General features: G+C 40.2%; 1 protein-coding gene and 1 pseudogene across 1 annotated transcript; one reads left to right on the forward strand and one right to left on the reverse strand.

Annotated features, from left to right (window-relative positions):
- The first annotated feature begins 26,211 nt into the window (after nt 1-26,211).
- ST6GALNAC5 (ST6 N-acetylgalactosaminide alpha-2,6-sialyltransferase 5) lies at nt 26,212-238,934 on the forward strand. Its single transcript, XM_086390647.1, has 5 exons — nt 26,212-26,587; nt 27,399-27,626; nt 212,277-212,686; nt 220,717-220,824; nt 236,622-238,934. Exons 1-5 carry the CDS (start codon nt 26,573-26,575, stop codon nt 236,851-236,853), a joined length of 993 nt encoding a protein of 330 aa, XP_086246773.1. The 5' UTR covers nt 26,212-26,572; the 3' UTR covers nt 236,854-238,934.
- Nucleotides 115,400-116,219, reverse strand: LOC147375633 (transcription initiation factor TFIID subunit 9-like; annotated as a pseudogene).
- Nucleotides 238,935-268,108: the final 29,174 nt, after the last annotated feature.

Below are 268,108 nucleotides of genomic sequence, written 5' to 3' on the forward strand. Positions count from 1 at the left end.
TCAATAGTGTTTCTGTTTTTCTTATATCAGCTTTTGTTCCACACTGTTTTTTCAAGGTTGCCTGTGTAACAGACAGCCTTGGAAGACAGAAATAATATCTCCCTCCAGGGCAGAAAGCGCTTTAGCTTCATGACCCGGGGTAATGAAGATAATGTCTGCTTCCAAAGAATATCCCAAGGTTGGGCAAGTTTACTAGAATCACTCTTTCAAAAGTAAGGATTTCCTCAACTGTGATGCATAACTTCACCTAGGTCCCAGTGAGACTTGGGTGCAAGGGGAGCCAACGTGAGCATGAAGCGCATGCAGCCTGCAAAGCCATCAGTATCAGAGTCCTTTGTCTCTGACACAGAAGATACCTGTCTCCTACTAGCTTCTGTGAAATTGTGGCAGGCTAGCTTGTTAGCTTGCGAGTAAATAAAATCTCAGACTCCTCAAAGTTCTTGACATTACAAGGATATTTTCTTTTTGGATCAGAAAACATTTCCTTAAACTAAGAGGATGCATTTCTAATGAAGAATTTCCAGACACTAACAACAGATAAATATTTTTTCAGCATTGAACTCTCCCGTGGTCACCACCATTCCCAACTGTGTGTTAGGACAGCCCTGAGTGGTTTGGAACTGGCTCACCCTCTGAAATGAAGAAGTGGAAAGTCAAGGTGAATGGAGCCTTCAGAAGGAGATGCTTTTCAATGTATATGAAAAGTGTGCATATGTGTGTGCTGTGCTCAGTCATGTCTGACTTTGGGACCCCATGGACTGTAGCCCACCAGGCTCCTTTGTCCACGGCATTCTCCAGGCAAGAATACTGGAGTGGTGGTGATGGTTTAGTCGCTAAGTCATGTCTGACTCTTGTGATTCCATGGACTATGGCCTTCCAGGCTCCTCTGTCCATGGGATTTTCCAGGCAAGAATACTGGGGGTTGTGAGGTTGCCATTTTCTACCAAAAGGGATCTTCCCAACCCAGGGATCGAACCTGTGTCTCCTGTAACTCCTGCATTGACAGGTGGATTCTTTACCTACAGAGCCACCTGGGAAGCTCACTTTTCAATGTACTTCAAGAAAAATTTCTCTGGAAGCCTGGAAATGATTTATAATCCATGAGTACAATGTGTCATGTTCTAGAGTGTGGAAGTGTAGTTAAATCAACTTTGTGTGAAACCACACATGTCAAAATCCTTCCTTCTGAAGTATAGGGGCTTTGTCATCTCCTGGGAAGTGGTCCTAGTTATATAATCAAAGCTATCTCAGCAGCACAGGATCCATTTTCATCCCATTGAGAAGCAGAAAGTGAGCATGTGGAATTCAAGCAAATTTCTCTAAGTGGCATGGAAGTTGCATACTTCCCTTCTACTCATCACCTTTGAGAGAACTTGTTCATATGGCCACACTCAGCTGGAAGGGGAGCTGGGAGATGTTGCCTTGGGCTGCGTTGCCTCTAGTTGTATGCCCTGATAAAATCTGGTGGGGTTGCATAGCGGCTATATGAATATAGAAAGGAGAGATATAACACTGGAAAAAAGATAGCTGTCTTTTTCACAGACTGAAAATATGATCATTCACTGTCTTGTGAATCCTTGCAATAAATCCACTTATCAAAGGTAATCTGGATGAGTCAGTTCCTTAGAAAGTCCAACTAGTGTGTGTGTGGGTCTTCAACAATGTTTCTTATTTAACCTGGTGAGATAAACAAGTGCTTTCCCTTTATTTATGCAGAGTGACTACAACAGCACCTGTTGAGTATCTGTAATAGGTCCAGAGCGAGGCCCAGAGTTGATGCCCCCATAGAAATGAAAATGTCTTGTGTACCTGGCCAACTGCAGTTACTCAGTGGAGAGAAATCAACATCCCTTATGTTGACGAGCAGTAGAAACTTCTATGTTACCACATTACTATAGATTAAAAGCCCTTGAGATCCCATTCTTGGGCATGGTTCTGGAGAAAACCATAATCTGAAGAGATACATACACCCCAATGTTCATTACAGCATTATTTACAATTGCCAGGACATGGAAGCAACCTAAATGTCCACTGATGGAAAAATAGATAAGAAAGATGCAGTACATATATACAATGGAATATTACTCAGCCATAAAAAAGAATGAAATAATGCCATTTGCAGTAACATGAATGGACCTAGAGATTATCATACTAAGTGAGGGTAGGTCAAACAGAGAAAGACAAATTATCATATGATGTCACTCATATGTGGAATCTATTTTTTTAAATGATATAAATGAACTAATTTACAAAATTGAAACAGCCTTATAGATATTAAAAACAAACTTCTGATTACCAAAGGGGAAATGTGATGGGGAGATATAAATTAGCATCTTGGGATGAACATATACACACTACTATATATAAGAGATAATCAACAAGGACATACTGTATAAACAGGGAACTCTATTCAATATTCTGTGATAACTGATATGGGAAAAGAATCTAAAAAAAATTATTGTATGTATATGTATAACTGAATCACTTTGTTATACACCTGAAATTAATACAACATTGTAAATCAACTATATGTCAACAAAATGGGGGGAAAAGCCCCTGGTGGTGGAGGTGATGGGGATGTGGGGTTAATAGTCTCTTTCCCTCTGTGTGAGCATGCTGGGGAAAGACACAATGAAAATAGAAAAGAGAGGGCAACTCTTTCTTGCCTGGACACAGATTGTTCTAGAATAAAGAAGAGATACAATGTCTGTTAGAATGGATCTGTTTTCTTAGTGGATTATCTGAAATAATTCAGCAATGTATTTTCTTGCTTGATGTAGAGGATGTAGTTAAAAAGATGCCAACCAGCATTTTATTCGATATTTGTAAGAATTTGGAAATGAATTGCTAAATTGGTTTGATCCCAAGCGTGATTCAAATACAAGTTTAAAAAAACAACAAACCAACAAACCTTCCATCAGTATTTATGTGAGTTAAGTGAAAACACACTCCACTAGATGAAAACTAGGTTGGGAGCCTAGTGTGATCAGCACAATCTCTCATTAGCAACTTTCAGCCTGAGGGAGACACCGCTCATGACAAAACCTTTCTACAGGCGGCACATGAGCCTCTAGAATCCGAAACACGCTGTGTTCACAGGGCACTTTCACAAGTTTCAGTTTGTTGCCTCGGTGCAGTCAGTTCTAAAGTGGTTCTCCATCCTGTACTTGTCTGTCACGTGTTCCTTCCTTGTTCTTTCCTCTGGATCCTTTCTATCATCGCTGGAATAATCCTCCTGAAACACATGCCTCACCACCTCACTCCCTGACTTTATTTCCTTCAGTGGCTTCTCAGGGCCAAGGATATTGGCTCTCAGTGGCTCAAGCAGATATTATCACAAATATTTGTCAAGGGAGCCCTATGTACATGTTCCCAACAAGATATCTCATTTTATTAGGAAAAAATAGCCAAATATCATCTTTACTGTACGAGGAATTTCAGCTTTTCCCCCCAGAACTCTAAGGTTATTCCTACCTCAGGGCCTTAGCATCATCTCAACTGTTCATGTGGCTGGTGCTCTCTTCTTTCGGCTTCTGCTCTGTTGCTACCTCCTCAGGAAGGTCTTCTGTGATGGACCCCAGTCAATGTTATCTATTTCCTTACACTCTGCATTACACTGTCTTAATTTCTTCTTCACTAAATTTATCATTCCCTGAGATTTTTGTACTGTACTTATTCATTTCTTAATTTATTTTCTCTTTCTGTTAGGAGACTATAAGTTCTCTAAGGGAAAGATCTTTCTTGTTTACTGCTATATCCCTGGTAACTATAAGAACAGTGCATAAATATATTTGTTAAATGAATGAATAAATGTTGAGGCACTGCTCATTGTTTCTTAAACTAGAATTACTTTTATATTCAAACTGATTATTAAAGCATAATACACATTCATAAGACTATACTTAACATATCCTAAATATACAACATATTAAGTTCCATAGATGGAACACATTTGTGTAAATAGTGCATGCTAAGCCACTTCAGTCATGCCCAACTCTTTGCAATCCTATGGACTACAGCCCACCAGCCTCCTCTATCTATGGCATTTTCCAAGCAAGAATACTGGAGTGAGTTGCCATTCCTCTTCCAGGGGATCTTCCCAGCCCAGGGATCAAACACATGTCTCTTACATCTCCTGCTTTGGCAGGTGGGTTCTTTACCACTAGCACCAACAGTACTCAGATCTAAAAACATAACAAGACCAACTATTCCAAAATTCCCTCATCCTCCTTCTGTCATTCACTCCCACCATAGATAATCATTATGATGACTTTTATAGCATAAATTAGTTTTATCTATTTTTGGACTTCACTGAAATGGAATAATGAACATATTATCTTTTGTGTCCAATCTCTTTTATACATGACGCTTGTGAGATTCATACATATTTTTATATGTAGTTTTAGTTTTTTGTTGTTGTTTTTAAAAGAATTTGTATTGAAATGGTTGATTTATATTGTCGTGTTGATCCCAGGGGTACGGCATAGTATGTATATATGTATGTGTATGCATCTTAGCTCTGTCCACTGACTCAGAGCATCACAGCAAAATCTTGGTTTCTAAATTCTATCCTACATTATAAGGAAACAGGACTCCTTGGGGAAATAACTAATTCCAAAGGTGAGACAGGAAAAATATGAGACAAACCTAGAATATCTTATTGGACCATAATTGAAGGAATGCTCAAAGAATAACAAAGATTCATCAAAGGGACAGAGGAGTCAGCTTGAAGAGACTTCTACTGGTCAAATTTGGGACATTATAAGCATCAAAATAAATACTGATAGTAATAGATTAAAATATATTATTGAGTAAAATAGACATCCGTGAGCCAACACTGATATGAATGAATGAAGGGGAAAGAAGAAAAATCTGTTCCTTACAATAGGAAATAAACTAATAAATATAGAAGAAATGATAGAAATAGAAAATACCATCTGGTAATCAATATACTGGTAGCTGATATAGTAAGAAATTGCCTTGGAAGTAAAGGTTGGTGGCTGATGGTTTGAAGAGGAATAGGATTAATATTTATCAACTACAAAAGGAAAAAATGGTGATTTTGTAGTACAGAACCCTATCATGTGCCATGACCAAGGTTAACATTGGTAGTGACGCCAGGGCAGCACCTTGTGCCTCCTGATGTGAAAACCACAAAGGGCACCGCTTCGCTTCTGCAAAGAATGCCTGCCTGAGTCTGGCCTTGGGGAAGCAGTAGGCCGGCCCGAACCATGGGTCACAGTGACAGCGCACTGCCCAGTGTGCTGGCTGTGGCTGCGTGCGGCTGTCAGGCGCTTGGGATGTGACCAGTCTTAACTGAAACGTGCTATATTTACACTGGGTTTCAAAAACTTTTATGAAAATATAACATAAATAGACAATTTTTGTACTGATCACATTTTAAAAAATGATAGCATTTTGAAAGCAATGGGTTGAATAAGTCATATGTTGTTATTGTTCAGTTGCTAAGTCATGTCCAACTCTCTGTGACCGCATGGACGGTAGTCCGTCAGGCTCCACTGTCCATGGGGTTCTCCCGGCAAGAATACTGGAGTGGGTTGCCATAATAAATAAGTATAAATAAGGAAACATCCTTCTCCATAAATAAGTATAGTATTCTTATTAATTCCTATTAATGGATCATCTTAATTAATGAATTCATCCTTCCTTTTCCTAATGCTAGAAAAAAATTCCATTTTGCTTTTCCACTGCTGCTGCTGCTGCTGTTAGTCGCTTCAGTCGTGTCCGACTCTGTGCGACCCCATAGATGGCAGCCCACCAGGCTCCCCCGTCCCTGGGATTCTCCAGGCAAGAACACTGGAGTGGGTTGTCATTTCACTTTTCCACTAGAAAATTTTAAAATATATACTTACTACATGTATTGAACAGTGCATGAAAGGCCTGCACTGTTTAAAACTATCAAAGATGCAAAAAAAATCCCAGAAAGATTGAAAAACTGTTCCTGACTGAAGGAGGCTACAGAGACAGGACAACTAAATGCACACCTGGGGTCCACCAAGTTTCCTCACGACTAGACTCAGGAATTCAGTCTTTGCTTGATATAGATAGATATGCTGTCTACTCTTATCTTTCTGATATATACATGTGAGAGATTAGAAGACCTACAGTAAATGCAGTAATATATTGACAATTAGGAAATCTGAGCAAAAGGAATATAGGAATTTTTTAATATTACTTTGTTAACTTTTGCATAGGTTTGGATATTTTCTAAATAAATAATAAGTGTACCCATAAGTCAAGTGAAATATAAAAGGAAAGTAGAAATGGCACTACAATTCACACATACCAAGACAATGCATTACCTCTATAATCATCAGAGCCCAGTACCAGAGGCTCACCGTGCTCTGTGATGGAGATAGAATAGAAAATGATTTGTGTACAATTCTTGGAGTAGCAGTTAAAATTCCACTCTGTTCTCTCCCACTCAAGAAAACAAATCAGAATGCAAGTAGACAAGATGAATTTACAGAAAAAAAAACAGCCTTAAATCTGATCTAATTTATAAAAGAAACAATCACCTATAACCCTTGGCATTTCAACTAATTTTAGTACCAAATTGCACCATAATAGACAAAATGTGTTAACTACTCTACAACTGAGAACTACTGCTGACTCAGACCAGTTGTTCCCTGCCATTTCAGCGGTAAAGCTTCTTATGTTTTAAACATTTTCCACATACCATATGACAATAATTCCATAGATTTTCCTTCAATTTATAGATGAAGTTCTTAAAGACTTTATTTCAATTATAGAGACCCATAGCCCACATATTGGGAATCACCAGGCAAGGATAAGAAACACTTTAAGGTTAATTTTGTACTGACCCTTTTTTCTGAGCTACTTAAGGTTATCCAGACTCATCATGCTGTTTAAGACCATCATCATTTGGCTCATGACTTCCTTATGCTAGGAGTATTTATCTTTCTCCTTTCTGCCTGCTTTAAGAGCTTTCTATTTTGACATAGTTAGGGTTATTGGATTCTAACCTAAGCTTGGAATCCAATCTAGTCTCCAATTAATATTAGACAAAATGAATTCGTTTGATGGATGTAGGATGGTTCACGAGATGGAAAGAATATTAGAGGAATAGGGCTCAGAAGGAACAAGAATCAAGATAGCTCCAGAGATTCTGGTGGAAGGAGCCAGACATGGTGCTACCACCGTGGAGATTCGTCCACTTCAACCTGATTTCATTTCCTTCTTTGTATCGCTCTGCTCAAACTCTCATCTTCTGGGAGATAAATTCCAATTAGCCAAGGACATGTGTACCAAGTCATGAACTCACTCATTGGTTAGACAAAGGCAGGGCCCCTTTATGGAGGGTTCCATCTAAATGACACAAATCAGGGAAAGGGGATTTCTCAAAAGAAAATGGGAGAATGGATTCTGGGAGACAGGAAAATTAATAAACTGACCCTATAATCTTTAAAAGTTAATTCAAGCAACACATTTATCAAATAAAAGAAGGAAACCATACCAAAGCAAAAACATACCTACACTCTTTCCCACAAAAGGAAGACCATGCCAATGCAATGTAATGTGATTTTACTGATTCTTGGCCTTCACCCAGCTCCTATTCAAAGCTGAGCTGGACTGTTTACAAGAGTCAGGACATGGAAGCAAACTATATGTCCATGGGCAGATGAATGGATAAGGAAGTTGTGGTCCATATACACAATGGAATATTAGTTCAGTTCAGTTACTCAGTTGTGTCCGAATCTTTGCGATCCCAAGGACTGCAGCACACCAGGTCTCTCTGTCCATCACCAATTCCTGGAGCTTGCTCAAACTCATGTCCATTGAGTCAGTAATGCCATCCAACCATCTCATCCTTTGTCATCCCCTTCTCCTCCTGCCTTCAATCTTTCCCAGCATCAGGGTCTTTTCCAGTGAGTCAGCTCTTCACATCAAGTGACCAAAGTATTGGAGCTTCAACTTCAACATCAGTCCTTCCAATGAATATTCAAGACTGATTTCCTTTAGGATTGACTGGTTTGATCTCCTTGCTGTCCAAGGGACTCTCAAGAGTCTTCTCCAACACCACAGTTCAAAAGCTTCTTCTTCAGCGCTCAGCTTTATTTATGGTCCAACTCTACATGACTACTGGGAAAACCATAGTTTTGACTATACAGACATTTGTTGGTAAAGTAATGTCTCTGCTTTTTAATATGCTGTCTAGGTTTTTCATAGCTTTTCTTCCAAGGAGCAAACATCTTTCAATTTCACGCCTGCAGTCACCATCTGCAGTGATTTTGGAACCCAGGAAAATAAAGTATGTCACTGTTTCCATCATTTCCACATCTATTTGCCATGAAGTGATGGGACCAGATGCCACGATTTTATTTTTTTGAATGTTGAGTTTTAAGCCAGCTTTTTCACTCTCCTCTTTCACTTTCATCCAGGGGCTGTTTAATTCCTCTTTGCTTTCTGCCATCAGGGTGGTGTCATCTGCATATTTGAGGTTATTGATATTTCTCCCGGAAATCTTGATTCCATCTTGAGCTTCATCCAGTCGCATTTCTCATGATGTACTCTGCATATAAGTTAAATAAGCAAGGTGACAATATACAGCCTTGATGTACTCCTTTCCCAATTTGGAACCAGTCCATTGTTCCATGTCGATTCTAACTGTTGCTTCTTGACCTGCATACAGATTTCTCAAGAGACAGGTAAGGTGGTTTGGTTTTTCCATCTCTTTAAGAATTTTCCACAGTTTGTTGTGATCCACACAATCAAAGGCTTTAGCATAGTCAATGCAGCAGAAGTAGATGTTTTTCTGGAATTCTCTTGCTTTTTCTATGATCCAATGGATGTTGGCAATTTGATCTCTGGTTCCTCTGCCTTTTCTAAATTCAGCTTGAACAATGGAATATTACTCATCTATAAAAAGGAGCAAGTTTGCATCAGTTCTAATGAGGTGGATAAGCCTGGAGTCTATTATACAGAGTGAAGTAAGTCAGAAAGAGAAAGACAAATACTGTATATTAACACATGTATATGGAATTTAGAAAGATGGTACCAACAATCCTACATGCGTGGCAGCAAAGGAGACACAGATGTAAAGAACAGACTTTTGGACCCAGTAGGAGAAGGCAAGGGTGGGATGACTTGAGAAAATAGCACTGAAACGTGAACATTACCATATGTAAAACAGATGACCAGTGCAACTTCAGTGCATGAAGCAGGACACCCAAAGCCAGTGCTCTGAGATCCAGAGGGATACGGTGGGAAGGGAGGTGGAGGGGGGCTCAGGATGGCGGGGAAACATTTAAACCTATTCATTTTCCCTATTCATGTTGATGTATGGCAAAAACCATCATTTGTAAAGTAATTATCCTCTAATTAAAATAAATTAGTTTTTTAAAAAGTTGAGCTATTTTTAAGTTCTTATCTTCTTGAAAGGAGTTAGGAGAAAGGGTAAGTAGAAAGTGACTGCCTTGTAATCATTTGGGACTTTTCTAGTTTTGTTTATAGGATATATTCTGTGTGTAAGTTAATCTATTTTCTGCATAACTAAATAATTGAAAAATTCCCTTTTCTTTTACAAGGTGACTGAAAGATCAACTCTAAATACCACTTTTCAGGAACCTTATTAAAACAAGAATTTTTAAAACTTTGGGGTCCAATTTTCACATTATGGTGAGATTTTACTATGTATGTATGTATATGAGTGAGGCAAATGTGATAACCACTACACTATGAAAACACCCACGTATATATGTATGTGTGTATGTGTCCATCCGTCCACCCATCCAGCCATCCAGACTCCCAGCCAAACTTTTATCTAGCTACCTAGTATCTACCTATCATCTATCTACCATTAGAATAGCAATGAAGGAAATACAACTCAAGGCTATACACTCTGTGTCTCTTTGCTTTATCAACTCATTTGTTGGAGTTCTTTGCCCAGCTCATTGACCAGACTTTCATTCTTGAGGGATCTGAGTCCTTGCTGGACCTGCCTATGTGGAATCGTGACATTATTTCATTAAAATTCCATGAAGCATTTACTGTTTCCATCCTTACTTCTCCCTATTCTCACCATTCATGTAGCCTCAGTGCTATTCTGCTACTCACAATCAAGCCCAAATGAAACACATTCTCTTTTGTGGCAGCATCCTAGGGACATGAAGAATTTGAAAGGACAAGGCAGCATTGCTTTGTTGCTAAGTCACTTCAGTCATGTCCAACTCTGTGCGACCCCATAGACGGCAGCCCACCAGGCTCCCCCATCCCTAGGATTCTCCAGGCAAGAATACTGGAGTGGGTTGCCATTTCCTCCTCCAGTGCATGAAAGTGAAAAGTGAAAGAAGTCACTCAGTCGTGTCCAATTCTTAGCGACCCCATGGACTGCAGCCTACCAGGCTCCTCCATCCATAGAATTTTCCAGGCAGGAGTACTGGAGTGGGGTGCCATTGCCTTCTCCGAAGGCAGCATTGGTAGATTCCAATTCACGGGAACAACTATTATATCTCCAAGTAGAAATAGAACCCAGAGGCATAAAGACAGGAAGCACAAAGTTGCTAGGAGACATTTTCAGTTCAGTTCAGTCGCTCAGTCGTGTCCGAATGTTTGCGAGCCCATGAATTTCAGCACACCAGGCCTCCCTGTCCATCAACAGCTCCCAGAGTTTACCCAAACTCATGTCCAAGGAGTCAGTGATGCCATCCAGCCATCTCATTCTCTGTCATCTCCTTCTCCTCCTGACCCCAATCCCTCCCAGCATCAGTCTTTTCCAATGAGTCACTTCTTCGCATCAGGTGGCCAAAGTATTGGAGTTTCAGCTTTAGCATCAGTCCTTCCAAAGAACACCCAGGACTGATCTCCTTTAGAATGGACTGGATGGATCTCCTTGCAGTCCAAGGGACTCTCAAGAGTCTTCTCCAACACCACAGTTTGAAAGCATCAATTCTTTGGCGCTCAGCTTTCTTCACAGTCCAACTCTCACATCCATACATGACCACTGGAAAAACCATAGCCTTGACTAGATGGACCTTTGTTGGCAAAGTAATGTCTGCTTTTGAATATGCCATCTAGGTTGGTCATAACTTTCCTTCCAAGGAGTAAGCGTCTTTTAATTTCATGGCTGCAATCACCATGTGCAGTGATTTTGGAGCCCCCAAAAATAAAGTCTGCCACTGTTTCCACTGTTTCCCCATCTATTTCCCATGAAGTGGTGGGACCAGATGCCATGATCTTCGATTTCTGAATGTTGAGCTTTAAGCCAACTTTTTCACTCTCCACTTTCACTTTCATCAAGAGGTTTTTTAGTTCCTCTTCACTTTCTTCCATAAGGGTGGTGTCATCTGCATATCTGAGGTTATTGATATTTCTCCCGGCAATCTTGTTTCCAGCTTGTATTTCTTCCAGCCCAACGTTTCTCATGATGTACTCTGCATATACGTTAAATAAGCATGGTGACAATATACAGCCTTGACGTACTCCTTTTCCTATTTGGAACTGGTCTGTTGTTCCATGTCCAGTTCTAACTATTGCTTCCTGACCTGCAATAGGTTTCTCAAGAGGCAGGTCAGGTGGTCTGGTATTCCCATCTCTTTCAGAATTTTCCACAGTTTATTGTGATGCACACAGTCAAAGGCTATGGCATAGTCAATAAAGCAGAAATAGATGTTTTTCTGGAGACATTTTATGTAATCACAAAAGGCACTACTCCACTCAGCTTTTGGTTCCCCAATGTCTGTATTTTAGTCATAAATAACAGGAGGAAAAGAACCATGCCAGACACTGATCTCTTGATTTATAGCAACCTGTAAGATAGCACACTAACTTTACAGGATGCTGGCTTCAGCCAAGAACAGCAGTCTTCAGTATTCTATTCTTACACTTTAGAAGACTAGCTGCTCCTGGGGATTGAGGACTATGATAGTACCAGTGACTTCCATAAGTATCATCTCATTGCCTTTTATTCTGCCATGATGTACATTCTTCGGTCCAATGTTACATAGACTCTCATAATTCTGCATTATAAGGCATTGGTTTGCAAGGAGTTGGTGCTGGCAGAAGCATGATGGATGGGGAAACCGAATCCAAATCCTTTTATCAATTCCATGATATAGGTGTTCTTTTTATTTCCATTTTATATATGAAGAAACAGACGAAAGTGGCAGAGACAGGATCCACAGCAACTGACAAGCTTCAGCTTCAGTGAATGGTCTTATCCATTGAGCCTGTCTTTGGAGAAGTTAGGTGACTCAACCAAAGGAATAACCAGGCTTGGTTCTCTAACCACTGCCTTATCACCCTGTACTCTCTGCTGTACTACCTGCCTGCTTGGGGAATGCTGGAAAGAGAACATCAAGGATTTACAATCTGTAGGAGACAAAGAGTAAATATGCTTTACATAACCATTCAAAGCACTAAACATATCATGTTGTTTATCTTGCAAAGATGAAATGTGAAACCTCATTAATTTTTAAGTAGCACAGATTTAACAGCATAGATTTTCACCAAACAGAAGGAAACTGAAATCGCTGTCACCCTCCTCTGTAAAACCCTTCAGTTATCCCTCACTAACTTTCAAATGAAGTCCAAATTCCTTTACCAGGCAGAATTGGCTGCTGACCATCGCACCACTCCCCCACCCCCAGCCCTTCTACTCACATGTTGTCCTGACTCTGGACTCCAAACATATTAAAATACAAACAGATTTTTCCAGGGCCCTTGGTATTTGCATAAATGGAATCCTCTGCCCAGAAAGCTCTTTTGCTCTTGATTTAGTCCTGGGTCGCCCTGGCCCAGATGGGAGGATTAACCATATTCTCCATTTTGTATATTTTGTTGCCTTGATATTTGGGGACTTGCTGTTTCTGGAGGGACTGCTTCTCCAGGGGTTAGCTGATTCTTAGAGAAAGACAGTGAACAACTAGCCCAGGAGCATGCCCTTCACGTACAAACCAAGCAATCCAGACTCCACATCCTCAACTGCCTTCCCTACAGGTCTCATCCACCTGCCTTAGTCGCCCAGGACCATATACCAGGAAACTAGGGCCAGCCTCTATGCCCCAGAGTCCACTGAAGTCATTCAACAAGCCAGTCCTAAACTTGCTTACCCTGCCTTGCTTCACCACAGGAAAGCCTCCTGTCCACATCCCGTCCTCCCCCTACATCCTGACCAACCCTGGATCTTCCTCAAGTGGTACAGCATGCCCCTTCTCTTGGAATCTCTGAATATAACAGAGTATAAACTATTTTTCAATGGAAATCATCTCACGATCTGTTGGCCTCATCATAGCATACTGAAAAAAATTGGTGAATTGATTGTTCTTGCTTTTTTGTTACCACCATACCACACAACTGTTGCTGCACATTCCACATAACCATGCTGCAAGCCTTTACAGAACCGTCTCTACTGATTGCCTATGGGCTTCCTGAGAAACTCTTTCATCTTCGTATTAACAGCACCTAGTATGCTGCACATCACCATGTAAGCTCTCAATAAATGTTAGATAGGTGAAGCAATTAATTAATAATTAGTCCTAGAAGCTCCTGCATGTCAAGTCACTTAAATTCAAATCTCATCACTTTTCAATTAGCCTTCCCACTTCTGACACATACAAATGCAAGCACCAAATTCATACATGGAAAGTTAAATCAGCTCATTGGTACATAAGACTACTTGATATAAGCATGAAATAATGCCAACAATCATACAAATGTCAAGGTTGAAAAGAAGTTTTACAACTGCAAAATATTATTATTATGTCCAAAAATGTGTGTGAAAGAAGTTCTGAGCCAAAGTATGGAATGGAGCTTTAGTGCCTCAATTTTATAACATTCATTGAAAGCCCATGAATCTGAGGGTTCATAAATTCTATTTGATGATAACTTAGAAAAGGAAGAAATGACCTCCATATTTTAATCCCTTGATGTATAACAATGCAGATTCTTTTCCAGATGAGCCACTAGGGAAGCCCAAGAATACTGAAGTGGGTAGCCTATCCCTTCTCCAGTGGATCTTCTTGACCCAGGAGTTGAACCGGGGTCTCCTGCATTGCAGGCAGAATCTTTACCAGCTGAGCTACAGGGAAGCCAAAATTCTATTTGATGATAACTTAGAAAAGGAAGAAATGACCTCCATATTTTAAGCCCTTGATGTATAACAATGCATATATTCTAAATGACCTCACAGTATGTAACTTAAGCTACCATGTTATAAAGAAGAGAGGAAATCATATGTAACTGAGGGCCTACCATATGACAGAGGTCAAGCCTCATGAGCATCTTGCAAGTTAGGTGCTGTGCAGCCCTGTCCCTTCAGAGATATCATGCTGAAGAAAACCTCAGCCTTTTGAAATAAATTCACATGAGAAGTTTTCCTTGGTTGGAAGAGCACGGAAGGAAGGTTCTGAACATAGAAAACGAAACAATGCAAGTCTCTATGGGAAATGATGATAGAAATATTACAGAATATATAAGAACACATGGGAAAAAAATTAATGTCTGGTTTGAGATGGTACAACAAGTAAGTGGTCATCCAGACCACACCCAGTGGGGAATGGGCAGGCAGGGGCACCGGTAGGTGCCAGGTGAGATGACTCCGGGGAGGAGGTGTAAGCATATATAGTTGGGTTTCTACTTCTGTATCTTGAACTCAGCAAACCCCAAATACTGAAACTGTGTCAGATACATACTTTGTACTCTATGACTTTGTTTGCTGAATGAATTAATGAATGAACACTTTTCAAACAATTTAAGTTGTTAACTACACATTTTAATGCAAATTATCTGGTTATACCACTCACCTACCCTCATTTGGATCTTATAAAACAGGCCCCCCAAAACCTATTGTCATGGCTCTGGCCTTATCTGTCAGCTTAGGAGATGCAGCTGTTTATTTGAGGAGCAACAGGATAGGTAGTTACCTCTGAAGTATCCAAAGGGACATAGAAGGCATTCCAAACAGAACATGTGTAAGGATCCATCAGTTGTTTTCGTTTTTAATTCATGTTTATTTTTCTCTATCAGCATTAGGACAGCCAGTGGTTTCCAACCAAGTTACAGCCACTTCGGGCGGGAGGAAGAAATCTGGGCTTCCCACTCCTACCTCAACCAAAGAGAAAGTGAAAGTTGCTCAGTCGTGTCCAACTCTTTGCGGCCCCATAGACTATACAGTCCATGGAATTCTCCAGGCCAGAATACTGGAGTGGGTAGCCATTTCCTTCTTCAGGGGATCTTCCCAACCCAGGTTTCCCACATTGCAGGTGGATTCTTTACCAGCTGAGCTACCGGAGAAGCTCTAATTTTAACTCGCATAACAAACCTCCAGGAAAGATTTTATTTAGGCAACAATGATAACTGACAGTGCTTTTTTATAGACTTCATTATGTGTGAAGGTCCAAATATTGATACTACCACTTAGTAACTCTGTGATCTTGATCAAGACATTTTGCCTATTTATGCCTCAATTTCCTTATCTGTAAAAGGACATTATGACAGTAGCTAACTGAAAGGGTTGTTGTAAGGATTAAATACATAAAAATTCTGTAGACCTATTGGAAATTCTCATCATTATCTCCTTTAAGCCTTTAAATAGCCGCACTGAGGAGGGCATTATTACCATCGTCCTTGCATGGATGGGACAAGTGGGGCATAGAGAGATTTGGTATCTAGCTCAAGGTCACAGTCTATAAAGAGTAGAACTGAAATTCCAACATAGATGTAGTAGCCTGTGCCCTTAATACAGAAGTGAAGTACAGTTTCCACAGATAAAAAGAAATTCAAAAGTCACAAATTTAGGTCTTTTCATGAGAAGGCAAGGTCCAAGCTGACTTTTTTTTTTTTTTTTAAGTTGACAGGTTAAAAGTATAACATTTCTGTATGGCAAAAACCAACACAATATTGTAAAGCAATTATCTTTCAGTTAAAAATAAATACTTTTTTAAAAAAGTGTAATATTTCAATGCTACTTAAATAGAATCAGCTGTTTAAAATGGCATATGCAATATTTCCTAACAACAGGAGGAAGACACAAGAATGATATAAATTAGAATGGGAAGAGAAGCAGAAAGATGCTTATAGATCAATCATGCTTTTTACATTAGCAGAAATTTATTGCAAGGACACTCAAGAATGCACTTTTAAATTCATTTTGAAAACTCTTTAGCTGGCTTCCCCTCTTGCAGCTGCTACCCCTTATGTTGAATGCTGCACAAAAAGAACAAAAAGGCCGGTCTTCCTGGATGTAGACCCAGCATCACCCTTGACTTCCCAGGCGACAGAGGAGCACAGCGAGTTTTATAGCACATGCTCGCTCAGCTTTCAGGTTTTGCACTGGGTCCTACAGGGAGGGTCCTTTGTCTTTCACACATGGAAAGAGAAAGTTTTTTCACATATGGAGGGTCACAGCGTTTGCCCCTGTTAGTCTTTCCCCAGTCTACTTTGAGATATTATAAACAACAAAACAAAAGTCAATTCCTAATGTGAAAAACCCCCACTCCAAAGTTTCCTGGTCTTTCTAGCGTTGGCCTGCCTTCAAATATTAGTACTCTAAATGTTACAGGGCTCTGGGATTTACGAATTCTCAACAGAGTTGCCATGTCCACCCTCATGGATCTGTGTCGTGGCAGTAAGATTTCTCAAGAGGAAGGTGGACGAGTTGAGTTCAAGCCCTGTAGTCTTCTCACTAGCTTTGTGACTTTAAGTTGCTTTAGCTCTGTCAGTCCAATTTTAACAGTGAAAGAGGCGATGATTATAATCATTCATCCAGCCACTCATTTACTAAGTTACCTTTACTCAGCACCTCCTGTTTACCAGGCTCTGGTAAAACAAAGGTGAGGTATACAAAATTTCTAGATTCAGCAGTTCACAGTACACCTCAGGAGACAGATATCTAAACAGGTCAGTAGTGAGGAAATGGGGAGAGACCTTGACGAGAGATGTCTTTGTTTGGAATCACAGCTATGGAGGCAGGAGGAACTGGCTGTGAATAGGAGCCTCCCAACCTCAGCTGGAAACCACACATCTTTCTAACTCACAAAGTTGTTGGGAGGTTCAAACAACTTAAAGAGTTGAATCTTTTGAAAACTCTAAAGAGCGATTTCCACATGTGGCAGGTGTTGTGGGTTCTCTGCCCGTATCCCCTGCTTCTGCCACTTCAATACAACTAGGGACTGAAACTTTCAGTACCTGCCAGCCTCTGCCAGAGGGACTTTTCTAGCCCCTGGAGCCCACCTCCTTTGCCACCTGTGAGGCAGGCAGCAGGAGCCAAAGAGCCAGCACCAATTCCCCATGCTCAGAGCAGCCCAAACAAAGACCACCTCTCCCTCAGCCTCCTGTGGAATAACCATGCCTGGCATCTGCACTGGCTGCCAGAATTTCTCCAGCAGGACTGAGGCCCAGTTGTCTACAGTAGTAACTTGATTGAAAATTCACTATTTATTGGCTGCCTTCTCTCCGTATTTCACTTCCCTACTCCCCTCAAGATTTTCTCACCTCCCAAAGAGATGTTTGCACATAGCTTTTTATCCCAGAGTATACTTATGAGAACCCAAACCAAGACATCATGTAAGCCAATTTTTATGTTATTATTATTTATCATTTTGAAATGTGACCAGAATTATATGCACTATTTTGCATGGAAAAAGCACTGCTTTGTATTTATAAATCCTCATCTGCATACTTAGGATTTGATTCACTGTAACCATTATAACATAATACCTGCCTAAGAATTTCTTGAGTCCTATCCCAACCACCATTGCCCGGGCTGAAGACTTTATCTCTCATTTGGATTTCCATAACAGTGTCCTGGGTGTTCTCTCTAGCTCCCATCTTTCCCCCTACAAAGCCATCCCTCTCACTGTCTCCAAAGACCCCACCTAGAAAGTAATTCCAGAGAAGGAAATGGCAACCCACTCCAGTATTCTTGCCTAGAGAATCCCGCGGACAGAGAAGCCTGGTGGGTTGCTGTCCATAGGGTCACACAGAGTCGGACACGACTGAAGCAACTTATCAGTAGCAGCAGCAGCAGAAAATAATTCTGAGCCCACCATTCCCAGTCCAAATGGTACTACTGTGCAAATTTTTAAAGCTTCGGAGGACTTCCCTGGTGGTTCTGTGGCTACATCTCCATGCTCCCAATGCAGGAGGCTGAAGTTCGATCCCTAGATCCCACATGCCACAACTAAGAGTTCACACAACCCTAACTAAAGGTCCTTCAGGCTGCAACAAAGACCCAGGGCAGCCAAATAAATAAATATTTTTTCTAAAAAGCTTCTCATACTTACAACACTTTACTTCCATCTAATCAAAAATTGTTATGTTATTCTGATATGTGTAGAGTAAGATGCTTTCTGGTCATTTTCAAGGAAATTGATGAAAAGAAAATATACAAATCTGCAGCATCTATAACTGCAACAACCATTTAGATGTGTATCCTTACACACTGCACAACCCGCACAGATGTACAGAACCTGGTAACGTCTTACCCACACGCTTTCTCTGTTTTCAGCACCTACCATGAGTTTTGCTTTGTTATGTTGCCCTTTCTGCCAAGGGACACAGGCCTTCTCTTGATCTATTTCTGGTGATCCTTTAAAACCAACTAAATATTCCTCTTTTGCCAGAAATCGTATCTGAAGCACTCTCACACAGCCATATATCCCTTTTCTGGGACCTCTTTAATCCTTCATGTACACTTAGCCTGAAAAAAAGAGTTAGTCGCTCAGTTGTATCCAACTCTTTGCAACACCATGAACTATAGTCCACCAGGCTCCTCTGTCCATGGAATCCTTCAGGCAAGAATACTGCAGTGGGTAACCATTACCTTCTCCAGGGGATCTTTCCGACCCAGTGATTGAACCTGGGTCTCCCACAATGCAGGCAGATTCTTTACCATCTGAGCCACCAGGGAAGCCCTGTGTGGTCATATTACCTGATCACGGATTTGTCTTTGGAGGACTGTGTCTTTCCCCTCTTTGCACCTCCAACATCTAGTGGAGGACTTGGCCTTGAGTCAGAGGATTTAAGAAAGAGTGGAGTGTGGAGCTTGTGAAGGAAGGCTCTGCAGTCAGACAGAGCTGGGCAGATCTTGGTTCTGTCCCTTTCTAGCCATGTGACCTTGACCAAATGGCCTCACATCTCAATGTTTCAGTTTCCTTGTTGGTAAAGCAGAGAAGACATAATACCTGATTTAAAAAGCCTACAATTAGCACAATGCCTGACTGCAGGCACACAACACCTATTAACTATTATTTTTATTATAAGCTCAGTAAATATTTGAAGATGAATGCTTCTCTCTTCTTACCAAACAGGCAACCCGTTAAGAAAACATATCTTTTGTTTGATCCATCTGTATAGTCAGTATGGGGATGAACCCTATCCATATGTTAGTATGTTTTGTCTACACAGCTACTGGGCTTGAAAGGTTTTACTATCTGCCTGTTACAAATGAGGACACTGAGAAGGATAGTCAGTCAGTGGCTTGTTCTCGGTCACATTAGAGTTAGTGTCAAAGGTTGGGCAAAACCTGGTCTGTATGATGCCAAGCCTATGCTTTTAACTGAGCTGGGGAGGAATTAAGGAGGGGCCTCACTGTCCACCTGCAGGTTTATAAAGGAGAGGATACTGGTGGATGCTGTACAGGCTGAGATGTGAAGAAGTACGACAGAAAGGGACTTGTTGAAGGACCCAGCTGACTGGCCATAAATACTGTAAATTCAAAGAACAGTTTTTCTGGCTAATTCAAAGCATCCCTAGGTAGAGAGTCAGAAGATGAGATTCAAAGGGAATGGTGGACGTGTAGTTAGGAAGGACCTGGGATACTGAGCAAGGATTTCTAGCTTTATCTGGAAAACTGTACAAAAGCAAAGAGACCTTTAAAAGACTGCCAACACCGTATGCTGACAGGATGGGGAACAATGGAAACTCTCATTTGTTGCTGGTGGGAATAAAAAATGGTCCAACCACTTTGGAAAACAGTTTAACAATTTCTTCTAAAGTTAACCAGACACTTGTCACACGACACAACCATTCCATTCCTAGGCATTTATGCAAGAAAAATGAAGCCATGCATCTACCAAAAGACAAGAATGCACTTAGTAACTTTATTCGTAAAAGCTCCAAACTGAAACCAACCCAAATGTTCATTAACAGGAGATTGGATAATTTTAAACAATATGACGACTCAGCAATAAAAAGGAATAAACTCTTAAAATACCCAACAACATGGAGAAACCTCAAAATAGCATGTTAAATGAAAGAAGTCAGACTAAAGGGCATATTCTGTATGTTTTCATCTATATTATGTTCTACGAGGCTGATCTAGATGAAAATCAGGACCATGTTTGCCTCTTTGCTTACTGGGTGAGGGTTAGTCTAACTGGAAGGAAGCATGAGGGGATTCTCTGGGATGATGGAAATGAACTATAACTTGATGGCAGTGGTGGTAACAAATGCATAATTTTGTCAGAACTCATCAAAATTTACACCTAGTTTTATGTATTTTACTGTCTGTAAAGTATACCTTGAAAAAACAAAAGTAGCAAAACAGTGTATCACAAAACAAGGAACTGTTCTGGGTCATATTATCTAAATATTTGGTATAAATTATATTCTTATAAATCAGACTAGTTTGGGGTTTAGTAGAGGAACTTGGTTCTGGGAACTCTTACAAAGCTTCTATCCATTCATTCTTAAACTAATATTTATTTGTTTTAACAAATATTTATTTAGCCTAATGCTGTTGTTGTTCAGTTGCTAAGTGGTGTCTGACTCTTTGTCACCCCATGGACTGCAGCATACCAGGCTTCCCTGTCCTTCTCTGTCTCCCAAAATTTACTCAAGTTCATGTCCATTGAGTCAGTGATACTATCTAACCAACCCTAATGCTCACCACTCACCAAAGTCACCAAAGTCTGACTGACTTTGCACAACTGACTCTCAGTGTTTCAGCCCACTCATTTGTGAAATGCGGAAAACAGCAGTACCTACCTTGTGGGGTTGTTGTGAGGACTGAAGGAGTGAATATATATAAAAGTCTCAGACTAGTGCTGGCACATAGTAAGGAGCTGAATAAATGTTAGTGCTTAATATTTTTTACCCTCACTTAATGTGCTGGGCTTGTAGGGTATAAACAGTAATAAGACACAGTTCCCGTTCTGGAAAATTTATGATCTAGAAGCAAGGATGAACAATAAATATATAAATGAATATGTTTGGTACAATAACAGAATTTGAAAAGTGCTTTGAGGGCATAAATGACTAACTATCTTGGAACGGAAAATCCATTCAAAATGAAAATAATCAGCCACCTAAATCAAATCAAGTTCAGAGAGTCATTTATTGTTTTCTTCAGTATTATCATTGCTGTAATAATGCCTCCTATTCTCGGCATCTGAAATTTGGAGCTCCCAGGGCTCAGGCTGGTGACCTCCTCTCGTCTGTGTCCTGGCTTATTCCTAGGTGACTTCATCCTTTCATGAACCATGATGCCCTGTTCATGTCTCTAATCCCAACATAATGCCTGAATTCCAATCGCCTGTGACATTTCATATTGAGAACATCTACATGCAAATTTCTATTCTCAGCCCCTCAAACCTGCTTTTCCAGAGCATTCATCATCTTGGAATTGGCAACATCTTTCCCCAAGGTGCCCAGGTCTAAAGCCTTGCATTTGCTTGCCCACTTTCTTTTTCTCATGTCTCATACCCAGTACCAGCAAATCCCTAAACCAGTCACTTCTCCTGAAAGCACCACCACCTTCTTCCACCTAGACCACTGCAAGAGCTTCCTAAGTGGTCTCCCTCCTTCTCTTACTCCCCTAAAAGCTCTTTTCTGCACAGCAGCCAGGTGATCTTTCTTTCCAGAATAGTAAGAATCCATGGCCTTCCTCTGCTCCACACCCTCCAATGGGTTTCCTTCCCTCCGTGCTTTCATGGTCTATGAGGTGCTAGACAATCTAGCCCTGGACTACCGCTCAGTGCTCCCCTCCACAACTCTTCCTCTCATTCCTTCCAACGCCAGCTATACCACCTCCTTGCTGGCTCTTCAGCATGCCAACCAAGCTCTTACTTCATGGTCTTTTCATAGGTTGTTTCCTTTGCCTGAAATGCTCCTCCTGTAGATAGCTTCATGGCTCCCTCACTCACTTTATTAAAGTCTCTCCTCAAACGTCACTATCCCAACTAAAACAGTACTACATCATGTCCCAATCTCTAGCCTGCTTTACCCTGCTATTTTTTCCTAGTTCTTGACATTCTAATATATTAGTTCATTGCCCTAGCTCAAATATAAGCTTCATGGGCTTATTTGTCTTTGTCACATTACTATGTCCCTGGCACATAGTAGATGCTCAACTGATATTTCTTGGATGAATGAAAAGAGTTTCTATTATCTTAGCTCATGCAGAGCTTCATAGTTTACAAAGTAGTCAATTATACAACATCATAATAACCCCTCCAACAATTTGGGGGCAGGGCTTAGTTATATTCATTTTACAGGTCAGTTTACAGTTTGCTTAATATTTTTAAGTTCTTTGGTCAAAGTCATGCAGGTCTTGGTCACACAGATCAAACCCTGTTTTTTCCCCTTCAAATCCAGTCTTTTAATCATAGTATTAGTAATCAAAGTATTAATTTATTAACCAAAGTATTATTAGTAACAGCTAACAATCTGTTAGGCTTCCCTGGTGGCTCAGTTAGTAAAGAATCCACCTGCAATGCAGGAGACTACCTGAAAGGCAGGAGACCTACATTCGATCCCTGAATCAGGAAGACCTGTTGGAGAAGAAAATAGCAACCCACTCTAGTATTCTTGCCTGAAAAATCCCATGGACAGAGGAGCCTGGTGGGCTACAGCGCATAGGGTCGCAAAGAATCGTATTTGACTTAGAGACTAAACCAATGGTCTGAGTATTCCTCTTGACACTTCACTTGTAGTATCTCAATTAACTTTCACAACAATGTTTTGAAGCAGGAGCTCTTGTAGTTGCTACTTTACAGATAAATCAAGGTACAGCTAAATAACTTAACCCAAGGTCACAGCACTGGGAAGCGTTAAAGTCAGAATCTGGGTCCTGACAGCCAAACTCCATGCATTTGTTCCCAACCATGCAGCCCATTAGGCACAGGCTATGGGTTGGGAAGATGCCCTGGAGGAGGAAATGGCAACTCACTCTAGCTGGGAAAATCCCACAGACAGAAGCCTGGCAGACTACAGTCCAAAGATTCAGACACAAGGCAACTGAGCTCACATGCAGGTGAAGTAAAAGGAGTTAAGGAAACTGAGGAACAAGTATCACTTTGTTCTGGGACTTTCTGCCATTATGAAACTTTATGCTCTTGTAGCATTTATCACAGCATTTTTTTCTTTAAGATCATAAAGTAGAAATCAGTTATGTCTTAATGCAGTTTACACTATGTTGCTTTCTGCTTTTCATACATCTTTGGAATGTTTGAAACGTTTGTTTCTGATTTGAGAGGTCATTTAGCAGTCATGGGCAGGGCTCACTAGTTTCCAGCAATCTGTCTTTCCTTCTCCCTGGGAGCTTTCTGGTGCCTCTGTGGCCCTGTGTACAGGCAGGCGTTCCCTTCAACCTCTAGATCCCACCTTCTCAATCTATGGCATGCCTTATTTCATGCCTTATTTCATAAATCCTCACCTTCAGTTTGCCTCATAACCTACATAGTGGAACATGCAATTTCTTTCCCTTTCCTTTCTTTTGCTTTCATAGGTAAGAATCTGTCTGATTGGATGTGATGGCACCAGAGGCAGAACTGTGGCAAAATTTTAAATGGTGAGAAATCCATCTCAGCTACCTGGATTTTGAGAAGCAAATTGTGATTCCTCGACTCACTTAGTATTGAACTGGACAAGTTAGATGAACTAAAAAACTTTATTGACTTGTCTACTTGTCTCCAAGTCAATCAAGTGTCTGTGAATGCTGCCTATTTTCTGCTGTTTCTGGCTCTTCAAAGTACTAACTGAAAAGTGTGCAAAAAGTTATATCAACAGAGGTGGATACCCTTAAGATATTGAGCCCCTAGGGTAATAATAAGCTAGCACTCAGAAGTTGAAAACAAAGCCAAGCATTTTGATTGTTTCCTAATTCTTTGTAATATAAAGATTCATGGCAGTTATTTGGGAATAATAGGCTGTGAGTTGCTTCAGGGCAGCATGTCATCTATTTATCCAGGTATCCCCATGTCTGGCATGTAATAGGTACTTAGAGGAGATGCTTAATATGGTGGGCACTTGACAAATATATGTTTAATTCAGTCTTTCATTACCAGCTTGCAGACTTGTCACACACACACACACACACCCCTTAGGTTGTGAGCTCTTAGACGACAGGATCTGTGTCTTATTCCTCTCTGAATTTCCTGATGTAAAATCACCAGATAGCAGATGATCATTAAATGATCATTACACTGAACAGCACAAGGATTCTCACTTTTGTCACTTGTTTTATCTGCCCTCCCCAAGGCCCCTTGTCCATTTGTCTCTCGGACCACAGTGCCTAAAACCTTTGCGTCAATCTAATCAAATATTTGAGAGCCAGAGACCGTGAAATTATTCAAGTCAACTTCAGAATTACATTTTTCAAATTTATCCTGGTCATCTCATAAGTAGATCGAGCTACTTGCTAACTGCTATCCCAGGAGAGGGGAAAAAAAAGCACAAGCTTAATGAATTTGGTCAGACATACTGTGTAACAGATGTCCAACGTGCTGCCATGAGCTTAAATCATAAATATGATGGCTCTGTTTGGCATGGCAAAATATATTAGAAGTGTTTTATTGGTCACCGGGCAACATACTAGATGGAAGGGGAATCATTCTGAAAAATGCAAAACCATGTCTAGTAGCATCTCAAAAGTAGCCCTGGAGAAACACAGATAATCTGCTTGCGCCAATTCATCAAGATGGTCCTTTGTTTCCCTAATTTGAGTGTCAAGAGCAACCACCCAATAAAGAATTGCCAAGACCCGATAAGATTCTCCTCTGGCTGCTGCTTTTTTTGCCCTAACAACTGGTACTATTCATGCCTAGAGCACAAATTGAATAAATAGCTTCAAGGCTGGCAATGTTGGACACTGTTTGGAAATTTTTGTTCTTCCTTGACAGGCTAAATCCCATATATTTCTCACTTCCCCCCAAACACATAGCATTAATAGTCATTGTTGCACTGACTAATTTTAACTTTCTTAATACTGAGTATAGAAGGATGCTTCATAAGTTAAAAATAGTTTCTGTTGTATCATCAGTCCAGCAATGGATTAGTGAAGATTAAAAACCAGATTGTAATGCCTTCTTTGGCCTTGAGAAAGCTCTTATTGTGCCTATGGTTCAGTTGGTCTGCTGATCATTTTCATCTTAATGTAATCTTTAACATTACACTGCTACAGGTGAGGAATTGAGTAATACATTAAGACAACTATTCTCACTGAGCAATTTCACAAAAAATATGTTTCCAACTAAATTAGACATTTAGCAAATGCCATTTGTAATTCAACGTGGGGTGGGAGAAGGGGAGATCATCCTTTAAACAAGATATTGATATGCATTTCCTGAGAAAAAACAAATAATTATTTTTTTAAATTTCAATTGGAGTTCTAAATGTGAAATTATATACTGTCAGTCCAGTAGAACAACACAAGGACAGCACTAAAGGCCTTAAGATTCTTACAAAATAAGCAGTAAACAATTTTATCTCTAGCAGCCAGAAATCTTTCATTTAAATTAAGAAGAATCTACAGGTCCAGTTAATCCTGTGGATATGATGTGCTGAATGTTCTTAACACTTAAATCATTTAGATGAACACTAGGAACCTCAAGGATCTGATAAAAATAAATAAATTACAATATTTAAAACGTAATGAATTTAATAATTTGGATGAAAATGAGGCTATAAAGATTGCATGAGAATCACTAAATTTAAAAAAGTAAAATTAAGCAGGAAGAGAATATCAGAAAGCTTACAATTGGAAAACTGAAATATTAATTAATTTACTTGAAAAAAAAATTCGTGACAGATTCCTCCCTGCTAAGAACATAAACGCAAATTCTATAAATAGAGCTATTGACATTTCGGCTGTTGGCTTGTTTTTACCGAAATCACAAAACAGAAATATTAGTTTGCAAATTTTCAAATGGCTATCATGTTCAGAATCCAGCTGGATTCCCTCTTCCTTTTTACTTGATGACTTCATAAAAGATAAATAAGCCCTTGGACTAAGAGGTGGGTATACTGGCACAGTTAACTCTCTCGCCCAAGAAATTCTACTCCGCTGAGATTACTATTTGGGGGCTGGAAGGGGGGAATGAAGAGGTCTTTAGGACCCAGCAGGCGGCGGCAGGCGGCAGTTGTGTAGATCGCTGAGAGACTACGAGGGTCCGGTTCAGTTTTAATTCTGTCTCTAATCTCTGCAACAGCGGCGCTTCCTGGGTCTCGCGGCTCCCCTGCTCACTTAGCCGAGGCTGGCCGCCGGGCGAAAATCAAAGCCGCCTCCGCCCCGTCACCCACGATGGAAACCCTCCAAGAAAAAGTGGCCCCGGACGCGTGTGCCTAAGGATTCCTCACAAAAGAAGTGCCCAAAATGAAGACCCTGGTGGTGAGTCATTTGTTGTAACTCCTCTGGGCATCGGCGGGATCCCGGGGCGCAGAGTCCCCAGGGCGCACGGGAGAGCTCCAGGGCGCCTAACCCTGAGCGGCTAGATCGCCCGTTACAAAGGGAGAACTTTTCACCTGCTCCGGGTCTACTCCCGATTCCTCAGTTCTGCTAGGCTCGGAATCCCAGAGCCGGAACGGGAACTCGGGTTGCTGGGCTCCTGGATCTCCGGCCGGAGTTCCGAGCGGTCAGCCGAGAGCCAGAGAAACCTAGGAGTGGTGGGCGTCTTGTTTGGGAATGGGGATTGCCCTAAAGCAACAGCTTGGCAAAAACTAAGAGGGGCGGGAAGCGGGGGACCTTTGCCGACTTTCTTGATTTCCTTGTCGTTATTTCAAACTTGCAAGGATGGCCGAGGTAGAGCCCCAAGGGTCCAGAAAGGAGAGGCTAGACATTCCAGCAGCCGATCTGGGGACAGAGGGCCCCCTCCCAAAGTGCAAGCCCACCCCTGCCCCCGCCGCCGGAGCGCTGTCCCTCGCGTAGCGGGGCGCCGCGCACCACCTGTCCTCTGCCAGGAGATGTGGGAGGCGGTGGCGGCTGAGAGCAGCGACGCGCAGGGAGCATCCCCTGCGGTACCCCCGGGGACTGTGCCTTCTCTGCCCGGGCTGTGAGCGGCCGGGGTAGAAACCGAGCCATGCAGCCCCCGACCCCGACCTCCCCCGCCCGTCTTGTCTGACCGTCGAGCTGGTGTCCCCGCCGGGCGCGCTCCTCCCGGGTCGGCGCTCAGAGACTCTCCTGTGCTCTCTCCCGCCCGCAGCGCCATGGTCTGGCAGTGTGTTTAGCGCTCACCACCATGTGCACCAGCTTGTTGCTCGTGTACAGCAGCCTCGGAGGCCAGAAGGAGCGGCCCCCGCAGCAGCAGCAGCAGCAGGCAGCGGCGACCCTCAGCTCTCGGCGGTCGGCAGAGAGCAGCCCCCCGCCGCGCCCGGAGACCCCCGCGGGACCGCGGCCACTGGACGGATACCTCGGCGTGGTGGACCACAAGGTGACAGCTCGCTCGCCAGCCTGCCCGCCACCCAGCCTGGGGATCCCGCACACCTGAGCTTGCCCCCTTCCCCGGGGCTGGGAGGCGCCGTGAGTAGGTGCCATTCGGAGGCTGGAAGCGGGAGTGGACCCTGCGGGGTGGGATAGGATAGTTACTATTTGGTGTGAATTTCTATTTGAAGAAGGTAGCAAAGTTTTTTAAGGAACAGGAATGAGATGGGTGCGCCCCAAAGCCTAATTTCCTAACAGGAACCGTCCCTGGAACTAGAACCGCTCATCCCCGGAACGACAGCTACTGCTGGGTGCTGGATTCCTGAAGCCTCGGGTTTGGCGGCCGAGTCGCGCCCTAATGGGAGGAGACCCGGGAATGGAGCGGGTACCAGTCCGAGCGGTTACCTCGGACAGGGTGCCGGAAGCTAAATAGCAGCTAGTCCTCTGCTGGCCGCTGCTCAGGCTCGCAGATTCCTATCTGATCACTGCTTCAGATGCTCAGGGCTGAATTATCACAGCCCTGGAGAGCAGTGCCCAGGCAGGCGCAGAAGGCTTGAGGCACAAACTCAGCTTCCATTGGCTTGAAACTCATCACTGAGGGCCTATTTTCCTGTGCCTTCCGGGAAGCCGCTGCATGGCTTGGCTAATAATTAATAAGATGAATTTTTAAGAAATTGAGCTTTCTTTCCCTGGAATAATAAATCTCTGGTTTCAGAGTGTGAAGCCTCTGGGAGAATTGTAATCAAGTTTCTTGATTCTAAAAAGATATTTTAATACAGTTTAAATGTATTTCCCATTATTTGAAGCTGTTAATATATTTTTATTAAAACACCATTCCATTCCATATATGCTCTATAAAGCTACCTCTTGAAACCACCCAACTGTTCTGCTTTATGTATTACTACGTTTTATGGTTGTGAACCAAAGTAATATTTAGGAGGTGCTCCTTTTGTGTGAAAAGGTGGCTTTTGTCATGCATGAAAAAGTCAGACTTTTTAAAGTGACCATCAAAATACTTCTACTCACTTGTGCAATGTATTATGCTAAGGAGTTAAAGGGTACAAAGGAGTTTAAGGCAAGACCCAACCTTTAGAAATCTTTGAATGCCTGTGGGGAAAAAACAACATACCATGAAATATGAATGGATGGATAGATGACAGAGAGATAGACGGTAAATATAAATGTATGGGAAATACTGGATATAAACAGTTATTATTGTTGGAATACAGAGATGAGAAAGATCTCTGCTCTGGTAGGATTAAGGAAAGTTTCTTTGAAAAGGTGGAACTTGCACTGGAAGGATTCAGGGAGCAGAAAAGAGAGAGATTTCATTAGGAAGTGATTTGCTGGGGAGGGGTCTGTTGATCTTAAAATCAAAAGTAGAAACAGCTGTCAGTTTCACAGTTAAGGCTTCTGTTTCTCTTTAATTTGTTGATTGATTACATACTTTGTATCTGCAAGCAACCCATAAGGGCTGAGTCCTAGAAAAGTTTGGGCACTGACTTCTGACTGTGGATGGATGTGGTGTTTATGTGTTTATGATGAATCTATTGAACATGGTGGATTTTCATGGCTGTTGTTTAATGTAAATGGCTAGCATTTGTGAAGGTTTTGTTAATAGGGATGTCAAAAGGTAAATTTGCCGAAAGCTGTGATCTACCTTTAGGAAGATGTTGCTAGTACTTCCCTTCCTGTGCGCTCCTGCTGGCCCAGCACTAGCTAAGAATGTTGATAGCCTAAGGCAAACTATGATGCCCTCATGTTCTTTTTCAAAACAATGTTTATTCACACTAATAAACTGGTTTTCATTTTCAGTGAATCAGCATTGTATTTCATTAAAATGAAGAACAGCCCTTTTGGGAAAGGGATAGGGACACTATATATGAGAAATTGAGATTATCTGTAGTAAAGGGTTTTGTAAACTGTAAAGTGTTTTGTGAATGATAGATATGTGTGGAAGACCTTAGCAGAGAATTATAAATGTGACCAGGAAGGTCTTTGTAGATAATATTAATGAAATTGGTTTTATAGAAAACCAATTTCTCACAAAATTCCATATCCAAAGGGTTCAAAAAAGTTTACCCTGCCTCAAGCAAAGGAACAAATGCAGATCTTAAAACAAGTGCCTTCTCTTTAGGCATCATTGCAATTGTCCCACTGAATGAAATGTAAGCTGCTCAGAATGTAGCCACTTTGTTGTTGTTTAGTCACTAAGTCATGTCTGACTCTTTGCGACCCCTTGGACTGTGGCTGCCAGGCTCCTCTGTCTATGGGATTTCCCAGGCAATAATACTGGAGTGGGTTGCCATTTCCTTCTTCAGGGGATCTTCCCGACCCAGGGGTCGAACCTGTGTCTTCTGCACTGGGCAGGCAGATTCTTTACAGGGAAGCCAGTAGTCACTTTACTACTACTGTTTACTGACTGGAAATTGGGCAAAGTTTCATCTCCAATGGCTCTCTGAAGGTACACATGTAAAATGTTTATGTTCTCTCCCAGTTGCTGTTTAGGTTTACTTGGGAGTTTCCTATGTATAGTCTTGCTTAAGCAGAGGTAGAAATCATTTGTTAGACTATTGCTGGGAATTTTCTTTCCAGTTAATACTGAGGAAGGTAAGAAATGAAAGCTTTTCTATTCTTATTGTGTTGCCAGATGATGCTCTGACTGCTTTTGTCCCCGACTCTTACATCAGGCTTTAGAAAAATTATGGGATGTCCTGACTGTGATGACCACCAAGCCATATGCTGCTGCATATTGAATCAGAATTCCAACAGACTTTCTATTTCCCATTGATTTACTGAATCTGGAGAGGGTTACAGATACCACTTAGGAAAACGTTCGCATCTCCATGGCTGGAGGTCCCAAAGTCTGATAAATATGTAGTGTTTTTGTTCAGTTACATGATGGTATTAACATTATAACTCCAAGATTAAATTCAACAGGCGGTCCTAATCCCCAACACCTGAATTTCACAAATTACTGCCTGTCTGCAATGATAGTCTTGTCTTATATGCTGCAGACTGAATTACTGTTGAGATTAAATCACTATGTGCTTTTGTTGAAAGACATGCCGCAAGTCAAGCCAGTGATGAGCAATATGTATAGAAGCTTAAAATATCACTTTGCATGGTCATATTCCATACTTCCTCTTTCATAAAAGATGTGAGCGGAAATTGTAATTCCAGTATGACTGAGTAAGTGAGGGATTCTTGCAATATCTTGTGACAATGAAGCCATTTCACTCTGTCTTAGATTTTTTTTCTCTTCATTCCCAACCCTTCCCCTAAACTTTTCCCTACAAATCTCCCACTAACTCATTTCCATCTTGTTACATGTCTGTTACTGCAGCTACTGTATCTGCATCCTGGCATTTCCTGGTCCCTGTTTTTGGAAGCCATTGATTTCTAATCAGATCTGCCAGATCTAAGCAAAGAAGCCAAGTTTCATGGTTTGGGGAAACTTCAGCCTTTGAACTGCAGCATAATGTATAATCAAACTAAAATACACATGTGTGTGCTTGCACACAGAGAAACACACACACACACTAAATCAAACCACCCCCAGAGGAAAGCACCAATTCTCCCAGCAGAGTGGGAGGGGGCATGTAGCACATTCTATATCCAGACTGGATTGGCTCCGGGTAGGTAAAGTCATTGGCCATCTGGTGGACCCTGTGAAATGAAACTGTAAGCCAATTCCCATTTCCAGTGGAGCAACAAGGGAAGCCCTTCCAGTGAACAGGAGCTCTTATCACAGAAGGCCAACTTGTCACCTGGGCTGCCCTTTGCTTAAATGGCTTATAAAGAGCAGTGATCATAAGGTCTGAAGCTGAGCTGCTCTCTCCTCGCTTTAGCAAGAATGGATTTTACATGTACCAGTGGCATGCTTGCCTTGGTTCTTTCTTTCCTTAAGCACTCAGTTATATAGACAAAACCAAACTGCTTAGAGGTAATAGTACTATCACTATTAATTAGTAGCTGTCCAGTTGGAATGCTAAAACAAATCAATGCAAGAGTTGAAAAAAGAATTCAAAACTGGAAAAAAAGGTTCAGTTCTGACTCTTTGTGACCCCCATGGACAGCAGCACACCAGGCTTCCCTGTCCATCACCAACTCCTGGAGCTTACTCAAACTCATGTCCATCGAGCTGGTGATGCCATCCAACCATCTCATCCTCTGGTATCCCATTCTCCTCCTGCCTTCAATCTTGCCCATCATCAGGGTCTTTTCCAATGAGTCACTTCTTCGCATCAGGTGGCCAAAGTATTGGAGTTTCAGCTTCAGCATCAGTCCTTTCAATGAATATTCAGGACTGATTTCCTCTAGGATGGACTGGTTGGATCTCCTTGCAATCCAAGGGGCTCTCAAGAGTCTTCTCCAACACCACAGTTCAAAAGCATCAGTTCTTTGGTGCTCAGCTTTCTTTATAGTTCAACTCTCAGATCCATACATGACTACTGGAAAAATCATACCCTTGACTAGATGGACCTTTGTTGGCAAAGTAATGTCTCTGCTTTTTAATATACTGTGTAGGTTGGTCATAGCTTTTTTTTCAAGGAGCAAGCATCTTTTAATTTCATGGCTGAAATCACCATCTGCAATGATTTTGGAGCCCCCCAAAATAAAGTCTGTCACTGTTTCTATTGTTTCCTCACCTATTTGCCATAAAGTGATGGGACCAGTTGCCACAAGCTTAGTTTTCTGAATGTTGAGTTTTAAGCCAACTTTTTCACTCTCCTCTTTCACTAAAAAGGTATGTGCCATATAACTTACTTTGAAATTATGGCATAAGAATTCTTTTTTTAGAGAGGTATATACATTCCAGATATAAGTTTATATCATTCATTAGACTCTTTTATAATATTTGAGGCATCCAGTGAAGGAAAATTTGGTTCTCAAAGAAATTTAAAGTGACTCATTTGCAGTGTTCAAGTATTATAAAATGTAAAGTGGCAATTATGACAAAACTCTGTTATCACAAAGCATCAACTAAAAGAAATCATGAAATGAACAGCTTTTTATTGGCAAAAATTTCCAATAATGTAGTTGTTTTAAACTGGAAAAGTATTCTTATAAGGTTAATAAAATAGTTAACCTTTCTTAATTCTGATCCAGGAGTATTTCTCCAACTTCCCATAGGAGTAATCCCAAGATACCGTTATGCCAAAGCCCAGATTGTACCTAGTGGATGAGTCTGACCTGGCTCCCTTTCAAGTGTCAGGTATTCTGGCCTCTTTCTGATCCTTGCACACTGATTGTGCCTCAGGACCTTTGCACTGGCTATTTCATCTCCCTGGAAAGCTCTCGCTCAAGATCTTTTGCATGGTTGATTCCTTCTGATCATTTAGTCCTCAGATCACATATAATCTTCTTGGGTATCAAACTCTTTAAATAGCCCCCTTCTCAACGGTCGTTCTCTATTTTACCAGCCTGTTTTATTTCCCTAATAATACTTAACAATATCCGAAATAAACTGAAAGTTTATTTGTGTCTTGTCTGCCCTCCCCCCAAGTACAATCTAAGTGCTGTGACAGCAAATATTTATACCTCTTGCTGAACAGTTTAACTTCAGGCCTAATGCTTGGCCACTGGTCAGTATACAATAAGTATTTATGGAAGGAAAGAAGAAAGCAGGGTGTATTGGTGGTACCTTACGTCAAGTCCTTTCTCTACAAGAAACATCAGGGCAGTCTCAGGCCCAGGTATGTCGTGTCTTTCCTAAATTTGATTTACTATTGCTCCACCTAATAATGATAATGGAAAGGAAGAAGAAATGATTTAAAACAAAAGACTCTTTGGGAATAAGATTTGGGAATCTACTAATTTAATAGGCTTCCCTTATTATCGTGCATATTAAAGTTTGAGAATCATCATCTGAAATGTTTTTAATCATCACAATGTGTAGTTCTGTAGCTAATTTGTTTCTGGGTTTTGAACTACTCACAGCCCTTAGTAAATATTCACTGAAGGCCTAATAGTTGCAAAATTACAGGGAATTCTGGAAGAAGAACACAGTCCCTACCCTCAAAGAACCTTTTTAATCTAATTGGAAAGAAAAGACAAAGAAGCAAGAAAGGTTAATAAAAAAGCAAGTGCTGAATAATAATATGAAACCAAGAAACAGTAAATCAAGGCAGTGGCACTAAAAAGGAGTCAATTTCTGTGATCTTTCCCATCTATAAAATTGGTTAGATACTATTATTACCTTAGAAGTTATAAAACTTTCAAATTAAAATTCCATTATTCATTAACCCTTTTAAATATATGTGTGTATTTCTATATATATTACGTAGATGACAGGCAGCGATAGTTAACAACTTGAATATTAAATCAACTTCAAAGTGGGTTGATTTTAAATTCAAAATATTCAGTCTCTTTATGATTCTCCTTTGCAATGGCATAGGATCCCCTGGACTCTTGAAGGGAGCTAACCCTGTTACCTTGTTCACCTGTCTCTGTAACATATGGTGATTATATTTACAAACCAAATCTCGTAACTCATGGTATGATGAATTCTAACATAATTGTGTTGGCCACAAGACAGAATATTTGCGATCAGATCTGTCCTGAAACACACATCTGTTATAGAGGAGACTTTTCATAACCTCTAAGGTCAAACCACAGCTCAGTGTAATTCCTGTCCTCCAAATGCTGGGATAAAGAGAGATTAGAGATGAGAAAAGACTGAAAGGTTAAAACCCATCATTAATCAATAAATTATTCTGAAAAGCTTCTATACATGTATTAAGTAGCCTTTGAGCAGCTGTGAAGGGCCTTAGATATTGAAAGACAAGGAATGATGATTTCTTAAATAATAACATTATTACCCATACCTTGTAATTCAAGAGAATTCCCTTGTGAGTCAGTAAATTTATGATCAAATGGTCAATAAAAATTTGGGAGTGGGGGCTTTTGTAAGATGTACTCAGATTCTTCTCAAACTGTTTTAGTCTTAAACTCACAGTGTGGGCCTGGGACAAATAAATATTTTTATTGCATGCTCTATTCAATATAGTTTCCCAAATAATAACCACAAGCATGGATAGTCTTAATTTAGACAGAATATCAGCAGGGAAGCCTTCCTAGACTTGTAGTCCATGATGGATCTGAGCTATATGCTTTGTCTTCATCACCAGGTTCCCACGATAACACTAATTCTAGTTTATTGTCATTTTTTGTCTAAAATTGTCTGCTTTTCCAGTTTGACAATCAAGTCTTGGAGAAGGGGAATTTTTTCTCTTTTTTTGTCATTAAATTCTCAGCCTGGCATATAATGGGTCATCAATAAATATTTGTTGAATGCATAAGTGTATCTATATAAATATTTTATATTTCTTCTAAAATAAGCCCATTTATGACTGCTTGGAGTCACTGAAAAAGAATAACTACATATTGTAAATATCAATTTTTCAGGCCACAATTTGTAGTTCTGTAACTATTTCATTTCCACATTCTTGTACTTATCAGATCTCTTCAACATACTCAAAATTTTAGAGCTAGAACAAAAACTTCACAATTATCAAAAGGGACTCATGAGTGGTCATGCAATTTTCCCAGAGTGGCAGTATGAGTCTCTGACGTATCATTCCTATAAAAGAAATTCAGTGCCAGTGTATTCTAAGCAGCGACTCAATGCTATTTGAACAGAATTTATTAAAATGAAGAACCTAGGCGTATCCAGTTATTGGAAAGAAATAAATATTTAAACATCTTATTATTCTGAAATGAATATGAGCATATGCCTCTAGATAGTTGAAAAGAGCTCCCACCAACCACTGACTTAGCAATGGGTACTCTAAAGACTGCATAAAATGCATGGCACTGATGTAATTGGAACAATTTGCAAATCAGAGTAGATTTTGCCTTTAAAAAGTAAACCAAGCCAAAAGGAGTGTGGTGTTTAATTATTTGCAGAAAATGTCATAAGTAGACCACTCATTCAGCTGAATTACCTTCTCCTCAGTGGGGAAGGAAACATCAGTGGGAGATTCAGTTCACCAAGTTTCTTCAGGTAACCATTGACTCCTGCTAGATTCTGAGATGAGCTTCTTGCTCTGAGATAGAATGACTTGAGGCAAATCAGAAAAACCATTTTACCCATAGTAGGGAAAATGAACCTTGATAGTTGTTGTAGCTCAGAATGAAAAGGAATCTTTTTTATTATATTCTCTTTTAATAGCTAAGAAGATGTCTTTAGTGTTCCTGAGAACCTCACCAAGTCTGAAGATACCCTGGCTGACTGAAATGCAGAGTTAAATCATTTTTAAATAAGAAAGCATATTCTGGAAATTAATTGCACATAAGGGACCTCTCTACTGACTGAACTGCATTACTGAATTTCTCATTTACAGATCTGCTCATGTTCTTCACACACCTCCAATGGCTTCCCATTTCCTGGAGGATCACGTTCAGACTCCATAGGATGGCTCTCAAGGCCTGACGGGGTCTTTGTGGCCTAACTCTCCAACCTCACCTCTCACAGCAACTCGTAGCTCAGGTTCCACACACCCTGGGAACACAGCTTGCTGTTTCACACTCACCTGCTCTTCCTCCATTAAGGAATGCCCTTTCTCCTTTTTTTCCACCAGGTAGGGAATGAATCATCCATTAAAACCCAGTGCAAGCATCTCCTTGCTAAAGTTTTCCCAGAGACAACCTCTATGCAGAGTAAACTGCTCATTCTTTTATGCCAATGGCATATCAGTCAATCAAATATTGGGTAAGTGCCCACTATGTGTTAGACATAGAGAGGGAAAAAATAGGGAGGACCTAGTCCTTACCCACAGGAAAATCACAGTGGAGGAAATTATATATTACAATAACTGTACCTTGGTAAGTGCTAAAATATTCTCTGTATCCTGTGCACATCTCTAATAACAAAATATTGCAATTATTTGTTTGCATGCTTATTTCCCCTACTAGACTACACCTTTTTGAGGCCAGGAACAAAACTTATCCATCATAGTATCTCCAGAATCTGAAACTGTACCTCATACATGTCAAAACTCAACAAATGTTTGTTGAACATTAGGTGGACAGAAAATGAAAGTGAAAGTCTCTCAGTCGTGTCCAACTCTTTGCAACCCCATGGACTATAGCATACCAAGTTCCACCGTCCATGGGATTTTCCAAGCAAGAATACTGGAGTGGGTTGCCATTTCCTTCTCCAGGTGATCTTCCAGACCCAGGCATTGAACCCAGGTCTCCCACACTGTAGGCAGACGCTTTACCATCCGAGCCACCCGGGAACAGAATCCTGTTCTAATTATGTGTAATAGGAAGAGAGCTGAACAAATCTGGCTGATAAACTTATCATAAGAATGACAGAAATGATAAGTAGGGACAGAAGGACTTCACATTTGTGGCACACACATCTTTAATTTCTGGTTCCCCTTTAAATGCAGCGCAGCTTTTGCTGACCTTTCCAGAGTGGTTGACCTGGTGTTGAGAAATAGGAATGCCTCTATTTGAGGGCAGAATGATATTGTGAAAGGCAGGTAGGTATGTCCAAGCTTTTTACTTGTTATGAGCTCTTTGGAAAGCCCTGTAACTTTTAGGCTAGTCTGTAGAAGGGGCAGTGAAGCTAGATTCGTTCATTATTTCATTTATCAAATAATATTGTGTGACTTGCCATTATGTTTGGGACCCAGAAAGTAGCAACACATAAGGTATGATCCCTGACCCTGTGAAACTTACATATATGAGAGACAGATAAGCAGGCATAAAAGCACAGCACAGATTTGGAAAGAAAGATTTACATGTTATGGAGATTAACTTTTTATCCTGAAAGCTTTGAGGAAGTCTTCAAAGGGTGATTAAAGAAATGACTTCACCAGATGTGTTTCAATGGATCATCATGGCTTTGGCGTGGCACAGGTCTGAGCGGTCCTAGGTTATAGGAAGAGGGACCAGTTAGCAGAGTGTAGATGTGATCTAAGTGAGAGATGCTTAAAAAAGATCTAAGATTTGTGCCTGCCTTAAGTTTCTATGATCACCCACCCCACTGTGTCGGTTCAGACAGTCTGAGTGCATCTTTTCGAACAGCAGAAGGTTTGTGGTTCAAGATTGCCTCTCAAAAGTTAGTGAAAAGAGTTTGAGGATGATCCCAGATGGCACTCCAACTTTGTCTAATTTTGAAACTTGCTGTGCATCTTAATACCACATACTGACTTGAGCAAAACAATGGTGTGATGGTTAAGGCTGAAGCAAGCTGTTCATGGAGATTCCATCATGCACACTGGCAATGAATGACAAGAATTAAACCCTCCACCTGCAGCAGAGCCAGTGGGGTGTGGAATACATGTGATGAAGACTTTTTATTAGGTAACAGTTCTATAAGGAGAGAATTTACCCTAGAATAACCTTGTCATAGGAGACTTTTGTTGCATAATAAATGTCACCAGGTGTAAATCTGTTTGAAATATGGGGTGGAAGGTAGTCTCCTCTCCTTTCATTCCCATAGTTAGAGAGCAATTGGCATTTTTTTAAATCACTTAAGTTTGTTAACAACTTCTAAGAAAAGTAAAGATTCTATTTCCCATGCATCAGAAGGAAAAAAAATGTGTCAAGGGGATCTGATTCCTAATTCATTTGAAAACATTTGGTTGGAAGCAAAAAATACACACATCTGAATGAGTTCTAGTTTTATCGGGCTCATATTTGGAGTTACTCAGCAATGTCGCACCTGCCAGGCTGCCATCAGGGATTTCCAAGTTGTCTCCCATTACCTAAGGAGTACATACTTCCATTCTGTAGTGCAAATCATAAAGCTGGATCATTCCATTTTGTTCCTCTTGTTGCAGGTTTTGAACAAAGTGCTAGAAGTGGTGATATTCTACTTGTTTTCTGGAACGTGGAAAAGGGATTATAGGAATCTGTATGTGTTCCCCACTACCAAAGAAAAAGAAGCTTAACCTTGATACTCAAGCCATAATGAATCCCTTAAAGAATTGTGCCCATCACTCTTCCTAACAATTGTATGTGGTTTTTGGCTCTGTTTCAAATTTGAAGTGTTTTAACCCAAAAGTTCAGAAATAAAAATCAGAGAAAGCCATTATAAGAGAACAGGGTATCCTGACTGGATGAACCTTCAGTAGTGAAGTATAAAGATGAAATAACTAAGTCCAGGACCAGGAATAAAGACCAGAGTGAAAAATAAGACCAGTTGCTTCTTCCCTGTTATCAAAGGTGAACTCCTCCTGACCATACAGACATGAAATACTGATTGGGTTCCAGAAAGATGATTAGGGTGGCTTATCATGGGTTCTGCAGTGTCTATGAAGGAGTCACAGTTGTTTGAACTTATTATATTGAGTGTGATTTGATGTGCTGTGTTGTAACAGAACAGAAACATCAATGGACAAGGAATCCATCTAACGTTAAGTTCCTGTGACCAAGAATCACAACTGTCTATTTTTTTCCCTGAAATGAGCACTGTGGTTGCCTGCTAAGTTGAGCAGCTCAGGTCCCCAAGAGAGTTATTAATCTCAACTTAATAATTGATCTTCCAAGTGGAAGACCATTCTTAATGGGTCCACAGAGTATCCTGATGGTGTTTCACACTTTAGAAGGTGTAAAGGATGGAAGCAGGGGCAGAGCTGAATCTTCAGGATATTCTGCCAACCAGTGAACACCAAAATTCAGTACCATCTCATGAAAACTATACCTCCAGACTGTATTTGAGAGCATAGAATGCCTTCTCTCTGAGAAAAGCTTCTTCTGCATCATCCCCACAATCGCCTGTTGAAAAAGAAACGAGAGAAAAGAGGCAAAATGTTATTTTTGGAAAGCTTACTTTACCCCCACCCAGTTGTCAATGCATATCTTCTCTGTTTCTCAAAACAGCAAGAAAAGATTTATTCATAAACGTACTACCAATTACTGTTGGTAATTTAATATATTTCCTTACACATTTTTCCATATATATCAAATATATGTATCTGTGACATTTTAATGTACTTCTTCCCTGCTTTTAATTCATATATGTTAGGTACATGAGTCTTTTGTTGTTCTGTCGCTAAGTCGTGTCCGACTCTTTGTGATCCCATGGACTGCAGCACGCCAGGCTTTCTTGTCCTTAACCATCTCCCAGAGTTTGTTCAAATTCTTGTCCATTGAGTCAGTGATGCCATCCAACCATCTGATGCTCTATTGTTCCCCTCTCCTCCTGCCTTCAATCTTTCCCAGCATCAGGGTCTTTTCCAATTAGTCTATATATGGGTCTGTGTGCTGTGCTTAGTCGCTCAGTAGTGTCTGACTCTTTGTGACCCCATGGACTGTAGTCTTCCAGGCTCCTCTGTTCATGAGATTCTCCAGGCAAGAACACTAGAGTGGTTTGCCATGCCCTCCTCCAGACTATCTTCCCAACCCAGAGACTGAACCCAGGTCTCCCACAAGGCAGGTGGATTCTTTATTGTCTGAGCCACCAGGGAAGCCCATAAATGCTGGAGTGGGTAGCCTAGCTCTTCTCCAGGGAACCTTCCTGACCCAGGAATGTCTCCTGCATTGCAGGCGGATTCTTTACCAGCTGAGTGACCAGGGAAACCTTTATGGGTCTATATGTATATAGTTTTACAATACGATATGATTGGTGGTATAGTAAAGGACATGAGCTATACGTTAGATCCTAGCTAAAGATATTTCTTTTAATAGCTTAAAACCCAAATATATTCCAATTAAAGTTGGAATAATTAGTAAATATGTCTTGATATTTGTGCTAAGTTCTCCACTTATTAATCCTGAAGATATGTACATCCCTTACTAGGGTATAAACACTTTTTTTTTTTTTTTTTGGCGGAGCTTGTGGGATCTTAGTTCCCTGACTCCCTGACTAAGGATTTAAACCCATGCCCTTGGCAGTGAAAGTATGGCCTTGTAACTACTGGGCCACCAGAGAATTCCCTAAACACATTTTTCTTTCCTTGTCTACAATTCTCCCCCACTTTTTACTTGTGGTGATGCTTTCCTCCTCTGCTTGTTTGCTCAGTTACAAAATGTGTTCCAGGATTTTTCAGTTTAATGCATCATTCACAACAGTCCCTTAGCTCTTCTGGTCACTTTCTTTCTAAATTCCCTTCAATCCATCTGTTGCTATTTTGGGGGCATAGCTGGTGGCAAACTCTTATGAGCTTCCAGGACTCAGAGATGATTGTCATCTTTGTAGTCAGTGAGTGTTCCTTTTCCAGATTTTCATCTCATTTTAGCCTTTATTTTCTGGTTTTCCACTCAGCATTTAATTCCCTGTCTGTATATATTACAGTTTGAATTGCTTGTCCATATACAAGTTTAATTTGACATAACTGTCTTTCCTAAAAAGAAAATTTACAGCACAAATAATTATATCACCTTCTTAATTAGCAAAGTTTTCTGTATTTCTTTTTATCTTCTAGTTTTATACAACATTTTAATTCCTTTATCTTATTTTAAGCTAACCGTTGAATTCTATGACTATTCTTCTTGATTTTTTTTTTTTTAGTACTCAATGTCTTTGAGCTACTCTCTTTCACATTTTTAAAATACGTGCTAAATGTTATTTCTTGACTTTGGCATAATTTCATAACTCCTCATTATTCTTTCAGTCCATGGGTAGAATAATTATGTCAGTAAAGACATCAGGGCCTGCCTTTTCCATGACAGCCAACTGGCAGGGGATGTATTTTATACATCTTGGTTTGGTGGCTTCCAAGTAAAGGGATGAATCGGAGAACATAAGATCTTTGCCAGTAAGCTCTTTATGAAATCAGTCCTTTGGTGCCTGAACTGTTTCCTTTATCCTTTAGACTGAAGCATCACTAAAATTTTTTGACCCACTTTTTTTGTTTTGTAGTTGTTTACAAGACACCTACTTAATTTTTCTTTTATTGAAGTGTAGTTGCTGTACAATATTATATGTTATAGGTGTACCATACAGTGATTCACAGTTTTTAAAGGTTATACTCTATTTCTTATAAATAAATAGAATATTTATTTTATAAATATTGTATTCATTGTAATACTTTTAGACATTTTATAAATGTATATAAGATATTGGCTATATCCCCTGTGTTGTACAATATATCCTTATAGCTTATTTTATACATAACAGTTTGGGTCTCTTACTCTCCTACCTCTTCTTGCCCCTTCCCCTATCCACTCCCCACTGGTAACACTAGTTTGTTCTCTGTATCTGTCTAATCCACTTTTTAAAATGTTTTTATTGTGGTGACTTATATATAACATAAAATTTGGCACTTTAACCATTTTTAAGTCTACAATTCTGTGGCATTTTAAGTAATCCACAGTAATGTCGATCATCATAACTATTTTCAAAATTTTTCATTACCCCAAACAGACTCAGTAACCATTATGCAATAACTCCCCATTCTTCCCTCCCTCCAGGCCCTGGTAATCTCCATTCTACTTTCTGTCTGTCTCTATGAATTTGCTTATTTTACATATTTCATAAAGTGGAGTTCAATCAGTATTCCTCATTTTATGTCTGACATTTCACTTGGCATAATCTTTTTTCCCATGTTTTAGCGTGGATCAGAACTTTGTTCCCTTTCATTGCTGAATAATATCCATTTTATGGCTAAGCTACATTTTGTTTATCCACTCATCTTTTGATTGACACGTGGGTTATTTCCACCTTTTTTTTTTTTCAGTTTTTTTTTCTCTCCTTGAGGCTCTTTTTCATATGTTCTATTTTATCTCAATTTAAAATTTTACTTCTGCTTCCTTCCCCCTGCCCTCCAGACCACACACACTGCAGCAGTGATAAGCTCCACCTCAGCAGCAGTACAACTCATGTATCTTCATGACATTTGAACACAGTGACCTTTTGTTTCATGGGTAGAGCACAAGAAATATGGAGAAACACTTTTTCTGGGGACTGGACAATGCTAGATATAAGATTGGATGTTTACAATTATGGATGTTGCTGTGACAATGAGAGAGGAGTCCAGGTGGACTTTGATACAGTTTGTGCCTTGTCTGTTACTTGCTGTGCCCTTTAAGCAGTGCTTCTCAAGCATTAATCTATATATATATGAATCACCTGAGAATCTTATTAAAATGCAGATTTGAATCTTAAGGTCTGAGTATGGGCCTGAGAATCCGCATTTCTAACAAGCACTCCATGCAGCTACTGGCCCAAGAATCACATTTTGAGTTGCAAGATGTTGAGGCATAGGGCCCAGACTCTCATGTCTAAATATCACTCTCATGTGATATTAAGGGTAATACTGTGTATCCTGTATGAATAGCATATAGCTGAAATTAATTTTTAATCTAAATTTATAATTATTTTCCTTTAAGAGCTAAATTTAGTTCATTTACATTTATTGTGATTTTATATATATATGTATATATAGATTACTGATATACTGGAGTTTTTTTTTTTAAACTTCACTTAAACATTGGCTTATTTATCTCTTTTTCTATGCTTTTTTTTCCTTCTCTTTTTCCCCCTTCCTCTGGATGGGTGGAGGATTTTGTGTGGGAGGGAGAGGAGGTTGTCTTTCTTATTCCATTTTTAACTTACACTGGCTTGGAATTTATACTCAATTTCTATTCTTTCAATGTTATTCTTGAAATTTTAAGAATACTTACCAAAATCATAAGTTATTTTTACCCTCATTCCAGATAATTCAAAGACATTGGAACACTAACTCTGGGCAACCTGAACAGTAGTCTTACTATTATATTGAAGTATTTTCTCTTTTTTAAGCCTAACAAATTGGATATTAGCATTATTAATGTCATTGTTTCAGATAATCAATGTTTATTTAAATTTATCTGCATATTACCATTTTTTCACTCATCATTTATTCTTGCAAGTTAGATTTCCATTATCCTTCTTCCTAAAATAAATTTTTTAGAAGTTATGCTGATGAGGTTCTGTTGGTAGTAAACAGTGTTTTAGTTTTTCTGAAAATATCTTTGCTTACACTCTGGAAACAGAATACAATTCAAAATCACTAGTTATTTTCTCTCTCAGTATTTTGAAGGCCTAATTCCTATGTTTTCTCCCTCTCATTTTGATATTGAGCCGTTTGCCATCAGACTTGTTGTCATTACTTTTTAGGCAGTCTAAACCATTATCTGTTTATAGGATCTCTCCTTCATTCTATCTCTTTGTAATGCTTTGTTTATTTGCCTATGCTGCATTCTAATTTTTTTCTGATTTTCTAGTTTATATTCTACCCAGCTATGTCTAATCTGTTATTTAACTCATTCATCAAGTGTTTTCCCCCACACATTTTATTTTAATCATTTTATTCAACATTTCTAGATTATTTTTTCCTCCACATTATCCTGGTCTTCATAGTGTCTTCTTCCTTAGATACATTTTTATTTCCACATCTGATACCTCCAATATCTTAAATCTTTGGAAGTCTAAGTATGATTTTTCATTTTGTGCTGATTTCATTCAAGAAAACATTTATTTATGTGTTTTGTTTGTGGTTCTGTGGATGTGGATGTTTATTGTGACTCCATGTTCATCTGGATTATATTTGTGGAAATTCTTAGTGACCTAAGTTAAAGCATATTCCTCCAAAGAAAGCTTTCATTTGCTTCTGCCAAGCTCCTGGGGGCCATACCAACTAAGAAATACCACTTTGTAGTAAGTCTGACCTTCTGCACATGTCAGTGGTGTGAATGTAAACTGCAAATCTATGTGCTTTTTATGAATTCTTAAGAAAGATTGTTTACCCTCTTCAGTTCAGTTCAGTCGCTCAGTCGTGTCCGACTCTTTGCAACCCCACGAATCGCAGCACTCCAGGCCTCCCTGTCCATCACCAACTCCTGGAGTTTACTCAAACTCATGTCATTGAGTCGGTGACGCCATCCAGCCATCTCATCCTCTGTTGTCCCCTTCTCCTCCTGCCCCCAATCCCTCCCAGCATCAGGGTCTTTTCCAATGAGTCAACTCTTTGCATGAGGTGGCCAAAGTACTGGAGTTTCAACTTCAGCATCAGTCCTTCAAATGAACACCCAGGACTGATCTCCTTTAGAATGGACTGGTTGGATCTCCTTGCAGTCCAAGGGACTCTCAGGAGTCTTCTCCAATGCCACAGTTCAAAAGCATCAATTCTTCAGCGCTCAGCTTTCTTCACAGTCCAACTCTTACATCCATACATGACCACTGGAAAAACCATAGCCTTGACTAGACGGACCTTTGTTGGCAAAGTAATGTCTCTACTTTTGAATATGCTATCTAGGTTGGTCATAACTTTCCTTCCAAGGAGTAAGCGTCTTTTAATTTTGTGGCTGCAATCATCATCTGCAGTGATCAGTGATTTTGGAGCCCAAAAAAATAAAGTCTGACACTGTTTCCACTGTTTCCCCATCTATTTGCCATGAAGTGATGGGACCGGATGCCATGATCTTCGTTTTCTGAATGTTGAGTTTTAAGCCAACTTTTTCACTCTCCTCTTTCACTTTCATCAAGAGGCTTTTTAGTTCCTCTTCACTTTCTGCCATAAGGGTGCTGTCATCTGCATATCTGAGGTTATTGATATTTCTCCCGGCAATCTTGATTCCAGCTTGTGTTTCTTCCAGCCCAGCATTTCTCATGGTGTAACCTGCAGAGAAGTTAAATAAGCAGGGTGACAATATACAGCCTTGACGTACTCCTTTTCCTATTTGGAACCAGTCTGGTATTCCATGTCCAGTTCTAACTGTTGCTTCCTGACCTGCATATAGGTTTCTCAAGAGGCAGGTCAGGTGGTCTGGTATTCCCATCTCTTTCAGAATTTTCCACAGTTTATTGTGATCCACACAATCAAAGGCTATGGCATAGTCGCTAAAGCAGAAATAGATGTTTTTCTGGAACTCTCTTCCTTTTTCCATGATCCAGAGTCAAAGACAGAACAGACAGGTTTTCTTATACTTTTCCTGCACTGAGTATATATTCTTTTTCTAGTTTACTCTTTTCATGAAGGTAATAGCCTTGGGGTTCCTCTTTCTTGCTCATCCTCAAGCTGTACCTTCTGTCCCTCCACATGGATGCTGAAATCCAAGGCTCTAAGTGAAGGGACCAGCTGTTACTCTTAGAGTAGCAGCTGTCTTCAGTGCCCACTCATCATGCTCGATTTGTACTCTGGCTTCATTTTCAAACTCTGGGCACTTCCCTTACTTTTTTGTTAACCTGAAACTCCAATAGTTCTTCTGATGTGAAGAACTGACTCATTGGAAAAGACCCTGATGTTGGGAAAGATTGAAGGCAGGAGGAGTAGAGGACGACAGAGAATGAGATGGTTGGATGGCATCACCAACTTGATGGACATGAGTTTGAGCAAGCTCCAGGAGTTGGTGATGGACAGGGAAGCCTGGCATGCTGCGGTCCATGAGGTCGCAAACAGTTGGACACAACTGAGCAACTGAACTGAACTGAACTAATTAAAAAAGATTTTAAAACATTTTATTCAACTTTTTTTTAGGAATTTTGTTATCTGAGTACTTAGTGGCAAATTTTGAGGCATTATTTTTTAAATAAATATATGGTTATTATGGTTAATTTAGAAATACAGAAAAGTAGAAGGATAAAATAAAAATCTGAAGGGACTTTTTTAAACTATAGATGGCATAACCATTGTAAAAACTTTGGAATGTTTCTTTGAGGTCTTTTCTCTACATATATTATTTTTACATAGATGAGTTTATACCATATGTATCAATTGAAACATAATTAAATGATATTCACAAGTGGGAAAGTGGAAGATTATATAGAGAGGTTGGCAGCAAATAATATTAAGTCTTTCCAATAAAATTCTTTATTATGCAGACTTCTATTTGTGGAAAGTGAAAGTACTTTTATTTAATCATTCTGTTAGCACAGTGTCCCAGTCATGTAAAAAATTTTAGTAGTGTTGGAATAGAACAGTATCAGTAATTAATTTAGACAGTCATCAAACATGGCAAGAGATTTCATCTAAGGCATGGAGTTAAAAAATAATACTAAAAGATCTAGTCCTATGACTGGGATAAAAATATTAAGTGCAATAACTAAGGAAGAAGTTTAAGGACAACCTTACCCCAAACCAAAGAACTCACAAGAAAACAGTCCATAACTGGATTTCTAACTTTCAATTTAAATCAGATAAGGAAGATTCCCATCATTTTTGCCCCAAATTTCTTCTTCTTGTATTGATTTGTTTTTATCTCTTTTGGCTGGAATATACATATAAATCACTTTTTCAATTGGAATAGATAGGTGGATCGACTTCCTAATTCCTTGCCTAGCTGACATTCTTAGATGCTTTCAAGTTGGCTATTAAAAAAGTCCCTGGGTGACAAAATTTTTATTTCTACTCTCTCAGCTAGGTGCATGTAGAACTAGGGAGATGCAGTAGAACTCAAACTTGGAGCTCCCAATATATTTAGAAAAGACAGACAATAAAGCAACTGTTCAATAAGTGTGTCTCCATCTGATTTGATTTTTAATAACAGATTTGATCATACATATAATCCATAATTTTAAAGTTTGCAATCCAGTGGTCTTTAGCATACTCACACACTTGTGCCATCAATACCACAATCTAATTTTAGAACATTTTCATCATCCCTAAAGAAACCCCATACACATTAGCAGTTACCTCTCATTCTCCTCTCTCCCCATTCCCTTTTGTTGTTTAGTTGCTAAGTCGTGTCCGACTCTTTGCGACCCCATGTACTGCAGCACTCCAGGCTTCTCTGTCTATCATTATCTTCCTGAGTTGGCTGAAACTTCTGTCCATTGAGTCAGTGATGCCATCCAACCATCTCACGCTCTATCGTCCCCTTCTCCTCCTGCCCTCAATCTTTCCCAGCATCAGGGGCTTTTCCAATGAGTCAGCTCTTCACATCAGGTCGCCAAAGTACTGGAGCTTTAGCTTCAGCATCAGTCCTTCCAGTGAATATTCAGGGTTGATTTCCTTTAGGATTGATCTAATCTTAATCCACTTTTTATTTCTATGAGTTACTTCAGTTCAGTTTAGTTCAGTTACTCAGTCGTGTCTGACTCTTTGTGACCCCATGAATCGCAGCACGCCAGGCCTCCCTGTCCATCACCAACTCCCGGAGTTTACTCAAACTCATGTCCGTCGAGTTGGTGATGCCATCCAACCATCTCATCCTCTGTCATCCCTTTCTCCTCCTGCCCCCAATCCTTCCCAGCATCAGGGTCTTGTCCAATGAGTCAACTCTTCACATGAGGTGGCCAAAGTATTGGAGTTTCAGCTTCAGCATCAGTCCTTCAAATGAACACCCAGGACTGATCTCCTTTCGGATGGACTGGTTGGATCTCCTTGCAGTCCAAGGGACTCTCAAGAGTCTTCTCCAATACCACAGTTCAAAAGCATCAATTCTTCAGCGCTTAGCTTTCTTCACAGTCCAACTCTCACATCCATACATGACCACTGGAAAAACCATAGCCTTGACTAGACAGACCTTTGTTGGCAAAGTAATGTCTCTGCTTTTTAATATGCTATCTAGATCGGTCATAGCTTTCCTTCCAAGGAGTAAGTGATGAGTTACTTATTCTGGATATTTCATATAAATGAAATCATTCAACCTTTGGCCCTTTGTGACTGGCTTATTTCATTTAGAATAACTCTTAAAGAACATTCATATATCAGACTTTCTTTCTTCTTTATAGTTGAATAATATTCCTTGTATGGATAGACCACATTTTATTTATCCATTCATCAGTTGATTGACATTTGTGTTTTTCCACCTTTCAGCTATTAAAGATAATGAACATTTGAATACAAGTTTTTGTGTGAACACATGCTTTCATTTTTCCTGGATACAAACTTAGGACTGGAACTGCTGGATCATATCTTAATTTAGGGTTTAACTTTTTGAGGAACTACCAAATGGTTTCCCAAAAAGACTGTCTGCACCATTTACCAGTAATGTATGAGCTTTCTGAATTTGTCCACATCCTTATCAGCACTTAACATCATCTGTCTGTCTTTATTCTAGCCATCCTAGTGGGTATGAAGTAGTATCTCATTGTGATTTTTTGTTTGTTTGTTTTTGGCCCCACTGTGTGGTTTGTGGGTTCTTACTTCCCCAACTAGTAGTTGAACCTACTCCCTTGACAGTGAAAGCACAGAGTCCTAACCACCAGACCACTAGGGAAATCCTGTATTGTGGTTTTTATTTGCATTAACCTAATGAAACAGTTTTTAATTTTTGTGATTTTAAATTATCCATTGCTTTCTCTTATCATTTGTGTTTTTGGTGTCATATTTTTAAAAAACTATCACCTGTTGCAAGATCATAAAGATTTACTCTTGTTTTCTTGCAAGAATTTTATAGTTTTAGCTCTTGCATATATTCTCCAGTTTGAATTAATTGTATATGTGACCCAACTTTGTCTCTGCATTTTGCATGTGGATGTACAGATGTCCCAGCACTATTTGTTGAAAACAGTTATTCTTTCCTCGTTCAATCACCAAGGGATCCTTGTCAAAAATAAATCATTCATAAATTTAAGGGTTTATTTGTGAATTCTCAATTCTCTTCCATCAATTATTTTATATGAATAGTCACTAGTCATACCAGGTATTCATATATCCTTATGATTGGCAAGGACAATGATTATCAATAGTCATGGAAAAGAATAATGGTCTGTTATTTCCAAAAGTCCTACAAACATGCATGTGCAGCTGAGAGTTTGTTTAGTTTATATAAACTAAGAATAGGTCTGCTTTGTATACTATTAAGTAGTTAAAAGATTGTAAAATTTCTCAGATCTCTCAAAACTCACACTTGCAGGAAGTTTGATTTAACGACTTGTACATGACAGTCTCAAATAAAACTATTCCCATGAGAGTGTTACTAGGGACAGAAAAAAAATGACTCTGCCTCTTTTATTGTCGCTATTGTTATTTTGGGCTCCTCTGGTTTTTTGTTGTTGTTTCAAATGATTGCCTTTTGCAATAAGCAAAAGCATAGATAGATCTTAAATAGAGAGGACCATGTTTAGGATTTTTGTTTATTTTAGTCACAGTGATTTTTCCATTTACCCTGGAAAGCAGTCACCATTATTTATAAGCAGTGAAGATAAGCAGAGTTCCTGATCATCTTTATGAATAGCCTATATGTGTACGAATAGAGCAACAGCAGTATCTCAGACTTTTCTTTCAATTCTAGAAACATCTGAATATATTTTGAATATTCTACCCAAACTAATCTCATTTCTAAATAATGAGATTATTGTTGCATGTCTAAGGTGGAGAAACAGGAGATCCTTAAGTAACACCACACAATCACATCTTTTTAAAGGAAAAGGGTCACTTGTAGCTGATGACAGAGAAACTAAGGTGAAAAAAATCCCCTTATCAAAATCAAAAATATATTTGAAATATTTTAAGCTACAAACAAATGAACTATCTCATAAAATATACACGATACTCTCAGCACACATAATAAAACCTTGCATTTTAAGTTTTTCCACTCGAGTCTGCCCAGTTGTGCAAAGAAAGGGAAGAGGATTAAATATGCAATGAAGTAGTGGGTGTCTTTAGCTGCTTTATAGACTGTTCCTCAAAATGAATCAACACATATCAGTCATTCATTCTAACTTGTTTATTCTCAGCAGCATTTGCTAGAAGGTCCAGATTCTTTGCTGTAGCCCCAAGCACATGAGTTTCCTAGAGAGCACGATTTTGTTCTAAGTATTATTCATGTATTCACTCTTTAATTTATACCTGTAGTCTTGGCAAGCATGGGGAATATCACAATAGAAAAATGTAGATCCTCCCTTTATGGATTTGGGGAGCTTTGGAGACCTAGCACTCAGAACATAGCTTTAGTAAAACTTTGTTAATAGAGAAGGAAAGGAGGGAGAGAGGAAGGGATGGACAGACAGAAGGATGAATGGACAGACTTGCATTCCATCCCTCCCACCGGAGAAAGGTGAAATCATGTGATGGCACATTGAGACATAAAATGGTGTAAAATATAAGAAGAGGTGAGCAAAAGAAAGGCAGAGGCATTAGCAGAGGAGAATTAGAGCATAATGCTTGAGGGCACTGTCTTTGGAGACACAGATCAGATTTCAGTCCTAGATCTGTCATTTATTGACTGTGGTTTGGAGCAATTCACTTAATCTTTGAACCTCAGTTCCCTCTATAATATATAAGGAGTAGTAGTTGCTACCTCATTGGATTATTGGAAAGATTTAGTAAGATAATAAGAAGAAAATACATGTATTCCTTTAGTATGATACACTCAGGAAATATCAGTCATTAATAGAAGATGCTAATTATATTCAGGTTTTCTTTAACCCTTAAATGTGGCCATACACACACAGGTAAAAATTCTCAAATCAGTCATGAGTTGAGGCTTTTAGATTTTTTTCTTTACTTTTGAAATAAGTTCAAGACAATGCTGTCATGGAAAGCCTCTGTATAAGAAATTGTCATTTTTTTGGTACCATTTGCCTTTCTAAAATCTGTCAAATTCCCAAGGTTTCCCCCTTGACCTTCCTGGAAGCTGAAACAGAAACTTAATTATCATAAAACTTTTTGAGGTTTGCTTTGAATCTACTTTGGAGCTACATGAATGAGGTCTCTTGGTAACTGACACTCTATCAACCTGAACAGGCCCATTACGGAGCAGAGAGTACACACCTCCTACCTGGCTACAGCTGCTGTGGCAGCAGTGTTCAGATCTTTGGGGTAAAACAGAGTAGAAATCCCATAAATAAATCCCCATATGTACAGTCAAGACTCTTGAGAGTCCCTTGGACTGCAAGGAGATCCAACCAGTCCATTATAAAGGAGATCAGTCCTGGGTGTTCTTTGGAAGGACTGATACTAAAGCTGAAACTCCAATATTTTGGCCACCTCATGTGAAGAGTTGACTCATTGGAAAAGATTCTGATGCTGGGAGGGATTGGGGGCAGGAGGAGAAGGGGATGACATAGGATGAGATGGCTGGATGGCATCACCGACTCAATGGACATGAGTTTGAGTAAACTCCGGGAGTTGGTGATGGACAGGGAGGCCTGGTGTGCTGCAATTCATGGGGTCGCAAAGAGTCAGACACAACTGAGCGACTGAACTGAACTGAACAGTCAACTAATACTTGACAAGGGGCCAAGAACACTCTATGGTTAAATAGTCTCTTCAGTAATTGGGAAGACTGGATAAAATGATACTGGATTCCTATCTTGTACTACTCACGAAAATTAATTCAAAGTGGATTAAAGACGCAAACATAGGCTTGAATCCATAAAACTCCTAGAGTTTCTTGTATAGAGTTATGACAAAAATCAGCCATGTGTAATTAATAATATCCGGTGACATAATAATTTGAAGCACAGAAGAGATAGGAGGGACCTTTAAGGCAAAGAAACTTTATATCCAGCTGTGCCCAACAGACCCTTCCTGTAGACTTCATAGGCACCCCATGGTCATTTGTCATTTGGAGACTGAGTCTATACTCAAAAGGAAAAAACCTTTACCTTTCACGGTGTTATCTCAGCAGTGCAACTTCATGAGTAAAGATGATGATGTTCTAAGAGTTAATGCAAACTCTTTAAAATGTTGGAACTAACCAACAAATTCAGTAAAGTTGCAAGATATGCAATCAGCATGCAGAATGTAGTTGTATTTATGTACACTAACAACAAAATACCTGAAAAAGAAATAAAACAATCTCACTCACAATAGTATCCTAAACAATAAAAGACTTAAGAATAAATTAACCAAGGCAGTAAAAACCTATACAGTGGAAACCACAAGAGTTCGATGAAATAAATTGAAGAAGATACCAACAAATGCAAAGATAGTCTATGTTCATGGATCAGAAGAATTAATATTGTTAAAATGTGCATGTTACTCAAGTCACTTATAGATTCAATGCAGTCTCTATCAAAATGCCAATGGAATTTTTCACAGAAAAACCATAAGGCCCAGATAGTCATCATAATACTGAGACAGAACAAAACTGGAGGAATCACACTTCCTGATATACAAACTGATATTAACCAAAACAGTATGGCACTGGTATAAAAATAAACACATAGACCAGTGAAGCAGAGTAGAGATACCAGAAATAAATCCCAATATGTAGAGTCAACTAATACCTGACCAGGGGCCAAGAACACTCAATGGTTAAAGAATAGTTTCTTCAATAAATGGGAAGACTGGATAACTACAAGTAGAAAAATGAAACTGGATTCCTATCTTATACCACTCACAGAAATGAACTCAAAGTGGATTAAAGATGTAAACATGTCTTGAATCCATAAAACTCCTAGAAGAAAACATGGGAAATGTTGGTCTTAGCAACAAATTTTGGGGTATGACACCAAAAGCACAAACAACAAAATAAAAAAATCAACAAGTGGGACCACATCAAACTATAAAGCTTTCGTGCAAAAAGAGAAAATCAACAAAATGAAAGCACAACCTACATAATGGAAGAAATATTTTCAAACCATATGTGATAAAGGGTTAGCATTGAAAATACATAAATAACTCATACAACTCAACATCAAATAACAAACACTCCAATTTAAAATGGGTAATGGAACTGAATAGACATTTTTCCAAAGAAGACATCCAAATGGCCAAGAGGTACATGAAAAGATGCTCAATATCACTAACAATCAGAGAAATGCAAATAAAAACCACAATGACCTATCACCTGTTAGAATTGCTATTATCAAAAAGACAAGAAATAGTGTTGATAAAGCTGTAGACAAAAGGGAACCCTCATGCACTGTTGGTGGGAATGTAAACTGGTTCAGCCACTGTGGTAGACAGTATGGAGAGTCTTCAAAAAATTAAATAGAATTACCATATGATCCAGCAATCCCATTTCAGCTTATATATCCAAAGGAAATGACAACAGCATATTGAAAAGGTATATGTACCCATGTTTATTTCAGCATTATTCACAATAGCCAAGTCATGGAAACAAAAGTATATGGCAACAGATGAATGGATAAGAAGTTGTGATCTACTTCATATATATACATATGTACATGTATGTGTACATATACATATACATGTACATATATATGTATATATATTGTTGTTGTTGTCATTGTTCAATCACTAAGTTGTGTCCAACTCTTTATAGCATACTAGGCTCCTCTGACCTTCACTGTCTCCTGGAGTTTGCTCCAATTCATGTCCATTCAGTTGGTGATGCTATCTAACCATCTCATCCTCTACCACTCCCTTTTCTTTTGTCTTCAATCTTTCTCACCATCAGAATCTTTTCCAATGGCTCTTTGCATCAGGTAGCCAAAGTATTGGAACTTCAGCTTCAGCCTCAGTCCTTCCAGTGAATATTCAGGATTGATTTCCTCTAAGGTTGACTGGTTTGATCTTTTAGTCCAAGAGACTTTCAAGAGTCTTCTCCAGCACCGCAATTAAGAAACATCAGTTCTTTGGTGCTCAGCCTTCTTTATGGTCCAGTTCTTACATGACTACTGGAGAAACCATAGATTTGACTCTACGGATCTTTGTTGGCAGTTATGTCTCTGCTTTTGAATATGCTGTCTAGGTATATATGAATATGAGCATTACTCAGCCATGAGAGAGGAGGAAATCTTGCCATTTGCAACAACATAGATGGACCTTGAGGGCATACACAATTACATGTATAATTTGAAAAAGTTGAACTCATAGAAGCAGAAAATAGAATGGTGGTTGCTAGGGACTGTGGGGTGGGTTAATTGAAGAGGTGGTCAAAAGACCCACACTTGAAGATAGGAGAGAAATAAATCCTCGTGCTCTAATGCATAGAATTACAGTAATAGTCAACAGTACTGTATTACATCTTAATACTTCAAGGCTCCTAAGAGACTAGATTGTAAATGTCCTTACCATCACCAAAAAAATGTTAATTATGTGGGGTGATAGGTGTTTTAGCTAACATTCCAGTGGTAATCATATTGTACTATATAAATGTATCAAGTCAACGTGCTGTGAACCTTAGACTTACACAGTTTTGTCAATTTTATCTCAATTTGTGAAAAACCTCCATCATCTAAAAAAATTAAACATAAGTAAATAATAAAATTAAGTGCTACTAAGTACTTTGTAGGTGGTAGATGTGTGATAAATGAGATAAGTATTGAAATTTGTTTGAAATGTGAAATTATATGATTATAGTTTGCTGTTTCCACCATAACCATAAGGAATACCCAGCAACTTATATTCATTCCTAACTATAATTATTAAAAATAGTAGAGGCCACAATGCAATAAAAATATTCATCTCTCAAAGAAGCATTTGGTGTTAGCCCAGAATTAGAACATTTTTACAAAAGAAAATGTTTATCAAATCTGCCATAAGGAGGAGCTAATTATTCATAGGATTTTTTTCCCTGGGATTTTAATAAATCCCCTTGATTCCTGATCAAAACAGTTGAACATTCTAACAATGAACAAACTGAAAGCAAGAAAGTGGTCAGTCTAATTTCAATGTGAACAAATTGATAAAAATAATTATCATTTCAAGTATTTCATTTTTACATTTTGCAAATAGGAATAATTTTTCTTAAATATGTTTCTTATTTCCTCAGTGATTAAAAATCACATTTAGATACATTTACTGCAATTGAATATTTTTCATAGTTTAATAACACTGGTTTGCTGAAATTATCTGAATATATAATTAATTCAGATAATAAATTTAGAACAGATTTATGGATTAATATTATATTTTCTCAGACTATCAATGTTTTAGGAAATAATATGTTTACAGTCAGAACATTATTGCCCTCATTAGATGTTAGTGTAATTCTCAAGTAAATATTTTATAAAGCTCCTCAGTAGTCTTAAATGAGAAAATGTTTTCCTTTAGACCATAGAGGTTAAGGAAGGAATAGTTGCAATAAGTGTTTGTGATACCTTAATTCCAACATCCTCTTCTGATGAAAATAAATGACTGGTATATCTCTACACATCAACAATAGGGCCACAAAATTATTCAAGGACATTAAGAACTATCTAGTCATGGAATAAATCTTACTTTTTTAGCCCTCAATGTCTTTTTGGTAGATAAAAGGTCCTACTTATATTGCAGCATACTGGTCAGCCTTTAAGACATTTCCCAGTTAGAGTTGAAAGAAGTTTGGTTTCTCCAGCTGTGCTCTGTCGGTGATCAGTCCTGCCTAACTCTCTGAGATCCCATGGACTGTATCCCATGAGGCAAGAATACTGGTTGTTGTTGTTCAGTGGCCCAGTCTGTGGGACTCTTCGCGACCCCATAGACTGCAGCAGCCAGGCCTCTCTGTCCCCCACCATCTCCGGAAGTTTGCCTATGTTCACGTCTATTTCCTCTGTGATGCCATCCAGCCATCTTATCCTCTGACTCCTGGAGCGGGTTGTTATCTCCCACTCCAGGGGATCTTCCAACCCAGGGGTCGAACACGGTTCTCTTGCATCTCCTGCAATGGCAGGCAAATTCTTTGCCACGGAGCCTCCTCAGAAGCCAATACCTTTCTATGTTCTCTCTCCGCATCTGCCATGAGGGGGCAGCACTGAAAGCACCTCTGTCCATGGCTGCTACTGCTGCTGCTAAGTCGCTTCAGTCGTGTTTGATTCTGTGCTACCCAATGGACGGCAGCCCACCAGGCTCCCCCGTCCCTGGGATTCTCCAGGCAAGAACACTGGAGTGGGTTGCCATTTCCTTCTCCAATGCATGAAAGTGAAAAGTGAAAGTGAAGTCGCTGAGTCGTGTCAGACTCTTCGTGACCCCATGGACTGCAGCCTACCCAGGCTCCTCCGTCCATGGGATTTTCCATGGCTAGGTTTTCTTTTTACAGTAGGGCCTTGTTCTTCATTGTGAGTATGGCTAAAACCTATGTTTTTATGTGGAACGGTTCAGTCCAGGCAGTGGTGATATATGGTCTCATAGTCTAACATAGTATCATTTTAGCTCTTTTATTACAAGTCATCAAACACTGTAAGTGGAAAACATGAGGATAAATTATAGTACATTCAGAAACCGCTGAGAAATAACAAGGAACAGAGAACAAGGCACTTTGGGAATATAAGATCTATCGAATGAAGAATGTTTTGTGCTGGTTATGAATGGATCTGTTACTTACAGAGAAACTCCATTGCATTGGTCTTCTGAGCTGGACATTTTCTTAAAGTTTTGCCTAATGGAGCAAATAAAATATCATGTTATATATTCTTTTAGAGAATTTCCAGATTGTCTTTTATTAATTTGAGTTTTGACTTTTCACTTTATTGTGAAGCTGATTTTTAATTCTCTTCAGTATGTTCACTGCTGCTGCTGCTGCTAAGTCGCTTCAGTGGTGTCCGACTCTGTGCGACCCCATAGACGGCAGCCCAACAGGCTCCCCTATCCCTGGGATTCTCCAGGCAAGAACACTGGAGTGGGTTGCCATTTCCTTCTCCAATGCATGAAAGTGAAAAGTGAAAGTGAAGTCGCTCAGTCATGTCAGACTCTTCGCGACCCCATGGACTGCAGCCAACCAGGCTCCTCTGTCCATGGGATTTTCCAGGCAAGAGTACTAGAGTTCACTAGGTGGCCATATAAATTGGAATAATCTATTTCTAATTACAAAATGTTACACATGATTTTTTTCCCAACCTAATTGTACATTTTTTTCTCCCCTGTATTCCTTTGCAGTGTATGCCTTAGGATCAGAAGATTTTGTCCTCCCATCTCCAGAAAATTGTTAGAAAATACTACATAGAGATTAACAGGTCTCTTCTTTGTTATGATTACATTTCTCTAAGAAATTTTTTGTAAAAAGAGCATGTGTTCTTGTATAAAGAAAGTCCTAAGGAATACACTGAAAACTGTTGGGACTTAGAAACAAGTTCATCAAGGTTGCAGGATACAAGATCAGTATACAAAAGTCAATTTTATTTCTATACAATTACAATGAGAAATTGTTACTGAGTCCAAGCTTATACTGCTTGCTGCTGGACAGGTCAGTGAATTGATAGATAAGTTGCTGGGGCAAAGAATAGTGACTTTATTTGAAAAGTCAGCAGACCAAGAAGATGGTGAACTAGTATCCCTAAGAACCATCTTGCCCAAGTCAGAATTCAGGCTTCCCTTATACTAAAAGAGAAGAGAATAAGCTCAAACATTTCTTGGCCCTGATCGTTCTCTAGAGGAGATGTTTTAATTTCTTCCTTCTTGCAGTTATTCACAGATTGGCCTGGTCAGGATGTTTCCTATGAGCTAACCAAAAGTATTTTAGCTTAATGCTTATTGTATAGGAGGCAGGGTTCCCAGAGATGGGTCTTTGTGTATAATTTAATCTTATAGGCAACATCCCTTCAGTGATTAACTTGTAGCAAAAAGCAACAGAATACAAAGATTAAAGTAAAAGAAACAGATTCAATATGGAGTCAGATTTATTCTTTTCTATTACATGATCTGAAAATGAAATGAAAAAACAATTCCATTTACATTTGCATCAAAAAGACCTAAATATTTAGGTATAAATTTAGCAAAAGAAATGCAAAACTTATACTCTGAAAATTACAAAACATTGTTGAAAGAAATGAAAGAAGCTCTAAATAAAAGGGAAACATCCTATGTTCATTGTCATATGTCTCTATTTTTAAGTTGACATTACTCCCCAAATTGATGTTCAGATTCAGTACAATCTCTACTGGAATCCCAGGTAGCTTCATTGTACAAATTGATAAAGCTGATTTTAAAATTAATACGGGACTGCAGGGGACCCAGAGTAGCCAAAACAATTTTGAAAAATAAAAATAAAGTTGGAGACTTTCAAATTTTAAAACTTTTCTATTTCAAAACTTATTATGAAGTGAGAGTCTTCAAGATGGTGTGTTACTGGCACAAGAATAGCCATATAGGTCAATGGAACAGAACTGAGATCAAAAGTGAAACCAGGTATCTGCTGTCAAATGATTTTAACAAAGTTGGCAAGACCATTGGAGTAAGAATAGTCTTTTCAACAAAAGATGTTGAGATGGCTGGATAATCACATGTAAAAGAATGAAATTGGACTTTCCACATACCTATTAAAACTTATTCAAGATGGATCAAAGACCTAAATAAGATACATGTAAATGTTAACCTATAAAACTCTTAGAAGGAAATGTAGGAGTAAATCTGTGTGACCCTGGATTTGGCAGTGAATTCTTAGGCATGACACCAAAAGCATGAACAATGAAAGAAAAAATAAATTGCTCTTCATCAAAATTAAAATATTCTATGCGTCAAAGGGCACTATCAAGAGAGTGAAAAGACACCCACAGAATTGGAGAACAGATTTGCAAATTATATAGCTGATAAAAGACTTGTATCAAAGATTATAGAAAGAACTCTCACCACTCTATAAAAGACAAATACCTAATCTTTAAATAGGCAAAGAATCTGAATAGAGGTATCTGCAAAATAGATATACAAATAGACAATAAGGACATAAAAAGATTCCCAACATCATATGTAATTAGAAAAAATGCAAATAAAAACCACAAGGTATTCCCCTAGGATATATCTCATACCCACCTAGGATGGCTGTTTTAAAAAAGACAAATGATAATAAGTTGGCAAGGATATGAAGAAATTGGAACCCTCATACACTGCAGGGCAGGAATGTATAAAATGGTGCTACTACTTTGGAAAACAGTCTGGTAATTTCTCAAATGGTTACACATAGAATTACCACATGTCCCAGCAATTCTATTCCTACATATATATCAATATAGATGAAAATACTCAGCCACAATAAACACTGATCAGTAGTTTTAATACTATGATTTATGGCACACAAAATGTGAAAACAACCTAAATGTCTGTCAGCTAATCAATGAATAAAGAACATGAGACATATCTGTACAACTGAGCATTATTCAGCTACAGAAAGAATGAAGTACTGATACCTGCTGCAGTATGGATTAACCCTGAAAGCATCATGTTAGGTTATAGAAGCCAGTCACACACGAAAAAACACCCCACATATGGGACTTTCCTGGAGGTCCAGTGGTTAAGAATTCTCCTGCCAATGCAGGGGACATAGACTCGATCCCTGTTCTGGGAAAACCCCACATGCTGCAGAGCAGCTAAACCCATGCACCACTAGTACTGAGCCTGTGCTCTAGATCCTGAGAACTACTGAAGCCTGTGTGCCCTAGAGTCCATGCTCTGCAACAAGAGAAGCCACCACAATGAGAAGCCCACGCACCACAGCTAGAGAGTAGATCCCACTCTTCACAACTAAAAGAAGCCTGTGTGTAGCAAATGAAGACCCAGCGCAGCCAAAATAAATAGTTAAAAAGTTTTTTAAAAACACGTATTATATAATTATATTCCTGTGAAATGTCCAGATAGACAAACCCATAGGAACAGAAAGTAGATGAGTGATTTCTCAGGGTTTGTGGGGCAGGGATCAGAGTTGGGGTTTGGTCAATAGGAGAATGATAGCTAAAGGGTATGGGATTTCTTTTTGAAGTCATGAAAATTTTCAAAAAATGGTTGTGGTGAATATGCAGGCATACCTTGGAGACACGGTGGGTTCAGTTCCAGCCTATCACAGTAAAATGAATATTGAAATAAAATGAATCACACTTTTTCTGGGGTTTCTCAGTGCATATGAAAGTTATGTTTACACTATGCTGTGCAGTAGCACTGTGTCTAAAAATGTACATATGTTAATTTAAGAAATGCTTTATTGTTAAAAAATACTAACCATTATCTGCAACTTCAGTGAATCACAATCTTATTGCTGGTGGAGGGCTTAAAATATCAGAATAATTACCAAAATGTAACACAGAGACACAAAGTGAGCGAATATTGTTGGAAAATGGTGGTCTTAGTCTTGCTCCACACAGGGTTGCCACAACCTTCCGTTTGTAAAAAATGCGATGTCTGTATAGCACAGTAAAGCGAAGCACAATAAAATGAGGGCTCTGGTACCGGGAGGAAGAATTATGTGGAGTGTAAATTAAATATATCTCAATAAAGCTGTTAAGTGAAACAGAACAGGAATGGGACACTGTCTTTGGCTTAGTCCTAAGGCTCCTTGCTTATTCTAGGAAGACCCCTACTTGAGTACATGGGTTATAAATAGGCAAAGGGTAATTTTCCCGGAAGAGGGATAAATAAATGCCACATGGTAAAAAGTGAAGTTTGTTACACATGTTCTTGATGTCATTAAGATATCTGGTCTTTACTAAGTACTGAGGGTTCTATTAGAGTCCCAGATGGGAAGACAAAAGGGAAGGGATTACAATTCCCAGTTATTGGGTAACATGATGGGCACCAACACATTTCAATAAGAGACATGTGTAAGAATGTTCATAACAATACTATTAATAATAATCCAAATATCCATCAAAATTTGAATTGAGATGTATTTAAAATGGAATGGGCTTCCCTGGTGGCTCGGAGGGTAGAGAATCTGCCTCAACATGGGAGACCCAGGTTCAATCCTTGGGTTCCATCCCTGGGTTCAGGAGATCCCCTGGAGAAGGAAATGGCAACCCACTCCAGTATTCTTGTCTGGGAGATCCCAAGGATAGAGGAGCCTCAGAGGCTACAGTCCAGGGGTTGCAGAGTCAGACATGACTCAGAGGCTAACACTTTCACTTTCACTTTCTTTTTAAAATGTAATGCCATATGAAAGCAAGAATGGATAAACTGCAGAAGTCACAACATAGATGAATTTCACAAATTTAACATTGAGTCAAAAGAGCCATTTATGAAGATACGAGTTATGTGATTCCATTTAAATAAATAAATAAATAAATTCCATTTAAATAAATAAGTGTAGAAATAAGCTTTATTTAAATCTATGTTGTAGAAGACAGATTAATGTTTATTCTTGGGGGAGGGGTTGTGAGTGGAAGCAGAGGAAGGGCTTCTAGGGGCTGATAATGTCTTATTTCTTGATCTGAGTGCTGTTTAATTAAGAAAATCCATTGAACTGTCCACATATTATTTATGTATCTTTCTCTCTGTATGTTAAACTTTGTTAAAAGTGAATAAAAAAATAAGGTGCTGTTTATTTTCTATGGCAACAGATCTTCTTTATCTCTTATGTTGTTTTTATACAGTCTGTAAGTCATGTCCAACTCTCTGCAACCCCATGAATTGCACGTTTGGCTTCCCTGTCCTTCACTTTCTCCCAGAGTTTGCTCAAACTCATGTCCGTTGAGTTGGTTATGCTATCTAACCATCTCATCCTCTGTCATCTCCTTCTCCTTCTGTCCTCAGTCTTTGCCAGCAACAGGGTCTTTTCCAATGAGTTGACTCTTCACATCAGATGGTCAAAGTGTTGGAAATTCAGCATCAGTCCTTCCAATGAATATTCACGGTTGATTTCCTTTGGGATTGACTGGTTTGATCTCCTTGCAGTCCACAGGAATCTCGAGAGTCTTCTCCAGCACCACAATTCGAAATCATCAATTCTCCGGCGCTCAGCCTTCTTTAAGATTCAGCTCTCAACATCTGCACATGACTATTGGAAAAATGTAGGAGTAGAGATTTTCTGGCAAGGTTGGAGTAGAGGGTCATCATTTATAGGAATAAAGTTATGGAGCATTTCCTAAGCATAGAAAGGATAGAATCCTTCCAGTTTTGTCATTTCATTTTTGTTGCCTTGGAACCGGACTGTGCAGCAGTTCTGCCTAACATCAGGTAAACAATGGTGGTGGTCATCTCCTGCCACATTGGTTAGGCTGCTACGGCAGCCTCCCTACCTGATTTGCATAGAGACAGAAGGTGTAGACAGGAGCACGAATGGAGTAGGAAACAATACATCTCTCTGTGGTGTTGCTGTTCATTGTTCAGTCACTCAGTCAGGTCAGACTCTATTACCCCATGGACTGCAGCACTCCAGGCTTCCCTGTCTTCACTGTCTTTTGGAGTTTGCTCAAACTCATGTTCACTGAGTCCATAATATCATCCAACCATCTCATCCTCTGTTGCTCCCTTCTCCTCCTGCCTTCAATCTTTCCCAGCATCAGGGTCTTTTCCACTGAGTCAGCTCTTTGCATCAGGTGGCTAAAGTATTGGAGCTTCAGCATGAGTTCTTCCATGAATATTCTGGGTTAATTTCCTATGGTGTGCTTCTGTCCAAATCAGAAACAGTGCTCATTCTTTCATTAAGAAATCTATTTGCTAACTCTCAGGGTACTGTTCTTCAAACTGCGATTGGAGGAAGAGATACTTCTTTATGAGTTCTATGAAAAACTCAAAATCCTGTGCTTTAATATTGAATAAAATAACCTTTCCAAATATAAAGACAGAATTTCTGTATTGAAAAGTTATTTTCATAAAATAAAACCTCAGTTTCTTAAAGTCAGCCTTTTGCAAATCGGAGTTCATGTGTGAATTATCAAAAAAAAAAAAAAATGTTCCCAGTAAAGGCACTTGGGCAGGTTTTGGTGTGTTTGATGTGTACATAAAACTTTGGGGGAGGTGAGTGGTACAGTCATCCCTTTCATTTGCTACAGTCTTTCCTTGGAACAGAGTGATTTTTAGCTGGTGCTGAGATCGAGAGAGGGGTCTTCTGTAGTGTTTTTGCAGAACTACCTTATTCTTTTAAGCATACAGAAAGTTAGCATGACCTAACGGCTTCAAAGGAAGCAAAATGCTCTTGTCTTAAATATATTCATCATTCCAAGGGAGGAAAAGGCATAATGAGTCTTTCTTTTCTCTTTTTATTAACTGAACAGCAGCAAATGATATTTAAGCTATTATCTAGCAACAGAAAAGTCCATGCTAATGTGAAAAAATATTGCCTGCCAAAATTCCTCTCTACTGGGCAGTTAAATAAGCCTCAATAGCCAAGTTAAAAGCCCTTTTGAGTTGGAGAATATGACAAGAAAAGTGACATACCCCCTAACCAAAGTGGACTTTCCAAGAGCTTCTAGAATAAAGCCACTCTCTTTAAGGTTTCTCACACTGGTTTTTGGTGGCAGCCTTTCTCAGGAATCGTTTGCTCCATGGGGGGAGTAAAGTGGTAGAATCGTTCATGACAGTTGCAAAAGGGGAAGTAAGAATTTAAATTGAGAAAATCAGTTAAGATAATATCTGAACTTTTGAACTTTCTGATCAGATAATTCTTCTTGAAAATCTGTATAAGATAGGAAAAGAGAATTAATGCCACTTCAAGTGTTGAATTTTAGAGGAATACTATCATTAATGATAGTACTTCTCCCATAATTATTTGATTGTTGAGTACAGGCATGACAAGAATTTTATGAAGACATTTCTGATTGATAAAATGGAGTATAAACAGAAAGTTCTTTTAAGTAGTAAGGTGAATGTGTTTGGAATTTGAACTTGCCCCTCTTTGCTTAGAAGTGAGCATGATTAATGCAAGACGTCTGTCTGTATCTCCACCCCAGGTCTCTCTCCTAAGCTGCAAATTTGCATATCCAACTACTTATTACACAGATTCCCTGCATGCTCCACAGACACCCTAATTCAATATGTTAAAAAAAACCTCATCATCTCAGCCTCCTTCTGCCCCCCATACTATTGTCTCTTACTTCTCTTCTGTATTAATCATTGTTAAACCAGTTCCCAAAATCACGGGCAAACGGATGGACAGACACGGGAAGTCTAGTTAGAACATTGTTCCAACTAGGGAGTTGATGGAAGAATGACAGTGGTCTCTTCTAGATGGGCAAGAGTGGGGATGCGCAGAGTGGGTGGCTTTAGGAGAGATGATTGATTGGTGTGTGTAGCATCTGAGATGGCAGAACCCAAAGATGACACCTAGACAGATATTTGAACTTAGGCTTTGACTTAGGGCTTCCCAGGTGGCATTAATGGTAAAGAACCCACCTGCCAATGCAGGAGACTTAAGGGACATGGGTTCAATTCCTGGGTCAGAAGATCCCCTGTAGGAGGGCACAGCAACCCACTACAGTGTTCTTGCCTGGAGAATCCCATAGACAAAGGAGCCTGGTGGGCTATAGTACCTAGTGTCTCAAAGAGTTGGGCATGACTGAGGTGACTTAGTACACTTCACTTAGTGGATTCCAGCTAAGTGGAGATCCTTGGTTCACATTAATTTTAGTCCCAAGATCATCCTGGTCTTCTTCTTTGTGTTTTGTTATCACTTTCATATATCTTATTAGGAAGGAATACTGAAAGCATTTATTTAGTGCATTGCCTTTCTATCGTGGCAACACCTGAGCTATTTCTACACATGCAAAACCACTTGCAGAGCCTGTGGAAGGGTTTATTTCCCTATGCGTGATTAGCTTAAAACACTATTTTAATACAATACATTTTCTTTCTGATGATACTACCTAGTACTCACCTTCCCAACCAAGACTCAAACTAGTCTAATTTTTCCACTCCCTTGTTCTTCTCAAGACTTCTACACAACAAATTGCATCTGGACCATTGGGATCATTCCCCTCCTCTTTGCTTACCTACTTTTTAATCTCTGCTTAGACCTCCCTCCCTCCAGAACATCTGAGTTAGAGCTTTTTCTGTGTGCCCCCTAGCTGCTTTCCCTTCTTATCACATCACACTGAACACACTCTGCAGGGTTGTTTGAGTGTCTGTAAGCTGTATCACTGCAGGATGCTTGCTGTCTTGCTCATCCTTGCCTCCTCAAAGCCTGTTGCAGTATCTGGCCCAGAGGAACTATTTAAAGATCATTTCTTAATGAGTGAGTAAATAGATCATTCTGTTAATCACTGAATCATTGAATCAATGAATTTACAATCCTATATAAGTCTCTGATGCTCTAAGAAGTTGAAATTGTGTTTCCTGAAATTACATATTAGTTTCATTTCTTAAAGTATCTTATTTGTCCCTACTTTCAATCATCACTACTGTGTTTATTAAAATCTTGCTACTGTCAGTGAAATGCATATGGCATCTAATAATGCCTTAAGAAACTTATTTCAGGCATGTTTGTCAGCATTTTCATTTCATATGAGATTATTGGTATTTGTGTCTCTCTAACCTGGTAAGATATGAAGTGTCTCAAGGGCAGTGACCGTGTCAGATTCATCTTTGATCTTCACAACCTCATATCTATGCAGCGTCAGCAGTCAGTAAATGTATAAATGCTTACGGGAGGCCAGAAATCAAATCTAGGCTCCACTACTGTCTGTCTCTGACACTTTTCTCTGTACTTAAGCTCTCAAAGCCTCAATGAATCATGTGTAAAGTGAGAATTCTATTGGTCTAAAAGATCACCTTGCAGGGTTGTTGTGAAATATTACATAAGATATACTGTGAATAAGTACCTGGAACATATAGATATTATGAATAATCTAAACTAAAGGATAAATCTAAGCTTCTTTGTGAAGAATGCTGGTATGCCAGAATGTTAATTTTTCAGTCACAGGTTGACAAGATGTTTTCAGGTCTAGCAAAATCTTTGCAAAAGAAACCAAAGAGACAACCTTCCCAATTTTTATATTAAGGATATTTGTCTGAAATAGAAAACAAAGCAAGAAATTAGGATGCAAATAAAATACACTACAGAGCAATTTATGGAGAGTTCAAATGTATCAGTTGCATAATTTTTCTTATGAATATACTTTTCAAGAAGGAAAATGAATTGGACAAAAGACTGTAAATCCTTGAAAATGAGATGTATGTTTGGAGACAGCTCATAGAAAAGAGGACCAGAAAATCATAGCCGGACCCGCTCTTCCCTAACTAAAATAAATCCATACTGTTGTCTGTAGTGTGTTCATGTTTTATCACTTTACTAATTATTCTTCCTCTTTTCTTTGAATTTATAAGAAATTACTAAGGAAAAATATTCTCTAATCATAATGTGTTTAGGGAAGTCAAGATGTTAAACATTTATATTATAGGCCTGGGAACCAAATTTAAAGGAGAAAGAACTCTGCTCTTAAACCTGAAACTTCAAATTTTTCAGCATAACATGCTTCCATTTGCAAAGACCAAGGCATTTTGCTGGCATGTTTTCTCCTGTGTTGTTTTATTCATCTTATAATGCTGTATAAGCCCCACCTGGGACTTCCCTGGTGGCTCAGATGGTAAGTGTCTGTCTGCTATGCAGGAGACCTGGGTTTGATCCCTGGGTCGGAAAGATCCCCTGGAGAAGAAAAAGGCACCCACTCCAGTACTCTTGCCTGGAAAATCACATGGACAGAGGCTACAGTCCATGGGATCACAAAGAGTCGGACATGACTGACCAACTTCACTCACTCAGTTCTTTCTCTGTACTGGTTTGTCTGATGATTTTCATATCATATACTGTTATTTTAGTGGAATTTGTAATTTTTTAAATGGTTGCCTCTTTAATGATTGTAATTTCACCTTATTATATAATTAGCACAAATATATGCAGTCATGAAATTAGAACATGCGGGTGGTGATATGCAGTGTCACAATTGCAATGGTTAAACGTGGGTGATTTTTTTGGGGGTGGGGAAACTAAGTAAACATAGTGATTTCAGGAGCAAGCATTTTACCTGTCTAAGTTGACTGCCCAGAGAAGTCAACCAAACATTTTTATTTAGGCTTAGATAAGAAGTTTTGTTTTCGCCTGTGCTTATAATGAAGAGATTTGGACAACTTAATTTTAAATAAAAAGTTTAATACCTCGTGAAACACCTATAAAGAAAGTTTCAGCATTAACTTTAAAATCTAAAACACTGAGGATCAGATCTTTCTAAAGATACCTTTCCTATGCTGCTGCTGCTGCTAAGTCGCGTCAGTCGTGTCCGACTCTGTGAGACCCCATAGACAGCAGCCTACCAGGCTCTACCGTCCCTGGGATTCTCTAGGCAAGAACACTGGAGTGGGTTGCCATTTCCTTCTCCAATGCATGAAAGTGAAAAGTCAAAGTGAAGTCGCTCAGTCGTGTCCAACTCTTCGAGACCCCATGGACTGCAGCCTACCAGGCTCCTCCATCCATGGGATTTTCCAGGCAAGAGTACTGGAGTGGGGTGCCATTGCCTAGGTTGCTATCTATGTGAATTTGAGAGTGAATTTATTAACATCTTGAACTGGATGTGTATTACCACCATGGATATCTATATCTATAAAATTGAAGTTGTTTATGTGGATGTAGATAAAAATGCAGCTGGTGGTGATTTATATGCCTTTCAGAATCCCTGTGACCATAAAATTTTTTCCTCTAATTACTCATTAGGTGAAGAGTATATTTAAATAAGTAGTCAAGACTGAAAAAAAAAGCATAATTCAAATTCAGCACTCACTGGAATCCTAGATGATGAAAACCAGGCTTTAATAAAGCCAGCTCCATAAGCTCCCTGTGCACGAAGAGACCACAGTCTATTGAGCTACATTCATCTTTAATTAAAGAGCTGCACTTGCTATTAGAATATGAGAGACAAACAAGTGCCTCTATTCACTCAGGGAAGACTTGCGGCTGGTGTAGATCTCTGTTAAGATTTTAACGTGTTTCTAAAAATTCCTTGATGGTAATAATAATCATTCTGCATATTTGAGAATTTAGAACATGAAGATAAAACACATTTTCTACCAAAATAAAGACAAGATTGATCTAGTTATCAGCATTAAAAAAAAATTCTCTGAAGTATTCATGTAGAATATCTCTCCCATGGATTGGCTGCTTGCATAGCTTTAGGAGGAATGTGTCTTTTACTTTTGGACCAAGAAGACAATCCAAATTTTGGTTGAAAACAAAATTTTCTATATCTGTGTTCTAAGTGCTTCTGAGACACAGGTTGCAGGTGGGAAGCTGGGATAGATGACACATGGAGGAGAGGAGTGAGTCAGCCAGCTCACAGGGCTGCTCTGCGGTATCTCTCCCAAGCCGTCCCTTGTTCAGCATCTGAAGAACAGCCACACATTGCCAGAGAGGCTCTCAATCTTTAGTTCCTTGCAAAAAAAAAAGCGAAATTCTATGCCCTATTCAAATGGCACATTGATCTTATAGATTGGAACTAAAAACTTCATCACCCAGGCACTTTTTCTTCCAATTTGATCTTGGTCTAAATTGTATTTTTCAGTAAATGGAAGAAGTAAAGTTTCTTTAAACATCAAGATTTTGGTAGCCACTAGAAAATGAATAAATTATTAAAGGATGGGCTTTTGAAACACTCTTTAGTGCTCAGTAGGGACCAACTACAAGGCATGAATTTCTCTTTCAGTGCTCTGGTTAAAATCTAGCTGGTATGTCTTTGGTTTTGTAAAAAAAAATAGGACTGTTGTTGTTGTTAAGTCATAAAATCATGTCTGACTCTTTTGCAATCCGCTGGAGTGTAGCTAGCCAGGTTCCTCTGTCCATGGTATTTCTCAGGCAAGAATACTACAGTGGGCTGCCATTTAAAAATGGGATTGTGTTTGTCAATACAAAATTTGAGGTTTTTTTCTCAGTTTTTTCGTCGCCTTTTAGGTACTCTTGCAATTAGGGTATACCCTAATTATACCTTGGTTTTGGCTTCATGGCCCAAACAATAAGTTTTCCCTTAGAATACATTAGTATACTTTCCCTGTAAATTAAACTTTGTATGTCATATGTCACCAAAAATTTAGTACAGATATTAACAAGGTATATTGATAAATAATTTTAAAGATAAAGGAAAAAAAACCCTAAGCAGAATTACTGCTCTTCTGCAGAATTAATTCTTCCTAGATTAATTATGTAGTCTCCCCAGGAACCCCTTCAGAATGAGTAGAAAGTTAGGTGGGCAAGGCTCTGAGCCCTACTTCCTTCCAATGTACAAATTGGGATTTGGAAAACAGCGTTTTGAATTCATTATTTGACCTTGTTGAGGACCAGGATCTTAGACATGTACTTTACTATTGCTCTTTGCACATGTATACATAAAAAGAAAGAATTTTTTATTTCTTCAGTTTATAATGAATGTTAATGATATAAATAATCAACACAAAATAAAGCTAAAAGGACTGGAAAAACATAGGGTTAAATTTATGACATAAAAAAACTGACTTGCTCCTAGCATTGAACATTGCTAAAAATCAAGCTGGGGGAAAATAGATACATCAGGGTCAAAATGTCTTGTATTTGTTTAAGATTTATTATTAAGCTGGGATCACTAGCAAATGTGTACAGTGTGATTCAGTTGTTTGGAAAAATTAAACTGGCAACATATACACACCACATATACACACACACATACACACATTCCCACTGCCTCTGGTTAATGGAGTTATAAATAATCTGAATCTTTGGTTTCTTATTTTTAAATAGATAATATTTTATCCAAGTAACATATTTAAAGTTTTTGAATATTTATTTATTTTGGCTGTGCTGGGTCTTAATTGCAGCATGTGGGATCCAGATCCCTTACCGGAGGTTGAACCCAGACCCCCTGTATTGGGAGCCTGTAGTTTTAGCCACTGGGCCACCAGGGAAGTCCCTAAAAATTATTTTTTTAAACAGAAATTTAGGACTTCCCTGGTATCCTAGCTGGCTTTAAAAAAAAAGCTGGCTTAACATTCAAAAAACTAATATCATAGCATCAAGTTCTATCATTTCATGGCAAATAGATGGGGAAACGATGGAAACAGTGACAAACTTTATTTTGAAAGTGAAAGTCATTGAGTCATGTCTGACTCTTTGCAACTCCATGGACTATACAATCCATGGAATTCTCCAGGCCAGAATACTGGAGAGGGTAGCCTTTCCCTTCTCCAGGGGATCTTCTCAACTCAGGGATCTAACCCAGGTCTCCCACATTACGGGCTGACTTTATTTTGGAGGGCTCCAAAATCGCTGTAGATGGTTACTGCAGCCATGAAATTAAAAGACACTTGCTCCTTGGAAGAAAGCTATGACCAACCTAGACAGCATATTAAAAATCAGAGACATTACTTTACCAATATTGGTCTGTATAGTCAAAGATATGGTTTTTCCTGTAGTCGTGTATGGATGCAAGAGTTGGACCATAAAGAAAGCCAAGCGCTGAAGAATTGATGCTTTTGAACTGTGGTGTTGGAGAGGACTCTTGAGAGTCCCTTGGACTGCAAGGAGATCCAACCAGTCCATCCTAAAGGAAATTAGTCCTGAATATTCATTGGAAGGCCTGAGGCTGAAGCTGAAGTTCCAGTACTTTGGCCACCTGATGCAAAGAACTGACTCATTGGAAAAGTCTCTGATATTGGGAAATACTGAAGGCAGGAGGAGAAGGGGACAACAGAGGATGAGATGGTTGGATGGCATCACCAACTCAGTGGACATGAGTTTGAGCAAGCTCCGGGAGTTGGTGATGGACAGGGAAACCTGGTGTGCTGCAGTCCATGGGGTCGCAAAGAGTCGTACACAACTGAGCGACTGAACTGAACTGAACTGGTATCCCAGTTGTTAAGAAATCTGCCTGCCAGTGCAAGTGACACAGGTTTGATCCCTGGTCTGGGAAGATTCCACATGCCATGGAGCAGCTAAGCACATGCACCACAACTCCTGACACCTGTGGGCCTAGAACCTGTGCTTTGCAACAAGAGAAGCCACTGCAAAGAGAAGCCCAAGCACTGCAACTACAGAAAACTGCATGCAGCAACGAAGACCCAATGGAGCCAAAATAAACAAAAAACTTTTTTAAGAAATTTAATGAGTTGGATAGAAATTACCTTCTTTGTAAAAGACAGAGACATAGGCAAGAGTCAAGTTGATGATGTGCCTAAAATCTTTCCTGGCTTCTAGCACAGTTTGAAAGCACAGAAAAGACAGCTCAGTAAAACTTTTCTAAGTATTCAGGTCACTTTTTTTTTTTACCACAGCATCATTGTTGGAGAGGCAAGTCAGAAGAACGAGGCCCCACACCAAGCTCTGGACACTCCTCTTTCTCACTGCTTTAGTGTTTGAAGTATTGATACTTTGGACCCTACTGAACACTCTCTTTTGCTGGCAGCAGCACAAATCATTCTGTTGAATGGACTACATCTATTACACACATATGAACACACAGATTTAAACGAGATTCACTGCCATGAAGTGGCCTCTGTAACTGAAGAATCGTAAAGATTCTGTTCTGCCCACTTCTTGTTTTCTTCTCCATGTCTTTGTTTTCATAGCTTAGGATTACTAGAATGTCATTAGGATATTGTAGGGAAGCCTTTATATCCTACCTTTCAAATTCCTCAGGTAACCACCTCTCTACCCTTTTAACCAATGCCTTGGTTCTCAGACCATTGCCTTTCTCTTCAATTGTGTGTGTGTGTGTGTGTGTGTAGGTTTCAAGCATGGGTGCTAAGTTGCTTCAGTTGTCTCCAACTCTTTGTGACCCTATGGGCCATAGCCCATCAGGATTCTCTGTCCATGGGATTCCCCAAACAAAAATACTGGAGTGGGTTAACTCCAGGTCGTCTTCCCAACCCTGGAGTTGAATCCTTGTCTCTTAAGCCTCTGCCACTGGCAGGCAGTTGCTTTACCACTAGTGCCACCTATGAATGTTGGCAGTTTAATTTTTTCTTTCTGAGCTGGTTTGCCTGCCTCTGGGTTTACCCCTTCAAATTCATCTTCCATGCAGCTGACTGAGTGGTCCCTCTGAAGAAAAAATGTGAGCATGGCCCAGTTTAATCATCATCCAAGCTGCCTGGGTAGCCCGAGGATGGAATGAAAGCTCCTACAGGGTATGGACCGGCACCGCCCCCCCACACACCCTTCCCTCCTGCTTGCCTCTTGGTTCCTGCACGCTCATCCAGTTGTGTATTTTCTAGCACTAAACAGTGTAGTTTTTTCACAGGCACTAATTATTGACACTATTTAATCCCACTCCTAGATTGCCTCTCTGCCCAATCTCACAAATCCCTGCCTTATTCCCTTAATGAATTTCTATTCATTTTTTAAGGCATGGCTCAACCATCTTCTTATCTGAAAAGTTTTCTCTAATAGCATCTCCCTCTAAAGGACAAGGTGACTTTCCTTTTTTGTCCAGAAGAAATTTACCAGTGGTCACACTGGACATGGATGAACCAACTGTCTCATCTGCTAAGCTGTAAGGTCTTTGATTTTAGAACCTGTATTAATTCATCTTGACATCCTCAATGCCTGACAGTGCTCAATAAGCATGGGGTGAACCAAACTAAATTCCCAGAGATTAAGCTAAGGGCACTTAGTTACTTAAAAAATAAACTTCTGACCTTTCTCCATTATAATCTTAGTAAACTCAGAGTACCTTTGCCTTAAAATATCTTTGTAATTAGAGAGTTGAAGTTAGAGTGAGGATGAGAATTGTAGCGTTAAAGAAGGAATTTTTTTTAGCATTGTGCAAGAGATAACAGAAAAGAGCTATAACCAGTTTCACTAAGGACTGCCAATAAAAATCAGAGAAAACACCATAAATACAGCATTAAATAAGGTGGAAAGTTGTGCTACAGCTTTAAGATGGAAATATTTGTGGGAAAATAAGGCAGTGAGAAATAATATCCTGTATCACGTTTTGACATACTGTATTCATCTTTCTGGTGATGACTATATTTCACATGTAAATTAAGAAAAAAAAGAAAGTGTATGTATGTCATGTCCAGGAAGGGATAGTCAAGTATCTTAGAATAGCTTCTTGAGTCAGCTCTATATATCTGGCCTTTTGAAGTATGGCTGAATTTTTTAAATCTTGCCTTCTACAAAGAAATAACAAAAAGTAGAAATTTAAAAATCTCAGTGACTGTAAATTCAATGACTTTACATGAATCAATCTATTATTCTTCGACATCTTAAAGGAAAACAGCCATATGACTGATAACCTTTGGTGAATTTCAGACTCATATGACACAGAAGCTGAAGAAATTGAAACAAAAAGTAGTGATATTTAAACTTTTTAACTATATATATTAGGTCAGATACAATGGCTATCATAGAATAGTCTACTTATCTTCTTTACCAAAAATGGCCAAAACTTCAAACTAACACTGTAAGTATACCCAATTTGGAACTTTACATTGTGATTTATTCTCAGTGCTTCATAGACCCTCTATCCAGAGCTCCCTTCTGATGAGTTTCTTATATATAGTCACCAAGCTTTGTAACCATTTTATCTTGCTGTGCTGGCCACAGATGACTGGATCAGGGAACAGTGGTCAGCCCAGAGTCAGCCTATGGGCTAACCTTACAAAATGAATGTGGCCAATCAAGCAATTTTTACTAAAGACTGACTGGCCAACCAATTCAATATTCTCTTGAAGACTGTGCCAGAAACACAGGTAATGTTTGATGCCGAAGTTCACAGACACAGAGATAACAGGCAGAGAGCAAGCAGAATCTACAACAAAACAGAAGACACAAGGTGAAAAGAAGAATACAAACCCAGACTTGGGTAGGCAGTAGAAACTGTCTTTTGGTAAGAGGCTAGTGTCAGAAGTGGAAACCAACAAGCAGAATCAGAAGCAAACTGAGACATGGTTAGAGGGAACTCACAAGAGGGGCGGGGGGCAGGATGCGTGAGAAATGAAGTGCTAGAGGCAGAAATGTAGACTACCTGCTTGAGAAGTGTTAATAGTGAGGAAAGCAATAGTTTATTAGGAATTGTGCCTGAGGGACTTTATTTACTGTGGAATAGAGGCGAGAACAAACTTATGGGCTTAGAAGCTTGAAGATGAAAGAGAAAGCACAGATACTGAATGTGGTATGACCCCAGAGAAGAAAATGGAGGCAAAACTGGGGAGAGGGTGCTTAGCCTGTGAAAGGAGGAAGGAGCCTTCCTTTAACACAAAAGGAATGAAAAAAAGATGGGCTGGGATATCAAGAACTAGAAAGAAAATAGAGAGAAAAAGAGCTCTTGCTGTCCTGGAGACATGATCTTCAACATAAGAGTGAGAAACTGAAAACAAGTAAACAATGAAACAAGAAAATCAATGAAACAAAAAGCTAATTCTTCAAAAAAAAATCAATAAAATTGATAAACTTCTAGCAAGACTGAAAGAGTTATAAAGGGAGGAGACAAAAATCACCAGTATCAGGAATAAAATAAGGGTATTGCTACAAATCTTCACCCATTAAAATGACAATGGAATAGTATGAGTAATCTGACATTGATGGATTTGACAACTTAGAAGAAATAGAACAATCCCATGAAAATCACAAATAACCGCACCTCGATCTGAATAGTTGTAAAACCATTGATGAAATTAGATTTGTAATTTATAATTTCAGAAAAAGAAATCTCCAAGTATGCAAAACTAATTCATCACTTGAAAATCAATTTAAAGGCTAAAGGAGAAAAACAGTGAATCATATCAATTGATACAGAAAAGCATTTGACAAAATCTTATACCCATTTAGATCAAGACTCATCAAGTTGAGAATAGAGGTGAACTTATTAAGGTCAATTTATTAAAAATATCTACAAAAACATGTACAGATGTGAGAGTTGGACCATTAAGAAGGTTGAGTGCCTAAGAATTGATGCTTTCAAACTGTGGTGCTGGAGAAGACTGTTGAAGGTCCCTTGGACAACAAGGAGATGAAATCAGTCAATCCTAAAGGAAATCAGTTCTAGATATTCATTGGAAGGACTGATGGCTGAAGCGAAGCTCCAATACTTTGACCATCTGAAGCGAAGAGCCTACTCATTGGAAAAGACCCTGATGCTGGGAAAGATTGAGGGCAAAAGGAGAAGGGGACAACAGAGGATGAGATGATTGGATGGCATCACTGAGTCTGGACATTAGATGGACATGAGTCTGAGAAAACTCTGGGAGATAATGAAAGACAGAGAAGCCAGGCATGCTCCAATATATGGGGTCGCAAAGAGTTTGACCTGACTTAATGACTGAACAACAGCAACAAAAGAAAACATATGGCTAACACTGTACTTAGCAGTGAACAATAATGCTTCCACTCTGTGATGGGGAAGAAGGAAGGGACGTATAGAACCACTCTTAGTAAGCACATTATTGGAAGTTCTAGCCACCAGATTAATACAAGAGAAGAAATTTAAAATTCTTTTATATTGGAAAGACATCTGTTTGCAGATGACATGATTTTCTGCCTAGAAAGTGCCAATGAATCTGAAAAAAGAAAAAAGAAAAAGAAGAGAAACCTGCTAGAGCTAATGAGTTCAGCATGGCCACAGAATAAATGATCAGCATGCAGAAACCCAGTGGATTTCAGTATACTCACAATGAATATGTGGAAACTGAAATTAAAAACTTGAAATGATTTACAGTCACTTTCAAAGTAAATGAAGTACTTAGTATAGACTTAACAAAACATGCACAGAATCCGTATTTTGACAATCACAGAATACTGATGAAAGAAACAAAGACTTAAATTAATGGAAAGACACTCTGTTCATGGATTGAAAGACTCACCATAGTTGAGATTTTGCTCTTCCTGCCAAAATCCAAACAAGGTTGTTTATAGCTATAGACAAGCTTACTCTAGAATTTATATGGAGGGACTTCTCTAGCAGTCTAGTGGGTAAGACTTCCAATGCAGGGTGTGTGAGTTCAGTTCCTAGTTAGGGAACTAAGATCCCACATGGCTCATGGCCAAAAGGCCAAAATATTGTACCAAATTCAATAAAGACTTTAAAAATGATCCACATGAAAAAAACTGTTTTAAATAAATTTATTTGGAAAAACACAAACCTTAGAATAGCTCAAACAACCTTGAAAAAAAGAAATAAAATGAGAGCAGTAACTCTACCTAATAATGAAGCCTACTATATAGCTACAGTTATCAAAATAGTGTGGTGTTGCAAGAAGGATAGGCACATAAATCACTGAAACAGAATAGAGAATCCATCAATCGGTTCAGTTCACTCAGTCATGTCTGACTCTTTGTGACCCCATGAATTGCAGCACTCCAGGCCTCCCTGTCCATCACCAACTCCTGGAGTTTACCCAAACTCATGTCCATCGAGTCAGTGATGCCATCCAGCCATCTCATCCTCTGTTGTCCCCTTCTCCTCCTGCCCCCAATCCCTCCCAGAATCAGAGTCTTTTCCAGTGAGTCAACTCTTCACATGAGGTAGCCAAAGTACTGGAGTTTCAGCTTTAGCATCAGTCCTTCCAATGAACACCCAGGACTGATCTCTTTTAGGATGGACTGAATGGATCTCCTTGCAGTCCAAGGGACTCTCAGGAGTCTTCTCCAACACCACAGTTCAAAAGCATCAATTCTTTGGTGCTCAGCTTTCTTCACAGTCCAACTCTCACATCCATACATGACCACTGGAAAAACCACAGCCTTGACTAGACCGACCTTTGTTGGCAAAGTAATGCCTGCTTTTGAATATGCTATCTAGGTTGGTCATAACTTTCCTTCCAAGGAGTAAGCGTCTTTTAACTTCATGGCTGCAGTCACCATCTGCAGTGATTTTGGAGCCCCCAAAAATCAAGTCTGACACTGTTTCTACTGTTTCCCCATCTATTTCCCATGAAGTGATGGGACCAGATGCCATGATCTTCGTTTTCTGAATGTTGAGTTTTAAGCCAACTTTTTCACTCTCCTCTTTCACTTTCATCAAGAGGCTTTTTAGTTCCTCTACACTTTCTGCCATAAGGGTGGTGTCATCTGCATATCTGAGGTTATTGTTATTTCTCCCGGCAATCTTGATTCCAGCTTGTGCTTCTTCCAGCTTTTCTCATGATGTACTCTGCATAGAAGTTAAATAGGCAGGGTGACAATATACACCCTTGACGTACTCCTTTTCCTATTTGGAACCCATCAATAGACCTATACAAATATGTGCAGCTGATTTTCAACAAAGGTGCAATAGTTATTCAGTGAAGAACAGATAGCTTTTTCAACAAATTGTGCTGGAGTAATTGGGCATCCATAAACAAAATGGTGAACCTTTCTTAAACTTCACACCTTATGAATCAATAACCCAAAATGAATGATGGATTTAAAGTAAAATATAAAACTTCTAGAAAAGAACATTGGGAGAAAGTGTTCAGGATCTAAGGCTAGTCCAACTTTTTTGTCTTGACACCAAAAGCATGATCCATAAAAGGAAAAATTGATAAACTGGACCTCATCAAAATGTAAAACTTTTGCTTAACAAAGACTTTGTTAAGAGAAAGAAAAGTTAAGATACAATTTGGGAGAAAATATTTGCAAGCCACAGATCCAACAAAGGATTAGTATTTAGAATACACAAAGAGCTGTCAAAATTAAGCATTAAAAAAGAAAACTATAGAATATATATATATGTATTTACATATATATATATTGCAAATAAGCACATGAAAAGATGTTCAACATTATTCATCATCAATTAAATGCAAATGAAAACCACAATGAGATGTCATTGCCTACCTGCCATAATACCTCAATAAAAATTAGTGACAGCACCTAATCTTTGCCAGTAACTAAATTGCTCACACAGTACTCATAGAAATGTAAAATGATATAGCCACTTTACTGTGCTTGATATAACAAAGTTTAGTAGTTTGTCATAAAACTGCTTGTATTGTCTAGCAATAACAGTCTGGTAATTTATCTCCAAGAAATTAAAACTTATGTTCACACAGCAATCTGTACAAAAATGTTCTTCATAATAACCAAAAATTGGAAACAAGCCAGATGTCCTTCAGTGAGTGACTAGATCAACAAATAAACAACTTTTAGTGTATCCATTTCATGGATACTACACAGTATTAATAATATAGGGAACAAATAACTAAAATGACAATTTGTATGAATCTGCAGGGAATTATGCTGAGTGAGAAAAGTTAGCCTTAAAAAGTTATCAAAAAAAAGAAAAGAAAAAGTTATCTACTGGAGGATTCCATTTATGTAATATTTTTAAAATCACAAAATTAAAGAAATGGAGAATAGATTAGTGGCTTCCAGGAGGTTAGGGAGAATAACTGAGAGAGGAGGGAAGGGAGGTCATTGTGGTTCTAAAAGAGCAACATGAGGGATCCTTGTGGTAATGAGAATGTTTTAAACATTGACAGCATCACTAATACCCTGGATGTGACACTGCATTTTAATTTTGCAAGATGTTAACCATTTCAAAGATGCTGCACAAAAGACACATAAAATCGCCATTATTTCATATAGCCACACATGCATCTATAGATATTTCAAAACAGAAAGTTGATTTTAAATAATTAAATAATATTGCCAAATGGAAAAAGAAAGAATGAGTTCAGGTCAGGAACAGAAATTGGAAACTTGCAGTCACAGGACAGCTTGTGTGGAAAGCTTTGTTGTCAACTAGAGATGAATAAAAGGTTTACCAAGCTCCATCATTAGCTCTTCTGAGGTTAGATTTCACAGTTTTGAAGCAGAACAACTGACATAACTAAGTGTATTTGGAATAGCATGATCCCAAGTTATGGCCGCCCCCTGCCACATCTAGGAAATCCCATGCAGATATACATATGAACTATAATGTATCAGCTCAACACTTCAAAAATTAATGTGCTATTCCAATGAAAAGAAACTGCTTGCTGTACTCCTGGGCTTTTGCTAATGCCTCAAATGAAAGTCCTATTGAACACATGGTCAAATAAACACAGCATGATGGTACTAAAACGAGCATTAAAGTCGGGTAGGGAAAAACCAGCACTACTGTGATACCTAGAAGTGGGACAGACAGATTTCTGCTGAGCTATCTTAATGTGTGTGTGTGTGTGTGTGTGTGTGTGTGTGCACATGCATATGCTCACACATGTACATGAGTATATTAGTGTAGATTAGTATTGTATGTGTTTCTAAATATATAAGTGTGGATGAGTTGAAGCCTGAATTAAAGACTTTTTCTTCTAGATAAAAGAAATATTATTTATATCTTCAAAGCCCACAAACCAGAGTCTGTTTGGTGGCATAGCTTTTGCACTCCACTAAGCCCTTTCACTCCAGTGCCAACTGTGAAAGGTGAAAAGTAGAACATTGAAGGGGTGCTCCACTACCTAAGTATCTAGAGATAATTTTTCCCTTTGGGATCAGATCAGATCAGTCGCTCAGTCGTGTCCAACTCTTCGAGACCCCATGAATCGCAGCACTCCAGGCTTCCCTGTTCATCACCAACTCCCAGAGTTCACTGAGACTCATGTTCATCAAGTCAGTGATGCCATCCAGCTATCTCATCCTCTGTCGTCCCCTTCTCCTCTTGCACCCAATCCCTCCCAGCATCAGAGTCTTTTCCAATGAGTCAACTCTTCGCATGAGGTGGCCAAAGTACCGGAGTTTCAGCTTCAGCATCATTCCTTCCAAAGAAATCCCAGGGCTGATCTCCTTCAGAATGGACTGGTTGGATCTCCTTGCAGTCCAAGGGACTCTCAAGAGTCTTCTCCAACACCACAGTTCAAAAGCATCAATTCTTCCGTGCTCAGCCTTCTTCACAGTCCAACTCTCATATCCATACATGACCACAGGAAAAACCATAGCCTTGACTAGACGAACCTTTGTTGGCAAAGTAATGGGAAGATTCATCCAAATCACGTTTCCTGATGGCAGGTCCATTTCATGCATCTTGATATACCAACCACAGTTACTTTGACATAGGAACACACAAATATCTGTTGTGTGGTCAAATGTGTATTATTGAGAGCAAACATTGTATCTACCAGTTTATTGGACTAAATGGAGGATGCTTGTGTGCTAAGTCACTCAATCATGTTCGACTCTTTGTGACCCCATGGGCTGTAGTCCAACAGGGTCCTCTGTCCATGGGATTCTCCAGGCAAGAATACTGGAGTGGGTTGCCATTCCTTCTCCAGGGGATCTTCCTCACCCAGGGATTGATCCCGTGTCTCTTACGTCTCCTGCATTGACAGGTGGATTCTTTACTGCTAGCACCACCTGGGAAGCCCAAATGGAGGATACTAAGTATCTAATACACTGTCATTTTCCTAAAATGTTTATAACCAGAACTTTTGCATGTCTTTTCTCTGCAATGTCAGCTTTACTGATGGACTAGTTCAAACATGTTTCTTTAGCTTCCTTATATACTGCTTCCTACCTGCCGAAAGTTCCTCTCTACTCCACCCCTGAACAGGATTATCAACAGACCTATAAGATTAAACATCCAGCATTTCAGACGAACAGCAATTTCAACTAAGGGGACCAAGAGGTTCCAAGAGACCTTGAAGGATTAAGAGCTATGTAGTCTTTGTGTGTGTGTGTGTGTGTGTGTGTGTGTGTGTGTGTGTGTGTGTGTGGCTAGGGGTGGTTTCCCAAGTGGTTCAGTGGTAAAGAACCTGCCTGCAATGCAGGAGATGCAGGTACAATCCCTGGATCGGGAAGATCCCCTGGAGAAGGAAATGGCAAACACTCCAGTGTTCTTGCCTGGGAAATCTCATGGACAAAGGAGCCTGGCAGGCTATACTCCATGGAGTCACAAAAGAATCAGACATGACTTAGTGACTAAACAACAAAGTCTTTGGGTCCAAATATTCCTGACCAGTGCAAAACCATGAGCAGTAACTAGACTTTTAAAAACCTTTTTTGAAACTAAAAAAGGTAAGTAATTATGGATGGCCTGGTTTATTCAAATATTCCATCAATCTATTTGACTTTGTTAACTCAAAGCTGAAGAAACATTTATCTTTGTTATCAGAATAACTTATATGTGAAGATCATAGGGGTTAACAGAGCAGAGTCTATTTTTCTGCCTTCAGTCAATATTGTACCCAAATTAACTCATAATAAGAGCAGTCTGTCCTTTCTTTGAAATTTGAAATGACAGAGCTGCTCACGGAAACACATTCAGGAGTTTTAAAGCCTCCATCATTAGGGGGTCATCAGAGTCAAATATTTGATACCAAAAGAAGAAAAGCAATGAAGAGTCTGTGTGCTACATGATACATTTCATCATTAGCTATATGTTTTGAAAACAAATATAGAAGTGAAAACCTATATTCTAGTATCTTTCAGAAGTTACACTAATAAATGTTAAGTATTCCTTCTATTCCTAGAAACTGGGGGAGATACAAATTGCCATTTCAGAAACTCTGCATGGATTGCTTTTGCTAACCTTAGAAAGACAATGTTTAAAAAGATAACTAGTGACAGACTGTCTAGAAGAGATAACTGGGACCTAGACTGACACATTTTAATTCATAAGCCAGCAACACTGAAACCAGGACTTAAACCCAGGAGCAGCTTTCCCAGGCTCTCTGGATGCTGAAATCCACAGTGTCAGCAGAACTCTGCAGCACCATGAACCCCACTCCACTGACACATCTGTGGGAAAACTGAGTAGAAACATCAGCCTGATTGGATCAGGGCAGTGAGCATCAGCACGTGATTCCAGAGCTCTTTCTTTCTTGTTACTTATTTTATTGTTTTCCTTGTGAAGATGAAGCAAAATCATAGTAGAAAACTTAGAAATTATTAAAAACTCTAAAAGAAAGAAAAAACCAATTAATAATCCTGCTATTACATGATAATCACTTTGATCTTTGCACATAAATGTTTTCTAAAATTGGTTGCATGGATATTGAGAAAATTCAAGCATTATAGAAAAAAAGTATAAGTATTCCATCGTCCAGAGGTGACTGCTATTAATATATCAATGAATATCTAGTCATACACTTATATATACAATTATAACTGTAATTTAGGTAAGGTGTCATTCTCTATATCGTGCCCTGCATCTGGCCTTTTTTTTATCCAGTCAATATTCAGGGAGATCTTTCCATATCAGAAAACAGAAAAACATTCTTTTTAAGGCATGCAGATAATTATTTTAAATGAATGAACGGTTGTTTTGGAAATTATGCAGCCAGTCCCTTATTTATGAGTATGTAGGCTGTTTCTAGATTTCTATTATCTGAAGTAATGCTTCAGTGAGGCTCTGTGTACATGTATACTGCTAAGTCACTTCAGTCGTGTCCGACTCTGTGCAACCCCATAGACTGCAGCCCACCAGGCTCCGCCGTCCCTGGGATTCTCCAGGCAAGAGTACTGGAGTGGGGTGCCATTGCCTTCTCCGGTGTACATGTATACTTGTACTTAATAGCTCTTTAAGATAAACTTCTGGAAAAGGAATGCTGCTGCTGCTGCTAAGTCGCTCAGTTGTGTCTGACTCTCTGAATCCCCTCGGACTGTAGCCCGCCAGGCTTCTCTGTCCATGGAGTTTTCCAGGCAAGAATACTGAAGTGGGTTGCCATTCTCGACCCAGGGATCAAACCCAGGCCTCCTGCATTGCAGGCAGATTCTTTACCACTAATGCCACCATAACTGGATCAAATTTGATATACTTTTCAGGATTACCAAAAAAAAAAAAAAAAGGTTGTGAGGATGCATGCTTTCACTGTAATGTATAAGAACAGTGGATTCTGCACTCTCTCATTATTACCAATATCTTCCTAATTTACTAGGCGAAAATGAGATTTATCCCATTCATTAGTCACTTTTACTAATAGTTTTTCTTTAATTGTGCAAACATCTTTCCATACATTTATTGACCATTTAATTTATTTTGTGAATTACCCATCTTCCAATTGGGATTTTTGTCTTTTTAAAATTGCTCTGTAAAAATGTATTTTAAGTTGTGAATAAATATTTCTTGTCTATAGCATATTGCAATATTTTCCCAATTTGTCATTTGTCCTTTGACTTACGATGTATTAATGTATAAATGTTAATATCTTCAAATAACAACTAATGCATAATTTTATATCTGACTTTTGTCATTTAGAATTATACTGTTTTTACCTTCCCTTATTATTAATATTTCTAGTAAAATATTTTAATGAATGTATAAAAATGGTACATTTTAGTAATGTAACCATTGTTTGCCTGTTTCCTTACTGTCCATAGTATTTATATTGTTCCAGGTTCTCATCACTATAAATAGTGCTGTATTCAAGAGTAGTGAGGTGATAAGCAGATGGAAAAAAAATAAAATAGCTATGATCTTCAAAATTTTAGCAACAGGAGAGACTGGAAATGAAATGAGACTATTTTTTCCTTTTTCACTACTGGAAAAGGGTGAAGGGTTTAACTAGTAAAAGCCCAATCGTGACACTTTCACAGAAATTGAGATGCATGTTAAGAAAAAATAACCTTGGTGGAAAAGTTTATAGAGGACAATAGTACATTAAATTTGCATGATGCAGTAGACATGATTTTAACTGAACCTTCAAGTTTTTTCTTTGCACCTGTCCCATTTGTTTTAATGGGACATAAACTTTTTTTTCCCTGAACTGTAGAGTCCCTCATGATCCACTGCATTTTCTTACTCTTGGCAACAGTAAAATGTATCCATTCTCTTTAGGTCTGTCTAATAGGAAACATTATTGCATTATTCAAGCATTTAAATTTGATTGATGAGTTTACCCATAAAGTTGTTCATAAATCTGTTAAAGTCATTTATTTGTGATTCCCGTATAATTGTGTATGCCAGTATTAATGCTGCTCTCCAGGAGATTAACCATATGTTGTAGGGCTTAGTTTGAGGTTCAGAGTAGAAAGTGGTGATCCTTTTGATGAGTGATTTATTGGAGGAAAAGGAAGCTTGATGGATATAATCTGGGAGCAAACACACAGTTATGAGAAGTCCCCAGATAGACGCCTTTTTACTTTGCTGTTATTCAGCAATTTATATTGTGGGACTTCTAGCACCAACAAGGATGACATATAGCTTCACATTTTGCTGTCAATTCAGTTGTATCTTTTTTTTTTTTTCCTAAGACCAGGGAACAGAACATAAAGGTCGACAGTTTTATCCTAATCTGAATTGTTTTGAATATTATATTTTCATCCTTCATTGAGTTTTAACGTGATGTGATTTATTATAGCAATATTCATTATAGTGTGCTGCACCAAAATTATGCTGTGAAAGTGTGACTTTTAATAAAAGGAAATGTTTGTGATTATTTGTGCATATCAATTGTGTCACCTCAAATCCATAATACACTGTAATTCAGTAGGGTTGTTTTTTCCAGTTTCATAGCAATAAATGAAGCACACTGGTTCCATTGCCACGTCAAAGTTTTAGAGCTGTTTTGAACCACTGAGGGTTTCGCTGGTGGTTCCCATGCCTTTTCACCTAAATCAGATGGATGAGTCTACCCCACCTAGTAAGGATCAGGTGCATTATTGAATAGCTGTAAGTGAAAAGGTTACTTAGTTTGGAAATTGGCTTGTCTACTCTGCTTTGTTCATTGTTGCTTGTCTGCTTTGCAATTTTTCATGTTTATCTACTCTTACCTACCTTCAGAATTTTTCATCTTTGCTCTTCAGGATGTAGCCTCTTGTCATCCCTACTTCTTTATCCCAGCTTCCTTTGTGGCACAGTTGGTAAAGAGTCCTCCTGCAACACAGGAGACCTGGGTTCAATCCCTGGGTTGGGAAGATCCCTTGGAGAAGGGATAGGCTACCCATTCCAGTATTCTGGTCTGGAGAATTCCATGGACTGTATAGTCCACAGGGTTGCAAAAAGTCAGCCTGACCGAGCGACTTTCACTTTCACTCTTTGCCCAGATCAATTAATCACTCCCGAGTCTGTTCAGATTTTGTTCCCTGCCCATACCCACACTATGTTGTTAAAGTATCTGTCTCTCTTGTGTGCATCTTAACAGAACTTGGGTCTGTCCCCTTACATTCTCAGGGCTTGGTGTCTATCATGGATTCTAGCACAAGGTGACTTTAGATTAGTTCAACTGAGTGAATCCAGTCTTGTCATCTTAACATATTAAGGTGCAACTGATTATTAAAATGTTAATCCATCTTCCTTCAAAGCTTTTTTTCTTCCTTTCAAAATTATTTGTTGAATACTTGCTTCAAACATTGCTCTTGGCACAGAGAAATATGATGAAAATAATGGAAATAACCCTTGTTTTCAGGGACTTAAAAATCTAATGAAAAAATTTAATAGTCTTATTTGCCCAATTCACATGCTTTTAAGTTTTAGATTGGAGAAAACAAATCAAGTATCTCTTTATATTAAAAAAAAAATTTTGACTGCATTTGGAGCTTTGCCAGTGGCAACATGGTATAGAAGAGAAACATGATGAAGAGCTGTGAAGTCCAGGACTGTGCCACTTTGCCATGCTGCTGCTGCTGCTGCTAAGTCACTTCAGTCGTGTCCAACTCTGTGCGACCCCAGAGACGGCAGCCCACCAGGCTCCACAATCCCTGGGATTCTCTAGGCAAGAACACTGGAGTGGGTTTCCATTTCCTTCTCCAACGCATGAAAGTGAAAAGTGAAAAGTGAAAATGAAGTCGCTCAGTCGTGTCTGACTCTTCATGACCCCATGGACTGCAGCCTACCAGGCTCCTCTGTCCATGGGATTTTCCAGGCAAGAGTACTGGAGGGGGTTGCCATTGCCTTCTTGCCATGTGTAGCTGCTAATACTTGGGATGTGCTAGCCTGAATTGAGGCGCACTAGATTTTCAAGATCTAGTATGGAAAAAAGGTGCAAAATATCTCAATAATAATTTGCATATTGTTTATTGTGTGTTGAAATAATAGTTTTTATATTTTAAGTTTAATAAAATGTTTCTAAAATCAATTTCACCTAGTTCTTTTAAAAAAATTGTGACTACTCTTTAATTTAAAATTACAGATATAGTTTGCATTTGTGGCTTACATTATATTGCTATTGAATACTGTGAGTATAGAGAGTAGTATAGCATAGACTAGAGGCAGCAAACTTCACTTCGGATCCTGGTGTGGTACCCTACTGGCTTTGTGGCCCTGGGTGACTTCCTTGATCTGTGTTTCTTTTGCCTTATCTTCTTGTAACATCAAGGTAGCAGTAGTAGCTAACTTACACTATTGTTATGAGGATAGAAGCATAAATCTTTTAGAACAGTGCCTGGCAAGTAGAATACACTTTCTAAGCGTTTGTTAAGTAAATGAATGTATAGGTCACTAGTGTTTTCACCCCAGTGGGTAGAATTATCAAAGGAGAAACGTCATTTTTTAATAGCAGTTTTGTGAATAAGCTGTATTTTTCTAGGGGCAATTTCCAGTAGCAATTTCTATTACTATAAAGTTAATTTCTAGTAGCAATTCTAGACTGATATAATGAACATTTTTGAGGGTTTACTAATTCAATTCCCTTCTCCCCACCCTCCTCTTCCTTCAGAACAGATGGAGGGAAAAGAGTAAAGCTCAAATGAATTAATTACCTTTCTCTCTAGCAGACTATTTGTGAGAGATGTGCTGAAATAAATGGCAAATCTACAAAGTTCTCTCTTACATGATTGCAGTTCTAAGTTACTTTGTGTGGTTTCCTAGAAAGAAATCTAAAATATGAAAATCCAAGGTTCTAAGTTTGAGAATGGATTCTTGACAAAACATCCATTAAAAAGCACTATTGTCAATTCCTACGTATTTTAAACTGATTAAAGAAGACACTTTGAGGTCAATCAAAATTAAGATATTTATGATACCTGTATAGAAAGGAAAACATATGTTTTAATAAACCTGTCATATATGTTTTCATAGTTGAATAGTAGTCTATTCTATAGACAGCAAGAATGTCTTTTGAATCCTTTATTTGTGAACATTTAAATTTTTTTTTCCTATCACAATCAGGAGAGGAAATATCTTCATACTGTATCCTAAAGCATTTGTGTATTTCCATGGACAAAATGCTAGAAGTTGAATTCCGTGTTCAAAAAAATGTGCATTTAAATTTTTGATATATGTTGCCAAATTGCCCTTCCAAAATGCTGTGAGTTATGCTGAAAACAACAAAAAAAAAAATCATTAATATTTTTTGCCAAATTGCTAAGTGACAAGTGTTAAGTCATTACGGGTTTTTAAAATTTTTATTTTATTGAAGTATAATTGATTTACAATGTTGTATTAATTTCTGCTGTACAGCAGTGATTCAGTTACACACACACATACACACACACACACACACACACATATATATATATATACACATTCTTTTTCTTATTCTTTTCCATTATGGCTCAGATGGTAAAGAGTCTGCCTGCAGTGCGGGAGACCCAGGTTCAATCCTTGGGTCGGGAAGATCCCCTGGAGAAGGAATCCACTCCAGTATTCTTGCCAAGAAAATCACGTGGATGGAGGAACCTGACAGGCTACAGTCCATGGGGTTGCAAAGACTTGGACACAACTAAGCGATCTCACTTTCACTTTCATGGTTTATTACAGGATTTTGAATATATTGAGTTGGCCAAAAAGTTCATTCGGGTTTCCATAGAAGGATTTGAATGAATGTTTTGGCCAAGCCAAGAGTTCCCTGTGCAATACAGACACCTTGCTGTTTATCCTGTCTATATATAATAGTTTGTCTCTGCTAATACCAAATGCCTACTTCATCTTTCCCCCACCTCCCTAGGAAAATTATATATTGGTTGTGGCAGAGACTCTTAAAGGTGACAACAACCAGATTAGATTATAAATGGATCCTAACCCAGTTGAGCCTCTTATGAGACCACAGTCCCTGCCAACACCTGGATTTCAGCCTTGTAAGACCTAAGCAGAAGGCTCAAGAAAGTCATGCTCAGACTCCTGGCCCATATAAACTGAGACAATAAATATATGTTATTTTAAGCCTCTAATTTGTCATAACATTTTTATCGAGCAATAGATAACTAACACACTAATACTTTGACATCCAAATTTTCGCTTCCAAGCATATTTTATTTGTAAAGCAGGATTTATATGCATCGAAATTATTACAACTCAGGTTTCTTTTCTCCATTTTAGCTGTTCCTGCCATTGTAGCAAGCCTGGCTAAGGAAATCAGGTGTATGATGTTTAAAAATAAAATCAGTTACCATGTTTATGGATTTTATAGCCTTTTAAAGTTTACATTTAATAGATTTTCAGTTGCTAGATGATGACTCAGTTTTCCAAGTTATTTTGACACAGTTCTGTAGTTTAGAAAGTATCAAACACATATATCTATGGTTCCAAAGAGAAATATTGACCAGAGAGATTTTTTTTTCAAATTGTTAGCAACTTTCAGATGGTAATTGGAGCTACTGAAATGAATTAAATCACTTAGTTGTCTGAGAAGGTAAAGAAGACTAAGTACAAGGCCCAAGAAAGAAACAGCATGTAAGGGACACAAAGAAAAAGAGTCAGCAACAGGGGAAACCAAGTCAGGAAGGTAAGCAGAGATTTAGGGGAAAATAATGTCAAGGATGCCAAGAGTTTCAAGACAAGGAGAATTCAAAATAAAAAAAGAAAAGAAACGTGAATTGAAACTGGAGTTAATTGGATTGAGGAATTAGGAAGCGAATTTTTTTTATTTTATCTTAGTGAGGTAGGACAGAAGCTGAATTTTAATAAATCACTAAATAATGTAGGACGCTAAATCTGAAACTCCAGTACTTTGACCACCTCATGCGAAGAGTTGACTTATTGGAAAAGCTTCTGATGCTGGGAGGGATTGAGGGCAGGAAGAGAAGGGGATGACAGAGGATGAGATGGCTGGATGGCATCACCGACTCGGTGGACATGGGTTTGAGTGAACTCCGGGAGTTGGTGATGGATAGGGAGGCCTGGCGTGCTGTGATTTACGGGGTCGCAAAGAGTCGGACACGACTGAACGACTGAACTGAACTGAAATAATGTAGGAATGACGAAGTCAAGGTAAATATTCACTTAGGTGAAGGAGATTAATAAGTCAAGAAAAGAGCTTTCTTTAAACGGTGAAAGAGACTTTTATGCTTGTTGTCCATGAGGAGTTACTAGAAGAAAGGTTATCCGTATGGGAAAGGAAGGGGATTATTGGCAAAGTGAGGTCCAGAATTCTGTGACAGTGTATGAGTGGGGTGGGCAGCATGAAGCATTACCCATAGAAGGGGGAGAACACCTCTCTCCCAAACTAGAGGAAAATAAGTTAGGCTATATGTGGAAGTAAATACATTCTAGGTGTAGGGGTAAAAAGTCAGGGAATTTACACAAATCAAGTCTTTCTATCTGCTAAGTAAGTGGGTTACTGTTGAATAGGGTCTTTAAGCCGGGTGGTGAAATGGATACAACTGCTGAGGAGATTCAAGGGAAAGTTCACTGAACACAAATGAGAATGTTGTTGAATACAGCTCAGTTTCTAAGAGGAAGGGAGGATCTCGGCAAAGCTGATGTAGTACTGAGACAGGCGGGGACCTGACCCTCTGCTGCAGTGCTGCAATGCTTGCACCAGGACACACCTCTCCTCCAGCAACAAAATACAAAGAAGCTATATGGGATTAAAAATAACTGTATGCATGGGCAGTTGGGGCAAATTCTGGACCCCAAAGCTAACAAACCCAACTGCCACTTTTGAAGAGCAGGGAGCAAAACTGATTGTTGAGAGCAAAAGCAGGATACTGCACATGCGCCCTGCACTCAACATCACCATAGGGGTGGGCAAAACACTTAAGTCACCCTTCTGCTCAATCCCTGCACACATCCCTAACCTCAGCCCGTATAAAGAACGAGCTCACTACCCTCCTCCAGGAGTGAGCAAGCAAAGGAGCCTATTGTTTGTTCTTGCTCCCTCTGCTGCAACAGGGACCCCAATAAAGCCTGGCCTGAATCTCTGGTCTGGCCTCTGGTCAATTTCTATTAATTGGGGAAGGCCAACAACCTGGTCAGTAACAGTACCATTATGAAATCCCCCTTGGAATTGAAGAAGATAAGATTTTTGTCTCTATTAAGATGTGAAACACCTTGCAGCCTGCCTGCCAAGACTTTTGCCAAAGCCATCCCTCTTGTACTCTTGTGAATGTCCTCACGCCTCTTGACAAACTAAGTTTTTGTTTTGCTTTGGCTTTTATTTGATATGGTCATACATACACACACAATTGAGATCTTCAGGTTGGAAGTAAGGAATTGCATTTGTAGGATGTATTCCTTGCATGAGGTGACATATGCCCACCATCCTCATTACAAAAAGGTGCTACTACCTTACTTTCTCTTTGCCACTGAAACTGTTTTCAGTTCCCACCTCTTTCTACATCTGATATAAGTAAAATGAGATCAGAGTCATCCTTCTTTTTTCTCTGAGACTGGTTCTTTAGGCAACTGCATGCATTAAACTCTTTAGAGGTAATTTTTTTTCTTCAAAAGAATCTAAGTTCATAAAACTAGAATTATTGTCCACTCCATTTCTTAAACGTATCTTAAAATTTTGCTCCTAGAAAAATGGATTGTAAAGAAAGCAACCTCCATGTCTACAGCCTCTATGTAGCAATGGTGCTCTGACAATGGCTGCTGCCAAAGCCAACATTCAGATCTTCTGAAATTATCATAGCAGTTTATTCTTTCCTTTAATATAATGATTAAGTACATGCTATGTGTCTAGTGCTGTTTTAGGCTACAAATAAGGACCCTAGCTTTCAGAGAGCTGCCTTTCTTAGGTACTTGTGATGGGGAGAAGGGATGGAGGCTGAAGCTGAAAAGAAACATCTAAACAAATATATGTTTTTAAAAGATATATCAGATTATAAGTGATAAGTATGAGCAAAATAAAGTAGATACGATGGATAATGACTGGGAAAAGGCTAGCTGTAGACATCTGGAATACCATATAGAACTTGGTTTATTAGATTGCAACCAGACAGCTAAACAGTCTGTGATTACCTTGGCAAGAACACAAATGGCATGAGACCTGCTGTGTCCATATTTTTGGAAAGCTGAATCTAAATCTGGAGAAATAATTCTCTCCTGTGAACTCAGGATCTCAGAGACACATCCTAGCCATCAGCTGAGGGTAGTACATCCTTTCCTTAGCTAAAAAAACAATTCATCCTTTCCTTAGCCAAAAAAGAGTCCTAAAAACCAGAAAAGAAGCCAGGAAACCTTATAGATGAGGAAAATTCTTTGTTGGAAATTCAGTCTCTTGGCAGGAAATAGTCCTCTTAGTGTATTACTGGCATTCAGGCTCTCCCCTTGTACCCCTCCTTTGTCTTACATTTTTAATCAGTTGATTATATAACACTAATAATAAACATATTATTACCCTCTCTTGTCTTGATCGTCACAAGGATGGCCTGAAATGGCCTCAAACTCTATCTTCCTTCTCTTTTGTTTAGACTTTGGATTCTGAACCTACTTTAACTACATACAGACTCTGGAAAATGGAGGTTTCTGGGGTTACGTTTGAAAGATACTTGAGTGACAGGCTTTCTTTGGCCACACAAAATTTCAAGAGTGGAATAAAAAAAATGTGGCCATAGTTCAAACTCCAGAAGCTTTTTTTCACCTCAGAAATGGAATCTGGCTGTGGTGAGCCCAAGGGAATGTAAACAGAACCTTACCTGTAATTAACCCAGGGCTTCTCTTGTTCTCAATGCAAATAGAGTTATAATTGTATTTCCTTTAGTAGAATAGAGAGCCTGCATTTCATGGGGGGGAGCTGGCAGTTGAATAGAGGACAAACTGTCTAACTGTGACAGCTCCCTCCTATCTCCTTCTAGAAGCCTGAATGATAATAAAACTAGGCTTGCAGTTGATGTAAGACATATGGTAATTACTATAATAATATTATCACCCAGGTTCTGCAATGGTTTTGTCAGTGAGGTGCAATTTCACATATTGTCTGCGATAAAATCCCCAGTTTTTTTGGTTATTGATAGCAATGCCTTTCTAAAATGGTATAGGTGTTTTGTGACAGCTGTGAAGTTCCTGCTTCATATCCAGGTAATTGGGTTGAGAATAAGGCCTGCATGCTAAAACCTGACAGTGTAAGAAGTGGTGAAAGCCCAGGGAATACTGTGAATATTTTCGTAGTTATTAAGAGGCTAAAAGGAAAGCCTTTGCTTGGCAGATCCTCTGAAGCAATCAATCCTGAATTAAAAAAAAAGAAAGAAAATCTCCGTTTAGAAAGCATCTATGGAGTCTTGAGACATGATTTTGAAAATTTTAGCTAATCAATCAGACTATGAATCTGTAGGTGATATTTTAAGGCTGTATACTATATTCACAAATTAGACGACAATTATTTTCATTTAATTCTGCTCTTGGGTGTTTCCTGAGTCAGATTTCACTTTGCCTAATTTCTGATTTAATAGAAATGACTTCAGCATAATAAGTATGTGGGCAGGTAATAAACACTTTTATTTATTTGTCACAGGAAAATTGGTTCCACAGTATGTTATCCTGAGCTAGCTATATATACTCAATTTTACAGCTGCTTCCAGGGAACCAAATACTAAAAACATAACAGCATGTTAAAATGGACTACACTAAAGCTTTTTTCTTTTTGGAAATATGTGGGAAATGAGTAATAAATAACAATAGTATGTCAAAATGATTCTATTGCTGAGACTAATAGAAGGAAGCCAATATAATGTCCAGATAGGGGGAAAATCAAATTATGGGTATTTCCCTTTTTAATATCATCTCTTATGCAGAATTCATTTTTTAAAATTCTCACCAAAGACCCATAAAGCAGAGCTCTATTCAGGAGTTATTGTTTAGGAATAAATCATCACTAGTGGCAATATGGCATTGCATACTCTTGTTGAATTGAATAAATATGTATATGTAAAGGTGTAGGTTGGTAATTTACTTCTTCTGTGAAGTGCTAAATTATCAAATTATCACAAGTAATCTTAATTATTTAGGAGTAAAACTGGTGTTGTATTAGTTGGCTATTATGACTTCAATTCCTTGGTTAACTCTCTTTTGTTTTTTTTTGAAAAAGAAAATTTTTTCAGATGTTGAAAAATTGAATTGTAAAGTTAACACAAAAATTTAAGACCTTTGATCCTAGCATTTACACCAAAACATTTGGGATTTGTAAAACAAAGATTTATTGTAAGGTGGTAATTCAAATCATTTTGATGTAATATAATTCAAGAATTATTATTACTATTATTATTAAATATCTAGAAAGGCCAGGCACTGTCTAGCCCCTGGGAGTACAGACATGAATAAAATGTCTACTCTCATGAGCTTACACTTAACAAGATGTGGATTCTGTGCCAGACTTTGTATATAACATCTCAGGTACAACTAATGCTAACCCTTTGAGGTGTTATACCAATTTCTCACCAAAGCTGGAGACTCTGAGCAGTCATTTATTAATACAAGAAAGTACCAGGAATTGGTCCTAATTCCCTAAGTACTTCCCTGGTAGCTCAGCTGGTAAAGAATCTGCCTGTAATGTAGGAAACCTCGGTTTGATTCCTGGGTCGGGAAGATCCGCTAGAGAAGGGAAAGGCTACCCACTCCAGTATTCTTGCCTGGATAGCTCCATGGACAGAGGAGCCTGGCAGGCTACAGTCCATGAGGTTGCAAAGAGTCAGACACTACTGAACGACTTCACTTTCCACAAGCACTCTGAACTTTCCATTAGTATAATAGGAAGGTTATCTTCTGCAGACATAAAAAACATCCTTAATTTAAAAAATAAAGTCAAAAAAAGCCTCCAGTTGGGTTAAAAGTTTTGCATATATGTTTGTTCTTACACGATTTTCTTTTGTAACTTGTTCATTGACACTTGCAGGATCTAACCATTTTTATATTAACTTGAAGCTCATTATGTAATTAAGTTTTTACACCTTTGTCATATATACTGTAAATACTGTCCCAGTCTATTGCTTTATTTGTTGATACCCAAATCTTTAAAGCAAATATCTAATTTATTGTATTTTATTTGAAGCAATAGATCTACCTTCAATCGAAGTAAGAACCAAACTTGCAGTTTAGTTGGTTGTTCACACTCTAAAATAGAGTAATGAAAACACACACCAAAAATGTTGGCCTGTTTCTTCTTAGGAATGAGCGTCTCCCCTTGGAGGAAAGGTTGCTAGCAAAGTTTGACTGCAGGATGTTTTTCATTTGAGACATTGTGCACATGTGCTGTTGGAGTCTGAGGGAGAAGGAAGCCTTTCTTTGCACTAGTTCCCACTGTGAGGTCAACACTTAGAGAGTATCATGATAAGGTAATTAAATGGTATTTGCAAGATTGCCCCAGTGGAGTAAATCTGGGAGATTTATTTTCAGGTTTATGTTTTATCTTTGAAATTACATTAATTGTTGAGCTACTGATAATGAATCTTGGCTACTAAAGATCTTTCTAAGGCCCATAGAAGAGGTTACATGGTGTTGTAGTGGAAAGAACATTGGACTTTGTACCAGGAGATGTGAGTTTTCATCTGCAAATGAGGACATGGACTGGATGATTCCAAGGCCCTTTTAGAAGTGGGGGATTCTAGGACCATTGGAAAAGTCTTCTTTTTAAATAGGGGTTATTTTCTTTTTTAAAAAATGATTCCTCTTTTTCTTCCCCTTCCTAGATTTAGAGATTTTCAAGAATGCAGTTGTACATGCTGAGTCTTAGATGTCTGAGCTGGCTCTTAGCTATATGAGTTTGAAGTTCAGATGAAAACTGAAACTGAAGATGCATATTTGGAAGTTGTAAATAGGTAAATATTATCTAAGTCCATAGAAATAGGTGATATAAACATACGATATTAGAAGAATTCAGAATAGAACCCTGAGATGATTCAATAAATAATAGTTCTATAGAAGAGGAACTGCAAAGGAGACAGGGAATCATGTCTAAGAATTGAATATGGCATTTTGTTGTCCAGTGCGATGCAGAATTGATTATGACATCATGGTCAGTATCAAGTAATTAACACAGATAATAAATTTTAAAAAATGAACTGTAGTCTGAAATGATACAGTAAGTATTGGAAGGGCCATGTAGTATATCTTATTGGTATAATTATTGATTGAATTCCTATGTAATTTAGGATTTAGAAGAAAAAGGCCTCATATCCAGTTTTAAAGGGGGTGGGGGGCTCAGAGACTGGGAAGGTCTGCAGGAAGAAATAATTAATCTGAACCTCAAAGGATGATGGGAGGAGCCAAGTGAAGACATTTCAGATAGAGGGGGAAAACTAAGCAAAAGCAGAAAGAGGGTACACATAGGCTATGTTCCAAAAACAGCAGAGGGCTCAGTGGGTTCCAGCCAGTCCCTTATGTAAATGAGTTGAGGGCTGAAAGTGGACCTGTAAGTAGGGCCCTGTAATGAAAATATTTACATGCTAGGTGGGAAGCCTATTCATTAACAGTCAGGTAATTGGAAGTTCCCTGGTGGCTCAGACAGTACAGCGTCTGCCTAAAATGCAGGAGACCCAGGTTCAATCCCTGGGTTAGGAAGATCTCCTGGAGAAGGCAATGGCACCCCACTCTAGTACTCTTGCCTGCAAAATCCCATGGACGGAGGAAGCTGGTGGGCTACAGTCTATGGGATCTCAAAGAGTCAGACACGACTGAGCAACTTCACTTTCACTTGGAAGTTAGCGAGTAAATTCTGAAGTAGAGAAATTTACTTCAGATAACCATTTCAAATGGAAATTTGAAAATCATAAAGGTAGACAAAATTTAGAACTTATTTATTAAGCATAATTAATTAATGCTTGAACACTTTCAGGCTCAGAGAGCTTCCTTTGGGTAGAAGCAAAAGGTATGACTAGAAAAGAAAGTATCCCCTTGTTGACAAAGTCATTCCCATACTCCATCATCAGTTCTCTGGCACCTCCAACATACAGGAGATCCTCCAAATTCAGTCCAGTGTTTATTCTCCCAGGAAGGAGAATAAACATCCTCTGACTTAATTCGAGACAGGTTCTCCTTTCTCTTTACTGATAGAAGGATTTTAGGATAGAATCCAAAATCAAACTGATGCAGGGAAAGTGGGCAGGCAGTTTCCAGGTTCCTAAGGCACCAGTATCATGTATTCCAACCTTCATTCAGTAAATGTCTCCCAACCACCATCTAAGTGCCATATGCTCAGAAAATCAGGCTCATTCACTGTTGACAGCCATCAAATCTAGTTGATTCTCAGGATATTGTAAGGCTTTTTTCTTCTCCAATTTAGCTGAAAAATAACACTTATCCCCATAACTCACTCCCTTCAGAAAGGCCCATGAGGAGTTAAGGCTGATTCTGAAAGCTGAACTTATTTCATCTCCCATCTCTCAGTCTGTCTCAAACCTCAGTGTGTAATATACATTGGTGCAAAGAAGGGATGGAGTCAGAGAAACAGTGGATTTCTTCAGGAAAAAGATGAAATCTTCAATGAGGGAAGTGAGAGCAGAATTGAGTGCAAAAGCGTGGAATGTAAAATCTCTTTCAAAGTGAGAATTGATTTTTCCCCTTATTTATTACAAAATATTGAGTATAGTTCCCTGTGCTAAAAAAAATCTTTAAAAAAAAAAAAAGATGTATGTGTATGTATAACTAAATCACTTTGCTGTACACCTGAAACTAACACAACATTGAAAATCAGCTATACTTCAATTGTAAAGAAAAGAAAAAACACAAAAAAACCAAAGTAAGAATTGATAGGACTTTGTGGCCCACTGACTGAAATATGGGTAAGACTAGAGACTCAAAACTGAGTCTGAAGTCACAATCCAACTTACAACAGGAAGTTGAGCCTGTGTGTGTGCCTGTTTGACTGTTGGCGGGGCTGGGGGAGTTGTCAAGGAAAGCAGTAAGAGGCTCATGCAGGACACATTCCTTGAAGATGCCACGTTGAGACGTTTTGTAGACCATCAAATATCATCTCCATCTCTAGAGATGGCCTGCACTGGAAGATATAGGTCTGGGGATCAGCAACATACCAGGAGTTAATAGAAGCAAAAACAGAGATTAATCCCTAGTGGCTCAGATGGTAAAGTGTCTGTCTGCAATGCAGGAGACCTGGGTTCGATCCCTGGGTTGGGAAGATCCCCTAGAGAAGAAAATGCCATCCCACTCCAGTATTCTTGCCTGGAAAATCCCATGGACCGCAGAGCCTGGTAGGCTACCGTCCATGGGGTTGCAAGGAGTCGAACACGACTGAGCAACTTCACTTTCACTTTCACTTCAGGAGGGGTTGTAGAGCAGAGGTCCTACACTAGCCTACAGGTGATTTTTGGTTTTGTTTGTCATTTCTGTTTGATTGTTGCTTTTGATGATTTGACAATAAAAGATTTTCTGAAAGACCAAAGTTTTGCAAATTCATACACTGAAATAATAGGAATTTGGTGGGGGTGGGGTGGGGGGGGGAGTAGGAAAGAGGCAAATCACTCAAAACCCATAAGTTTGTAACCAGGACGTTAATAAAAATAATAATAATCTTATTAAATTATCAGCACAGTTAAAAACCATACTACATTTCCCATATTTTTTTTTTTTTGTGAGAATATGTAAGTTTTACTGTCTTAGCAAATTTCAGTTATACAATACAGTGTTATTAGCTACAGTCAATATGTTTTATTATTTGTTTTATTTTGGGCTGCAGTGGGTCTTCATTGCTGTGCACGGGCTTTCTCTAATTGCAGTGAGCAGGGACTACTCATCCTTGTGGTGTACAGGCTTCTCATTGCGGTGGCTCCTCTTGTGGAGCACAGGTTCTAGGAACAAGGGTTTCATTAGTTGCAGCTCGTGGACTCCGTTGTGGTGGTGTGTGGGCTTCAGCAGTTACGGCACGTGGGCTCAGATGTTGTGGTGCACGGGCTTAGTTGCTCTGTGGCATGTGGAGTTTACCTGGACCAGGGATCAAACCTACGTCCCCTGTATTGGCGGGCAGATTCCTATCCACTATGCCACCAGGGAAGTCTTAAATGTAACCACTTCTTTTTTCATTTGTTTTGGTTTTTGTTTGTTTTTGTCTCCTGGTACATGGGGATCTTAGCACAGCATGTGGGACCTCAGTTCCCCAATCAGGGAATTCCAATGCACATCCCATGCATTGGAAGTATGGAGTCTTAACTACTGGACTACCAGGGAAGTCCCCAGTCACTATGTTTTACATTAGCGTCTCAAATCTTCTAGATCATACAGCTAAAAGTGTATACCCTTTTACAAGCTATTTCTTGTTTCCCCGACCACCACCGCCCAGCCCATGGCAACCACTTTTCTACTCTCTGTTTATAAGAGCTTGGCTTTATCTTTTTTAAGATTTCACTTATAAGTGACACTATGCAGTATTTCATTTTCTCTGTCTTATTTCTCGTAGCATAATACCCTCAAGTTCTATCCATGCTGTTGCAAATGGCAGGATTTCCTTTCTCGTGGTTGAATAATATTCCACTGTGTATATATTCCATATAATCTTTATCCATTCATCTGTTGATGGACATTTAGGTTGTTTCCATACCTTGGCTATTGTGAATGATGCTACAGTGAACATGAAAATGTGGTTATCTCTTTGATATCCTATTTTTATTTCCTCTGGCTATATGCCCAGAAGTAGGATTGCTGGACAATCTGGTAATTTTGTTTACCAAATAAATACCAAAACAATATTTAAGGGACTTTGACACTGTTTCCCATGTGGTTGCACCAGCTTACATTCCCACCAACAGCACAAGTGTTTTGTTTTCTCCACATTCTCACCAACACTTGTTATTTCTTGTCCTTTGGATGACAGTCATTCTGACAGGTGTGAGGTGATAATTTGTGATTTTGATTTGCATTTCCCTGATTAATGATGTTGAGCACTTTTGCATGTGACTGTTAGCATTTGTAGATCTTCTCTGGAAAAACAAAAACTAAAAAACGCCTATTCATTTTCTCTGCCCATTTCTTAACTGGATTGTTTCGGGGTTTTTTTGCTATTGAGTTATATGAGTGCCTTATATATTTTGGATATTAACCTCTTATCTGCTGAATAATTTGCAAATATTTTCCTTCATTCATAGTCTAAAACTATGTTCAGTTCAGTTCAGTTGCTCAGTCGTGTCCAATTCTTTGCGACCCCATGAACCACAGCACACCAGGCCTCCCTGTCCATCACCAACTCCCAGAGTCCACCCAAACCCACATCCATTGTGTCAGTGATGCCATCCAACCATCTCATCCTCTGTCGTCCCCTTCTCCTCCTGCCCCCAATCCCTCCCAGCATCAGGGTCTTTTCAAATGAGTCAGCTCTTTGCATCAGGTGGCCAAAGTATTGGAGTTTCTGCTTTAGCATCAGTCCTTCCAATGAACACCCAGGACTGATCTCCTTTAGGATGGACCAGGTGGATCTCCTTTATTGGACTACTGGTTGGAGAGTCTCCAAGGGACTCTCAAGAGTCTTCTCCAACACCACAGTTCAAAAGCATCAATTCTTTTAAACCCCCAATACTTTTTTTTTTTAAAGAGAATGGTTGGTAGCTTGATAGAAGGTGGTGTGAGGAAGAGTTGGGTCTGCTGAGTTGAAGAAGAAACAGCAAATTCACTAAGTAAGGCAAACACCCAACAAGCATTTCCTAAACAGAGTACATGCAAACCTCAAGGAAAAACAAGAAATGAATGCATTCAGCTGGCCAAGGTACTTTGTGCTCACTTGCTGTTACTTCTTTGTGTACCATGATAAGAAAAACCAACAGAAAACCAACAGCAACCATCCCTGATACTGATATCAGTCCCATCTTTACCAGAGAAGAACATAAAAGAAACATGCCTTTTTCTCCTCTGTCCTACCTGACCATTAATACTTATGCTTATAATTCCTTGCTCTTGGTAAGGCCGCTGAAGAGATCAAAATGACTCTATTCCGATTTGAATGCCTTTAGCATGAGGGTATACAATATCCATTTACCACAGACCACACCACTCCCTGTTGTCTTATACCTCTCCTATCCCATCTGTTTCACGAGTTTGTTTCCGGCTTTCTCTCTGTTGGACTTGCATTTGCAGGCCCTTGTATAGAGAAGAAAAGAATGTAGGGGAAAAGCTCACCTTTGAGGGCAGGCCAGGAACTAAACAATGGTCACCAGAGAAGTAGATGGAGCATCAGGAGAAAATGTTAGAGCTTAAACCAGAGGAGAAAATGATTTCAGAAAAATAGAGTTGCAAGTATAAGATGCTATAGAGAAGTCTTAATAGAGCATTGAGACTTCTCTGATGGCCCAGTGATTAAAAATCCACCTGCCAATGCAGGGGACATGTGTTTGATCCCTGGTCTAGGAAGATTCTACATGCTGCAGAGCAACTAAACCCATGTGCCAAAGCTACTGAGCCCACACTCCCTAGAGCCCTTCTCTGCAACAAGAGAAGCCACCTCAATAAGAAGCCTGTGTAATGCAAGTAGACCCCCATGCCCCACGACTAGAGAAAACCCACATGCAGCAACAAAGACCCAGTGCAGTCAGGAAAATAAAGAAATGAATAAATTTTAAAAAAAAAGATTTTTAAAAAGAGAGAGCATTAGATTTATGGGGCAGTACAGCAGCAGTAACTTCTGGGAGCAGTTTGTGTGTGGTGTGGTGATGGCAGGGTCAGGCTGCCACACCAGGGAAGCAGGGCTGCAGAGAGGGAGGAGGGAATGTGCTACACTCTTTCAAGAAATTTGATGAGGAAAGAAAGGAGAGAGGAAAGGCTTTTACAGGGAGACACGTTGAGAGAATTCTCTTTGTACGAGGAGGAACACTTGAGCATATTATTTTTAGAATGAAGAGAAGTAGCTACTGGGGAGGAATAGGGAAATGATTGAAGATGAGAGAGCGAGAGCAAGAGAAAAGACTAAATGGAACAACTCTCCAGGGAGCTTATTTCCATTACATAATTCACTAAACAAATGTGGATTCATCTTTGTTTCAGTTCTAGCACCTTCTGACTGCAAGTGTGATTTCTGGCAGTAAGTTTACAGGCTCTCCCCTGCCCCCGCTCACACACACCCCAGTAACAGCTCTGGATAGAGCCTTTGGAAAGATCTGCGTACTACAGTGGCGTGGACCAGAAGACATCTGTTGGTAGTGAGTGCCTTTTGCCAAGTTGGAGTGAAGTGCTGCATCCCTGGAACTATCAGGAATTGACGCAAGCCATCTTTGCTGTGACCCAGCTCTGAAGGCGGCCAGCGAATCTTCAGGATAAGTGGACCCCTTCTTATATGATATCAGCTGCCTCATTATGCTTAACATTTCAAACATTATTAATTTTTAATTATTTACATTTAATTATCTGCAACACTTAAGCATCCAAATTCCACAGCTGATGTTCCTGATGAAATATTTACTAAACAATCAATCCTCTTGGATTCCACAGAGCCGGATGTTTTCAACTGGGAGCAAATCCTTCCTCCAGGAGGCTGCCTTTGCTTTCTTGTGTTCTAGATGGACGTGGCTGCACTCTGAGCACTCGTGGCTTCAGCTGCAGTGTCCACTTTATCTCAGAGATGCTCTGTCAACTCTTAAGGGATGAGTGGCCCTGCTCGGCACTAGTGATAGCAGGTTGAGTGCCGCTGGGACACTCAAGCCATCTCCCTTCTCATTTCTCTTCCGTTAGGGCTGGAAGTATATTAACAGGTAACCAGTTCTGATGATAGAAAAGCGAGACAATCTTATTCATGGTCCAAAGGCAAAGGCATGATGAAAACTAATCAGAACTCCTACAGGAGATGGTCACTCATACAACTAATCAACCAGCTGGCTTTTCCTTGCAAAATCAGGACCCGCTGTCAATGGGAATGCCATTTCCAGAGCAAAGGCCGAGGGAAGCTTATCCACTTGGGCTCCCTGACACAAACACTCCACAGAAGGAAGGGGCTTAAGGCCAACAAAATATGCACAGTTTCACTTGGTTTTCCAGGAGCAGAGATGAAATAAATGGTGCTAATCTACCTGTGCTCACCATTAGGGCCTTCCTTGCTGTCTCTTACAGGATCACTGGGAGGGTTGACTATGTGATGTATCTGGCAGTGTGGTTGAGAGTAAGGGATAAGAGTTAACTCTTCACTCATTCCACATATATTTATTGATCACCTGCTGTATGTCAGACCCTGCTGTAGGCACTGGAGAAGCAGAGGCAAATGAGACAGACATGGTTGCTACCATCATGGAATTTATATTCCAGGGAATGGAAGACTCTGGGATTTGACTGCCATCTACCTGCCACCTACTTCACTTAAGTTAATTAACCTCTCCATTTCCTTATCTGAAAATGAGAATAATCTGAGTACCACTTTCATAGTGTCACTGTGATTATTTAATTATGTACATGCAAATGCATGTACAACTAAGAAATCATAAGACTGGCACCCACAGTCAGCTTCACTGAGTTGTAGGTTAGTTACGCATGTATAGTTCACTAAAACTTATATTTGAGGCATGTAATAGAATTAGCAATTTAACTATGAGTATTAGGTTACAATTGCTATTACTAAGCACAGCTCTAATTTAAATAGCAGTTGGAGACAAGATACAGAAGATGTGGCCATGGTGACCACATATTAGAGAGGAGGGGTTTCTGAGTTCAGGTAAAGTCAACCCATTAGTATAAAACCTGACATGAAGTAAGTGTTCAATAAATGCTAGTTGTTGTCAGTATTGTTATGATTATTAGGCCCTGAAGTCTTCATGAATAGGTAGACTCCCTATCTCCTCCTCTTTTGTTTGGTTTGGTGTGCTTTTATCATGTTCCTTTACCTGCTTTCTCTGCCTTTTCATCTTGTTTAGGTTGCTGTGTTTGGGGTGGCCTTTCTGTATGCTAGAAGTTTGTGGTTCCTCTTTATTGTGGAGGTTCCTCCCTGTGGGTGGGGTTGGATGAGTGGCTTGTCAAGGTTCCTGGTTAGGGAAGTTTGCGTTGGTGTTCTGATGGATGGAGCTGGATCTCTTCTCTCTGGAGTGCAATGAAGTGTCCAGTGGTGAGTTTTGAGGTGTCTATGGGTTTGGTGTGACTTTTGGCCACCTGTATATTTGTGCTCGGGGTTATGTTCCTGTGTTGTTGGAGAATTAGCTTGATATGTCTTGCTCTGAAACTTTTTGGCTCTTGGTGGAGCTTGGTTTCAGTATAGGTATGGAGGGTTTTGGATGAATTCTTGTCAATTAATGTTCCCTGGAGTCAGGAGTTTTCTCGTGTTCTCAAGTTTTGGATTTAAGCCTCCTGCCTTTGGCTTTCAGTCTTATTCTTACAGTAGCCTCAAGAATTCTCTATCCATACAGCACCGATGATAAAACATCTAGGTTAATGGTGAAAAGATTCTCCACAGTGGGGGACACCCAGAGCAGTTCACAGAGTTACATAGAGAAAAGAAGAGGGAGGAGGAAGATAGAGGTGACCAGAAGGAGAAGAGGGAGAATCAAAAGAGGAGAGAGCAATCTAGCCAGTAATCAGTTCCCTATTTGCTCTCCACAGTCTGGAACACTTAGAGAAGTTCACAGAGTTCCATAGAGAAGAGAAGAGGAAGGAAGGAGATAGAGGTGACCAGGAGGAGAAGAGGGGGAGTCAAAAGGAAAGAGACAGATCTAGCCAGTAATCAGTTCCCTAAGTGTTCTCCACAGCCCGGAACACACGAAGAAATTCACAGAGTTAAGTAGAGAAGAGAAGGGGAGGAAGGAGATAGAGATGACCTGGGGGAGAAAAAGGAGAGTCAAAAGGGGAGAGAGCAATCAAGCCAGTAATCACACTTCTAAGTAGAAATGGATACTGAAGATTGGATTCTTAATGGTACAGAATTGATAACAAATACCAAAAAGTAAAGATTAAAAATCGAGTAGAGGTTAGACTCTCAAAAATACAATCTTAAAAAAAAACAAAACAAAATCACAAAAGTTATTTTAAAAATATATGAAATTTGCTTTTAAAATAGGGTGTTTTTTTTTTTTGAAGGGTAATAGTAGGTTTTAAAAATGAAAATTAAAGGAGTAATAAAGAACTTAAATTTTTTTTTAATTTAAAAAACTTAAAAATGATAATAGTAAAACATATCTAAGAATTTCTCTGGAGCTGTTGAGAACATATGTGGTCAGTTCAGTTTCAGATAGTTCCTTGTTCCAGCTTACACTTCTTCTCAAGGTCTATAGGTCCTTTCCAATGTAGCCACTGCTAACTACAGGGTTTTAATCTGTTGTACCTGTCACTTCCAAAGCGGTTCCCTCTGTTTATTTTGGCTTCCTCTGTTTGCAAGTCTCTTCAGTATCTAACTTCCGCCCTGACATACGGGGGTGAAGGTGGTCACTTATTCAGGCTCACTTGTTCAATTGTGCTGCGGGAAGGGAGGAACACTGCAAACAAATATCACTGGCGTGTGTGGGGAGTGCTTGTAGTGTCTGGGCCACAATGGGTTTGCCCCACTCACGGCGTGTGTGCTTTCCCCGTCTACACTGCTCAGGCTCCAGGTTGCTCTGCAGGGGAACTGTCTAAGGCAGGCCCTGGATTACGTGCACTTCCCAGATCTACGCTGCTCAGGTTCAGGAAATTGGGTACTCCACAAAGGTGCAGACTCAGTTGGGCCTGCATTTTGTGCCCTTCCCAGGTCCAAGCAGTTCAGGTGACCAGGTGCTTGGCGAAGGCACTCCCCCAGTTTGGCGGTGCATCTTATCACCTCCCCAATCCCAGCCACTTGGTTTTCTGGGTGTGCAGTGGGAGCACCGTCTCAAGTGTGCCGTGTGCGTCCTCTGGGGAGCTGATCTCTGGCTGTGACCCTCCTGGCAGATGTCAACTGTCCAGGATCCCAGGAAGACTTGGTTAGCAACTGGGAGCCTGCTCGCAGTTTGGTAGAGGCTGCTGTCTAATGGCACCCCACTCCAGTACTCTTGCCTGGAAAATCCCATGGACGGAGGAGCCTGGTGGGCTGCAGTCCATGGGGTCGCAAGGAGTCGGACTCGACTGAGCGACTTCACTTTCACTTTTCACTTTCATGCATTGGAGGAGGAAATGGCAACCCACTCCAGTGTTTTTGCCTGGAGAATCCCAGGGACGGGGGAGTCTGGTGGGCTGCCGTCTATGGGGTTGCACAGAGTTGGACACGACTGAAGCGAATTAGCACCAGCAGCAGCAGACTTCTCTGGGGCCGAGTTTGCTCCTTGCCTTCTAGCTCTGGCTGTCGCCCACCTGCCTCGCTGCCTCTGGTGAGGGATGGGCTGGCCCACTCTCAGCTAGCTCTCCTCTGGTATTCGCTAAGTCCTTTGTTCTGTGAGAGGCCTGGCAGTGCCTTAGGTTAGAGCTTTTTTGTGGGAAAGTTCTCTCTCTCTCTCTTTCCTGTCTCTCTCTTTTTTTTTTCCTCTCTCTCTGGCTATCCCACAATTTGGGGTGCTATCTCACATTAGCTCCCTCAGATTGTCCTCGGGGAATTCAGGCCTGGTCCTTACCCTAAGCAATGCAGCCCGGGCCTCCCTGTTCAGCCCCACTTGCTAGTGGTGGATGCTAGCGTCTGGGCTGCTTCTCCACTGGGAGTTGCAGTTAGGCGCATAATCTGTGGGTTTTATTTATTTATTTTTCCTCCAGGTTATGTTGCCCTCTGAGATTCCAAAACTCCCCACAGACCCGCTGGTCAGAGGGTTTCCTGGTGTTTAGAACCTTCTCCTCTTTTACGACTCCCTCCCCAGGATGGGTCTCTGTCCCTAACTCTTTTGTCTCTCTTTTTATTTTTTATATTTTGTCCTACCTCCTCTCCAGACAATGCGCTGCCTTTCTGGTGCCTGGTGTCCTCCGCCAGCGTTCAGAAGTTGTTTTGTGGTATTTGCTCAGCATTCAAATGATCTTTCGATGAATTTGTTGAGGAGAAAGTGGTCTCCGGTCCTATTCCTCCACCATCTTAGGGGAGAATCTCCAAGCCTTCATAAATAAATAAGACTGATATAATGGAGCACAATGTGGTGCTTGTACATACAAAAACATTAATAAATGTTAGCTCACACAAACTCATGTTACTGTGCTTTTTATGACAGACTATTTTAAATGTGTATTAAATGGAGGGGACCTTAGAAGCGATGGCATCTGGCTCCTTCAGGGTGATGAAACTTGAGATCCTTAGAAATAGAATAACTTGGGCAAGTTACATAGTGAGCAGTAAACTGGGAATTAAAATCTGGTCTTTTGCCACAGCTGGAAAGGGTCTGCTGTACCCACAGTGCCTCTCTTCTAACTCCCTCGTCTAAATCAAGTTCAACAAAAATGATGATAAGGTCCATACCACAGTGGCAGCTGCAAACACCTTTTGCTTTCGTGCCAAGCTTAGTTACGAGCTTTGGAGTGTACCCATTTTGCCTTCTCTGGCTCCTCACCTTTCTGCCACCTGCCTTTTGGGGTTCATAACAAAAATAAAACACAAACACAAAAATCGTAGGTCTGACAATCATAGCTGGTTCCACTGGATGGCTAGAGCTTAGTTATGCTTGTAGAGATTCATTGAACACTTTTTTTGGAGCCTCAAAAAATTAGCATTTTTATTGTGAGTATTAACTAAAAATTGTCATTACTGGGCACAACTTTAGTTAAGTAGCGGTTGGAGGCAAAATACAGAAGCTGTGGCTGACCAAATGTCAGGATTATCAACTCTGTGAGCTTGGGTGATGCGTAAGATATTGTGTAATTTCTTGTAGCACACAAGCCACTTAGAAACTTACTACCTCTGTTCCTTCTTAAATATATAGTGTTGTTCTCAGTGGTTTGCACTGAACATGTAACAGGCAGCATTCAGTAAAGTCACTTGACAGCTCCTTCTAAAATAAATCTGATTTTATCTTTGTGTCATGTAGTTTCCCATGCTGAGAGGTTCGCATTATCATCAACACAATAACAGTGCCTACAGCAGGCAGTCCTGAAGTACTTCTAAACCCTGGTTCTCTCAACACCACAACGCTTTCTAGCACAGGAGTCCCCAATCTCCAGGATCTGATATCTGGTGATCTGAGGTGGAGCTGATGTAATAGGAATAGAAATAAAGTGCACAATAAACATAATATGCTTAAATCATCCCCAAACCATCCCCCTTCCTGCCCCAGCCAGAAAAATTGTCTTCCACGAAACTGGACCCTGGTGCCAAAAAGATTGGGACCGCTGTTCCAGTAGGTTAGGGAGAAGGCTATCTAAATCCAACCATGAATAATCAGACACAAGTAACATGAGAATTTAACTGTAAGTTTTTTTTCCTTTCCCCTGATGCCTTAGTATATAATTAATGCTTTTAATTCATTGTTGTGCCGAGATATTCCATCTAGCTCATGGAAACCAGTTCTAAAATGCAAAGACACAATGGTTGCCAAGATTCCGGTCATACACGTTTCAGATGGTGTGGACTTTCTCTGGAGTATACCTGACTATTGTGTTCTTTAACAAAAGTAGGGTGTGAGTTTGCACACGTAGGGTGCAACAGGAGGATGGTGGGTGCCCAGCAGGTAATTCATTTAGTGGTCATGTGCTGAGGAAAACAAGAGTTGTGAGTGTAGACGGATCAAAAGCAAGGAGTCCTGTGTGACCCCGCTGCTGCTTCTCTTACCCTAAGGCTGCCCAAGGCGAGAGTTTTCATCCTGGTAGGATGTACAAGAGCTTCCCCTGATATAGGGGGCCAGAAATCTAGAAGTAAATGTGTTCTGGTTCTGTCTGAGAACACTAGCAACAATTCCCGTGCAATTGCTTTCGCTTTTTAAAAGGGAGAAATAGATGGCTATCGGGTCACTTTCACAGCTAATAGTTTATAGGTCAAGATAATCTGGAGCTAAGAAATGTGATATTCATTATGAAAAATAGAAAGTTTGTTTAGCAGAGGATTTTTGTTTAATTGCAAGCCCAAAAGGCTGAGTATAAAAAGTATTTATTGTACCAAGAATAAATTAAATTTCCCCCTTTCTATCTTTCTTTACTTATTCCTCTAATTGTTTATTTTGAAACCCCTCTTCACCCATGAGAATGTGAGCCACACGGAGGTAGGGATTTTCATCCATTTGCTTGCTGTGTATCCCCAGGGCCTTACACAGAGTCTGGCAAATACGAGTATCCAATATGTACTCACTGACCAACAAATGAATGAATGAGTGAACTGTAAATTGAAAAACCATCCTTCCAAATGAATTCATTTGTGGATGTAAGCTAGCACATTCCCTAGAAAGCAGCTTCCTTCATTAAGGGCAGGCTTTAAGGTTCACAGGAGATTTTAGCATCAGCCTAATGATGCTGATTTTCCTTGGAAATTGCTCTCTGCTCCTCTCCCCTAGTTTGTCTTCCTCAGCATTTATTTTCAGATCAGCATTGGATCTGAAGTTATAGCTTTTTCTCCCCAGAATTCACCTGAGGAAAAATTGTCTTTTTCCTTGCGTTTGAAGCTTAGCAAATTGAGGAAAACCAACTTAGATGAACATCTGATGATCTTTTGAAAAAAGAGAGACCTGGAAGCTCAATACAGATGGTGCCACTCCTGCCTTGGGGATGCTGGGCAGCTTGGGCCCAGCTTGGAGTGGTTCTCCTGGGAAACCGGGACTGGCTGGATTCTCTCCTAACTCAGCAGAAGTGCCAGGGCCATGCCAGTCACAGGGTAAAGTGGCTGGGGTGTGGGCCCTACACAGAGAGGGTCTGTAAAACCCTTCTTACTGACTCGAGCCCTGACTCAGGCATTCTAGGATTTCAGGACTCACCCAAACCTGATTAAAGGTGTCCAGAGGGCCTGGGGTTAACACTGAGTTGTTCTTTAAGTACAAGATTATGGTTTCCAATAAAGTGGATTTGTGGTACCTGAGGTGATTTTGTGGAAGAAAAAAAGGAAGATTAAAAAGTCTGTGTCAAAGTAGTATTTTGATTAGACCAGAAGCATAATTTTAGAAAATGGAAAATAGTAGGGATGCCATAGGAAATGTGTTGGGGCCTGCCCTTCCCAGAGGAATGGAGTCAATAAATCATCTCCCGCCAGTCCCAAGTTTTCAAGTGTGATGTTTTCGACATTTTGTAGACTTACATTTTAAAGTAAAGAATGCACAACCCCATTTATTAAGGTTGTGTTATTGCATTTGTCATCTTTTTTTAATTTTGGAAGATATTTCATTTACCCTTGTTAGGTATAAATATGATCCTGTGCTTTACTTTTCATGAAGGATGGAGAGTAAAACAACAAGCTTCTTGGTTTAGGAAGAACTAGTTAGTAAATTTTCCTCCAGTTCTCCAGGATCGTGGCAACTGCTTCTTTCCTGACAGTGAACTTTGCATCCCAATCTCCATTAGTCTTAATAGAAGCCAAGCATTCTCTCCCCCTCACTGTGCTATAAGAATCATTTTTCCTGAGTGGAGTAATGGTTATGAAGTCATTTAGGTATTCACAGAAAAAAACGCCTTTTACTGTTGTTTTTTTATTGATTCCAGGAATGTGGAGAAGAGAAACCCTGCTCCATTTTACCGTAAATACTATTAATCCAGAGATGACTTCTTAGTATACAGCAATGATTGATTTGAATTTAAATGAGTTGATACTCAGAGTTTTCATCTAGACTCAGATAAAACAACAAAATCATGCAGTGACTCTGGTTACATCTGGAGTTGCTACTTAGATTGCCTACACAGTCTTGTATTTTGAAAAAATACAAGGTTTGAAAAAAAAAAAGGATAAGAGCTGAGATATATTAGATCCTGAAAGTATATACTTCACCTCTCCTATTACTGACATTCACTCCTGACTTCATTTCCAAAGAATTTCACCCATTTCTCCCACCAGGTCCAAGATCAATATCTTATTTTAAGGAAAAAGTTTTCACTCAAAATAGGTTGACTTTTGAGTCTGACAAAGTAGAAATTAGAGTTATAGTGCTGTTTTAAGAGAAAAATTGGAGAGGTCTGATTCCCAATCTACATAATAATTCAACAGAATTTAAGGCTGTCTTTAGCACTTTGCATTAGCAGCAAGTAATTACCTCCAACTAGAATGAAATGAGGGTCAAGAATGGTTTCAAGCAATCAAGTGGAAGTGTTACTTGCTTTATTGAACATGCTAATTCAAAGCTGCACTTGGAAGAGTTAAAGAAGAAAAATGCCTCCAACCCAAATTGCCTTGTGAGCTTTTTTGCAAGAGTGGGCCAGAATGGTTTGTGGATGATAAAAAGTTTAAGTTGTTTAGTTTTAATATTTTAAATGACTTTACCTAGGAATTTGAGTGATTTCGGATTTTTCATTTTTGTGTTTTAATTTAATGGTGCATTCGATATACATAAGGATAAGCACACAAACATTTTTTTGAACATGTTAACAACTATTTTCAAATGGGCGTGCCTATCCCTGAATGGATAGGTTGGTCTCCTACCAAATTACAAAATTAAGTAGATATGAATTAGTATGTGGAAGTGTTACTGAACTAAACTTGGGTTCACCTGCCTGCTACCCAGCATAACCAATCAATTGACATGAGTTGCAGTGAAGGAAAGTACAGTGTTTGTTTGCAGTGCACCAAGCAAGGAGAACTGGTAGCTCATGCTCAAAAGGCCCAAACTCCCCTATGGTTTTCAGGGAAGGATTTTAAAATGCAATATTTGGACTGAGGGTTGCAGGGTACATGAATTTCCTTTGATTGGGTGGTGGTGGTTAGGTGACAAGGTGGCATTTCAGGAACCTCAGTCATCAACTTTCAGGTTCCAACCAGACTGAGGTCAGTATATAATCACCATCCTATACCTGGTCAGGGGTCTTAGTTTCTGCATAACAACCCAAAGGTATGCATCTGATTACTGTGTATATTCCTTGAGGAAGACTGTCCTATCACTGAACTATTGTTCAAGCTATCTTTCTTAATTGCTTTTCCTTTGTTTCCACATATCATCATTTCTCTAAGTAGTAACAATTTGAGTCTGCTGTTTGAAACTCAAGGAAGGTATAGGAGAGTAGAATCTTTTTCTACAAACAAGAAAATGTGGGGGATACACAGGGGCTTTTGTACATGGGACGAACTCACAGAGTCCTGTTCAATTTCAAACCCCCTTTTTCTTTGATGCTTCTCAATCCTGAGGGGAACAGGAGCCGGACAAGACAGGCAATTAGGTTTTGGATAGAGAGTCTAATCATACTTGTCAGGGGAACTCGGTTTTGGGGGGACCTGGTTTCTGAAGTGCTAGCTGAGTCCAGTTCCTCTTATGAAATTCTAGGCCGATAGAATATTGATCTAAACTCAGACACAGTTTTGCTTACTCAATTATCCATGATTCTAACCTTGGGGAACAATTAAAATTCATAACTGTATTTATTAGCAACAGAGCTTCCCAGATGCTCAGTGATAAGGAATTGTCCCTGCCAATCCAGGAGACAAAGGAGACCTGCATTCATTCCCTGGGTGAGAAAGATCTCCTAGAGAAGGAAATGACAACCCACTCCAGTAGTCTTGCCAGAATAATCCCATGGAGAGAGGAGCCTGGCAGGCTACAGTCCATGGAGTCACAAAGTGTCAGACACGACTGAGTGTGCACACACACACACACACACATTTATTAGCAAGAGAGTAATGAGAATAAAAATGAAATCATGTGCAGAATTCCTGAATTTGCCTTTTTTTTTTTTTTATTCTTCCAATTTTATTTTATTTTTAAACTTTACATAATTGTATTAGTTTTGCCAAATATCAAAATGAATCCGCCACAGGTATACATGTGTTCCCCATCCCGAACCCTCCTCCCTCCTCCCTCCCCATACCATCCCTCTGGGCCGTCCCAGTGCGCCAGCCCCAAGCATCCAGCATCATGCATCGAACCTGGACTGGCAACTCGTTTCCTACATGATATTTTACATGTTTCATTGCCATTCTCCCAAATCTTCCCACCCTCTCCCTCTCCCACAGAGTCCATAAGACTGTTCTATACATCAGTGTCTCTTTTGCTGTCTCGTACACCGGGTTATTGTTACCATCTTTCTAAATTCCATATATGTGCGTTAGTATACTGTATTTATGTTTTTCCTTCTGGCTTACTTCACTCTGTATAATAGGCTCCAGTTTCATCCACCTCATTAGAACTGATTCAAATGTATTCTTTTTAATGGCTGAGTAATACTCCATTGTGTATATGTACCACAGCTTTCTTATCCATTCATCTGCTGATGGACATCTAGGTTGCTTCCATGTCTTGGCTATTATAAACAGTGCTGCGATGAACATTGGGGTACACGTGTCTCTTTCCCTTCTGGTTTCCTCAGTGTGTATGCCCAGCAGTGGGGTTGCTGGATCATAAGGCAGTTCTATTTCCAGTTTTTTAAGGAATCTCCACACTGTTCTCCATAGTGGCTGTACTAGTTTGCATTCCCACCAACAGTGTAAGAGAGTTCCCTTTTCTCCACACCCTCTCCAGCATTTATTATTTGTAGACTTTTGGATCGCAGCCATTCTGACTGGTGTGAAATGGTACCTCATAGTGGTTTTGATTTGCATTTCTCTGATAATGAGTGATGTTGAGCATCTTTTCATGTGTTTGTTAGCCATCTGTATGTCTTTTTTGGAGAAATGTCTATTTAGTTCTTTGGCCCATTTTTTGATTGGTTCGTTTATTTTTCTGGAGTTGAGCTGTAGGAGTTGCTTGTATATTTTTGAGATTAGTTGTTTGTCGGTTGCTTCATTTGCTATTATTTTCTCCCATTCTGAAGGCTGTCTTTTCACCTTGCTAGTAGTTTCCTTTGATGTGCAGAAGCTTTTAAGGTTAATTAGGTCCCATTTGTTTATTTTTGCTTTTATTTCCAATATTCTGGGAGGTGGGTCATAGAGGATCCTGCTGTGATGTATGTCGGAGAGTGTTTTGCCTATGTTCTCCTCTAGGAGTTTTATAGTTTCTGGTCTTAGGTTTAGATCTTTAATCCATTTTGAGTTTATTTTTGTGTATGGTGTTAGAAAGTGGTCCAGTTTCATTCTTTTACAAGTGGTTGACCAGATTTCCCAGCACCACTTGTTAAAGAGATTGTCTTTAATCCATTGTATATTCTTGCCTCCTTTGTCGAAGATAAGGTGTCCATATGTGCGTGGATTTATCTCTGGGCTTTCTATTTTATTCCATTGATCAATAATTCTGTCTTTGTGCCAGTACCATACTGTCTTGATAACTGTGGCTTTGTAGTAGAGCCTGAAGTCAGGTAGGTTGATTCCTCCAGTTCCATTCTTCTTTCTCAAGATCGCTTTGGCTATTCGAGGTTTTTTGTATTTCCATACAAATTGTGAAATTATTTGTTCTAGCTCTGTGAAGAATACTGTTGGTAGCTTGATAGGGATTGCGTTGAATCTATAAATTGCTTTGGGTAGTATACTCATTTTCACTATATTGATTCTTCCAATCCATGAACATGGTATATTTCTCCATCTATTAGTGTCCTCTTTGATTTCTTTCACCAGTGTTTTATAGTTTTCTATATATAGGTCTTTAGTTTCTTTAGGTAGATATATTCCTAAGTATTTTATTCTTTCCGTTGCAATGGTGAATGGAATTGTTTCCTTAATTTCTCTTTCTGTTTTCTCATTATTAGTGTATAGGAATGCCAGGGATTTCTGTGTGTTGATTTTATATCCTGCAACTTTACTGTAGTCATTGATTATTTCTAGTAATTTTCTGGTGGAGTCTTTAGGGTTTTCTATGTAGAGGATCATGTCATCTGCAAATAGTGAGAGTTTTACTTCTTCTTTTCCAATTTGGATTCCTTTTATTTCTTTTTCTGCTCTGATTGCTGTGGCCAAAACTTCCAAAACTATGTTGAATAGTAATGGTGAAAGTGGGCACCCTTGTCTTGTTCCTGACTTTAGAGGAAATGCTTTCAATTTTTCACCATTGAGGATAATGTTTGCAGTGGGTTTGTCATATATAGCTTTTATTATGTTGAGGTATGTTCCTTCTATTCCTGCTTTCTGGAGAGTTTTTATCATAAATGGATGTTGAATTTTGTCAAAGGCTTTCTCTGCATCTATTGAGATAATCATATGGTTTTTATTTTTCAATTTGTTAATGTGGTGTATTACATTGATTGATTTGCGGATATTGAAGAATCCTTGCATCCCTGGGATAAAGCCCACTTGATCATGGTGTATGATCTTTTTAATGTGTTGTTGGATTCTGATTGCTAGAATTTTGTTAAGGATTTTTGCATCTATGTTCATCAGTGATATATAAATTTATTTATTTTAATTGGAGGCTAAGTACTTTACAATATTGTAGTGGTTTTGCCATACATTGACATGAATCTGCCACAGGTGTACAGGTGTTCCCCATCCTGAACCCCCCTCCCACCTGCCTCCTCATCCCATCCCTCTGGGTGATCCCAGTGCACCAGCCCCTAGCACCCTGTCTCATGCATCGAACCTGGACTGGCGATTTGTTTCACATATGATAATATACAGGTTTAAATGCTATTCTCCCAAACCATCACACCTTTACCCTCTCCCACAGAGTCCAAAAGACTGTTCTATACATCTGTGTTTCTTTTGCTGTCTCGCATATAAGGTTATCATTACCATCTTCCTAAATTCCATATATATGCGTTAAATACTGTCTTTCTGGCTTACTTCAGTCTGTATAATAGGCTCCAGTTTCATCCACCTAATTAGAACTGATTCAAATGTATTCTTTTTAATGGCTGAGTAATATTCTGTTGTATATATGTACCACAGCTTTCTTATCTATTCGTCTGCAGCTCAATCCCAGAAAAATGAATTTGCCTTTTTTATTAGATGTTAACTGAAGTTTAGGATGAATAATATTTTATATATCTAGGTTGATTATAATATAAATAATTCTGACTTAGAAACTGTATCTTGTAGCTTTAAAAACATATTTTCTTTATCATGTGGCAGGAAATAAGTAGAGATTAAGCTCTCTTAAAATAATTAAAGACAATTTAGATGATACAAACAAACTTTATTTAACACTTCATGAAGTAAGCAGTCTCCATTTGCCAGGGTCCAGAGAACTTCATAATGGGCTTGAAGGCAGGATGCTTTTATAGGATAAAGAATAAAAAATAAAGAAGAGAAAATGAATAAGGAAAAAGGAAATACATATAGAACCCTGAATTGGCTTGGCATGTAGGGATTGTTTGACAGGATACACTGTGTTTCTAGTCAAATGAAACTTTTCTCGGGACTTGAAAGTTACCTGTATCAGTTTGCTGAGCTGGCATACCAGGCAGGAGTAGCTCCATCTTGGACCTAGACATTTATTTCAATGGCTATTTAAAGTGAATCTGAAACTTTATTTTTTAAAGAGGACAATTAGTTTTTTATTTCAGATGTTGTACTTGGAAACTCAGTTGGTATCTTTTTTTAATTGAAAAATATGGTAACCTTATATACTCATTAAATGCTATCTTTCTAAAACATAGCTTGGAAACATGAAGCATGCATGTTTAATCTCAGTACAATGGATTCAAAACCAAGTATGCATGTTACCTGCATCAAGGCTAGATTACAAATTATTATAGTCATCATCATCATCTTCACATTTTGTTTTCCATGCATTTGATGATTCATTGGCAGTATTTTGGTGATGACACCACATTAGTGGTAATAACAATGTTTTAGGACCTAATTAATGATGGTTTAATTACAACATTTTGAATGACTACCATTGCAGGAATTGATGCTTTACAGCTGGGGATTGTGAAGTGGGTATCTGTACTGTGAACCTTTGCCCTGTGAGGGACACTAGAGTCCTTGCTTTAGCTGACACAGACATGGTATGTGGGAGTACTTGGTCAGTTCATAACTGAACCAACACTTAACTGAGGAACTGTTCTTCTTCTTGCAGAAGTATATTCCTTTTTTGTAGAGACCTAAATCTATAATTTTGAGCAGTCAAGCAATATCTACCAGATGGCAATCTAGGGCTTTAATATGACTTGGTCAATGGCAAGGGAGTTTGATTTCTTTGCCTTGCAATATCTAATTTAAAAATCTCTTGGGAGAGGAGAGGTAAATGATTTAATTGATATCTTCTATTCTTTCATTTCCTTCATTTATGTCAGCTAAGGACAGGACATGAAGACCCAGAATTAATCTGCACATTAAAATGATTAATCATAAGGTTATATAATTCAGAAGGAAATAGTGGGGATGAAAACTTTCAGTAGGAAAAAGACCATGAGATGGGAGATAGGATTGTTTTCTTTGCTCTGCAGAAGATTTTTTAGTTTGATGTAGTTCCACTTGGCTATTTTCGCTTTTGTTGCCAATGTTTTTGATGTCAGGTCCATGAAATTACTGCCAAGATCAATGTCATGAACCATTTCCCCTATTTTCTTAAGGAAAATTAGTCATTTTAAATGAGGGATTGTTAAAGCTAAAAGAGCATGATGATTAAAAAGCTATAAAATTATTGAAAGTTTACCATCTGAAATATTTAAATCTCCAGAAAGTTTACCATCTGAAATATTTAAATCTCCAGAAAGTTTGTCTTTTATCAAAATAGGTTTTTTTTTGTTTTTTTTTGTTTGTTTGTTTTTGGTTTTTTAGCAAAAAAAAAAAAAGGAACACAGGGGAAACTAGGAGCAAAAGAGAAAATTTGGGCTTGTGTATAAATTCCCCTCAAATCCCTCTGTCCTGTGCAGACACATTCATATTTCTAAGCAGGATAACAGGAATTGTTGTTCAGTCATTCAATCGGTCCAAATCTTTGCAATAACAGGGTCGGATAAACAGAGGAGGATCTCTAAACAAATGCAAAATGTTGAATTCACAAAAGCCTCCTGTCCTGCATCCTGCCTGCCCCCCACCTCCAACTTATCCTCAGATGAAATGGGCTTGATAAATCAGAGGAAAGTTCAGGATAGACTATGCTTCAGTAACAAATAAACCTAACAAGTAAATTTTTTAACACACTGAGGTTTATTCTGCACTCAAAGTCCAAAATGAGTCAGATGACCTTTTTCTATCCTGTAGCCTGCAAGGTTGCTGTGTCAGGAAAAGAGGGTGCTAACAGAGACACTGAGAACAGACATGTGGTTGCCAAGGAGGAGAGCGATGGGAGAGGGATGGATTGGGATTCTGTGATTAGCAGATGCAAGCTCTTATATAGAGAACAGATAAACAAGGTTCTACTATATAGCACAGGGAACTACCTTCAATAACCTGCAATAAATCATAATGGAAAATAATATTTTAAAATATATATATTCACACATATATATACACATATAACTGAGTCATTTTGCTGTACACCAGAAACTAATACAACATTGTAAATCAAGTACATTTCAATAAAATTAACTTTAAAAAAGAAAAAAAGGAGAGAGCTAGAAGTTTGTTCCAAGTACCTATATGGGCCAGGAAGTACCCTCATGACACTTCCTCCCACAATTGATTGTAACTTGGCCACATTATTCCATCCTCAGGGAATTTGGGCCAGCAAGGGGACTTGGAGTAGGACTTAGAGGTCTCTGCCTCAGGAGACTTTCTTACTCCTGTAAGCTTATCCTACCTTAGCAGTCAGCTCCCTGATTTCTCCCCACAGAACTAGCTTCCCTCCAAAGAAAGAAAACTGGCCAGTAAGAAAGAGAGAGAGAGAGAATGAATGAGAGCCTTAGCTCTCATATCAAGCTCCAGAGCACAGAATTACAGAATGGTGCCAGATTCCAGTGTCAGAAAGTCCAGGTCATCCTGAGTTGCTAATGAGTGAGAAAAGAGAGAAGCAAAACTATTAAAATAATAATATATGCTAACACTAGTTAAATAAGATGATAAATAAGAATATACTTACTCTCCTTCCCTTCCACCCACGTAACTATTTCCACTACAGTGATTCTGACAAAGTATATGTCTGGTTTCCTTACTCCAAAAACATATCAAGAACCATAAGCTCAGATGATTCATTTTCAACCTCATCTTCATTTGTTAAAGGGCATCCATTACTGAACCATTTCGTATTCTACTAAATATCCTGTGACATTGTGGTCACCAGCATGAGTGACAGTTTTTGCACTCATCCAAACAACATACTGAATGTCTTCCATCTGCCAGGCCTTGTGCCAGGTTGATGCTTGGACTGCTTCTTCTCTAGAGCTCATGGCCTAGCAGCTGCCATCTGAGTCTAGACAGATATGTTCCAGGAAACATATCCACAATTTCTTGTAAACCACATCCTGAGGGGTGTTTCTGGGTCTGTGCTCAGCCAGAAAAGGAAGAGGGCCTCTGAGGCACCAGTTGATTACCGCTCCCTACTAATCACATCCAGGATGGGATGGCATGTACATTAAAGACAAAAATCTTCACTGTTCTCATGGGAGTTAAGAATTGGAATTAGTTTTTCCCAAAGCCAACGTCAACTCTCTCCAACAGTCAGATTTTATTTGAGAACTGGGAGAGCAGGGGAGAAGATATTGTGTATCTGTTTGGATCTCACTTTGGCATCAGAGATGCTCCTTGCCGGCCGTGATGCTGGCCCATGGTGAGTGGGACTGGAGTGGGAGCAGAAGCTGTGAGCTGGGACCCTAGGAGGTGCGCTTCCAAGTTCTTCCACTAACTGGCTCTGTGACCTTGAAGGAGGCCTTTGGTCCCTCCGAGCTCCAGTTTCCTCATGTGTAAGATCAAATGCTTGGACTAGACAGGCATCTCCCAGCTGTGACACATGATCGTTCCGGGCTTCTGTGTTCCTGCCTCCATAACTGAGGTCCCCAGGCCTGTGTCACGTGGGGTCAGCAGGTGCATCAGTGCCTTGTCATCAGAGTGATCCACTTGAGAGGCATTCCTCCACCGTAACTTGCCAAGAGAAAAACGATTAGCTATGTCACCTCCAAAACTCTTTGGAGTTTATTTCTTTTTTTCAACAACTTTCAAATTCTCACTATGATCACAAACTGAAGAAGAAAATAGTCCTTATCCAGCCAGTAAAATCAACAAGTGGAATGTCTGGGGATCTCTGCACATCACCAAAACACTTTGCCAAAGGGTCCTTAGCCCATTGGTGAGGGTTTAGCCCATTGGTGAGTGTCCCTGAGAGCCCAGCTCTCACAAGGGGACTTGCCATGTGATATTGTGGAGGTACAGACCTTAGTGCTTCAAAGAGGCTCAACCTTCTGGCATTCACAAACATATTTTGCACATGAGGGAACTGAAGCCCAAGGAGGTTGATTAGCCCAAGGCCATGAACATTGGGCAGAAATGAGATGAAAACTTGCATCTTCTAACTCCTGACTTACAGGCCCAAGCTCTTACCCTACACTGTGCTAGAAAATTCATAGATGCTTTCACTGAAATCTGAATCTGTATCAGTAATAGTCATATGGCAATGAAAGTGCTGGGCTTCCCTGATAGCTCAGTGGTAAAGAATCCGCCTGCCAACGCAGAAGACATGAGACTCGTGTTTGATCCCTGGGTTGGAAAGATCCCCTGGAGAGGAAAATGGCAACCCACTCCAGTATTCCTGCCTGGGAAACTCCAAGGACAGAGAAGCCTGGTGGGCTACAGTCCATGGGGCTGGGAAGGGTCAGACATGAGTTAACAGCTAAACAACAACAACAATGGTAGTGCCAGCAATGGTAATAATATATACCACATATTTATGTTATATGTGTACTTTATACACACACATACACCATTTATTGAGCAGCCACCATTAGCCAGGCACTGAGACAGTCATTTTATATATCTTAGATCTATTTTTATGGTAACTATAAGATATATTCTCTTCATTATCATTTATAGTCCTTACTATGCACAGGCATTAAACTAGCCACCATGGTGAAATTTGGAAATAAATTAAGAAAGAGCCTTGTCCTTAAGGAGATAATAGAAACCTGTGACATAAGCCTCAGAATATGCGACAGCAATATGAGGGAGAAGATGTCAGAAGAAAGGTTTGGCTACATTCTGGGGGGATTCAGAGAAAAGGACGTGTATTTTTCCATATTGAATGGATTTGGAAAGGAAAGACAAGGGAGGAGGTGGCTGAACTGAATCCTCAGTAGAAGAAAGGATGCTGAGTACTGGAATTGGGATGAAGGACTTTCCAGAATAAGCAGAAGCACTGAGCCTGAAAGTCAAACTATATTACATGGAACCAAACAGCAAATCAGCTGGGATGTTGATCTTGGGCCAGTATTTGTCACAGCCAAGGGACAGTGAGTGTAAAACATTTAGTAGGTAAAGACCCAAAGTGACTAATCCCATGAACCATCTTCTAGAAAGAAATATTGCTTTCAGATTTTGTTATACCTAAAGAAATGGAAAAACCACTAGAAAACTTGTAAATTTGGAGTCTAAGCTGAAAGCAAAGTGGAACTTACCCAGCCCACTCTAAGGGTCTCTTCACAGGAGAAACTAAAGCATCTTCCTGCAAAGTCAACAGGGTTTACAGTGGTAGAAGGTCATTGATTCTGAGCACACAAATCTGAACATACAGGGGTCATCAGTTTCCCAGAAACAGAACATGTGCAAAAGGTAAAAGCCTGATGTGGCGCAATTAACCTATATCTGTGCTTTAAAGGGGAGTGGTGATTTCTCCACTGAACTAAGAACAAAGAGAGAGGATTGGACTTATGCCCGTAAATAAACAGTGTTATGCCAGTAAATGTTTATACACTAGCTCTCTCTCTTTTTAATATAATTTTTTATAATTAGTTTTAATTGAATAATAATTACTTTTAGAAAAGGCAGAGGAACAAGAGATCAAATTGCCAACATCTGTTGGATCATTGAAAAATCAGGAGAGTTCCAGAAAAATATTTACTTCTGTTTTATTGACTACGCCAAACCCTTTGATTTTGTGGATCACAATAAATTGTGGAAAATTCTTAAAGGGATGGGAACACCAGACCACCTCACATGCCTCATGAAAAATCTGTATGCAATTCAAGAAGTAACAGTTAGAACTGGACATGGAACAACAGACTGGTTCCAAATCAGGAAAGGAGTATGTCAAGACTGTATATTGTCACCCTCTTTATTCAAGTTATATGCAGAGTGCATCATGCAGAATGCCAGGATGGATGAAGCACAAGCTGGAATCAAAATTGCCAGGAGAAATATCAATAACCTCAGATACGCAGATGACACCACCCTTATAGCAGAAAGTGAAGAAGAACTAAAGAGCCTCTTGATGAAAGTGAAAGAGGAGAGTGGAAAAGTTGGCTTCAAATTCAACTTTCAGAAAACTAAGATCATGGCATCTGGTCCCATCACTTCATGGCAAATAGATGGGGAAACAATGGAAACAGTGAGAGACTTTATTTTCTTGGGCTCCAAAATCACTGCAGATGGTGATTGCAGCCATGAAACTAAAAGATGCTTGCTCCTTGAAAGAAAAGCTATGACAACCTAGACAGCATATTAAAAAGCAGAGACAGGTTGATGTATGGCAAAACCAATACAATATTGTAAAGTAAAAAATAAATAAATAAATAAAAAGCAGACACATTATTTTGCCAACAAAGGTCTGTCTAGTCAAAGCTATGGTTTTTCCAGTAGTCATGTATGGATGTGAGAGTCAGACTATAAAGAAAGCTGAGCATTAAAGGATTGATTCTTTTGAACTGTGGTGTTGGAGAAGACTCTTGAGAGTTCCTTGGACAGCAAGGAGATCCAATCAGTCAATCCTAAAGGAAATCAGTCCTGAATATTCGTTGGAAGGACTGATGCTGAAGCTGAAACTCTGATACTTTGGCCCCCTGATGCGAAGAACTGACTCATTGGAAAAGACCCTGATGCTGGGAAGGATTGAAGGCCAGAGGAGAAGGGATGACAGAGGATGAGATGGTTGGATGGCATCACCGACTTAATGGACATGAGTTTGATCAAGCTGTGGGAGTTCACAATGGACAGGGAAGCCTGGCGTGCTGAGGTCGATGGGGTCTCATAGAGTCGGACATGACTGAGTAACTGAACTGGACTACTTTACAATATTGTGATGGTTTTTGCCATACGTCAACATGAATCAGCCACAGTTATACATGGGTCCCCCCAGTCCTGAACCCCCTATCTCCCTTTTAAAATGTGAATGTGTACATGCTTAAGCTTATTGTGAATTTTATTGATGTGATGGCAGTACACACTTTAGAAATAATAAAATATTAACACTACTTTAGAAATGATAAAATACTATTATTTAGAAATAATAAAATACCAGCTAGAAATAATAAAATACTAACACTACTAATACATGGAGAAGGAAATGGCAACCCACTCCAGTATTCTTGCCTGGAGAAACCCATGGACCAAGGAGCCTGGGGGGCTACAGTCCACGGGGTCGCAGAGTCAGACACGACTGAACGACTTCACTCATTCACTCACTACTAATAAAATACAAATATGCAATATTTTTTGTGGTTAATTTCATATAGCATATTGGTCCTCACAGAATGCTTTCACTGGTTTTTGCAAAATTCTTGTGTCTACTATTTACAATAGCTAGGACATGGAAGCAACTGGGATGTCCATCAGCAGATGAATGGATAAGAAAGCTGTGGTACATAAACACAATGGAATATTACTCACCTATAAAAAAGAATGCATTTGAGTCAGTTCTAATAAGGTGTATGAAACTGGAACCTATTATAAAGAGTGAAAAGTAAGTCAGAAAGAGAAACACCAATATAGTATATTAACGCATATATATATATGGAATTTAGAAGGATGATAATGATGACCTTATATACAAGACAGCAAAAGAGACAAAGATGTAAAGAACAGACTTTTGGACTATGTGGGAGAAGAGGGTGGGATGATTTGAGAGAATAGCATTGAAACATGTATATTACCATATGTAAAATAGATGGCCAGTGCAAGTTCGATGAATGAAGCAGGGCACTCAAAGCCGGTGCTCTGAGACAGTCCAGAGGGATGGGTGGGGAAGGAGGTGGGAAGAGGTTTAAGGATGGGGATACATGTGCACCTGTGGCTGATTCATGTCGATGTATGGCAAAAACCATCACAATAGTGTAAAGTAATTAGCCTCCAATTAAAATAAATTAATTAATTTAAAAAATTTCTTGTGTCTGTAGCCAATCTGCAGTTGCAATTAATGAATGTGTGTAGTCCCAACATGAATGCAATTGATATTTTTGGTTACTTAATGAGAAGAAAGGGCTTCCTTGGTGGCTCAGAGGGTAAAGAATCTGCCTGCAATACAGGAGACCCAGGTTCAATCCCTGGGTCAGGAAGAGATGATCCCCTGGAGAAGGGAATAACTACCTTCTCCAGTATTGTTGCCTGGAGAATTCCATGGACAGAGAAGCCTGAAGGGCTACAGTCCATGGGGTCACAGAGTCAGACACGACTGAGTGACCAACAGTTTCGCTTTCACTTCAAGAAGAAGAAAGTGAAACAAAAAAAGACCAATGTTGAAACTTTTCTCACTCATGACAAACTTCTTTGATGAATCAAAATGTGAGCAATGTCTTTGCCGAGTCAAACGATTGTTTTCAAATAATAGAAGGCTGGCTCATCAATTTGATGCTCTTCATGATATAATGGTTTATAGACACAGCACACTTTAAGGCTTAATTTACAGTATTAACATTTTCTCAGCAATTCTACTTGTTTTGCAATTAGCAGTACAATAAACCAAATTCTGGTTTATAGTTTGTACTTATTTCTATGATATAAATACTATTATATGGCTGGATTCCAGCTACCAATGAGATGTCACTGAATGCAGAGTAGGGAAGAGAGGCACGGCAGCAGAACTTGTATGATGCTTCCATTGTTAGGGACTCAGTGTTTGCATCCCCTTAGAATGTGTATGTTGAAGACCTAACTCCCAGTGTGATAGTATTTGAAGCTGGAGACTTTGGGAGGTAATTAACTTTAGATGACGTCATGAGGATAGGGCTCCCGTGGCAGGATTAATGTCCCAATTAGAAGAGGAAGAAACACCAGAGCTTCCTGCACACTGCCATGTAGGGACACAGCCTCAGCTGGAAGGTTGTCATCTACAGGCCAGAAAGAGCACTCCTACCAGGAACCAAATCTGCCCAGCTCCTTGATTTTAAACTCCCCAACCTCCAGAACTGTGAGAAAACTCTGTTGTTGAAGCCACTCAGTCTCTGGCATTTTTCTTACGGTAGCCTGAGCTGACTAATACAACCAGTATTGCTGCTACTGCTAAGTCACTTCAGTTGTGTCTGACTCTGTGCGACCCCATAGACGGCAGCCCACCAGGCTCCCCCGTCCCTGGGATTTTCCCCGGGAGAACACTGGAGTGGGTTGCCATTTCCTTCTCCAATGGATGAAAGTGTAAAGTGAAAGTGAAGTCGCTCAGTCGTGTCCGACTCTTAGCGACCCCATGGACTGCAGCCTACCAGGCTCCTTCATCCATGGGATTTTCCAGGCAAGAGTACTGGAGTGGGGTGCCATTGCCTTCTCCGTTTTGGGTGGATGTAAATAACTTCAGGACAGAGTTAACACTAAAATGTTGTAAAACAATTAGAAATTGCTGTCTTGAGTATTTATTTCTTATGCATTTGTTTTGTTTACTTTTTTATTTTGAAGTAATTATAAGACACATTTGCAAAAATAGTAGAGCCCCACATACCTTTAACCCAGCTTCCCCCAATGTTGACATCTTATATAACTGTAATACAATATCATGAACATGAAATTGAGACTTGTATGATACTACTGGAGCTGAAGCTCCAGTATTTTGTCATCTGATGCGAACAGGTTACTCATTGAAAAAGTCCCTGATGCTGGGAAAGATTGAGGGCAGAAGGATAAGAAGGCATCAGAGGATGAGATGGCTGGATGGCATCACTGATATGATGAACACGAACTTGGGCAAACTCTGGGAGATGGTGAGGGAGAGGGAGGCCTGGCATGCTGCAATCCACAGGGTCACAAAGAGTTGGACACAACTGGGCGACTGAACAACAACGACATGATACTACTAGACTAAAAACATTGATCAGTTATCATCATTTTTATATGGATTCATCTGTCGGTGTGTGTCGGTGTGTTGTGTTTGTGGTATGTGTGCAGTTTTATCCCCTGTATAGATCTATATAGCCATCAGGACATTCAAGATGCATAAGTGTCCCATTACCACAAAGGAATCCCCTGTGTTTTCTCTTTAGATTGTCACCATTCTATCCTTGTCTCTCATAATTCTTGGTCTGTTCTCCATGTCTGTTGCTAATATAACAATCAATATCCAGAATGTTTTAAATATAGAACCATAGGTCATGTAAATTTGATACTCTTTTTCACTAAGCAGAATTCTCTGAACTTTGTTTCAGGTATCGTTCTTTTTTATTGCTAAGCAGTGTTTCATTGTGTGGATATACCAGTTTGGTTAACCACTCACCCACTGATGGATTATTTGAGTTGTTCCAGCCTTATACTGGGAGAAGGCAATGGCACCCCACTCCAGTACTCTTGCCTGGAAAATCCTATGGATGGAGGAGCCTGGTAGGCTGCAGTCCATAGGGTCGCTAAGAGTCAGACACGACCGAGCGATTTCACTTTGACTTTTCACTTTCATGCATTGGAGAAGGAAATGGCAACCCACTCCAGTGTTCTTGCCTGGAGAATCCCAGGGATTGGGGAGCCTGGTGGGCTATCGTCAGCAGCAGCCTTATACTGTTATGGATAGAGCTCCCATAAACATTTGTGTCCAGGTTTTTGTGTGAATGTAACTTTTCAATTTTCTGGGATGTGACCAAGAGTGTGACTGCTGAGTCATATGATAAAGTACAGAAAATTTTTCCAAATTATTTTGGAAATTATTTTCTCAGGTGGTTGTCTCATTTTAGTTTCCTATCAGAATGTATGACAGATCAATCAAACATCCTTGCCAGAGTTTTGTGTTGTTATTATTTTTCACTTTAGCTATTTTAATAATTGAATAATGAAATCTTATTGAGATATTAATTTGCATTGCTTAATGGCTAATGGTGTTAGACAGCTTTTCATGTATTTGTTTGTTACCTCACCTCTTTCATGAAGTGCCTCTTTAAATCTTCTACCAAGCTACTAATCAGATTTTTTGTTTCCTTACTGTTGAGTTTTGACAATTCTTTGTCAGATATGTGGTTTGCGAGTTTTTTCTTCCAGTCTGTAACTTATCTTTTCATCCTCTTAAAAGGGCCTTTTGTGGCACAAAAATTTTAAATTTTGATGAAGGTAAATTTATCAGTGCTTTCTTTTATGGATCTTGCCTTTAACGTCATGTCTAAAGACTCCTCACCTAGGTTTAGATCTTAAAGACTTTCTCCTATGTTTTCTTATAAAATATTGAAATTTTAAATTTAAATCCACAATCATTGTGAGTTAATATTTTATATGGTATGGTTTTAAGTTAAAGCTATTTTTTGCCCATGGTTGTCCAGTTGTTCCAGCACCATTTGTTTGAAAGCTTATTCTTTCTCCACTGAAATTTTATTTATTTTTCATATAATTTATTTTATTGTAAGTTTAATTTTTAATAATGGCTGTGGTTTGACATCCAGCTCACAAACTCTCTGAAAATTTAACAATGTGTTCTGGGAGCCAGTACAGACTGATTCCAGCAAATCATTGATTTATATTGTGTGTATGGTTTTGGTCAGAGGAAAAAAGACAACCATAGGGATGATTGGGGATGGTGAGCATGTGTAAACATTGAAATATATAATGTAAAGCATTATAAAAACACCAAGCCCAGAGGTGACATTAGTATCATCTTGTAGAAAATTAAAACTCAGATTTGAAATACATACTTTTTTAGCTTTGGGGAGAGGGAGCAGGAATTGGATATAATTCATGTCATTAATTTGAAATTGCTTAATTAATAGGTTCCCTTTAAACTAATTGGGTGGCCAAGAAGCTTGGAAGGATAGTCATGGCCTCTGTGGTCAAATGGAGCTGGGCCTAATTCTTGGCGCTGACATTTATTAGCTTTGAGGAACACCTCAATGACCTTTAGATCTGGTTAATTTCAAAGCTGGGAGAAGAATCCAAAGCTGTGTTTATTAATTTAACAAATTCTTGATGAGTTCCAGGCTATGTAGAAGGGATTAGGGATATAGCAGCAAGCAAAATTATCACAATTTTTACCCTCAAAGAATTTACTGTCCAGTGGAAAGGTGGACAATGAACAAAAAAGCACACTAGTAAAAAATGCTGTTACATAAGTGATAAGTGGCATAAAGGGCTGGGGTGGGGGGGAAGAAGCAGGTGCTGTGATTGAAACAGATAAACAAAAACCCTGCACAGTTCCAGGCACACAGAGGTTGCTAAGTGGTAGCTCTTTTTTTTTTTTTATTACAGATCTGGATAACATGAAGGTGGACAGACAAAGATCTGAAGACCTCATCTGAGGGCCTGACTACCCTTCACTTGTGTTATATACTGTAACGCCTACTTTGTATAGGGAGCTGTATTGGATATACTTTAAAACCCTCTTAAGATTCCTAAGTGTCTAAAAATCCGTGACTGTCATGTGTGTCAAGCAGGGATTTGTTTAATTTTTTTACATAAAGACACAGATAAATTAGCAATCAATATGGTAGTCATTAGATCAGATATTGCATATATTTATATTTTTAATAATATTTGGCTGCCATCCTCTCTAATCATTGTGCCCTTATAAAACTGGACTAAATTATGAAAAAGTACTTAAGGATCTAGAATTCTGAAACCTGGGACAATGCAATTGCTGATGTGTTTTATCAATTTTATTTCAACTATATACACATTGGCTTTTGTTCAGAAGTCTAGTTCAGTTCAGTTCGGTCACTCAGTTGTGTCCGACTCTTTGCAACCCCATGAACCAGAGCACGCCAGGCCTCCCTGTCCATCACCAACTCCCGGAGTTCATCCAAACCCATGTCTATTGTGTTGGTGATGCCTTCCAACCAGCTCACCCTCTGTCATCCCCTTCTCCTCCTGCCCTCAATCTTTCCCAGCATCAGGGCCTTTTTCAATGAGTCAGCTCTTAGCATCAGGTGGCCAAAGGACTGGAGTTTCAGCTTCAAACATCAGTCCTTCCAATGAACACCCAGGACTGATCTCCTTTAGGATAGACTGGTTGGATCTCCTTGCAGTCCAAGGGACTCTCTAGAGTCTTCTCCAACACCACGGTTCAAAAGCATCAATTCTTCTGCGCTCAGCTTTCTTTATAGTCCAACTTTCACATCAAGTTATTATTAATCAATGTTTTTCTGTAATGAAGTCCTTAAATCTGCATTAAATAAACATCCAGACTTGTCGATGTCCTTTTGCTTTCCTGCTTGAGCCTGTGTATTTTCATCAGAATAATTCACTAAATTCAATCTGAGTCTATTTAAACATTTTTTTCCTAGTTTTCTACTAAGTTTCCCCTGACCTCTTGAACAACCAGCCCCAGTGTCAGCTGCCTGGGCAGGACTAGGGCAGGGGCTGTGGGGCATTTGAGCACTTTTGCTTCTTAACTGATGTTCTTATTCTTTGAAACAAAAATAATCATCTTTCCACCCCACTGCTATCTCTGCCACCTCCATTTTTTTTTCCAGTGGGAAGATGAGGAGTAAGAGGGACATGGCTAGTTCTTTAATTTTTTCTGATTATCAAATTTGCATTACCTTATTGGAAAACATTTGGAAAACTACAAAATCTTCAAAGGAGAAAATAAAATTTTAGCAGTGGTTACACTGTTTGCAGAATTCTTTTCCCCATACCTTGAAACACTGGGCATGATCATTGCAAAATTTCAGAGTCAAGCTCTGTTGAAATCACTGCTTCTACATTTACCATGGTTTGAGACTACCAGGTAAAGCCATGTACAAGGCCTGAGATCCAAGAAAAATATACAGCACAAACGTGCATAATGCTGAGTTGCAGAAATGCTTTTTAGTACTATGAAGACTCATTTCTTAAACAACTCTATGAGTATAATGATTATCCCTGGTTTTCTAAAGTCACAAATACAGAGTGAGACACCCTGAATGCAGATCCCAGAAGACCAGCTCCAAGTCCACAGACTACAATAAACTTCTTACACTACAGACATCCTGGTGATAGGTCCAACCTCTCTCTTCCCCTGGCATGTCCCTTTCTGTGTAAAGCCAACACCTTCTTTGTTTCTTTGTCCCAAACCAGGCCCAATATTGACTTCGCTCATATTTTGGCTTATTAGATGATATCATCATTCCTATGAATTGAAGATCTGTTTTGTCCCTTTATCCTGTTTCCTGGAGATGGTGGAGGAAAGAAAGCTGGCATGCTGCAGTCCATGGGGTCACAAAGAGTCAGATGTGACTGAGCAATGCAACTGAGCAACTGAACAACAACCTCTTTCCAGAACCTTCACTCCACTCACTTCTATTGAAGGGCAACTGCATTTCCTGTGGCTCAGCAGTATTATTCTCAACCACCTCTCCAGTTTTGAACATCTGGCGCTTCTACACAATAATCACAGTCAGTCACACAAGATTTTGGGCATAAATTTAGGGAGGAGAGAGATGATTATGCTCACTTTTTAACATGGAAGTCAGGAGGTTTTTTGAGGTCACTGAGGGGCATGGACTCCTCACATTTATTGGGAAGATAAGTGTAATTGATTTATTTCCTTGATTTTGTTCTATGAATCAATTAAATTTTTAAATTTTATTTATTGTTAATTTTTTCCTTACTTGTGATTTTGAAATACTTCCGACCTACTGAAAAACCTGCAGTATTTTCACTGAGTAAAAACCTAAAGTATTTTTAGCTTTACCTACCATATTAATTTCCCCAGGACTTGCATAACTGATTACCACAAATTGGGTGACTCAAAGAACAAAAACTTATTTTCTCATAGTTCTGGAAAGTAGAAGTCTAAAATCAAGGTGTCCACAGGCCCTGCTCCCCTCTGAAGGCTCTGAGGAAATTCTTTGCCTCTTCCTAATGTTCAGTGATCGCTGGCAGCCCTGAGCACCTCTGTATTTCTCAGAACTCTGCTTCCATCATTGTGGCCTTTTCCCCTGCATGTCTTTCCTTATAAGGACCATATTAGGTTTAATGTGTGTGTGTGTGTGTGTGTGTGTGTGCTTGCTCAGTAGTGTCCAACTCTTTGTGACCCCATGGACTGTAGCTCATCAGGCTCCTCTGTCCATGGGATTTCCCAGGCAAGAATAGTGGAGTGGGTTGCCATTTCCTTCTCCAGGGAATCTTCCTGACCCAGGGATAGAATTCACATCCCCAGCATCCTCTGCATTGCAGGCAGATTATATATATATATATATATATATATATATATATATATTTTAATGCTGAGCTACCAGGGAAGCCCTTTATTAGGTTTAGGGCCACCATAATCCAGAATGACCTCCTTTTAATGTAACTAATTATTATCTGTAAGACCTTATTGTTAAACACAGTAACATTCTGAGCTTCTGTGTAGAAATGAATGGGGGCGGGGAGTATGTTTAACCCAGCACACCTACATGCATTAGTTATTATGTACATTTTTAAATATTGCCTTCCAATTTTCTTTTTCTTTAAAATTTTTATTGGGGTATAGTTGGTTTACAGTGTTGTATTACTTTCTGCCATACAGGAGAGTGAATCAGCTATACATACACATACATCCACTCTTTTTTAGATTATTTTCCCATGTAAGTCACTACAGAACATTGAGTAGAGTTCTCTGTGCTATGTAGTTGGTTCTTTTTTGTTGGGGATGATTTCTCTTGTTGTTTAGTCACTAAGTCATGTACAACTCTTGTGATTCCACAGACTGCAGCCCACCAGGCTCCTCTGTCCACGAAATTTTCTAGGCAAGAATACTGGAGTAGGTTGCCATTTCTTTCTCCAGGGGATCTTCCTGATCCAGGGATTGAACCCACATTCCATGCAGATTCTTTACCACTGAGCCACCAGGGAAGCCCTCGGCAGGTCATAGTATATTTATTTTATTGGCCACACCACTCAGCACTCCAGTTCTTAATTCCCCAGTGAGGGATTGGACCCATGTTCCCTGCAGTGGAAGCACTGAGTCTTAATTCCTGGGCCACCAGGGAAGTCCCTCACTAGTTATTAACATTTTGATGTATCTGTTTTATATTTCACTCCATAGATCTATGTGTGCATACATGCATCTACCCACACTCAGATTTTGTTGATCGATTTGAAAGTTTGTACTAAACATGATGCTGCATCCCTAGATACTTCAGCCAGGTGGTAACTGCTAAGGAAAAAAAACACATTGTTCTAGATCATCACAGTACAACTGCCACAACATAATAGACTTAATATCTGCTACCATAATTTACATGAATACAGAGCATATTTAAATTTCCTCATTTACTCCAAAAATATTTTTATAACTGGTGATTTCTTTCTAAATCAGGATTTAATAAAGAATCAGACACTGAATTTATTTATATCTTTTTAATCTCCTTTTTGGAGAAGGCAATGGCACCCCACTCCAGTACTCTTGCCTGGAAAATCCCATGGACAGAGGAGCCTGGTAGGCTGCAGTCCATGGGGTTGCTAAGAGTCGGACATGACTGAGCGACTTCATTTTCACTTTTCACTTTCATCCATTGGAGAAGGAAATGGCAACCCACTCCAGTGTTCTTGCCTGGAGAAACCCAGGGACAGGGGAGCCTGATGGGCTGCCGTCTCTGGGGTCGCACAGAGTCGGACAGGACTGAAGTGACTTAGCAGAATCCCCTTTTACTGGAAGAATACCTTCCCCTTCTTTTTTTTTTTATGTCACTGACAGTTCTGAAGGGAGTGCAAGCCAGTTGTCTTTGAGAATGTCCTATGTTCTAGATGTGTCTGATTATTTCTTCATGATTAGATTCAGGTAAAATATTTTTTGGAAAGAATACTACATTGGTGATACTGTATTCCCCTAGCACATCACTCTCTGAGGTTCAGAATGTCCATTTGCTTGTTATCAGTCTCTTGGGTGATACAGTCTCTTGGCTGAGGTGTTGAGACCCAGCTTTCTCCCTTGGGATAGTGTTCCCATATTCCCCATTTAACTGGAACACATGTATACCTGTGGCAGATTCATTTTGATATATGGCAAAACCAATACAATATTGTAAAGTTAAATAAAATAAAATCTAAAAAATAAATAAATAAAAGGGAAGTGTTAAAAATAAATAAATAAATAAATTGTCTTTTGAAATTGTGTCCATTTCTGTTCTGAGCTTTTTTTATTTCTGATTAGAAGTTTGTTTTTTAAAAAATACACAAAGTGCTTTTTATGAATATTTAATTCAGTTGGAAGTTGTGCTTGTTTTCTTCAACTTTATAGTTTTGGGGTACAGGGAGAATTTCCACCCTTTGAAATATTTTGATTCTCAATTTCCAAGGTCTTAGAGTGACTTTGTGGGGATGATATCTGCCATTTTAACTCTGAATGGTCTTGTACTTTCCTGGATCAGTAACAACACGTGATTCTGTATGGACAACGTTATGGTTTTGGGGAAGCTCACTTAATTCCTTAGTTCAAGAGTACTGTGTTCTATTGATATAGTTAAGAGCCCTTTTCAAAACTAGATGGCACCTTTTATTGGGGAGGGTGTCCTTGTTCTTTTCCAATAGACCCCAATCTCCCTTTCTCCTTCTGCTTCATCACTTGGGCTTTAGGGACATCTTTCATCTTCCCAAAAGGCACCTTCCCAAGACTGCCACCCCTGGGCAGCCCCCTCCATTTGTGTTCCCACTGATGGTGTCTTGATCCAACAGATTATCAACTTTTGTCAGTGTTGATCCTCTCAGAGCATGACATCTTCCTAGTAGGAATGATTTTTATCTGTGCTTGGCCACTGCCAGGCCTGCCTTCTTGTCTTTCTCAAGCATTCTCCAGCAGATTCTCAGCTCCAACAATTCTTCAGTGCTGGAACTTGCAGATTTCATATTCTTCCTTAACTACTTCTGCGTAAACTGAGATTTGGAGCATCCTCTTTCATCTAGTCGGAGAAGGTAATGGCACCCAACTCCAGTACTCTTGCCTGGAAAATCCCATGGACAGAGGAGCCTGGTAGGCTGCAGTCCATGCGGTCGCTAAGAGTCGGACACGACTGAGCGACTTCACTTTCACTTTTCACTTTCATGCATTGGAGAAGGAAATGGCAACCCACTCCAGTGTTCTTGCCTGGAGAATCCAGGGACAGGGGAGCCTGGTGGGCTGCCATCTATGGGGCCGCACAGAGTCAGACATGACTGAAGAGACTTAGCAGCAGGAGCAGCTGTCATCTAGTTATGCTGCAGATGGGGGTTACTGGTGGTTTTATTTGCTTTCGCTATTGATCTGTGTAGGTTCTAGAGAACAAGTGTAGAGAGATTTGTATTTAGTTAATGTATAGAGACTCAAAGTCTGTATGTATTTATTCTCACTTTCTTGGTATTTTAATGTAAATACAATGACATATTTTGCTTATTTTAGATCTTTAGTGGTAATGTAATTATATCTATTTATATCTATATATTTCTCTTTGTGTGTGTGGTTTGCGTTTTACCTTTAACCCTTGAATCCTTCTGGAAGTACTCCTTGCTTTGGACCTGCTTATCTAGACCCTCTGTTCTGGCCTGTGGGCACAGGAAAACATAAGGGATCATGGCCTAGTTTGCTTAGAAATGGACAAATGCTGAGAGAGATGAACGGCAAATTAGGGCCTTGTCCAAAAGTAGTTGATGCATTTTGAAGCACAAAATGGACAGGGGCAGGGGAATGCTTGATTGTAAATTCTCATGAAAGTTGAGTGCCAGCCTCTTGGCACTTGAGGCTCTCATTTCTGTTGTTTTTTTTGTTTTGTTTGTTTGTTTGCTTGTTTTTTTAAGACAACTGTCCTTCAAAGCTGGCTGTTCATCAGATTCCTTGGAAAAGCTTTATGCGCTGTCACATTGTTAGACACTTGCTTATGTTCCAAATTCTTCATTAAGATTTTATATTCTCATGAGCAACTCCTACCTCCTTCTCTCCCAGGGCCCTCTGCAGGAGTCCTGCTCAAAATAGGCTTTGAGGGGCTATTCCATCACCTTTAAAGCCTCTGTCTTGAAAACTCAAGACGTGTTACATCAAAAGCAGTTTCTTTTTCTTTGGAGACTGATGAGAAAAAAAAAAAAAAGACACCTGAGCAGAAATGAAGATAGGAGCATTTGTGTGCTCTACAGGCTTTCTAGACTGAACCTGTAACTTGTTAAGCCCTCTTCGGTTTGCTCAAAAAACGGTTTGAAAAAGACCATTAATACCCCTCTTTAAAATATATATTATATGGGTTTGCACAAAAGTAGCCTCTCAAGTTGTTGTCTGGGCATTGCCTGTAAAGCCCTTTGGGAGGGACCAGATTATGAATTCAGTTAAGAATCTCTGCTTTATACATTCAAAAGGTCTGCTGTTATTTGAGGTTCTGTGGGTTATTCTGTTTACATTTATCAGTCATGGCACACACGTGTCTCTGGGATGTAAATACCTAAATAAGGCCTAAATAAGGATGTAGATACCTAAATACCTAAGAAAGTGAAAGTGAAGTCGCTCAGTTGTGTCCGACTCTTTGCGACCCCATGGACTGTAGCCTACCAGTCTCCTCAGTCCATGGAATTTTCCGGGCAAGAATACTGGAGTGGATTGCCATTTCCTTCTCCAGGGAATCTTCTCCACCCAGGGATTGGACCCAGGTCTCCCACATTGAAGGCAAACGCTTTACCGTCTGGGCCACCAGGGAAGCCCTAAATACCTAAATAAGGATGTAAATACCTAAATATCCGTAAATACTTAAATAGGATGTAAATCCCTAAATACGGGGGACATGAAAATTGAATGATGTCACCCTCCTTGGAGAAGCTCTGCTATGGTTTTCCTTGTCTTAGAGTAAAGAAAAAATGTTTTATAGAATGTGTAAGCTCTTCTATTGTCTGCCCTCTGCCTGATTCTCTACCACCGTCTGCCACCCCAACTCCCTTGCTGGCTATGCACCAACCACACTGGCCTCCTGTCTCTCAAACAATCCATGCTTCTTGCCTCCAAAGGATGTTTTCATAAACTGCTCCCGCTCCTTAGCTGTTCCTACTCCCTGGACTATACCTATCCTATCTCTTCCCTTAGTCAATATTTGCATATCTGCCAGATCTCAGGTCAAATATCACTTATTGAGAGACATCTTCTTAGAATGTCCCTGTCACACATCCTCAGAGTTTCTGGTACTTCCCGCATATTTCTTACAGTTCTAATTTTACTTTTTTTTGTAGGGTCATTTCCATAACACAGTTCTCCTTCACCAGACTATCACCTTCACATATATAGGAGCAGATTTTGCTTTTGCCAACCATTGAATCTCATGTACCTAGAACAAAGAGTGGTCCATAGGAATAGCTGAATAAATTTTTTGTTGGCTGCATGACTGGATTGATTAATGTAAAGCAATCGATGAGGATTAACTGTCCAAAATGAAACAAATACTAAACAGTTGTTTAGCCAGAGAGACAGTTAGCTGATTAAAACAGCAATCATCATTTGATAATCTCCAGAAAAGATGCTGGGACAACTGAACACACATATAGTCTGAGAGACAGATGGAATAACTAAGAGGGAAAGTTGAGGAAGAAGGTTGAAGAAAACATGATAAAAAATTCAGAGCTACTTGCTGGCTGTGTCAGAAAGCACAGTGTTCATTTCTAGTCACATCACTGCTGCAAGGAGTTTAAAGACACAGTGAATAGAGGAGCCTGGGAAGGGCAGCCTGAATGATGCCAGATCAAATGTCAAGCAGCTCACAGAAAGTTTAGAGACATACAGTGGAAAGTCAAGAGGACTTGAAGGAGATGTAATTATAGATCCAAAGTGCAATCGCTGTACATGATAATGTCACCCACTTTCATTGAAACTAAGACCTGTTTATACAATGCAGATCCTAGAGTGGAGGTCTGGAAAATTCAAAGCAAATTTATGAAGTATTTTCATCATCAGTAGCAACTGAAAGATCTAAAGGCATAGAGTAGAGTATTAAAATGATATCTGAGGATAAAGCGTTGAATCTGTCGATGATGTCTCTGGTGTGCACCTGTGCGCGTGCACACACACACATACATATGCACTAATTTTAAGAAAAGCATAAAAATAAAGACTGTAACAAAGAGACGGTGTTAATTTGATCTTTTAAACCAAAATGCTGCATATTCATCTTGCATTTTAATCATCCTCTTTTTTTCTTAGTCTGCAAGAAACAGAAATATGGCTGTTTTCTACTGATTATTGTATTCTTTTGACTCTAAAATTGAAGGAGATTTTTTTTTAATCCTTTACTGTTTGCCAAGGGTTTTGAAGGGAATATCTGAACATTGACTTTTTTTAGCATTATTTTGGTTAGAATTTTTTTAAGAGTTGTTTACTTCGTATCAATATGGAATTGGCTTCTCAAAGCATAGTTTCTGAAGTATATCTCTTACATCTTGTGGAAATTTGTGCATAAGATTGTTGGAACATTTGCGGAAGACCTAGTGAGAATAGAGAAGGGAATTGGTAGGAAAACTGGGAATGGACAGAGGTAAGGAGGTAGTAATCAAGGACTGTGATAGTAGAGAGATATTGCCTACTAGCTAGAACTCATTACTTACGGTATTAAAGACTATGGCTAATAGCTGAAATAGCCATACATTTTTTTCCCGCTAGAAAATAAATCAAATTCAATATGAACAGCAAATGCTTTATTAATAATAGGCTAAAATCACAGAGTAAGTGCTCTGGCTAATCAGATTGCTATACATTTATGACCATTCCTATTAGAGCAGATACAGTTTTGCTTACAAAAGCATCATGGAATTGTGCATAACCAGAGACTTAATTGGTCTGAATGTCTTTGATTTTGAAACTAGATGATCAGTAGGACTGAGCAAGATAAGGACTAAGGAACAAATTCAGGACAGGCCTGAATTGAAGAATGAGGTGTCTTAATCATAGGATAATTACAATTTAGATGATCATCATATAAACAGTGGGTTGGGGAGCCAATTCAGCAAGTAGGTAGAGGCTACCAGAGGCAGCCAGATTGCTTCTCAAACTCGGGTGAAGACTTGAGTGTGCCCTGACTCACACTTTGAGTATGTCTATTTGCATGTCTACCTCTGTGATAGGCAGAACAAAAGCCCACAGCTACAACCTAAATAAGACAAAGATGTCCTAAAATGTATTAATACATATCCTAATTCCCAGAACCTGTGGATAAGTTACCTATAATTCCTTCCCTTTACCATATCTACAGAGATTTTGCAGGATGATTAAGGTTAGGGATCTTGAGATGGGGAAAGAAAGAAAGAAACCCCCTGGACTATAGCCTACCAGGCTCCTCCATCCATGGGATTTTCTAGGCAAGAAAACCACTGGAGTGGGTTGCCATTTCCTTCTCCAGGGGATCTTCCTGACCCAGGGATCGAACCCGAGTCTGCCGCATTGCAGGCAAATGCTTTACCATCTGAGACACCAGGGAAGCCCAAATGGGGAGATTATCCTATATTAGTGTGGCAAAACCAGTCTAGTCATGAGTCCTTAAAAGGGGAGTGCCTTCCACAGCTAAAGTTAGAGTCAAAGGGAAATGTGACTACCAAAGGAAAGTGAGAGAGATGCAATAGCAGGACTATTTTTGAAAATGAATGGTGGGAACCTTGAGCCAAGGAACACATGTAGTCTCTAGAAGCTGGAAGAGGCAAGGAAGATGTTTTTAGAACATCCAGGAGGAACCAAATCCCTGCCAATACCTGCATGGGGCTCTGTTTGACAGAACGGAAAATAATACATGGTGTTGTCTTATGCTCATGGTGTTTGTGTTAATTTGTTAAATAGTGATAGAAAACTAATGCAATCCCCTAATGCAGCCACTAACATCATTCGGCTGAACTACTGCAGTCTCCTAACTGGTTTCCCTCCTTCCAATTCAGTCCTTCCACAAGCCAAAATCATTCAGAGTTGTCCTGTTGAAAAATGCCAGATAAATAGTATTTTCTGGTTCAAAGCTGTTTGACAAACCCACTGACCTTAGGCTAAGACCCAGAATACTTAATGGCCCTTCTCTAATCTCACATCACACTGCTTTCCCTCCACGGACCTCAAAATACCTCCCCAGAAATAACTTTTTCTGACTTTTGTAATACTTGCTTCCTCCTCTTTTTCTCCATAATTTAATCACTTATGTGTATCTCACTAAATTATGTAATTTAGTTTTGTCAATTTCTTGAACAGTATGTAAATGGAGTAATACAGTATGTCTTCCTTTGAGTATGACTTTCACTCAATACTATTTTTGAGGATCATGTGTTGCATTTAGCTGGAGCTTATTTATTTTTGTTCAATAATTCATCCTTGAATCTTTTGAATTTGCTATGTGAACAATCACACCATTTATAAATATGGAAAATTTCGTTTCCTTCCAAAACTACTTCTACTTCTTGTTCTTTACAGCAATGTTTAGGACTTTCAGTACAATGTTGAATTAAAGTGGCAATAGCAACCATTCTTATCTCAATTTCAGAAGGGTTTCAGCAAGTCATTCAGTTCAGTGTAGTTCAGTCGCTCAGTCGTGTCTGACTCTTCGAGACCCCATGAATTGCAGCACGCCAGGCCTCCCTGTCCATCACCAACTCCCAGAGTTCACCCAGACTCACGTCCATCGAGTCAGTGATGCCATCCAGTCATCTCATCCTCTGTCGTCCCCTTCTCCTCCTGCTCCCAATCCCTCCAAGCATCAGAGTCTTTTCCAATGAGTCAACTCTTCGCATGAGGTGGCCAAAGTACTAGAGTTTCAGCTTTAGCATCATTCCCTCCAAAGAAATCCCAAGGCTGATCTCCTTCAGAGTGGACTGGTTGGATCTCCTTGCAGTCCAAGGGACTCTCAAGAGTCTTTTCCAACACCACAGTTCAAAAGCATCAATTCTTCAGTGCTCAGCCTTCTTCACAGTCCAACTTTCACATCCATACATGACCACAGGAAAAACCATAGCCTTGAAAATCAGCTTCGCCAAGTCTGGAGAGTTCAGGCTGTCTGTGCTAGTTGCTGTTTTGGGGCACGAAAAATGCCAGGTCTGGCGGCAGCTTATAAAAAAAAAAAAAAAGAAAAACCATAGCCTTGACTAGACAGACCTTTGTTGGCAAAGTAACATCTCTGCTTTTGAAAATGCTATCTAGGTTGGTCATAACTTTCCTTCCAAAGAGTAAGCGTCTTTTAATTTCATGGCTGCAGTCACCATCTGCAGTGATTTTGGAGCCCAGAAAAATAAAGTCTGACACTGTTTCCCCATCTATTTCCCATGAAGTGATGGGACCGGATGCCATGATCTTTGTTTTCTGAATGTTGAGCTTTAAGCCAACTTTTTCACTCTCTTCTTTCACTTTCATCAAGAGGCTTTTGAGTTCCTCTTCACTTTCTGCCATAAGGGTGGTGTCATCTGCATATCTGAGGTTATTGTTGTTTCTCCCGGCAATCTTGATTCCAGCTTGTGTTTCTTCCAGTCCAGCGTTTCTCATGATGTACTCTGCATACAAGTTAAATAAGCAGGGTGATAATATACAGCCTTGACGTACTTCTTTTCCTATTTGGAACCACTCTGTTGTTCCATGTCCAGTTCTAACTGTTGCTTCCTGACCTGCATACAGGTTTCTCAAGAGGCAGGTCAGGTGGTCTGGTATTCCCATCTCTTGAAGAATTTTCCACAGTTTATTGTGATCCACACAGTCAAAGGCTTTGGCAGAGTCAATAAAGCAGAAATAGATGTTTTTCTGGAACTCTCTCGCTTTTTCCATGATCCAGCGGATGTTGGCAATTTGATCTCTGATTCCTCTGCCTTTTCTAAAACCAGCTTGAACATCAGGAAGTTCACGGTTCACATATTGCTGAAGCCTGGCTTGGAGAATTTTGAGCATTACTTTACTAGCATGTGAGATGAGTGCAATTGTGTGGTATTTTGAGCATTCTTTGGCATTGCCTTTCTTTGGGATTGGAATGAAAACTGACCTTTTCCAGCCCTGTGGCCACTGCTGAGTTTTCCAAATTTGCTGGCATATTGAGTGCAGCACTTTCACAGCATCATCTTTCAGGATTTGAAATAGCTCAACTGGAATTCCATCACCTCCACTAGCTTTGTTCATAGTGATGCTTTCTAAGGCCCACTTGACTTCACATTCCAGAATGTCTGGCCCTAGGTCAGCAAGTCATTAATAAGTATTAATACACTTTTGGTTAAATTTTTTTCTCTTTTTCTTTTTTTTTTTTAAATAACATTTATCAGACTGAAGAAATTTTCTCCTATATGTAATTTGTTAAATGTTTTTGACATGGATGAGTGCTGAGCTTCCAAGATGATCATATCAACAATTTTTCTTTTTTATACTAAAAATAAGGCAAATTACATTAATTAATGTTTAAAATGTTAACACAAACTAGTATTCCTGAAATAAACCCCACTGGGTCATGAGAGGTATTTGTGCTGGTGTGTGTGTGTGTATTCTACTTTCAGTGTGCTAATGTTTAACTCAGGATTTTTACAACTGTGGTCATGGGTGATATTGTCTGGTAATTTTCTCTAGTGCTTTATGTGCTGATTGGATTGATTCATTTGCCTTATTACACCCCCGAAACAGACTGCTTTAATTACTGAAGCTTTATAGAATATTTTAATTTCTGAAAAAGCTAGTTCTCCCCTTCTTGTTTTCCTGATGATTCTGGTTTATAAAACTGAAAATCAGCTTATCTGGTTACAGGGAAAAACATGATGTTTTTACTGGATCTGAATTTAAAATGTAAATGAGGGAAGATTGTTATGTTTATGATTTTGAATCCTCCTATCAACATGTGCGCTTCCCTGGTGGCTCAGTGGGCAAAGAATCCACTTGCAAAGGAGACATGGATTCAATCCGTGGGTTGGGAAGATTCTCTGAAGGAGGGAAATGGCAACCCACTCCAGCAGTCTTGCCTGAAAAATCTCATGGACAGAGTAGCCTGGAGGGGTATAGTCCATGGGATTGCAAAGACGTGGACGTGACTGAGAGACTAAGGGCAGATCAAAACATGCGGTATGTCTTTTTACTTGTTGATGTCTTCTGTTATATTCTTTATCCCTTTTTTAGAGGTTTTGTTTTTTTTCCCTAACAGAATCCTGGATATATTCTTGGTAAATTTATTCATAAATATTTTATTATTTTTTTATTTCATTATTTTTGTTGCTGTTGTAAATGGAGTCTTGCATGAAGGCTATTGATTTGTTTATTAGTTTTATAAGCTGATACATTACTGCATTTCTTTATTGCTAGTATAGAGTTTTAGATATAAAATCTTTTCATTCCTTCTTCTTTCCAAGTTGTATACCTCTCATTTTTTCTCATAATAATTTTATAAGATTGTAATTCTGGTACTTTGTTAAATAAATAATGTGAATATTTGATATCCTTTGCTTGTGAGGATACTTCTAGTGTTGCTCTACTAAGAATGACACTTTGGGATAGAGGTAGATTCATTTCTCATGTTAAACAACTAATCCATGATCACTATTTCATACAAGAATGAATTTAATTTTTCAAATATTAATATTTTCTGTATCTGTGGAGATTATCATATTGTTTTCTTTTTGACCCATTAAAATGATAAAATATATCTATATATTTCCTAGTATTGAATCAACTTTGCATTTCTGGGATATATTCCACATAGTCATAATGAGTTTTAATTCTACAGGACAAGAATGCTTATCTTCTTGTTTATTAAAAAAAATCCAAAAACTGAAAATAATCAACAATTTCACCAAGAAAACAATAGACAAATTGGAGTATTTTATACATAAAGTATTATACATGAATGGAAATTAACAGATTACAAACACTTGCACCAAAATGAATAAATCTTGCAAACATAACTTAAATTTTCCCAAAAAGCAAGACACAAAGTATATACTACATGATTTTATTTATATAAGTTCCAAAATAGGCAAAACTAGAGTGTTTGCTGCTGCTAAGTCGCTTCAGTCATGTCCGACTCTGTGCGACCCCATAGACGGCAGCCCACCAGGCTCTCCCATCCCTGGGATTCTCCAGGCAAGAACACTGGAGTGGGTTGCCATTTCCTTTTCCAGTGCATGAAAGTGAAAAGTGAAAGTGAAGTCGCTCAGTCGTGTCCGACTCTTAGCGACCCCATGGAATGCAGCCTACCAGGCTCCTCCATCCATGGGATTTTCCAGGCAAGAATACTGGAGTGGGGTGCCATTGTTTAGAGATGCATATTTAGGTGATAAACATAAATAAATAACAAAATGATTATCATAAAAGTTAGAATAGCAGTCATCTTTAAAGAGGAGAGAGGGATGACTGGGCGAAGTTACTTGAGGGTCTTCTAGAGTGCTGGTGATGTCTGAATTCTTGACCTGGGTAGTATTTGCATGGGCCTGTACTTTATAATAATTTATGGATCCTTCTAGTTAATGCAGTCTTTTCCATATGTGTATATTGGGTTATGAAAAGGATTTTAAAAATTACTTGCTAATAATTTATTTAGGATTTTTGTGTCACTATTCAGGGTTTCCAGGTGGCGCTAGTGGTAAAGAACCTGCCTGCCAATGCAGATGTAAGAGACACAGTTTTCATCCCTGGGCTGGGAAGATCCCCTGGAGTAGGAAATGGCAACCCACTCCAGTGTGTCACTATTCAGAAGTGAGATATCTGTATATTTCTCTTGCTTTTGTTGTATTTTGAGATTTGGTATGCTGGCTTCATAAAAGGAACTTAAAGATTTTCCTTTTTGTCTGGCTTTTAAAAGTATTAGAATCACTGTACAATTATCTGTTCTTTATAATTTACTTTAAAAATTTTGGCTGTGTTGTGTGGCATGCAGGATCTTAGTCCCCAACCAGGGATTGAACTCATTCCCCCTGCAGTGGAAGCACAGAGTCTTAACCACTGGACCACCAGGAAATCCTAGCTGTTCTTCAAATACTTAAATGTAAGACCCTGAAACTATAAAACTACTAGAAGAAAACGTGTAGAAAAATATTGATATCAGTCTGGGCAATGGGGTATTTTTTGGAGATGATCCCAGAAGCACAAGCAACAAAAAGCAAAAATAGAAGAGATTACATCGAACTGAAAATGCTTCTGCAAAGCAAAGGAAACAACAGAGTGAAGAAGCGATCTACAGAATGGGAGAACATATTTGAAAACCATACATCTGATAAGGGGCTAATATTCAAAATACATAAGGAAGTCAACTCAATAGCAAGAAGACAAATAACTCAATTTAAAAATGGGCGAAGAATCTGAAGAGACATTTCTTTTGAGAAATACAGATATACAAATGGCCAATATGTACATGAAAAGATACTTGATATCTTCATATCTTGAATCATCAAAGAAATGCAAATCCAAATCACAATGAGATGTCACCTCACACCTGTTAGCTATTATCAAGAAAACAATAGATAACAAGTTTTGGAGAGAATGTGGGAAAGAGAATCCTTGTGCACTACTGGTGAGAATGAAAATCGGTGCAGCCATTATGGAAAAACAGTATGGAGTTCCTCAGAAAATTAGAAATAGAACTACCATATGATCAAGTAATCCTTCTGTATGTATATCCAAAGAGAATGAAAGCAGTATCTTAAAGAGATGTTTGTACTCCCATGTTCATTTCAGCAATTTTCACAATAGCCAAAATATGGAATCATCCTAAGCGTCCACTGACAGACAAATGGATAAAGAAAATTTGATACACACAGGCATTCATACACATCATGAAATATTCAGTTCAGTTCAGTTCAGTTGCTCAGTCGTGTCTGACTCTTTGCGACCCCATGAATCACAGCACGCCAGGCCTCCCTGTCTGTCACCAACTCCTGGAGCTCACTCAGACTCACGTCCATCGAGTCAGTGATACCATCCAGCTATCTCATCCTCTGTCGTCCCCTTCTCCTCCTGTCCCCAATCCCTTCCAGCATCAGAGTCTTTTCCAGTGAGTCAACTCTTCACATGAGGTGGCCAAAGTACTGGAGTTTCAGCTTTAGCATCATTCCCTCCAAAGAAATCCCAGGGCTGATATATTACTCAGCCTTAAAAAAGGAAGGAAATTCTGTCACTGCAGCAACATAGATGACACTAAAGGACATTATTCTGAGTGATATAAGCCAGATAGAAAAAGACAAATACTGTATGATCTCACTTATATATGTGTGTTAGTTGCTCAGTCACGTCCAACTATCTGCAGCCTCACGGACTACAGCCCACCAGGCTCCTCTGTCCATGGGATTCTCTAGGCAAGAATACTGCAGTGAATAGCCAATCCCTTCTCCAGGGGATATTCCCAATCCAGGGATAGGACCCAGGTCTCCTTCATTGCAGGCAGATTCTTTATCATCTGGGCTACCAGGGAAGCCCCACTTGTATGTGGAATCTTGAAAATAAAAGTCAAACTCATATAAGATGAGAGTAGAATACTGGTTACCAGGGGCTAAGTGGTGGGGAAATGGAGAGATGTTTGTCAAAGGGTACAAACACAGTTACATACAAAGATTAAGTCTAGAACTCTTGTGTACAGCCTGGTGCCTATTGTTAATGATACTGTATTAAATACTGGAAATATGCTAAGTAGATTTCAGGTGCTCTCATGACATATACAAAAAATGGTAACTATGTGAGGAGACAATAGGTTAATAACCTTGATTGTAGTAATTGTTTTACTATGTGTATGTGTATCGAATCATATATACCTTAACTACACACAATATTTATTTTAAAAGATAATTTTTAAAAAATAGTTACATGTAGATCTCCATAAGTATGGCTAAGGTAGAGGGTTTTCTGTTGGAGGGGGTAAGGAAGGTTTTCTGAAATTGATTGTAGTGATGGATGCCAGCCCTGTGAATACACACTAAAAGACAGTGAGCTGCGCACTTTAAGTAGGTGAAATTATATCTCAAAATATTGCTAAAAAAAAATCTAAAGTGCCTTCACTAGCAGTTCCTCTTTGTTAATATCTTCTTGTTTTTACTCTATCAGTCTTGATACAACTTTTTTTGTTGCATATACAGTTTACAACTGTTGTATTCTGCATTGCAAATTGCATCTTTTAATATTTTTTTTCTTTTAATGCTTTTTGGCCTGAGCCAAGTAGGAAATATTGTTACTGAGATCACAGATTCTAGATTGCTTAGGTTTAAATTCATACTTTCACACTTGCAAAGCTAACTGTCTTTGTGTCCCAGTTTCTTCACCCAAAAAAAAAAAAGACAAAATGATAGTAACTAACTCACTGGGTTTGAAGCGGATTACATAAGTTAGTTTATATAAAGCACTTAAGTAAGTAGTAAGTGCTTCGCAGGTGGTGCCATGGTAAGGAATCCACCTGCAATGCAGGACAGACAGGTTCAATCCCTGGGTTGGGAAGATTCCCTAGGTTGGGAAGACCCCCTGGAGAAGGAAATGGCAACCCACTCAAGTATTCTTGCCTGGGAAATCTCATGGAGAGAAGAGCCTGGTGGGCTACAGTCAACGGGGTCGCAAAAGAATAGGACACAACTTAGCGACTGAACAACAACGACAAAAGATGTTGCGAATCTTTTCATTGTTTGTATGTCTTTTTTTGCAGACATGTCTATTCAGATTCTATGCCGCTTGGCAGGCAGATTCTTTAAAGCCCCCTGGGAAGCAACGAGTGCTTACTTCATGCTTATTGGCACATAGTAAGCATTAGGTTAAAAACTGTCTGCTCTTAAGCTTTATTATCATGACTCCTGCTATTTGTTTACATTTGCTGATATACTTCTGTCCATCCTTCGATTTTATTTTTACTTTTCTGAATCCCTTCATTTTAATTGTATATTTTGTGCACTAAATATCACATATGAAATTCACTTTCATTTGGTAGGTAATTTTGGCTCAGTTGGCTATGTTTTGTAATAGATCTGTCACTTTCTCCTATATTATGAATTCTTACTATTTTTTTTTTTCAGAAACTGTCACTGTGATCAGTTTTCTTCACTTTGTTTTTTTTTGTGAAGTTCTTTTGCATTCTTGATGGAAAATTTATGGTTTTTCTATAGTTATCTTTAATTATAAATTACTCTTACTCATGTTTATGACTGTTTATCTTTATTATTAATAGTTACAACTGTGAGAGGGGCTTCTCAGGTGGCACTAGTGGTAAAGACCCCCCTGCCAAAAGAGAAGATATAGGAACTGTGGGTTAGATCCCTGGGTCAGGAAGATCCCCTGGAGGAGGGCACGACAACCCACTCCAATATTCTTGCCTGGAGAATCCCATGGACAGAGAAGCCTTGTGGGCTACAGTCCATGGGGTCTCAAAGAGTTGGACACGACTGAAGCGACTTAGCACGCACGCACAACAGTGAGCAGTTAAACATTTAGTATATTTCCTCCTTCTCTTCCTCTCATCTCCTGTGCATGCTGATTTCAGTCAGAATATCTTTCTTGGTATTTGCCTTGATACACTTTAGGTTTTTATTTCCTGATTTATCAACTTTAAATGAAATCCTTTGACTTCAACTTTGGATGAGACAGTGAATGCATTTACTCTTTCTTTCAATTTTTTTCCTTCTTCCCTCTTAATTTTTCAGTTGTACCCAAACTGCCACTCTAACCATCAATTTTTCTAGTTTTATATTGACTCTCTTCCAGTTTTTTCCCAAACTTCTTGATCAGCTGAATGTTGTTCTTTTATTATTTTCCACAATAAAAGATCAAGAAAATAATCTTCCTCCAGTTTTTGCATCTTTAAAGTTATTGTTTGTAGTCTTTATTCTTGAAGGAGAGCCTGCATGAATGTACCATCTTTATCTTAAACTTTCTTTCCTTGAAAATCTTGTCAGTACTGCATCTGGTATTCAGTGTTGCTATATAAAAATATGAGGTCAGCTTGACTTTTTTTCTCCTTATAAATGTGACTTGATCTTTTCACCTGTCTGCTCCAAAGATTCTTTATCTTTTAAGCCCAGTAACTTGACTGGAATATGTCTCATTGATCATCCTAGGTCTTTATTTCTATTTCATTGCATTAACTTTCTCATTTCAATTCTCTGTGAATCTACTGTGTTTTCTATAGTATCTGTTCACCCTTGTGCTCCATTTTCCTTTCCTTTCTTTTATTTTTGCTATTTTTTCTTGTACACCTTTACTAAGTCCTGCCGATTGGTAACTTATCTCCTTTTGTTCCACTGTATTTTTCCTACGTTCTTCCATTTTTTAATGGAATTTATTTATTTGTTTATGGCTGTGCTGGGCCTTTATTGCTTTGTGCATCCTTTCCTCGAGTTGCAGTGAGCAGGGGGCTGCCCTTTGTTACAGTGCGTGGGCTTCTCACTGCAGTGGCTTCTCTTGTTGCAGAGCACAGGCTCTAGGGCACGTGGGCTGCAGTAGTTGTGGCACACGGGCTCAATAGTTGCAGCTCCTGGGCTTTAGAGGCTCAATACTGGTAGTGCATGGGCCCAGCTGCTCCACTGCATGTGGGATCTTCACAGACCAAGGATCAAACCCACATCTCCTGCACTGGCAGTCAGATTCTTTACCACTGAGCCACCAGGGAAGCCCTGAATGCTTCCATTTCCACAATATTTTCTATCTTCTTTCATCCAGTTGATCTCTTCATTTTGGATTTTTTCCTCTCCAAATTCATGGCAAAACATGCTTACAACTTTCATCTGCCCTATGATATTTTAAGAAGGATGTACTTTGTTCATAAATTTTGCTTATTTTTACCTTTGTCTTAGAGTATCTTTGTTGGGATATGACTGGGTTTTTTAAATTTTTTTATCACTGAATGATTTTTTTGTTTTCCTACACCAGATATTTATCACAACTTTCTTGAAAAGGGCCAGTTAGCATTTCTATCCAGCAGAGTTTCAGAATACAAAGGTCCTCTTCTCAGAGCTTACACAAAGCTAGAATGCCTCCTGAAAATGTACCTTCTCAGCCTGACTCTTTCTTCTTTTTTAAAAACTTGACCACAGCATATGGCATGTGGGATCTAGTTCCCTGACTAGGGATCAAACCCAGTTCTGGTGCTGCATTAGGAGTGCAGAGTCTTAACCACTAGATCACCAGGGAAGTCCCTGAATGTTTCCTCTTTTACACTGAACTTGTTATAGTTCTGTTGAGGTGGAAAGTAACCTGTTTCTGCTCAGCAAATGGTCCAGCTTGTTTCTCAGGATACACATCTCATTTTCAGTAAGTGAATTTTTTGTGACATTTCCTACAATCTGTCAGGGCTGGGCTCCACCCACTGACATCTTAAAATCTTCCCTCAGCCCTTCTGCACTATTTCCTGAAAGAGCTCTGTTGCTTTTAGAAAATACTAAAAATGTACTAGAATCTCCTTTGAAGTTTAATTCAAAACTGAGTTTTTGTTTTTACTTTTCATTCTCCTTGGATAGTTTCCAGATAGAGGAATTGTAAGGTTGCGTTACACAGCCATGCACACACCCTGGGAATTTCATACCCAAGCTTCATGGAAAGTATATTCTTTTATTCTTTTGAAGATTCTTTCTTTTGCCTTTTTAGTTTCTTTGTACAGTGACTAAAAATAGTTCAAGAACATATTCTTTGCAACCTCAAGGCATTGCTCAGCATGTGGCAACCTGATTTATAGAACTTCCCACTGCAGAATTGATGGTCCTGAACATGAACTCAAACAGCAGTTACCTGAAAAATCTAGACACATGACTTTTCATCCCCCAATTTTCCAGTTCTTTCAGGGTGAAACGTGGACCTTCTCAGCCTTCTGCTGTGTCTGCTGCTCATTTCTAAGTGGTTGAGTAGAACCACCCCAGAAGAATCATCTTGGTGCTGACACCGAGTCTCTAAAAGAAAGCAACTTATGCCTCCCCAGATTCTTCCCTGCTCCCTGTTCAACCTAATCATCTCAGATGCAGTGCCCCCTCCTCTGTATGCTAGGGACCAGTGGAAAAAGGGATTAACTGACAATTGACAGGTTGTTTTATGAATCAAACTCTTCCTGAAGCAAACCAGATAACACACTCAAACTGAGTGATTTGAGAATTTAACAAAGAGATAATTAATGAATCTCCTGAGACTGAATCCTCTGTTGGGATTTGGGGAAAGCAGTCAAGTGATAATGCAGTGTCATGGGGTCTGTGGTAGTTTGAACATTCTTTGGCATTGCCTTTGTTTGGGATATAAATGAAAACTGACTTTTCCCAGTCCTGTGGCCACTGCTGAGTTTTCCAAATTTGTGGCATATTGAGTGCAGCACTTTCACAGCATCATCTTTAAGGATTTGAAATAGCTCAGCTGGAATTCCTTCAACTTCACTAGCTTTGTGTGTAGTGATGCTTACTAAGGCCCACTTGACCTCTCTTTCCAGGATGTCTGGCTCTAGATATGTGATCACACCATCATGGTTATCTGGGTCATGAAGATCTTTTTTGTATAGTTCTTCTGTGCATTCTTGCCATCCCCTCCAAAAAAAAAAAAAGAGAGAGAGAGAGAGAGAAATGCCAAAGGATGTTCAAACTATCACAGTTTCACTCATCTCACACACTAGCAAGGAATGCTCAAAATTCTCCAAGCGAGGATTCAACAGTACATGAACCAAGAACTTCCAGATGTGCAAGCTGGATTTAGAAAAGGCAGAGGAACCAGAGATCACATTGCCAGCATCCATTGGATCATAGGAGAAGCAAGAGAATTCCAACAAAAGATGTCTACTTCTGCTTCACTGACTACACTAAAGCTTTTGACTGTACCATCACAACAAACTGTGGAAAATTCTTAAAGAGATACCAGACCACCTGACCTGCCTCCTGAGAAATCTGTATGCAGGTCAAGAAGCAACAGTTAGAACTGGACATGGAACAACAGACTGGTTCCAATTTGGAAAAGGAGTATATCAAGGCTATATATCGTCACCCTGCTTATTCAACTTATATGCAGAGTACATCATGCAAAATGCTGGGCTGGATGAAACTCAAGCTGGAATCAAGACTGCCGGGAGAAATATCAATAACCTCTGATATGCAGATGATGCTACCCTTATGGTAGAAAGCAAAGAAGAACTAAAGAGCCTCTTGATGAAAGTGAAAGACGACAGTGAAAAAGCTGGCTTCAAACTCAACATTCAAAAAACGAAGATCATGGCATCCAGTCCCGTTACTTCAAGGCAGTTAGATGGGGATACAATGGAAACAGTGACAGACTTTATTTTCTTGGGCTCCAGAATCACTGCAGATGGTGACTGCAGCCATGAAATGTATACCTGTGGCGGATTCATTTTGATATTTGGCAAAACTAATACAATTATGTAAAGTTTAAAAATAAAATAAAATTTTTAAAAAATGCAAAATAAATAAAGTGAAAAAATTTGAAAAAAAATAAAATAAAATAAAAGAGGCTTGCTCCTTGGAAGAAAAGCTATGACCGACCTAGACAGCATATTAAAAAACAGAGACATTCCTTTGCCAACGAAGGTCCGTCTAGTCAAAGCTATGGTTTTTCCAGTAGTCATGTATGGATGTGAGAGTTGGACTATACAGAAAGCTGAGCGCTGAAGGATTGATGCTTTTGATCTGTGGTGTTGGAGGCAGCTCTTGAAAGTTCCTTGGACAGCAAGGATATCAAACCAGTCAATCCTAAAGGAAATCAAGTCCTGAATATTCATTGGAAGGACTGAGGCTGAACTGAAGCTCCAATACTTTGGCCACCTAATGTGAAGAACTGACTCATCAGAAAAGACCCTAATGTTGGGAAAGATTGAAGGCAGGAGGAGAAGGGGATGACAGAGGACAAGATGGTTGGATGGCCTCCCCTACTCGATGGACATGAGTTTGAGCAAGCTCCAGGAGTTGATGATGGACAGGGAAGCTTGGCGTGCTGTAGTCCATGGGGTCACAAAGAGTCGGACACGACTGAGTGACTGAACTAAACTGAACTGAACTGGGGTTTGTGAATGGCAGGGAGCCTTTATCATCTCTAAGCCTGTAGGAACCAAGAGTGGTAGTGGTAGAGGATCCCACAGAGGGTAAAGAGAAGGCTTCCTGAAGGAACTGTAGCCTTTAGTAGATGCGTGTAAACCACAGAAGGAGGGAAGCAAGGAGTAAAAACCCAACCTCTTTTCACTCTCCCATCTCCCACAGTGCCTCTCACTGACCAAATCCAGTTGAAAGCCAGATGGCAAATGGAGACCTTTAATCAATCCATAAAAATCAGCCTCCCAGGGCAAAGGGGAGAAGAGTGGAGCATGGATCTGGAGAGGCACACAGAAGATAAACAGCTCTCTATGGATCCACCAATCGACTAAACAAAATTTGAGAGGGATTGTTTTATACTGTAGCAAACATGTTGCACAGATTGCTGGCTTGCAAAAAGCAAATGTGAGACTAGTCTAAAGAAAACATAAATCTGAGGCTTATGTCTTTTAAAAAGTGAATTTTAGGGCTTGACACAGTTTTGCATCATCATGTATAAGTGAACAAGTGAGTGAGTGAACAAATATCTATATTTGAAAGCTAAGGCTTGAGAGTCCCTTGGACTGCAAGGAGATCCAACCAGTCCATTCTGAAGGAGATCAGCCCTGGGATTTCTTTGGAAGGAATGATGCTAAAGCTGAAACTCCAGTACTTTGGCCACCTCATGCAAAGAGTTGACTCATTGGAAAAGACTCTGATGCTGGGAGGGATTGGGGGCAGGAGGAGAAGGGGAAGACAGGATGAGATGGCTGGATGGCATCACTGACTCGATGGATGTGAGTCTGAGTGAACTCCGGGAGTTGGTGATGGACAGGGAGGCCTGGCGTGCTGCGATTCATGGGGTCGAGGAGAGTTGGACACGACTGAGCGACTGAACTGAACTGAAGGCTTAGAATTATTCAGACACACCCAGTGAGCTTCATCTGAAAATCATCAAGTTTTTTATTACCATTTTATCCTGAACCCCACTGGCCACTTCTCATTCAGTTTCCATCGTCTGTCCTCCTGTTTCCACTATTATTTTAATCCTTGGCTATCCAACTACAGCCTTCTCTCTAGTTCTGTACTTTCTCCTAGGAAGGTGTTTTCATTTCTTTGATATCAGTTTCCACATCTTCCCTAGTGAAACTTCAAACAATTTCTCTAGCTCAGCTCTGTTTCATGAGTTCCGTGGATGCTTCCTGGATGTTTTTACCTGAATGCTTTACATGCATCTTAAATGTACATGCTGAAAACGTAGAACATTATCTTAATCTCTCCCAACTTCTTTCCCCAGAACACACACTAGTGCTTTTTCCTGTGTTCTCAAACTTTTTCAACACTATGTGGCCTCCTTAATTTTGTTTTCCAACAAAAAAAGATAAATGCCTGGAGGGAATGTTCCTTTTGGGCAGAGAAATAAGTAAATATTAAAAATTTTAACAGTGTTTTCTATAATGAAGAGGAAATCAGCCAATTTCCATAGTCTATGGGGGGATCAGTTTCTGAAAGGCACATCCCAGAGGCAACCCTCAACTCCACCTTCATTTCCCACACACACATGGTCATAAGTCTATGATAAAGAAATATAGTTCACGTCTTCCTTCCTTGGGCTTCCCTGGTGGTTCAGTGGTAAAGAATCCCCCCACAAAAACAGGAGACACAAGAGACATGGGTTCAGTCCCTTGATCGGGAAGATCCCATGGAGGAGGAAATGGCAACCCACTCCAGTGTTCTTTCCCGGGAAATCCAATGGACAGAAAAGCCTGGAGGGCTACAGTCCATAGGGTTGCAAAAGAATCAGACATGACTTTGTGACTAAACAGCAAGCAAATGTCCCACTTTGGTATCATATCACCCATGCCTAATTTTGAAATCAATATTTCTTGAATGATGAGTGACTCTACATCTTATGGTTTTCCCTTCTAACTCTCTCCACCTGCATCCCTATTGCTACCTCCTTGACATAGACCATCATCCTTTCCCTAGACCCTTCTAGAGGTCTTCTTGCTTCCAAATACTCCCCTCTGACGATCTTTTCTTTTCACTGCAACCAAATACCTTTTTAAAGGGCAATTCTGATCCCACCACTCTCCATTAAGAGACACGTGTACCCCAATGTTCATCGCAGCACTGTTTATAATAGCCAGGACATGGAAGCAACCTAGATGTCCATCAGCAGATGAATGGATAAGAAAGCTATGGTACATATACACAATGGAGTATTACTCAGCCATTAAAAAGAATACATTTGAATCAGTTCTAATGAGGTGGATGAAACTGGAGCCTATTATACAGAGTGAAGTAAGCCAGAAAGAAAAACAGCAATACAGTATACTAACGCATATATATGGAATTTAGAAAGATGGTAACAATAACCCTGTATACGAGACAGCAAAAGAGACACTGATGTATAGAACAGGCTTATGGACTCTGTGGGAGAGGGAGAGAGTGGGAAGATTTTGGAGAATGACATTGAAACATGTATAATATCATGTATGAAATGAGTCGCCAGTCCAGGTTCGATGCACGATACTGGATGCTTGGGGCTGGTGCACTGGGACGACCCAGAGGGATGGTATGGGGAGGGAGGAGGGAGGAGGGTTCAGGATGGGAAACACATGTATACCTGTGGCAGATTCATTTCGATATTTGGAAAAACCAATACAATATTGTAAAGTTTAAAAATAAAATAAAATTAAAAAAAAATAATAATAAAATAAAGACTGCCATGAACTATCCCTTGTTTGCTGGGCCAACAGATGATTCTGGTGTGTTTGCCCAACAGTGTACCCTACTCCTGAATTTGCACACTTTTAAGGCAGCATGCCCTCTCTGGTACCCACTGGCCCCTGAGCTAACTTCCAATTTGCTGTTCAACTTGCCTTTCTGGACTTGACGTCATCCTCACCTAACCACTCACTCAGAACTACGGCTGTTTCACAAGCCTCGAAGTCCTGGACTGTATTTCAGCTTTTCTCTGTCATCCCACTCCTCAGTGCAACATTTGAAACAGAGCAAAGGCTAAGCCGATGTCTTTAAAACTCAACATTAAAAGAAAACTAAGATCATTTTATTAGGTTCCATCACTTTATGGTAAATAGAAGGGGAAAAAGTGGAAACAGTGGCACATTTTATTTTATTGGGCTCCAAGTCACTGCAGCCATGAAATTAAAAGACGCTTGCTCCTTGGAAGAAAAGCTATGACAAACCTAGACAGCATATTGAAAAGCAGAGACATCACTTCGCCAACAAAAATCTGTCTAGTCAAAGCTGTGGTTTTTCCAGTAGTCATGTATGGATGTAAGAGTTGAACCATAAAGAAGGCTGAACACTAAAGAATTGATGCTTTCAAATTGTTAAATTATAGTGCTAGAGAAGACTCTTGAGAGCCCCTTGAACTGCAAGGAGATCAAACTAGTCAATCCGAAAGGAAATCAACCTTGAATATGGAATGGAAGGACTGCTGCTGAAGCTCCAATACTTCACCTGATGTGAAGAGCTGACTCATTGGAAAAGACCCTGATGCTGGCAAGGATTGAAGGCAAAAGGAGAAGGAGGAAGCAGAGGATAAGATGGTTAGATAGCATCACCAACTCAGTGGACATGAATTTGAGCAAACTCCGGGGAGATAGTGAAGGACAGGGAAATCTGGCATGCTGCAGTCCATGGGGTCACAAAGAGTCAGACATGACTTAGCAACTGAACAACAGAGTTGATGCCTATTAAATTAGTGAATACTTTATTAACTTATATTTATAGAGCAGTCTTTTTTTTTCTTTTTTTAAATTTTATTTTATTTTTAAACTTTACATAATTGTATTAGTTTTGCCAAATATAAAAATTAAACAGTACCCGGTCTCATGCCTCAGCATATGTTTCACTGAAGCTTTCTCAATAAATTTTGTGGGAAATATAGTGGACTGTTCTCTGGTCACATGGCAGTTTCACTCCTGTTTATATTTTTTTGTACAAGCATACCCTGGCAATATTGTAGGTCTGGTTCCAGATCACAACCATTAAGCAAATATCACAATAAAGCAAGTCACACCAAGTTTTTGGCTTCCCAGTGAGTATAAAAGTGATATTTACATTATACTGTAGTCTATTAAATGTGTGAATTAAAAATTGTACGTACTTTTATTTTTAAAATATTTATTAAAATTAAGTAAATAATTTACTGCTAAAAATGTTTATCCTTCATCTGAGCCTTCAGCAACCCATAGTAGGAACATCACAGATCACTGCTCACAGATCATCATTACAAGTATAATAATAATGAAAAGTTTAGAATATTACAAGAATTCCCAAAATGTGACATAGAGACATGAAGTAAGCAAATGCCATTGGAAAAATCCTGCCAATAGATTTGCCTGATGCAGTGTTGCCACAAACCTTCAATTTGTTAAAAAACAAACAAAAAACACCCCAGTATCTGTGAAGTGCAAAAAAGCAAAATACAACAAAGCAAAGTATGCCTGTGTTACCAGAAATAATGCCTGTAACTACTGTGGTGAACCTCTGAAATTTCTATTTAAGGAGATTGTTACCGTTGGAAACATTTGCAAATCCACCAGGCTCAACTCCGTGTATCCAAGCAGTTCATTCTCTGCTGTGTTATGTTTAACTTTCAACTCTTGAAAGTGCTCTCCTCCTCCTTTGTGCAAATGTATCCAACTGTCTCCTCTTACTTTCATCAGGTTCTCTCCTTAAAGCCGTATTTTTTTTTTCTGTTTTCACTTGTGAATTTATCTCCATTGGAGCTTCCTGACATAGAATCTATTTGAGGAAGATTTGGTTGAAAAGGAGAAAGAGAGGAAAAAAGACTTGTTTTTAAAGTTTCCCCGTTTCACCTAGTATTGAATGAAATTTCTTTAAAATTCAACTAACTTGTTATCAAATAGCACACACTGTGAAATACGCGTACAACCACAATGTCATTGTAAATATATTTTTCTTATCAGAGAAGGCAACAGGCAAATCAACCACTCTTGCAAGGTTATATTTCATAGAGACAGCTAAACTCACCCACTGCTGAATTATGTTATGAAGCCAGTGATTTAACATTGTCATCTATTTTGATTGACACCAAAAGCCTTCCAGGACAGTAAATGTAAAGACATTAGAAAAAATCACTTACAAAATGGCTTGATAGCTTTAATGAGTTTTGAAATGCAGGATAACAACTTAATCAAATCAGACAGCTCCATAAAAGAATTAATTTGGTCATTGGCTCTTTTTCCAAAATGACTTTGTTTTACTCAGTAAGGTGAGAATTTCTCTGTGACTAAAATAGTCACAATGAAATTCAGAATGACATGGGCTGGAATGGGTAATGCATTCCCCCAAAGTTTCTCAGGAGCTGTTTGTATTGTGGCTTCCTGATGAATGAGACATACACTTTTTCTTAAGTTTCATTTTAATGAAAGAGAAAAAGAATGTGAATGAAATATATTAAAAACCATGAGACACACTTAGAACCTCCATTTTGGGTAGTGGGTAAATTTTAGAAACTAGAATGATGCTGAGAGGCTATTTATGGGCCCCCATGAGAGGGGACTTGGAAATATGCCTGCTCTGCCAGACTGCAGCAGCCATTTCTTGCAGTGTCAAGAGAAAAATACACACGGGACAATAACCAGTGACAGACAGGAAGCACCACTTCAGTTTTTGCTAGACTTTTGACCCAAACTCCAGAAGAGATTATTAAAAGGTGGGCTTCCCCAATAGCTCAGTTGGTAAAGAATCCGCCTGCAATGCAGGAGACCCCGGTTTGATTCCTGGGTCGGGAAGAACCACTGGAGAAGGGAAAGGCTACCAACTCCAGTATTCTTGGGCTTCCCTTGTGGCTCAGCTGGTAAAGAATCCACCTGCAATGTGGGATACCTGAGATTGATGCCTGGGTTGGGAAAATCCCCTGGAGAAGGGAAAGGCTACACACTCCAGTATCATGGCCTGGAGAATTCCATTGACTTTATAGTCCATCAGGTCACAAAGAATAGGACATGACTGAACGACTTGCACCTTCACTTTCACTTGACCCCTATAGAAATGTGAGCTTATGCCCAGACTAGAGGCCTCATTTAAAAAAGACTCATTTCCTGTCTACCCAAGCTTAAACCCCAGACTTTTAGTGTAGCTCTAAACTGGGGTTAGGGACTTCCCTGGTGGTCTAGTAGTTAAGAATCCACCTTGCAATTCTGGGACACCGGTTCAACACTTGGTTGGGGAGCTAAGATCCACATGCCTCAGAGAAACTAAGCCTGCAAGCTGCAGCTACTGAAGCCTACAGGCTCTGGAGAAGGGAAAGGCTACCCACACCAGTATTCCGACCTGGAGAATTCCATGGACTGTGTAGTCCATGGCATCACAAAGAGTTGGACACAACTGAGCAACTTTCACTTTTCACTTTTTTCACAGGCTCTGGAGCCCACATGCCTCAACTAGAGAGTCTGTGCACCACAACTAGAGAGCCTGTGTACCACAGTGAAGATCCCATGTGCCGCAACTAAGTCCCCATGCAGCCAAATAGAAAAACATACAAATGAAAACAAAAAACTGAGGTTAGTTCAGAAGTGAGATTTAAGGAGAAAGTTTCATATGGCCAGAATTCCCATCAGTTGTAAATCATCAACCATTGGTACAGTTTAGTCTCTTGGGCTGAGCATCAGATTGAGTGGTCAGCTTCCATTCAGTTCTGTGTTATATAAAATGTTATAACTTTCAAAATTAACAATGCCCTTGAGAGGCAGGCGGAATTGGGACAGAGTGAGGAAAGAGTAGATTCATGGGTCCTACTTCTAAATTATTTGGGCCACATTCTTACTAATGATCAACTTACCTGCACTTTTCAAATTACTGTTTCTTCTTCTCTTCCTCTCCACCTTCTTTTCTCTACTTTCTCTCTCTTAGAGTCCTAGGAATTTTGTCTCCTAAATCCCTGTGTGTAGTGCTTGCCACCATCACTATTTGATATTGACATGCGTGTTTATTAAATGTAGGTCTGTGTCATCTGTGAGCCTGTTGGCTCCAAGAAGGTAGGGGCTGTGTCTCCTTTGGTTCACTATTATGATTTCAGCAACTAGCATAGTGCCCAAGAGGAACAGAACACAGTATGTCTTCAATAAATGGATAAATAAAAGAGAGACCACTGGACATCACTGCCTTTGAAAGCTCTGCTCTTAGGAAATGTGGCTCAGTCACAATGCAGTGTTCTAGGCACCTTTATCATTTACAAAGAGCTTTCACAAACATGGCCTTGTTGTAGAAGTGACAGGCCCGATGCCTCCCCCCACCCACACACACATTCACAAAAGATCTCAGTCTGTGTGACTTTCACACAGTTGCACAACTAACTTGTGAGAGAGGCAGGCTTTGAACCCCTGACTTATAAGCCTGAACCAACCCACCTGGGGTTCCCCATACCAGGGTGCCACACAAATTTTCAACATATTTTGTTGAAATTCTACTCTGCCCATGGCTGCAACAATGTGCAGGTTAAACAAAAGGAAAAGCCAGGTTTGGTGGTTTGCACATACATGAAGGGGTATTGTTTCAGGTTTGAAATGAGTTTTTGATCATTTTTCACATATGTTGGGGATTATCACAGTAATGCGTATTTGCAGAGCTGAGGCCCTAGGCTTAAATTTATGGAAGGACTATGGAACTTTCCTCAGCATAGAGTTTGAAACAAGGATTGCATTGCCAGGGAGTTGCTCTGGAAAATATAAGCAGCAAGCACATTCTGTCTTTTCCTTTTTTCCAGTGTTAGAGTCTCCATAGCATTCCAAGTGAGAATAGAGCCTGCAGAGGTGTGAGGCAGAAATCATATTACAGATTTGAGCAGGTGAAAGCAGCACAGATGACAGGGGAGAAAATGGCACTTTAATGCATAAGAGTAATCCTCCAGGATTTGTACCAGGATGTGTTCAATTTTAACAAGAAGGGTTCCCGGAAGGGTCAGTTTCAGCAGTGTCACGTGAGGCCCCAGAGAAGACGGCTGATGGGCTGGCATATCCGAACGTTGAATGTGCTGGGTAAAGCAGAGGCAGACTGTGAAGTCCTGGGAAGTGCAAATTACAAAACAAATCTTTTTTTGTTTTTTTTGGTTTGTTTCACAATAGATGACTTTGAAACAAAAAGAAATAAATAATGCGTATAAGTAGTAGAAATTTAAGAAGTAAAACTGAGTGATAAAGGATTGGTTCTTACATGTAGGAGATACACAGAATTTGTATGGTTTCATGGAGACAAGAACTCCTAGTTTCAAAAAAAAGTAGACTTCTTGGCAAGGAGACAGTTATGAACAATGAAGGAACATGACAAGGTTGTGAGGGGCTCAAGGGTAGTAGGTCTGCATGAAACATGACGCATGGCAGCAGCAGATTAGGCTAGCTTGGGCTGAAAATTAGCTAAAAATTGATAGAAAGCTTCCAACTAAGCAGTGCTATAACATGGAAGACCCTGCTATGTGGACTGAAGCTTTTCTAGGACTTTCATTAGTTTGTCCCTTTTAAACAGGTTGGGCTTCCCTGATGGCTCAGTGGTAAAGAATGTGCCTGCCAATGCAGGAGACACAGCTTCAATCCCTGGTTGGGAAGATCCCCTGGAGGAGGAAAGGGCAACGCACTCCAGTATTCTTGACTGGAGAATCCCATGGACAAAAGGGCCTGGCGGGCTACAGTCCATGCAGTCGCAGAAGGGTCGGACACAGATTAGTGACTAAACAATAACAAATTAAACAAGATTCAGGCAACTAAACTACCACTCTTTGAATACCATAGTGGGTATATGTAGAAATTCAAACTTTCTTTCATTTTGTATTAAATAAATAAAATTAAATGATCTCTTTAAAAAAGAAGCCTACATTTGAAACTAATGATTTTGTGTTGTGTCTGGCATAGAAGCACTCTCTAAATGACATATTATAGGAAAAAAATGTTTAGGGCAACAAACTGTATTCTGATTTCAGATTCAATGATGATCTGTAGGGACTTTTGACAAGATGGATTATGTTTTGTGCTGAGCAGAATTCAAGACATTATTTACTGGAAAAGAAGTTCCAGTTTCCTTTATGTGCTATTTGCATATTGGGATATTTTTCTCATTAATAGAATTTAAATTTTTTTCAAGTTTAGAGTTTTAAAACTCCCCAGAAACTTTGAGCCATCATTGAGTAATCCATCAAAAATCCAGAGGCACTAAAAGTTCTGTGACTAATATGTGTGAAATGTTTGAAGATAAGAAAGACTCTTTTTGTAATTATACACTGCAGAATATGGAATAGTTTCTACCATGTGAATTACCTACCCGAGGATACTATTTGAAAGTTCTATTTTGCGTAAATAACAGTCAGCCTCTTATAGAAGAGAAGCAGTGTTTACATTCCTGTAATGGAAATTATTTTAGAATCATTTACATGCAACATTTTCTCATTATTACTCAAATCTATGAAAGGGAAGTAAACTTACACAGCTGGCCCTTTTCAGGCAGCGATTCAGTTTATTCTTGTTTCAATATTGTAGGAGAATGAAAAGGTTAGAATTACCTTTTGGATTCAGTGTGGCGTTTCCCTTTGATGCCTAAATAAATGGAAAGCAAGTGGCTTTGCCAGCTTCGGACTCTAAGACAGTAAGGGATTTCCCTTGTAGAGTGTTTTATCTGAAATCCGGTATTTTTCCATCATGAAGCGTTTATAGCCTGAACTTAATCCTTCAAACAAAGTCAATGTCTTGTGACTTTTCCAGATATTGCCCTAGTTTATAAGAAGAAGGAGGCTTAGTTTATTTCTGGTCTGGTGTGTATGTATGTTCTTTTGAGCTAAAACAATTTGGGAGATGGGACGATCTAGTACAAACCTACCCTGCCCTAGAGATGGTGACTTGGTGGGTGTGAGGTGGGGTTCAGGAATGTGTAGCGTTGGGTCCTTTTCTTTATTATGGTAAAACTTATGTAACATACAATTTATCACTTTAACCACCTCTTACTGTACAATTCAGTGGCATTAAGTATATTCACATTGTTGTGTGACCAGCATGACTGTCCATGTCCAAAACTTTACCATCATCCCAAGTTAAAACTCTGTACCCTTAAACAAGAATTCCTCATTCTGTCTTCCCCCTAACCCTTGGAATCACCATTCTCCATTTTGTCTCTAAGAATTTGACTATTCTCTTTATATCTGTTTGACTATCTGTTAAATCAGATAAGCTTATAATATTTTTCCTTTTGTATATGGATTGTTTACTTAGCATGTTTTCAAGGCTCATTGATTTGTAGTATATATCAGAATTTCATTCCTTTTCAAGGCTGAGCATAGTCCATGGCACATATATAACAATACACTTTGTTTATCCATTCATCCATCAATGGATGTTTAAGTTGTTTTGCCTTTTTTGGCTATTGAGAATAATGCTTCTATTGATACTGGGCTGCAAATATCTATTGGAGTCTCTACTTTGAATTTTTAAGCATATATTTAGATGTGGAATTGCTGGATCATATGGTAGTTCTATGCTTAATTTTTTGAGAAATTGTCATACTGTAATAATGTATAGTTTTTAACCAGTACTCCAGTGGTTCTATGATCAGATAATTTGGGAAACACATATTTAACAGTTACACATTGTTGCTAAACAAGCCACCCCCAAAATGAATGGCTCAAAGCAGCATTCCTTTACTCGGCTCACCAAAAATGGGTGGCTGTTCTGGACTGAGATAGACTTACCTGTTCTCTGTTAATCTAGCTCACACTTTTGTGTCACTTGGCAGGTCAGCTGGGTGCCAGCAGCTCCCACTTGGCCTCAGTTGTATGTCAGGTGGTTGTTCAGCTCTTGAGTGAGGCAATGAAGTGACTGGGCCTAGAATCTCTCATTGCCCAATGGGCTTGCTTTCATGGCTACAGGGTTCCAGGAGAAGCAAGAGGAGAAGCCCCAAAGCACAAGCACCTATCAAGTCTTGGCTTGCATTTCATGGGCTTGTCCCATTGTCCAAAGCAAGTCATCTGGCCAAGTGCTAAGTCAACATGGAGGGCCCACCAAAGGATGTGGAGATTGAGAGGCAGAAAAGGAGCTGAGGCCAGGCTCGTCTCACCACAGCCCAGGTGCTTAATTCAATTTTCCAGTCAACTTTGAGTTACCTGAGATCTTTCTCCTGCCATCACAAATCAGAATGAAACATAATGGTCTCTGAGTTTGCATACAGCCCTCAGAGCTCTGTGCCCCAGCTGTTCAAATGCTTTCCAGGTGTGTGCTCATTCACTAATTTAATAAATACTTATTGTGTATCTACTTGGACCTGGAACTCTTATAGGCCTCAGGAACCAAACCATCAGCAACACAGTCCAAATCCCCATGGTTTTAGGACTTAAATCCTACTAGTGATGAAAAAGTTTGGGGAATGAGAATAAATGTGTTTAGATCCATTACATATATCCAGGAAGTTTTTAAAAATTAAAAAGCCTGGAGAATATTCCTCATTATCTCATTCTCCACTCCTTTGTGCCTTTATGAATAGCTGAATATAAGAAATAGTTGGTTTAATTAGAAGTTCCAGATATTTGAATGCCAGAAGGCAGATGTAAAGTTCTGCAAGGACATGAGAATTGACTTCAAACTTATAATCTTTGTCTGAGAGATGGCTTTGCTTCTCCCCTCCTTTGTGGTCTCTGCAAGGCTTCCTGGCTAGAACTTTTGGCCCCATGGCTGCCTGAGGGAGGGCAGCTGGTCTTTATCGCTCAAAGGACACTGAAGAGTCACCTACAGGTGAACAGTGATGGGTATCTAGGACAGGCCCTTTCTTTGCACATTTCTTTCTTTTTTTTTTTTTTAAACTTTGTGTGTGTGTATTTAGTCCTGTGGGAGGAGAGTGAAATCCTGTTTTTTGTTTTTTTTTAAGTAGCACAATTTTGTTGGAGAGGTTGATTTTTATAAACTAACAGTATCTATTAGCACCGGAAGATGAGATCAGCTTAATGCCCCGCCAGCGGCTCAGAGGACCTCGGACACTCCACACCAAGAACTTGGCCAAAATAGAAACTCACTGCAGGCACAAGAGCTTACTTTGACTAAGCAGCTGAGCTTTGTGTCTGGTGTAATCAGACATCAAAGTGGGGGGCTATGAGGAGATTGCATATGGGAGGGTTCAAAGCCTACACTTTAGAGTCAAACAGATGTGTCCTAATTTGTATTAACCTTAAGCAAATGATTAACCTGAGTCTCAATTTATCTGTCCATAAAATGGGATAATGACACTATCTTAATAGTTTCATGAAATTTGGAACAATTAAGAGAGTACATGTAGCTCTCTTAGCACAGTACCTGTAGTAGGCACTTGACTAAAATATTAGCTAAAGCTGTGTTTGTAATAAATGCTGTTACAGTGTACAATTTCATCACTGCAAAGAAGTGACTTAGGCTTGGATCTCAGGGTCAGAAATTAAGCTGCAGGGTATGGACTTTGTGAACCATCCGAGCACCAGTTCAAGTTGAGATAAAGACATTTATGAAACTAAATTTGCTGTTTATTCATAGCCAGTCAGGTATTCCTATCTGGGCTATTACCTACTATTGGAGCAATTTTTCTGTAATTTGGAGTTTTCCCAAATTAGTCTTTCTCCAACAACAACAAACCCAGTACTTCAAACAGTAGGGTTTTTAGAAAGACAAACCCCCAAATATCTCCTTGGTAGTTTTCCACCAGACTTTCTGGAAGAACCTACTATCAAAATGTAAATGTATTCAATCTGGTGTTTTCCAGTTTGGACTTAGCTGAAAGTAGCAGCTGCACCCAGTGGGAGTTTGGGTTGAGAGTTGACTTTGATGGATGGAAACAGGAGTTTTATGAGGTAAGAAAAGAGAGGGGATCTGGATACCAGAACCATGCAACCTGCATTTTCTGAAACAATCCAATTTCCCCATAAACCTGAGACACCGGAAAGGGGTCAGACTCTACCTCTAGGTAGCTGCTAGAGGATTGCAAGGCTTTGGTGCCAGTTAGAGCAGAGAGATAAAGAAATCAGGAGTAGGTGGGGGATCCAAATGGGAAACAAATAAGGTTGAAATGCAGACTTTTCAGCCAGGTTATACGAGCAACATTAGCTATGATGCACTGTGGAAAAATACCACCTTCCTGTCCTCCCCCATGTGACAGGAAGCTGATCTGTCTGCCTGGATTTATTTCACTCTGGGGCTGTATTTTTCTCCTTACTTTTGTCTCACTTCCTACTTTGTTATAGGTGATCTTTCTCCCCCCTCAGGAAATCATAATTCTATCACTGTGAAAACTGAGGTGTCTTCAAGTTTCTTACTAGTCTTAGAGTATTTTCTTAGGACAAATTGCCAATTTCCTCTTTTTATGGAAAATACTAAAAAATTTTTAACAGAGTGACCTTGTTTCCATTTGCTATTCTTTCCAATTCATTGACTGGAGCTAGAAAAATGGAACTGAAGGACTTGTCAGCCTGGTGGCAACAGCCACACTGAGAACATTAAAAAGTTTGCTTTGAGAGTCCTTGAAACAGAGTCCCAGTGACAAGCCATGAAGTGACAGAACTAAAGACACAGAGCATCAGTGAATCTGACTTCTCCAGGTACAAGCATGAGGCCTGACGCACAGTCGGTGCTGATAAGTATTTATTCAGTGATTGGAGGGATGGTCTATGATGCAAGATAATAACCTTGCCAGATACAATCGAAACCATTGGAGTTAACACCTCCAGCATGTGTTCTTGGCAGCTCTGCTCTGGACCGTATATCCCTCCTTCCTTGGAGCACTCTCCCTCAGCCTGAAACACCATCCATCTAAATGGGTAGCCCACGGTCTCCACCCTAGAAATCTGGGTTCTCAGTGTGTGACAGTCACTTGAACCTGTGACTCCGGAACACCTAAGTATCAGGACTGAACACCTGGCCACTCCTCTCCTTAAATATGTTAGAGATCATGCTCTCACTAGTTTGGAAATGGACATTCTTAGACCATTTCTAAAAGCAACTGCAACTTGGGGACAGATTGATTCAATTCATCAGTTCTCCTAAAAATGATGTTTGAAAGGAATATTGACCTGTCACTATCTTCCCAAAGAAATCCTCATGGCCTTCCAGAGGCAGAAATTTCTTTATCTCCTGATGTTTCAGTTCAGATAAGAACCTCTGATCATTGTCCTTGAAGTCGGAGGCTACTGCTGTTGGACTCTTTAAAGCCGAGGACAGAATGTCCCAGAACTCTCAGGCTGGTAGGTGACTCCTTGCAGAGAATAAGTGCCAGCTTATTTCCAAGGTCAGTCATGACTGGAGCAGTAACTTATGACATCACATTGTAAATCAACTATACTCTAATATAAAATTAAAAAATTTTTTAAAGAAACTTATGGGTGGCGCTCAATAGGACAACAATGATGAGAGCAATGAAGCTTTTACAGTGGGAAAACTTGACTCACACACAGACTTGAGAAATATAGAAACATTTCTATTTTACTGATGTATGTCTTGGTATCTCTGGCCTGTACAAGTTCACCCACACATTCAAACACAAGTCAAGACTTAGGGGCACAAAAGTGTTAGCAGTGGAGGCTGCTACACTGTGTTAACCCCTGGAGTAACACAGTTTCACTGTCAGGAGGACAGAAAAACCATTAGAGATATTCTCTGGGTATGTAGCCCTGTAGCCTGGTTATTTTTATCTTTTTAACAAACATCCCAAATATCCCAAACCATGATATTGTCCCTGAGAGCACTCCCTCACTTGCAGTTTATACAACTGTATCTCAGACTAGTTAAACCTGTTTTGTTTTTATTTATGTAATAATAAAATTTACTTTCATTTTATATATATTTTAAGAATTTTATTTTTATATTTTGTGTATGTTGTATATAATACAATATAATTATTTTGTGTACAATATCTTTAGATTGTATTTTTATTGTATAATACAGGGATGATAGTAACATATTAACTGTGTATATAAAGACAGCTTATTATATACAAGATATTGTTCCAAATGCTATATATACATTATCACCATTTTATAGATGAGAAAAGACAGGCACAAAGAAGCTAAGTAATTTGTCTGAAGATCCATAGCTGGCAAGCAGTAAGGCTGGATTCTACCCAAGATCTGGTGGGTCTGGCACCCGAGACTTTTAACTACCAACTGCCCTGTTCAAAGTAGCCTGAAGTTTTTGGAGACTGAATGGAGAGAATTGCATCCCAAGGTAGTAGAGAGGTATAAGAGTCATTGAGAAGGGAATGAATGACTCCGCTGCAGAAGTCATGTTTAGGACTTAGATCATCTATTTGTGGCCCAGACCATACTTAGTTGATTAATGTCCAAACCTATAGAAACAGAAACTTTGAAGAACCCCAGTAACCAGCTGTCAAGATGGGTCTGGAAGGAATGGGAACCCCAGTACTCCAGAAATGAGAAAGGAAAAGTATCCATAAGAAGCAGCTCTTGGGCTTCACTCAACGTGGACTGGGGGAAGGTCTTGCTTCTGAATGGGAGTCAAAACCAAGAACAGTAGAAAAGGGATACAAAATGTGAAAAAAGTATTTAAATTTCTGATGCAAAGTCTTGATAGGTTTTTCTGTGTTATGGAAAGCTTCTGTATTCAGAGGAAGGCTAGAAGGACAGGTCCTGATTGAATTGAATAGATCTCCTGTCAGTAGGTGAGCCCTTCTTCATTGTGAGCCAGTAGAAAGGCTTTTATAATACTGTGGCCTAGATGCTTTTAATTGAAGTTCCAGAACATTATGGGTAAATTAGGAGAGTTTTCTAATTCATCTTAATATTATTTATTCACTCATGAACACTTATCAAGTGTTTTTGATGAACCAGCTCTACTCTAGGGGAGACAGAAAGAGATAAGGTGGAAGAGGTTATAGAAATAAAAAAAATCATCCCCATCCCTGCATCTCTCACAGGTGAGTGGTGGAGACAGACAAGAAAACCAACACCAGCTTCATAAAGTGGTTCCATAGATATGTGAGAGAGTTGCTTATGATATCTCTGAGGCCCTTAAAACCTCTTAGGGGTGGAGAAGTCAATTCCAAGACAGTACTTTAAGGAAGTTTCTCTTTGTGTCTCAATAGATTTGTAGTGGTCCAGGCTGCTGTGGAGGGCATCTTGGGCGGAGGGAGCAGTGTGTACATGCCTCAATCACGTAGGTGCACTGTGAACAATAGAACTATCGAGCTGGTCACCCACCTCCTGTGTACCCTTTGATGGAGGTTTCAAACCCAGTTCTAGACCTTCAAGAATCCCACGTCATAGTCTGTGTCTCAGTAGATAGTCAGGCTCCATTTCTAGATCCTTCTCTGGGATTGTGTGTCTAACTTTGTACTAAAGCACCTGGACAATGAATATATTAAAGCCATTCAGATCTACAAATTTAATGTAATCTCTATCAAATTACCCAGGACATTTTTCAAAGCACTAGAACAAATAATCCTAAAATTATATAGAACCATAGGAGACCCAGAACTGCCAAAGCAATTGTAAAGAAAAAGAACAAAGCCCTCCTAGACTTCAGACAATACTTAGAAAGTTACAATAATCAAAACAGTGTGGTACTGGCACAGAAACAGACATCAGGATCAATGGAACAGAACAGAAAGTCCAGAAATAAATCCACACACCTACAGTCAATTTAATCTTTGATAAAGAGGCAAGAGTATAAAATGGTGAAAAAACAGTCTCTTCAACAAATGGTGTTGGAAAAACTGGACAGCCACATGTAGATCACTGAAAATAAAACACATCCTCACACTGCACAAAAAGCAAGCTCAAATTGGCTTAAAGACTTAAATATAGGACATGACACCATAAAACTCCTAGAAGATAACATAAGCAGAATGTTCTCTGACATAAATCATACCAATGTATTCTTATTGAACTCATTGAACTACCAATGAACTCTTCAATGAGTTCAGTCTCCCAAGGCAATATAAATAAAAGCACAAATAAACAAATGACCTAATCAAATTTATAAGCTTTTGCACAGCAAAGAAAACCATCAGCAAAACCAAGACAACCTATGGACTGGGAGAAAACATTTCCAAATGATATGACTGATAAGGGCTTAATTTTCAAAATATACAAGCAGTTAATCCAGCTCAACAACAAGAAATCAAACAACCCAACTGAAATATGGGTTCAGTTCAGTTCAGTTCAGTTGCTCAGTCGTGTCCGACTCTTTGTGACCCCATGAATCGCAGCACGCCAGGCCTCCCTGTCCATCACCAACTCCCGGAGTTCACTCAGACTCACGTCCATCGAGTCAGTGATGCCATCCAGCCATCTCATCCTCTGTCGTCCCCTTCTTCTCCTGCCCCCAATCCCTCCCAGCATCAGTCTTTTCCAATGAGTCAACTATTCTCATGAGGTGGCCAAAGTATTGGAATTCCAGCTTTAGCATCAGTCCTTCCAATGAACACCCAGGACTGACCTCCTTTAGAATGGACTGATTGGATCTCCTTGCAGTCCAAGGGACTCTCAAGAGTCTTCTCCAACACCACAGTTCAAAAGCATCAATTCTTCTGCGCTCAGCTTTCTTTGCAGTCCAACTCTCACATCCATACATGACCACTGGAAAAACCATAGCCTTGACTAGATGGACCTTTGTTGGCAAAGTAATGTCTCTGCTTTTCAATATTCTGTCTAGGTTGGTCATAACTTTCCTTCCAAGGAGTAAGTGTCTTTTAATTTCATGGCTGCAATCACCATCGGCAGTAGGAAACCTAAATACATATTTCTCCAAAGAATACATAGAGATGACCAAAAGGGACATGAAAACATGCTCAACATTTCTGCTGCTAAGTTGCTTCAGTCGTGCCCGACCCTGTACAACCCCATAGACGGCAGCCCACTAGGCTCCTCCATCCCTGGGATTCTCCAGGCAAGAACACTGGAGTAGGTTGCCATCTCCTTCAATGCATGAAAGTGAGAAGTGAAAGTGAAGTCGCTCAGTCGTATCCGACTCTTCACAACCCCATGGACTGCAGCCTACCAGGCTCCTCCGTCCATGGGAGTTTCCAGGCAAGAGTACTGGAGTGGGTGGCTGGTGCCTTCTCTAAGTATTAGAGAAATGCAAACCAAAACTACAATGAGATACTACCTCAGTCCAGTCAGAATGGCCGTCATTAAAAAGTCATTTAAAATATTCTAAAAATAACAAATGCTGGAGAGGTATGGGGAAGAGAACTCCACTACACTGTTGGTGAGAAAGTAAATTGGTGCAGCCGCTATGGAAAATAATATGGAAGTTCCTCAAAAAACTGAAAATGGAGTTGCCACGCTGCTGCTGCTGCTAAGTCACTTCAGTTGTGTCCGACTCTGTGTGACCCCATAGATGTCAGCCCACCAGGCTCCCCCATCCCTGGGATTCTCCAGGCAAGAACACAGGAGTGGGTTGCCATTTCCTTCTCCAATGCATGAAAGTGAAAAGTGAAAGTGAAGTCTCTCAGTCGTGCCCGACTCTTAGCGACCCCATGGACTGGAGCCTACCAGGCAACTCCGTCCATGGGGTTTTCCAGGCAAGAGTACTGGAGTGGGGTGCCATTGCCAGAGTTGCCATATGATCCAGCAATCCCACTCCTGGGCATATATCTAGAGAAAACTCTAATCTGAAAAGATGCATGCACCCACAGTGTTCATGAAACTGAATTGAAACATTCTCTCAGTCATGTCTCTCAGTCATGTTCACCCCATGAACTTTTGCCTGCCAGGCTCCCCTGTCTATGGAATTCTCCAGGCAGAAATACTGGAGTTGGTAGCCATTCCCTTCAGGGGATCTTCCTGACCCAGGGATTGAACCCAGATCTCTCTCATTGCAAGGAGATTCTTTACCATCTGAGGCACCAGAGAAGCCCACAGAGTTCACAGCAGCACTATTTACAATAGCCAAGACATGGAAGCAACCTAAATGTCCATCAACAAATGAATGGATAAAGAAGATGTGGTGGATGGATAGATAAATTGATGATAGATAGATAGATAGGTGGGTAGGTAGAGAGATAGAGATACACACCAAGGAATAGTACTTAGCTGTAAAAAATGAACTAACGCCACTTGCAGCAACATGGATGGATCTAGAGATTATCCTACTAAGTGAAGTAAGTCAGAAAAAGAAATATAAAAACCATTTGATATCACTGATATGTGGGATCTAAAATATGACACAAGTGAACTTATTTATGAAACAGAAACAGACTCACAGACACGGAAAACATACTTACGGTTACCAAAGGGGAAGGAATGGGGGAGGGATAAATGAGGGATTGGGATTAGCAGATTCAAACTATTTTATATAAAACAGGTAAACAACAAACTCCTACTGTATAGCACAAGGAAATATATATATATATGTGTGTGTGTATATATTGGAGAAGGCAATGGCACCCCACTCCGGTACTCTTGCCTGGAAAATCCCATGGATGGAGGAGCCTGGTAGGCTGCAGTCCAAGGGGTCTCGAAGAGTCGGACACGACTGAACGACTTCACTTTCACTTTTCACTTTCATGCATTGGAGAAGGCAATGGTAACCCACCCCAGTGTTCTTGCCTGGAGAATCCCAGGGACGGGCAGCCTGGTGGGCTGCAGTCCATGGGGTTGCACAGAGTTGGACACGACTGAAGCAACTTAGCAGCAGTGTGTGTGTGATATACATACACACATAGAGAGAGAGAGTCTGCTGTACATCAGAAACTAACACAATATTGTAAATCAACTATACTTCAATTTTTAAAAATGAACATAGATATAGATATATTCAAGCCATTCAGCCCCTTTTGTGTAATTAGAGTTGCCAAGGAGAAAAGGAGTTAATATTTCTTGAACAATCACTATCCTCTAGGCAAGGAAGTATGTACTTTTGCAGTGGGGGGTGGGGGCTTCTTGTTATTTGTTTTTATATAATTGCCTTTACCAGCAATTTTCTCAATAAATGATACCCTCTTGCTTTTAATCAACCACTGAGAAGCATCCTCTTTTAAGCAGAGATACGATGGGACTTGTTTTCTTCTGGGTTTCCATTTGCACTTGGATACAGCTCCTTCCTCTCTGAGAAGCCATCCTTCAGTCAGTGATATTTCTCTAAGTGCCTGGTGTCACAGCCCCACTCCCAGCTGCCACTCATGCCCTAGAGACTATCACGATTATTTACATCCATGTGATGGCTCACTGCCTTGAGCAAAAGGATACACAACTAATGTCTTAGCTCGTGGCAGCAGGCTGGCCTTTCAAGAGTGCCAATAGGACTTGTCTTGGAGAGAGCCGTGCAAAATGGCTACCCAAACTGAACTTTTAACTAATTATTCAGTCAACGATTTGGCAGGTCAATCAATGGGAAATGATGTACAGTGGGCTGAAATTGATCACACTTCATTTCCCATCAACTGTCAAGCCAAATTGTGGATAAAGTCATAAGTAAAGGATCATTGCCCATCATTCTTGGGTCTGGATTTCCATATCCCTTCCACTTACTTAGACTCCAGGCTGATGGATAAAAGCAAGTATTTTACTCTTACAGAGGGAACCCATATAAAATGTTTACCACTTTCTGAGAGGCAAGGGGAGGGAAGAGTAGTTTCTCTTTCATAAATGATGCAACTGCAGCCATATAATGCCCTAACCTTGTCAGGCAGCTCGGATCTGGAAGGTGGATTTTAAATCCCATGATCCATTATGCATGCTTGCTTCTACATCTATTACCATTCCATCAGCCAAATGACAGGATTTCCCATCGGGGCTTCTGAGAGTGTGGGGCCCTTTCACTTCATGCCTCTGAATAGGCATGTGCAACTTCTCCCATGGGTGATTTACAGGCAATTAGCAGAAGGTAATAGCAGATTTCATGTAGCTTTTCTCAAAGTTATGAAAAAAGGATATAGGGAGATGGATTTTTCTCCCCAGAAAAAGGTTTGGAATGACCCAAGGAATGAATTTGGTGACTTTAACCACGGCCTTCTCAGAAGATGTCATAAAATGGGGCATGTTCTTGACTGAGTTGGCTGAGAGCTGCTCAAGCCCACTGCTAGCCCAGCTGGTGGAAAGAGCAGGACACAGTCTCACTGTGTCACTCCATCCCTGTGCCCCCAGACCAGCTGACCTCCTTCCTTGCATTCTAGGAAACTGTTGACTCCTTATAAAAAGAAGTCCTCTGGGACCTGGACATCAGCCACCAGGAAATATCCAGGATGAAGTTTTCTGAGAAACACATCTCTGTGTTAAAATTATCACATTTCCCTCACAATGATTTATGAGTCAGAAAGGGTGGAGTTTTTTTAATCTGTATTTTGCAAGGTAGAAAATGAAGTTTAGAAACTTGAGTGACCTCCCTAGAGTCCTGAGGTAAATAACTTAATGACAAGGCTGGAATTAAACTCCAGAGCTCCAGGGCAAAATACTTTTTTTTCCCCTAAACCATATTTCCTGAGTCAGTAGATTTCTACTTACCAGTTTCCTCCTGCATAGACACATCCTTTATTCTCTTGTTCACTCAAAACCTATTTATCAAGAACTTACCGTGTGCTGTGTGCTTACTTTGTCCTCAAGGATCTCACAGTCTAGGGAGAGAGACAGACCAGCAGGCGAGCAAAGTGATAGCGTGTGAAGCACTAAGTGGTTGGATGGAGCATGGGTGCTTAGGGAGTACAGAGGAAGGGTGCCTACTTCAGTCTTGGTGATGGTGCAGCAAAGTCTTTCCCGAGGAAATGACTAAGGCCTCAGGGACAAGCGGGAGTGAGTCAGGTTGACAAGACTTGCCACACGGAGGAAACAGCATATGCAAAGCCCCAGAGGCAAGACAAAGCTTCACAGGCAGATGGTTGGAGCTTAGAAAATAAGGTAGAAAAGGGGAGAGACCTCCCGGGTCTATTTTGGAGGAGCTCGTAAGCCTTTAAGTGGAGCCAGGCCCCAGATCCCAGCAGGATCTTCCCCCTCACCTTCCTCTCCCCCTCTGCCTCCCTTTTCTCCTTCTCCCTCCTCCTTTTTCCAAGAGGAAGGAAAATTGACTTTTGGTCAAGCACTTCTCAGAGTGGCTTCAGCAGAAAAAATGTTTCTACCTCTAAGTACACAATACTGATTGCTCATGCAAAGATTTTTTTCTCAAAAAAAAAAAAATATATATATATAGTGAAGGTGGTGAAGGTGACTCTGAAGGCTGATTTGATCAAGGTCACTTGTTGCTAGTCTCAAAAGGAGCTGAGATTTGGGGCCATGCCTCCTATCCCAGGGCTTCCCTGGTGGGCTCAGAGCTTAAAGCGGCTGCCTGCAATTCGGGAGACCCGGATTTGATCCCTGGGTCAGGAAGATCCCCTGGAGAAGGAAATGGCAACCACTCCAGTATTCTTGCCTGGAGAATCCCATGGAGGGAGGAGCCTGGTAGGCTACAGAGGGTCACAAAGAGTCGGACATGACTGAGCGACTTCACTTTTACTTTCCTGTCTCAGCTGCTTTCATGGCGGTGGTGGTTTAGTCTCCAAGTCGTGTCCGACTCTCTGTGACCCATAGACGGCAGCCCACCAGGCTTCCCTGTCCCTGGGATTCTCCAGGCAAGAACACTGGAGTGGGTTGCCATTTCCTTCTCCAATGCATGAAAGTGAAAAGAGAAAGTGAAGTCGTTCAGTCGTGTCCGACTCTTAGCGACCCCATGGACTGCAGCCTACCAGGCTCCTCCGTCCATGGGAAGCCCATAGCAGTACTTAAACACACTGCCTTTGGTCTCCTTGTATGTCAGTGTTTTTACTTTAAAAACTTACTAGGATGCACTGTGTTTCAAATTATATTTTCTTTTCCAGGGTGTTTCACATTGAAGAAAATAACACCATTCTCAAGCCTTTAAACTGTCCTACATTCACAAAAGGGGCGGGGGTGGGGGGCGATATTGCACTGAAATTAGGATCTTCAACAACTTCTTAAATGCCTCCTTTTTAATTGAGTGAAAGTAATAGACTTGTAATTGTTTCAAATACAATGTGGTAAGCTTTGTGATTAAGACCTCTTATTTCTGACTGACATGAACAATTCAATAGGAAAGAGAGTTAGCCATGGCATGCATGGGATGTTATGTGCTACAAGTCTGGGTACCAGCATTCAAAAAATAGAGAGACTGAGTCTTCTTGTAATATTTCTGAGTTGGTGAGCATGAAGGGAGCAAACTTAGTCCGAGCTGTGTGTTACAGATTCTATAATCAGGAAAAGACAAAAAGAAAGTGAAGACCAGTACCTCCAGGCTCCTCCCCAGCAGTAAACACTGGGGCACCAGACTGTGAGAGCCTTGCCTTTCTTTAAGTCCATGACGTCAATTTCTATTTCCTTCAACATCAGAATGTCAATGAAGTAGAGCAGAGAATGCTTCCACAGATATTAAAATGACAGAGTCTTATTCTCCCTTAATTGGAGAACAGAGCTGACAGCTATCCAATTGGTATGGTTTTAAGTGGTGCAAATACACATGTCTCAAGGAGCCAGGAAGGAAGGATAACCATACAAGGCTGGCCTGGTGAATGCCAAGGGCACGAGGCACATGCCAGTCTCTATATGGAGGGCTGTTGCCCATCTCAGCTCTGCGTGTCTGGGATCACAAGGGAATAGGGATACCCAGTGACCCAGATCCTCTATGTTTTCAAGGGAAGCTAAAATTCTAATTTTTGCGTTTCTCTTCTGTATTTTTAAACTGGAAAACTTCTAACCTACAATGTTGTAACCCTGGTTTGTATCCTTATTTTGTGGAAGGAAGAGTCATAGTTTACTGCATATTATTTCAAGTCCATACTTGGGATTTTGTAAATCTCAATAATTAGGGAAAGAGATTTGGTATTAAATATGGAAAGCGAGTCTTCTTCTAAATATGGAAGCCACGTTACAGAGACCTTCTGTAAGGAGAAGTTAGTCAGGGAGTAGAAAGAACCCTGGGCATGGGATGAGAATTTCTGAGTCTTGATGTGTCCACAGTCAAAGGCTTAGGTAGTTTCTTCATCTGGAGAACCAAAGATTTGATTCTGATGATATCTGCTCTCACCTCTAAGTGTAACCCTTGGCCCTGGTGAAATCCATGCAGCACCTCAAGAGGGATGCCCCCTCAGCATCAGGAGGTTTTTGATTCTAATTACAGGGCTCTCTTCCAGGATGTATTAATGAATAAGAATAAGAACATTCTAACAAGGCACAGGGAATATAGACAGAAGAAGGGAGGAATGAGAGTTCCAGAAAGAGCCAAGCTTTGGAAAAATCTGGTGCACCCTCATCCTCTCGCCATCAGGATTTCATCTATTCTCTCCAGCCAGGTCCAATTCCTTTGTAGATCATAATTACACCTCTTATCAACAGTGAAGACTCCCAACAATGGTTAGGAATCAGAATCTTCAGAGCATCAATCATCTACCAAGCGCTTGTCACACACCAGGAGGCACCATGCCGGGCACAAATGTTCATTTTCTTCACAACAACCCCAAGTGGTCAATCTCTAGGGAACTGCTGCTGTGCATGGGTTTGCAGATGGGAAATGGAAGCATGAAATTAAAAGACATTTACTCCTTGGAAGGAAAGTTATGACCAACCTAGATAGCATATTCAAAACCAGAGACATTACTTTGCCAACAAAGGTCCGTCTAGTCAAGGCTACGGTTTTTCCTGTGGTCATGTATGGATGTGAGAGTTGGACTGTGAAGAAAGCTGAGTGCCGAAGAATTGATGCTTTTGAACTGTGGTGTTGGAGAAGACTCTTGAGAGTCCCCTGGACTGCAAGGAGATCTAACCAGTCCATTCTAAAGGAGATCAGTCCTGGGTGTTCTTTGGAAGGAATGATGCTAAAGCTGAAACTTCAGTACTTTGGCCACCTCATCCGAAGAATTGACTTATTGGAAAAGACTCTGATGCTGGAAGGGACTGGGGCCAGGAGGAGACAGGGACGACAGAGGATGAGATGGCTGGATGGCATCACCGACTCGATGGACATGAGTTTGAGTGAACTCCGGGAGCTGGTGATGGACAGAGAGGCCTTGCGTGCTGCGATTCATGGGGTCGCAAAGAGTCGGACATGACTGAGCAACTGAACTGAACTGAACTGAAGGAAAAGCCACGTACATGTGCAAAACACACAACAAGGAGAAGCCAGATCAACCAGGACTCTGGCTCCAAAAGACTTGATCTTAATCACACCTGAGAGGCCAAGGATTGTGTCCTATCTTTTGGGCTCTGGGAGTCGTGCCTCAGTCCAAATCTGGCATTTGTCACTCCCTGGCCATCCTTGGAAAAGTAATTTAATCTCTTGAAAGCCCCAGTTTTCTGATTTGTAATTGGGAAGAGCTGAAGTACCTGTTACAAGTTTTGAGGATTAAGTGAGCTAGATAATCCATATCGAGTATTTGTGAGCATTCAATAAATAGCATGATTGTTGTAATTAGTTCATTATTATGGTCTACTGTCTTATTTCTCATTGAACTGCCAGAAGAAGGAGGCGGCAAACCATCCCATGAAGCAGGCAAGCAGGAAATCAAGAAATCACATAACAAATGAAAATGACTTTTCCCCAGGGAGCCAAGACAAGGGGCTGCAAAAGGACTTAGGGGCATCCAGGCAGCCCCTTGGCCCTGCTCCCTGGACACTTTGATTCTTTAAAGTCCCCCAGGAAGATGTGAAACAACAGAAATTCTCTTGAGCTTCTGGGAAGGAAAAATGCCATCTCTGCTTTAGGGAGGAAATATACCTAGATCTTCCCCCAGTGTAGTTCATTATGGGCAGATGTACTAGATGTTCCCCATGGCCCAGTGGTGTGAAACTGGGGAAGGAGGAACACACATGAGCAGGAGCAGGGATGAGGTCCTTGCCTGCCTGCTGAGTGGGGCAGAAGGGGCAGCGAGCTTCACTGTCACCACAGAAGTGCCTTGGAGCACAGGCACCCTGGGGCACGAGAAAGCCATCCAATGCAATGCAGACCAGCCCAGCAGATTTGTCTTCCTGCTGTGTCCTCGTCACATCCCAAACTCCTAATTTAACCTTATTATGCCTTTGATAATTTGTCTTATATGTCTTTGAGTCTGTTTCTGTTTTTTAAACTGTGACGTCTCTTTATGATCCATGTAATGATGACAGGTGTGTGTGCTTTGAAGAGAATTCTAGTGTTTAATTTATATTTTTAGAGTGCCTAGAAAGTGGTTCTAAGAGGCATTTGAGGCTGTGGTGTTGTACCCATGAAGTCCAGCCCAGCCAGCTTTGCTTTTGTTGCTGTGTCCTTACTACACAAGATGTTCAAGCCCCCACAAATGCTCACCAAGAGAGCCTGCATCTTCACAGCTAAGGGGAGTTAGAGAGCTGAAAGCAGGTCTTAGTAACTCTTCAGAAAGCTCCCCACACTGTCTAAAACACCATCTTCCTTCTCCATGGTAATTCTTAAGCCTGGCCTGGAGGAACTTCTGCCAACTTTATAATTAGCCTGACTTAATGGAAAAGTGGCACCTGAGTCCTTTGTTCACAATAATCTAAGCAATAGATATTGCCAATGTTTGTTGGATCATACAGAGAAGGCAATGGCACCCCACTCCAGTACTCTTGCCTGGAAAATCCCATGGACAGAGGAGTCTGGTAGGCTGCAGTCCATGGGGTCGCTAAGAGTTGGACACAGCTCAGTGACTTCAATTTCACTTTTCACTTCCATGCATTGGAGAAGGAAATGGCAGCCCACTCCAGTGTTCTTGCCTGGAGAATCCCAGGGACGGAGGAGCCTGATGGACTGCTGTCGTCTCAGGGTCGCACTGAGTTGGACACGACTGAAGTGACTTAGCAGCAGCAGTTGGATCATAGAGAAAGTAAGGGAATTCCAGAAAAACATCTGCTTCATTGACTACACAAAAACCTTTGACTGTGCGGATCACAACAAACTGTGGAAAATTTTTAGAAATGGGAATACCCGACCACATTTCCTGTCTCCTGAGAAACCTATATGTCAGTAAAGAAGCAACAGTTAGAACCAGACATGGAACAAGGGACTGGTTCAAAATTGGAAAAGGAGTACGACAAGGCTGAATATTGTCAGCCTGCTTGCTTAACTTATATTCAGAGTACACCACGCAAAATGCTGTGCTGAATGAATCACCAGCTGGAATCATGATTGCTGGGAGAAATATCAACAACCTCAGACATGCATATGATACCACTTTAATGGCAGAAAGCAAAGAGGAACTAAAGAGCTTCTTGATGAGGGTGAAAGAGGAGAGTGAATAAGCTGGCTTAAAGTAAATATTCAAAAAAACTAGATGCCAAAAATCATGACATCCAGTCCTATCACTTCATGCAAATAGAAGGAGAAAAAGTGCAAACAGTGACAGATTTTATTTTCTTGGGCTCCCAAATCACTGCAGATGATGACTGCAGTCATGACTTTCAAAGACACTTGCTCCTCAGAAGGAAAGCTATGACAAACCTAGACAGCACATTAAAAAGCAGAGACATCAGTTTGCAGACAAAGGCCCATAAAGTCAAAGCTATGGTTTTCTGGTAGTCCTATATGAATGTGAGAGTTGGACTATAAAAGAAGGTTGAGCACCAAAGTACTGATGCTTTCAAATTGTGGTGCTGGAGAAGATTATTGAGAGCCCCTTGGACTGCAGGGAGATCAAACCAGTCAATTCTAAAGAGACACTGATGTATAGAACAGTCTTATGGACTCTGTGGGAGAGGGAGAGGGAGGGAAGATTTGGGAGAATGGCAATGAAACATGTAAAATATCATGTAGGAAACGAGTTGCCAGTCCAGGTTCGATGCACGATGCTGGATGCTTGGGGCTGGTGCACTGGGACGACCCAGAGGGATGGTATGGGGAGGGAGGAGGGAGGAGGGTTCAGGATGGGGAACACATGTATACCTGTGGCGGATTCATTTTGATATTTGGCAAAACTAATAAAGTTTAAAAATAAAATAAAATTAGAAAAAAATAAATAAAGGAAATCAAACCTGAATATTCATTGGAAGGACTAATGCTAAAGCTGAAGCTCCAATACTCTAACCACCTGATGCAAAGAGCCACCTTATTGGAAAAGACCCTGATTCTGGGAAAGATTGAAGGTAAAAGGAGAAGGGAGTGGCAGAGAATGATTGGTTGGATGGCATCACCAATTCAATGGACATGTATTTGAGCAAACTACAGGAGATAGTAAAAGACAGTGAAGCCTGGTGTGCTGCAGTCCATAGGGTCATGAAGAGTCGGATATGACTTAGTGACTGAACAATAATAAAAATTAGTAGTGGAAGGGTTGCCGAAAGTTCTTGCCCAGTTGCAAGTACACTGTTTATAAGATTAGTTCCCTTTGCTAGAAAAGCCCACCCTGGAGGTATCTGCAGCCCTGGCACACACTTAAAAATATGTATTTGTCGCATTTAAAATTGCCATTTTGCTCATAGACAAATGGAGGAGTGTCTCATGTTTCATTTGCCTCATGCACATTCCTGTCTTAGACTTCAAACTGACCTGAAAACTAAACAGCCTTGGAATCAGACCACAGACACCAGGCCACATTGCCAGCACGATAGTTTAGCAGAAAGATCCAGACCATATCCTGCATGAAATCTCTCAGATTGTGTTTATACTATCAAAATAATGCAAAGAATTGAACCAAGTATCCAATTAAAGAAAACTTTAATTGTGATAATAACATTGAGCAAAAGTTTTAGCAATAGCTCTGAACCGTGGAGTGGGGACACTTTTTTTCTTATTGAAATATAGTTGATTTACAATATTGTGTTAGTTTCAAGTATACAGCAAAGTGATTCAGTTATATTTTTTCAGATTATTTTCCACTATAGGTTATTACAAAATATTGATTATAGCTCCCTGTGCTATACAGTAAATCCTTGTTGTTTATCTACCTTATATATAGTAGTGTGTATCCTTTAATCCCATGCTCCTATTTTAACTCCTTTTCCCCTTTGATAGCCATAAATTTGTATTATATGTTTTTGAGCCTGTTTCTGTTTTTTCAAACTGTGAAATCACCTTATGGTCCATGTAATGATGACTGGTATGCTTTGGAGAGAATTCTCTATTTAATTGGTATTTTTAAAGTGCCTAGAATGTGGTTCTAAAAGGTATTCAAGGCTGTGGTGTTGCACTCATGAGGCAGTTCATAAGTATTTTCACTTCCTTCTCATTATATTAATAGTTCTATTGTTTGGGAGAGAAGGGCCAATGGTGTTTATGCCATATCTCCTAATAAATGCATTAGTCAAAAAAAAAAAAAAAACTACCCTAAACTTGGTGTGAAAACTCAAGAATGATTTGCTACTATTGTCTCTCAGTTGTGAGGTTTGACTAGATTCAGATCAGCAGATCTCCATCAAGATCTTTATTATGATTCATATGATTACAGAATCTGGAGCTGGAATCATTAAAAGCTCCCCGTCATCTCTGAAGGGTGATGATGGCTTTGGGCTGGGACCTCAGTAGGACCCATTGGCCAGAACACTAACAAATGGCCTCTTCTTGTTGCCTGGGCTTCCTCATAGCATGGCTGCTGGGTCCTAGAGTCAAGTATCCCAAGACACAGAGCCCCACAGATGCCTTACCAGCATTCTAGGGCATTCCATTCACTGCAGGTAAGGCACTAAGTTTGGCTTACCAGATGGTGCTAGTGGTAAAGAAACTGTCTACCAATACGGGAGACATAAGAGACGAGGGTTCGATCCCTGGGTTGGTAAGATCCCCTGGAAGAGGGCATGGCAACCCACTCCAGTATTATTGCCTGGAGAATTCCATGGACAGAGGAGCCTGGCAGGTTACAGTCCATAGGGTCACAAAGAGTCTGAAGTGACTTAGCACACATGCAAAGCACTAAGCTCAATCCAGAGTTAGGGCAAGGAGGATTAGACTGGACCTCTTGATAAGAGAGTCAAAGAATTCCAGAACATGAAAAACTTCAGATTAGTATTTTTAAAAAAGGGACTTCCTGGTGGTCCAGTAGCTAAGGCTCTCTGTTCCCAATGCAGGGGACCTAGGTTCAATCCCAGATCAGGAAACTAGATCCTTCATGCTTCAACAAAGATCAAAGATCCTGCATGCCACAACTAAGACCCAACCCAGCCAAACATATATATATATTTTTTTTTTTTTTTAAACAGTCAATCTGATTTCGGTGTTGGCCATCAGGTGATGTCCATATGTAGAGTCTTCTCTTGTGTTGTTGGAAGAGGGTGTTTGCTATGACCAGTGAGTTCTCTTGGCAAAACTCTGTTAACATTTACCCTGCTTCATTTTGTACTCCAAAGCCAAATTTGCCTGTTACTTCAGTTATCTATCTTTTGATTTCCTGCTTTTGCATTCTTGTCCCCTAAAATGAGGAGGGCACTCTTTTTGGGTGTTAGTTCTAGAAGGTCTTGCAGGTCTTCATAGAACCATTCAACTTCAGCTTATTCAGCATTACTGGTTGGGACATAGACTTGGATTACCATGATATTGAATGGTTTGCCTTGGAAATGAACAGAGCTCATTCTGTTGTTTTTGAGATTGCACCCAAGTACTGCATTTCAGACTCATCTGTTAACCATGAGGGCTACTCCATTTCTTCTAAGGGATTCTTGTGCATAGTAGTAGATATAATGGTCATCTGAGTTGAATTCACCCATTCCCGTCAATTTTAGTTCACTGATTCCTAAAATGTCCAAGTTCACTTTTGCCATCTCTTGTTTGACAACTTCCAATTTACCTTGATTCATGGACCTAACATTCCAGGTTCATATGGAATATTGTTCTTTACAGCATTGGACTTTATTTCTATAACCAGTCACATCCACAACTGGGTGTTGTTTATGCTTTGGATCCATCTCTTCATTCTTTCTGGAGTTACTTCTCCACTATTGACTCCAGTAGCATATTGGGCCCCTACCAACCTGGGGAGCTCATCTTTCAGTGTCATATCTTTTTGCCTTTTCACTGTTCATGGGGTTCTCAAGGCAAGAATACTGAAGTGGTTTGCCATTCCCTTCTTCAGTGGACCACATTTTGTCAGAACTCTCCACCAGGACCCATCCATCTTGAGTGGCCCTACACAGCATGGCTCATAGTTTCATTGAGTTAGACATGGCTGTGGGCCATGTAATAAGTTTGATTAGTTTGATTATATTCTTTGCAGCCAAAGATAGAGAAGCTCTATACAGTCAGCAAAAACAAGACTGGGAGCCAACTGTGGCTCAGATCATGAACTCCTTATTGTCAAATTCAGACTGAAATTGGACAAAGTAGGGAAAATCACTAGACCATTCATATATGACCTAAATCAAATCCCTTATGGTTATACAATGGAAGTGATAAATAGATTCCAAGATTAGATCTGAAAGAGTACCCGAAGAACTATGGACAGAGGTTCATAACACTCTACAGGAGGCCATGATCAAGATCATCCCCAAGAAAAAGAAATGCAAAAAGGCAAAATGGTTGTCTGAGGAGGCCTTACAAATAGCTGAGAAAAGAAGAGAAGTGAAAGGCAAAGGAGAAAAGGAAAGATATACCCATCTGTGTGCAGAGTTCCAAAGAATAGCAAGGGGAGATGAGAAACCCTTTCTCAGTAATCAATGCAAAGTGAAAGTGAAGTGAAGTCGCTCAGTCATGTCCGACTCTTTGCGACCCCATGAACTATAGCCTACCAGGCTCCTCCATCCATGGGATTTTCCAGGCAAGAATACTAGAGTGGGTTGCCATTTCCTTCTCAAGTAGATCCTCCTGACCCAGGGATTGAACCCAGGTCTCCTGCATTGTAGGCAGACGCTTTACTATCTGAGCCACCAGGGACTATCAATGCAAAAATATAGAGGAAAACAATAGAATGGGACAGACTAGAGATTGCTTCAAGAAAATTAGAGATACAAGAGAATATTTCATGAAAAGATGGGCACAATAAAAGACAGAAATAGTATGGACCTAACAGAAGCAGAAGATATTAAGAAGAGGTGGCAAGAATACACAGAAGAACTATACAAAAAAGATCTTCATGACCCAGATAATCACGATGGTGTGATCACTCACCTAGAGCCAGACATCATAGAATGCAAAGTCAAGTGGGCCTTAGGAAGCATCACTATGAACAAAGCTAGTGGAGGTGATAGAATTCCAGTTGAGCTATTTCAAATCCTAAAAGATGATGCTGTGAAAGTGCTGCACTCAATATGCCAGCAAATTTGGAAAACTCAGCAGTGACCACAGGACTGGAAAAGGTCAGTATTCACTCAAATCCCAAAGAAAGGCAATGCTAAAGAATGTTCAAACTACCACACAACAGCATTCATCTCACACGCTAGCAAAGTAATGCTCAAAATTCTCCAAGTCAGGCTTCAGCAATACACGAACTGTGAACTTCCAGATGTTCAAGCTGGTTTTAGAAAAGGCAGAGGAGCCAGAGATCAAATTGCCAACATCCACTGGGTCATCAAAAAAGCAAGAGAGTTCCAGAAAAACATCTACTTCTGCTTTATTGACTCCACCAAATCTTTGACTATGTGGATCACAACAAACTGTGGAAATTTTTTCAAGAGATGAGAATACCAGACCACTCCACCTGCCTCCTGAGAAATCTGTATGCAGGTCAATAAGCAACAGTTAGAACTGGACATGGAACAACAGACTGCTTCCAAACTGGGAAAGGAGTATGTCAAGGCTGTATATTATCACCCTGCTTATTTAACTTATATGCAGAGTAAATAATAAGAAATGCTGGGCTGGATGAAGCCCAAATTGAAATCAAGATTGCCAGGAGAAATATCAATAACCTCAGATATGCAGATGACACCACCCTGATGGCAGAAAGTGAAGAACAAAAGAGCCTCTTGATGAAAGTGAAAGAGGACAGTGAAAAAGCTGGCTTTAAACTCAACATACAGAAAACAAAGATCATGGCATCCGGTCCCATCACTTCATGGCAAATAAGTGGTGAAACAATGGAAACCATGACAGACTCTATTTTAGGGGGTTCCAAAATCACTCAGATGGTGACCGCAGCCATGAAATTAAGACACTTGCTCTTTGGAAGAAAAGCTATGACCAACCTAGACAGCATATTAAAAAGCAGAGACATTACTTTGCCAACAAAGGTCCGTCTAGTCAAAGCTATGGTTTTTCCAGTAATCATGTATGGATGTGAGAGTCAGACTATAAAGAAAGCTGAACACCAAAGAATTGATGCTTTTGAACTGTGGTGTTGGAGGCGACTCTTGAGAGTTCCTTGGACTGCAAAGAAATCCAACCAGTCCATCCTAGGGGAAATCAGTCCTGAATACTCATTGGAAGGACTTATGTTGAGGCTGAAACTCCAATATTTTAGCCACCTGATGCAAAGAACTGACTCATTGGGAAAGACCCTGATGCTGAGAAAGATTGAGGGCAGGAGGAGAACGGGACGGCAGAGAATGAGATGGTTGGATGGCATCACTGACTCGATGGACATGAGTTTGAGCAAGATCCAGGAGTTGGTGAAGGACAGGGAGGCCTGGCGTGCTGCAATCCATGGGGTCTCAAAGAGTCGGACATGACTGAGCAACAGAACTGAACTGAACTGCAAAAGCAGTCAGACCTGTCCTTCGTTCTGTCATTATCCACTCACATCCCAAGTGGAATGACAATTCGAATGAGCCTACCAGAATCCAACAAACCAAATTGGTTGAGTCTGGAGGTTGTTGTTTTTATCTCTTCCAAGGTGAAGTTATCTGTGAAACCAGAATGCCAATTCTTCTTTTAGCAGCCTCTGAAATTAGCAAATGAATCTCAAGTAAGACAGGTAAGACTCCTGAGTGGTGATGACTTTATTACATTTTGGTGCTGCCAGAATCAGGTTGCCAGAGGTGATATGTAAGTGGGCTTGCATTCCCCTTAGGCTAAGCAGCAGGCGATACCCATTATTTGAGAACAGCATTGTTCACTTGAGCTTTGTCTCGATAACAGCTCCTGTTCATCAATATGATGCATTGCACTCTGATTTTCTACTTCTGTCTTTCTTTCCGGATATTCCTTTCTCCTCTCTGATTGCTTTTTCTTCTTAGACCATTACTCTGGTTGATAGTGCCAGGTTATCATTGGTTCCCATCTCCCTCTCCAATAAGCCTGTGATTGATACTAATCTTCCTCATGGGACACATTTTATAGAAGGCACAGTGGAAACCACTCTCTAAATCTTAGCTTTATATGTGCTGACAATTTACAAGGTTGCACCTCACACTCATCTCAGGAGGCTTAAGGGGAAATTTGAGAACCGTGTAATCAGGCCTCCTAATAAGAACAGAAATCGCTTTCATACACAGACACTGTCATGCCATTCAGCAGTCTGTGCTACGCCCTGTTTGTAGTTTTTAATTTTTTTTTCCAGTCAACAAAATGCACATCTAGGTAAGTGCAATTTGAGCCATGGCCAGTTCCTAGAAGCCCAGCATGCATCATTTCTTTCTTCAGAGGAGAGTGGTATTTTAATTACTCTAGTGAAAGCTTTCACTTGCCATCAATTCCATAAAAACAGAAAATTAAGATGATAACAACTCCTCACTGAAGCAGAAACCTTACCTCATAATATAGCTTCATTTTTCCTAGGAAAACTGAGCTCCCAAGAGATTTATAAACACAGCATGCTTCATCTGACATAAGCTTGGGTTGCAATTTTATTTTTCCAGACCCATGGAAGTGTTTTGATTTCTCATGTAAAGTCTGTAGCCCTAAAATATGCAGGCCAGCGGAGCTAATATAATGCAGTATTTGGTTAAAACAGTATTAGACTCGGAGTGTTCTTCAAATGAATGCCTGCATCTGGGAAATAGAGGTGCTTATCAGAATCAAGGGCTTCCCTGGTGGTTCAGCAGCAAAGAATTCACCTGCCAATGCAGGAGACTCGGGTTCAGTCCCTGAGTTGGGAAGATCCTCTGAAGGAGGAAACGGCAAACCACTCCCAGTGTTCCTGCCTGGGAAATCCCGTGGACCGAGGAGCCTAGCGGGCTACAGTCCATGGGGTCACAAAGAGTCAGACACGACTGAACACACACACACACACACACACACACACACACACACACACACACCCCAGAATCAAGGCTTTCAAGCCACATGAGCTGAATTCATGATTTGTTAATGAGATGATATGAAACTTGAAGAACAAGACTTCTGTCTTTTCTATCTCTGTATGATCACATTGTGGACCAGCAAACAGTAAGGAAAATTGGGGATCCTTTTATATCATAACTTAAAAATTCAGATCCAATTACATCCACTGGGGAATAATACAAAAATTTGGTTGTTTTGAGTAGTTAGATCTCCCTCCCATTCTTGTTTTCATGTCCGAAAGTGGATCGGCCCTTTTAAAAGAGACAATATCTCAGAACCTTTCTGTTTCTTTTCCTTCAACATCTGTGTTCTCTGTGAATAAATATTAGTACTTGTGTTCAGGGACGTCCCTGGTGGTCCAGTGGCCAAGACTCCACGCTCCCAATGCAGGGGGCCCAGGTTCCATCCTGGTTAGGGAACTGGATCCCACATGCCACAACTAAAGATCCTGAGTGCCACAGCTAAGAACCAGTGCAGCCAAATAAACAAAAATAAAATTTAAAAAACACTCCTGGTCAAACTGGGGGTTATGAACCAAACTGTTCCTCCCTCCAAAACTTTGCATGTTGAAGTCTTAACCCCCAGTACCTCAGACTGTAACTCAATTTGAAACTAAGACCTTTGAAGAGGTAATGAAGTTAAAGTGAGATCTTTAGAGCGGGCTGTAACTCAGTACATCTGGTGTCCTTAAAAGAAGCAGGGATTAGGACGCAGACAACACAGAATGAGACACAACCAGCAGTGAGAAGGTGACTGTCTATAAGCCAAGGAGAAGGGGCTCGGGAAAACTAACCCTGCCAGCATCTTGCTCTTGGACTTCCAACCTTCAGAACTGTTGGACAATGTATTTCTGTTGTTTAGTCCACTAAGTTTGGTATTTGGTTATGGCAGCTTTGAGCACTGGGAGTTTTTCCTGCATATAACAGAAACCCATTTTTCTCATTAAGTAAAAGTACCTTGCACATTTTTGGAGAAGGCAATGGCACCCCACTCTAGTACTCTTGCCTGGAAAATCCCATGGACAGAGGAGCCTGGTGGGCTGCAGTCCATGAGGTCGCTAAGAGTCAGACACGACTGAGTTACTTCACTTTGACTTTTCACTTTCATGCATTGGAGAAGGAAATGGCAACCCACTCCAGTATTCTTGCCTGGAGAATCCCAGGGACGGGGGAGCCTGGTGGGCTGCCATCTATTGAGTCGCACAGGGTTGGACACGACTGAAGTGACTTAGTAGCAGCAGCAGCACATTTTTAGGTAAAGCTGTGGGTGAGGTCACAGTGTCCTGGTCTCACTTTCAGGGTTTCAAAAAATTAAAGATGGACACTAGTCAGAGATAAGGAGGGATTGTAATCAGTAATACGTTGATTAAATGGGGAAATAATAGGGAAAAAAAATCCAGTGTGAACTGAACTCAGCTTTGATTTACACAAAGGAATCTGGGCATGTTAAAGGGAGAATGAGGGCATAGGGAGGAGGTTCGGGAGCTCAGCAGAGTCAAGGAAGTGAAAAATAACAACAAGCAGGAGGGGAGTTGGCCCATGTAAAACCCAGCTGGATGTCCTAACGGGCACTTATGGAAGTTAGGCTTCCGACCTCCCACAGAGGCTGAGAGAAGGGCCCTGTCTTCAGGTGTGGGCCGAAACACCAGTAAATTCTTTTGGCAGCCTTGAGTTTGCTAAAGCAGGCCCTTCAAGGGGCTAGGGTTATCCTAGAGATGCAGCCTTGGGCTGTTAGGAACTATGTCAGTGTTTGTTCAAGTTTTCATGGGCCAAGGTTGACTGGCCTCATGGAGAAGAAGGCTCAGAGGAGCCTGGCTAGAGTTTGATCACGAAGAGAATCTTTGTCAAGGGCCCCCAGAGTCAGCAAAGCCCACATGCTGACAAACACCACACACACTCTCACAGTCCAGGCTCCCACTGAGGAGCACAGAAGGTGACCAGAGCTTGGTGCTGATATAGTAGCATCAGTAATAGAAACCAGGGCCCTTCAGAACTGTGGGATGACACAGACTGGGGAGGAAACTCCATAAAAGCAGACCTGAAATCTGGGGCAGCCTCAGAAATAATGGCAGGGGAAGAGGCAGATGCCTTCAAAGTTAGAATTTAGGGTTGGCTCTTTTTGATACTCATTGCACTTGCAATGGCAACCCACTCCAGTACTCTTGCCTGGAAAATCCAATGGATGGAGGAGCCTGGTAGTCCATGGGGTCGCAAACAGTCGGACACGACTGAGCGACTTCACTTTCACTTTTCACTTTCATGCATTGGAGAAGGAAATGGCAACCCACTCCAGTGTTCTTGCCTGGAGAATCCCAGGGACGGGGAAGCCTGGTGGGCTGCCGTTTACGGGGTTGCAAAGAGTTGGACACAACTGAAACGACTTAGCAGCAGCAGCAGCAACACTTTATTATGTTGTGTTTACACAACATAGGCAGAGAAGTGAGAAGCTGAATACAGAGTATAGCAGAATCAGGCTGGTGCCAAGACAGCTAGAAGGGCATGAGCTACAAAGCTGGTGGAATAATTTTTAAAAGGGGAGTGTTTGGGGTGCCTTAGACAGGTGTCCTGTGCCAATGCTGGTTACATACCAGCATACCAGCTCACATAGGTAAAGGCGTCACCATCACAGTGGTGGTTCTGAGAAAGCCCAGGGAACGAGCCACAGCCCAGACCCAGGGCAGTGGAGGAAAGTATGGTGCGGGTTTGTGAACTTGGGGACTTCTCAGAAGCCAAGACCACAACACGATTCTGACAAAGACCACAACAGGATTCTGACACCCAACACCAGACTGGATCCACTCCCACTATAAATATTCTCATAACACGCCATGCTTTTCCTTCCTAGCATGTATGAGTTTGTGATTATGTATTTGATTATTAATCAGTTATTTGATTAACATATCTTCTTCCACTAAACCAGATGTTCCATGGAGACAGAAACTGTGACTACTTTACTTGCTATTGACTTCCCGTTATCAAACATGGTCCTGGCAAGAGCTGACACTCAGGAATTGCTTGTGGAATGAATGGATGAGTTGATTCACAATGGCACCCCTAAGCCTATCTTCTAGTATGGAACCATGTGGGATGCACGGAAGGTCAAGGTCAGGAAACAGCATCCACCCAGGGGTGAGAAGCCTCTGCCCTCACTGGGCCTCAGGGCTTGGATGCCAAGTGCATCACTGTGAATTGGGAGAGTGTCTCACCTCTGAAAGGCCAATGAAGAGCTCAGTGACTGAGTCTGTTTCTGGAGATTTCACAAAGGACTTGACATGAGAGGTCCAGGAACTCTGCAGAGTAAAAAGAAGGCAGTGGGCCTGCCTGTGGAGACCGGGCCAGGATATGATCTCTGTCTATAGGCTTCATGGTCCTTGCAGGCAGGAAGATTCATCACGCTGACAGCTATTCAGCAGCCTCCAAGCCTTGCCTAGATGGGAACAACAGAGTCCGTAGTAGTCCATGGACCGCTGGATCCCCAGTCACCCAGAGCGGAGATTCACAGAGGTTTCCTATGCTGTGACCCCACCTGCTGTGACCTGCCTTTCTGTGTCACCTGAATACTGATCAGGTCACTTCCCAGGCATTCTGCCCCTTCTAACTTCCTCTGTCTTCTACCTCTGGTCCCCAGCTTTCCCTCTATGGATTCTGTTTATTTTAGACATAAACACCATAGTCACTGAACTGTGTTGGAAAAGCTTCATTGATTCTGAAACCTCTCTCTCAAACATATGCACACAAACACACATATACCCGGTGCTGTCCCCCTCCAATGATGCTTAAATGCCTGATATTCCACCACAGTCACCTCTTTGGCTCAAAGAATTGAAGAGATTACAATTAAACCATTCTTATATCTGGACAAACCAATTTACTTGATGAAAATCAGCTTACTCTGCATACCTGGAATAGTCTTGGAAAAGATGGATCATGGACTAGATGGATTTTGATCAGGAAATGTAGCTAAGAAAGATCTGGGAAACTGCGCATGCTTCTGTAGACATGGTGGATCTATGGGTGGCTCTACCCACTGGGTTAAATCACCCCAGGCCTCCCTCCTCCAACCTACCTCTCCCCCGACAGGCAGTCTCCTTTCTGACTGCAGAGCCCCCACCTGCCAAGACCACCTGGCTCAGAGGTTTCACTCCCTTCAGCAGATGATAAAATAGTAGACATGAAAATACAGGCTGGTCACCCTAGTCAGTTATAATGGTGCTCTCTCATTTCCTTAAAGAGACTGGCACTTGTCCAAACTAGTTTCAGGAAAGAGTATTACCCTCTAAGATTTTCTGTTCAGAGGCAGCATTGCATAATGGAAAGGAAACTGGGCTGGAAGTTTTAGACTGAATTCTGGTCCCATGTTGGCACTGACTCTGTGGCCTCCAGCAAGTTCCTTCACCTCCTGAGGATGTTTTCTTTCTTGTAAATGTCATGCCACCTTTGACTTATTTGCTGCCATTTTTGTGGGGGGAAGCACCCTGGGAAATATGACTAAGGAGGGACTCTTGTCCTCTTAGCTGCAGAGGGGACCTTAGTGCTCAGTCCCAGTGAGCACTTTGGATCAGTCTCAACTCCTCTGGAGTTAATTTCCTCTTCCTTCTCTCTAATCCTGCTGTCCCCATATAATGGCACAGCATGGCCCTTTGCATTTAAAACTGCTTTCTAGAAAGTCCACACATGCATCCTGGCTGGGCTGCCTTTGTGTGGAGCTGGGACTGATTCATCTCAGGAGCCTAATTCCAGCCATGGCACTGGCCTGCAGAGGTGTCACTGAGAGGGACTCAGAGGGCTAAACTTAGTGACTCTCCAGGACGCAGGTATTATGGCCCTGGCCCCATATGCCAAGGTGCAGCAGATGTAACCCTGGGCTCTCAAAGTCAGCAGAGAAGTTTCATTTCTGCACCTTTTTGCTTATTGATCAGTTTTCTATCTGTACCCCCAGTTTGTATGTTACTTCCATCATGGCAGAGGTTCTGTTCGGTCAGCTCACCCTTGTGTCTTTAGCATGTGGAATTATACCTGGAAGACAGTAAACTACTAAGAAATGCATTTTCAATGAATGAATGGCAATTGTTTGATCCAAGTACTCTGCTGCCAAACATATGGACGAGTCTGGCCCTCTCCCAACAGGCCACCCCTAAGGTGATCAAGGACAAAGCAGGGAGAGTTGCAGGCAGGGACACAGCTGGGTTGGGATCATCACTGCTCAAGAACCCTTTGCTCAAGTGTGACTGTTCCCCCAGCTGATGGAAGGAGTTTGCAAGGATTGTTGCTGACAAAGAGTCCTTTCATCTCCACTCTAAAGACAGGAAATAATAATGACATGTGCATGCCTCCTAAGTCGCTTCAGTCATGTCTGACTCTTTGCGATCCTATGGACTGCAGCTTGCCAGGCTCCTCTGTCCATGGGACTCTCCAGGCAAGAATACTGGAGTGGGTTGCCATGCCCTCATCCAGGTGATTTTCCTGACCCAGGGATCGAACCTGTCTCCTGTATTGGCATGCAGGTTCTTTACCACCTAGGAAGTCCAGTAATGACAAAGAAGAGAACAAAATGGTCCCTTCAAGGTTCTAGCATGCAATTAACCCCAAAATATGTATTCCTTGTCATCCAATTGCAACAAAAATAAATGCTGCCCTTTATACTGAAGATGGATTGAAATGGGTGAGGTTCCTTCATTCCTGGATGCGGGGCTTCTGACCCATCTCAGGGGACCAGCACTTGGATGAAGATCTGTGTCAGTTTCCCATTGGCCTCTTCTAATGACTGGAAGCATGAACCATTTACTGGGCATGTACTGTGTGTCAGACTCTGGGCTAAGCTCTGTGGATAAGACAGCATCCTTTAGACATTTGTAGTCTAGCAAAGGATGCTGGCAAATAAACCACAGGTGTAGCACAGTTGCAGCAATTGAGGTGACAGATGGTGGAGGTCTGAACTAAGATGTTTACAGTAGGAATGGAGAGAAATGAGCAGAATGGGAGGAAACTGGGGGTGAAGGACAAAACTTCATGATTACTTGGTTGAGGTGGAGAAGGAAAGGGAGCAGTTAAATGGGACTCCTAGGTTTCTGGGCAGGCAGGGCAGCGGGGTGGGCCTGAGCTCCTCATTGGGAGAGAGGAAGAGTGGAAGCTTTGGGGAGGCTGAAGATGCCGACCCCAGATATGTTGAAGGCAAGGCTCCTATGTGCCATGCAAGGAGAAAATCCATTAGGAAGTAGAAGATTTAATACAGAATAATATTTAAAGAGTGGGGAAGTTTCACTGTTTTCATATCTTTAAACATCAGTAGTATTCTAGAGAGACATCTCCTCCTGCATTTGAAGACTGATTTACAGTGCTGGCCTCCTTCATAAGTAAGTCTTTTTTTAAATTTTGTTTTATTTTGGAGTATAGTCAATTTATTAACATTGTGCTAGTTGTACCTGCACAGCAAAGTGATTCTGTTAGACATACATGTATCTATTCTTTTTCCGATTCTTTTTCCATATAGATATTGAGTGGAGTTCCCTGTGCTATACATGGAGTTCCCTGTGCTTGTTGATTATCTATTTCATGTATAGTAGTGTCTATACGTTAATCCCAACCTCCTAATCTGTCCCTCCCTCCAAACTTTCCCCTTTGTTTTCTTTATCTGTAAATCTGTTTTGTAAATAAGTTCAGTTGTATCACTTTTTGGTTCCACATATAAGTGATACACGATATTCGTCTTTCTCTGTCTGACAGTAACCTTTATTTTTTCAGCCCTGAGTGCCACTGAGAATGAGCAGGGCCAGGCCAGTGGAGAATCCGGTCTGTCAGACTCTGTATTTACCAGTGCCCTCCTTCACTAACCCCTGCCCTCATGCCTGTGCTGTCCGTTCTGAAGGATATTTAGTTCTCTCAGCCTCAAAGTATTTAACCCTCCTATAGCCTCTGAAGACAAACCCAGGGTAACTCAGACGCCTCATGCATGTCCAGGAATTAGCACAAAAGACAAAAGTGTCCCCCTCTGCTCAGCGTGGCCAGAGCAACTCACAAAGTTTCATGCCTTCAAAGCCAAAGCAAACTTCCTAGCAAAACAGGTCCCCGTGCTCGAAGGGTGGATAATTACACAGGAGGTCAGAAAAATGATCAAAGCTTCTTCAAAACTTCAGCATATTAAAAAAAAAAAAAAAAAGCCTTGTCATTCTCTGATTAGAATTCAAGCTAGAGGAAAACATCGTAGTCCTCTGAGCAAATCACGGGTGAATGAAAGGATGAAGCCCAGTTCCTGCAGCTTTAGAAATTCATATGTTCATTTATTCAACTGACATGGATTAGGCATCTCATATAGTTAAGCCACTTTTTGTGGGGTAGTGTGGAGATGCAAAGATAAAAAGTTATTCTGCCTCCCAAGGGGGTGACTCGTGAATGGTCAAAATGGGTGAAGAAATAATTTCCAGTATGAATTGTGGGGTAGGCCGAGGGCTCATGAATCCACTGACGAGCAAGCTGTGGCTCCTCTGTGGACTCACGAACGCACACAGTCCTAGGAGGGAGGTTGGATCATTACCATGATTTTATAAATGTAGAAATTAAGGCACAGGCAAGTTGAGAAATTTGCCTAAGGTCACTAGTTGGTAAGTGATGGGATTTGAACCCAAGAAATTGTAATTAAGGGCAACTTTGTTTATCAAAGGGTGATCACAGTACCTATAGCTCAGGTTGTAAAGCATCTGCCTACAATGCGGGAGACCCAGGTTTGATCCCTGTGTCAGGAAATCCCCTGGAGAAGGAAATAGCAACCCACTCCAGTACTCTTGCCTGGAAAATCCCATGGACCAAGGGGCCTGGTAGGCTACAGTCCATGGGGTTGCAAAGAGTTGGACACGACTGAGTGACTTCATTTTGTTGATCAAATGGCCTTTATGAAGAACTTTAAATGGTTGGATGGTTTTCAGTGACTGGAGTTGCTGGAGAGTCCATTCCAGGGGGTCACTCTAGGGGCAAAGATGAGGACATGGCACATTTGGATAAATGAATGGTATTCCAGTTTGGGGGAATTTAGGGTTCTTGAATCAGTGAAAAATAAGATATGAAGGGTCCCTTTTAGGAATGTAAACTTCCTTCTGTAACAGGGAGTTATGGAAAATCTCTAAGCAGCAGCGATGTCATCAGAACTATACTTTAGGGAAAAAAGCATGCTTCCTGCAATCTCTCTGTCAGTTTCTCAGTCATGTCCAAGTCTTTGCAACCCCACGGACTGTAGCCCGCCAGGCTCCTCTGTCCATGGGATTCTCCAGGCAAGAATACTGGAGTGAGATGTCATTTCCTTTTCTAAGGGATCTTCCCGACCCAGGGACTGAGGCCGTGTCTCTTGCATATCTGCATTGGCAGGCGGGTTCTTTTCCACTGGGGCCACCTGGGAAGCATACTCTAGCCACTTGGTAAAATAAGTGGGGAAAAAAGAACGTTTCCTGGTTGCTTAATGTGATAATTACAGTTACACTGACTGCTTCACAAACAGATCCAAAAAATGTGTCACAGCTCAAAATGACAGTTTTGGTTTTTTGGTTTTTTTTTTTTTTTATCTCTTAACATAGTCAAAAAAGTGAGCATGATTAATATCTCTCATCCAAACAGTGATTCATGGACTTGGGCCCCTTTTCGGTCTTTGGCTCTGCCATCTTTGACATAGGACTTCCAAGTTCACTATGCTGGGTGTACCAAGGCAACAGAAAGGGGAGGTGTGGAGAAAGCACCTGCTTCTTAACTTCTCCAGTGACTTCTGTTCCAATTCCATTGGGAGGCACGTGGCTCCCCCTTGAGGCACGGGGACAAGAAATGTAGTCCTGACTAGGCAACCACTTGCATCTGTGTCTACACTGTGGAGTGGAAGCATGAATCTTCTCAGAAAGTCTACCACACCTGAGTGAGGGAAGAAAGGCTGATTTATCCTTAAGCAGTAACTTTTCAAAGTAGTCTAGCACCTCATTTTGAAGCATAGTTGAGGAATGAGTATTATGAGCAAATGAGTCTGAAAATAAGCAACGTTCCTTTTAGCACCAAATCGTATTTGTCTAAATTATTTTTGAAGGTTCCAAATTGATTTTATACTTTCCTACCTAAGTGAACAAAGCTAAACTTAATTTAAGCTTTTCTTGATGACTTGGGATCCACATTATGAACGCCACATTATAATGCAGAGTGTTGTATACGGTTGGCTTTTAAGTGGTATGAAAATGTTTGTTCCTGCACTGAAAGCCTCCAGAATTCTAGGCTGTTCTGCTAAATTTCCTCTTTAACCTTTCTTATCCCTCTAAGAATTTGTATAGCCACAGTGTTATTTCATGTCTCCAGTTTTTGTTTTCTATGTTTTGTATGTTTTCCTGCCACTTTTGTTATCTAACTAGCCCCTCCCCTCCTTAGGCTTCTTTTTTTCTTTTTTTAAGATCCTTCAATCATCTTTTCTAATTAAAAAAAAATATTTTTTTTGTCCACACCACATAACATGTGACTGTTACGTGGTAGTTCCCCAACCAGAGCCCACACCTCCTGCATTGGAAGTATAGAGTCTTAACCGCTAGACCACTAGGAAAGTCCCCAATCATCTTTTCTTTGGAGTCTTTCTACTCAAGTCTGTCTGTCTGTCATAGTGGACAGAGCGTGCACACACTTGAGAGTGGGATTGACCTCAGCACCAACACAGGCTGAGCCTTAGAAATTATGAGCTTGAATAATATAACCTCAAACCTCTGTCTCCTCAAGTACAATCCGAGGTGGCAATACTGTACATATCTTGCCAGTTTGGAGTAAAGTGATAAAATAATGGTAATACAAATAGCTTCTACGTAAAAATTGGTAGCCTTCAGCATTGCTCTTTTGGCACTTATAGGACCTGGTTTCTAACTGGTACTCTCTATAGAAATAAAAATAATCCACAAAACCCCAGGTAATTGGGATCCAGATACAGATGGAGGAAAAGCTAGAATATGGGAGACACTTTCATGGAGTGAGTGGCCAAGGCCATGAGTCAAGGTGCTGATAGTCTCCAGGAGTTATGGATCCATTAATACGCTTGGAATACTAGAATGGGTTGCCATTCCCTTCTCCAGGGGATCTTCCTGACCCAGGGATCGAACCCAGGTCTCCTGCATTGCAAGCGGATTCATTACCATCTGAGCCACCAGGGAAGTCCCGAATATGTTTGGATGTAATCTAAAGCAAGATCTAACATAAGTGGATGAAGCCAAAAGAGAAGTATCAAGAAAAGAAGGTAGGCTAAAAGTTTCCCCTATTTCTTATTTTAAAAAGCTCCCCCACAAAAAGAAGGAAACCTTTCTTAACCCTGAAACTCTCTTATGTTATCAAATCTATTTACCTTCACCAACTCCCAGGCTTCTTGAAGGAGCTGGGACACCTCTGTATCTCCTTGCCAGGAATCAGCTTCCTTGTATTTTAGGTCTTCCCTCTGAGTCTGAGGATCAGTAGAGGACTGAAGACAGCTGTGTACTGGGCAGCTTGCCCAAGAGGTCCCATTACACAGGCAGTAGGTGCTTAATAACTATATGTTGAGGAAATGAAATGGGAAAAGAAGAGAAAGTGATTTTTCATTAATACAAAGCAAGTCATGCAGCCCAGAGGATGCATCATATTTAGCAAATTAAAGCAGGGGGCCAAGTACTTCCCCAGGGTGTACATCATGTATAATGTCCATCAATGGTCAGCAGAAGAGAAGACTGTGCTTGCATTGGCAATCCTGCTTCTAGCCTTGTGCTTTATTTATTTAACTAATGGCTGCTTTGCTAGTGGCTCATCACAACAGTGTTACTGAGCTTGGCAAAGTGAAAAATTATGATTTTGTTTACTCATGTGTTCCCAGCTGGGGTACTGAGTTATCCAGGCTGCTGATGGTCATTCTCAGAGCCATTAAAATAGGCAGTTCAATAAACAAACCATCATCCCGAGAACCAGAGTATCAATACTGACATAATCTGGTTATTAGCTACCTGGCAGTAGTCAGTATCCAGATCCCTGAACAATGACTTATTCTGAACAACGAGTATTTGCACCAAATTCAATAACCTATTTTGGATGAGCTTGCCTATACTTGGCCTTATCAAACGGAAATGAAAACTGAAACACAAAGCCTGGAAGAGGCTGTGGTTCTGGAACAGTCCCCTCAGCTGCATGAACTGGTTTGGTTACTTGTGCAGTAAATATTTAGTGAGTACCCATGGTATATTAGGTCCTGGGAATATTTTAGTGACCTAAACTCAACACAGATATAGACTCAATTCTTGAGAACTTTGCCATTTTGTACAGAAGAGAGAAACTGAATCAATGATTACAGATAAGAGGAGAATTATAAAGGAAGAAAGAGGATCCTAAACTAATCTTGACATTTAGGGACGGTTTCAAGGAAGTGGTACTTTGGACAAGTGATGAAGGAATTACAAAAATCATAGATGGAGAGAGGATGCAGGGGAGGGAAACTTTGAATGTTATTATTATCTCATAAAATAACTTTTCCATGGATGTGTATTGTTCTGGTTTACAACTGAAGGAAGTCAGGTTCTGGGAAATCATGTACAAAGGCCCTGAGGCAAAGTCATGTGAATAGTGCCACTTGGAGCTGCAAGGAGCTACAGAGTCAAAGTCAGCATGACTAGAGTGTAGAGAGCCACGAGAGGGTCGGGGTGGGGTACAGTAGGACCTGGCAAGGTATCAGGGCCTGGTAAGCCACAGGGATGATCTCGTAAAGCTCTCATCCTCACAAAGCAACGGAGGTCATATAGGGATACTAAGTAAAAGCAGACCCTAATTAGATGTGCATTTAAGAAGGCCACTCTGCCTGGTGGGGGACTAAATGGGAGTAGATGCAGGAGGACTGGCTAAGAGGCATGGCAGTGCCCGGGCAAAGATGGTGGGTTGAACTAGGCAGGATCAAGGGGAAGCCATGTACAGGTGGATGCATGGGTACTCCATCGTTTCAGTCATGTATGACTCTTTGCAACCCTACGGACTGTAGCCTGCCAGGCTCCTCTGTCCATGGGATTCTCCAAACAAGAATACTGGCGTGGGTTCCATTACCCTACTGCGGGGGATCTTCCCAACCCAAGGATCAAACGTGCATCTCTTACGTCTCCTGCATTGGGAGGCAGGTTCTTTACCATTGAGCCACCTAAGGTGCCATACAGGTGGATAGAAATGTTCGGATTCAGCAGAGGTGAAGGAGGTTGAGTTTGCAGGCTCAGAGAGTGATTAGACATGAGAGGAGAGGATGTAGTAGGTTATTCAGGACGGCTCTTTTTTTATCTGAGATAATGAAGCCATGCTAGTGGTAATAGTTATTTCTTACTCAGTGTCTACTCTGACCATTTTACAGAAGAGAAAACTGAGACTGAGAGTAGGCAAGTACCTCCCAATAAATGACTGAACTGAGATTTGAACCCAAGTCTGAGTCAAGACAGTACCCTGTCTACTTTAACATTGTAAATTTCATGTTTTGTTCAATTAGGTTTTTTTCTCAGTTGGTCAACTGAAACCCTAGCTTTCCCCCCTCCACTTAACACAGCTATATGTGGAACTCCCACATTCTCATAATTCTTCTGCCTTTGACCATCAGTTATCAGTGTTCCTCCCAAATCTGGGCCATGCTGTATTTATCTGAGGATCCTTACAAGTGTAGCAGAGGCCAAAGAAGCCAGCTCTGTGGAATCAGGCTTGTCTGGCAGCATTAAATATCACCTTCCTCTAATGAAAATGGAGTTTTTTGTTTGTTTTAATGAGCTCAGGGGGCCTTTATAGCCCATCTCCTCCTAGAGGAAGTAACTGCATATGAGTGACCTTTGAAGGAAATCACATCAGGGAGTTATTTGAAAGGCTACGAGGTGAGCCAGGGGATAACATCAACCACTGTACTAGCATTTCAGAATGGGTCTAGAAGTGGGCTTGTCTCACTGACAGCTCATCTGTGCCTCTCTGGACAGAGAACAATCATCTGCCACTTGCTGAAAAAGTAAGGTAGTCCCGTATTAGGAGATTTCTTTACCTTTTGAGCACCTGCTGTATACCAAGCATACATCATGATCTCTATGCTCATGGCACTCATGTTATAGGGGAAGTGACAAATAATAAATAAATAAATAATGTATGTCATTAGAGACTGTGAAAAGTGCCATGAAGGATATAAACAGGATCATGACAAGTGATTAATTTGTACAAATTTTCATCTGATAAAATAAGAATGATGGTAGAATTTGCCTCTCAAGGCTGTTTCAGGATTAAGGTAGATGATGCATGATTTGTGCTTAGAACGGTGCCTTACACGTGAGTTAGTTGAACATTCTGTCAATGTTATTAGTGGCTAATATCTTTCTTATATAATAAGTGAGGGAGGCTGCCTCCAGTTAGAGCAGTCAGGGAGGGCCTCCTGGAGGAGATGGCTTTTAATCTGACACGCGGGACTTCCGTGGTGGTCCAGTGGCTAAGACTCTGCACTGCCAATGCACAAGGCCAGGGTTTGATCCCTGGTCAGGGAACTAGATCCCACAGGTTGCCACTAAAGATCTTGCAAGCTCTAACAAAGATCAAAGATCCTGTTGCTGCAGCTAAGACCTGGTACAGTAAAATTAATAAATAATTTTTTTTAATCTGACACATGAGAGAATGGGACAAGCATGTAAATAATAGGGGGAACAAAGGCTAGAGGTCAAAGAAGGAATGCCTTATCTCTCCCCGAAGCAGAAAGGAGATCTGTGGTCAGTGGGGCTGGAGAAGGATCCAATGAGTTGAGGACCAAGAAGTAGGCACAACTCCAGCCAGATGAAGAATTTGGATTCTGTTTTTCTAGCAAGGTAGGAGAGTGAATGCTTTATGCTTTAAAATCTCCCTCTGAGAGTCATGCAGAGAGTGAACTGTAAGGGTGAAAGCTGCAGGGCCAGGATGGAGCCTTGCTGGCTAGAGTGCTGGCAGGAGGCTGGAAGGCAGAGTAAAGACTCTGTGTGTGGGGTGGGGGGTGGCAATGCATTGGTTTCCCAGAGCTGCCAAAACAAGTTTCTACAAAGTGGGTGTCTTAAAACAACAGAACTTTATTCTCTCACAGTTCTGGGGGTCAGAAGTCTGAAATCAAGGTTTTGGCAGGGTCCTGCTCCCTCTCAAAGCTCTCAAAATCCTTCCTGGCATCTCCCAGCTTCTGGTGCTTGCCGGCAATCTTCGGTGTTCTCAGGCAGCAGATGAATCACTGCAATCCGTTCCATGAGGTTGCAAAGAGTCGGACACAACTGAACAACAATCTCTGTCTCATCATATGATGTTCTCTCTCTTGGTCTCTAGGTCTTTGATCTCTTCATATAATGACACTAGTGATTGGATTTAGGGCTCTCTAATCCAGTCAGACCTCATCTTGATTTGCATTTTAAATACATCTGCAAAAACCCTATTTCCAAATAAGGTTCACACTCACAGGTACTGGGGTGTTAAGACTTTAATATAACTTTTCTGAGGGACATAGTTCAACCCACAACAGGCAGAAAGGTCCTGACTGGCCATGCCTCCAAGAGGCCGTGCTGGAGAGAAGCCAAACTGGCCCAACTTCCCCAGCAAGAATAACCCTGGCCACACACAGAGCATCAGCATCTTCAACCCCTATAATAGGGGTTTGAATGCTCTTTAGTTATCCCTGGCTGCTCCTTCCAAATCAGCAGGCAGGTGGCACAGAGGTGGGAAGCGCTGCAGATAAGGAATGCTCCTTCTTATTCATCTGTCTTCACCACACTTCTTCCATTTCCAGGTTTAATCTTAAGTAAAACTATTAATTCATGATTCCTTTTCAGTGAGTCCCCAGTGACTTTAAACAATCTACAGACATAGGCGGATTTTCTTAGATTTGTGGAAAGAGGAGACCTGAGGTTTATCTCAGATGGTGCCCTTAGTGTGTGACCTTGAGCAAATCGTATAACCTTCTGAGTTTCAGCTTCCTCTTCTATAAAACGAAGGCACTGTCCCGGGCTGGGGGTTCTCAACCTTGAGGATGTGTCAGAATCACCTGTGTTGCTAAAACACAGATTGCTGGGCCTCACCTCAGAGCATCTGATTAAGAAGGATTCCGGCAGAGCCTGAGAATTGCAATTCTAGAAAGTTTCTAGACTTTGTTGTTGCTGCTGGTTGAGGAACCAGTCAGAGAAATACTGTCCTAGATAATCTCTGAGATTTCTGCCTATGATTCTATCCCATAATTCTACAAAACGCAAATTTCAATTTAATATGAGTAGGCAAAGTAAAATGTCTAAATTTAATTATCAAAATCTGGCTTTCCCAGTTTTATTGACATATAATAGACAAATGAAATTGTATATATTTAAAGTATATAATGTGATGATTTGATATACATATATATTGTGAAGTGATTACCACATCCATTAATTAATTAACACCTCTGTCACTCCACATTACATTTTGTGTGTGTAGGTGTGTGTAGTGAAAATGCTTAAGATCTACTCTCTTAGCAAATTTCAAGTATACAATGTCATATTATTAACTATAGTCACCATACTGTACATTAGATCCCCAGAACTTATTCATCTTATGAATAAAATCTCTACCCTTTGACCAGCATCTGCCCATTTCTCCCAGCTCCTGGCCACTGCCATTATACTCTCTTTTCCTATGGGTTCAATTTTTTTAGGTTCTAAATATGTGGGATCATCTACTATTTTTCTTTCTCTGGTTTAATTTACTTAGCATAATGTCCTCCAGTTTCATCCATGTTGTAGGTGGCAGAATTTCCTTCTTTCATGGCTGAATACTGCTTCATTGTGGGTTGAATATTTTTCTTTATTTATCATTTTTCTTTATTCATACACTCATTAATGGACACTTACAGTGTTTTCACATTTCGGCTACTATGAATAATGCGGCAGTCAACATTAAAGTGTAGGTATATGCCCAAAATACTGATTTTATTTCTTTCATATGTACACTCAGAAGTGGGACTGTGATATCAAATGGTGGTTTTATCTTTATAAAATCTGGATTACATATAAATACATGTCCCAGTCACTGCTCATCTTATTTTTCACCTTGGATTTATCTCTCCTAACCTAAAGGTGTTGATTAAAAGGCTCCTCTTTCTCTATATTCTCCGTACACATAGACTATGCACTTTCCTCTGCCTTGTGAGTCCTGCACATACAAGACTCCTGCAGAAGTCAACAGAATGTTGACCTAGAGCTTAATAGAATCACCTACTCCTGGTAGAACTTATTTGGGGGTGGAAAAGGAGTCAAATAGATGGAATTAGAAATTTGAAAACTATGGCATAAATAAGACTATGAAAAGATCATCAATATCTTTACTCATTAGGAAAATGCAAATCAAAAACACAATGAAATAGAACAATTTACACAGAATTTTTACACAATTATTTACACGGAAATAGAACAATTCTAAACTTTGTATGGAACCACAAAAGACTACAAATAACCAAAGCAATCTTGAGAAAGAAGAAGAACCAAGTGGAGGCATCACACTTCCTGATTTCAAACTATATTACAAAGATATAGTGATCAAATAGTATGGTATTGGCATAAAAAAAGACACATATCAATGAAACAGACTAGAGAGCCCAGATATAAACCCATGCGCTTATGATAAATTTATTTATAACAAAGGAGCTAATGAATATATAATGTGTAAAGGACAGTCTCCTCAGTAAACAGTGTTGGGAAAACTGGACAACCACGTGCAAAAGAAAGAAAATGGACATTCACCATGTACAAAAATCAATTTAAAATGGATTAAAGACTTGAACATAAAACCTGAAACCATAAAATTCCTAGAAGAAAACATAGGTACTAAGCTACTTGTCATAAGTCTAGATGATAATATTTTTTTTTACTCCAACACCAAAAGCAAAAATAAACAAGTGGGACTCCATCAAACTAAAAAACTTCTGCCCAGCAAAGGAAACTATGACAAAATGAAAAGGCAGACTTCCCTGGTGGTACAGTAGATAGGCATCCACCTGCCAGTGCGAGTGACCTGGGTCCATCCCCGCTCCAGGAAGGCTCCACGTGCCTCAGAGCAACTAAGCCTGTGTGCCACAACTACTGAGCCTGGGTGCTGCAATTGCTGAAGCCCAAGCACCTAGAGGTTGTGCTCTGCAACAACAGAAGCCACCACCGTGAAAAGCCTGCACACCATAACTAGACTGTAGCCCCCGCTCTCTGCAAATAGAGAAAGCCTGAGTGAGGCAATGAAGACCAAGCGCAACCAAAAAATAAATAAACAAATACTTTTCTTAATGAAAAGACAACCTACTGAATGGGGGAAAATATTGCAAATCATATATCTGATAAGGGATTAATATCCAGAATATTAAAAAAAAAAAAACTCATACCACTCAATAGCAAAATCAAACAAACAATCCAGCTTAAAAATGGGCAGAGGTCATTATGCTGTACATTTTAAACTTATACAGTGCTATATGACAATTATATCTCAATAAAACTGGAAGAAAAAATTGGTCAATGATCTCACAGACATTTCTCTGGAGAAGACATACATGTAGCCAACATGTATTGATACACGAAAAGGAGCTCAACGTCACTGATCAGTTCAGTTCAGTTGCTCAGTTGTGTCCAACTCTTGCCACCCCATGAACCGCAGCACGTCAGGCCTCCCTGTCCATCACCAACTCCCGGAGTTCACACAAACTCATGTCCATTGAGTTGGTGATGCCATCCAATCATCTCATCCCCTGTCATCCCCTTCTCCTGCCCTCAATCTTTCCCAGCATCAGGGTCTTTTCAAATGAGTCAGCTCTTCACATCAGGTGGCCAAAATATTGGAGTTTCAGCTTCAACATCAGTCCTTCCAATGAACACTCCGGACTGATCTCATTTAGGATGGACTGGTTGGATCTCCTTGCTGTCCAAGGGACTCTCAAGAGTCTTCTCCAACACCACAGTCCAAAAGCATTAATTCTTCAGCGCTCAACTTTCTTTATACTCCAACTCTTACATCCACACATGACTACTGGAAAAACCATAGCCTTGACTAGATGGACCTTTGTTGGCAAAGTAATGTCTCTGCTTTTTAATATGCTGTCTAGGTTGGTCACAGCTTTTCTTCCAAGGAGCAAGAGTCCTTTAATTTCATGGCTGCAATCACCATCTGCAATGATTTTGGAGTCCAAAAAAATAAAGTCTGACACTGTTTCCACTGTTTCCCCATCTATTTCCCATGAAGTGATGCCATAAAGGGACCAGATGCCATGATCTTCGTTTTCTGAATGTTGAGCTTTAAGCCAACTTTTTCACTCTCCACTTTCACTTTCATCAAGAGGCTTTTTAGTTCCTCTTCACTTTCTGCCATAAGGGTCGTGTCATCTGCATATCTGAAGTTATTGATATTTCTCCCAGCAATCTTGATTCCAGCTTGTGCTTCTTCCAGCCCAGCGCTTCTCATGATGTACTCTGCATAGAAGTTAAATAAGCAGGGTGATAATATACAGCCTTGACGTACTCCTTTTCCTATTTGGAACCAGTCTGTTATTCCATGTCCAGTTCGAACTGTTGCTTCCTGACCTGCATACAGGTTTCTCAAGAGGCAGGTCAGGTGGTCTGGTATTCCCATCTCTTAAAGAATTGTCCACAGTATATTGTGATCCACACAGTCAAAGGCTTTGGCATAGTCAATAAAGCAGAAATAGATGTTTTTCTGGAACTCTCTTGCTTTTTCCATGATCCAGCGGATGTTGGCAATTTGGTCTCTGGTTCCTCTGCCTTTTCTAAAACCAGCTTGAACATCAGGAAGTTCACAGTTCACATATTGCTGAAGCCTGGCTTGGAGAATTTTGAGCATTACTTTACTAGCATGTGAGATGAGTGCAATTGTGCAGTAGTTTGAGCGTTCTTTGACATTGCCTTTCTTTGGGATTTGAGTGAATACTGACCTTTTCCAGTACTGTGGCCACTGCTGAGTTTTCCAAATTTGCTGGCATATCTAGTGCAGCACTTTCACAGCATCATCTTTCAGGATTTGAAATAGCTCCACTGGAATTCCATCACCTCCACTAGCTTTGTTTGTAGTGATGCTTTCTAAGGCCCACTTGACTTCACATTCCAGGATGTCTGGCTCTAGGTCAGTGATCACACCATCGTGATTATCTGGGTCGTGAAAATCTTTTTTGTACAGTTCTTCTGTGTATTCTTGCCACGTCTTCTTAATCATCAGGGAAATACATATCTAAATCACAGTGAGATATCATTCATGCCTGTAAGAAGAATTGTTATCAATAAGATGAAAAATAACATGTCTTGGTAGAGATGTGCATCTCTTTAGGATTATGGGAATGTTCTTTTTTTTTAATTTAATTTTATTTTTTAACTTTACAATATTGTATTGGTTTTGCCATATATCAAAATGAATCTGCCACAGGTATACATGTGTTCCCCATCCTGAACTCTCCTCCCTCCTCCCTCCCCATACCATCCCTCTGGGTCGTCCCAGTGCACCAGCCCCAAATGTTGTTAAACTAGATCATAGTGATGGTCATAAAACTCTGTAAATATTCTTAAAATCATTGAACTTACATTTAAAAGGAGTGAATTTTATGGTATGTAAATTATATATAAATAAAGTTGTCTAAAGGCATTTAAGTAATAGAATGCAATTCCATTAAAATTTTAAAAAAAAAGAAAACTAATGGGATTTCCTGGGCCTCTCTTTGAAGGTCACCTAATGCTGAAAGTGTTTATGACATATGCAGGAGAATTCAAATACCTCTGTTTAGAAAATATCAACCTACTTACCCAGACCAGAAAATATTAGACTGGTTACTAGTTGGTAGAATGGTGACACTTAAATACATTAAGCACATTTCTTTCATATTCTTGATGTACCAGGCACTGTGGTAAGTGCTATATGCTTTATTCTTCAGTCACTCTTTCAAAAATATTTATTGATCTTATATTTTATGCTCAGCATTGTTCTTTATGCTGAAGACACAGTATGAGTAAGACAAAGTCCCACATTTCTTGGAGCTTACATTCTAGTAAGGGAGAAAGACATAAACATGTAAACACACAAGCCATAATACAGATTACTTTAGGTGGTGATATATGAGTTTAAAAATAAGCCTGGATAATGGAGAGAGTCGCAGAAGATGGCAAAGGAGGACAGTGGAAATTGAGGGCTCAGGGAAGGTTTCTGGCAGAGGAGGGGGTAGACTGAGGTAACATTTGAAGAATATAAAAGTGTCATCATGCAAGGATCAGGAGAACAGTGTCCTGGGTGGGGAAATAGCTAATATGAATCACATCAGGCCATAGGAAATGGAGAGATGACCATGTAATTAACAGAAAGCAGAACAAAGTAGAGGCACCACACTCCTTGATTTCAACTATATTGCAAAGCCATAGTAGTCAAACAGTGTGGTATTGGCATCATCTTGGACAGAACTCTCTGTTAATTACATATTAAAAGTCACCCCAGAAGCTTTGTGGATATGGGAACATGGATATGGGAACATGGAAGAGGGAAAGAATGAAGAAGTAAAGAATTAAGAGTGTGCAGCAGGAGCTAAAGAGAGATGACGGTGGCTTTGATGAAGAGGGTGACAGCAGAGATGGTGAGAGGTACTAGTATCTGGGACATCTTAGGATAGATCCAATAGGGTTGGATGCTCTGTAGAGGGTGGAGAAAGAGGTGTTGAGAATGATCCTTGAATTTTACCTTGAGAAACAAGGTAGAAGGCACACCATTCATTGAAAGGGCAAACTTCTTTGAGATTGACTCTACTATATCCTGATCATGGATGAAGAAACTGGGGCTCAGAGAAGCTAAGCCACTTTGCCCCCAGGTTATCCACCTAAGGAATGGGAGAAGTAGGTTCAAAGCCAGTGACTCCAAAGACCATATTTTGTTTTTGTTTCTTTATTTATTTGGGGGGGGGGGGGTGCTGTGCTGGGTCTTCATGGTTGTGCCAGGATTTCTGTAGTTGCAGCAAGCAGGGGCTACTCTCTAGTTGCCATGTGTGGGCTTCTCATTGCGGTGGCTTCTCTTGCTGCAGAGCACAGGCTCTAGGGTGCACGGCTTCAGCAGTTGTGGTGCACAGGCTTAGTTGTCCTGCAACATGTGGGATCTTCCCAGTCCAGGAATCAAACCCATGTTCCTTACATTGGCAGGTGGATTCTTAACCGCTGGACCCCCAGGGAAGTCCCAAAGGCCATATTTTAAACACTGTTTAGTACTAACTCCTGCTCAAAGTGTTCCTTCATCCTCAGCCAGACAGTGGACAGAAATCATGGAAAGTAGCATTGGGTGGCTAGAGGAGGGCTTCTTGGCTAATGGGTGGGCATGTCATTAAACAAGAGGGAGAGGAGCAACTTGAAGGAGTAACATTTTTCCAGTGAATCATATTAAATAACCAGAGTGCCTTATACCTAGTGTCAGGCTAAACAGAGATTGACAGGTAATAACAGCCCAGTAATTACAGGAAAACATCAGCTTTAAAAGTGCAGAGATTCTTGAAATACCTGAAGCCATTTAATATATCTTATGTTTGCTCCAGACCAAGAGTCAGCTCCCAGAGCAAGACTGGTCTCATTACCAAACTAATGGACATCATGCTCTGAGGTGCCTTTCTTTCTGCCAAATAAATCAGAATTTTAAAAACTGAAGCCCAAGATAGCCATGCTGCAAATGTTTGCAAGGACATCACTGAGTGTTTCAGGTATCAAGTTTAATTTGACTTGGCCCGGTCTGTTCTTTTAAGAAAGGCTCAGGAGGCAGCAGCTGGGTCACAGGGAGAATTCCTTCTGCTCTTGCTCTTTGAGCTGAGACAGAAATCAAACCTTGATTCCCTGAGCATACTTTCTCAAGCAGGAATTGCCCCTGTCGCTATGGCCCAAAGGAGTAAGTTGTGATGAAAGTTGTCATTCTCCCCTATTCCCTGACTGTAGGGTTTTTGTTTTTTTTTTTTCCCCAGGAGTAGAGGATGAAGATAGAAGCTCATTCACACTTTTATGAGCCCCCAGTAAGTGGCAGCCACTGTCCTAGGAAGTGAAAGTCGCTCAGTCATGTCCAACTCTGTGACCCCATGGACTATACAGTCCATGGAATTCTCTAGGCCAGAATACTGGAGTGGGTAGCCAGTCCCTTCTCCAGGGGATCTCCCCAACCCAGGGAAGTCGGCTGATGCCAAATCTTTATATTATCAAAAAGCAGAAGTGATAGCAAAAATAAAAGGGTAAACATTGTGTGTGCCCACTTCTGTGTGTGTGTGATATGTGCACACTCCCTCAGCTGCTCCCCGCACACTCCTGTGCACCGCACTCCTAGGGCCTGAGCATCAGTGGCCTGGACAAAGGGAAACTCCTCCGTGCCTTGCAGACTTTCCTCAGCATTTTTCACCATACAATAGCTCTAATGACCTTGGCATCGAGCTCTTACTGGGGATTAATAACTGGCTGGGTTTAATGGCCCTTACTGTGTCCTGGGCCATTTTCCCAGTCAGCCATTAATTCCAAGCAGTGCCCTGGGCTCTGGCCATTATGACTCCCTGGGCCAAGTGGCTGCCTTGAGGCAAACGGCTCAGCCTCCTTCTCTGCAGACAGAGCTTCCACTGCGCTCTCCCCTGCTTTTCTCCATGGCATTGGTACATAGGGCTGCAGGCAAATTGTTGGTTAGGGCATCACATGATGTCTTCTTTTTATGTGTGTAGATTTTCTCAGAAGACAGAGAAGTGTAGAGGTTGAATTTCATTCACTCACTTATCAACTCACCTGTCTATTCAGTAGCAATTGAGTGTTTTTTATGGGTCAGGAAGCAAGAGAGATTTTGGAGTGACCTAATATGGGTGCTCATGTTTCCTACCAGGGTCAGAACACCTCACCAAGTGGGGCTTTACGGAAAATGTCCCCGAGACTCAGGGAGGCTGGATACTGTGAGAAGAAAGAAAGAAAGGGTAGGGATGCAGTGATTCATGAGGAGCCACTACCCCTCTTGCATCCTTGGTGCAGGTTCACCTCCCAGGTGCGCCAGCACAGCCCCAAGTTCACTTTCCCAAACTCTTCAGTGTGATTCATCAACTCAGCGTCTGGGTGCTTCAGTGAAGACTGTCAATACTCCGTCAGGAATCTTAACTCACCAAGGCATGAATATATACACCCGTTTCATTAAGACACTCAGGATGGTCACAGTCCTGCAATGTGAAGAAGCCAGGCTGTCTCAGAGGAGTAACATTCCAAGAACCTAGGTCCCAAAATCTGTATAGTCATTCCACCTCCCAAGATATCCTTAGTCCCTCTGAATGCAGGAAAGAGACTTCGTTTCCTCCTTTGGAAGGGATTCAGCCTTTGGTACATGCTCTTATCAACTGCAGGAAGTGTAACATTATGTTTAGAACAGTTACTGTCATTTTATTGGCTGCACTTACTAAAAGGCACTTAAGGCATAATTCAGACATCGATCTCTTCTGCATTGTTTGGTGCATCTGAGCAACACAAAGAGAGGGTGCTGGTGTCCAAGGTAATCAATATACCTCAGAGCTCAGGCAGGTGGGCATGAGGGAGGGCTTTCTGGGGCACTGTGGACCCCAGTGTGTTCTGTCCTATGCCCAGGAATCACAGAGGGTCTGTATGGCATAGTCAGGAATGTTGACCTTCCCTAAAAGGGTCTTAATCTGGCCTCACATGGGCATAGGAGAAAGAGAGATAGAGAGAGAGAAGTCCTTGGAATCTTCAGAGGTGTTACCAGTTTCACCCATCAAGCAGCCTGTGCTCTGAGAATCACAGTAGAATAATTCATTACAGGGAAAGAGATACTGGGACCTTTCTTTAGAATTTTTCCCCAGTAAAAATGAGCACAATATCTAGAAATTATAGATCAGACTGGAAAATTCAGGATTAATACTTCTAGGTGAGTCTGATAAGAAAAAGCAGGTTCCAATGGCCTTGGGGTCCAGTGGAAGGAAATCTTACAAAGTGACCTTATCAAGCAAATGGACTGAGTTACACTGTACCTCAGGGGTATATTAAGTGCTCAATGAATGTCTTTTAAATGAATGAACGAATGAATGTCATCTGGCTATTAGCATCTTAGTTGGCCCTCTCTTTGTTTTACGAGTGAGAAAGTTAAGTATCTGATTGGTGATAAAGCCTGCTTTAGACCCTGGGTCTCCTGACCCTAATCATCATTTGGTAATGTGCTATTTGCAGATGCCCCAGTCATCTTTGTAGAAATGTTTTAAGTGGGCTTCTACATGAGTAGAAGTTTCCCAGGATTTAAGACTTTTGGTGCTAAAATCCAAATAACCCCTAACAAACCGGGTTGTTTTTCCACTCCTCAATATTCTCATTAGTAAATAGGGGTGATGATGTATCTTTCTTATAGGGTTATTTGAAGAATTAATGCAATTATATAAAAAGCTCATAACAGTGCCTGGCACATAGGGACATCCAGAAATATTAACTAATATTAATATTAGTTCACTCTTTCCTTTATGTTCCCCGCTCTGCTCTGCTCCAAACAGCCCCCTTTACTAACACTGAGGCACAGCCTGCAATGTGTCATGTTTTATTGCACATCTTTACTGACCCACTGCCTGCTACTAAAGTATAAACTTTGAAGGGTTCTGTTTTTCCATTCCATTTGCATTCTTACTGCCCAGCAGAGTGCATGTCACCTAAGAGTAGTGAAACTGAAAGTCACTCAGTCGTGTCCGACTCTTTGTGACTCTGTGGATGTAGCCTGCCAGCCTCCTCTGTCCATGGGGATTCTCCAGACAAGAATACTAGAGTTGATGCCATTCTCTTCTCCAGGGGATCTTCCCAACCCAGGGATTGAACCTGGGTCTCACATTGCAGGCAGATTCTTTACTGTCTGAGCCACCAGGGAAGCTTCACCTGAGAGTAACTTGATGTCAAATGAATGATGAGAATTTGCAGTGGTAGAATTGCCATTTCATAAGCCCATGTGTCAATGATTGACTCCGGGTGATTAGTACATACTGACTTGGTATGGACCTACAATGCTCTGCACTCTGCCTGATAATCCCCGAATCAGCCATCACTTAATGAATGACACTGTGCCAGGTCCTACGGTAAGGACCGAGTTGAACTGCATGCAATTTCTATTAATAATTTTTCAGGTCAAATATTGGCAATTTCATATGACTCAAGTTGATTCTATGCGTTCCAGCAAAGTGGAATGGTGCATAAATTATCCCCAGTTAAAGATGAGAAAACTGAGACTTGTGGAGGTTAGTGAATGGCCAAGGTCCCAAAGCTAACAGGTGGTAGGGCCAAGCCTGGACCATCCTGTGTGGGTGCCCTTCGCCACTCTGCGAAGGGCACTCTGCAGTGAGGGAAGGTGGCCGCCCTTGGGTGCTCTTTGTCTGATTCTGAAGATAGAGCCATGGTTCAAGAAACTCCCAGAGTAAATATACAACTGAATACATGCAGAACAAAATTGGAACCAATTTCCTGGGACTGTGCAGGACCCGGTGTGTCCAGTTCAAAGTTAACAGGGAAGGAGGACAGAGTCTCTGGGGAGAATATAATAGAGCAACGGTCCTTCAGAACATTCTTGACTGTCAGTTTCTTGTGCACTTGTTGGCCTTGGCCTCAGGCCCTAATTACATTATCTTCAAACAGCAACCGAGATATTTCTCATTAAACACGATCAGGGAAATGTATAGCATGTAGGAATGTTGCTGTTCAGAAAACACATCAGGGGTTCAGGGTATTGAAGCGAGCCCCATCCTTGGCGTTGCTATGGTGGTGACTGCAGGCCCAGGGCTCCCACAAGGCATGTGTGCACTCGATGAGCTTAAGGCTTTCTTCACATTTCTGAAGGTGGACCAACTCAGTTTCTCACTCTCTCCCTTTAAAATGGGAGAAACAATCCTAATTGTCATTTCAAAATTATGGCATCTGAGGGGTTACAATTTGCATGTCTTTTCTCCTGTGATTTTTAGATGATGCCTATTTAGGATAAATATATTTGTACAGCATCCAAGAATACTGATACATGCTTAACTTCCAATCAGGTGAGTCAAGAGCATCAAAACTAGTGTCAGAGCACATTGTAATATAGTCTTTTCTTCAACTTAGGGGTAACTCTGGATTCAGAAAGACCTGAATTTGAGAGCATGACTTCATTACTTGCTAGTTATGTATCTGAGCATTTTTTTAAAATGTCTCTGAGCCTTGGGGTATCATTATCTGTAAAATGGCAGTCACAGCAAGCTTGTTACATTGATATGACAGTCTGATATGTTAATATCAGTGAAGCCCAGACCCCCATGTTCGACAGGTCACTGCTGGCTCTTTTCCTGTTGTCCAGAGCTCCCTGACACCAGTCTGATGAGGTAATAGCATCAGGGGTATATTTTGACAAAAGAGGGAGGAGAAAAAAGAGAGGCAGCCCTCAGATGCAGGAAAGTGACCTGCTGGTGCCAAGAGAGCATTGCCCACTGATGGAGTCCTTCTCCCTCTCCTTCCAGCCGCTGAAAATGCACTGCAGGGACTGCGCCCTGGTGACGAGCTCCGGGCAGCTGTTGCGCAGCAGGCAAGGCGCCCAGATTGACCAGACTGAATGTGTCATTCGCATGAACGACGCCCCCACGCGTGGCTACGGGCGGGACGTGGGCAACCGCACCAGCCTGCGGGTCATCGCGCATTCCAGCATCCAGCGGATCCTCCGCAACCGCCATGACCTGCTCAATGTCAGCCAGGGCACCGTGTTCATCTTCTGGGGCCCCAGCAGCTACATGCGTCGCGACGGCAAGGGCCAGGTCTACAACAACCTGCAGCTGCTGAGCCAGGTGCTGCCCCGGCTGAAGGCCTTCATGATCACGCGCCACAAGATGCTGCAGTTCGACGAGCTCTTCAAGCGCGAGACCGGCAAAGACAGGTATGGAGGCGAGGGCAAGAGGTGGCACGGGAGACAGGCTAGGGCGAGGAAACGTTCTCCCTGGCTGGCCAATTCACCAAGAGCGAAGCTTTTTTTTTTTTTTTTTTAATGCTTATGTCAGATAAGCTTCTTTTTCTTTAAATTTTTAATCATTTTTTTTAATTGAAGTATACTTCATTTACAATGTTGTAGTTTCAGGTGTATAGCAAAGCAATTCAGTTATATGTGTGCTAAGTCCTGTCTGACTCTTCGCAACCCCATGGACTGTAGCCCACTGAGGTTCCACTGTCCATGGAATTTTCCAGGCAAGAATACTGGAGTGGGGAGCCATTTCCTACTCCAGCGGATCTTCCTGACCCAGGGATTGAACCCATGCTCTTAAGTCTCCTGCCTTGGTAGGCAGATCCTTTACCACAGAGCCACCTGAGAAGCCTAATTCAGTTTTGTGTATAAATGTGTGTGTGTGTATATATATATATGGAGAACATATATATGTATGTATATATATGGAGAACATATATGTTTGTGTGTATATATATATATGGAGAACAACTGTATATAATTTTATATATATTATATGTATACTTATGTGTAATATAAGATTTCTCAGATTCTTTTCTGTTAGAGGTTATTACAAGATATTTAATATAGTTCCCTGTGCTGTAGTGTAAGTCCTTGTTGTTTATATGTTTTATATATAGGAGTGGTTAATTCCAAACTCCTAATTTATCTCTTTCCCTCACTACCCCTTTTGGTAACAGTAAGTTTTTATTCTAAATCTGTGAGTCTGTCTCTGTTTTGTAAATAAGTTTATTCATAGTTTTTTTTTAAGATTCCACATGTAAGTGATACGTGATATTCGTCTTTCTCTGACTTACTTTGCTTAATGTGATAAGCTCTACATCCACCCATGTTGCTGCCACTGGAAGTATTTATTCTTTCTAAAAGCTCTTGCTTAGGGCTTTCTGCTTTGGCCCTGCTGCTCATGCTGTGGACAGAGTTCATCTGTAGGGGCCTCCTGGAGATTGGACTGTTCAAGTTGAATTTATAGGCAAAGTGAAGAGAGTATTTATATGGATAATTCGGGGCCATAGCCCTACTTTGGAGGAAGAGGTGACACTGCTGCTGGCTTACACTGGTAGTAAGTGCAAGATAATAGGTTTCTTGCATTTCAGTTCCTCAGGTGAACACTAACCAAAAAGAAGTAAATAGGGTTGTTTTTCTCTTCAAAGGCAAATATTTATTCAGTCAACAGATATTTATTAGTGCCTGCTATTTCACTGCACCTGATATGGGAAATACATATAGTCAAAAGTAAGGCAGATGTAGAACCTGCCCTCCAGGAATATAGTCTTCTAGGGTGGGCAGATGTTCACCAAGTAGTGGCCAATGTGCTAGGTCTTGTGAGGGGAAGAAAATGGTCCTCTGACCTGTGGGACAGGGAGACGGGCTGTAGTCTAGGGCAAGGCTTACCAAACTGTTAGTTACAGATCTGTGATGGGACACAAAATGCATGCAGTGAGTCACTATAAGATTTTTTTTAATATAATAGAAAGAATGGAATAATGTAATAAAAGACAATTTCAGCATTCATTCCCCACAGTAAGTAAGGAAAAGTATTATTTCATGAAATAAAATTTATTTCAGTTTTGTACATAAAAATATACATATACAGAGACGTCTTTTTGATGTGATAAAATCATTCTAGAATTAGATAGGGATAATGATGGCATAACTGTGAATATACTAAAAAGCACTAAATTACGTGCTTTAGAAAACTATGAAATGAAAGCCATGTATAATACATGTGAGCATATACACTCAATCACGGTGTAAAATGTATTTCTTACTGTAAGTCCAAATCTTTTGAAAAGCACTGGTCTAGAAGATGAGGGTCTGGTGGAAAGACTTCTTAAATACATCTTCTCCCAAAGATGTATTTAAGCAGAGGCTGAGGTCAATAAGTATTTATCCAGGTAAAGAAGAACCTGAGAAGCGGAGAAAAAAGTGCCCTTATGGATATGAGAAGGTGAGAAGTGAGAAGACTTGCAGGGGGTTGGAGAAGAGTCCCTGTGACTGTGGGCAGGAGGGTGGTGGTGGGCGGGGTGGGCAGCTGGAGAGGAGGCAGAGATAAAGGGTGAGGAATCGGCTAAATCTCACTGAAGAAAAGGACAGTTACAGGTATCGAAAGGAACAGCGCGGTGTACATAGTGAACAGTGCGGTGTCCAAATACACAGCTCTGGGTTGGAATTTTGACTCTGTCCCTCACTAGCTGTATAGTCTAGGGCAAAATAGCTAACCTTTTAGTAACTTCACATGTGAGAAGTGCACAGTGACTAGGCTTCATAGAACTGGTCTAATGATTAAATTTTACTCGTTTCCTCAATTCTAAAACATTCTTTTATAATTAATATGTGTTTAATGATATAACTTACCCCTTTCCTAACAAAAACTGTTCCTGAGCCAATTTCTGATAAAAAAAGAATTTGTTGTTGTTCAGTCACTAAGTCATGTTCAACTGTTTGTGGACTGCAGAACACCAGGCTTCCCTGTCCTCCACTATCTCCCAGAGTTTGCTCAAGTTCATGTAAATTGAGTCAGTGATGCCATCCAACTATCTCATCCTCTGCCACCCTCTTCTCCTTTTGCTTTCAATCTTGCCCAGCATCAGAGTCTTTTCCAATGAGTCAGCTCTTCACATCAGGTGGCCAAAGTATTGGAGCTTCAGCTTTAGCATCAGTCTTTCTAATGAATGTTGCTGTTGAGTCACTCAGTTTCGTCTGACCAATTGTGACCCCATGGACGGCAGCACGCTAGGCCTCCCTGTCCTTCCAATGAATATTCAGGGTTAATTTCCTTTAGGATAGACTACTTTGATCTCCTTGCAGTCCAAGGGATTCTTAAGAGTCTTCTCTAGCACCACAATTCAAAAGCATCAATTCTTCAGAGCTCAGCCTTTTTTTATGGTCCAATTCTCAAATCCATACATGACTACTGGAAAAACCATAGCTTTGACTATATGGACCTTTGCTGGCAAAGTGATGTCTTTGCTTTTTAATACATTGTCTGGGTTTGTCATAGCTTTCCTTCCAAGAAGCAAGTGTCTTCTAATTTCATTGTTGCATTCACCACCCTCAGTGATTTTGGAGCCCAAGAAATAAAGAATAGGAAGTACTAAATCCTTTGGGCTAGCTTAAGCAACTCATTATGGAGAACAGTCTTAAAGAAAAAATAGAGCTCACTCTCCCCAAATTCTTTGTTGGGAAGAGCTTTCTCTTTAAATCCTGGAAATCTTTGTGATCGTTGGAGGGCTGGTCAGACAAGAGTAAGTATGATTTCTGATGGAGTGAGGAGAGCGGGACCCAGCTGCTGGCACTGTGGCCTCCTTCCCTGGAGGTCCAGGTGACTAATTCCATGGTTAGCCCAGTCAGTAGATCACACAGGGAATCTTGTCATCATCACACATTGTCATGAAATCCAGTCATTCATTATCTTTTAAAAACCACAAATAAGACAGACTGCTGCTCATTTGTATGAGTTCTTTAACCAAAGGAGCATTTTATAAGAGAAGGAGAGTGAAGGAAGTTATTTATGGTTTCAATTTTTGTGTTTGGAAAATTCAAAATAAGTAAAAACACTGTCTTCAATAGAAAACACTTTTATTTTGAGTTTAATGGTTGTTTGCTAGATTTAAGTATTCCTGAAACACTGCTGCAGTGTTACCTATATCAAATAATTACACATTGTTCTGGATCGCAACAGTTAGAATTGGACATGGAACAACAGGCTGGTTCCAAATAGGAAAAGGAGTTCGTCAAGGCTGTATATTGTCACCCTGTTTATTTAACTTATATGCAGAGTACATCATGAAAAACACTGGACTGGAAGAAACACAAATTGGAATCAAGATTGCCGGGAGAAATATCAGTAACCTCAGATATGCAGATGACACCACCCTTACGGCAGAAAGTGAAGAGGAACTCAAAAGCCTCTTGATGAAAGTGAAAGTGGAGAGTGAAAAAGTTGGCTTAAAGCTCAACATTCAGAAAACGAAGATCATGGCATCCAGTCCCACCACTTCATGGGAAATAGATGGGGAAACAGTGGAAACAGTGTCAGACTTCATTTTTCTGGGCTCCAAAATCACTACAGATGGTGACTGCAGCCATGAAATTAAAAGATGCTTACTCCTTGGAAGGAAAGTTATGACCAACCTACATAGCATATTCAAAAGCAGAGACATTACTTTGCCAACAAAGGTCCAGCTAGTCAAGGCTATCGTTTTTCCTGTGGTCATGTATGGATGTGAGAGTTGGACTGTGAAGAAGGTTGAGCACCGAAGAATTGATGCTTTTGAACTGTGGTGTTGGAGAAGACTCTTGAGAGTCCCTTGGACTGCAAGGAGATCCAACCAGTCCATTCTGAAGGAGATCAGCCCTGGAATTTCTTTGAAAGGAATGATGCTAAAGCTGAAACTCCAGTCCTTTGGCCACCTCATGAGAAGAGTTGACTCATTGGAAAAGACTCTGATGCTGGGAGGGATTGGGGGCAGGAGGAGAAGGGGATGACAGAGGATGAGATGGCTGGATCGTATCACTGACTCAATGGACGTGAGTCTGAGTGAACTCCGGGAGTTGGTGATGGACAGGGAGGCCTGGCGTGCTGCGATTCATGGGGTCGCAAAGAGTCGGACACGACTGAGCGACTGAACTGAACTGAACTGAACACAGTAGCATGGATTAAAGATACACTTAGTATGGAATATCTGATTTTGCACATCTCATGATCCAGACATTCATTTCAGGATAATATTTTGAAGAAATGGGATAATTCAGTAGATTCTGATTTATGGAAGTTTCACCCTACTTAAAAGTGAAGAAAAAAGTGGCTCAGAAACAATCTGCAATTAAGAAGCATGACAAATGACATAGATGGCCAAGTGGTATTCTTTGATATTAGAAAGTAACTGTACTTGAAAATAACTTTATAATTGAATAAGGGTACATTAGGAAAATATGATTCAGAACCAATATTATAGTAATTAGATAAAAGAAGCATAAATGAAATAACTGCAGGAAGAATATTTCCATAGAGATTATAAATGAGATTCTGGTGGAGCAGAAAGGCCTTTAATTGTAATTTAGTGTGCACTATAGAATTATCAGCTCAGTGTGTTACTTCATCATATAAAAGAATATCTGATCATTTCCCCTAATAAGCACATGACAGCTCTTCATATTCCTTCATTACAGCTGATTAAGTGTAAAAACAGTAGATATTCCTTTGCTGGAAAAAGAGTTTGAATCATTTTAGACAGACAGCACAGAGCAGTTGCATGTCTGTAGCATGTGAGCTTTTCCAAAAGGCTATTATTTTGCAGGTCTGGGGAATTTTAAGTGGCACTTTAAAGAAACCTTCATCTTGGTTTCTTTAGTCCTCCATTTTGTATTCTCCTCATTTTTACCCCTTAAACCTTTTACTGTAGAGTCCCATCCTCCTGTATTTCAGACTGTGGCTTGTGATTTCTACTACATCACACAAAAGAAAGCCAAAATTGTGGGGAAGTTTCTGCCACTGGGAAAAAGCCCTCTTGGTGTTTCCTACAACTTGAAATCATAGGGACACAGGTGTGATTCCTGGATCAGGAATCTGTGGATCTCAATAAGCTATCATTCTCTTCCTGGGCCCCACATTCTCCTATTTATTCACTAACCTAGTTTAAGTCTAGAACAATTGGCCATCTCAAGGTCACAGCCTTGGTGAAGACAAGGTATGGCATGGCCTTGCCTTCCCCTCCCCCATTCAGCTCTGCTACGCACTCAGTCCCAAAGGTCTTAGGAATACATAGTCCTGGTGAGAAAGAAGTGGGATCGTTAATACCTGTGTAGACTGAAGGTCCCAGAATTTTCTGATTACTTCCCTAACTACTGATGATGGATTCTACATAAGAGCCAGTAGCCATGTTAGAAGGATATCAGTTTCTTTATGTGTGTTAAAAAGCACTTAGAGTAATGGCTGAATTATTTACTTCATTTGCTCCAACCTAGCAACCCAGAGAGGAGGAAGGGACCTTGATGTATCAACATACCAGACTTTATACTTCTTATGATGTTGTCTCTCTTAGTCTTTGAAATTACAAATTGCTCAGGAAGATAGAGCTTCCCATGCCTGCTTTCTGGATAAGAAATCAAGGCTCAAAGAATAGTAGTAACCTGCCTCAGGTCATTCAGCTGGTGAATGATAGAAACTAGTAAGATACAAATCTGTGTTATATCCATCTTGAGAATCTTTTAAATGGACTTCCTGGGATATTACTGGATCAGGATACAGTGGAGTGGAAAATAAAAATGAGTAAAGAGATTAAGAACTAGAAAGTTGAAGCCATAAGCTCAGGAATGACTAAATTATCCATTCCTGTCAGGTATGTGATAAAACAAAAGACTTCTTAAAACACCTTTTTTGATTGTTATTCCTTATGTGAAATGGAAATAATGCAAACTGCTTAACAAAAACTCTTCCTCCTTAAAGAGGGGTACTATGCAGTGCCAGTAGAAAAACTTTACTGCAACTCCATTATTCATATCACAGATGGTGCTATGGCTGGGCAAAATCAGGCAGTCTGACCTTGAGGATAAGGTTTTGAAACTGGCTAATGAGGCCTACCATAAGCACTGGGGAAAAAAATAAAAACAGCAATCCCCAAAGAATTGAAATTAATATCCACAGCAGCATAGCATGGTGGACCAAGTCATCCTCACAGGTCAACTGAGACCTTGATGGTATGTCTCCACAGCTACCCTCGGACTCAGCATGTGGTTAGAGCTCAACACAGATGTTTGAATGGGTAAATGAATTAATGTTGAAACCCACCAATGCAATCCTTATATTCTGTCAATTTTTGGTTCTTCTAATAAAAATTTTCATAGGGCTCTGACTCTTTTGATGGAAAATAAAGCAAATACTAAATTAAACATAAGTGTTCCTGTGTCCTCTTCCTCTGATCATTAGTCCCTTCCTAAATGAATGGACTTCTTTTAAGGAAAGACATTCAGTCAAGATTTAGGTGTCAGTTAGTCTAGTTAAAGGCAAGCTTCTACCTTACAACCATTTGATTGATCAATCAATCAACTGATAGATAAAGACACGGAAAAGGCAATGGCACCCCACTCCAGTACTTTTGCCTAGAAAATCCCATGGACGTAGGAGCCTGGTGGGCTGCAGTCCATGGGGTCGCTAGAGTCGTACATGACTGAGCGACTTCACTTTCACTTTTCACTTTCATGCATTGGAGAAGGAAATGGCAACCCACTCCAGTGTTCTTGCCTGGAGAATCCCAGGGACGGGAAGCCTGGTTGGCTGCCATCTATGGGGTCACACAGAGTCGGACATGACTAAAGCGACGCAGCAGCAGATAAAGACAACTGTATTTATTCATTTTAATAAGCTCTTCATTATCCACCCTGCTTGGAGAAAAAAGAATATTTATTATTCTTGACTATTATAATAGTCAAGTATTCTAGTTAAAAAAGATTTGACACATGAGGATTGTTGTCTTACAAGAAATTGAGTGGTGGGGCTTCCCAGGTGGTCCAGTGGTTAAAAACCACCTTCCAATACAGGAGTCATGGGTCCTATCCCTGGTTGTGAAATAAAGACCCCACAAGCCATGGGGCAACCAAGCCCTCGTGCCACAAGTAAGATCTAATGCAGCCAAATAAATAGATAAATAAATATTTTTTTAAAAAGAAATTGGTAATAACTTGCACATAAACATTGATCATGATCTTTGGCTATGTAGAAGTCCCTTAAGAACCCACCATAATGGAACATTGACATCATTTACCATTGTATCATGGAATATGGTGGTATTGGTAACATATTGCTATCTAGTAAAGTTCTGGCTATTTATCAAATGGAGAGAGAGAGAGTGTGTGTGTATATAGTCATCCTTGTTCCAGATAAGATTTAAGATGGAAGGGGTGTAATGATTACTTTACCAGCTTGCAGACTAAACTATTGTTCCTTCCAGGAAGATCTCCAACACTTGGCTCAGCACTGGCTGGTTCACAATGACAATAGCCCTGGAACTCTGTGACAGGATCAATGTTTATGGCATGGTGCCCCCAGACTTCTGCAGGTAAGATTTATTCTGCACACGTAATTCATCATCAGTGTTATGCAGTGTTTATAACTATCTGATTCCAAATATCAACCACGAGACATGTCTTACTGTCTTCTTGAAGCAATTAATTAACATGTCCCAAGTCCTGGTTCTAGAAACAACAAACAGCATTTAATTATGTGATATAAAATATTGAAAGTTTTTTGTTTGTGCTGCTGTAGAATTAATCCATCTTGTGGGCTTCATTTATCCTGTGAATATTTGTCAACCAAAAGTAATGCAATAATTGGCATAATATTAACGATGAACGGCGTTAAGAAATATTAGTTTTATTCTCATTTGAAAGGAATGTGGTAATTTTTAATGAATTAAAGAGAACAATTTCTTTGATGGTAAGGCCTGTTTTCTAAAATTAAAATATTCCTTTGAGTCTCTTTCCCTTTCCACATCAGCAGCCTCAGTTTGTGCTTCTAGGACCAAAAGCACAGACATAATTATTTTGATGTATCGCTTTGAAGGAAACAACCATACATCTCTGTTGCTACCTTAAGTTACCTCCTGGCATGTGCCCAGACAGAGTTTGGTATGTAGTCAGAGATGCACTGAGAGACATTCGGGGCCTGATTTGTGGAAGCCTGATTGAAAATTCACCTGTAATCTAGAGGAGTGGTGCCAATAAATTCAGAAAGTTTCCTAGTTCTCAGGCATGCCTGCTGACCTGCACATGGACTCAGTTCTGATCTTCAAATGGTAAAAGAGGGCATTCTCAACTTGTTCATTAAAATTTATACTTGCTTATATCTTCATGTGGTGCTGGTGGCTCAGTGGTAAAGAATATGCAATGCAGGAGACACAGGTTCTATCCCTGGGTCGGGAAGATCCCCTGGAGGAGGAACGAGCAACCCGCTCTGGTACTGTTGCCTGGATAATCCCGTGGACAGAGGAACCTGGCAGGTTACAGTCCAGGGTCACAGATCAGACATGACCTAGCAACTGAGCAGGCATGCATGCATACCTTCATGTATTTTAAACCTAACAGCTTCTCAAAGGCCATGGATCTTTAGATAAATCTACAATTGGAGGTCAGATGCAAGGATGATGACACATGATGAAGTAGACATCATGCCGTTACCACTTTGCCACTTCTCTCCTATCCTTTTTAACCCAAAGACAACACAGCAGCAGTACTAGTGTATGTGTAACAGTCAGGTCACAGAGAAGGAAAGGCATGGGTAGGACAAGATTGTGAAGTCTTCTTGGACTCATGAATCCCCAGGGAAGACATTATGTAGTAAGGAAGGATGTGGAGTCTGTACCCAGATGGCACAGGTTCAAAGCCCAGCCCCGCCACTTACTAATGTGACCTCAAGCAGGTCACTCAATCTCTCTGGATCTTAGCTTCGTTGCCATTAGAAGTGGATGTGATGATAGTAACAGATGCTGCCTCTTAGGTTTGTTGGGAAGATCTCCTGGAGGAGGGTATGGCAACCCACTCCAGTATTCTTGCCTGAAGAATCCCAGACAAGAATACTAGAGTGGGCAGGAATACTGGACAGAGGAGCCTGGTGGGCTACAATCCATAGGGTTGCAAAGAGTCAGACACGACTGAAGAGACTTAGCACACATGCATTCACATAGGGTGGTGGGTGAATTAAAAAAGCGAATACACATAAGTGCTTGGAACAGTGCCTAGTACATGACCAGAGTGAGCGTGGACCCTCATGCTGTTCCTCATCACTTCATGCACTGGCTTTGTTTCCCCCTTTAACAACCTCCATGCAAAAAGGTAGGTTGGACGGTGTTAAAAAAACAATCTGCCTCCTCAAACCAACAGGCCAGCAAAGGCAGTGGCAGCAGCCCCTTTGGGCATGCCAAGAGCCATCAAAGCTGATGGTTAGACGACAGATATAATTATGTAATATTGCCATTAAGATGCCAGAGAGAAAGAGTATGAATAAATTGAAATGTTAATGACTCAAAGTGTTCAAGGAAATATTCCATTTATTATGGAAAACAAATGAATGGCAAGTTAACCTGTCATTTCTCTTACTCAGAGTAAGTTCATCACAACTTAGTGCTTGTGGGATGGGAGCAATTTCTGGAAAAACACTAGCAAGGAAGTCCAGATTTCCTTGTAATAGATTCCTGCCTTGGCACCGGATGGAATTTCCACCCGCTCAGAATTTCTGTCCCTCAGTCACCATCCCAGAGGTTCCATAGGTATTGTCACAAGATGCTTTTGGCAAAAATTCTTCAGAAGGATCCCTACCCCAAGCGTCCTTCTGGGGAAAGTGGAGAGGTCTGCTGGGTGTCTTCTGATGCAGAAGGTTAGGCTGGAGATAGCATCCTCTTCAGTCCCAATGCCTGTTTAGAAAGGAAAAGAAGGGAAAAACCCGGAGCAGCACAGACTAATCCCAAGTTCCTTTCCTCTTCATGCCCTGGACACATGGGTTGAACCACCAGGCACCCAGGTCCCAAATGGTGGAGGCTCATCTGCAAGATGGGGATGAGAAAACAGTAATAAAAAGTGAATGGGTCATGGTGAGGATTAAATGAGATCATGGATGTAGAATGTTTGACACAGTGCCTAACACAGGGAAGACTATTAATATCATTTATGTTATTAATACATTATACTGTAAGAGATATAAACTATTAATAATTACTAATATTATCTTAAGGACTCAAGAGTTTCCCAGAAAGTTACCAGGAATTTTGAGGGTGTTCAAAGAATAGGCCACAGCTCTTGCTTTCTAGAGGCTTACAATAAGCCTCATTTGCCAGGAAATCTAACACAGCAGAGCCACTTGTAGTTCAATGTCTCTTGCAAACAACATCTGCCACCAAAGAATGAAAACACAACTTATAAGTTAATCCTGCTACTGGCCTGACCATTCCCCGTTTTGTCCTGATTTTGAAAGAAGCTAAGAACTCTAAGGCCAGCAGAGTACATGTATCATGAGTTCTAGGACTTACAAAAGTAAAATATCACAGGAAGGTGAGATAGCAGGCCTATGCTGGTTGAGCCCACCAGAATATAAACGCCTGGAGGGAGAGACTTTTGTGTGTTGGGCTCACTGTTGGAGCCGTGGTACACAGTACAGTAGATAGGTACCATCCTGGCCTATAGCAGATGCTTCATCCATACTGAGTGGATAATGGCCCTATCCATTGTCTCTCATGCTGTAGTAAAAGGGTGTTTAATGGGTTAATGTAAGCCATTTCTGCCTCTCAGAAGCTGTGTGACCTTGAGAAAGTTATTGAACCTCACTGAGCCTTCGTTACTTTGGGCACGTTACTTTGACTTTCTACCTCAAGCCTTAGTTTCTATGTCTGCATGATGACAGCAGTTGTACTTACCTCCAGGGTTTATGTGATAATCCCATGAGATAATAAATGAGAAAGGCATGGCACAGCCCTGGTGTATGCTAAGCATGGATAAATTTACCAAGTGAAAGGATTCACTCCTCTGCACTTGTGGATACCCATGAGTACATTTCAAGAATCTGTCCCGTGAGTGCTAATCGGTCAGTGGGAAGGACCTGGCTTCTGGAAAGAGAAGGCATTGTGAGCATGTTCAGTTGTGCCTGACTCTTTATGACCCCATGGACTGTAGCCAGCCAGGCTCCTCTGTCCATGGGATTTTCCAAGCAAGAATACTGGAGTGGGTTGCCATTTCCTTCTCCAGGGGATCTCCAGACCCAGGGATCGAACCCAGGTCTCTTGTGTTGCAGGGGCTTCTTTACCAATTAGCCACCAGGGAAGGCCCTCACACACTTCTAAAGAGAATCTGATCATCACTTTCTCATTGACAAGGAAACTGAGGCACAGAAAGACCAAAGACTGGACTAATTCTGCAGTCATTTCCATCAGCTTAGCATGGCAGTGACCCAAAGGGAATCAATGTCGCTTGCTGTATGCTGGTATGCTGGGACATATAGGGACGGGGTGGGGTAGGACAGGGAGTAGAGGACTAAATTATATCCTACGGAGCAGACAGCTAAGGAAACCCACAAGTGCCTGACTTGTAAGAAGTGTGGGTAGATTATCCCCTACAGGCCTAGAGCTGTCATTTTCTTCCAGTTCTCCTGCAGGTCTGGCCTTCTCACCCCTCCCACCCAGAGGGGCCTGACTTACTTCCAGAGGAAGTAAATCCCAAAGACAGAGAAACCTGGTGGGATATGTCCATGGAGTCGTAAAGAGTTGGATATAACTGAACACCCCCATAATGCCTCCCCTTTCCAGCAGCCGGGCCCTCCCCACGGACCGATTGCCATTTATTGGCCAGAAAACTTCTAGTAGCCACTTCTAGTATTTCAGGCGCATGGACTCCTTGGGGAGAATAAAAAACCCTATGTTCATATTTAAAACCACAAATGGAGACAGTGAATGTGTAAATGACCATATTGGCAGATGAAGGATGTGTTATTCAAAACCTGGAAGTATCTAACACTGACTAAAAGTCATGTGACTGGTGTGCAACCGTTTCCTCCTTAGTTTGGTGCCACCGTAGCCTTCTGACTGCTCTCTCTGACTCTGGTCTTTCTCTTTCCTCTAGATAACCATCATATCTGACTCTGTCACTGAAACCCCTCAGTAGGTCCCCACAGTTTTTAGAACAGTGTTCACACTCCCTAGCTTAGCACACGAGCCCTCAGGACCTACCCTCTGCAGCCACTTTAGTCTCGTCTCCTGGCTTCTTCAATGAAGGCTCAGTGGGTAAAGAACCTGTCTGCAATGGAGGAGACTTGGGTTCTATCTCTGGGTTGGGAAGATTGCCCAGAGGAGGAAATGGCACCCCATTCCAGTATTCTTGCCTGAAAACTCCCGTGGACAGAGAAGCCTAGTAAGCTACAGCACATCCACAGGGTCGCAAAGAGGACACAACTGAGCAAATAAGCACACACACACACATCTCTATTCACAGACTTATTTTAGCCACAATGAGAAACTTAAGAAGGAGCTCACCCTGTGCACACCTGTCCCTTTGCCCTCATCTTGGAATGTCCATCCCCTCATTCTTAATCTTGCTAATTGCTACTAGTTTTTCACTGTAGTATTAATGGCTGATATTTTTCTACATATAGCAAGTGCTGGCCCTATGCTTACTGTGAATACATGTGCCATTTCATTGAACCTTGATGATAATCCCAGGAGGTAAACGTTATTATTATTGCCATTTTACATATGAAGCTTGAGGACATGAAACAGCTGCCAAAGTTGTGGGGCAGGAAAGTGATGGAGCTGTGATTTGAATTCAGGTCTCCAGGACTCAAAAGGCAAAACTCTTAACATCTCACTCCAGTGCTTCAGAGATCCTCTTCCTCCAAGCTTTCCCTGACTTCCTGTCTGGGTCAGACCTCACCTAGGCCCCTCCTGGGGCCTCTGCCACCTCGTCCTCTGCTCACCTCACTGGGTGACACATTCATCTTCTTCATCAGCCCGTGATCTCCTCAAGGGAAGGGGTCCTATCTCAAGCCACGTTTGTATCTCCAGTTCTTGCCACTTTTTCTGGCACGTAGTGTGTATTCAGTATTGATTAACTCGGTGAATAAATAAAAACCTTCCTTTCCCTGGCAATGTTTAGGAGACTAATTGCATATTTATTCCAAGATCAAAAGTGCCAGGTGAGTGAAGAGTATAATTAACCAGTGGCAAATTCAGATTTCAAGGATCTGAAGAAGTCACTGGTAGCCACCTGTATCATTCTCAGCCAAGGCCAGCACTGGTCCTCAGAGAGAGGTTCAGGCATGAGGCATCAGTCTATTCTGCCTCCATCACTCCAACTGCAGGCTCATCAGTGTTCAGAAAGCTGGAGAAAATTAATGTCATGTCTCACCAGAGACAGCCTCAAAATATATTATTATGTGGACATGGACCTTTAAATCATGCCATATCCATATAGGAAGGCAAATCCATTCTCTCTAGATGGACTATAAATTGCAATGAAAAAGATCTGTTATCATTGCTTTCCAAACTAAGTTATGGTAAGTATTTTTAATCCCATTTTCCATTGTAAATTATTTGTGATAATAATGAGCCAAGCATTTAAATTCTACCTAGTAATCTTATTTCTGATCATACTTAACACATTACCAAGTTTACAACTCTCTGTTACCCATCATTTCTTGAGTATTAATTAGCAGAGTAATGACTCAGAGTGATCACTGTCATGGAACTAAATTAATATCTCATCCATAATGTGAAGGACATCTCAAAGGTATCGTGAATATCAGAGAGTTGATTCTGCTAGAGTTATTAGCTAGTGAACATTAATAAAGCTGCCAGCATAACAGGGCAAGTTCCTACTTGGCAACAGTCCATCATGTAGATGCTTACAGAGGATGGGTATGGAATATAATGCATTCATGTGGTTCACATTTTATGAAGTGAACTTAAAATAGATTGTTGTATTTTTTCATAGATGTTAACATTTCCATAATTTCTTCTTTTATCTCTGCTATAATTTGACCAAATCTTACTGGTCACTGGGTGTTGTCATTACCTTCCTCTGTCCCATGGGTGCAATGCTTCTTAGGTGCCTGAGTGGTTGGTAGTGGATACAGGGTTCAAATGACTCACTTGTACCCTTTGATCCATGAAGGGTGGACAGCTACAGGCTCTCAGTGTTTCCTGTGCCCCAGAAACACAAGTATTATTCCACTGGCTTCTACCACTTCAGGTGTGCAGCAGTTTTATTCCAAAAGAGGCTGTAAGACAAGAAATGGAGGCAACAGAATGAAGGTGTCTCATGGGGCCTCACAGGCCTGAAGTAGCTGTGTAAGAAGGCCTGTTAGGAGAACACTTTCTTCTGAATGCTCTAAAGTGTCCAGAGCAAGCCAGTTTCAGAACCACCAGGACACGTGACAGATGTTGATTCAACTCTATTCCTCAAAGTTTTCCTGACTACCTGCCAGTTCAGTTCAGTTCAATTGCTCAGTTGTGTCTGACTCTTTGCGATCCCATGAAACACAGCACACTAGGCCTCCCTGTCCATCACCAACTCCCAGAGTCCACCCAAACCCATGTTCATTTAGTCGGTGATGCCATCCAACCATCTCATCCTCTGTCATCCCCTTCTCCTCCTGCCCCCAATCCCTCCCAGCATCAGAGTCTTTTCCAATGAGTCAACTCTTTGCATGAGGTGGCCAAAGTACTGGAGTTTCAGCTTTAGCATCATTCCTTCCAAAGAAATCCCAGGGCTGGTCTCCTTCAGAATGGACTGGTTGGATCTCCTTGCAGTCCAAGAGACTCTCAAGAGTCTTCTCCAACACCACAGTTCAAAAGCATCAATTCTTCGGCATTCAGCCTTCTTCACAATCCAACTCTCACATCCATAGATGGCTACTGGAAAAACCATAGCCTTGACTAGCTGGACCTTTGTTGACAAAGTAATGTCTCTGCTTTTTAATATGCTGTCTGCTGCTGCTACCAAGTCGCTTCAGTTGTGTCCAACTCTGTGTGACCCGTAGACAGCAGCCCACGAGGCTCTCTCATCCCTGGGATTCTCCAGGCAAGAACACTGGAATGGGTTGCCATTTCCTTCTCCAATGCATGAAATTGAAAAGTGGAAATGAAGTCACTCTAGGTTGGTCATAACTTTCCTTCCAAGGAGTAAGCATCTTTTAATTTCATGGCTGCAATCACCATCTGCAGTGATTTTGGAGCCCAGAAAAATAAAGTCAGCCACTGTTTCCCCATCTATTTGCCATGAAGTGATGGGACCAGATGCCATGATCTTAGTTTTCTGAATATTGAGCTTTAAGCCATGTGGTACTATATACCATGCCAAGAATACAAGTATGTTTGAAGAGAGTGTCTGAGAGCTCTAAAGAGAGACAAAAGCACCATTCTTTCATTGGGATCTTTAGCCTTATAGATAATCCAGGCCAAATCCAGAGATCAGGGTCAATCTGGTCAGACCCAATAAATGGAAGTATCCACCCTTACCTGTTAATGATAAGCTTTTCATAATTGCAAAGCTTAGCTTTAGAAGATTAAAAAAATGGCACATCACCAACTCCTGCTTCCAGTGATATCAGTGGCTAGAATTGAGTTTAGAAAATAAGCATGGTGACTGCAGCCATGAAATTAAAAGACACTTGCTCCTTGGAAGAAAATCTATGAAAAACCTAGACAGCATATTAAAAAGCAGAGACATTACTTTGCCAACAAAGGTCCATGTAGTCAAACCTATGATTTTTTGTGAGAGTTGGACTGTGAAGAAAGCTGAGCGCTGAAGAATTGATGCTTTTGAACTGTGGTGTTGGAGAAGACTCTTGAGAGTCCCTTGGACTGCAAGGAGATCCAACCAGTCCATTCTGAAGGAGATCAGCCCTGGGATTTCTTTGGAAGGAATGATGCTAAAGCTGAAACTCCAGTACTTTGGCCACCTCATGCGAAGAGTTGACTCATTGGAAAAGACCCTAATGCTGGGAAAGATTGAAAGCAGGAGAAGGAGATGACAGAGGATGAAATGTTTGGATAGCATCACCAACTTGATGGACATGAGTTTGAGCAAGCTCTGGAAGTTGGTGAAGGACAGGGAAGCCTGGGGTGCTGCAGTCCATGAGGTCGCAAAGAGTGGAACACGACTGAGCAACCACACTGAACTGAAGCTCTGATTTGGCAGGGACTTAACTAAATCAGCCATCTTCAACCTGGCTGCATGTTAGGATCTCCTACAGAACTTTATAACATTATTACCTTTTTAAAAGGGGCTTCCCAGAGGGCTCAGTGGTAAATAACCCACCTGACAATGCAGGAGACTCAGGAGATTCTGATTTGATTCCTGGGTTGTGAAGATGCCCTGCAGGAGGAAATGACAACCCATTCCAGTTTTCTCACCTGGAAAATTCCATGGACAAAGGAGCCTGGCGGGCTACAGTCCATAGGGTCGCAAAAAAACGAACACGACTGAGCACGAGCACCTTTTTTAAAAAATATTTATTTATTTATGATTTGGTTGCATTGGGTCCTACTTGTGGCACGTGAGGTCCTTGCTGAGTCGTAGGAGATCTTTCACTGCAGCGTGCAGGCTCTCTAGTTGCTGTACGTGGGCTCAGTAGTTGCAGTGTACAGCCCAGTTTCTCCATGACATATTGGATCTCAGTTCACCCTCCACCCCTCGTCCAGGGATAGAACCCATAGCCCCTGCATTGCAAGGCAGACTCCCAACCACTGGACCACCAGGGAAGTCCCATATTATTATCTTTTTAAATTTTTTGTTTTAAAAAAGTTTTAGACTTACAGAAAATGTTGCAAAAATAGTACAAGGGAGTTTCTGTATATCCTTCATCCTGCTCCCCTAAAGTTAATATTCTGGTGCAGTTCTCAAAACTAAACTGCTGGTGCAATACTCTAAACTAAACTGCAGGCTTTTTTCTGATTTCACCATTTTTTTCTACTAATGTCTTTTGTCTCCTCCAGGACCCAATCCAGGCTCCCTTTGCATTTGCTTATGTCTCCTTAGTCTCCTCCAGTCTGTGACAGGTCCTAAGTCTTTCCATATCTTTCATGACTCCAACACATTTGAAGAATTCTGCTCATTACTGTAGGATATCCATTGCTTTGGATTTGTGGCTCAGAGGGTAAAGTGTCTGCCTGCAATGCAGGAGACCTGGGTTTGATCCCTGGGTCAGGAAGATCCCCTGGAGAAGGAAATGGCAACCCACTCCATTGCCTGGAAAATCCCATGGACAGAGAAGCCTGGTAGACTACAGTCCATGGGATCGCAAAGAGTCGGACACAACTGAGCGACTTCACTTTCACTTTCTCATTATTAGATTGAGGTTATGCATTACTGAGAAGGATGCCACAGAAGCAGTTGCATCTCATATCAAGAGGTACATGATGTCAAAATATCTTACTACTGGTGATGTTAACCTTGGTAACTTGGGTATGCTGTCATCTGCTGGGTTTACTCATTGTCAATTTACTATTTTTTCCTTTTGTCATTAAATACCTGGGGGGTGGTTTATGCAAATAATCTATTTCTCATCTTCCCCCCCTTTATATTCCATTCATTCATGCATCATGCCTGCAGTAATTACTGCAGTATTCTAATGGCGATTTTCTACTCCCTCATTTTTTTCTAGAGTATTAGTTGGAATTATACTGCAAGGAAATGCTTTTTCTTCTCCCTCATTTATTTATTTAATCAGTAATTTATTGAAATCGTCATGGACTCATAGATATTTATTCTATTTTACTTTATGGGACTTACACTTCAATATTGCCATTATTTATTTTGATACACAAAACCAAGTCACTTTTTAAAATACCTGTGCCTGGGACCCTCTCCAAATCAATTAAACAAGACTCTGTGGAGGTGGAGCACAGGCAGTGGTATTTCTTTAAAGCTCCTCCTGTGCACTAAACATTAGTTCTTTTATCCTACCCACCTGGCTTCTCTATAAAGAAAAAGAAAATTCCTTCTTCGCATTATTCTGCAGGATTTTGTTCCCACACTAGCCCTTGGGGGGCTGATGACAGGCTGCAGCCACTTAGGGAACAAACTGGCTCTGTAATTACCATACCCCTCCCACCCCCACACCTTCACTCCCTGAACATCCCCTGGCCCCCACCAGCAACTTGGATGCCAGAATCCTCCCTTCTACAACAGTAGCCTCCTGATGTGGAAATTCTGCTGATTCTTATTGTTGTAGTCATTTGGATCAGGTGGAGGGGAAAAAACCTATAGCAGCTTATAGAAAGTCAGGCTTGAGAAAAAAACTCAAGGAATTATAACCTTAAATTTTCTGAAGGAAGGGCTTTCTGAATGGCACAGTGGATGACAGCTAACAGCATGCTGACAATCTACAGGAAGATTGTTCCTGCAGTTGCTTCAGCTCTGCCTTCTATAATTAATCCCATCAAGCACTTTTCTGCCATTTGGACAAAGTTTTAAAGGGTGGAGACAACCCCCACTTATTTGGACACCTTTGAAACCATAATAACCAAAGATGTAAATCTCCCTTGAGGAGATCAGCAGGGAGCCAGATGTGTTTTCATTCAAGGAGATGGTCTTCCTGAATAAGGAAATTGAACCTACAGTGTCCTTTAGCTGATTTCCAATTTCCCTCTATTCCTAGGTGCCAAATCAATCTCATGATATTTTTAGAAACCTGATTGTTTCTTTAGTCATACTGATGCCAATAATATGCTCAAAACTTAGCTGAATCAGATTTAAAACCTGATGCATGCTGGAGTAAAAACTTAACACCAAGTCTACTATGGTGACATGAATTTAGCATGGTTCCCCAAATTATGCCATATGAATCTAGGAAAGATGTGTCTCGCAACTTTTTATTTCTTTTTTATTTTCTTCATACTGGTCAGTTCCAACTTGAATTTTTCCTACCACACACTTTCTGTGTTGAAAACAACTTCTAGTAAAATTTGAAGGGGATTCTAATTTCTAGGGCAATAAATAAGTGAAAGTGTTAGTCACTGAGTCAGGTCCAGCTCTTTGCAACTTACGGACTGTAGCCTGCCAAAGTTCTTCTGTTCATGAAATTTTCCAGACAAGAATACTGGAGTGGGTAGCCATTCCCTTCTCCAGGGGATCTTCCTGACCCAGGGATCAAACCTAGGTCTCCTGCATTGCAGGCAGCTTCTTTACTGTCTGAGCCACCAGGGAAATAAACAAGTGAACTCTATAATAACTAGATAGGGTGGGATCTGATGTCTTAATATGAAATACAGAATTACTTCCGAGACAAGCATAATAGAGATGCAAAGTATTAACTCAGCATAGCATCCAACCCAGGATGAGGAATGTTTAAATGGTGCATGACAAAAATAAATCTCTCTTCCTGGAAGAACTTTAACCTCAGAGGAGAGGAAGCTCAAAGGTTTATTGCTGTCAGAGCCACAAACTCGACACCCCTCTTGATAAAAGACTTCGATCCCTGACCTCAGTAAAGTTGCTACTCTAAAAGCCATTTGTCTATTGATCTCCTCTGAAGAAAGCGAATAGGTGTCTAGCAGGACGAGTATCTCTGGGAAACCAAGTGACTGTACTTAGAGTAGAGCCGAGTGCTGGGAGGTTTGCAGGAAGCTGGGATGCCTTTTAAGAGAAGCCATAAGAGGGACAAGAAAAACTTAGTTTCTGCAGCAAGGCTGCTTGGTGAGTGTAAGTCAAAGTAGGAAGGGTAATCTACTGGGATATCTTGACTGCTCTTGTCATTTAGACTTCAACACAGAAGAGATGGAGTGGACTGGCCTAGAATGGAAACTGATCAGAGATCAGAGCTCTTAGAGAGTGAGATATTTTAATAATCCAACATCAGGGCACCAACCACCCCTCATGTTAATCCTGTTCACATTACCTTTAAGAAAGAGCCAGTATTTCTCCTTTGAGGCGGAATATAAAGATAGGGATATGGAGCACCTGCTAGGAATAAGACAAAGGCCTATTCTAGTGAATAGACAAGAAGCAAGTAAACAACAATAGCAATTTCAGAAACCAATTAATGCCATAAGGAAAATAAATCCAGGGACTTTCCTGGTGGTTCAGGGAAGACTCCAAGCTCCCAGTACATGAGGCCTGGGTTCGATCTCTGGTCAGGGAACTAGATCCCACATACTGCAACTAAGAATTAGTGTGCAACTAAAGATCCCGCTAAGACCCAGCATAGCCAATAATAAATATTTTTTAAAAACCATTGCAACGAAAAGAATAAAATACTTAGGGAATATATCTACCTAAAGAAACTAAAGACCTATATATAGAAAACTATAAAACACTGGTGAAAAAAATCAAAGAGGACATTAATAGATGGAGAAATATACTGTGTTCATGGATTGGAAGAATCAATATAGTGAAAATGAGTATACTACCCAAAGCAATCTATAGATTCAATACAATCCCTATCAAGCTGCCAATGGTATTTTTCACAAAGCTAGAACAAATAATTTCACAATTTGTATGGAAATACAAAAAACCTTGAATAGCCAAAGCAATCTTGAGAAAGAAGAATGGAACTGGAGGAATCAACCTGCCTGATTTCAGGCTCTACTACAAAGCCACAATGATCAAGACAGTATGGTACTGGCACAAAGACAGAAATATAGATCAATGGAACAAAATAGAAAGCCTGGAGATAAATCCACGCACTTATGGACACCTTATCTTTGACAAAGGAGGCAAGAATATACAATGGAGAAAAGACAATCTCTTTAACAAATGGTGCTGGGAAAACTGGTCAACCACTTGTAAAAGAATGAAACTAGAACACTTCTTAACACCATACACATAAATAAACTCAAAATGGATTAAAGATCTAAACGTAAGACCAGAAACTATAAAACTCCTAGAGGAGAACATAGGCAAAACACTCTCCGACATACATCACAGCAGGATCCTCTATGACCCACCTCCCAGAATATTGGAAATAAAAGCAAAAATAAACAAATGGGACCTAATTAAAATTAAAAGCTTCTGCACAACAAAGGAAACTATTAGCAAGGTGAAAAGACAGCCTTCAGAATGGGAGAAAATAACAGCAAATGAAGCAACTGACAAACAATTAATCTCAAAAATATACAAGCAACTCCTACAGCTCAATTCCAGAAAAATAAACGACCCAATCAAAAAATGGGCCAAAGAACTAAATAGACATTTCTCCAAAGAAGACATACAGATGGCTAACAAACACACGAAAAGATGCTCAACATCACTCATTATCAGAGAAATGCAAATCAAAACCACAATGAGGTACCATTTCACGCCAGTCAGAATGGCTGCTATCCAAAAGTCTACAAGCAATACATTCTGGGGAGGGTGTGGAGAAAAGGGAACCCTCTTACACTGTTGGTGGGAATGCAAACTAATACAGCCACTATGGAGAACAGTGTGGAGATTCCTTAAAAAACTGGAAATAGAACTGCCTTATGATCCAGCAATCCCACTGCTGGGCATACACACCAAGGAAACCAGAATTGAAAGAGACACATGTACCCCACTGTTCATCATAGCACTGTTTATAACAGCTAGGACATGGAAGCAACCTAGATGTCCATCAGCAGACAAATGGATAAGAAAGCTGTGGTACATATACACAATGGAGCATTACTCAGCCATTAAAAAGAATACATTTGAATCAGTTCTAATGAGGTGGATGAAACTGGAGCCTATTATACAGAGTGAAGTAAGCCAGAAAGAAAAACACCAATACAGTATACTAACGCATATATATGGAATTTAGAAGGATGGTAATGATAATCCTGTATGCGAGACAGCAAAAGAGACATAGATGTATAGAACAGTCTTTTGGACTCTATGGGAGGGTGGGATGATTTGGGAGAATGGTATTGAAACATGGATAATATCATATGTGAAACGAATCGCCAATCCAGGTTGAATGCATGATACAGGATGCTTGGGGCTGTTGAACTGGGATGACCCAGAGGGATGGTATGGGGAGGGAGGTGGGAGGGGGTTCAGGATGGGGAACACGTGTACAACCCTGGTGGATTCATGTTGATCTATGGATAAACCAATACGATATTGTAAAGTAATTAGCCTCCAATTAAAATAAATAAATTTATTTTAAAAAAAGAATCTTTTGATTAGGTAACTTTTTTTTTAATTTTATTTTCTTTTTAAACTTTAATATATTGTATTAGTTTTGCCAAATATCGAAATGAATCCACCACAGGTATACATGTGTTCCCCATCCTGAACCCTCCTCCCTCCTCCCTCCCCATACCCTCCCTCTGGGTTGTCCCAGTGCACCAGCCCCAAGCATCCAGTATCGTGCATCGAACCTGGACTGGCGACTCGTTTCATACATGATATTATACATGTTTCAATGCCATTCTCCCAAATCTCCCCACCCTCTCCCTCTCCCGCAGAGTCCATAAGACTGATCTATACATCAGTGTCTCTTTTGCTGTCTCTTACACAGGGTTATTGTTACCATCTTTCTAAATTCCATATATATGTGTTAGTATACTGTATTGGTGTTTTTCTTTCTGGCTTACTTCACTCTGTATAATAGGCTTGCGGTCAACATCTGCCGAAGAAGGTGCGCCGGTTGCACACCTAGACCATATGATTAGGTAACTTTTAAAAAAATAAAAATAAAAAAAAAAAAAAACAAAAAGAAAGAAAATAAATCCAAGTGAGATGGAGAGATGGGGGCAGGCATTGGTTACAGGTTCTCTGAGGATGATACATCTGTGTCAATCCCCAGCAGTGAGAAGGAGTTAACTGAAGGTGTGTACCAGCCAGGTGACTGCCCTCAACAGCCATGACCTCAGGGGAGGGACCAGCTTGGCAGAGTTGACCACCAGAGAGGCCAATAACGTAGGAGCATAGCAGACAAGGCTGAGTAGGTTAGAAGAGACTCCGGAGTGAAGCTAGCTTACACCCTGTAGGCCATGCTCTTAGTATAGCTGGAAGCCTTTGGAGGGTTTGGAGAGGGGTGGGGGTGAGGAAGCAGAATGATCTGTTTTTGTTTTATAAATATTATCATTACTGTGTGTGCTAAACAGACTGTATGGGGCAAGAGTGGAAATCAGAACTATAGTTGGGTTTTAGGACTATGTAGTTTCTAAACCTAAAAGCCTGAATGTCCTACTGCATGTTTAATCTCACTGATCACGATGGTCACTGACTTTATTGCACAACCTCAGAACCTCTCCATGTGTATATTGCTTAAGCATCAGAAAAGCCATTTGTTGAAATTCATTTAATGTGAAAGTGTAGTTTGTGCTTATCAGCTTATTAAAGGTAACATCTTACCTAAATCAGTGAAAGTATTTTTGTTTTTGTTTTAATCAGTTATTTCACTTTCCTCCTACAGGGATCCCAACCACCTTTCAGTACCTTATCACTATTATGAACCTTTTGGACCTGATGAATGTACAATGTACCTGTCCCATGAGCGAGGACGGAAGGGCAGTCATCACCGCTTTATCACAGAGAAACGAGTCTTTAAGAACTGGGCACAGACATTCAATATTCACTTTTTTCAACCAGACTGGAAACCAGAATCTCTTACCAATAGTCATTCTGAGAATAAACCTGTGTTCTGAAGAATGTGTGTGGCCAGACGGAAATCCTAAGAACCCCACTGTATCAAACATTGGGCCACTGAACTTCCGGAAACCCCAGACATGAAAGAGGAACAAAACTGGTCGCAGGAATAGCTTCCTCCTCAAGAGGTACCATGTATAGATGCCTCTGAGGCATGACTACAAACTAGTGCAGTTGGTCTATAAGGGAAGATTCCAGAATTAATACATCCTAGTGAGTGCTGTCCCTTTCTAAAGGGGTTACCTTAGGAGCCAAATGCGCATTTCAGTGATGCTGCCGTGGCAGAAAGTGTGTAGGAACTTTTTAAGTATTGCCTTCGAAACTGAGACATAAATAACTCAACATTAGATGTATCCCTTTGTAGAAATACCACCTCTAAAGTCATTTTTCTATCAAATTGTATCCTAACCTGAACTATAACCTTTGTTATCTGTTGGACTCTGTATGTGTGATTTATAAAGAGTAGCCTTGGAAATATGGACATGATTTCTGAAGAGTACATCTTCACTTTCATAAGCAAATGCCCAATATTTATTTACTGAGAGTTTTTTAGTGTGCGCTAGGCCAGTATTTTTATAGATTATGATTATGTGGTAATTTATCCCTCCTAATTATTTAATCCTGAATGATAATTGGAAAAGGCCCAGAACTGGGAGACAAACTGCCGTGTTCACAGTGCTCATTGTTAGCAAGCAACAGTATATGGCTTGGAAACGTCGCATTGCATTTTTTGAACCCTCATGCTTCAAGAACAGCTATGATATTTTCCAACATGCAGAAATGCTCCAGATGACAATATTGAAAACCAAAAACTGCGTTGTTCAAACAAAAACCAGACCAACAAGAGAAACTGAAAGACAGTTGGCTTGGGTAATGTAGGTCGCTTCATTTAAGCCCTAGTTTCCTCTTCTGCAAAGTGATGTCACTGTCCTCTGGTACAGTGACGTCACTTAAGTTTCATGCAGATCTGAAATTCTCTCAATGAGCATCTCATTGATCTACATAAGGACTTTATACTTGGAATGATGGGGCTCCCGCAGTCGCAGGAGCCTTATTTTAGGGGGCCTTTTATATCTCCCTAGGGGCTTCCCTGGTGGCTCAGACAGTAAAGAGTCTGCTTTCAATGCAGGAGACTCCAGTTCAATCCCTGAGTTGGGAAGATCCCCTGGAGAAGGGAATGGCAACCCACTCCAGTATTCTTCCTGAAGAATTCCATGGACAGAGGAGCCTGGTGGGCTACAGTTCACGTGGTCACAAAGAGTCAGACATGACTGAGGGACTAACACTTTCACTTTATATCTCCCTACTACCTAGCTCCCCCTTGTAGTGAAAAAATACCTCCTCCCTGGACCCCATAGGCAAAAATCCATCCCCTGATTCTCTGGTGCTTTTCGCACCAAAAGAGTGAGAAAGAATGTGTGTGTATTACAGCAGTGGGGGGGAGGTGGGGACTTTCATACTATGCCCTGTGAAAGAGTGAGCCAGGAGGGAGAACTTTCATGCTGTTCTCTGACTACAAGAACAAGGAACTATACCTCTGTGAATCTGTGAGAAGAGAACCCAAGATTTTTCCATCACATGACTCATTTATCCTATGAACTGTTCACTCACTGCAAATCTTATATTCACTGCCGTTCCCTGGTCTTCAGGAGTATAAAGGACTTATTTTATTCAAAGCCAAGATCAGCTAGTATAGAAGATTTCAATTATGCAAGTAATATTGTTCAAAAATAGCCTTTTAGAAAATATATCAATGTTTTCTTTACTCATGGCTTAGGAGGAATTAATTTCTCTAATGCCAAATTTGAAGGCACCAGCAAATATTATGTATGGAGACTGACGCTGTTTTACAAAACATGACCTGGTTTGTGATTAAAGAAGGTTTCTCACATTACCATCTTTTCCTTTTCCTTATGAAGTACTAAAATTCCATTCTCTTGAACTAGTACTATTAATTATATGGAGTACTGTTATTGAGATGCAAACACAGTCCAGATACTCATGTAGCAAAAACAATATTGGTATTATTGTGGTGTGACTTGAGCTGTAAAAAGTCAATACAGTTGAAATGTCTGTCCAAGACATATTGGAATGTGTTCTTTAAATTTTCTCAATTTTTTAAGGAGACAAAAGGAATTTTATTCCAGCACAATCTCTTCTACAGCACGGACTCTGAACAAACAATACTTTATGAACTTACTAAAAATCACAAGAATATAGGCCACATTTACTATCACTTGAAGAGATTATATTACTCAGATGTAAATAACTTCTTTAACAAGTCTTATTTTTATGAAAATTCGGAAAGGCATACTCGGGACATGCAAAAATGTAGCTATATTACTGAATCCAATAATAATCTCAAATGTCTGTTATCTTTAGGTTTTAGGGGTTTTGTTTTTGTTTTGTTTTTCAAGAATATATGATAGCTCCACCTTTTTTGAAACTTTCCCCTCTCAAATAGTCAAAAGAGTATAAATCAAAGAAATTCTGAAATTCCTGGCTTTGTTGGGAAATATTTTAAATCTACATGTGGCTAGGATATGTATGTGAATTTATATTTTTAAAAAATATGGTGTAAATATGTAAGAAATCATTAATGGTCAGTGGTTTTATTATAGCATTTAAAGAAAATACCTAGAATTCTGATAAGTTGTGCTATTGGGCCTGGTTATGAGCAATTGAACTATCTTGCCAAATCATTTCATGACTATCATTTTTAACACAGTGCAATGCCATTAAAATCAGCTCTGATATAAAAAAACTACAAACCACATTTACAGACCTCAGTGATTTCAATATCCGATTATATTTGAAGCCTGAGTCATACTCATTATGTTACATACCTTTTCCCTCTCTCCCCAGCTTTGTCATCAGCTTCCTCCTAGCTTTTAAGACCGAAGCAACTCAAAGCCACGGCTGGCCCATCCGTGGAGTCTGTTATTTCAACACAAGAACATTTGAATAGAGGCCATTACAATAGATAGCCTTTATGGGCAAGGATACAGGAATGCACAAACAAAATCAATCACTTCAAATGGCCCATAAAAAGAGGAATCTTGCATTTAATATTCTACAGTAAATATTCACCCAAGAAAACATACATTAAAAGAACATTAGGAGGTAAATATTCAGTGTGCTGCGTGGGGCCTTCGCTGTGTGATTTCCATTATGGTTAATGGGTGTTTGGTAACTAAGTCCCTGTGCTTCACTAACCCTGGGATGTGCTCCTAAGGGCCAGACATAAAACCAGAGCCATGCAGGAACTTCCAGTATCCTAAGATCGCAGACTTGGAGCTTCTCTCCAAAAAATAAGTGAAAGCAAAACACAGAGTCCTGTACTTAAAAGAGAAATTTCTATGAGGTTCCTTGGAATCCTTAGGTTACTATTGGATATGTGTATCGGATTCCAAACAAGACCACTCAAGACAGATTACCTTTGTTTTCTAGGTTCTCTCTGTTACTGATTTATTTGAATTACATGAAAAGTGGAAGGCTATAGCCTCATTTTGAAATAAAACTCACCTCAAAATTAAAATTATTGATTTAGATGGTAAGGGTATTTAGAAGGAAGGAAAATGTTGAAATTCTATTAGGAATGAGAGTGGTTATTTAAACACATATGTACCTATCCTTGGAAGGAAAGTTATGTCCAACCTAGATAGCATATTCAAAAGCAGAGACATTACTTTGTCAACAAAGGTCCAGCTAGTCAAGGCTATCGTTTTTCCTGTGGTCATGTATGGATGTGAGAGTTGGACTGTGAAGAAGGCTGAGTGCCAAAGAATTGATGCTTTTGAACTGTGGTGTTGGAGAAGACTCTTGAGAGTCCCTTGGACTGCAAGGAGATCCAACCAGTCCATTCTGAAGGAGATCAGCCCTGGGATTTCTTTGGAAGGAATGATGCTAAAGCTGAAACTCCAGTACTTTGGCCACCTCATGCAAAGAGTTGACTCATTGGAAAAGACTCTGATCCTGGGAGGGATTGGGGGCAGAAGGAGAAGGGGATGACAGAGGATGAGATGGCTGGATGGCATCACTGACTCGATGGACCTGAGTCTGAGTGAACTCCGGGAGTTGGTGATGGACAGGGAGGCCTGGCATGCTGCGATTCATGGGGTCACAAAGAGTCGGACACAACTGAGCTACTGAACTGAACTGAACTTATTTAATAAGCCCAAATATCTGCACTTAGGTAGGAGTGACCTCATTTCAGAAATATACCCTGGATTCCACTGGCGTGATGATTCAAGTTGTTAAACAGACCTACTCAGAGAAGGGCCTGTGTTCCCACTCTTCGTGTTAGGAGGTGATGTTAAAACTTACGTTTTTCATTCCTCACCCAATCGTGTCTTGCTTGCATCCTCACTGCTTCTCTCTTAAACCTCATTCTGTCTTTGCTGTCATTCTCTCCTGATGTCTTCTTTTGTCTACAGTGTGCTCTTAAACCAGCAGTCTTTAGGAGCTTGTTAAGGTCTTCCTTATACATTTTTCAACTAGAGACCTAACTGGTGAACAGATTTGGGGTGAGTCCTGCTAGGGTAATGGCCATAGTAGGTGGGAGAGCTACAGGAACAGGTAGTTCAGAAGTACCATCCTGGTTTCCCCAGGGTCAAGGGAGGAGAAAAGGGGAGGAATTTCAAAATTTGGACGTTTTGTACTAAAATCCAGACGGCCCCAGGAAAGCCAGAACAGTGGCTATCCTATCAAAAGGCCACCTCAATGAGAATTACAATACCAAGGGCTTTGGAGTAAAAGTGAACCAATGGCCAAGGTTGTAGCACTTGCCAGAAGATACGTTGGAATGGAAAAGATGAGAGAGTGTCTACACAGCTTATAAATGAATAGGAGTGTCTGAGTGAACTCCAGGAGTTGGTGAGGGACAGGGAGGCCTGGCATGGTGCAGTCCATGGGGCCGCAAAGAGTCGGAGACGACTGAGCGACTGAACTGAACTGAACTGAACCGAACCCTTTTATTCCAGCTCCCTTATCCCCACCTATTCAGGGTATTGAGCCACCATAGAAATTAAAAAAAAAAAAAAATAGGAGGCAATCTTATTTGTTTCTACTCAGTGACCTAATATTATATGCTACCTTGGATTGTCCTTTGTCTTTTTATGTGTGTGTCCTGTTAGTCTAATTAGACTGTAAGCTCTTTGAGAGCAGGGACTTCTTTCTTCTTTGTCTCTGTAGCCCCATAGCACAGTGCCTTGCACACAATAGGCGCTCAATAAAGGTCTGTTGTTGATGACATCTTAACGTTGGCCCATTGAATCGGTAATTGGTATATATCCTTCCATGTAAGAAGTACAAGAGACAGAATAGGTGGTAAAATAGCTAAATTTTAAGTGGGTTTTTATAGGGTCAGTCCTTAAACCTATAACATTTTTAATCAACAGAGTTGACCTAGATTCAGTAGAACAATATTGCTGAATTCATTAGGTTCGCTATGCTGGCTGTTCTGAACTCACAAAATGAAGTTCAGCAAGCTTTGTTTTCTCACTGTTGGTGAGCTGCTCTTAGCACAAATTAAATTTAATATTGACAAATGCTATACCACACGCAAAAAAGGGAAAAATATTTTGGGCTCTGACTTCTGTGATTCAACTACAAAAAGGAGGCTAAATGAGATGAGTACAGCCTGCCTTAAACTTGACAGCTTAATTAAGCTGCTGAGAATCCAACTGATGATTACCGAAGACCTATAAAAATTAACCGTATATTTATCTTAAAAATAAAATATCCCCCCCAACCTTTTGTTTCTATAAAACACATCTAAAATGGTTTCATCTCTATCAGAATATGAGGGAAAAGAACTCTTGAGAAAAGGTGTCCTCAGGTGGAGTATCCCAGGCTCCTGAGTCACCCCACCTGGCCAGCACCTGGCATCGGAAGACCACCTGGTTGCAGAGGGCAAAATGGCATAATGTCAGCAAAGGTGAGTAGCTGCTGGTTGGGACCTCTGCAGGAGCCATAACCATTACATTTTGGAACATGTGAACACTCTGGAGTTCCCCTCCTACATTGTCTGCTCTTCCACCTAGTTATTTAATTGTGATCTCAATTTCAATTTTTAAACATAGAAAAAGGGCCGGAAGGCACTACGTGAAACTGTGAAATGTGCTTCTCTCTGACTGGATAGGATTATAGACTTACCCATATTTTCAGAAATAATATAACTTCAAAATGTAATTTAATAAAATATTAAGGGAGATGTTATATCAGGATTTCAAACTGAATTCCAACAGGGATGTTAGTAAAGAGCTAGTACATGCCATGGCTAGCTACACATACAAGGTCATTGCTCACTACATAAATCATCTCAAGGATTAGCATCTTTAGCTCTTTGCCATGTGACTAGTTCTTTCATTTCAAAACCAAATACAGGCGCTGAGTCCATGACACTGAGTCAAATCTTTATAATTGCATTTCATCTACTATCTAATGAGTCCTTTGCACAATGTCATTTTTTTTATATTTATTATTTCACAATAATCCGATGATCCCATTGTGAAAATAAGTAAGCTGAGACGAGGACAGTTTGGGCATCCAGTCCCCAGAGTGATGAAGATGGGAGCAGACACACAGCTTGCCATGGACCGGGCACTTTTCTAAATGCTTTACATTTCTAAGTGCATTTCATCCTCACGATGACCAAAATAAACAGATAATTTCTTTTAGAGCTCCCCTTTGACAGATGTGAAAACTGAGACATAGAGCACTTCAGTAACTTTGCCAGGCTCGTGAAGCTAGTAAGAGGGAAAGTCAGGTAGACATCACAGGGTCTGTCTGGACTCTCTTTCTTTGGTCATCATATACTTCCTGGCAGAAACTTAACCATATAGGTAGCAATTTCTATGAGAATATTTGTCATGTACTATTATATCATATTCATAGTGTACAAAATATTTGAGATATACCAAATAATAAGTGACAAATCTATAAATTATGAAGCAAACATAAGGAAAATATTGCCATGACCCTTGAAGCTACCTGAGTGTTCCTTCTATCATCTTGGATTTTTGATTTTCCATTCTCTTGGTTTCTAAATAGTAGTATTATTAATACACATAGACATATCAACAAATAATACAGTTTTGTTTTATATATTAATAAGTGTAAATCTGTTACAACATTGTATCTAGTCTTTCAATCTTGCTTTTTATGCCAAGATTCATCCACTCTCTTGTAACTCTCATTTGTTCTCAAGATTGTATTGCCATTGTATAAATATACCATAATTTATTTCTATCCATTTTAAAGTAGACATTTAAGTTTCCAGTTTGTTGCTTACTGCTTTTACAAACATTCTGTAAAGGTCTTTCAATACATGTGTGCAAGAATTTTTATGCAGAGTATATATCTAGGAATAAAATTGCTGGGCTATAGTATAAAATGGTTCACATGTGCATTATATTGCCAGATTGTTTTCCAAAGTGGTTGAACACTTTATACTCCTAACAGTGGTTGTTCACATCCTTGCGAACACATGACTTGGTATTTTCAGACTGTAAATGTTTGTCCATCTAGTACCTGTAAATTATATCTCATTGTCATCTCAACTTGTATTTTCTTGATTTCTTATGAGGTTTAGCTTTTTTTTCCTTCTCCATCAGTATTACCTCATCGATGAAATGGGGCTTCTCTGGTGGCTCAAATAGTAAAGAATCTGCCTACAATGTCAGAGACTCTGGTTAGGTCCCTGGGTTGGGAAGATCCCCTGGAGAAGAGAATGGCTACCCCCTCCAATATTTTTGCCTGGAGAATTCCATAGACAAAGGAGCCTGGCAGGCTACAGTCCATGGGGTTGCAAAGAGTCAGACACAACTGAGCAACTAAGCAAAGCACAGCACATACTCCATCTGAAGTTATTATAAAATATTGGCTATATTCCCTGTGCTGTACATTATATCCTCATAACTGTTTATTTTATACCTAGTAGTTTGTACCTCTTAATCCCCTTCAACTACCTTGCCACTCCCACATCCCTCTCCTCACTGGTAACCACTAGGCTTTTTCTGTATTTGTGCATCTGTTTCTGTTTTATTTGTTTTATTTTTAGATTTCACATATAAGTGAAAAAATACAATATTTGTGTTTCTTATTTCACTTATTTGTGACTTATTTCACTAAGAATAATACCCTATAGGCCCACCCATATTGTTGCAAGTGGCATTATTTCATTCGTTTTATGGCTAAGTAACATACCATTATAGAGAAGGCAATGGCACCCCACTCCAGTACTCTTGCTTGGAAAATCCCATGGACGGAGGAGCCTGGTAGGCTGCAGTCCATGGGGTCGCGAAGAGTCATACACGACTGCGCGACTTCACTTCCACTTTTCACTTTCATGCATTGGAGAAAGAAATGGCAACCCACTCCAGTGTTCTTGCCTGGAGAATCCCAGGGACAGGGGAGCCTGGTGGGCTGCCGTCTATGGGGTTGCACAGAGTCGGACACGACTGAAGCAACTCAGCAGCAGCAGCAGCAACATACCATTGTACCTACAGATACCACATCTTCTTTATCCATTCATCTATTGATAGACAATTAGGTTGCTTCCATATCTTAGCTATTATAAACAATGCTGCTAAGAGCTTTGTTGTACATATATTTTCTAATTAGTGTTTTCATTCTCTTTGAATAAATACACAGAATTGGAATTGCTGATCATATGGTAGTTCTATTTATAATTTTTTGAGGAACTTCCATATTGTTTTTCATAGTGGCTGCACCAAGTTATATTTCCACCAACAGTGTACCAGGGTTCTCTTTTCTCCTCATCCTTGCCAACAATTTTTATTTCTTGTCATTCTGATGATAGTCATTCTGACAAGTATGAGATCATATGTCATTGTGATTTTGATTTGCATTTTGCTGATGATTATTGATGTTAAGCATCTTTTGATGTGCTTGTTGGCCATATGTATGTCCTCTTTGGAAAAATGCCTTTTTGGGTCCTCGGCTCATTTTTTATTCAGGTTGTTTTATTTTTCTTGATACTGAGCTGTATGAGTTCTTTACACACTTTGAATATTGACCCCTTATCAAATGTATCATTTGCATATATCTTCCCCATTAAATAGGCTGTTTTTTGTTTTCTTGATAATTTTCTTCACTGTGCAAAAGCATTTAAGTTTGATTAGGTCACTTTTGTTTATTTTTGCTTTTATTTTCCTTATCTGAAGAGACAGATCCAAAAAACAATATTGCTAAGATCTATATCAGAGACTGTATGGACTCAAACTGGAAGGGAGAAGTAAAACTGTCACTGTTGGCAGGTGACATGATACCACACATAGAAAACCTCAGACTCCACCAAAAACTATTAGAACTAATAGGTGAATTCAGTAAAGTTGCAGGATACAAGATTAATATGCATAAAATTGTTGCATTTCTATACATTAGTAATGAGCAAAAAAAAAAGTAATGAGCTACGAGAAAGAGAAATCAAGAAAATAATACCATTTATAATCTCATCAAAAAGAATAAAACACCTAGAAATAAATTTAACCAAGGAAGTGAAAGATCTATACTCTGAAAACTTTAAGACACTGATGAAGGAAATTGAAGATGATACAAATAAATGAAACAATATCCTGTGTTCAGAGATTGGAATAATTAATATGGTTAAAATGTCCTTATGACCCAAAGAAATCTACAGATTTAATGCAATCTCTATTAAAATACCCACAACATTTCTCACATGACTAGAGCAAATAGTTCTAAAGCTTGTATGGAACCAAAAAAAGAGCCTGAATAGCCAAAGCAATCTTGAGAAAAAAGAACAAAGCTTGGGCTATCATGTTCCCTGACTTCAGACTATACTACAAAGTCACAATAATCAAAATAGTATGATACTGGCACAAAACACAAACAACTAGACCAATGGAACAAAACAGAGAGCCTAGAAATTAAACCACACATGTATGGTCAATTCATCTACAACAAAGGAGGCAAGAATATACAGTGGGGAAAACACAGTCTCTTCAATAAATGGCACTAGCAAAACTAAACAGCTACATGTAAAAATTGAATTGGAACATTTTCTCCCACCATATACAAAAATAAAGTCAAATGGGTTAAATACCTAAATGTAAGACAAGAAAACAAAACTCCTAGAAGAAAACATAGACAGTATTCTTCTGGCCAATTCCTTTAATTGGACTGTCCAGTTTTTTCTTATTTATGGGAATTTTTATGAGAACAAGTCTTTTATTATTACAAGGTGTGCCTTGCCTTTTCATGTCTTGAAGTGAAGTGAACTGAAAGTCACTCAGTCGTGTCTGACTCTTTACCACCCCATGGACTATATACTCCATGGAATTCTCCAGACCAGAATAATGGAGTGGGTAGCCTATCTCTTCTCCAGTGGATCTTCCCGACCCAGGAATCAAACTAGAGTCTCCTGCATTGCAGGTGGATTCTTTACCAACTGAGCTATGTTTCATGTCTTAATGGTATATTTTGATGACTAAAAATTCTTAATTATTTTAATTCAAATTTATCAATATTATATGCATAGTATGATTTGTGTATTGTTTAAGAACACTTACCTAGACCAAGGTCATGAAGGTAATTGCTTATGTTTTCTTCTAGAAACTTTGTTTTTTCTCTTCTTTCCATATTGTATTTGACTCATCTCAAATTGATTTGGGTATATGATGTGAGGAAGGGGTCAGGTTCTTTTTTTTTCCCCTTTACAGAAATCCAATTGACATAGCACCATTTATTGTAAATGCCACTTCATTGGTACTTTGTTGGTAAATCAGGTTACCATATATACTTTGGATTATTTCTTGACACTGAGTTCTATACCACTTTGTACTCTTACCTTATCTTAAATATTATATTAATATATACATTATCTTAAATATTATAACTTCATAAGTCGATATCTAAAAAGCATCCAGTATATTCATCTTCATCAATATTCTTTTTTTTTTTTTCATCAATATTCTTTAGCTGTTCTTGGCACTTTGTATTTCCACATACAATTTTAGGGACCAAGTATCATTTTCCATATTTAATAAAACCTGCTGGGATTTCTATTGAGATTGTATTAATTCTATGGAGACTAGGGAGAAATGACATTTTAACAATATAAAGTCTTCAATTCTTGAGCATAATTTAAAGTTTTCTGTGTAGAAGTCATCCACATCTTTTCTTACAGCTATTCCTGGAAATTTGATGGGTTTGTTTGGTGCTATTATAAATGATATTGTTTGCAATTTAATTGTCTACTTACTTGTTATTAGTATATAGAATACAACTGATTTTTTTTAATAGTTTTATTTATTTATTCATTTTTCACTGTGCTGGGTCTTTGTTGCTGCATGTGGGTTCTCTCAAGCTGTGGTAAATTGTGAGGCTGCTCTCTAGTTGTGGTGAGCAGGTTTCTATTGTGGTGGCTTCTCTTGTTGCGGAGCACGAAGCCTAGGGCACATGGGCTTCAGTAGTTGCAGCTCATGGGCTCAGCAGTTGTAGTTCCTGGGCTCTAGAGCACAGGTTCAGTAGTGTGGCACACAGGCTTAGTGGACCCACAGCACGTGGGATCTTCAACCAGGGATCAAACTCATGTCTCCTGCACTGGCAGACAGATTCTTTACCTCTGAGCCACCAGGGAAGCCCCACAATTGATTTTTGTATGTTGATCTTATATCTAGCATTAAAGCTAAATGAACTCAGTGATTTTAAGAGTATGTTTGTAAATGCTTTCAATTGTCTTCATGTACAATCATACTTTTGTGAATACTGACAGTTTTATTTCTTTCCAATCTTATATATTTTTTAATTTGCTTTTATATTGAGTAAAACTTCTAGTCCAGTGTTGATTAGAAGTGGTAACAGTGGTCATTTTTATTTTCTTCCCAACCTCAGAGAAAATGGTTTAATATTGTTTAAATAAAAAATAATGATGCTCATTGTAGGCTTTTGGTAGATATATAATTTATCAGATGAAGGGGGTTCCCTTCTATTCCTGGTTTACTAAGAGTTTTTATTTTAGTGTTTTTGGATTTAAATAAATGCTTATTCTGCATCTATTAAGATGAGAAAACAGATTTTCTTCCTTATTCTATGATGTGGTAAAGTACATTGATTTTCAAAAGTTCATAAAACTTGAATTACTGGAATAAACATTGTGATGTCATATCCTTACTGTATTTGAGTGCTAATATCTTGTCAAGAATTTTTATATCAGAGTTCATGAGATAGCTTGACCTGCAATTTTTCTTTTTTGTCCGTATTGGCTTTGTCAGGTTTTGCTGTAAAGGTTATGCTGGTGTCATTAATGAATTTGAAAGTGTTTGTTCTTTTTCTATTTTCTAGAAAAGTTTATGGGATATTGATGTTATTTCTCCATAAGTTTTGGAAGAATTGAAGCCATTTGGAACTGTTATTTTTTGTGTGAAGACATTTTAAATTACAGATTGAATATTTTAATACATAAGGAGTTATTCCAATTTTTCTATTTCTTATCATAGCAATTTGGTAAATTGTGGTTTTTAGTAAATTTGTCCATTTATTCTAAGTTGAATAAAGTTTTTCATAATATGCTTATTCTCTTTTTAATTTCTTTGGGATATCTGATATATCTCTTTTTATCATTGTAATTTGCCAGGGATTTCTTGTCTTTATTGTAATATATTTGCTTAATATATTCCTGAAATGTTTATCTTTATTTTTTCTTCCTTCTCCTTTCTTCAGTTGAATTCGCTACGCTTGTTCTAGTTTCTTGAATAGGTTAGATTGTTTTTTCAACCATATGTCTTGTCTTGCCTAACATGTAAATTAGAGCTATAGAATTCTCCTAATACTGCTTTAGGAGCATCTCACAGGTTTTATTATGTTGAATTTTCCTTCAGTCAGTTCAGTTAAGTCACTCAGTCATGTCCAACTGTTTGTGACCCCATGGACTGCAGCATGCCAGGCTTTCCTGTCTATCACAAACTCCTGGAGCTTGCTCAACTCATGTCCATAGAGTCGGTGATGCCATCCAACCATCTCATCCTCTGTCGTCCCCTTCTACTCCTGCCTTCAATCTTTCTAAGCATCAGGGTCTTTTCTAATGAGTCAGTTCTTTGCAACAGGTGGCCAAAGTATTGGTGTTTCAGCATCAGTCCTTCCAATGAATATTCAGGACTGATTTCCTTTAGGTTTGACTGGTTTGATCTCCTTGCAGTCCAAGGAACTAAGAGTCTTCTCCAGCACCACAGTTCAAAAGCATCAATTCTTTGGCACTCAGGTTTCTTTATAGTCCAACTCTCACAACCATACATTACTACTGGAAAAACCATAGCTTTGACTAGATGGAACTTGTTGGCAAAATAATATCTCTGCTTTTTAATATGCTAAGTTGATCTTAGCTTTTCTTCCAAAGAGCAAGCATCTTTTAATTTCATGGCTGCAGTCACCATCTGCAGTGATATGGAGCCCAAGAAAATAAAGTCTCTCACTGTTTCCGTTGCTTTCCCATCTATTTGTCATGAAGTGATGGGACCAGATGCCATGATCTTAGTTTTCTGAATGTTGAGTTTGGAGCCAGCTCTTTCACTCTCCTCTTTCACTTTCATCAAGAGGCTCTTTAGTTCTTCTTCACTTTCTGCCATTAGGGTGGTATCATCTGCATATCTAAGGTTATTGATATTTCTTCCAGCAATCTTGATTCCAGCTTGTGCTTGGCATTTCACATGATATACTCTGCATATAAGTTAAATAAGCAGGGTGACAATATACAGCCTTGACGTATTCCTTTCCCAATTTGGAGTCAGTCCATTGTTCCATGTCTGGTTCTGTTGCTTCTTGATCTGCATACAGATTTCTCAGAAGGCAGGTAAGGTGGTCTGGTATTCCCATCTCTTTCAGAATTTTCCAGTTTGTTGTGATCCACAAAGTCAAAGGCTTTGGTATAATCAATAAAGCAGAAGTAGATGTTTCTCTGGTATTCTCTTTCTTTTTTGATGATCCAACAGATGTTGGCAATTTGATCTCTGGTTCCTCTGCCTTTTCTAAATCCAGCTTGAATATCTGGAGGTTCACAGTTCATGTACTGTTGAATTTTTCTTATCATTCAGTTAAAATATTTTCCAATTTTTATTGTGATTTCTTCTTTAATGCGTGTCATCCATATGTGTGCTGTGCAATTTCCAAATACTTAGGAATTTTCTTGAAATGTTCTATTATTTTCTTTTTTTTTAGGCTCTAATTTTTATTTTATTTTTAAACTTTACATAATTGTATTAGTTTTGCCAAATATCAAAATGAATCCGTCACAGGTATACATGTGTCCCCCATCCTGAACCCTCCTCCCTCCTCCCTCCCCATACCATCCCTCTGGGTCGTCCCAGTGCACTAGCCCCAAGCATCCAGTATCGTGCATCGAACCTGGACTGGCAACTCGTTTTTTACATGATATTTTACATGTTTCAATGTCATTCTCCCAAATCTTCCCACCCTCCCCCTCTCCCACAGAGTCCATAAGACTGTTCTACACATCAGTGTCTCTTTTGCTGTCTCGTACCACTGTGGTAAAAAGTCATACTCTTCATGATTTCAGTTTTTATTTGAAATTTATTGAGAATTATTTTATGGCCCAGAATATTATCTATTTTGATCAGTGTCTCATGATTAAAACCTGTATTCTGGTATGGTTGTATATAGTATTCTTTTTGTCAATTTAAGTCAAGTTCATTACAAGTGTGGTCTAAATCTTTTCATACTTATTAAATTTTTTTTCTGTACTGTTCAATAAGTTACTAAGAGAGATGTATTGAAATCTGTAACTATCATTGCAAATTTGTCTATTTCTTCTCCTAGCCTATAAATTTTTGCTTTATATATTTTGAAAATGTATCATTAGGTACATATGTATTTAGGATCTTATATCTTCCTGTTGAAGTGATTCTTTTATCACTATGAAATATCCCTCATTATCTTTAGTAATATCTCACTCCTTAAAGTCCATTTTATTTGGCAGAAGTATAGCTACATTTGCTTTTATTTTATGAATGCTTATATGTTTACATTCTCTTCTATCCTTTTTATATTTTTTAAATTTGAATTGTTCTTTGTCTTCATTTTAATTGCTTCTCTTATAAATAGCAATAATTGATTTTTTAGTCTACTAGGTCAAACTATAACAAAGAAATACTTTGAAATCCTCTCATATGATACTGAATTTCCCTTCTATAAGTCAACAAATATTTTTACTATTTTGAGGTGCACACAACTTTATGATTGTTTATTCTTCATGGTGAAATTAATTTTTATCATTTGGTATTAACCACTTGTATTCTTGGAGAAGACTCTTGAGAGTCCCTTGAACTGCAAGGAGATCCAACCAGTCCATTCTAAAGGAGATCAGTCCTGGGTGTTCTTTGGAAGGACCGATGCTAAAGCTGAAGCTCTAGCACTTTGGCCACCTCATGTGAAGAGTTGACTCATTGGAGAATACTCTGATGCTGGGAGGGATTGGGGGCAGGAGGAGAAGGGGGTGACAGAGGATGAGATGGCTGGATGGCATCACTGACTCAATGGACATGAGTTTGAGTGAACTCCGGGAGTTGGTGATGGACAGGGGGGCCTGGCGTGCTGCGGTTCATGAGATCACAAAGAGTTGGACACGACTGAGCAACTCAACTGAACTGAACTGAACTTGTATTCTTAATACTGTATTGCTTTTTTCTAAAGTCTTCATTTTTCTGCCATTAAAATAGCTACCTCAGTGTTCCTTTGGTTAGTATTTTCTAGGACTGTCTTTATTCATTCTTTTATTTTCAGTATCTCATGTCTTTATATTTTAGGCATTTCTCATAAAAAAAACTTTTTTTTTCTTTTTCAAACAAGAATTTTATGAGAGAGATGAGTTCACTTCCAATTTGGGGAGATTAATCCTATATTTAGACTTGTTACCATAATCTTACTTTGTAATTTCCATTCATTCTTTTTCTAATTTTTTATTTCCTTTACTGTCCTTTGTTTAACTGATTGTGATTACTATTTGACTTTTGTTCCTATTAGTTTGAAAGCAATATGCTCTTTCTTAATGGTCACTTGAAGTAAAATTTTATCATATAGAGATACATGACATATATATGTATATATAAATGTATATGTAACAACTTAATTCTTTGATTAATCAATATCTGTAGATTCCCTGCCTGAATAATCAAGGAACCCTCTCATCCATAGTCATAAAATTCTTACATACAGCCTATTTCCATCTGCCCTATTTAATGCCACACCTTATATTATTTTTTATTTTATATATAATGCATACAGTTTAAAATTATTAAAATATCTAAAAATATATACTTGCTTAAATTTATATTAGTTTTACTTTATTTCCTTGCTTTATATATCTTTTTTGCATATCAGACATTTTCTATGTGTTTCTTTCTATTTTTCTTAAATTACATACTTTAGAAGTTACATGGGTAAAGATTTATCTATAGGTATTTAATATCAGATTTAAATCCTTGCAAATGTCTTTATCTCATCCTTGATTTTCTGGATACATAATTCTAGGTTAAAAGTGATTTTTCTTTCACTTCTTTAAGGATACTGTCTCCTTATTTATGCTGCTGTTGAAAAGTCTCCTGTTTTTCACTTTATTCTGTTGTATGGTCTCTGACTGCTTGTTCAATCTTATTTCTGTCTTTGTGGTTGTGAAGTTTTACTATAACCTGTCTAGATATAGATTTTCTTTTTCTTTTTTTGCCAAGTGAACAAGCTCCTTCCTACGTGTACTAATTGATGTCTTTTATCAATTCTGGAAAATGATTAGACATTTTCTCTTCACCTATTGCCTCTCCTGTATTTCCTCTGTTCTCCTTTTCTTTGGACTTAGATTAGATACATAATAGATCTCCTATTTTATCCTCCATGCTCTAAATCATTCTTTCATATATTTCATCTCCTTGTCTTTATGTGCCACATCCTGGTTAAGTTTTTCAATTCTAGTCTCTGATTTGTTAATATCCCCTTATCTTGTCTAATCTATTATTTAATCCAGTTCAACCCAGACCATCTGACCAATCCAGAGCAAAAGCTTTTGTCCAAATCTATATTTCTATTCATATATTTTTGGGGGAATATTCCTTTGTAGACATCTCATCAAGTATGTATTTGTATAATCTATACAAATATCACGAAACACACAAGGAAATATGTCAGCATAGAGGAGGTTTAACAGAAAAAAACAAGACTTTGAATATTTGAATTATTTATCAGAATCAACATAGAAAATATATATGGAATTTTTAAAAATTTAATTGCATTTTAAAATGGGCAAGTTTTAAACTACAATTCCCAGTGGCATCTTCCTCTAATCCTGTACGCCAAATCATATCAACCTCAGGGGAAAAAACAATTAACCTAAATAAAGAACTTAACATTTATCTATGTTAAATTTAATCTTACTGGTGTCAGCCTGTCAAAACAATTTTAATTCTGTCATGTATTATACATTTAATCTCTTATTGTCTGGGCTAAGTATAAAACTGATAAGCATATTATTCAGGAGATGGTTTCCTAGGCAAGGATTCCCCGTAGGGTGAGAGAAAGCTGCTAATCTGGATAGAACTGACCTGCCTGGTAGTTGTGACTTATATATATTTCACTACCTTTTTATAAAGATGCAGTAGAAGCCTTTAACAAACATGTTGCTAAAACACAGTGTCTGTATCATCCCCCTGACTAAACGTAAAAAGAAAATCAAGTTGGCACCCGGTGGCCGCTGTGTTCCTTCTCTTAAGTTCTTGCTTCACAGAATTTTCAAAGCTCTTTTCTGTGACTCTTAGCTGATTTACAGTGTAACCCCTCCCTGCAATGTTCTGCTCTGGTTTTCAGTTTCCTCTTTTCCTTGTGTCACAAACATATCCTTCCACTTCTTGAACCCATATGTCTGCCGTAGTCCTCCCCTGGAATTCAAAAGAGATGTGAGGATCTGGCTTGCATTTTTAATAAGGAACAGAATGAAACAAGACGTTGAGGAGGGTTACCTTGATCTGCTTTATGCCTTACCTTTTCACTATCACTTCTTATTCTTATTTGAGGTAGTAACAAGGCATGGGTTTGACAGATACCAAATGGGTCTGTCCAGCTAAGCCCTCCACGAGACTAGAATTTTCTGTTCTGGATCAAATAAGAGGTACAGAAGGGGAAGCAACTCCAGCCAGGCTCACCTACAGGGTAAAGAAGATGGTAGACACGTCCCTGGCAAAAGACATGCTTCCACAATGCGCCAGATTGGAACTTCAGTCAGAAGACTCTGGATTCCTAGTGAGTATTTTCAAAACAGACAGTATTGTCAATAGCAACAGGTATCATTGAGGAGGCAGGACCAAAGCTAAAAGTAGGTAGAGAGAAGTAAGCATGGACAAAAAGGAAGAACTCTACAAGTAGCCTGTAAATGAAACTAGAAACATAGATTATAGTAAAATTACTGCCGACCTTGAATTCTAAGTTGAAGGTGAGACTTGGTGATGTCAGCCACGTACCACTGAAGTATAAGCATGTTAGTTATGTGAGTAAAGCAATGTTTTATGGGGTTCGAGGAATGTTTAAAATGTTTTCTGCAGCTAATAATTATTTTTAAAAGAAAAAAATAACTTTAAGTATCAGTGTTTCCATTTCTACAAGATTACTCCTTGTTTTCAATGTACTTGTAAGTGGCTCTAATGTAAGGAGAAATGAATCTTAGTTGACTTATTTTAGTAAGAATAAACCTGTAATCTTCATATTAGGTAGTCTTTCATTTGAGATTAACCTTCACCTTGTTATGCCAAATGTGTGTCTGTGTGCATACGGTTTATTCTGTGTGTGTATCTGACTATCTGTAACAGGTTTCTTCACGCAAATGTCAAAACTATTGGGCTGATTTAAAAAGTGAAATAATGCCATCTGCAGCAACATTAATGGAGCTAGTGGTTATCATACTAAGAAAGAGAAAGACAAATAACATGATATTCATTTTTCATGTGGAATCTAAAATATGATACAAATGAATTTATTTACAAAACAGAAATAGACATAGAAAACAAACTTATGGTGACCAAAGGAGAAAGGAGCAGGAAGGGGTAAATTTGAGTTTGGGGTTAGCATATACACACTACTATATATGCAATAGAAAAGCAACAAGGACCTATTGTATAGCACAAGGAACTCTATTCGCTATTTTGTAATAACCTATAATGGAAAAAATATGAAAAAGAATGAATAGCATCACTTTGCTGTATATCTGAAACTGATACAACATTGCAAATCAACTATGCTTCAATAAAAACAAACTGTTGGGCTGATTCTGGTAAGTGAAATAAAGAAGTGGCATAGCTGAGGGCAGAAAAGGGGTCCCCAGTTCTCCAACCTGAATCAACTCCAAAAGGACAATCATTGCAAGCAGAGAGGGGGCAGTGGCTGTATGCCCTCCTAGAGCAAAAGTCTTGCAAGCCAGGACTATTCCCAAGCCCACCCTCTACTCCCTTCCCAGTTGCATGCCTCTCTAACACTTTGCTAAACCTCCATTTTCTATAAACTGGGGTTCCTTTTACTGTTTCTATTATATGGTGTTGTAGTAAGAATTAACTAAGAATATATGAAAGGCTCCTGTCCATGATGTCTCAGTGCCAGCATGGCTGGGAGCTGCTCTGAAAGTGATCTAAAAGAAATGGATATGTATTTCTGTAGACACCCATGAGGTCAAAGCTGTGATGGCCTCCCCCACAGTAGAACACTTCCCTGCCTGAGTCCTTCCCACTCAATGCTTTTTCTCTCTCCTGCCCATCTCTCTGGCTGCTGGTCTTTTAAGACTCATATCACAAGTTGCCTCTGATGGAGCATTTCCTGATCTCACCATATCTCTCCTCCCACTGTATTCTGCATAGATGTCTCTTCTAGTGCTTGTTAAATGTCTCACTTCCCACAGTAGAACCTCCTCATGTTCAGGACTACCTGGAACTCATCTCTGTATCTCCAGCACCTATCATGATGTTTGGGTCCAGGCAGAGGTGCTCAGGAAAGGGAAGGAGAAAAGGTAAGAGAAATGATTGCAGTCAACAAGAAGAGGTGTCTGGTCTCCCGCTCATAGTGGGTGGTGAATATGCACATACGTAACGCAGAGGCAAGACACTTGGAACCAAGGTTCTATGGGGTAAGAAGAAGAGGAATTCTGATCAGAGGGTCCCAGGAGGTCTCCAGAACCTGCCTGATGAGTCAGAAATATCTCTATTCTGTCTGCTTTACTGCAAAGTAGTTTAACCATTTGATGGGATAGATGTGTATAATGAGTTACAGAGCCATTGGCTCATTTTCCCTCAACAGGTAGTTTCCTCCCTTTGAAAAGTAAAGCTCTTAGGAATTATTTATCTTTGTTTGAAGCCAATTAAATATTAAAGGATGTTTCCCTCCTTTGCACAAGTCAACAGACTAGATAGTTCTTTTCGGGTAAGGAGATGAAGGAGCCCAGAGTTTAACGTTAGCTCCTCTCCTGTCTCCCTGCTCCCTGCTTCCCTGCTTATGTTCATTTAACTCTTGCCTGGACCACTGCCACGGCCTCCCAGGCTTGCCTGTCTCCTATTCACTCTGCCAGCGCAAGATGAGTCTAGGAAAGGACTCATTTTGCTCCGAACCTCATTTCAAATTCTGACTAGCTGCCACATTTAGTCCTCATTCTGTAGCCTGGATTCAGAACCACTGCTTGCCTTATTAGCTCTAGGTTCCTCCCTCACAGCACAGCCATGTGAGACCTGGAGCTCTAGCCGTATCAGTTGACTTAACATGGCTTCAGGCTTCACCCAGGCTGCTCCTTGCCCCTCGAGTGCTAACCCTTCTCCTGTGGCCCCAACTGTTGACAAGCCTTCCCCCACCACAACTCTATCACCTGTCTCCACACTGCTTTCAAGGCTTTTAGAGTCAGCACCTGCCATTGGCAGTCCAGCTTCCATTTCCTTACCTTTCAGGCGAAGGTTCCCTGTATTTTCTTTGGAAAGTCAATCTCTTCACCATTAACCATGTGGTTAGCTATCTATACAGCACCAGGGGAAGGCCCTGACTGGCTCTGACTGGCTTAAACCAACTGGCATATCTTTTCCCCCAGACACAAGAGTTGATTCAGGCATGGGAACATGACCCCATGCAGGGATACAACTCTTCCCCCCAGCTCATAGGGCTTTCGAGTTTGAGACTGATAAGTCCATGTTTTGCTACCACAAGAAGAATCACCTTGGGAATGAAGCCATCACAGGGGAACCTGCTATGAGTAACAGATCTTAGACTGTTGTTGAGCACTGGATCAAGCTGAGCCTGAAGACAATCTCTCATGTACATTCAATTATGTACATAAATTCTGTTTTTATTTTAGCATATTTGAATTGGGTTTTTTGTAACTTTCAAAAAGTTTATATTCAACCTATGCTCTTAATTCATGACAGCTTCTAGAAATTCTCTTGGAGCTCCTCTCATCTGGCTCTCCATCCCCAACTGAAAATAAACAAGACAGAATAAAGACATTTTTAACTTACCAGACAGACTTATGGAAAGATTGGATGGGCACCGGGGTGCAGTCAGGTACACTGTCAGTACAAGGATGTTTGCAATAATTCTACCACCGCGTAGGACATTTTCCTTGGCTGGGGCTCTCCACAATCTCATGAAGCTTGGAAATGTACATATAGCCAGATATTTTTTGGAAACCATCTACAAAACTATAATACAATGGAATAGAAAATTAATAGTTGTTTTATATGAAGAAACAATCAGCAATATTTTGTAAACCTTTTCTTTTGGTTCTATAGATTCACACACATGTATCAGATCACAGTGTGACATTCTTAGTGAAAAGTATTTTTTGAAAACCATTGATCTGGCTCCCACCTGAGACAATTCTATAATACAGAGTACAAAAAAAGCAGACAAATAATAGTGTATGATATTAGAGAGGGTATTTGTTCTATAAAACATTTTTAGTCACATAGATATATACACATATATATGTAGTCACACTATGATACGTATTTCTTACTGTGGGTGGTAGCCCAAAAGTTTGAAACACACTGATTTGTTTTCTAACTGAGGCCAGAAATATTACAAAGCAGTACAATTATCTGAGCTGCAGCCAGCAATGTGAAGGGAAGGAAGGAGGGCCCATGATCACCTCACAATCACCTCAGCACTGAGACCTGTGTAGGTGGAATATACATTTCTAGAATGGGCTTCTGGGCAATTGGTGACAGCATGTCTGCAGTCACTCAGACAGTAAAGAATCATCCTGCAATGCAGGAGATGTGGGTTCCATTCCTCAGTCAGGAAGATCCATGGAGAAGGGAATGACTACCCGCTCTAGTGTTCTTGCCTGGAGAATTCCATGGACAAAGAAGTCTGGCGGGCTACAGTCTATGGGGTCACAAAGAGTCAGACATGACTGAGTGACTAACACACTTTGTCTGAAGGACAGCTCAGAGGGCCGAGCTGACAACAGGGCTGTCCAAGCCAGGGATGTGTATCTTTCTAGCCTATTGCCATGTTCAACTATTTAAGTTCAGTTCAGCTCAGTTCAGTTACTCAGTCCTGTCTGATTCCCTGCAACCCCATGGACTGCAGCACCCAAGGCTTCCCTGTCCTTCACTATCTCCCAGAGTTTGCTCAAACTCCAGTACATCAAGTCCGTGATGCCATCCAACCATCTCATATTTGCCATCCCCTTCGCCTCCTGCCTTCAGTCTTGCCCAGGATCAGGGTCTTTTCCAATAAGTCAGTTCTTCGCATCAGGTGGCCAAAGTATTAGAGTTTCAGCGTCAGCATCTGTCCTTCTCATGAATATTCAAGACAAATTTCCTTTAGGATTGACTGGTTTGATCTCCTTGTAGTCCAAGGTACTCTCAAGACTATTCTCCAATACCACAGTTCAAAAGCATCAATTCTTCAGTGCTCAGCTTTCTTTATAGTCCAACTCTCACATCCATACATAACTACTGGAAAAACCATAGCTTTGACTAGATAGACCTTTGTTGACAAAGTAATGTCTCTGCTTTTTAATATGCTGTCTAGGTTGGTCATAGCTTTTCTTCCGAGGAGCAAGCATCTTTTAATTTCATGGCTGCAGTCACCATCTGCAGTGTATTGGAGCCCCTGAAAATAAAGTCTCTCACTGTTTCTGTTGCTTCCCCGTTTATTTGCCATGAAATGACAGGATCAGATGCCACGATCCTCATTTTTTGAATGTTGAGTTTGAAGCCAGCTTTTTCACTCTCCTCTTTCACTTTCATCAAGAGGTTCTTTAGTTCTTCTTCACTTTCTGCCATAATGGTGGTGTTATCTGTGTATCTGAGGTTATTGATATTTCTCCCAGCAATCTTGATTCCAGCTTGAGCTTCATCCAGCCCAGCATTTCACAATATGCATTCTGCATATAAGTTAAATAAACAGGGTGACAATATACAGCCTTGACATACTCCTTTCCCAAATTGGAACCAGTCTGTCGTTCCATGTATGCTTCTCGACCTCCATATAGATTTCTCAAGAGGCAGATAAAGTGATCTGAAATTCCCATCTCTTTAGAAATTTTCCACAGTTTGTTGTGATCCACACAGTCAAAGGCTTTGGCATAGTCAGTAAAGCAGAAGTAAATGTTTTTCTGGAACTCTCTTGCTTTTTTGGTGATCCAACGGATGTTGACAATTTGATCTCTGGTTCCTCTGCCTTTCAAAGTCCAGCTTGAACATCTGGAAATTCTTGGTTGTTCACATACTGTTGAAGCCTGGCTTGGAGGATTTTGAGCATTACTTTGCTAGCATGTGAGATTAGTGCAATTGTGCAGTAGTTTGACATTGCCTTTCGTTGGGACTGGAATGAAAACTGACTTTTTCCAGTTCTGTGGCCACTGCTGAGTTTTCCAAATTTGCTGGCATATTGACCTCAAGACTTTCACAGCATCATGTTTTAGGATTTCAGATAGCTCAACTGGAATTCCATCACCTCCACTAGCTTTGTTCATAGTGATGCTTCCTAAGGCCCTCTTGACTTCGCATTCCAGGATGTCTGGCTCTAGGTGAGTGATCACACCATCATGGTTATCTGGGTCATGAAAATCCTTTTTGTATAGTTCTTCTGTGTGTTCTTGCCACCTCTTCTTATATCTTCTGCTTCCATTGGGTTCATACAATTTCTGTCCTTTATTGTGCTCATCTTTGCATGAAATGTTCCCTTGGTATCTCTAATTTTCTTGAAGAGATCTCTAGTCTTTCCCATCCTATTGTTATCCATAAAATGAGGAATGCTTTCTCATCTTTCCTTGCTATTCTTTGGAACTCTGCATTCAAATGGGTATATCTTTCCTTTTCTCCTTTGCCTTTAGCTTCTCTTCTTTTCTCAGCTATTTGTAAAGCCTCCTTAGACAACCATTTTGCCTTTTTGCATTTCTTTTTCTTGGGGATGGTCTTGATCCCTGTCTCCTGTACAATGTCACGAACTTCAGTCCATAGTTTTTTAGGCACTCTATCTATCAGATCTAATCCCTTGAATCTATTTGTCACTTCCACTGTATAGTCGTAGGGGATTTGATTTAGGTCATACCTGAATGGTCTAGTGGTTTTCCCTACTTTCTTCAATTTCAGTCTGAATTTGGCAACAAGGAGTTCATGATTTGTGCCACAGTCAGTTCCCAGTCTTGTTTTTGCTGACTGTATAGAGCTTCTCCATCTTTGAATGCAAAGAATATAATCAATCTGATTTTGATATTGACCATCTGGTAATATCCATGTACAGAGTCATCTATTGTGTTGTTGGAAGAGGGTGTTTGCTATGACCAGTGTGTTCTCTTGGCAAAACTCTGTTAGCCTTTGCCCTGCCTCATTTTGTACTCCAAGGCCAAATTTGCCTGCTACTCCCGGTATATCTTGACTTCCTACTTTTGCATTCCAGTCCCCTATCGTGAAGAGGACATCTTTTTGGGGTGTTAGTTCTAGAAGGTCTTGTTGGTCTTCATAGATCCATTCAACTTCAGCTTCTTCAGCATTAGTCTTTGGGGCACAGACTTGAATTAGTGTGATAATGAATGATTTGCCTTGGAAATGAACAGAGATCATTCTGTTGTTTTTGAGATTGCACCCAAGTACTGCATTTCAGACTCATCTGTTGACCATGATGGCTACTCCATTTCTTCTAAGGGATTCCTGTCCCCAGTATAGATATAGTGGTCATCTGAGTTGAATTCACCCATTCCCGTCTATTTTCGTTCACTGATTTCTAAAATGAAGATGTTCACTCTTGCCATCTCTTGTTTGACCACTTACAATTTACCTTGATTCATGGACCTATATGAGTGACTTCACTTTCAGTTTTTACTTTCATGCATTGGAGAAGGAAATGGCAACCCACTTCAGTGTTCTTGCCTGGAGAATCCCAGGGACAGGGGAGCCTGGTGGGCTGCCATCTATGGGGTCGCACAGAGTCGGACACAACTGAAGTGACGTAGCAGCATGGACCTATGCAGGTTCCTATGCAATATTGTTCCTCACAGCATCAGACTTTTCTTCCATTGCCAGTCACATCCACAACTGGGTGTTGTTTTCATTTTGGCTCCATCCCTTCATTCTTTCAGGAGTTATTTCTCCACTCTTCTCCAGTAGCATATTGGGCATCTACCAACCTGGGGAGTTCATCTTTCAGTGTCGTTATCTTCTCACCTTTTCTTACTGTTCATGGGGTTCTCAAGGCAAGAATAGTGAAGTGGTTTGCTAGTCCCTTCTCCAGTGGACCACATTTTGTCCACTATGACCCGTCCGTCTTGGGTGGCCCTACACAACATGACTCATAGTTTCTTTGCAACTCTTCAAGGGACTGAATTAAAAGCCACGTACACACATGACCCACCCCTTTGCTGAAAAAGAGACATTACTTTGTCCATGGGGTTGCATGTCCATGCACGGGGTCACAAAGAGTCAGACCTGACTGAGTGACTAAACAAGACACATGAGCCAGGTGACTTAGAGAATGGTTTAACATTTTGAACTGCTTGCTACCTTTAGCTTTTGGTCTGAAGAAACCCCAGAGGGGTGTGCTCTGCAAGGAACTTGACCTTGGGAATCAAAATTATAGACACAATCTATTGGAATTTGTAACTGCTTGAGTATCTATAGAACAACAATAACAAAAGCCAGGTGTCTCTTTAAAAAGCAGGTAATTTGCTTTTTTAAAATGTTTGCTCTTCTCATGTCTAAATTATTCATATCTTGTCTTCTATATTTAGTTTGTTTAGCTTTCTAAATATTTAGCACTTAGAGAATGTTGTATTTCTTTGACTAGTTTTAGCTTTATTTTAACCTTCTCTTAAAATAAATTTTTCAGCTACCTGGCTTATTCTTTATATTCCATTTAATTCTCTCCTCCATTTTTTTCACTTTAAAACATGTTTTATTTCCTTTTTTATACTTTAACTTTATTCACAGTTATTAATATATCTTTGAAATTCTAAGCCTCTGATTTTAACATCTAAAATTTTTAATTATTTTATCTCATTTTCCTTAGTTATACTTCGTAGTTTCTGAGCTTCGGGTTTTGTTTCTTAACATGTTTAATGTATAATGTTTATTCCTTTCATTTGGTTTCTCTTATTTCAGCCTCAAGTTTTCTCCTTCACTTTTGGTTTCATTGGCTTATAAGTGTATTTTCTTATTTGTAATTTTAATTATTCTGTTCCTTGTATAATGTGCATTTATCAGGCTGACAAGCAACAAAAATGCAAAGCTGATTCTTAACCACCACGCTATTCAGCCTTATTAATCTGTGAGCACTTTCATAACCAACCAAACAAGAGTATTTCCTGCATCAGTCTTCCTCTAACTTGCTTTATTCTCTTTTGATCCATTTCTTTCCTTGGCAGGGTTACAAGAAATCTTGTTGCTTGAATCTTTTTCACTTCCTGTACTCATTAAAAGGAGCAAGGAGATGCTGTCTAGAGCCAGAAGAATCCAGAGTTTTTAAAACAGGGTCAATAAGACCCTCGCTGAATGGCTTCTACATGTCTGAACGGTCCTATGCAAGAGATATGGGGGAAGTTGTCCAGAGGAGGTGCCCTGCCAGCAGCACCCCATGATGGAGATAGATGCCCAAAGAGGTATACTGGAAGAAATGCCCTCCATAGGTGTGTCACTGCAGAGCAGCAGGAGGCAGGTTGCCCCTCATAAGGAGGTGCTTTGCTGGCAATCCTCTGCTATGAAGCTGACCACAGGAAGGTGCTCTGTGCTGTCAACTGCCGGGTGCTGCAGAAAACACATGTTCACTGGTGAATGCATGCGTACACACACACACACACACACACACACACACAGACTGCAGAAGACATATGGGAGGAATACACCAGGAAGAGAGGCTCCTTCTTCTTGCCATGCCTCCCCGGCACCCTCTACTGACAAAATGATAGTAACATTATATTCACTACATGGGGACATTCTTAAAGGGTTCAGTTAAGACTGTGAATTGATCACTGAAACAGTACAGTTCTTGGGCTACTCAGCTCTTGCATCCACTCTTCCACACATGTGAGGCCTGTACAATGACATGTCTATATTTCCATTTAACAAGATGTTGCTGTTCTTGCAAATGAAGAAATTCTCAACCTTCACCAAAATGAAGAAATGCACAGCCCCAGCTGTTGCTGTGTGAGCTGCTGGCTACATTAATTACCCCTCAAATTTCATCATAGTCTCATGGAATATCTTCTTTCTTTTTTAAAGATTTTCTTTATGGGACAATTTTGAAGTCTTTGTTGAATTTGTTACAATATTGCTTCTGTTTTATGTTTTGTTTTTTTTGGCCATGAGGCATGTGGGATCTTAGCTCCCCAACCAGGGATGGAACCCACACCCCCTGCTTTGGAAGATGAAATGCCAACCACCGGACTTCCAAGGACGTTATTATTGAATATTTTCTTATCGAAAGATTATATTGTAAGGTTAAACCCCACCAACTTGAATAAAAGTCGGAGGAAAGAGGAAGAAAAGGGAGAAATAGCATACACACATAAACATGTAACAGGCAAAGAGGAAATGCACAAAACCATCACATTTCAGTAGTTGTCCATAGGCCATAGTTGACAACTATGGCTTCCTACCTTCCTCTTTGTTGCGTATTTCCCTTGATCTCAGCCAGAAGTTGGTCAGTTTATTAACTGGAGGAGTGACCCAAACTTTCATTCAGAACAGTGAGTCCTCAATCATCCTGCGTTTTGGTGGTTGTAATGGGTTTCCACTAACCTTTGCTGTTGGTCACAGAGCTAGTAAGGGGCAGCTTAGAAAATCCTCCTGCCATAGTTGTTCTTGCCTTCAGTGTGTTGCAGCCACTCAATTTCCCTTTGGTAACTGGGATTAATCACTCCAGCTAGTAGAATAACTCCTTATTTTTGGCATGTTGCCTCAGTGATATAAAGAGCCCCAAATGACCAGGTGGCAATCCTCTCTTCAAATCCAATGGAACTACCATTGTGTCTCCTGATGAAAGCACTCCTCTCTTCACAGCTAAGACCACCACATCAGCAAAGCTCAAAGTTGCCAGGATGGGAAGCAAAGATTCTATATTGTTAGATGTAATAGTGAGAGGAGTTGCCCCATTTCTACTCTTGCTCCCAGATCTATGCATTCTGGCTGTGGGGGAAATAATGCTGTCCAATGGTCTCTGATTTAAAGCCTATACCCTTCCTTGTGAAACAGAACTCCCTCTTTTCAGAGTGTTGTGTCCTATGGGTTATGTGGTACATGCAAACTAAGTGCGTATGGGTTATGTGGTAAGTTTGATTAATTTATGGGCATAAACTCACTGCTGCACTTCCTCTTCTATGAAATCAGTTCCTTAATCAGACTCAATACTCTGCAGAATGCCATAATAGTGGATAAGGATTTCTGTGAGTTCATAGATGGTGATGCTGGCAAAAAGTTTAAGAGCAGGAAGTACAAATCCATGGGTTCACCGGTGGCTCAGCAGTAAAGAATCCACCTGCAATGCAGGAGACTTGTGGGAGACCTGGGATCGATCCCTGAGTTGGGAAGATCCTCTGGAGTAAGAAATGGCAATCCACTCCAGTATACTTGTATATTTGCCTGGGGAAATCCCATGGACAGAGGAGCCTGGTGGGCTACAGCCCATGGGGTCACATACAGTCAGACACAACTGAGTGACTAAACAATACAAATCCATACCCAGAAGGTGTCTTTTTTTCAGTGCAAATAACTTTCTGCCCACTTTATGATGGTCAATATAATCAACCTACTACCCGTCAGCTGACTGGCCTGGCCCCCTGAGGCATAGAGGCACCAACTCAGTTAGTGGCTGTTTTTTTGTTTTGTTTTTTTAAATTATTTTTGGCTGTTCTGCGTCTTTGTTGCTGTGTGCAGGCTTTCTCTACTTGCAGTGAGCTGAGGCTACACTCTCATGGCAGTGTGCGGGCTTCTCATTGCGGTAGCTTTTCTTGCTCTGTGGTAGCAGAGCAAGGGCTCTAGGGTGCCCCAGCTGCAGTAGTTGTGTGACTTAGCAGCCCTGCAGCATGCAGGATCTTAGTTCCCTGATCAGGGATCGAACCCACCATGTCCCCTGCATTGGCAGGCAGATTCTTAATAACAGGACAACCAGGAAATCCCAGTGGCTGAGTTTTAATGAAAGTTCCTGCTCCTGGTAGATTAGGCTCTCAGCAGAAGCATTAGCCAGATCAGCCTTGGTAAAGAGAAATCCAGCCTGTCGAGCCCCTGCATGGTGTCCGTCCTCCACCATAACCAGTATTCTTCATGGCCCCAGTGGTAAGTACTGGCATGGCTGGCAGAAGAGGCTAACTGACATCCACAGAGCATGTCATTTATCCCACTTGATTATTAGGCGCCTCCATGTAGTAAATGTTATGGTGAACACTTCTATGGGCCACAGATACCTTCATTATTTGTGCCCATCTAGAGAGGATTCGGAGAAGGCAATGGCACCCCCCTCTAGTACTTTTGCCTGGAAAATCCCATGGACGGAGGAGCCTGGCTGCAGTCCATGGGGTCGCTAGAGTCGGACACTACTAAGCGACTTCACTTTCACTTTTCACTTTTAAGCATTGGAGAAGGAAATGGCAACCCACTCCAGTGTTCTTGCCTGGAGAATCCCAGGGACGGGGGAGCCTGGTGGTCTGCCATCTATGGGGTCGCACAGAGTCCGACACGACTGAAGCGACTTAGCAGCAGCAGCAGCAGCAGAGAGGATTCATCTATCTGGCTTCCCTGGTACTCAGAGGATAAAGCGTCTGCCTGCAATGCAGGAGACCCGGGTTCGATCCCTGGGTTGGGAAGATCCCCTGGAGAAGGAAATGGCAACCCACTCCAGTATTCTTGCCTGGAGAATCCCATGGACAGAGGAGCCTGGCGGGCTACAGTCCATGGGGTCGCAAAGAGTCAGACAAGACAGTGACTTCACACACACACACACACACAGAGAATTCAGGATGTTAAATTAAAAAGAAAAGAAAAGAAAATAGAGAAATAAGAGCAGGAAATGAGATGATAATGAAAGATGGTAAGTTCAGTTTGGGGTATGCTAAGTTAGACTCCTGTAGGGCTTACAGGTAGAAAAGGGTGCTTCTGGAACTCGAGAGATCCTGGGATATACAAATTTGGCTGCCTGTGATGTAGAGGTAATAGCAGAAACCACATTGGTAATGAAAATAATTGGGGATAGTGTTAAATTTGAATAATTTGAGGACAGAACTTGGCAGAACATCTCGGGCGCACTGTCAAAGAGAAGCACTGAAAAGGACAGGCCAAGTGAAGAAACCTGGGGAGACAGCAGTCCCAGGAAGGCAGAGGAGAAAGTGTTCCCCAAAGCAGGAGTCATCAACAACTGTTACATATTATGGAGAGAGGAAGAGAAAAAAAGACACAGGCAGTAAAATTCCATCTGATTTGGCAAACAGGAAATCACTGATATCAGTAAAGAAAATAGTTTCAGGGGAGTTGTGGGAACAGAAGACAGATTCACAAAAAGGTTCACAAATGAATACAAGGCAAAGTAGCCAAATTAGAGAATGCTGCTCATTTACTCAATTATAAGCTACAGAATGAGGTAGAAAATAGCTCTATATAGCATTTCTATATTAGAATTTAAAAGAGGACAGAATTTTGAGGAGTTTTTCAGATGAGAAAGCTTGAACATCTTACAAAATATAAGGGAAAACGCTTCTACGCAAGAGGTTGTGGAGCCAAAGGAGAGTTTATGAGTAAGCAATATCCTACAAGAAGG

The sequence above is a fragment of the Bos grunniens genome, chromosome 3, assembly GCF_055505025.1.
Source record: "Bos grunniens cultivar Pamir isolate PY7600 chromosome 3, Bosgru_T2T1.0, whole genome shotgun sequence".
In the NCBI taxonomy this organism is placed as follows: domain Eukaryota; kingdom Metazoa; phylum Chordata; class Mammalia; order Artiodactyla; family Bovidae; genus Bos; species Bos grunniens.

Excerpts from the sequence above, each read along its gene's own strand:
- ST6GALNAC5 (XM_086390647.1), top strand. Across the intron at positions 27,627-212,276 it reads TCGGCGTGGTGGACCACAAG|CCGCTGAAAATGCACTGCAG; the intron begins GTGACAGCTCGC and ends CTCTCCTTCCAG. Across the intron at positions 212,687-220,716 it reads CGCGAGACCGGCAAAGACAG|GAAGATCTCCAACACTTGGC; the intron begins GTATGGAGGCGA and ends TGTTCCTTCCAG.